We start from the raw sequence: 249595 nt of genomic DNA, 5'->3' as shown, positions 1-249595 counted from the left end.
CTTTAGCAGGCTTCCTTCAGCACATATACCCAGGTATGGCTACTACATTGGACAGCATCAATGTAATCCTTTTTTGAACATGTATACATTTTTAAGACTACTCAGTATCCTAGCCCATCTCTTTGAATAGCAATCTCAAAAATAATAACAACTTCTAAGAACATTTACTAAGAACTTACCATGTGCCAAGCAGTGTTGTAAGTCCTTCACATATATTTTAGTTCTTACAACAATTTATGATTAGATGGAATTGTCTTTTATTTGGCCTAAAATTATCTCTTTTCAAGTCTGGGTTTCAGCTCCCTTTTACAACATATTATGCTTTAGTAAACAATTTCATGGTCGCCCTTTAGAAAGTTCCACGTTTCCATCAGACACTCTCCCGTCCCCTCCCCACCACCCATTCAGAACAAAAGATTCTGTTGATGCACTTTTTCCTAATTGGCAATATGTCCAAACCCTCTGGAGGGGATTATCTTACATTCATTCATTCACAAGGCATTTACTGAGTGCCTGCTATGTACCAGTGCTAGGCACAGGACAGGACAGGCAAGGCTCCTACCTTTGGTTGTGAAGTGAACTGTTCAGATGGAATCAAAGAAATGCAAGCTGGGGAGATAGGGAGGAAGGTCCCATTACTTCTCTGCTATTGGATGGCTTTGTAGTACTTCCCCGGCTCATTGATGACTGTTACCTTAGGGGATTCTACAGACAGTCCCTGCCTCAAGGCTCTGAAAAAATTTCCAATCAACACTTGTAGGAAAAATGAGAGACAGTGGGATAGAAAGCTGGTCCAGACCAGGTCTTAGGGCTTAGAAGTGAGCACTGGTCCTGGAGCAAGAAAAGCTGGGTTGAAGCATCTGCTCAGATCCGTTTAAGATGGGCAAGTTTCTCCATCTCCTCAAGCCTCAGCCTCCTTACCTGTAAAATGAGGGTTATTGTATTTCACAAAATTGATGTGAAGCTTGAAAGAAATAGAGAAGTGAAAAAGCCCTAGAAAAACCTATGTTACTATAATGAACAATTACAACTTCCACACTAACACGTGCTACTCTTCCAAAAGATTCACACATCTGCAATCATTGTGAGGACACTGGGCAAGGGAGATGTTGTTTTAAATCTTTTTCTAATCTTGAGGATCTTAAAAAAATATCATCAGCTTCCTTTATTTGCCTAATTTCCAACCTAAAAATTCCTAAGATGACCAGTGTAAAAAGTGGCGGGTCGCCGAGTAGAGGGAGGAAGAAAGAGGTAAAAAGAAGGAATAAAATATATTTAGAGCTGTTCCACCATCGTCTAAGAGATCCCCAGGCTGATCTCGCCCAAGTCTCAGTCCCTCCGGGCTCTCTGAAGGACACCGAGGGGACCCCTGGTTACGACTTCCCAAAGGAGACCGTCTCCCAAGACAGATACCTTCCCTGGCCACTTGCGCAGCTCCCCCTGGTCACTTGGACCAACGCTCAGAACTCACACCGCCGCCATGTTGTCGTCTCTATAGATACAGGACGCGCAGGACACGGCGTCTCCTGGTATCCCAGGGCAACGACGGCTACCCGAAGGAGTCAAGGATCACAGAAGGCGAAAGCTCCGCGCAACTTTAACGCTCACCACCATTTTTTATTCTCCGACTTTCCCTGCTAGCAGTAACTGTCTTCTACCAGTCGCAGCACAGTTGTCGTGACGTCCCCGCAATCCTGGCTTTAGTTGAAGACCAAATTCAGAGGAGGCTACTACAAGGACTTGTCACACCAGTGAGAGTTGTTTCTGTTCTTTTCTGATACCCCTCGGTGACATAGGGTCAGAATTTCAACTGGAACTTTATTCTGTGATTGCAATTGTTAACTTAAAAGCAGCCGGTAGTTATTTCTTATTTGCATATTGCTTTTCAAATTAATTCCTTTTGCAGGTGGAAGAGAATGTGTTCTAGGCATTTTCTCCTAGCATTTCCTTCTGCCCAGCACAAAGCTAACTCTTGAAGGGATCTGAAGGTGAATGTATGAAGAAGGCATTATTACACATAATATGGATTTTTGGAAGCCCATTAGTTCATTTGTTTGTATGTCCTTTGGGAGGAAGAGTCTCATTTGGTGAAGACTTCTTAGGTGGGTGAAGCTGAAAATCTCAGAGTTCATTCATGGGCAATTAAAGATGTTTTACTACCCAGGACAGTGATGGAGGTGGGTGTTGGGGGAGAGAACTTAGACACTCTAGGGGTAAACCCAGAAAACAAACTCTCATTTTGGGAAAGTTGGAGTATATCTGTGAAAGGTGAAAGACTCAGATGACAGTGTTGCCTGAGTTGGCCTGGGAGATCACATGGCCAGAGGCTGGCTGTATTAGAGGGAAGGGTCAGACCAGGGGGCCCATTAAGTTATGCCAGCACAGTTAGGTCTGGAGTTTTCTTGGGATCGAGGAATGTGGAACTCAGTAAGCTTTTCACTGGTTTTAATGTTATTCTCAGTATAGGAAACCTGTACTTTGGACGTTACCACTTTTATGTTGTTTGTGGTTTCTATAATGATTTCTTTTTTGTTTTCCTCTAAGCTCTTTTTGAAATAGTCATCCTGACTCAGCTGGATCTTAGGAACAGGGAAAGGGACCTGTTTGTCCATTCTTAGGCCAAATAGGGAGCAGTGACTCTGGGGGCAAAGCTTGGTGGTGGCCTCAGGAATCCCAGCAAGAAAACCCTAAGGGGATTAGGGTTAGAAAAGCTTATTCTAGGGATTTCCCTGGTGGTCCAGTAGTTAAGACTCCATGCTCCCAATGCAGGGGGCCCAGGTTCGATCCCCAGTCAAGGAACTAGATCCCACATGCTGTAACTAAGAGCCTGCATGCCGCAACTAAAGATTCTGCATGCCACAACGAAGATCCTGAGTGGCACAAATAGGACCTGGTGCAGCCAAATAAATAAATAAAGATTTTAAAGAAAAAAGCTTATTCTAGGAGCCACACACCCTTGTGCCTCTTCACTGAAGGAGTGTCCCTCCAGAGCTGGCCTGCTCAAACCTTGGTGGATTCTGGGCTTGAGACGGTGAGAAGGGATTCGTAGTTGGTCCTCTGTGGGCTCTACTTCTGCAAGTTTCTAGCTGCCTCCTGGGAGTTCTGCTGGTGAGTGACCTTGACTGGCATGGTGGACTCCCAGGGAGAGGCCCAAGCTGGACTTTGCCCCAGGAAGCAAACAGCATGGGAAGGGGTGTGGCAAGGCGTTGAACCCGAGGAAGGGAGAGAAAGTTGGGTTTGCCACTCATTTCAGGATCCCGGAATGTGTGGGAAATAATGGGTGCTGGGTCCTGGTGACCATCTCCTCCATGGACCCAAGAAAGACAACAGGGTGGTGCTATTTTGTTCAAGGCTATGAACAAGTGTGGGTGATGATTCAGTATACTGATGAAGACCAGGATGTGGAAGAAAGGGAGGGAAGAGGATGAGTAGAAGGACTCTGATGCTCCTGGCTGGAAGCAGAGGAGTGGGGGTAATAAAGATAAAGCACACTCCATGATCTGGGCTTCAGCACACACAAAATTTATCTTTTCTAAGCCTTTTTCCCATAGCCATCCCCCCGCCACCCATGAAATACAGAAGACTCTGGGCTGGGAAATCAGGCAGACCTGAGATTGATCCTGATTGCCACTTACTGGCTGTATGACCTTGGGCAAGTCCCATGACCTCTCTGAGCCTCATCTTTTACCTGGGGATAATTATCAAAAGGCCTATGTAGGGACTGAGTGATCAGTTATGTAAAGTATTTGACACATGGTAGACAATCAACAAAGTTACACACAGACACACACACACATACACACAGAGGAGGGTCACTCACTATGTGGGAGGCCCTAGAATTTTGCCTCTCAGCTCTCTGTCCACCCTCGCCTCCTACCACGTCCCAGCCTCTCTGCTGCACACTGGAGAAGTGGAAAGTTTTTCTCCTCTCCACAGCCTCCTCTTTTGTTTCTCCAAGAAGGAGGCTGCCTTCCTGCTCCAGCGTGGAGAAAGACAAGAAGAGATGCCGGGGTGATCTGCTGTCCAGTTGGCAAGTCACCCAGCTCCAGGACTGGCAAAGCCCTCTCCCACTTTCCTTCCCCTGCAACTCTGACTCAGTTTCCAGTGTTGCTTCTGAAATCAGGTCAGCATCGAAGACGTACTTAAGCTAGGGGAGGGAAATGAGGAGGTGGGTACTCCCACAGAAGCTCCTGACCTCCGAAATAAGTAGGGTAAATCTTCTAAGCCCAACCTGATAGATGAAGAGGAGACTATAGCTAAGAGGGCCACTGGGGTTGTTCAAGGCTGGATCTAGGAGCAGGCATAGAGCACTCTCTGCATTAGACTGCCGCGGTCCCCTGGGTTGCTTGGTGTGGAGAGGGTGTGTCAGGAGATTGATAGCACCTCCAGCCTGAAAGGGCTGCCAGGGCACAAATTTGGCAGGGGCTGGGGGAAGACTGCCATATGGCAAGGTAATTCAAAAGAAAGAGTTCCATTCTGCCTGAGACCCCTATAGGTTTTTCTAACTCTCTTGTGTCAATCCAAAGCCCCTCTTCAAATTGCTTCCTGTACTCGTTGTCCCCATCAAATGGTGAATAGGCACACAGGCCGACAGTAGGGGGGTGGATGGAAAATGACATGAGGCTCAATCCCAGAAGACGGAGTTCAAGTCCTGATTCTACCATTTAAGAGCTGAGCTGGGACTTCCCTGGTGGTCCAGTGGTTAAGACTCTGTGCTTCCACTGCAGGGGCATGGGTTTGATCCCTGGTCAGGGATCCTGCATGCTGCGTAGTGCGGCCAAAAAAAAAAAAAAAGGTTAAAAAAGAAAAAGCTGAGCAATTTGAGGCAAATCATTAAACATTCCAGAGCCTCACTTTCCCCACCTGTAAAATGGGGGCAAACAGGGGTAGCATTCAAAATACTTAAAAATTGGTAAGTTATGAGTACTGACCTATGAGAATGGACACCAGGGGGCCTTAGAGCCAGAGCTGGGTCCTGGGAGGCCACATTGTGCCAGGCCTTAACCTTTTAGTTGCTGGGTTGTGGGGAAGCCTGCAGGTGTGGAGAGAGGACTGGGAGAGCAGCCGCAGCAGTGGAGAACTCAGCCAGTGACTACTCACCAACTAGTACCAAAGTATTTCCAGATTTTAACAACCAGTACAGCTACCCTGGATAGTGATGGCATATTGGTTGCAAGTGAGACCTGAGGAAAAATCCTATCTCACCAGCTACTGTATACATGGTTATTTATTTTAAGCCCAAACTTGAAGTTCTAATTCCTTCTAATTCTTCCTGATCGGTAGAGGACCTGCGACCGCGTCTAACTGCTCTGTCCCTCTAGTCTAGTGCAGGCTTCTTCTCTGTGTTAGCTCTCCCAGCTGTCTTCCCCTACACCATCTCCTACAGGCTCTCCAGCTCCATGCCCCTCTGACCAGCACCATGGACAGCTCCAGCTGACCAGCCCATCCTAGGCCATCCCCTTCCTCCTGCCTTATCTCTCCTCTTACCCCACCCATGCCAGCACAGAAACCCTGAGGTACGAACTGAATGTAGGTCACCCCTGAGAAAACAGTACAGTGGAGTGGTTCAGAACAAGCTCTGGAGTAAAGCCGACTGGATTTGAATCCCAACCCACCAGCTCTCAGCTGTTTGATCATATTCCTCCATTTCTATAACACCCAGATTGCTCTCTTGTCAACAGTGAAAACTTTACAGCTACCTCAAAGGTCGTAAGGTTTAAGTGGGATAAAAGGTTTAAAGAACTTAGCACAGTGCCTGGCTCATTATATGTTCTGAATAAATAAAGAGCACCATTATTCTGTGACTTTCTATCCTATTTAATTCCTCAAACCCTTTTCCAGTCCATCTCTGATGAGGGCCCTCTCTCAGATAAAGGTATTATAACATGACCACCAGCTTAGTGTAGCTGGCCTCCTTTGGTGTGAAAGTTGGCTTGGACTTCAGAGATGGTAAGGAAGCCAACCTTTGGTCCATGAGATTCTCTTTTTATTAGTTTTTTTTTTTTTTTTTTTTTTGCATTTAAAAAATTTTGAGTTAATCTTAGACATACACCAAAATAGTACAAGTGGTTCTCATAAACCCTTCATCCAGTTTCCCCTTAGGTTAACTTCTTACATGACCATTGGACGCTTATCAAAAAGAAGAAATTAATGTTGGTACAATGATACTATTAACAAAATTATAGAATTTATTTAGATTTCACAAGTTTGTCCACAAATCTCCTTTTCCTGTTTCAGTATCCAATCCAGGATCCCCCCTGGGGCATTTCCTGAAACTTTCCTTGTTTTTCATGACCTTGATTCTTTTGAAGAGTACTGTCAATTGTTTTGTAGAATATTCCTCAATCTGGGTTTGTTTCTCATGATTAGAGTAAAATGTGCATTATTGGGAAGCATAACATAGAGTTATAGGCCCTTCTCAGTGCATGGTATCAGAGGGTACATCGTGTCAATATGTATTTTTGGTGATGTTAACTTTGATCACTTGGCTAGAGTGGTGTCTGCCAGGATTCTCCACTGCAAACTTGCTCTCTTCCCCTCTTTATTAGATTTTGAACATGCCCATCTTTTACTTCTCTAGAATTAAGTGTTCAGAACCAAGAAAACTGTCCTCGCTGTAACCCATCCATCTGTACACTCCCAACCACTCCTGAGCCATACCCATTCCCTATGACCTGCCTGGTCACTTTCCTGTGAGTTTTCTTTTTTCCTTTATATATATATACACACACACACATTCCTTTCCTATTTTTCTTTTTTTTTTTAACATCTTTATTGGAGTATAATTGCTTTACGATGATGTGTTAGTTTCTGCTGTATAACAAAGTGAGTCAGCTATACGTATACATATATCCCCATATCTCCTCCCTCTTGCATCTCCCTCCCACCCTCCCTATCCCGCCCCTCTAGGTGGTCACAAAGCACTGAGTTGATCTCCCTGTGTTATACGGCTACTTCCCACTAGCTATCTATTTTACATTTGGTAGTATATATAAGTCAGTGCTAGTCTCTCACTTCATCCCAGCTTACCCTTCCCCCTCCCCGTGTCCTCAAGTCCATTCTCTACATCTGCGTCTTTATTCCTGTCCTGCCCCTAGGTTCTTCATAACCTTTTTTTTTTTTTAGATTCCATATATATGTGTTAGCATATGGTATTTGTTGTTCTCTTTCTGCCTTACTTCACTCTGTATGACAGAATTTAGGTTCATCCACCTCACTGCAAATAACTCAATTTCGTTTCTTTTTATGGCTGAGTAATATTCCATTGTATATATGTGCCACGTCTTCTTTACCCATTCATCTGTCAATGGACACTTAGGTTGCTTCCAAGTCCTGGCTATTGTAAATAGAGCTGCAATGAACATTATGGTACATGACTCTTTTTGAATTATGGTTTTCTCAGGGTTTATGCCCAGTAGTGGGATTGCTGGGTTTTTTAAGGAACCTCCATACTGTTCTCCATAGTGGCTGTATCAATTTACATTCCCACCAACAGTGCAAGAGGGTTCCCTTTTCTCCACACCCTCTCCAGCATTTATTGTTTGTAGTTTTTTTGATGATGGCCATTCTGACTGGTGTGAGGTGATACCTCATTGTAGTTTTGATTTGCATTTCTCTAATGATTAGTGATGTTGAGCATTCTTTCATGTGTTTGTTGGCAATCTGTATATCTTCTTTGGAGAAACGTCTATTTAGGTCTTCTGCCCATTTTTGGATTGGGTTGTTTGTTTTTTGATATTGAGCTGTATGAGCTGCTTGTAAATTTTGGAGATTAATCCTTTGTCAGTTGCTTCATTTGCAAATATTTTCTCCCATTCTGAGGGTTGTCTTTTGGTCTTGTTTATGGTTTCCTTTGCTTTGCAAAAGCTTTGAAGTTTCATTAGCTCCCATTTGTTTACTTTTGTTTCTATTTCCTTTTCTCTAGGAGGTAGGTCAAAAAGGATCTTGCTGTGATTTATGTCATAGAGTGTTCTGCCTATGTTTTCCTCTAAGAGTTTTATAGTGTCTGGCCTTACATTTAGGTCTCTAATCCATTTTGAGTTTATTTTTGTGTATGGTGTTAGGGAGCGTTCTAATTTCATTCTTTTACATGTAGCTCTCCTGTTTTCCCAGTACCACTTATTGAAGAGGCTGTCTTTTCTCCATTGTATATTCTTGCCTCCTTTATCAAAAATAAGGTGACCATAAGTGCATGGGTTTATCTCTGGGCTTTCTATCCTGTTCTATTGATCTATATTTCTGTTTTTGTGCCAGTACCACACTGTCTTGATTACTGTAGCTTTGTAATATAGTCTGAAGTCAGGGAGCCTGATTCATCCAGCTCTGCTTTTCTTTCTCAAGATTGCTTTGGCTATTCGGGGTCTTTTGTGTTTCCATACAAATTGTGAAATTTTTTGTTCTACTTCTTTGAAAAATGCTGTTAGTAGTTTGATAGGGATTGCATTGACTCTGTAGATTGCTCTGGGTAGTATAGTCATTTTCACAATGTTGATTCTTCCAATCCAAGAACATGGTATATCTCTCCATCTATTTGTATCATCTTTAATTTCTTTCTTCAGTGTCTTATAGTTTTCTGCATACAGCACTTTTGTCTTCTTAGGTAGGTTTTTTCCTAGGTATTGTATTCTTTTTGTTGCAATGGTAAATGGGAGTGTTTCTTTAATTTCTCTTTCAGATTTTTCATCATTAGTATATAGGAATGCAAGATATTTCTGTGCATTAATTTTGTATCCTGATACTTTAGCAAATTCATTGTTTAGCTCTAGTAGTTTTCTGGTAGAGTCTTTAGTATTCTCTATGGATAGTATCATGTCATCTGCAAACAGTGACAGCTTTACTTCTTCTTTTCTGATTTGGATTCCTTTTGTTTCTTTTTCTTCTCTGATTGCCATGGCTGAAACTTCCAAAACTATGTTGAATAATAGTGGTGAGAGTGGGCAACCTTGTCTTGTTCTTGATCTTAGTGGAAATGGTTTCAGCTTTTCACCACTGAGAATGATGTTGGCTGTGGGTTTGTTAGTATGGCCTTTATTATGTTGAGGTAAGTTCCCTCTATGCCTACTTTCTGGAGGGTTTTTTATCATAAATGGGTGTTGAATTTTGTCAAAAGCTTTTTCTGCATCTATTGAGATGATCATATAGTTTTTCTCCTTCAATTGGTTAATATGGTGTATCACATTGATTGATTTGTGTATATTGAAGAATTCTTGCATTCCTGGGATATACCCCACTTGATCATGGTGTATGATCCTTTTAATGTGCTGTTGGATTCTGTTTGCTAGTATTTTGTTGAGGATTTTTGCATCTATGTTCATCAGTGATATTGGCCTATAGTTTTCTTTATTTGTGACACCTTTGTCTGGTTTTGGTATCAGGGTGATGGTGGTCTCATAGAATGAGCTTGGGAGTGTTCCTCCCTCTGCTATATTTTGGAAGAGTTTGAGAAGGATAGGTGTTAACTCTTCTCTAAATGTTTGATAGAATTCACCTGTGAAGCCATCTGGTCCTGGGCTTTTGTTTGTTGGAAGATTTTTAATCACGGTCTCAATTTCAGTGCTTGTGATTGGTCTGTTTATATTTTCTATTTCTTCCTGGTTCAGTCTTGGAAGGTGGTGCTTTTCTAAGAATTTGTCCATTTCTTCCAGATTGTCCATTTTATTGCCATATAGTTGCTTGTAGTAATCTCTCATGATCCTTTGTATTTCTGCAATGTCAGTTGTTACTTCTTTTTCATTTCTAATTCTATTGATTTGAGTCTTCTCCCATTTTTTCTTGATGAGCCTGGCTAATGGTTTATCAATTTTTTTTTATCTTCTTAAAGAACCAGCTTTTAGTTTTATTGATCTTTGCTACTGTTTCCTTGATATTTTTTTCATTTATTTGTGATCTGATCTTTATGATTTCTTTCCTTCTGCTAACTTTGGGGGGTTTTTGTTCTTCTTTCTCTAATTGCTTTAGGTGTAAGGTTAGGTTGTTTATTTGAGATGTTTCTTGTTTCTTGAGGTAGGATTGTATAGCTATAAACTTCCCTCTTAGAACTGCTTTTGCTGCATCCCATAGGTTTTGGATCGTTGTGTTTTCATTGTCAATTTTTTCTAGGTATTTTTTGATTTCCTCTTTGATTTCTTTGGTGATCTCTTGGTTATTGAGTAGTGTATTGTTTAGCCTCCATGTGTTTGTATTTTTTACAGATTTTTTCCTGTAATTGATATCTAGTCTCGTAGCGTTGTGGTCGGAAAAGATACTTGGTACGATTTCAATTTTCTTAAATTAACCATGGCTTGATTTGTGACCCAAGATATGATGACTCCTGGAGAATGTTCCATGAGCACTTGAGAAGAAAGTGTATTCTGTTGTTTTTGGATGGAATGTCTTATAGATATCAATTAAGTCCATCTTGTTTAATGTATCATTTAAAGCTTGTGTTTCCTTATTTATTTTCATTTTGGATGATCTGTCCATTGGTGGAAATGGGGTGTTAAAGTCCCCTACTATGATTGTGTTACTGTCGTTTTCCCCTTTTATGGCTGTTAGCATTTGCCTTATGTATTGAGGTGCTCCTATGTTGGGTGCATAAATATTTACAATTGTTATATCTTCTTCTTGGATTGATCCCTTGATCATTATATAGTGTCCTCGGCTCTTGTAATAGTCTTTATTTTAAAGTCTGTTTTGTCTGACATGAAAATTGCTACTCCAGCTTTATTTTGATTTCCATTTGCATGGAATATCTTTTTCTATCCCCTCACTTTCAGTCTGTATGTGTCCCTAGGTCTGAAGTGGGTCTCTTGTAGACAACATATATATGGGTTTTGTTTTTGTATCCATTCAGCCAGTCTATGTCTTTTGGTTGGAGCATTTAATCCATTTACATTTAAGGTAATTATCAATATGTATGTTCCTATTACCATTTTCTTTATTGTTTTGGGTTTGTTATTGTAGGTCTTTTCCTTCTCTTGTGTTTCTTGCCTAGAGAAGTTCCTTTAGCATTTGTTGTAAAGGTGGTTTGGTGGTGCTGAATTCTCTTAGCTTTTGCTTGTCTGTAAAGGTTTTAATTTCTCCATCAAACCTGAAAGAGATCCTTGCTGGGTAGAGTGATCTTGGTTGTAGGTGTTTCCCTTTCATCATTTTTTAAAAATTTTATTTATTTTAGGCTGCGTTGGGTCTTCATTGCTGTGCTGTGCTTCCTCTAGTTGCGGTGAGCGGGGGCCACTCTTTGTTGTGGTGCGTGGGTTTCTCATTGCGGTGGCTCCTCTTGTTGCGGAGCATGGGCTCTAGGTGTGTGGGCTTCAGTAGTTGTGGCTCACAGGCTCTATAGCACAGGCTCAGTAGTTGTGGCACAGGGGCTTAGTTGCTCGGCCTCATGTGGGATCTTCCTGGACCAGAGCTCGAACCTGTGTCCCCTGCATTTGCAGGCGGATTCTTAACCACTGTGCCACCAGGGAAGCCCTCCCTTTCATCACTTTAATTATGTTCTGCCACTTCCTTCTGGCTTGCAGAATTTCTGCTGAAAGATCAGCTGTTAACCTTATGGGGATTCCCTTGTATGTTATCTGTTGTTTTTCCCTTGCTGCTTTTAATATTTTTTCTTTGTGTTTAATTTTTGATAGTTTGATTAATATGTGTCTTGGCATGTTTCTCCTTGGATTTATCCTGTATGGGACTCTCTGCGCTTCCTGGACTTGATTAACTATTTCCTTTCCTATATTAGGGAAATTTTCAACTATGATCTCCTCAAATATTTTCTCAGTCCCTTTCTTTTTCTCTTCTTCTTCTGGGACCCCTATAATTCAAATGTTGGTGCATTTAATGTTGTCTCAGAGGTCTCTGAGACAGTCCTCAATTCTTTTCATTCTGTTTTCTTTATTCTGCTCTGAAGTAATTATTTCCACTATTTTATCTTCCAGGTCACTTATCCATTCTTCTGCCTCAGTTATACTGCTATTGATTCCTTCTAGAGAATTTTAAATTTCATTTATTGTGTTTTTCATCCTTGTTTGTTTGCTCTTTAGTTCTTCTAAGTCCTTGTTAAACATTTCTTATATTTTCTCCATTCTATTTCCAAGATTTGGGGTCATCTTTATTATCATTACTCTGAATTCTTTTTCAGGTAGACTGCCTATTTCCTCTTCATTTGTTTGGTCTGGTGGGTTTTTACCTTGCTCCTTCACCTGCTGTGTGTTTCTCTGTCTTCTAATTTTGCTTAACTTACTGTGTTTGGGGTCTCCTTTTCGCAGGCTGTAGGTTCATAGTTCCTGTTGTTTTTGGTGTCTGCCCCCCAGTGGGTAAGGTTGGTTCAGTGGGCTGTGTAGGCTTCCTGGTGGAGGGGACTGGTGCCTGTTTTCTGGTGGATGAGGCTGGATCTTGTCTTTCTGGTGGGGAAGACCACATCCGGTGGTGTGTTTTGGGGTGTCTGTGACCGTATTATGATTTTAGGCAGCCTCTCTGCTAATGGGTGGGCTTGTATTCCTGTCTTGCTAGTTGTTTGGCATAGGGTATCCAGCACTGTAGCTTGCTGGTCATTGAGTGGAGCTTGGTCTTAGCATTGAGATGGAGATCTCTGGGAGAGCTTTCGCCGTTTGATATTACATGGAGCCGGGAGGTCTCTGGTGGACCAATGTCCTGAACTTGGCTCTCCCACCTCAGAGGCACAGGCCTGACACCCAGCTGGAGCATCAAGACACTTTTGGAAAGTCTGAGGTCTTCTGCCAGCGTTCAGTAGGTGTTCTGTAGGAGTTGTTCCACACATAGATGTATTTCTGATATATTTGTGAGGAGGAAGGTGATCTCCACGTCTTACTCTTCCTCCATCTTGAAGGTCTCCTCTTTCTTTCTTTCTTTTTCTTTCTTTCTTTTTGGCCGCACCATGTGGCTTGTGAGATCTTAGTTCCCTGACCAGGGATCAAACCTGGGTCCTCAGCAGTGAAAGCGCAGAGTTCTAACCACTGGACTGCCAGGGAATTCTCCTGAGTTTTCTTAAGTTGGGCATTCAGAGGTGTGCGCAGAAGCCAGATGCAGACACACCTGGAGTTTATGAGGGTAACAGTGTACTTCTCAGTTCATTTTCATGGACCTTTTGTTAAGGCCCGGCAGCTTTCGGCTTACAGGGGCACTCTGAGAAAACGTGGCCAGCAACTGTCTATGGGAATGTCCAGCCCCTTTCTCAGGTCTGGCCCCAAACTTTGAGCACTTTCTTCAACATATAACATTTGGGTTTTTTAAATCTCTAGTAGCATTCGTTTCTTGGCAATGTACAACTCCTTGCTACCCACTAGCCCAGATCCAGGAACTTCCTTCCTTCCAGAAGGCTCTTCACTACTCCAAGAGTTTGCTATCACCAGATATCCTGCTACCAGAGTAGATACCTAGCATTCTTTCAATCGAGTGTGGAGAGATGTGCTTTTCCAACCCTCCCCTTTGTCTCTCTCTGCCCCGAGTCTATTCCAAGTCAGTGTGTCTTCTACACACTGCCCCTTTAGAAGATGAAGAAGCACCACACCTCCTCCAGCCTCATGCAAATTCCATTTTAAAACAGCTTTTGTGTAAAGGTATATTAAAGGCTTCTGGAGAGCCTCAGGAGATGTCTTCATCAAATCCCATTCCCTCTTTGCCCTTTGTTCTGGTTACCATGGCAGTGTAAGAAATAACCTCGAGATTTCAAACAACCATTTTATTTTACTTACGATCTTGTGGGTCAGGAATCAAGAAGGGCTTGACCAGGCAGTTCTTACTTGGACTGTGTCATACAGTTACGGTCAGATGTTGGCCAGGGCTGCAGCCTCCTGAAGGCTCCACTGGACTGGACCTCCAAGATGGGGCACTCACACAGCTGATGGTTGATGCTGGCTGTTGGCTGGAAGCTCAGTTAGGCTATGGCTGGGGACACCTATCTGTAAGGCCAACTGGCCCGAGGCAGGGGAACACAATCAGATTCACAGGTTGCATCAGACCGAAATTCTCTGGACCACCCAGTTCCAGAAACTGCCCTGGAGACATTCCGTACCACCCAGTTCCAGGAACTGACCTGGGGACTTTAAACCCAGCCCAGCCGTCCCGCCTTTCGAGGGGCGGGACTAACGGTCCCCCAGGATACCCGAAAAGACCAGCAAATAAGGAATACCCTGCGCCCTCCCAGATTCACCACACCCCTTTCCCTTCTTCCCCTATAAAATCTTGCCCAACCCTCGCCCGGGTGCGACTTCTCTGGCCCCTTTCTCTCGGACCAGTGAGCCTCACCCGGGAGCGGTCCCTAATAAAGCTCACTTGAAGCTTTCCTCTGTTTCCCGGTGCCGTTTGTTAAGATCCGACCTTACACTATCCATAACCTTTCCAGCTTAGCAAGCTCAGGGTAGAACCAGGCAGAAGCTACATGGCCTTTTCTGACTTAGTCTCAGGCCAGATTCAAGGGGAGAGCAGTGTCAAATAATTTATAGACATATTGTAACCATCGCCACTCCCATCAAAATGAGATCCTCTCACAGCATCGAGAACATCGTTTTTCCAGGACCACCTTCCTGGAAGGTTCTTAGCCACCCCAGCCCTATCAGATCTTTAGGTGGAGGCTGGGAGTGCATTCGTCCCATTCCTCATGAGTTCCCACCTTCCTCAGTTTGCTGCTGCAGGGGACCTGAGTTCTGGTCTGGACTCTGCTACTGTGTGACCTTGGGAAAGTGACTTCGCCTCTCTGGGCCTCAGTTTCTTCTCTGCAAAGTAGGAATTGAAAATAATCTCACTTCACAGGATGTTAGGATTTTAAAAGGATTTTATGTAAATAGCAGACCCAGCAATTGATGCTCCTGATTGTGGAAGAAATATCTGTGGACAAGTCATTTTCCCTCTTGGAGACTTAGTTTATTTACCTCTGAAATGGGGGGGGGGGGGTAATTGCCTTATCCTGCTTCCCCATGCACATGAGAGGGGTCTTACACGGACTGCAGGGAGTGCCAGCCCAGAGATTGAGGCTCCCCAACCCCTACCTGGGTGGGAAGCCCCCTACGTCTATCCCTGTGCGTGCAAAGCAGCCTGGGTGTGGCTTGAGGCAGCACAGGCTTGCAAGGTGGGGCTGCTATCTGCCCTACCTGGTCTTATCAGATCCGGGCTGGCCACAGCTCGGCCAGTGGAACAAAGAGGCTTTGAGAACAAGGCTGGGGTGTGGGATGTGGGCTGAGCTCCGGAAGGCGCGCTCCACCCAGGGGACAGAGGGCATGGGTTGGGAGAGCGGCCACCGCCAACACCTGCCAGAAGTTTTCCTGCAGCAGGGACACCATCTGAGGTGGGGAGCAGGGCCTGTGCTCCCCACTGAGGGCCTCCGTTCCTTCTTTGGGGTGTTTCCTGCTCCAGCACTTCCTACCAGGCCCTCACCTCTGCCCCTTTTATGGGGTGAAGCGTTTCTCCTCCCCTACTTCCATTTCCCCTCCTGGCACCTTCGAGCCCCGGTTGCACTGGCTCCCAGTCGCACTGGCTCCTGGTCCTTGAGCATGGCCTACGTTCTCCTCCACGCATCCGCTCCCAAACATCTATCCACCTACCCTTGCCCAAGTCACGCATACCCAGCCCCAAACCACTTCCAGGCAGTGCCCAGACACTGTACATCCCATCCCCATCCCTCGTCATCTCTCCCCACTTCCTCCCATGCGACACTGTAGGGAAATTCTCTCCAAATTTTCACCACCTGCAGAATCTGCCTGAGCCTGGCAGAGGCCCAGGCCCATCGGGGCCAGAGTTTAAGGTTGTACGAGTTATATACTGCACAAGGGCTCTAGGCTGGGCAGTCAAGGTTGGGGGGCCTGAAATCCAGACGTTTTGCATGCCCCACACGACCTCAGTGTGAGGCTTTCTCCTAAACAGACTTCCTGGCGCCAGGCCAGGAGAGTTGTCTTTTCTAGTTGCATCTCCTGAAGGGGCGTTTTACTAAGATTTTTAATGGAGGGTCACCTGTTTCCGGTTCCCATCCTGGGGCTGCAGGTGCTAACAGCAGGCCTGGCTGCCTAAAGGATTGTTGCGTTGGTTCAGCCCTTCCCCTTCCCTTCCCTTCTCACTGTCAGAAGCCACTCCACAGGCAGCCCCTTTGGGCGGGAGCTGGGGGAGAGGGGTGAGTGCGAGTCACAGGGCTTTGGTAGAGCCATGCCCAGCGGTGATGGGGTCTTTCCAAACGAGAGGGGAGGCTGCAAGGACAGCTTGGGGACGGGTACCTGAGGAGAGGCCTCGCACAGACTAGTTGGGAAGGCAGGTGCAGCGGTCCCCGTGCTGTGGGCAGTCTGCCCAGGCAGCTTTAGAGCCAGGAGGCTCCCCTACTTTGTCTCCTGGACTCCCACAAGCCAGGTCTCCCCAGGCACCTGACACTTCAGCATGGTCTTCTTTTTTTTTTTTTAGTGTTTCTTTGGCTGCACTGGGTCTTAGTTGCGGCATGCGGGATCTTTTAGTTGTGGTATAGGGGATCTTTAGTTGTGGAGTGCGAACTCTTAGTTGGGCATGAGGGATCTATTTCCCTGACCAGGGATCAAACCCGGAGCCCCTGCATTGGGAGCGTGGAGTCTTAGCCATTGGGCCACCAGGGAAGTCCCTCAGCATGGTCTTGCACCTTGCCTGGACTGAGATATCAGGGGCTACTCTGAATCTCCTCCCCGTGCCCTTCTGGGATGGGGGTAGGGGTGCAGGCAGAGAGAGCAGAGCCTGGAGGGTCCCTTGAACCCAGGTAGACCAGCCTTGGACAATGAAAAGAGAGGATATTTATATGGGCAAGAAATCCCTGGACATCTCCCTTGAAGGTGTGGACACTAAGGCCAGAGAAGGACCAAGGTCAAGGGCGTGGGGCAGCTGGATCTCATGTTTAAAAACCCAAAGTTGATGTGCGCCCCTTCCTTGCCCTCATTGCTCACCTGAACTGGCTTCAAGTCCTGGTCATTCTGCTGCCTAAATGTCACCTTCTTTCTGACCCCACAGTCACCTCTTCAGTCCAGGTCACCAACCTCTGCCCAGCAAATGAACTCCCTGCTTCCACAGCTGCCTCTCTGGTCTGTGCTCCACAGTGCAGCTGGGGGAGCTTTCTGAAACAATCTAGTTGCAAGCTTTTCCAGACTTCAAACCTCCTGGGTGCTCCCCAAGCCCCCGAGATAAAGTCCAAATTTGGGGAACACAAGGATCTGTGTTGTCTAACTCCAGCCAGCTCTCTACATCAGCTTCGCCATGCCCACCTGCGCCAGATGGCTTTGAGATGCGGACCTGATGCTGATTCTTCCACGCCTTTTTTTTTTTTTTTTTTTTTTTTGCGGTACGCGGGCCTCTCACTGTTGTGGCCTCTCCCTTTGCGGAGCACAGGCTCCGGACGCGCAAGCTCAGCGGCCATGGCCCACGGGCCCAGCTGCTCCGCGGCATGTGGGATCTTCCCAGACCGGGGCACGAACCCGTGTCCCCTGCATCGGCAGGTGGACTCTCAACCACTGCGCCTCCAGGGAAGCCCCTTCCAAGCCTTTGCATTTACCATGTCTTCAGCCTGGATCCCTTCCTTTACTTAGCTGCCATGCAAACTTCTCCTTGCTCTACTGCAGCATCCTCACCTCCAGGAAGTCTTCCTAGTTCCCAGGATCTCCATGGCACTCTCATAGCCCCTGTGAGGATGTCAGCCACAACACTTAACATATGGTGTGGACATTTGTCTCCCCATGTTGCTCCCTGCTACCCGGGAGTTCACTGAGTACAGGGACTGCCTCTTTCCCTCATTCTGACACAGTGCCTGGCACAAGGGTGTCCAGCAAACGATGACCAAACAATGACCATTGTGGATGCAGCTGCCTTGGGGGCTGAGCTTAGGCCTGAGAGGAAAGGCAGGCATGGGGCCAGTAGCTACCCGGGCCTGGGCAGTATGGTTGACCTTCCTCTGGGCCTCGGCGTCGTACAAAGGATAAGCAAGCAGGGTTCTGGTGGGAGGGATTGAGGCCATCGCGCTGCAGAGGTGGAGGATGACTTTCCAGGCTGTCTCTCTTGTCCAGCTGGCACTGTCACTGCAGTTCTGGGCCACTATTCCCAGAAAAACTGCAGGGCCTCACCTCTACCCCAAGGTTGGTCTTTTGAGGGTCTGAATTCAAAGTGTTTTTCTGAATCTTTGCAGCCACCTCTGTCTAAAGAATAAATGTGTTTCGTGAGGAGACTCTTACAGAACAGAAAGGTCTACGGACACCAAATGGCTCTGTGTCTGCAAGACAAAGTATCCCCAGGCCCTGTAGGAGAGGCAGGTAGGCCCCCCATAGGGGAGAGTCTCGATCTCTCTACCCCGCACCACCCTCTCGCCCAACCATGCAAAATTTCTATAAAAGAACGAATGTGCAAATGAATGGACAAGAGCCTCCTGACCTTGACCTTTTGTTTCTCACTGCAAATGAGTTCATAGATGTTCTGGTCCCTATGAACCTGGTCCATGAGAGTCTGCCACAAGGTGATGAGTAGTACACTCTAGGTGGTCTGACGAAACAGATTTCCGGTCCTGAAATGCTAAGAGTGCCTTCTGGAAAGGACCCAAGTTCACCAAGGGAAAAGCCTTGTGGTAAGAACAGTGGACCTGCGGGCAAGATGCATGAGTTCAAATCCTGCTTCTGTCACTTGCTGCATAATCTTGGGCAAGTTACTTAACCTCCCCATACTTCTGTGTTCTCATCTGGAAAATGGTAAGATTACAGAATATACCACATAGGGTTGCTATGAAAATGAAGTGGGTGCTACATGTAAAGCACTTAGAACAATGCCTGGCAATGGTTAGTCTTCATTAGATGATAGCAGTTGTCATTCTAGTCTGTGGGGGCCTATTCCTCCCAGATGACACAGTCTCCAGGGCAATGAAGTTTTCTCTGGAGTTTTCCTTCATGGGCGGGGGGATGGTAAGGTAAGAGTCTGGGCAGTCATGCTCCCCCACTTCCAACACAGGAGTCCCTGTCAGAGGATAGAACCTGGGCAGGGGTGTCCTTTAACAATTGGCCCTCCATGGTCAGGGGAGCTCTAATTTGTAGCATATGCCAATTTCTATGGTGTAAATATGCCCACTATGCCCTATTTCAACTGGCTCACAATATTCCTGCAAATTTAACAACTGTATCAAAGGACCAGGGAGTCTCAGACGGTCTATAATGAGTACAGAAAAACCTGCCATGGGATACAGAAACCAAGAGAAAAGGAAGAAGGGGGTCATCTTGTCTTGGCAATAAACTGGCGTCCTTTAGACTAAGCAATGTTCCTCAAAGTGTGGTCCATGGACTATCTGCCGTGTTTGGGGTATTTGTAAAACTAAGTTCCTGGGCCTCAATCTGGATCTATTAAAGCAGAATCCTGGAAGTGGGACCAGGAATCATTTTTAAACAAGCTGCCCAGATGATTCTGAGGTTTGAGAACTGCTGGGTTAGGGACCCCTGACTTACCCAAGAAGTCAGGATGGGCCACAAGGCAGGTGTGAATTCTATAGAATATTTTCATACCACAGTTCATTATCCACTGTGAAAAATCAGAAACCCAGGCCCTGAGAAAGACCAGAATAAGCAGGGAAAGCACCTTAAATCAGGTTCTAGATGAGGGAAATGACCATGGACTAGTTACATCAGTTCTTTGACTGGTCTAACTGTTTAGGGTAAGCTTTGGAGTCAGCATGGAAAGGCCTTGCCTGGCACAGAGCACAGCTCTCTGTTGAGACTTTGCAGACCTACTGGGTGAGAAAAGGGCCCACAGAGGGGGTGGGAGCTCTGGAAGTTTTGACCTTGGAGGAAGGTGAGCACAGCCCTGGACAGCCCCACCCATGGCTCCGGGCTCTCTGTGTATCGGCCCTACTCGGCATCCTGGACACTAGGGCTCTAACAACTTAAATAATTTTTATTACAAAAGGAAGAAAAGACCAAAACATCCCCAAAATTTTCCCATGGGCTTCCCCCTCGGTGCCAATAAATAAGGTGGGGGAGACTGACCGGAGGAGGGGTGGGGGGTCATGGTTCAGCAGAAGTGGGAATGCAGAGCCTGGGCAGGGGTGGGAAGGACATCCAGCCCCTCACCCAGTCCTGGCACTACGATCACATTGGCCGGAACACGGAACTCTGTACACTGATAGCGACAGTCTCTGGTTGTGTCCCGAGGAGCGTGGCCAGAGAGGAAGGTCATGCCTCAGGATGGCCAGGCTGGCTGCCCCACCCTGCAGCCTTCTGAGTTCTGGGCAGCATTGAGTCCAGCCGGCTCCCTGCTGGCTCCCAGGGAATCTAGCAGCATCAACTGAGGTGCAAGCCCACTTAAGAGGGGCCTAAGATGGATGGAATGAGCCCTCCCCATTGGGGGAGGCAAGTATGAAAAATCATAGTGAGAGCTGGCTGGGTTGGGACCCACTGGTCTCTAGGATAGAAAGAGAGGCCACCCCCCACTGCCAGCTCAGCTTGCAGCTTTGTCACTACACCAGGATGGGGGTGGAGGACGCTGGCATTGCCCAAGTCTCAGTGATGTACACCTGTGGTGGAGGAGATGGTAGAAACCAGTGTCCCCGCTCAGGCCCCTTCCAGGGCCAGCGCCCTCCTGGCAGGTAGGCCTTTGGACCCATTTGGGCAGTTCTGGGAGGGCAGTAGAGGGATCTTTTCAGCTCCCTGCCCCAGCCATGCCCAGTGAGTGGAAGCTGCCCTCTTCCAGCAAGAGACGTCCCAGGCGGTAGAGCAGCTGGGGGTACCAGTGCACACCCTCCCCTGGGGTCCAGCTGCCCCACGCCAAGCTGTGAAACAGTCGCAGGGGCCAAAAGGCCAACTGAGCCAGCTGGTGGTCAGCCACGGCCGCGAAGCAAGAGGCCACCACGTCCTCCACCACCAGTGTCCCATGCCTCGTTAATGGGGCGTAGGCCCCAAGGGCCACGTGTGTGGAGACGGCTGCCACTCGGGCAGGCTGCAGGCCTGGGACCCCCGCCACCAGCACATACTGGCCGGGCTGCACTTGGCTGGCAAACGTGGCCCGGAAGTGGGTGGCTGGCTCTGTGTGATTGTTGGCCGTGAAGAGCAGGTGGGCGGGTGTGAGTGCCAGTCGGCGCGGGGGGTCCTGGGTCTCGATGACCTGGAAGGCCCTCAGCCTGTCTGGTTCGCGATCGAGGAAAATGAGTACGTCGCTGAAGGTGGGGCTCCCATCCTCCCCCATGGCCAGCACTCGGTCTCCTGGCCTCACGGCTGACAAGGCCACACGTGCCCCACTCTCCAGGCGCACCTGGGCTCCAGCAGGGAAGCAGCCGCCTGTCTTGGCCGCGGCCGAGTGCTCTGTGGGAAGAAGGGACATGAAGGCATTACTGCTGTGGAGCTTGGATTCCCGGTCACAGCATCCCTCCCCAGTCCAGCCAGAGTTCCTCTTGATCCCAGGCTGCCCCCCATCGCCATATCCTGTCCCCTGCCCCCCACTTTCCATGCAGCTTTGAATCCATCCCAGCCCACAGTGCGTCCTCCTGCCCTCCTCCCCACCCTAATGCTTTGCCAATGAGAGGAGCACACTGAGGCTTCAAGACCCAGTGGGTGTGAGGGAAAGGGCCCTCCTGAAGCCCATGTGAAGCCCCCCCATCTGCTCCCAATCCTGACAAGGCTGTGAAGTAGTCAGAGAGGCCAGAGGTCAGCTGAGCCAAGCAGTGGTCAGCTGTGACTTGACACCCAGAAGCTGCAGCTTCGTCGAGAAGGCAAGTTGCTTAGCACCTCTGGCATCTGGATGTCCCATTATTTCTCACCCATTGCTCAGATGCTTCCCAAAATTGCCCTCTCAGACTGACACCCCAAGTTCTGTGCCAGAACCGGCCCTTGGAGTCTATACTCCAAGGGAGAGGAGGACCAGTCAGTGGTGAGAATACAGACTCCTGGGGAAGCTCAGAGTGAATGGCCAGGCCAGGGTGTGGCTCAGTGGCAAGGGTGAAATCACCATCTTCAGTTCATGTGCTGGGTCCTTGTGCGGGGACGAGACACCATGGCATCAGTGGGTGGGATGCAGAATAGTGTTTGGGGGTTAGGAGTTATGAAGGCAAGTGGCCACCCTAGGAGCTGGCACCTGGCCGACGTTAGCAGGTGAAGGGTTGATGTGACTTGAAGCAGACACAGTTGGCAGGGAAGTGCTGAGGGGAAAGGTCAGGGTGGGGTCACCACTGTGAGCCCAGGTGGGATCAGGAATAGTAAAAGCCTGCCTGGTCTCAGTGTGCCAGGTCTGTGAGTGTGACAGCTGCATGGGGCCCGCATGGAGGGCTGAGCCTGCAGCGAGGGGGGACCACGCTGGCAGTCACACAGGAACCATTTGAAGCATCCATGACTGGGTTCAATGCAGGTGACAGGGACGCTGACAAGATTTGAGGGGGGGGGGACGAGGCCCCAGTGCCTGCCAATTCTGATCAACAAGGCGGCCGATCTGGGAAAATCCACTTTATTAAGTCCACTCTGTTTATTCTTGCCCTCATGGCTGGCTTTGCCCCCAAATGTCCAGCTTCAGGGCCCTGGAGGAGAGGCTGGGGACGCCTGCGCCCCCTGAGAGGGGCGTACACAGTGCCTTAAAGGGCCTGACCTGCAGCTGGGCCGTGGGTTCTGAACCTCTGGGCTCCTGGCTCCCGCTCAGGCACGCTGGTGTCTGGGCACACTCTGGCCCCTGGTCCCACCCCACCCCCTAGCGTTCTGCACCACACTGGGTGGGGAGGCCGTCTCTGTCAGCCTGGCTTCCTCCATCTGGCCAGCTTGCTCTGTCTTGCACCTCCTGCGGCAGGCTCTGGACTGTGGACCGCCAAGTCAGCACCCAGCGTCGCTGGGACAGGGCCCTGTCTCCCTAGGCTCCTGCCATGACACTATCAGGCACGGGTCGAGCAGGTGGTCAGGAGCAGCAGCGGGGAGCGCCGCAGACGTCCTCTTCCCCGGGGTCCCCGCCTCCATCCCTGGGAGGGTCTCTTCACCTTCTTGGCCCTGGCGGGCCCAGCGCCGCCTGTCCATGCCCTGCGGCCCCGGCCCCGGGCCCAGCCCCCCGGCAGCGGCTCACCGGACTTGACGGAGCAATGCACGTGCGCCTTGGACTCGTAATACACCCAGTCGAAGCCAGCCTCCACTGCCAAGCGCGCCAGCAGTCCGTACTTATTGCGGTCGCGGTCCGACGTGGTGATGTCCACCGCGCGGCCTTCATAATGCAGCGACTCCTCCGAGTGGTGACCATCTTCATCCCAGCCCTCGGTCACCCGCAGCTTCACCCCGGGCCACTGGTTCATCACCGAGATGGCCAGCGAGTTCAGGCGGTCCTTGCAGCGCTGCGAGAGGAAAGGAAGCCGAGTTAGGGGGAGGAGCTGGCCCGCAGGCAGGTTACGGCGCAGCCTCGTCCCTCACTCTCCCACTGCACTCGCTGGAGTCGGGAAACCGGGGAGGGTGCTCTATCCCTCTCTCCTAGGAACAGAGAGTCCTAAAGTGCTCCTTCCCTTCTAGCATCAGCTGCCCCAGGGACCTGGCCCGCGCGGTGGCGCCACAAATCTGGAGGGCGCGTCGATTCGCTCACCCTTGGGAGCTTTTCTCTAAGCTCTCTCTCTCCTGCTGGGATTACTGATCCCTCCACAGACAGGGCTCCACCTTTTAAGCGCCGGGTCCCTCGGTCTCACCGCGGGACCAGGGACCAGGGACCGCCTGCTGCCTGGAGAATAAAGGTGGTAGCAGAGCTGACTGCCGGCCGCCGGCCTGCTAGGCGTGCAAGCCTCGAGGAGCCCAGTAGGTGTCACCGTAGCCCCAGGGCTGAGGCCCCCGAAGCGGCCAGGGCGCAGCAGGCGCGGCAGGTGCGAAGCGCCTCAGCAGCCTGGGGGTGTGTTGGAGGGGAATCCCAAGCCTGCCTGGATCCCTCGGCGCCACAGAGCATTCCTGCTGGGACCCTCACGATCCAAAACCGGCCCGCACCCGCTCAGGGGAGGCGGCAGCCCGGGAGCCAGAAGCTGGTGTAAAGGCCAGCGCCTGGCCTGCCCAGATGGAGGACCATGCGGATGGTCTCCCGCTGCAAGGGGTGCGCTCCGGGTTGATAAACCCAGGCAACGTTCTCCCTGAGTCGAGAGCCCTCAGCACCTCTGCGCCGCCCCTGTCTGGGAAGGGACCCGAGAAACTGAGCGTGTGATCTCAAGGAGCCGGCTTCATGCTCCGCCTCCCATGGAGTGGGAGTCGAGCTGTGCCCTGGGGGAAGGACCGCAGAGATCATCGTCTGTGCTGGCTCCCTTCGTGCCTGGAGCCCAAGGGACCCCGCAGTTGACTGGGGGGTGGGGCCTGGGGGAGAGGGGCCTTTCCACAGTCCTTCACTTTGAGGTGCCAGGCGCTCCCAAGTGTAGGCAGCCCATGTTTCGAACTACCCCCGCCCCTCAGAGCCCGGGCCCCACAGACCCTTGGACTCGGTCTCCCAGGAGCCAACAGCGGCTAAAACCCAAGGCCCTGTCGGTCCTCCCAAGATGCGTCCCAGGATGCAATCTAGCTGGGGGTGCTCACGGCCCGGGGAGGGAGCTCCGTGTGTTCCTTGCCGCCAGGCTTCTAGCCACCCACCTATGTCCGCTCCGCGGCCCCTGCTCCCCGCCCCTCTATCCCCCACCACCCCTCCCCTCCTCGGGTCCAGAGCCCGGGCACGCGCTGTCAATGATTGCCCAGCCCGTGGCCCGGATCCTTATCTGCATTCCTCGGCGCCCGGCCCGGCCCGGCCACCAGCCAACCTTCGCCCCGACACCCGCCGGCCAGACCCGGCGCCAGAGCGCATGCTGAGGGCCGTGGTCTAGCTGCCGTTCCCAGAGCACCTAGAAAGCAGGCCGCCTGCCTGCGGTGGAAGCCCCGGGAGACCACTAAGGAAGGGGACGGAGATGTCTTCCCTTGCGAACCCGGCAGCAGGGAAGAAAGTTTGCTCTCCACCCCCCCACCCCCACCCCTTCCCGAGGCGCTTGGGTTGAGTGCTGGTCCTGTTCTGAGCACGCAGAGACTAAAGTTAGCCCTGCTGTGGGGCTGTCCGGCATCCCAGCCCCTCTCTTTCAATCCATCCCCGCCATAAAATCCAGGGACCCCCCGCTCCCCCCGCCCCCGAAGTTAGGTCTCAGAGCCCGGAGGCCTGGCACCTCACCCTTCAACTGCAGCTGCGCCGCTCAGCTCTCGGGACAGACACGTGGGCTTGCCCTTCAAGTTCCCTTCCCCACCTCCACCTCCTGGCTCTAATATTCCCCGCTGTTCCTTAAACCCAGACCCCGCCGGGGCGCTGCTCCAGGAGGGGGCAGCGCTGAGAACCGAGAGCGCACGGGAAGGAAAGGCCAGTGGGGCCCTCCGCGCCCGGAGCTCCTTCGCCTCAGGGGTGCCAAATCGCCTCGAAATGAAAGGGGCGCAGCCGTGCGGAAGATTAGGCCGGGAGGGACTGGTGCATCCCGGAGGCGCAGGAGGCAGTCAGGTAGAGGTACCTCCAGGTGCCGCATCTGACCTGAGCTGCCAGCACTCCAGGGCAGAGGGGCCACGGCCAACCGGCTGGGCTGTGGCTCTTGGCAGCGGGGAGCTCTTCTCACAGCCTCCGGCGGGCTCGGGGAATGCTAACACTCCGCCGGGACCCCGGCCGGCCCATCTCGGCGAGAAGGGCAGGTGCCAGGGGGCGTGCCAGCCAGTCAAGGAAAGGTGCCAGGGGGCGGGTAGGGCCGGGCAGGTGGCGGTGCTTCGGCGGCGGCGCCCAGCGAGGGCGTTTCGCGCTCACCTGGGTCATGAGGCGGTCGGCGCCTGTGTTCTCCTCGTCCTTGAAGATGATGTCGGGATTGTAGTTGGGGGTGAGCTCCTTGAAGCGCTCCGAGCTGCGCGCGATCTTGCCTTCGTAACGCCCGCTGGCGCCCAGGGTCTTCTCGGGCACGTTGGGGCTGAACTGCTTATACGCGAGCGGCACGAGCTTGCGCGGCGGCCGACGGCGGCTGCCCACCACCCGGCCCGGCCCGCAGCCCCGCGCCGCCGGCACCAGCAGCAGCAGCAGGAGCAGGCAGAACCGCAGTCGGGGCCGGAGCCGGGCGGGAGACATGGCCGGGGAGCCCGGGAGACCGGCGGGAGAGGACGCCTGGTGGGCTGATGGGTGGGCGAGTCGACGGGAGCGCTGCGGGGGCTCAGGCGTCCGGGTGGCTCCGGGGGGCTCCAGGTGGGGGCGCCATGGGCTGCGCGGCGCGGCGCAGGGCCGGCGGGACTCAGGTGCAGGGCGGGGGCCCGGGGCCCTGGCTGGTGGCGGCGCTCTGTCCCCCTCGGCGCCTCGACTCTGAGCTGCCCGGCTCGCCGGCCGCCAATAAATAGGCCGGCCCGTTTGTTTTGGCAACGCGGCGACGGCGGGGGGCGGCGGGCGGCGGGGCTGCGGGCCGCCGGTCTGGGCTGGGCTGTCCGGGACGGCGGGCTGGCGGGCCCCGCGGTTAGCACCCCGGCCCGGCGGTCAGGCGGCTGGGGCGGAGCGGGAGCTGCTGCCGTCTGCGGCGCAGCCCGGGGCCGAGTGAGAGGGGAAATGGAAGAGATCCGGGCTCGGGCCCCGCGCAGACCGCACCCTACCCATGTCCCTGCCTCCTGTGCGCTCGACAGCAAACCTGCGGCAAGGGCAGCACAGCCTCCTCCCCCTCGGGCGGGCGGCCGCGGCACTAGCCAGCCCTCGTCCCGCTCGCTCCTCCGCCGTGCGTCCGCCCGCCCGCTGCCCTTGGCGCCCCCTGCACTGCCTGAGTCTGCCCTCCCCGCCCGGACGCGCCCCACCCCGCCTTGGCCTCGCCTCTGGGCTCCCCGCGGCTCCGGGGTGCCCCGCCAGGAGCTGCCACCCCCACAGAGACCGCAACCCACGGCGCGGCCGGACGCGAGGGGCGGGGGGCAGTGGCCGGACCGCATAGCCGCCTACGGTGTCCCTTGCGGGGAAGTAAACCCAAAAGGCAGGAGGCCGCTCATAACCTGGTGCCCCACCCTGGCCCAGGAGGCGCGCCCTGTCAGCTTGCTGGAGCTGAAATTCTGTATCAACCCGGTGCACATCCCACGGCCGTCCGGTCTGAAGCTGGGAGTGGGGCATTCAGCCTCATGAAGAGTAAAGGGGCGGGGGGGGGGGTTGAATTGGAAACACTGTTAAAAGGAGCAAGATGAAGTTGCGAAGGAATAGGCCAAGGTGTAGAGAAGAGAGGCTAAATGGTGACATCAACAGAATACGGGAGAACCCCGACTGACCACGTTGAAGACGGGCAGGCACAGATCGCAGGGGCCGGGGCTTGCTGAGGATGCAAAAAATGATTCAAAGCCGCAGGACGCAGGAGCTGCTAAATAACTCTCTTAATTCTACTTCACAAATGAACAAGGGCAGAGAATGCGTGGTGGCAGTCAGAGATGTAAACATGGGTTGTGTGTGTATTTTAATATGACATTCAGGAAAGCTGAATGAATTAGGATTCATTCTGTTAAAACAAGAAAAGACAAGTGTGTTAAAAACAAACACCACCACCACAAATTATGTAATGTGTTTGCAGTATTTTCTACAAATTCAATAGAGATAGAAATAAAAGGGTGAGAAATAAAACGGTTTAAAAATTCTCATTGCAAGAATATTAATACAATAGGTACTGCTTATGTGCCTGATATATGGAAGCTATTAGATATTATTATACTAAGCATTCTACTTGCATTATCTAATTTAAACTTACAACTCCAAATGAGCTATTATCATCCGCATTTTGAAATTTTGAAGATTGTGCAGTTCAGAGAAGAAAAGCAACTTGCTCCTGGCTGAGGGATTCACCCCATCCCCCACACCAACTGACCCCAGAGCCCGGGCCCTCACTGGGCAGCACTCAGCCATCCAGTACAGCCTGGGGTTTGGACACTGGTAGATTTTCACAGATGTGCTCACATTTTCTCTGGATCGATTTTATGAACACAAATTCAGAATTGGAAGGGACTCAAACGTGAGTGCTTAACCCAAGCCCTTCACATTACAGAAAAGGACACTGAGGCCCGCAGAAGGGAATTCAGGACGGCTCCACCAGGGTGGACGGATGTCTGTCACTTGGAAACAAAATGGCTCGTTTCCTTTACTTCTCTTTGCCTGTACTTCCTCCCCACACCGCATGTCCGTTCTTATATTTGCATTCAGATTCTGTGTCTCCCAGTCACAGATTACTGTAACATTGCTTCTTTTCCTTGAAAGCTTCCAAAGTGCCTTAATGTATGTTTCTCGGGGTTCAAGAACTATCCCTGCAATATTCCCCACCCCCTCCCTCTCTCCTGCTCAGATTTCTGGGGCACACTACTCAGCCAGGTCAGTACCTCTCCCAATCCAGACAAATAAGGCTCTGTTTTTCAGAGGTCCGAAAAAGAAAATCCCATAGGCTCCCATGGTCACCTATCCCGGTGTTTTATAATAACTTTTTAGAGAAGTTTTGCTTTAAATTCAATCTTTCTTTCTTCCTCGTCTCAAATGCTAATTCAACTCCTTTCCTCTTTTTCTGGCCATAGAGATTAGGGCCATTATCCTGCTTATTATCCAGTATGCATGGTCTTGAAGAGTTGTTAAATCCACTTTCAATCTTCTTTTCTCCAATGAAAGACCATTTCTTCCAGCTTCCCTCAGAGGTTCTACCTTATAACCATTTATTAACTTTACCATTCTTCCTCTCATTTCTTCTCTTAAGCTGTGATCCTGTCGAATACAAATCTCTGGTAAAGATCTGATCAGTGTCAAATAGGAATTACGTATATAGTGCAGATATAGCTCGGCATCAGGGGTGCTTCCACAGCAGGGCAACCTTGTTGGTTTAGATTGTGCTCCATCAAGTCTAGACCCTCCTCGGCCTAGCAACTTAGGAGCAGTGACCAGGGTGTGTCCTGGGAGAAGCAGATGGGGGGCTGACATTTATTTAGTCCTTTGTCTATGACAGGTGCTTTAAGCACCTAGTAAAAACCTTCAGAATAACCCTCTGTGCACAGCAATTATTCTCATTTTGCCAGTATACAACTCTACAGCTCTAGAAGTAAAGTAATTTGCCTGTGGCCCCACAGTTAAGACTTGAACCCAGAGCGTTTTTGCTCCAAACCTATAATCTTTTCTCAGGACACAATGGCCATTCAAGATCTGAATCTCAAATTTAGGTCGGCTTCAGTCCGATCTCCTTCAGTGGAGGAGGGGGGAGAGGACGACAGAGATTGGAAGCATCATAATTTCTACAGCAATGACCTTGGAGCACTTTTAATCCAATTTGGGGCCTAAGGACCTTGGTCATTTCTTAGCTGCCTATGTTCTTAGCTGTTCAGTTTATGTAGGATGGCTTCTGAGTTGGCGCAATCCATTAGACCTCTCAGACAAAGCCTGGCTCTTTTTCTGGTCACTGCCAGGCTTTTGCCTGCAGTAAAATTGGAGAACCGAGGTGTCCCATTCTGGACGCACCAATGGCCTGGGGTCTGAGCAGCAGCAATAGAGCCTTATCAGGGCACCTCACATCTGAGTCCTGGGCCTGTTGGTAAAATCACTTTTCTTCTCTCAACTTTGGATCTCTTCTACCCCTCAACCATCTCTATTTTGAAGAAAACAAAGTAAAATCTATTTCTTTGGATAATATGATTTTTTGCTTACAAGAGTAAAAGTTGGGAAAATAGTTTGGAAGGAAAGGGAGGGAGGAAAATACACCATTAGAACCTGATAATTTAAACATCTGTTTAGTAGATTACCATGTTGGCATTTTTAGTCAGTCTTGAATTTAACACCATAGTACAAATACACTGTACTAATAGCGATACACACACACACACACACACATACACACACACACACACACACACACACACAGTGTAGGTCCACACTTCTATAATCAACTAGTCTTTTTTCTCCTGATCCTGCTTCTTGACCAGATCTATCCTGCTCTAAATCCACAAGTGCTAAGCCACAACCAGACAAGTTTCAGGAATGCAGTTAGTCAAATATCCTCCACTGATTCAGTGCGCAGCAGCCCTGGCTCAGTAGAAAGAGCACTAAGGCCTGGAGTTGGCAGATCTGTGTCTGAAAACTCTCTTTGATATCTTTTACCTGTGTGGCCTTGAGCAAGTCACTTGACTTTTCTGAATTTTAGTTCACTCATCTATAAAGTGAAAATTAATATCACCTACCTCGTAGGGTTGTTAAGAGGATTAAAAATACAAGCCGTAAAATACAAATCCTGTGTATAATTCATTTTCATCCTCTGGACGGTTCACTGGCGGTAGCAGTTCTCTGATTCTTATTACTCGTCCACAGGAAATACATCAGGATGCTCATCTATGTGCACCCAAGACAGTGGTGGGGATTAAGAGGCCCTACTTCTTTCTATTAGGGAAGTATCTACATTGTGCATGCTAGTGTAATAGGCACAAAAGGATGAAAAATGCAAACAGAAAAGTAGAAGACATAGTTGTCTTCAAGGTATTTACTATCTAACCTCAAATCATGAAAATAAAAGGCAGTTACAAAGCCACGAATGCCATTCATAAATGAGTACAGAATAATGCATTCTAAACTAGATAGGTTAATAGATAAGATGAACTTGATCTAGAAGAATATGGAATTAAGGAACAATTAGCATGGGGTTAGACCTCTTGGAAGAGATGTTTTGAAGGAGGGAAAGGAATGACTGGAAGAAATGAAGAGGATACTCAGGAAAGGACAGTGGCCCAAGCCAAGATGCTGGCATCGTAATCATGAAGCGCCAAGTTGGATGATCTAGTAGAGGGGAGAAGCCCTAATATTATCTGATGTAACCTTCACAAAAACCTTATGAAGTTTACACAACCATCTTCATTTTATGAATGAGGAACTGAGGTTCAGAGCTTCTAAGTGAGGAGGCTGGAGGAGTTGGAGTTGGAATCCAGGCCTGTCTGACTCCATAATAATCCAGTTTCTTGGTGAGTGATTCCTAGCACAGCATGCTGGGTTGCTGACCTCTGTTCAACTCACTCATTTTCTCTCTAAATCTAGGAAACTCTTATTATCTTCATCTTGGGCTTTAAAAATTCATACTGTCTTTGACTAACCATTTCCCCAACTGGTTAGGATCATTCTGACTCTTACTGTTGATTTTTTGAAGAGGTTAGCAACTCCACCAAATTTCACCCAAATGCTGAAATGAAAGAAGCATGCCTGTCTTTCAAGCCTCTGATCAGTGCAGAACACATTTGGAGATCCAGTTAGAGCCACTCAAAACTAACAATGCTTTAAAAGCTGGCTATCGATTAGAAATGGGAATGTCAAGTTACCTTTGCCCTAACAATAAGCTCATTACAAGGCACTTCAGAGAGATTCAAGCATTAAAGACCTTGCTTTGATGACTTTGACAAGGTAGGAAAAAGCAGCAGAATTAGTTACAAAGAGAGTATTTTCCCCTCAAGTCAGAGACTTAAAGACTGTGCGAAACTCTCATAGACAGAAAGACACTTGCAGACAGAAAGACATACATATATTTCTGTATATGGATAATAACATGTTTACTAACTAATGGGCTTTATTTCCATCCCAGTGTCTCTATTTGGGAAGAAATTAGTTGCTTAAAGAGAATCTTGGAAGATACTAGTTCAGTGAATGAATGCAGTGGAGGGGGAAGGGGTTCTACTCTTTTACTACTCAAGCGATGCTCCTGACATGCCTGTCAGCTTTCTGTAACTGGGTCTGTACTAGTCCACCCACACTCTCTCACCCGTCTCTCTTGGTCAAGATAGCACCCTAAGGATGCCGGATCTGTAGCCAAGGATCTATAGCCAAAGAAAGCAAGAAGGTGTATAGTAACTTACTTTTTAATAATGTGTATTCTTAGTTTCTGTAAAATGACAAATTCATTCTGTTATGGTTATAGCTAACAAAATGGTATTTAAACCCCACTCTCACCTTATGACTGGTTGCCCCAAACAAAAAAGATTACATCCATTGATATCCACAAATTTCTAAAACCACTTCAAGATACTGCTGCTGTGGAGGGGTGTGTGTGTGTGTGTGTGTGTGTGTGTGTGTGTGTGTGTGTGTGATAATCCTCCTTCATATATTCACTCAACAAGTATTTCTGAGCATCTGCTAAGTGCCAGACACTGGAGAGGTGCTCAAGATGGGAGAAAATAAAAAAAGATTCCTGCCCTTATGGAACTTTATTCTAGTGGAAAGGCATTGGGGAGACAAAAATAAATATAAAAAATATTACTATATATAAAGTAGATAAACAACATGGTCCTACTGTATAGCACCAGGAACTATATTAAATACCTTGTAATAACCTATAATGGAAAAGAATTTTAAAAAGAATCACTTTTCTGTATATCAGAAACAAATACAACATTGTAAATGAACTATACTGCAGTTAAAAATAAAATAAAAGTAAAAAAGCAAATATGTATTATAATGTGTTAGAAGGGAATAAGGGCTGTGAACACAAAACATGAAACAGGGTAAAAGGTTGAGAGTACAGCCAGCCTGTGGGCAGCAGTCCGAGGCCAGGAGGCAGGTGGCTCTGTTAAGTAGGGGGCTCAGTGGAGGCCTCACTGAGATGGTGTGATTTAAGCTAAGAACTGCAAGAGGTGAGGGCTTCAACCAAGCAGACACCTAAGGGAAGAGCGTTCTAGGCAGAGAGAAATGCAAAGAGCAAAGGCCCTCAGGTGTTTGCATATTAGAGAAATAGCAAGGAGACCAGTGAGATCAAAGATGAAGGGAGAGATAGAGTGAATAAGCTTGACTTTCTACTTTCTGATCATGGGAATGTTTTTCAAACTTTTTATGAAGCTCAGAGTGAAGATATCTTATCCTTTAAAGAGATTTATGTATTGACATGTAAATACAGACACAATGCAGTTAAGTAAAGGCAGGTAACAGAACGGAATTTATCCATAGGATTCTTTTAAATTTTTTAAAAAAGAGATACATGCTCATGGCTCTCACTTTCTTCTTCACACACTTGAAAAGCTTTGGGGGGAAAAAACCTGTGCTTTAAATATCATCTTTGGATTGTAGACTTCTTGAGAGCAGAAGATATGTCTTTGTGGCCATAAGACAGCAAGTAGCATAACGCCCCATTGGTGGGAATGCTAGTGAGTAAGCATTCAATATATTATACGAGTTAATACATGTCTAGGTATTCCCGTTTCTTATTGAATGTGGGTTTTTCTATCTCATTCCCAACACATTTCCAACAAACCCATGCCATTCCTTTGAATTCCTTTGCAGTGATTTGGCATGTTCCTGTTGGACTTCCGCATTTTGCAGTTCACGTCTCTGTACAGCGTAACCAACTTGGTTTCTTATATCCCCGTTCCTGGTCAGGAATATAGCCCATTCTTTAGAGATTCCATGGCGGATCTTTCTTCACACTGAATTCTTCCCACTAGTTACCCAAGTTTAACCGTTGAAATGTTTTCCGTCATCTTTAAATCATCTTGATATCAGTTTCATACCTGCTTCAATTTGATTTGATGACTGCCATTAAGGTATTTTTGAGATGCCCGCACAGAAGCATACACCTCTCTTAGATTCTTAGTCCAAGGAAGTATTTCCCAGATGTCTTTCTGATGGGAAGCTCAGTTCCCACCAAGCAGTCCCTGCTTTAAAATGGCTTTGATGAATGGCCCACAGGAGCCATGCCAGTCCCTGGATCATCACATAGCACCCCAGGTGGGAAACATCAAATGTCCTCTGATGTTGCTCCACTCCTGCCCTATATGAAGAGATTAAATACCTGCAGTTTCGTTTGGCACAGCTCTGCTATTTTCATTCGTCAAATCCTAAAAATGCATACACTTTGACCGTTCAATAGTCCACGGTGCTGGAACTAGGGCCTCACTGTACTTCACCTCATTGACTGATGACACCTCCAAAAGCAGTGTGGTGGCAACTTGTGCCCAGTGGGTGTGTGACAGCCAAGTACAAACTCAAAGTTGGCCACTTCACAAGCTGGGTGCCCTAGGATCTACAACAGGAACATCCTCTGCCTTTTCCTGAACGTAGCACATGTTAATTTTCCCCTTTCGCACAGTCCAGACACTGCATCTTTCTGGTTTTTTCCAAAATGCCATTGCACAGCTTACCTATTCCCTCTGTCCTGCTATTCTAATTATATAAATTACCCTGCCACAGTTAATTCGTACTTATTCAAGAGAGCACCATAATGGACATTACCACTACCAGGAAAGCACTCAAGTTGGGGTATCAGTATCACCTTCATACATCATCACAGTATTATTTATATTGCCGATATATCAGGTTACTAAATGAAACAGAAATATTTATTACCAGCTCCCCTTCCCCCAGCCAGTGCCTTCCTATTCCCCCATATGTGACATACGACCAACTGGCATTGCTTTGTGCCCTGGAAGCACCAGGCAGTAGTAATAAATGAAACTGGCGGTCTTTCCTTCTCATCTGGCAGGAGTCTTTTTCTGTCTTGAATAAGGGATCTCTTTACCAACCAGGATTCCCAGCAGTACTGCTCTTGACCCCTGAACACACACCCAGACCCAGCGGGGGCTTCCCCACCAGCTCCAACTTGTTTCACCACCCCCTGCTCAACCTTCAAGGCCTGGAGTGGGAGGGGAAAGACAGGATGGAGTGCCAGTCGAGAGGATTACCCTTCCCCTACTCCATCCTCCCTGCTCTTGTCACCCATTTCTGACTGGCTGTCGATCCTATCAGGGGTCCATAAAGCCAGGAGGACTCTGGCCCAGGAGAGGGGGGTAGGGGTTAGGCAAACAGGCCAGGGAGGCAGCTGGTTGAAATTTAACCACAATATTCTTGGTCTCTATTGTTTTGAGTGAGGCCCAATATTTCCACAGCAGGATTATAGGATCTGATTAACCATGTTAGACAACAATGCCGAGCTGGGATGGGCTTCCCCTTCCAGCTGCCAATATGAAAAAGTAAATACAACACCCAGATTTCAGAAGGGACTCCCTGCAGCCCCCAAGCCCTACTCCCCAATTCTAACCCCAAAGTGAGGGGAGGGAGGAAGAGTGTGACACTGCATGCTCCTTTAACTCCTGGCCCTCAGCTGCCGGCAGGACGAGTAACCTGGCACAGTATTCCCAGGTGAGTCAATGGCTGTGTGCTCCCCACACCCTGGAGTTTTCCAATGCTTCTTCCGGGTTCCCTAGGCTGACCCAGATTCTCACGAACCCATGAGAGTTAGGTGCTGAGAGGCTAGCGCTCACTCAAAGGGTCCAGGAGTGTGGAAAGCACAGCAAAATCTGTTGGGTTCCAGGACAGAGAAACTGAGGGCAGGTAGGATTTCACAGCTTTGAAGAGACTGAGCCTTTGCCAGAATGCTTTGGTGCTACCTCATGACCTCCCATATGCCAGGGTAGAAAAGTGAGACCCAAGAATTGAGGGGAAGCTTAAAGCCCACCATAAATGCAAGTCTCAGGAGAAAAGTATTCCTTGATAGCTCTGGGATGGAAGACAGAGGATAGATGGGCTTCTAGATCCTCAAGTAGAGATGGATTCCCTAGGGTCCCTCGCCCATCACAGACAGACAAGCTACCTCACACCCTCCCTTCTCTGAATGTTTCCCCTCAGGGTGGGATCTTCTGAAGCCCTGTCCAAGAGAACATGGAAGAAAAAGAGAGCATTAAGAAGCCCTCAACAAGAATACCCTGCAGCAGCTTCCAGGAGGTCACAGCAGCTAGGGGAAATCCTCTCTCCAGAGCGTGGGCTCCCTTCTCTTCTGGCATTTCTCTCTGTGTCTAAGTGCTAGCAGAATCCACCACAGTTCTGTGAGTCCGTGCATTTACTCATGTTGGTGACAGGGACTAGGAACCAAGGGTCTTGAGCTCCGAGTTTAGTGGCTTCCTTGTAGAATGTCACTTGCTCCTTTTGAACAGTTTCTTCTTCAGGAAAATTAGAAGACGGAAAAATACTTCTGGGAAGAGCTCAGAAAAGCATATCGTGATTGCATGCAAACCCAGTGAACATAACGTTGCACCCTTTAGTAGTATAATCCCAACACAGTGATATTTTTTGATTTAGCGTTAAAAACTGACCCTGTTCTCAGAGTATATGCCAATGTAAGGATGAAAACAAAAAGCCCATAGGAAATCTGTATATAAACACTGATTATATTAACAGCACAAATAGCGAGGAGGTGGGCAGAACAGATAAAGTGAGCTTACTACATCACGAGGAAGGGTAATTAAGAGGATTTTAGGTTTCCCCGATACTCTCTGGAGCAAATCCCCTTAGCTTTGTAAACAGGAGGAAATGAAGGACAGAATAATTGGAAGAAGGAAATGCCCCTGGTGACAATGTCAAGAACGAGACCAAATCTAGGACGAGGAGAAAAAGCACGGGCTTTTCCATCCCCACTCCCACCATCTCTGTACAGAGAATGACACACCGGCTCCTGCTGATCTCCCAGCAGACCAGGGAGGAGGAGGTAAGGGCTTCAGAAAATGGGAGGTTTAAGTGAACAGGAACGCAAGAAAAGGGAGTTCAAATGGACCACGGGATAAAATTAAGAAGCAGCGGGCTGAGTATTCAGGAGACTTGAGCATCTCTCCCTCCCCCAAGTGCTCACCGAAGGTGAACTGTATCAGACCCGTGGAAGGATCTTGGTCCAACAGGAACAGATTCTTTCCAAGTCCAGAGTACAGGAGCTCAGATCTCACTCTTTGCCACTTTACACCCTAGGGACTCCAGGGCTAGTTCCTCAGGATTCAGTGGGCAGAGACTAGAAGCTCCTTCCTCCCTTTTCAATAATTTTACTACCCCTTGGAGACACTCCTTGATCTGGGAGATTGGATGACTGGTGACAGAACAGAGAATGACCCTCGTGGGGTTTTCCAGGACCCAGCTCGGGCTCTGCCCTCAGGGCTGCTGAGAAAGCCCTCGGTGAGGCCTGAAGAGAGGAGGTGCTGCCCAGCTGGAGTGCTAAGGGATGAAGATTTCTCTCCCAGCAAAGAGCTGGCCTCTCCTGGCTGACCGTGGGGGAGGGGTGAACCACCAGCAGGGCCAAGTAGGCCTTGCAGCCTAGGTGGCGCTATTTCTCTACTTTTTAGGTCAAGTTCCTGCAGGAACTTCCTCGAGGTCCCTACTCCTGCTCCTGGTTTGCTGGCTTGCTGCTGTAAACCACCTTATATTATTTTTTTTTCTAAAAATACTCCAAAGCAATTGAAAGAGTCCCTTCTCCCACCAGCCAGCCCTGGCCCCAGCCCCAGCCCCGGGGAGCGGGTGGGTAGGCGGGGAGGTGGGCCACTGCTTTATTAAACACAGGGAAAACTAATATTTACGGAATAAAATTTATGGAGCAGCCACGAGAATTCGACCCTTTTATGTGCATGTGGAGTGGGGCTGGGCCAGCCTGGGGGCCTCAGGGAGGGGCCCAAGCCAGGGGGCAGGGCTGGAATACAGCCTGGCTAGGCCAACTTGTCAAGGCAGGGATTTCCCTGGAGTTGCCCTGGGATGAATGATTTTCAAACACCACCCATTGCTTTGGGGGGCAAGAGCTTCAGAGCAAGAATGACTGAGGCAGGGCCTTGGGGAGCAATGTTTCTCTAAGGGTGTGTTTGGGCAATACCCCCATGGGGGCAGCAACCTCTGGGGATAAAGGGGGCAGTGGGCGGGGAGGTCATGAGGCATACTCTTACTTAACCTTTTTAAAAAGTTACACATTCTTTTGAGAACATGAAAAGAAAAATTATGCTGTTAAGATTTTACTTATAATTTTAGGGGATTCTAAAACCCCTGATCCCTCTCTGATTAAAAATGCCTGCTCTTGAGACTGTGCTCTTAGGGCAGAAGGATTATCTAGGGTAAAGAACCCTTATTTTCCCCCAGCTTGCTGCGGAAGTCTTTCCATTTTTCATGTGGTCTCATACCTTGAAATCTGGCCATCTAAATTATGCCAAGAGAAACTAAACAACAGAGTAAGTCATCTGATAGATTGTTTTTACATAGTTCCCAATTCACTTCAATGACAGTCACCACCAGGGCACAGACTGGGTCTGAGGGTAAAGAAGGTTATCAGCAGCAACTGGGAATGAGCCCTGGTGGAGCTCTCTCAGACTCTGCCAGCAGGTAAAAAGGCCTGGTGGTAAGTCCTGGAGTCCGCCAAGGCTCCTCCCTTGAAGAGCTAATAGGGAGTAGAAAGAACATCCTCTTTGAAAAGAGGCAGCGTCACGGGAGAAAGAAGGACGTTACATCCTTCCTGGAAAATGTTTTCGGTAATGTATGTAATAATGCAGTTTAGAACTCAGCTGTCTGGGTTCAAATTCTGGCTGTTACTTATTAGCTGTGTGACCTCTGATAAGTCACTTAGTCCCTTCAAGACTCCATTTCCTAGTGGGTTAACAGTATCTTCTTCATATGATGCTGTGAGGATTCAATGCCAGGCACTTAATTAGAGTACCTGGTATACATTAACTGGTAGCTGTTTATTATCGTTATTATAATCATTATTATAATTACTTGGATCATCCTCTTTCCCTCAAGACTTGACATGGGGACAGATACACCAGTCCCAGCCAGAAAGGACATGTGGACGAGGAGGCCTTTGACCATCGTAAGTAACTGAACCAGAAAAGGCCTCTACCTAACAGCTCCCAGTGAATATCTGAGTTCTACTTTCCTTCCTGTCTCTCCAAGGTAAAGTTTCAGATGGTCTTACCTATAGAGGAAAACCTAGCAGAGAAGGCCAAGGAACTCTGCGAATCCTCTTCTGCTAAATCTTCTTTTTTTTTTTTTGGCCATGCCACGCAGCTTGTGGAATCTTAGTTCCCCGACCGGGGCCACAGCAGTGAAGGTACCGGGTCCTATCCACTGGACAGCCAGGGAAGTCTCAAATCCTGCTAGATTTGTCCAAAGAGTTCACTTTCTAACTAAGATTCTGCCTATCTCATACAGTCTTTACATATTTTCCTGCTAAGCGCTATTCATTCTATACATCAATTCTTTTGGTTCCAGAGAACTCCTCTGGCCATATTTCCTGTTCCCTGTCATCCTATCTTTTCTAGTTCTTCTAGTTACTATGTTATTTGAAGTGAAGTGAAGGATGGGAAAATAAAATTCCTTTTTCTCCCACTCCGGGAAACTAACTTGGCCCTAGGGCTCAGAGCTCTTTGTAATTTCAATCCCATATTCAATCCCATATTAACCTGTTGTCTATGCCTTGGAAATAGACCCAAAAAAACCCATATCAAGTTGGACCAAAGAGCACAGAAACCATATGTTCTGCTATCTTGTGCCCACCATGGAGAGAGGTCTCAAGATCAAAGCTCCCGATTGGAGGCTTAGCACAGGCCACAGAAGAGAAGTATAAGAAGAACCTGAAGGATTAGACCGAGGGCCTAGACTTCATCCAGAGACAACAATGGGGTGGGACCCAATAAAGTGAAGTGAGTTGGTATGTGTTCCACAGATAAGCAATCTCAAGAGCAGGGGAGTGTGAGTGCTTTTTATTCCATGCTAAAGAGAGGAGAGGGTCTCTGCGGAACACCTGGGACTGGCTAGGGACTCTTAAGAAAGGTAGACAAGGCTTCCTAAGCATGCTGTGCCTTTCTGCAGACCTGCCCCATATACCTAAAGTCCATGGTAGATCCTGGGTCTAGAGAACCTTCACCAAAAGAAAGGAGGGTATGGGATTCCCAGAGATTGGCTTCCACTCGGACAGGGAAGGCCAGTGCCCGATGGGTTGGAGCCAGGATTCCCTCAGTTGGTAGTATCCATGCCTGTCAACATGAACTTCAGTTATCTTGCCCTTACAGTGGAGTCCCTGACTGTGTAACTCTGTGTCAGAGATGCTGCTGTCACAGGACCTCCTTTCAAGGTGACACTAGGAAACTACTCTCTGAGTCCATCCTCAGCAGTTGAGACAGTGACAGGTTAACTGAAGAGCCCCCTTAGCTTCTTCCTCTTGACCTTCAACAGCTGAGGTCTCTGCGTAGGGCCTGAAGTAACCTAGAAAAAAAGGAACCCAAGTTAATAGAGGTTTTAAACAGTTCCACTTAAGTTAGGAAAAGAAATTCCTTCCTCCCATGGCTCTGGTTAAGATGGGTGGCTGATGCAGGAGTTCTGAAGTCCATGTCAGGCAGTGAATGTGATATAAGACTCTATGCAGGAGATACGCACATCACTTCTCCCCTAGGGAACAACCTCATAGACCATCACCGCAAGTGCGATAAGGCAAAAAAGGAGTCAAGGTCCATCATCCAGAAGAACTGCAGAGAGGAGACAGCAAGGGAAGATGCAAAAGACCATGACTCTCCATCCAGAAATCCACAATTTAGATGCCTGGTCGCAAATATGCCCCAGTGTTGTTAAGGCAGTGTCAACTAGGTGACAGTTCCAGGGACCACTGGCTTGGGAGCTATAGGTGCAGACTCTCCCAAATCTTGAAATGCAGTCTAGGAAGCTGCTCACGACTTACTGTGGGCTCTTTTTCAGGCACTGGGAGGGACGGTGCTGAGGAGTCCGGCTCTTCTGGCTGATTCAGAAGTTGGCTATCAGTTCCTTGTGAGGAGGCACTGCTTGAGGTCTGGGGATCTTCTGATCAGAAAGATCAAGGGAAGATAGTGATAACTGCCTTCTTCTTACCAGAAAGGCATTAGCATTTACCAAGCATTCTGATAAAGGCCAGGCTTTGGTACTAATATGTAAACAGACACAAATCCACTTCCAACTAACTTCTGGAAAGCGCTGTTTCTATGATGAAGGTTCTCCAGGCCACGTTAACCACGTAGGACAAGAGTTTCCCTGACCCAGAACAGCTCACTGTTCTTCTACGTATTGCCTGCCACGTCTCAGGTAGGGAGACTAATTTTTTTCCTGGTTCTCTCACTAATTCTCCTCAGCATGTAGACCAGTTCTCATAAAGCTTTCTGCAGTGATGGAAATGTTCTGTATCTGAGCTGTCCAACCTGGTAGCCACTGGACACATGTAGCTATTGAGCACCTGAAATGTGCAAATGAGGGGATGAATTTTTCATTTTATTTATTTAAATTTAAATAGTCACTATTGGCTAGAGCTACCATATTGAACAGCACAAACCTAGACCCTAACTCTAACCCCAGGAAACCAGGTACCTCTGGAGCTACTCACCAGTGCCTTGAAGCTTCTGTCCCACTTGGATCTCTTGTCTGGTGACTGCCATATACAGACTCTGTAGATTTGTGACAAAGCGTTTTCCGTCACCAACACTGCATGCCTCTGGTAGTTTCTACAGGGGAGAGGAGATGCTATCATTGGTGACATGGTATTGCTAGAGAAAAGAAACTTGATATCCCACTGGTAGAACTGGCATCAACCCTAAAAGAATTTATATACAGAACTTAGATCCAATATAGGACATCCACATCCAAACCTGTTAGGACCAATATAAAGACCTCTTGGGAGGTCTTCTCCTCTGAAAGGCAACTCAAACAAATATCTTTATTTCCTTCAATACTTATGTCTATTATGTTTCCCCATGAACACCTCATAGGTTTGTAGGTTCTTTTGTCCAAAAGGATGACCTCTTAGAGGACTGTTTTACGAAATCATCTTCCCTAAATTGTCCCTGAGTTGTACAGATTACTATTTTAATTAAATTCACTCCTAAACTTCTACACTGGAGAGAGAAAAAGGATGAAATCCAGGAAAGGGGAAAAAGAGCAAAATGGGAATGACAGACTGAGAGACAAGAATAAATTATGGAGCTATGACATTCAGTCAAAGGAGACGGGAGAAACAAAGTTTACAAAGCTTTGGAGGCTTGCCTGCTACACTATACATTGTGCTTTACTATAATCCATGAACTCACATTGGGGGTGATATTTCCCCCAAGTGGGGAGAAAATTTGCTCTTGGGGGATGAAAAAAATCTTACTCTTTTAAAGTATAAAGCACAGATACACAAATTGCACATAAACAGAATTTTGGTTTATCTATGGTATTAAAATTTCCTGAGGGGGGATGATTAGGAAAAAATGTCTTAAAAGGTTCCTCAGGGAGGTGATAATGAAAAAAAAATTGAGAAACACTGCTACAATCATATTATATTTATCTGTTTCCTTCATTATGGAATGAACTGTGGATTTATATCCACAGCAAAATGCTTTGCCTAGTTCAGGTTTCATACACTTGGCTGAACTGAGTTTAAGTAACGGCTGAAGACTTAAGAAAGTGCAATAAAAATGAGATGAAAGAATATGGTGTCCAGTGGACCTAAACCTGGCTGTACTTCAGAATCTTGGAAAGGGCCCAGAACCACTTCGTCTGTCCCTATGCATGCAAATCGCCATGGCTCCCAGCCAAGTTAGCAGGTTCTCCAAGGGAAGCCAGGCCAGCAGCTCACATGGGAACAAGCCCAGGAATCCTGGATTGGCCCACATCTCATGTCAAGGGCACTCTCTCTGTGCTATAAGGGCATTCATTTCTGAAAACCCACTGTGGGAGAAGGATGGAAGAGAGAAAGTGGGAGAAGCAGTGAACTAGTTGCTGAAACCATGGTTAAGATTATACAGCTCTTTCCCTGAGCACGGTGGTAGCTGAAAAACTTATTGATCCCCGAGAAATGTAACATAGATTTCTACTCCAACCCTACTCACATAAAGACTGTATCAGTCTTGGACTTTCACTGGAAACCGCAGATGTAACATCGATTTCTACTCCAATCCTACTCACATAAAGACTGTATCAGTCTTGGACTTCCACTGGAAACCGCAATCAATCAGGAGCCTTGAGTGCAGACGTTGCTTCCAGCAGTAATCTCACTAGGAGTATAACAGCCCTCCTCAGCAGCATTCCCTGAGGAATGAACTGAAACAGGCCACGGACCTCTATCTCACCTCACTCTCCTTCCTAAGTTCAGCTCTCCAACCCCCAAGCCACCTCCTCCAGCAGAAGGTCCTCTACTCTATGGCCAGAGAGCCCTGACAGCAGAGAGGCAAACGGCTGTTCTCCGTCCTCACATCTCACGTCTCTGGGATCTCCCTTCATACTGCTCACGACGTGTGGCCTCTCTTAGGGTCACCCACACATGGTTTGGTAGGCACTGCGCTGTCTGTACAAACGGGCCAGGCAGAATCTAGGCAGTCCAGGGTCATCTCCTCCTGCCCTTTCTATGGAACTAAACAGACTCATAAAATTTCCAGGGTGACCTTTAGCCAGTTCATGTATTTAATCTCAAAATGAAGTGCCAGAAATAAAAGGCCACTGGAGCTACTGCTGTCCTGGACCTAAGTCCAAATCCAGAACCTGTATCTTAGCCCTTCCTCCATCCTTCCCCTTCTCAGGGAGATCTGGTCCTGGAGCTGCTACCAAAGGTCATCCCACCCGATTGTCTATTCTCAGAAAAGTACTAGGAAGAGAGTATTGGTACATTTCCTGCATATTTACTATGTGCTAGACACTGCTCTAAGCATTTAAAGGTATCAACCCATCCTGTCTTATTCACTGCTATTTCCCTGGCACCTAGAACAACCTGGCCCACAGGGGATGCTCAATAACTATGTATGAATGAAGGAATATGGTGGGCATGAGTGTGACCCATCTTGCTGAGGCAGTTACAGCTGGTAAGTGGTGGAACAAGATCAGAATCCAGACCATGTGGCTTCAGGGCCCTCGCATATAACAACTACCCTATTTACTTTTCTGAAGCATAGAATTTTAGTCTAAAGGGCAATACAGCCTTCCCCAGGATTACAGCCCTTAATTCCTTGCATCATAGATCATCTGCATCACAGATCATCTGCATCACAGATCATCAGCTGCACCCATCCAGCTCAGAAACAAGCTCCCTCAGGGGACAAGGAAAACATGAGCAGATATAAAGGGGGCAACTGGCCCCACCTGGAACTCTCAGAGGGCTGAAGGGCCATACCCTTAATCCTGTCCTCGCTGTTCCCCATCATCACTGATCCCTTGGGTATCATTCTCAGAATATGCTAGGGAAGACAGGTGGTGAGGCCTGAGCCTGGGAAGGAGAAATACTAGTTCCCTGTGCAGGACAATGGTAGGGGTGAGCTGGGGCGGGCAGCAGAGATCAAAGGGAGAAGCTGGAGTCAGGACTGAGAAAAGCAAATAGCAGTGCCCCCTGCTATAAGTACACCTGAGCCAGGAGCAAGGTGTACCAGCCACAAGCGGGTCACTGCCCAGAATGGGGAGGGGAAGAAGAGCCAGGTCAGTCTACTGTATAATATGTTCATCTGATTAACCCAGAATCAATTCTACTCAGCAGAAAGGTTACTGAGATTCTACCATGTGTCAGGTGCTACAGGACTGGGGAAGGGGAAGTGGATGCACCAGTCCTTCCCTCCTCAGAACAGGACAGAGTTAGTATAAAGATAAATAAGTCAGGGCTTCCCTGGTGGTGCAGTGGTTAAGAATCCGCCTGCCAATGCAGGGGACACTGGTTTGAGCCCTGGTCTGGGAAGATCCCACATGCCTCAGAGCAACTAAGCCCGTGCGCCACAACTAACTGGGCCTGTGCTCTAGAGCCCGCAAGCCACAAATACTGAAGCCCGCGCACCTAGAGCCTGTGCTCTGCAACAAGAGAAGCCACCATAATGAAAAGTCCGTGCGCCGCAATGACGAGTAGCCCCAGCTCGCCACAACTAGAGAAAGCCCGCACACAGCAATGAAGACCCAATGCAGCCAAAAATAAATAAATTAAAAAAAAAAAAAGATAAATAAGTCAGGAGCCCTGCCTCAAAGAGTTTACAGTCATACGTGGGACAGAGGCAGATGCAGGTATCCCCCACTTTTTGAAAATTTGCTTGATGTCACTTTGCTTTTAGGAAAAGCCTACATTAGTACCTGTTTTTGCTAACTGGAAGAAATCCAAAAAAGATTTTCGCTTTTATGAAAAAAGATAATTTCTCCTTCACTTTACCCCATTTCAGCTTATGAAATGGTTCACAGGAGTGCTCTACTTTCAGATAGAAGGAGGAACCTGTATGTGTGCATGTGTGTTTTTCAGGCATTATACTATTACAGAGTTATAAACAAAGGGTAATAAGAACCCAGAGAACAAGGAAGGGACAAAGTCTCACTGAGAGTCCTGCAAAACACTTCAGAGGTGGTGACATTGAGTTAAGCCTTTGCAAGGTTAGACTTTGAATGTGGTGGAAGTATTTGAAGCACAAAGGTGTGAAAGGACAGGACAGGTGGACAGATCTCATGGGAAATGAGACTGGAAAGCTAAATTCATATCCACGAGATGGCAAAGGACTTTGTTTTCTGAATTAAGGGTATGCCCATGGGAATCCCTTTTGTTTCACAAAGTGGCTTTCTCTGCTATACAACTACTTGCCAAGGCTTCCCTGGCATCAAACTATTACTGATAAAACATCGAGGAGTCACAAGTTTCCTCAAGGTTTCCCTTTCTAGGCTTTCTGCTACATTTAGAACCTCTTCACTACTTACTGCTGGTACTGTGACCCTTTAAGAGCCACAAGAGCTACATCACTCTCCTGTCTCCAGTAGCTCTGTTACTCTCTCACCTCCAGTCCTCTAGGACTTTGGCCCCTGCTATACGGCCACATCAGAAGCGTTAGGAAAACCAAAGTTACAGAAATCATAAACGGCATTTTATTTCCCCTTCTTGTCCCTATGGCAGCCCATCTTGGTTGCTAGGCCCCAAACTCCCCTTCTTTAACCATAATTCCCATCTTCACTGAGTCTAAAACTCACTCCCAGTGGTCTGAAAATTCTAAGACCCCCTCCTACCCCATGATCCCAACAGGATCTGTTGGAGCAATCCCAACTGCCACTTTCAACTAGAAATGAAAGGTCTGATCCTACCCCCACTCCCCACCCCCATCTCATCCCTCCTTTCCTCTGAGGCTGCTTCAGAAAAGAAACCTTTAGAATCCTGGGTAAGGAAAGGCTGGACCCGGATATACTGCTCACCCTACTCAGTATGGACCCACAGGTCAAGTATACAGGTTTAAAAGACAGAAGAGAAGGGAGAAATGAGCAAACTGGAGCCCCCAACACTAGCCCTGAGTAGGTCTTTGGTTCTGGCACCAGCCCCAGAAGCTGGCACAGCCCCAAGGCCCTGACACTGACCATCACAATATCATAACCGCCAGGGCAGGGCCCCCAACACGTGACTTCCCAAGGGTAAAAATCCTCTCCTCCCTCTTGCAGTGTGGTAAACTGCTGTACTGGATACAAACTTCCCTCCCTAGAGGGCCCAAGTCAGGTTAGGAAATCATGGTAATCTTCATCATTAGCTCCTCTTTGCGGTAAAAGCATACTGAAAAACCCTTCTAAGGTCTCAGATTACCAAAGGTTTACCAAAATAAATAGGGAAGAACAAGAAAACTGGTTTGGGAAGAGGACTCCAAGGAGAAAGACTCTTCGGAATAGAATTCCACCCCCGCCACACCATCCATTCATTCGACAAATATTTACTGATTACCTACAGTGTTCGCGATGATGTGGGTGCTGGGGATACAGTATATTGAACAAAAGAGATAAAAATTCCCTGCCCTCGGGCTTCCCTGGTGGTGCAATGGTTGAGAGTCCACCTGCCGATGCAGGGGACACAGGTTCATGCCCCAGTCTGGGAAGATCCCACATGCCGCCGAGTGACTAGGCCCGTGAGCCATGGCTGCTGAGCCTGCACGTCCGGAGCCTGTGCTCCACAAAGGGAGAGGTCACAACAGTGAGAGGCCCTCGTACAGCAAAAAAAAAAAAAAAAAATTCCCTGCCCTCCTGAAGTTTACATTCTAGAGAGGAGAGATCAACAACAAACATAGCTAATTAAACCATATTCTCTATCAGATGGTGTTAACACCACAGAGAAAAATAAATCAGCACAGGCTGATTACGAGATGGGGCAGGAATGTGTTGCAATTTTAAATAGAGGTCAAAGAAGGCCTCACTGAGAGATGACACTTTAAAAAGACCTAAAGGAAAGTAACAGGACGATCCACTGGCTATCTAGATCAAGTGACCAGATTCCCAGTTTGCCTGGGTCAGTCCCAGTTTGTGCTTGTTGTCATTTATTAGTAGAGCTCCTTTTCTCTCTTATAAGTGTCCCAATTTGGATGATAAATTAGATGATCACCCTAGATCAGAGGGAGAGCATAGCAGGTCTGTGGATATGTGTCTGTGTGTTTATTTGAAATCGTGAGATAATGTAGCATATGATCTTTTATTCTGTGAGATGGGAAGCCACTGGAGTTTATAAAGAGAAGAGTGAAATGATCTGATACACATTTTAAAAAGATCACTTTGAATGTAGAAAGACAAGTGGGTAGATCTGTTAGGAGGCTGCTACAATAACCAAGTGGGAGAGGATAGTGGCTTGGGCCTGGGTGGCAACAGTGGAGGTGGTGATAAGTGATCAGATTCTAGATACATTTGAAGGTATGGCCGATAGGATTCATTGATGGATTGTATATCAATCCATCAATGGATGGAATCCATTGAGAGGAATCAAGGATAGCTCTACTCCAGGGCATAAGGCAGATATTCCAGAGGGATGATCCAGAAACCTAAAATAAAATCAGAGATAACTTGAAATGGCTCGTGGGTCGACAACACAGACTCAACCTGGGTAGGAAAACAGGGAGACTCAGTGGGAAACGTGAACCCAATGCCCAAGAGAAGTACCAAAAAGTTTAAAAAGAGGAAGCCATAAGTGGCTTCTCACTCAAAGAGGACGAAACAAAACCGTCTAAGAATTAGGGGGAAAAATGTCTCAGAAAAAAAAGATAAGTAGAAACAAGCTTTAAGTTCTGCCTTTAGAGTCACAAAGATTCGGATCTGTACCTAAGGTCTTCTATTTGCTAGCTGTGACACTTTGGGCAGTTTACTGTATTTCATCAACGTCCTATTTTAAGAGAAAAAAAGAGATGGAGGGCTGGGTAGATATGGGGGGTGGGGAGGGAGGACTGAGACAAACAATATCTACATCATAGAGTTCATGAGAGGATTAAACAAGAGAGTAGAATAAGTACCCAAGAAATCTCTGTCCCCTCCCTTTGCAAGACACAGGAGGCTCAAGAAATGCCCTAATGAGCTCCAGTACTTAGAGAAACCAGGGTCTCACCCAAATGTTAACCTTTCCCCACTGCGTCCCAAAGCATATGATCTAAAAATTCAGTGACTACTCAAAGCCCAGGTCAGGGAGATACAGTCACAGAAACCCAGCTAGTAACCTGTGGGTAGTTCACTGTCCACCACGGCCACACGAGCCCAATCCTCAGGCTCCAGTAAGGACCAAGGTCCTGGCTTTAAACTCTGGCTTTGCCAGTTAGCAGCTATGTTACTACCTTCTTTTAGCCTCTATCCCCTCACCAGAACAATGAGGAGACCAATACCTACTTTTATGAGACTGATAGAAGGATTATATGAGGTAATACATGTAAAGGTTGCCTGCTCCTTATAAATTATGTCTCCTGACCTCCCCTCAAATGCTCTTGTTGCCTCTCAAATATCTCCTTTACTCTCCCAAAGTGCAGGACCTACCCAAGAAGCCAAGGTTTCACCTTCCTTCTCCTCACCCTCCTTTTTTGGGAGGTGGTGGGTATAATAGTGGAGAGTAAAACTTCCTATTCCAGAAGCACACAAAGCACAAACAGCTTACTCCCTGAAAAACTTTAGCTGAAGTCCAACAATGATTCCACCAGGAACCCTTTCTCACTGCCATTTCCTGCTCCCCAGTGAGGCCTGGCCAAGAGGCTCTGCTACGGTGTTTCCATTGTAAAGTAATATACACTCAGTAAAGGCTATTTGGAAAGTAGAAAAACGTGACCTGCAGATATGTCATTCAAACAGTCAGTCGTATGTTTTTGATGGGATTAATCTCACAGCTTCTTCAGAGTTTGAGAGGGAAAAAAAAAACATTAATAGGACAGAGAAAAGAGATGTGGTGGTGACGTCCAGGTTTTCAAAAGACGACCAGCTCACTCTCCCTTCGTCTCCCTTGAAATTTTTCCACAGCAGCTCACTTGGATGAGGTGTTTCAGGCAAGATCTAAGCCCAAGGGGTCCCTCTGTGTTGTCCCTCACAGAATACGCCTCTGAATTCCCTCAGTTCACTGATCACAAACCCTGGTGATTTGGGAGAGACCCGGCGCTCTAAGGATACGAGGCGCGCTGCCCTTGAGAGCGTATGTGAAGCCGACGAGACAGCTGACCTGCTCCTGTGTTTCGTCTGGCTTGGCTTTGTTGGGTCTGTGTCACACGAGGCCCACCCTGACCATTGTGCCCTGCCGCGGCTGACCTCACCATGCTCTCCCTTTGGCCTCTGGTTCCTGAGCACCCACCCACTCAGCACTGGGCTCTACTAGGGGAAAAAACACAAACAGACCTGAACTTAATCTTGTGTTTGAGACCTTGCAAATTCATTACAGTCTACCTCAGCCCTCCCCACTTTTAAAACTAGGTGGGAGAATGGATGCGTCCATATACTCACCTATCCAAGAATGCATTCATGCAATCCAGTTAAACCATTACAGCACCTTCTTCGTGGTCTGCCCTTCAAAATGGGATAATTTTGCTGCCTCACTCTCCCTCACAGTGCTGGAAATGCAGCCAAGATAAAATAGGTGCAGAGCTCAAAACAGTTTGAGATAAAGTCCAGATTTTTCTGGTTCTGCCTGAGGCCTAGGTAGCTCCCTGAAGTGCACAGTCAGAAGAGAAGGGAGATGGGAAGAAAGACTATAAAGGGAGGTCCAAACAGAAGGCTTGAGTAATATTAGTAAGATGAACATTTTGGAATGCTTTCAGTGTACTAGGTACTAGGCTAAGCATTTTAATCCATCATCTCAATTAATATCCACAGTAAGCCTACCAGGTAGGCACTAAAATCATTCTCAGTTTATACAGGGGAAAACAAAGGCTCAGAGAGGTTATGAAACTTGACTAAGGCCACAGCTAGAAAGTTGCAGAATGGGGCAGCAGAAGGCCCAGGAAGCTGAACTCCAGAACGTACACTTGAACCACTTCACTGTATCTCCTCGTAAAGTCACCCACTGAGACAGCCATTTCTCCCTCCTATCCCCCAGCTCCCACTCCCCAGAAGGAGGATGGTCCCTGGTCTGAGACCTAGTGGTACTAGAATGTAGCTCTCTCGCCTTCCTTCTGAAACCTCCAAAGAGCCCAAGAGACTGATAGAGGGAAAAGACAAAATGCCCTCCAGAGAAGGAGAGCCTTACTTAAGTCCTTGACTGTCCTCCAACGGGACTAGAAAATCAGAAAAATGAATCTCTGGTATGGGGAGGCTCTAGACTCTAAATCTCCTTTTAAAATAAGTACAGCCCCTCAAAGTCATAGCAGGAAGGCCCCTCAGCTCTGCCCCAAAAGAAAAATAATGGTAAAGGGAGTGGAAGTGAAGGTGGGGGCAGGGGCCGCCGCTCTCATAAGAGCCCTTTGTGGTGGCTGCCTCTGAAAGGAGGTTTTGCTAGACAAGGTGGAACTTCTCAAGGTGACAAGCAAATGGTACAGCCTGAGCGGTGACCCTCTGCTCGCTTGCAAGCACCCCCTCCCCTCCGGAGGGCCAGAGCCTACACTGTCCCCGAAGCCCCACCCAGCACCAGCACAAACCACGGCTTTCTAACTAACAAGCAGCAAAGGGGCTGGGGGGACGCAAGTGGTTTCCTGGGGGGGAAGGAATCCTCAGAGCCCCTCAGAAAGTGCAGTAGCAACTCTCATTCCTTCTTTTTCTACTCCCACTCCTTCTCCAGGAAGAACAAGCAGCTCCTGTCAGCTCTGGCTCAGGGAGGGGGTGCCAACCAGCCCATCGGGGACAACCAGTCTGAAGGATAGTTTAGCCCCTCTCTCAAAGTCAGCCACCTCACCATCCTTTCTCCAGGTGGAAATGAAACAAGGAGGTAAAAACCAAAAAGAAAAGAGCCTCAGGTTTAAGGACAAAAAGAAAATCACAACAATACAGCAGGCATCTGACTCCGAAAGCTTGTGATCCCTGCCCCAGGCCATGAGCACGACACAGGAGCACATACTTCACTTTTTCCCTGTATCAGTGGAGAAGAGAGGACAGTCAACTGGGTCTGTAGGGCACAGAGGTGATTTAGAGGACCCGGCAGTATTATCTGTAAGACCTCAACCACCAAAGGGATTCTCTTTCACTCCCCATTACACGCTTGACAGCTGGGAACACAGCCCACGGCGGCTGTGATCTCATGGGCTCCTCGCCCCCGCCCTTCCTGTCCTCTCCACCCCACGTAACACACACACACACACACACACACACACACACACACACACACACACATGCTCATGATAAGGGCCTGATCTTCATGACCTTAGGTAGGCAAAGATTTCTTAACAGGACATTCATAAAGGAAAAGATTGATAAATTGGACTACATCAAAGTTAGGAACTTCTGTTCATCAAAAGATACAAATAAGGGCTTCCCTGGTGGCGCAGTGGTTGAGAGTCTGCCTGCCAACGCAGGGGACACGGGGTAATGCCCCGGTCCAGGAAGATCCCACATGCTGCGGAACGGCTGGGCCCGTGAGCCGTGGCCGCTGAGCCTGCGCGTCTGGAGCCTGTGCTCCACAACAGGAGAGGCCACAGCAGTGAGAGGCCCGCGTACAGCTAAAAAAAAAAAAAAAAAAAACAGATACAAATAAGAGAGCAAAAAAGCAAGCTATAAAGTGGGAGAAAATATTTGCGATACATATAACCAACAAAGGACTCATTTTCAGAATATTTGAAGAACTCTGAAAAATCAATAAGAAAAAGACAAATAACCCAGCAGAAAATTGACAAAATGCTCGGTCATAGTTAAGTGATCAATAATTACATGAAAATGTACAGAACCTCATTAGTCACTGGGGGAGTTAAAAAGCCACAGTAGGATACCACTACATATTCACTATAATGGCTAAAAAGAAAAGGCAGATAACACAAGTGTTGACAAGGATGTGGTACAACCAGAACTCTCATATACTGCTTGTATGAGTATAAATTGATACAGTCGTTTTGGAAAACCGTTTGGCAGTATCTACAAAATCTAAACATATGCATAACTATGAAGCATCCAACACAAATGGGTAAATAAATTGTGGAATAGTCTTATAATAAAATATTATACAGAAATGAAAATTAACAAAGTACAACTAACATGGATGAATTTCATAAAAATTTTGTTGAGTGAAAGAAGTCAGACACAAAAGAGTACATACCATATAATTCTACTTATATGAAATTCAAAGCAGGCGAAATTAATCTATCATATTAAAAGTCAGGACGGTGACCCTTTGGAGGCAGTAGGTACTGAGTACTGGAAATTTTCTAGTTCTTGATCTGGGTTCTGATTACACAGCTATGTTCATTTTGTAATTCTTCAGGCTGTATGCTTATGATAGGGGCACTTTTCTGTATGCATCTTATACTTTGACTTTAAAAGTTTATTAATAGAAGAAAAACAATTTGGCAGTTCCTCCGAAAGTTAAACATAGAGTTATTATATGATCCATATAGTTATTATATTGCGCTCCTAGGTATATACCCAAGAGAATTGAAAACGTATGTTCATACAGAAACTTACACACAAATGTTCACAGCAGTTTTATTCATAATAACCCCAAAGTGGAAAATGACCCAACTGTCTATCAACTGACGAATGAATAAACAAAATGTGGTATATCCGTATAAGGGTCTATTATCCTGCCATAAAAAGGAATAAAGTACTGATACTTGCTTCAATGGATGGACCTTGAAAACAATGCTAAGTGAAAGAAGCCAGACACAAAAGACCACATACTGGATGATTCCATTTACATGAAATATTCAAGAGAGGTGAATCTACACAGAGACAGAAAGTAGATTCGTGATTTCCAAGAATGGGGGGAGTGGGGAATGGAAAATGACTGCAAGTGGATATAGAGTTTCTCTTCGGGGGTGATGAAGAGGTTCTGGAATTATATAGTAGTTGTAGTTAAACAACTTTATGAATATTGTAAAACCACGGAATTATATACTTTTGCTTTATACTTTTTTGGTAAATGTTATGGTATGTGAATTATATCTCAATTTTTCGAAAAGATTTTTTAAAAAAGATAAAGTCTCTACTCTCCCACACTCCTCTGCCTGTCCTCCACTCTATTCCCTCTGTCAGGAAAAGACTCTCAGGCTCCCAACAGGCCTGGACAACTTTCAAAGGACTTTAACACAGTCAGTGGAGCAGATTCCTGCCTAGTGGCTGAGTAATTGGCGTTATCACAGAATGGGGACAGAGCACGGGATCTAGAGTTGCATGGGCCTAGCTTTGAAAATAAGCCCACCACTTACATATTCTTTTTATGATCTTGGCTAAGTGTCTATTAATCTCTTTGAGCCTCAATTTTCTCTCTATAAAATGAGTAGAATAATTCCTATCAATGAGGGTTGTTGTGAGGATTGTTAAATGAGATCATGTACGTAACATATTAATTCTGCTCTCTTGGAGTTCCAAGGAAACTCAGCTACCTCAAGGCAACCAGAAGCACTTTAATTTGGCAAAACAGTGTGGGCTCTGGAGTTGAATTGCTTACACTCAGATCCCAAGTCCATTACTTTATCTTTCTAAGCCTTAGTTTCTCCAGTTATACAATGGGAATAAGAATACTACATGCATTTTCGAGTAATTCTGAGGATTAAATGAGATAACGCATGTAAAGTCCTCACTACACTGTCTGGCACATAGAAGGCATTCAATAAATATTAACTGTTATTATTAATTCAGCCATTAATCAAAACTGTTGACTATGTCAGATAGTGTGCTGTGTCCTAAGGATAAGATGGAGTTCACTGCCTTCAAGGAGCTCATAGTCTGGTTAGGGAGTCAGACACATAAACAGATAATTGTTCTTATGGCTGGGCACACACTGGAGCCTTTGATTGTCAGTCAGCAACACTAGGTCTAAGGCATTATAAAACCAAGCTGGATACGTACGGGATGGTGTGGGGTGGGGGCAGCGGTGAACAGACTAACCACGAATTAACAGTAGACCCCTTCTTTTTTCTACAAATAGCCTACAAGAACCTAGATAAATAGGCAGGCAGACTTCGACTTCCTCCTCAGCATTGCTACTAACTGGCCAGGGGCTTAAGGGCATCTCCTGTATATCTGTCTCCCCCTACTCTTCAAGTGGCTGGTTCCTTCTCATCTTTCAGATCTCAGATCTCAGTTCAAATGGAACTTCTCCTGGTCCCCTTACCATGTCATCTAAAGTATTTGTTCTTATAGCACTCTATTCTTTTTCCTCAAAACCGTCATAATAATTTTCAATTATTTATGTTTACTTGTTTCCTTTCTCTCCCAGTAGACTGTGAGCTCCTAGAGTTCAGGTTCATTCAGCAAATATTTATTGAGTATCTACTACATGCTAGGCTCTGAAGTATGTGCTGGGAATTCAGTTTGGGAGTACAGACATGGAGCTTATACTCTATATTTGTTGCAGAGCTTTGGGATGGAAGTATATCCCAGTCCTGGCTGAGGACCTCTTCTGATTAGCCCAGTTAGAGACAAGCCCTTGGCTGCCAATCTCTCACTGAGTCCAAAACGCAAGGGGCTGGAACTCTTGGGACATCTTAGTTCTTCCTTTTGCAGTCCCAGATTCCCATGCTCACAGTCCAGCAGAGCTTAAGCGAGGGCAAACAGCACAACCTCAGAGACATTTCAGCAAGTTCTTTCCTTACAAAGCTATTCACATCAGCATTCTAAAAGCAAGAACAGTCAGTATCGGGCAAGGGATGTACTGTCTGGGATGGGGGTGGGATGGGAGGTGGGGATAGGGAGGCAAAAGGCTCCTTTTAAGTCCTGCAGAGGAGGAATAACTCGAGTCCTCAGCACTTTTCAAATTCAGTGCCCTGAGATTGCTGCTTCCCATAGTCGGAGCTTCTCTAGCATTGATCCTGACCATTCCAAGGCTGCTTCCTGCTAAAACCAGCCTGAGGTCTAGGGATGCTCCATTAGACTTTAGTAAATATATTCAGCAGCAAACTCTCTGGGGATAGGCCAAGAGAACATTGTTTTCCAGGACTGGGAGATAATAAAATTGAAAGGAATATTTAAAAAGCTGCCTCGAATTCTTTGTTAAATGAACAAGAGTGTACACACACACACACAAAATCAATCCTTTATTGATTGATTGATCGATCTATCAATCAGTGTGACTCTGAGCCCCTGGCCCCAACTAATTAGACCAAGGGTGGACACCTGACCCAAGAGAAGTCAGTCTCTAGATCAACCAGATTCTCCTCATTGGGTGTGTGACCCGGCAGTCACAGCACGGATGCTTAGCTTTGTGTGTGTGCTACGGACTCCTTTGCAGTCTGGTGAAGCCTGGGGACCCTTTTTAAATGCATAAAATAAAATATATAAGATTACAAAGGAAATAAATTAATTAAAATGCCATATTCAAATATTTTTAAAATGTGGGGACTTCCCTGGTGGCACAGTGGTTAAGACTCCATGCTCCCAATGCAGGGGGCCCAGGTTCAATCCCTGCTCAGGGAACTAGATCCCATATGCATGCTGCAACTAAGAGTTCGCATGCCACAACTAAGGAGGCCACGAGCCACCACTACGAGGAGCCCGCCTGCTGTAACTAAGACCCGGCGCGACCAAATAAATCAATATTTTTAAAAAATAAATAAATAAAATAAAATGTGTAACAGAATAATATATGTACTTCTTTATTAACACATTAAATTATAAGATCTAGTAGTAGGTCAAATAACCACCAGAATTTCAAGTAGTGATGAGTGTAAATTATATTTCATGATATCTGTAGCAACTATAAAATGATATGAAAATATCTGTGATTTCTATTGGTGATAAAGTCACAGATACTGCTAATGACATGGTGAATTTTGCTTACATTTGTTTATTTTTTTAATTGAAATATAGTTGATTTATAATATTGTGTTAGTTTCAGGTTACAGCAAAGTGATTCATTTATATACATATTTTTTCAGATTATTTTCCATTATAGGTTAAGATATTCAATATAGTTCCCTGGGCTATACAGTAAATCCTTGTTGTTTATCTGTGTCTTGTTTTTTTCTTTTAATTAAAAAATATTTTTTAACAGATTTATTGGAGTATAATTGCTCCACAATGGTGTGTTACCTTCTGCTTTACAACAAAGTAAATCAGCTATACATACACACACACACCCATATCTCTTCCCTCTTGCATCTCTCTCCCTCCCAGCCTCCACATCCCACCCACCCAGGTGGTCACAAAGCACCGAGCTGATCTCCCTGTGCTATGCGGCTGCTTCCCAATAGCTATCTACCTTACGTTTGGTAGTGTATATATGTCCATGCCTCTCTCTCGCTTTGTCACAGCTTACCCTTCCCCCTCCCCGTGTCCTCAAGCCATTCTCTAGTAGATCTGTGTCTTTATTCCCGTCCTGCTCCTAGTTTCTGTTTATCTGTTTTATGTATAGTAATTTGTATCTGTTAATCCCATACTCCTAATTTACCCCTCCCATCCTCTTTCTCCTTTGATAGCTGTAAGTTTGTTTTCTATGTCTGTGAATCTATTTCTGCTTTGTATATAGATTCATTTATATTACTTTTTAGATTCTACATATAAGTGATATCATATACTATTGGTCTTTGTCTGACTTACTTCACCAGTATGATATTCTCTAGGTCCATCCATGTTGCTACAAATGGCAATATTTCATTTTTTACAGCTGAGTAATATTCCATTGTGTGTGTATATATATATATACCACATCTTCTTAAACCAATCATCTGTTGATGGGCACCTGGGTTATTTCCATGTCTTGGCTATTGTAAATAGTGCTGCTATGAACACTGGGGTGCTTAAATCTTTTTGAATTACAATTTTCATCTTTTTGGGATACATGTCCAGGAGTGGGATTGCTGGATCATATGGTAGCTCTATTTTTAATTTTTAGGGAACCTCCGTACTGTTCTCCATAGTGGCTGTATCAATTTACATTCCCACCAACAATGTAGGAGGGTTCCCTTTACTTAACACCCTCTCCAGCATTTATTGTTTGTAGACTTTTGGATGACAGCCATTCTGACCTTGTTTACGTTTATAATAGAGGAAATGCTAAATTTGTTACAGGTTAATGAAAATAAATATGCAATCCCCCCCGCAACCAATTCATGAAACCCTGAATTCTAAGCATGAATTCTCAAGGTATCCATGGATCCCAGGGTGAAAAACTCCTGCTATAGAGACTTGCATTAGATAATAGTGCTTGCTTACTTAGAAAGGCCATGCAGACCTAGTCAGAGTTAGCAGTAAGGCAAGCCAAAGCCACATGTCAGTCAATAGCTTACGGGAGCAGAAACAAATCTGTCAGTGGGTCTTGAGATGAGCGATCTTGAGATCCCAGAGAAAGACGCTAACTTTCCAGTTCCTGTGAGACATGGTTAGGTATCCTGAAATTAGACACGGACAGATCTCCTTGTGCCTTTTCAGTAAATTTCCTGTTTACCTAAGCTAACTGAGGGGATTTTCTTCCTTACAATTAATTACTGAAATAATTCTTTAAACAAATGAATGAACTGAAACATGTTTATAATATACTATGTTTATTTGTATATATTAACATCCTAGCGGATTATGAATTCCTCAAGAGTTCAGAGTATGTGTAATCTTAACTCTGTAAAGCCCGTAGCTGCTGATGTCCATGAGCTCGCTGTAGCAGATACTAACAATATCAAAGGCCTCTGAGGAGGAGGGAAAGCTGCCTTTCTTCTGCCTATGTGGCTAAACCTGGCAGGCAAACATAGGCAGTTTAGATAGTGAGTTCATAGGAGCCTGATGAAATGGATTAGGATGAAAAATCAAGAAAGAGGTCCTGGTAGCATCTGAATCATTGTAGAGCTCTAGGTTTAGGGAGGGCAAGAGCAAGTAAAAGTATTTTAAAAGACAGTGAAAACAAATCAAACCAAACATCCAAATGAAAATGTAAAAAATATTTAACACAACACTGCAGTGACTACCAAAGTCCAAGCATGGCAAATCTGTTGAGGGTCATGCTCTTCAGACTTGTACCAGTGCCCGGCCCCCCTGAACTCTGAGTTTAAAGAAGGGCACAGATTCCAAGAAATCTGAGGTTCTAAGAAAAAAAAAAATTCTAGATACAAAGTCACTTTCCAGAAAATCAAGAACCCGGCAGGCTTCAAGGTTAGGAAGCTGAAGCGCTAGCACGTTAATCGCTAGGCCTGAGTCACCTGCACAGTTCAGCTCAAAATACTCATTCACAACAGGGCACCTGCCTAACACATAGCTGGGGTGGTGACGGAGGGGTGTGACCCAAAGTTGTCCACTCTAAACTCCAGTGCCTAGGGAAAACTAGGCAGGCCTAATGAGGCATTAAAGAGATGCCAGAAAAAGATGGAATACTAGGAAAAAAGTGGAGGTTAAAAGATACGCTTCAGGGCTTCCCTGGTGGTGCAATGGTTGAGAGTCCGCCTGCCGATGCAGGGGACACGGGTTCGTGCCCCGGTCCGGGAAGATCCCATATGCCGCGGAGCGGCTGGGCCCGTGCGCCACGGCTGCTGGGCCTGTGCTCCGCAATGGGAGAGGCCACAGCGGTGAGGGGCCCGCGTACCGCAAGAAAAAAAAAAAAAAGATACGCTTCAACCAGACCACGACTCAGAACAGGAGTGTGGTTGCACTATGGGGGAGTTGAGGGTGGTGGGAGAAGGGGGCTGGAGAAACAGAGAAGTGTGACTCTGCAGAGGGGTCAAGGCAGGCTTGATTAGGAGGGAATTTTCCTAAATGGATGTAATCAGGCTTGACGCTAAAAGCTGCTTTCTGAGCCTTTCTAGTCCCTCAGCCCAGGATTTCTGCGTCCCTTGTCCACTCTCCCCGTTGTAGTCCAGGGACCACAGGGACTCGAAGATGCCTGGATCATTTCTAGGTACAGTACATCTCACACTCCTTTGGATCTAGGTTTCACTGAAGAGGAGAGAATGCCCTGGTTACCTAATTAAGCATTTCCTAACTGATACACTCTCCACTTCCTCGTAGGAAGCCATAATCTTGTGGGTTTAAGATTCCCACTGAGTTTGCTAAACCCTTATCCTCAGGTTCACTTAGGAGGCAAGAACAGGCAGCCCTGACACCAGGCTGACCCTAGGGAACAGAACAGCTACTCCAGGGTTCATCTCCAGGTGAGGGGACGAAGGAAGGACCAAATCTAGGCTCTGGTTACAGGGCATCTGCAACACCTGCTGATAATAAAACATTATCTGTCAAGGCTTTGGCCCTCCAACCCACCAAAACAGAGGAAGAGGGTGGGAGAGGAATTTATTCCCTGTGATGCCCACCCCAGGGGCCCCCCACCCCCACTCCACCCCAAAGGCCACTAGCCAGAGTAGAAAGGCACCTAAGGGAGGGTCTAAAGAAAAGACTGACCAAGAGATGTGAAAGGCTGTACTGATCCCTTCCTAGAAAGGGAAGGTGGGCAGTGGATATGAGAGAAAAGCTAAGGAAACACTTGGCCAAATCAGCTTTCTTCCTTTCCCACTTCCACTGAATCTAGTTACAGAGGTGGCTTTTGTAAGATCTGTGGGAGAATAAAGCAGAGAATGGAAAGGAAATATTCAATTTGAATATGTTGCATCTGAGACGTCTATTAGACTTTCAAGTGGAAATGTTGAACAAGCAGCTGGAAACACAAGTGTGGGGTTTGAGAAGATCTGGGCTGGAGATACAGGCGTAAAGATGGTATTTGAAGCCATGAGATTGAATGCAATCAGTCAGAGTGAAGGTGGGTAGAGAACAGAAGAGGACCCAGGACTGAGTCCTGGAGGGAGTGCAGAAGAGAAGGAATCAGCAAAGGAGCTTGTGAAGAAGTAACCAAGAAGTGGAAAATAAAGCCAAGAAAGTGCACAGCTCTGGAAGCCAAATGAAGATAGTGTGTCAAGAAGGCCTGGGTGACCCGCTGTATCAAAGGCTGCTTGTAGATCAAAAGAGATGAGAACCAAGAACTAACTATTGGACTTGGCAGTGAGAAAGTCAGCAGTGAACTTTTCAAGAACAGCTTTGGTAGAGTGAGAGTCAAACCCCACTGAAATGGTTTTAAGAGAGAACAAGAGAGAAAATGAGCATCATGAAAATAGACAGCTCTTGAAAGGAGTTTTGTAGCAAAGGGGGCAAAGAAGTAGGGTAGTAATTACTGGGCAAAGCAGGGTATCAAAAAATAATAGCACATTTGTATGCTAATATGATAAACTTATAGAAAGCAAAAAGTTAAGAGAGGGGAGAATTACTGGAGCAATTTCCTTGATAGGTAACATGGAATCTAATTGCACAAATAGAGGGACTGCTTTTAGATTGGTAGATGGCTAATTTATCTATGCAAACAAGCAGAAAGTCAGTATATGAGGGTATATATGCTAGCAGTAAGTAGAAGTGGTGGCGTAAGTCTGTTACCATTCACTTCTTATTGATTCTTCTTTTTCCCCCAGCAAATTAGGAAGCAAGATTAAGGTGATAGGGACTTAAGGAAAGAGAAGAAGGTATGAAATAGTCATCTAGAATGATGGGAGAGTGAATGGATTAGGGAAATATAATATGACCACCTGGCATTATTAAGGGTGCACTTGAAGTTGTTGGTCAAGAATTTAAATTGAAACTAGTCAGCATGCTTGTTTTTTTTTTTTTTTTTCTGACTATATCTGGCTGCATATGCAGGTATGGGAGAGGTAGAAAAGTTGGGTTTAACTGTATATGACACAAGAGATGGGTAACAGAATCAAGAGTGCATGCAAGGGGGCTTCCCTGGTGGCGCAGTGGTTGAGAGTCCACCTGCTGATGCAGGAGACGTGGGATCGTGCTCCGGTCCAGGAAGATCCTACATGTGGCGGAGCGGCTGGGCCCGTGAGCCGTGGCCGCTGGGCCTGTGCGTCCAGAGCCCATGCTCCGCAACGGGAGAGGCCACAACAGTGAGAGGCCCGCGTACAGCAAAAAAAAAAAAAAAAAAAAAGAGTGCATGCAAGGAAGTGATTATAATGATTGACCATAGAAGCTGGGTAAGGAAAGGAAGCAGGACATCAAAGGAGTCAAGACAATGAAAAGGAGGGTAAGGTCAATGGACTGGAGGTCTCTGTGGAATTAAAGGAATGTTGAGTCGAGGTAGAGAAGGAGAGCTGGAATGATAAGAAAAGGAAATGGTTGGAAAGTAGGATGTATAAAATTGAGATTACGGAGGGGTTGCGATAACTGGTGATGACAAAGTCCAGAGGAGACCCTAGAGCAGTTTCTAAACAGTGGCACTACTGACCCTTTGGGTTAGACAGTTCTTTGTCATGGGGCCCATCCTGTGCACTACAGGATGCTGAGCAGCATCCCCGGATGTTACATACTATACACTAGATGCCAGCAGCACCCCACCACAGATGGTGACAACCAAAAATGTCTCCAGACATTTCCAAAGGTTCTCTGAGGGCACAACCTCCCCTTGCTGAGAACCAGTGCTCTAGAGTATGTCCACAGTAATCAGTGAATGAGACACAGCAGAAGTCAAGGTAATCAGAGAAGACTGGAGAAAGTGGTGGTGAGTCAGGAGCTAAAGTCCCCAAGAAATGAGTTGGAATGACTCAGAGTCAATGCGTTACAACAACAATGAAGAATAATGGATGATATAATCTTATGACACGAGATTCAAAGCCAGGCTTTTTAGGGAAGAGGAGGGAGAACAGTCGGAAAGCAGCAATTAGAAGCACGGAGGACACGTATCCCACCTTCAAACTCAGTGGTAAGAGGACTATGGGAGAAGAAATAGCTACCATGTGAGAGGGGTGTAAAAAAGAAACATCCTCAGGGGAAAGCCAGGTTTCTGAGCAGGAAAGAGAAAGAAATGCCCAGAGAAGAGACTGAAGCTAAAGAAGATTCTGCTGATGATGTACTATTAATTCCAGAAGGTACAGTGGAAGGGTTCAGCAACTGGGGAAGGGTGGGAAAAGAGGACAGAATGGAGAAATGCAAGATGTGCTCCTCAAACTGGAAGGTGGAATCCAGTGGAAGGTCCACTAAGGGGAGTGGTGGTGTAGAGGACACAAATCTTCAGAACAGAAAAGAAGGAAGCCTCTGTTATCCTGGCAGGAAGGTGGACACAAGGTAACAATCTGCTGGGAATACAGCACATGCCACTAGGAGTCATGCTATAATTACCAACCGGAGGCTAGAACTAGTCTAGAACAAAAGGATAGACTTCTAAGCTCCAAAGAATAGCACCAGCTTTAATATTAGGAAGTCAACCAAAGAGACACATATCTCTCAAGAGATGAGAACAGGGTTTTCAAGAGTCCAGCAGCTAAGGAAACTTTCAAGAAATGTGAAGCGGGGCTTCCCTGGTGGCGCAGTGGTTGGGAATCTGCCTGCTAATGCAGGGGACACGGGTTCGAGCCCTGGTCTGGGAAGATCCCACATGCCGCGGAGCAACTGGGCCCGTGAGCCACAACTGCTGAGCCTGCGCGTCTGGAGCCTGTGCTCCGCAACGAGAGAGGCCGAGATAGTGAGAGGCCCACGCACCGCCATGAAGAGTGGCCCCCGCTTGCCACAACTAGAGAAAGCCCTCACACGGAAATGAAGACCCAACACAGCCAAAAATAAATAAATAAATAAATAAATAAATAAAAGAAATGTGAAGCTTGTGTGAGGTTAGTGAAGATAGGCCTAAAGACCTAAGTAGAACTCTTGGGGCCCATTAGGAAACTGCTTTCCTCATTAGATTAGAAATTAGGGCGATCTAAGAGGGCCAGAGGAGCTCTAAAGAAGCAATGAAATATGGCCAAGAATCCAGAGGACTTGATCTCGTGTTTACACACTGGAAGAGAATTAGAATTTGTAAATTCCCAGAGGGACTGATAATTATCCCACCGGCAACACACCCATCAAGCCAGACAAGACTGAGGAAAGGAACAAGGACCAGTGGGCCCCGGAAGCTAAACCAATCAATCAGTCTAAGAAGAGGCAAAGAACTCTATCAGGATAAGGAATTGGTGCTGGGTAAACTCATCCATTTATTTTTCTTCCTTTTAAAAAGATTACAGAGAAACATACTGACTTAACACTTAAGTTTACACTTAACACAAGTTTAAACACTACTGAAGTATGTAAGTAAAAGACTCCCTCTCTTCACCTCCAGTCCATTCCTCAGAGGTAATCACTGTGAACAATTTGGTGTATATCCTCCCAGACATTTTTCTATTCTTATAGAAACATACACAGAGGTGATTTTCTCCCTAAAATGGGATCATATTACACATATTTTTATGCATTTTTCTTTTTTCACTTAATAGTATATCATGGCCATCGTTTCAAGGTATAGACAGGTCTACCTCATTCTTTTTAATGGCTTCTTTGTATTACATTGAACGGATAAACCATAATTTTTCTTATTTACATAACAGTAGGCATTTAAACTGTTTCCAATTATAAAGAACGCTACTTTGAACATACTTGTGTATATCTTTGCATGTTAATAATTCTACAGATTACATTCCTACCTGCTGGATTAAAGGATATATCTGATACTGCCAAAAATTGCCCTTCAAAACTAATGTATCAATTTACCTTCCCACTAGAATTGTATAAAGAATGCCCAATTCCCCACACTCTTGCCAAAACTATAATAATCTATCTTAATTTTTGCCAACTGATAGGAGAAGATCGCATTCTTGTTTTAATGTGAACTCCTTTTTGTTTTGTTTGTTGGTCTGTTTAGGTAGGGAAGGATATTTCCGTGTAATGATAATGAGAACTAATTTCAAATCCATTTATATACATGAACATTGAACCAAGGGGTGCCATCTTTATTAATATACTGATTGCTAAATGGAAAGAAATATGAGAATAATAATTATACACATAACCAGTACCTTTAGAGGTTGATGATGTGCCCAGACACTGTGAAAAGTACCTAAGTATATTCTTATCAAGCTCTTACATCTCTATAGGGTACATTAATATACCCATATTACAGAAAAAGAAACTGAAGCCAGATAGGTTAAGTATCTTTCTCAAAGTCACACAGCTAGTAACTGAGTAGAACCATGCTTTGAAACCAGATCACTTGACTCTGCAGCCCCCACTCAGACAAGTTAAGTAACTTGCTCAAGCGAAGTTGCACAGCCAGCAAGTGGTGCAGTCAACCCAGACTGTCAAACCCAGGCCTGTCTAACTCCAGAGCACACATATGTAAGGTGTTTGTTTGTTTAGTAGAACTTGCATTATTTATATGAATAATGTAGTGATGGTGTGGGGAAGAATTTAGTCCTAAGTAAACGTGGGGTTTTTTTTTTTTTTGTTTTTTTGGTTCTGGTTTTGGTATTTTGGGTTCTGTTTTGTCTAAGGTTTAAAAAAAAAAAAGTACTGAGATTGCCTTGGCTGAACTAACAGCAGAGCCGCTCAGTGCATGACTCCAGGGCATCATACTTTATGTGCACGGAACTCACTGGAGTTGTGCAGTACACAACCTGCAGGGCCAAATGTAGTGGCCCCAGGACCAGACACAGACTGACTAAAGGAAAAGGGATATTTCTCCCATAATTAGGCCAAAAGAGCTAAGGGAAACAGAGTGGCCCCTAGTGGCTCAGAACGGTGTTAACAACCACAAAAGTCTGGCTAGAAATCTCCAGAACTGCTGAACTAGGGTAGTTGCTGTAGTGAAATCAGGAGATATGAAAAACTAATTGCTGCTCTCTCTACCTAGAGGGCTCCCTTATAAGGGAATGCAAGATATATCAGTACTACTCTTTATAGAACAAATGCTTCCCTAGGGAACAAAGGAGGACAGAGGGTAAGTATCACCCACATCTTGGGTCTCAAGAATAAGATGCCTACAGAATAAATGAAGAAAGGAAAAGAAAATTATTTTACTAGTCTAGAGAAGGTGGCAGAGAAGAGGGGATACATAAATAGACTCAAGACTAGATAGTCAGTCCTGGAAACTTCTTAGCAATCTTATAAAAGGCACCGCCCCCTCCAAAAAAAAAAAAACCTAGAAAATTAGGAGAACCTTGAAAATGTTCTCAAGGGGGAAAATGATGCTAAAAGAAACCCAGATGTGGTGAATATAAAATGAATGGAATTTTGGATTCATTCCTACTGTCAGCCTCTCTTAGAATTGAGGCAAAGGCAATTGCAGACTTGGGAAGAAAGGCTTAACTTGACCAAATTAAAATGGCCTAAAGCCATGAAGAGACCATGGGTAAAACAGAAACATACATCAGCTGGGCAGAAGATGGGCCTTGAGAATCAGCACAGTAACTGAAAGAAATGGAGCAGATTCAGCCAAGGTAAATATGATTATAGTATCAATCACATGCTTGATTGAGAAGCGGATATTCTGGTTAATCATATTTTCTGGTTTAATATTTACCATTTGTAACATATACAGATTATCAATTTTCAAAGAATTCAAAAGTATACTGTAAAGTAAAAATAACAGTAAAATATAAGACATCTCATAATCTTCTAATGATATGGGGTGTTTATCAAAAGTATCAATCATCACTATTGCCTAAGGCTTGTGCAGAATCTGGTCTCTGTTACTGACGTGTCAAAAATCTAGCTAAGAAGGAATAATCTAGAAAGATGGAGATAGCACCACATAGGGAGATGACAATGCCCAGAGGGTTGAGACATGATTTTTTTCAGTTCAAAGGACTTAGTACAGTAAGAAGCATGATGAGTGATAATAGCAATGGGACAGAGGAAAAAGGTCACATTCGTTTAGACAACTCACCGGACTGTCAGTTCTCTGAGAGCAAGGACTTTGTTTAGGTCGCTGCTCTATCACCGCATATAGCACAGTGACCGGCACACAGCTGGCACTCACAAATATCTAAAGAAGGAATAGTGTTGTTCTGTTTAATATGCCCCTTTCCCATTCTCTCAAAAAATATTTCTGGGAAGAAAGAATGAATGTTGTTTGCTGGGTCTAATATCCTTTTCCACATTCTCTACTTAGGGAAATTCTTACCCTTCAAGGTCCAGCTCAAATTTCTTCTCTTTCTCAAAGTCTTCCCTGATCCCCTCCTGCTGCCCACAACCCTACCTCCTTCAAAGAGCCAAAAATCAAACCTACTTTATTCTTTTCTTCCAGAGCACATTAGTTCGACCCATATTTGCTCTCATTTCATTCTGCACTGCATTACAGTTCAGTATATACACATCAGGGGCCCTTCCACCGGGTTATAAACTCCTTGGGGGCAAAGTTCTGGATACAATTATTCTTGAACCCCCACCTTCTAACATAACACCTTGCAAATAAATAGTCATTACCTAAATGTCTGCTAAGTTTAATAAAATAGAATTATATTCTTGGTGTCTAATAAGAAGGAAGCATATAATAGGTGCTCAAGAAATGTTTATTACATGAATGAACTGAAAGAAAGATAATACCAACAAAAAGAAAGTTCCTTGCCTCAAATCCCAGGGCTGGGAGGCATCATGCCTTGAAGTTAGAGAAACGGTCTCTTTCCTGCCTGGTTCATGTGCCCAGTATTGGGCATTCTGGCACCAAAACTGTAGAGATAAGTTTGGGGGAGCTCCAGGAAGAGTCACATAACTGACTTGGGGTGAGGGAGGAAAGGATAAAAAAGGAGTGATTAGGGGCTTAAGCCAGGCAGATGGTCTATGACGTCTGAGACTGGACACGATAACCTTCTGCTAACATTGGGAGAGTGTAAACACCCAAGAGGGGAGGAATTGTTTAGCCTGGTCCAAAGAGCTAAAAGTAGGAGAAAGGATGAAACAAGGGATGGAAGATCAAAGCCCTGGGACAGGAAAGCCAACCAGGAGAGACACTGCTCTCCCTGGACTGAGAAAACAATGTCATATACATTTTCAGATATCAGCAAGTGTTATTATCCTCATCTCCAGGCCTAAAGGAGGTCTACAAACAGACGGATTACTGAAACTAGAAGAACTGAAACCTAATATCAAAAAGCCTATGCTTGGAACAGAAAGTCCTTTTACCATTATGCAAAATATAGTCCCATACTCAGTGTTATTAAAGCAGTGTCCAAAAAAACCACTGCTTCAGACTGCACCCGTAAGTAAAAGCACCTCCAAGAGAAGATGAAAGAAGAAACGGTAAAGAGAAAGAGATCAGCAAAGCAACGGGCCTGGAATCCCGTCGTTCAGTAAAACACATGAAATCTCCCATCTGTGCTCTAATTCGCTATTTTCCATTTTACTCTAACAAAGTCATCTCTCAAAGTGGAGTTTGCTGAAAACATATTCATTACTTCCTATGCCCAATCCCCTCCAAGTCTGCCTGCCGGCCTCTCAGAGAAGTATTAGTGGGCTTTAATGCTGCCTACAACATTCATCGTAAGTGCAGTGAGTGGTAGAGATAGAGAAGATATGGTTTCCTGCTTCAAAGAACTTGTAATCTACTTGAAGAGACAAAATATAAATATGTGAAAATAGCCAGAAAATAACTGCAAAGAAACATTTGATATATGCAAGGAAAGAAGAAAAATATATCCTGAAGAAGAAAAATAGAAATGGACTGATTGAAATCAATATATGGGTTTATAAAAGCTCGAAGGAATCTTATGGGATAGTCTATCAAGATTGCTCATTGACAGATGAATTAAACAGAAGCCCAGGGAGCTTAAATAATATGTCCAAGTGACAAATAAGTGGAAGAACTGGAATTCAAATCAAAGTAACACCACTGTTCATTGCAGCATTCATTACAGTAGCCAAGTTATGCAAGCAACCTAAGTGTCCATCGATAGATGAATGGATAAAGAAGATGTATATATATATGTGTGTGTGTGTGTGTGTTGGAATATCATATATATAATGGAATATTATTCAACCATAAAAAATAAAATCTTGCCATTTGTGACAACATGGATGGAACTAGAGGGTATTATGCTAATTGAAATAAGTCGGACAAAGATAAATACCGTATGGTCTCACTTATATGTAGAATCTAAAACACAAAACAAACAAACAAAACAAAATGAAAACAAACTCATAAACACAGAGAAAAATGGGTGGTTGCCTGAGGGAAAAAGGGTAAGGGAGACAAAATAGGTGAATGGGATTAAGAGGTACAAACCACCAGTTATAAAATAGATAAGCCATGGGGATGTGATATAAGGAATATGGTCAGTGATATTGTAATAACTTTATATGGGGACAGAGGGTTAGTAGACTTATCATGGTGATCATTTCATAATGTGTGCAAATGTCAAACCATTATGTAGCACACTTGGAACTAACATAATACTGTACGTCAACTATATTTCAATAATAATTTGAAAAGTCAAAGTATTCTGACTTCAAATCCAGGGCAGATGACGGGAACAAATGCAGAGAAGCAAGAATTAGCAATGCCTGTAAGGAGGAAGGTGAGCAGATTGCCTTAGCTGTGACAGAGGGCCTGTTTCATAGAGTGCTGAGAACTAAGAAGCCCTTGTCTATTCCCAGATAACAAGTGGCTCCATGTGAGACCCTACTTCTCTCCCTCCTCAGGAACACCCACCATATGTTAGTGACAGGGGCCCTGCAGGACTTCCGCATTTCCCACACAGCATGTCCTGCTCTGAGACCTTATCTTCTAGCAGTCACCATTTTTACTCCCAGATGCCCGCTAGTCCTGAGGGCCCCAAAAGCTCCAAGATACACATATGGCAAAACTAACCCAGAAGCCACTCCACATATGAACTTCTGGTTCTGCTCACAACCCCACCCTCCTCCTTTGCCCCCACCAATGCTGAGGAAACCAGACGTACAAATGGTTAACGGAGAAAAAAAATCCCACCCAGACCACTTGAAACGCGGCTAGTCTGGCTGGGCTTTGAGTCCACTCAGCGACTGCGCCATGTCTGCTATTTATAGCCTCTGGGTGCCCAGCCCGGCTTCCAGGTCACTAATTGTGGCCCAGCCCCGAGCCAACCCCCACTCCTCCCCCGCCCTGCAACACAGGGAACGAGAAGCAAACCCAGCTCTGTCCAGCCCAGGAAGAACAGCCAGGAGTGAGATCTGAATCCAAGACCCTATATTATATGTCCCGCGGAAGGTATCGAAACTGTCCCAAAGGGTCTGCCCTCGTACTGCATATCGTGGAGAGCTGAGTTCTATCTGTTCCTTCTATAGCAGGCATCCCTTCCTGAATTCTTCAAGATCATCCAAAGTTGAATCCTGAGTTCAGCCTAATCCATTCAAACACTAGAGAGGGGAGGACATCAGCCGACAGTCCATGAAGAGCATATCTCTTTGAGTAAGTGTCTAAGCACCCATGGATTGGTAGGCTTGCCCATTCTTAGGGTCTATTTGTTAGATTATCTACCCACTTATTTGAATTACTACGCCACAACAAGACAAGTACCCGAGTACTTTTTAGTTTTATTAGAGTTCTTATGTATTAAAAATCCCTTCTGATTCCAAGATGCTGTTACTTGAATATTAGTCCATAATGCAGTTTTTCTCCTAGGAATGCAGATGATTCTGAGGCAGACAATGACCGTTGTTTGATATGTGAAGCTTTGTGAAGTCACCCTGAGTGGAGAAAAGGGGTTTTGGGGTTTTTTAAAGATAAAGGCACAAAGATTAATAACAAAAAGACTTGGCAAAAAGACTCAGTGAAGCTTTCCGTGTTAGACCTGTATCTGTGCCGCACTGGGACAACCACCAATGGGCCACATTCTCAACCATCAATTCTAATCTGAAGCCTTGCCTCCATCTCAATTAAACCTGACCATTGTCAATGATGTTCATATTCAGAGCAAAGGATTACAACTAGAAATAAAAGAAGAGGTAAGGGCTTAGAATAAAAGTGAGAAGTCTCCTTCCTTTCCTGGTGCTCCAGTGCCTCGACTACGGTTACCATTCTTCTCAGACACCCCAACAAGTTCCCAACCCTCTATATCCTTGACCGATACTGCCCAAGACTATACATCCCAATGTCAGTCTTCTCCTTCTCACTTTGGGGTTCATTTGGGCCACTGGGTAATATGCCATAGATTCTGATTATTGGAGCCAGAACCAGAATGCTGCTGTGCTATCTCATCATCACCCACAAATACCAATTCCCAGCCCCAAATGGCCCCAAATCTTTCCTCCCAAGACCACAAGGGGGAAAAATGTTTCCAAATTAAAAAACTAAAACTGGCAACAAAGGTGCCCCATGGCGGTAACCTTTAAAACTGGCCATTAAAGTTTATAAGTCAGACGGGCACCAACATGAACGATCAAGAAGAGAAAAACAGCCCCCTCCCTTGGGGACCTGGAGCCACAGCCTTCCCCCTAAAGCCACAGAGCTGATGTCACAAGAAGGGCTTGCCGCCGTCAAGGGCTCTCTGTGTCCTGACTACAACCACTCACAATGTAGGCAGCCTCTGTGTGCTGGAGGTGGGTGGGTGTCTGGCTGAGAATAAAGGAAACAGGAGGGGCAGGGAGGCATGGGTTGGGGGTATATAGGAGGTAGGGAAAGGTGAAAAGGAGGAGAAAAACAACAAACAACAAATCTCCTACCATGAGGGTTGCCTGAAATTCCCAGGCCAGGAGGGGACAAGCCTGTCAGCCTGCCTAGGACAGTGGTTCTCGACCTTTTTTTCCCATCCCAACACATATGAGGCATACCAAATATTTTCATCGGTAACTACAGGTCATTATGCAATGATCCTGACCATCCTGGGGTTGGCGGGGGCACATATCGGAATTTTTTTTGCTGAGGGTATGAATGCTCGGAAAGGCCTCCAAATCATTCTGATCACCTCCCCCGGGGGCTATGTACCCCCTATGAAGAATCATCGGTTTAGAGAGCCTACTTCTCCTTCCCTCCCTCCCTTCCTTCCATGTATTCAACAAATACATTTTGAGAGCTTACACATGCCAGGCATTGTTCTAGAGGCACTGGGTAGATGGCAATCCCTGCCCTCATTGAGAATCCATGCCTTCACAGAGGAGGAAAACAACATAATAGAAAAGTAAAATCTGGGGTACATTGGGTAATGATAATTACTAAGGAGAAAAACAGAGCAGGGAAAGGGGACAGAAAGTACTGGTGGGGGTGGGGGTGGGTGGAATTTTAGATAGGGTGGCCAGGAAGTCCTCAACTAGAAGGCACAGGGAAAAGGCCTGGAGGAAGAGGAGGAACCAGCCATGCAGGTATCTGGGGAAAGAGCATTCTTAGCAGAGGGCCCAGCGAGTGCCGAGGGCCTGAGGTGGGACACACGTCTAGGATGTCCAAGGAAGACTAAGGAGGTAGCCACTGAGGCTGGAGCCCACATCCCACTGTTCACATCAGAGTTCTTCCTCCACCTCAGATCCTGCGGCTCTGATCACCTGTTGGACTAAATTGTCGAAGCCAGGAACGTGATCACAAGCAGAAAAAATGTAAATACCTTGGTGAAAGGGGGCACAGGTCAGTAGGTAAGATGAGCTTAGTATTAAAGTCTTTCTTATTATTTAAACAGCTCAGAGTTCTTCTAAATAAAATCTCATCCATTTGCACAAAATCCCTCCAAGGAACAAAGGTCATATCCCCTTAACTAAGGACCAGAGGGGAAAATGGCTAGCTCAGAATCATTTGTTAAATGATTTTAAAGCTAGAAACTGGAATAGAATTTACTCTTCATACCCAGTCCGATGCTCCATTATTCATCAGATCATAGCATATTAAAAACTGGAGAGTCCTTAATAGATTATATTACGCATTCCCCTCATCCTACACAAGAAGCAGCTGCCGAATTAGAACCCAGGGCCCTTGGATAAGGGTTAACACTCCTTAGAAAGCAAAGGAGGGGGATAGTGCAGATTTTAAAAGAAGGGACCATTTCTCTCAAATCTCACATTTCTAGAGTCTCTCCTGCAGAGGGAGGTGATGGTGATGACATTAGGATTACCGAAGACTAAATAGTGTTCTCTGTCCCCTGACCCCTAGAAAAAGTCTGTTATCTCCACCTGCGAGGCCCACTCCCCTTTCCCTAGCTCTCTTCAGCCCAAATGTCCTTTGTGAGACAGAGCCTGGCCGAGCCAGTGGGCCGCAGGTCTGGAGGCCAGATGAAGTCTACAGCAGGGATACAGATACGTACACACACACAGACCCACACAGTCAGGGGGAAGGAGGGAAAAGGAAAGCACACACAACACAACACACCAGGGCAGCTGCAGAAAACAACTGCTTGTTAAGTTAAAATTAAACTCTGCACAAATATTGACCTTTGGAGGGGACAGAAACCGGTCCCATATTTACCAGTTTTATAAATGGGACTGACCACAGCTGCCCCACGCGCTTGGCCAGCATGATGGCAGGATGGGGCGAGGCCATGCTTTGGGGGTGTGGGATGAGTGAGAGGGGCAGGAGACGTTTTAAACACTCTCTTAAACGTAGTTACTACTGGTAGGTCAAAGTTCCCAGAAGCCTTAAAAGAGGAATTTCTAGGAAAGCAAATAAGGCAGTCTCTGAAAGTGGGGGGTCAGAGAAGTAGGGATAGAGAGGAAAAAGGAAGTGTCAGAAAGAAAAAATTGCTAAAAATAGTGAGAAATATAACAGAGATTGAAACTGAATGGAGAAAACACTGGGGAGCTTATCCTTTTGAACCCTGGCCCTTGGTCAAACCAAGAGTCATAAGGTAGAAGACCAGGTGACCAACTTAACCCAGTGGAACAATCTAAACTGACTTGGATTGAGTCTTGGCTCTGCTGCTTACTTGCTATGTAACCTTGGGAAGCGCAGGGACCCCAGCTTCTTCATCTGTAAAATAGGGGTAGTAATATAAAAACATTGTCCTAATTCACAGAGACCACAACCAGAAGACGATGTAAATGTAAGCACTTTGCCAACTATAAATACCACACAGATATAAATCATTACTTTTATTAATTCTATTCCAGCTAACTATGCACCTTTATGCTCCAAACTGGCCAATAAACTGCAGTCTCTCTAAGAGCAAAGTCAGGAGGGGTCAGAAGGGAGAGGCTGAGCTTCCCCTTAACTTGTTTAAAAGCCTCCTAACGGCATATACCTAATCCTTCCCTTGCTGCAGGATGACAGGGAGGCCAGCTTGCTGCAATAGTCCCCAAAAGCCACACTCACAGCTGCAAAAGGCCTAGATAAGCAGGAGGAGAAAGGACTCAGCAGTATTATTTCCCTGAAAGCTGATCTCTGGCAACCTAAGGTTTTGCAGGAACAAACATCACAGACGCTGGGCAACTTAGTTCTGTTCCAAACTCTGATGCCTTCACCCTCTTTTATCCTTTCCTTTACACACATGACTTTCATGATCAATAATAATACACATAAAAGGCCTGGATCCAATCTCTACACAGGGCATGATAACACCCTCTCCCCCAGTTATGCCACCAAGAATCACAATTCTGAAAGTATTTCAACTTTGAACAATACATGAAAAGGTTTTGCTGAAATTAGTCACCAGTTTTATAGAAAGCTCCTGTGCCTTTACGTGGTACACTGTTTACACTGCTTATACTCCACACCTTAAAAGCATGGGGTAGGCAAGCGTCTATCACTTACGGCACATGAGAAAGGTAGTGATGAAATTAAAGTCCTTTACCTCTTCCTCTGTACTAACCAGACACGTCACTAGTATCTTCCAACTCCGCTTCACTTGTTCAATGTTTTACCTTAATATATTACAGTTTATATTGTTAAACGTGTGTCATAAAACATAAACAATGTACAGCACAACCATGTCAGCAATTCAGGAGGAATTTCCAACGCTGCAGTCTCTGTGGTCACAGGACAGGAAGATGTTTTTTTTGTTGTTTTTTTGCGGTACGCGGGCCTCTCACTGCTGTGGCCTCTCCCGTGGCGGAGCACAGGCTCCGGACGCACAGGCTCAGCGGCCATGGCTCACGGGCCCAGCCGCTCTGCGGCATGTGGGATCTTCCCGGACCGGGGCACGAACCCGCGTCCCCTGCATCGGAAGGCGGACTCTCAACCACTGCGCCACCAGGGAAGCCCAGAAAGATGTTTTTTATTTGGTGCACCAAACACGTGCTGAGGCAGAGACTCCCAACAAATTGGGGAGCGGGAGACAGACAGGAAAGAAAAGGGGAAGAGAGTGGGGAAATTACACTCCACGTGGGGAACCAGCTTCCCTGAACTGTGATCCAAGAACTTAAAAATGGAATCATTGTGAATTTCCATAACCCTCTTCCTATGGCTTTATCCTTCTGCAGGGATAAAGAGAAGTGATATGCCCCCAGGTCCAGCTGCTCAGGGCCTCTAAGAGCTTTTGTTATTCTTTCATAGAAAAGAGTTCTCTCCTCACTCCCCCCACCCCCTTTCCCATAGGCAAAGGACTCCTTCTCTGTAAGTTTTAGTTCCATCTTCCATGAACTTTGGAGAAGCCAAGCTAGCTGAGCTAGCGGACCTTCTCTGCAGGAGCCTGAGATTCCTTACCTATTAAGCTATACCCAGAACTGATATTGTTTTCAAGTATTCCCTACTTCTAGAAAAAGGGAAATAGATGTTACCGTAATTAAGAGTGTCATCCATTTAATACTCCAAAAAAGTCCATCCTCACTCTAAGTGCCAGTGCTCCCAGGAGAAGCCCTGAACAGAACGTGTCAGTCTGTCACTCTTCAAGATCCTCCTGCCTCAATGCTCTCATCCAAATAAAATCAATGCTTTAGATAGGGAGGTGTCTAGGCTTGGAAAATGGTACAGGAGCTGGAAACAAGTATCTTCAAAAGCAAACTATTCTTAAGGAGAAAATCACAGCTAAGTAAATCTCCAAGAAAATAATAAAGGGCACAATGGGACAAGCGATTATTATCCAGCAGTTAGAAGTGACGCGTCCAAAGACGCTTGACGAGGGGGTCTCTTGACCCTCTACCCACAGCTTCACCTGTGAGACCCTGGCGATCCCCTCTCAGACTAAATTCAGGCTGCCCAAATTCAACGGAATGCAGCAAAATGCAGCCCCACTTAGGATTTCTCGTTGAATACTGCTTGTTTCAGTGATCTCCTGCTCTCTCCTAGCCAAACTGGGAGACTGACCTCTCAGAGCAGCCCCTGAGCAGATCACGTGCCAGGGCAGATTCCCACTTAGAATGCCTTGGCTTGACCAAGCAAGCAAAATGTCTTTCTTGGGGGCTTCAAGACAGAAGGGCACTTCAATATCAAAGATGACAGCTCCGCAAAGGCTCCCAAGGCCTATTCAGGCCTTTGAGCAATGCTTATTCAGGCCTAAGAAATACAAAATGAAGCCAAGGTCCCCAGAAATGCTCTGATGTAGCCCAACAGTAAGGTCAAGACGGGGACTCTTACACAGGGCCTGGATAAGGCTGGGAGCAAAGCGAAAGCACGAAGAAGGGACCCACAGACCTGGAGAACATCTCCATACACAAGTGCACATCTATTTCCTGTCTGAGGCTCAGACACTGCAGAAGTTTTTGACTGTGTAAGAACTATGTCTGTTACCCAGAAACAACTAAATTTCAAGCACATTAGGAAGCATCCTTCTCTGGTAATCTCTGAAGCCCCTAGAGAAGTAAATAAGGAAACACTGCTACCGGGTACCAGTGAGTGCTGCCGACTCACCAGCCCTGGGAAATGTCTGAACAGAGTCTTATTCAAGCCAAGGGAAAGCGCTGTTAAAATACACAAAACTCCTTTGACTAATGTGAGAGGGGGAAAGAGCGTCTATAATTAACAGAAACTGTCACAGGCACTGGGGGCTCCGACATGTTCAACGCAAACTGCTTGAAAAGACCTGGTCTTCTAGAAGAAAGCTGGGATTTGTGAGTGGGGAATCCAAGAGGCTGGGGATAGCTTTTCCAAAAGAATCCCACCATATTAAAAAAAGAAGAAGAAAAAGAAGAAGAAAGAAGAAGAAAAAGGAGAAGAAAAAAAGGCGGGGGTGGGGTGGGGGAGAAAGGAAAAACCCAAACCTCAGCTGAATATTTTTCCACCACTGGAACTAAAAAGCAGAACAGAAGGAGAAAAGTCTGAATGCAACCAGTTTTCAATCAGGGCCTAATTAGAAAGAAAAGTGGCAGTGCTATTATTACAGATCTGGGGAGGAAGAAATGCAGTCAATGACTTTCGCTTGGGCTGAGCCATCCACTTGAAAGCTGTGATGGTTAGAGGGACAATTTATGGTGAGAGATGCTGGAGGGGAAGGGAGCAACAGAGAGAGCGGGCCTAGGGGCTGACTGCTCATGCCAATCAAGAGCCAAAGCACATAGTCAGAAGCATTTATTGATCACTCGCAGTTTGCAAAGCATCACATGAAAGGCTGTACGGAGGACTAGAATAAAGATCGTGACAGATGTAGCTCTGACCTAAAGAGGCTTATAAGCACTATCCCTGCAATAAGCACCCAGCTCTTAACTCTCAGCCACTATATACACATGCACAAGTCTTCAGAGAAAATTTAACCTCGACTTCTTTTACAAAGTCCACTCTGACCACTCATGTGGCCTGACTCTGCATTGCTCCCAGCTCCCTCCTCATTTCCACACACGAGACACAGAGACCTCACGAGAAAAAACAGGCCGTCGTGGAATATACTTCCTGAATGAAGCTACCTGGATTCGCCTCAGCCCTCAAGAGAAGCCAGTCAAGGTCTACACCCTGGCTCAGGCAGGCTGAGACATCAAGGTGGGGAACCTGAGAAGAGCTGGAGGAGTATATTCTGCTTTCCTTATGATCCTGAAGGATTCAGGTCCATTTTCTAGGTAAAAGTCATAATGCATGAGAACAAGCAGAAAGGAACTAGGGATGGGCACCCTCATATACACATGGCTATAGGAAGGAAGGGGTCAGCTAGTTCCATTCCATATTTACAAAAGAACAAAGCAGTTTGATTGGTAGAAGCGTGAAGTACTTTCTTCCCTTGCTCTGGGGTACCCTCTCCTTTGTTGATTTAGTTCAGGCAACTTGGAGGAGGGACAGGAAGGGCTAGGGCAAACATGTCACAGCCTGCAGTGAATAGGGCCAACAGAAAGGAGAGGCAAAGAACAGAGCTGAGAGGAGAGGAAAAGAGGAGAGGCCTCTCTTCCCATCCCACAACCTGGGCTCCATCCAACACAAAGTTAATTCCTAACCTCGGCTCACCACCCTGCCCACTGCTTGCATGATTTATCCCCCTATCTGCCTGCGTCGCCTTTACAAGCCTGCTAGCCCTGCACACCATTATAAAAGCTGTCTGTGCTGCTGGCTCGACCTGGCCTGGCCCAGGCTCTTGCCACAGTAACCCTTCCCCACGCCTACATTTTACAAGCCTTCCACCATCATGGAAATCTGAAATCCCACGAAAGAACAGTAAACATCGCAGGGAAAAGAAAATACCTGGCCAGGCCACTCTGGACAGCAGAGTCACAAACGGACTGATGTCTATAAGCCATGGATGAAGCCCTCTAGGCAATAACAATGAGCTGTCTTCTTGCTTGAGCTCAGTTGGATAATAACAAAGAGATGTACACCCAGATGTGCCAATCCTTCACGGGGCACAGCCAAGCATCCTGGTGCCCTGGGAATTCCCAGGCTCAAAGAATCAGCCAGAATGTCAGGGAAACTCACGAGTAAACACAGGTGTCAGGTTTAGAGAACCACGTGGAAATGTGAAATTTTAAATAACATAAAGAGGCTAAACATTATTCAGACCACAAACTAAGTCAGAATCAGCTCCATCACCTTCTTATGGGCTCCTCAGGGAGGCAGCATGGCGTAGTGGAAAGAGCATGGGCTTTGGATTTAGCTGACTCACTGAAAGCTGGCTTCATCACTTATGAGCTATGTGACTTTGGGAAACTTACATTCTCTGAATCTCAGTTTCACTCTCCATACCATGGGAAATACCAACTCATAAAAAGGTGGTGAAGAGCAACAAGATTTGTAGCCAGAGGATCCAGCACTCAAGAGGTACCCCAAACGGTAGATATTATGATCATCAGGGATGTTAGACATCCTAAAACGGGGCGGGTGGGGGTTCTATTGCTTCCTCACGCAAATTTTAGCCTGCTGCACAGGTTTCCCCTTTATTCTAAGAAAACTTTCCCTTTCTAAACCAGATTCCACCGTTTCATCTCCTGGCCAGAGAATGAGCCAAAAGGGAGGCCCCAGGGGGAGTATTCTTTCCTACCCACTGTCTTGAGTACCCTTGTCACTTCATCACTTTGAACTCATATGACCCAGTTGTGCTCCGGACCCTCCTCACCAGGCCCCCGTTGGCTCCTCCGGCCTCAGTTCATAAAGGCTCTTCTTCTTTCTCTTCATATGCCTCAAGGGAACCTCCCACTGGGTTCCATTCTCTTCAAGTGCCTGACTGCCCTATTACAGCAGAGTCTAAGCCAGAAGTGAGGGTTCATACCTTCCCCAGCTAACTGAGTGGAGAAATGGACACTAAAGAATTCTCCATGAGTCTCTGGAGTTCCAAAACGCTCTGCCAACGAGGCTGAGTGCTCCCCAGAGCTCTGTTACTCACTTGGGGGTAGGCAGTGGGGACACGGAGGGGGAGGGACGGGGGAGAGCAGGGAGAGAAGAGAGCCTTGATTCAGGGGCCAGACTGAGTCCGTGCCACAGGCCAGGCTCCGCTGAGGTTTCTCGGGTGAAACACGCCTCTGTGATGGCTGTGCCTGTGAAGCGGATGGAAATGCCCATAAAGCCGTATCAAACCCTGCGCAGAGAAGGACAGGGATATATATAGAACCAGGAACCAAAGGGGCCACAGGGGATTCAGGCGGACAGCTCCGCCCAGCCCTTAAACCCGCCCCGGAGAAGGGGGGAGGCCCAAGGAACAAGCTCAAGGAATGAAGGTTGGAGACAGCCCGGCGGGTTTGCGAAGGGAGTGGGGAAAGCAGGGGTGTCGGGGACAATGGGAGAAGAGAGCTAACGACTGGGCTGCGGGAATCAGGGCTGGGGAGCCGTGCCTGCTCCAACACCTGGAGGCCAGAGAGCCGGCCTCTGAGTTTTGGCAGATCCTGAGGTGACTTCTAACACTCGTTTTGGTGTCCTACAGTCTGGACAGTGTCCTGCTGCCTTCTCAGAACCAAAGAGCCTCTCATGAACCAGCTTTCCCTGTCCTCCTCTGCCCTCCTGACCAGCACCTCCGGTTTAAATTCATCCAGGGGCCAGTGTTCTCCATTCCCCACTCCCTTAACCCCACTCTTAGCCTCCCAGAGAAACTGGGGTGGGGACAGGTCGAAAAAAGAGATCTACCCATGAAGAAAGTGTCCCGAAACAAGAAAGGTATCCCAAGATGGGCATCTGTCAAAAGACAGAAAGAAATTCACAGAAAGGCTCACAGAATGAGGCGAGAGCCTCAGAACCCACGGCATCTGGTAGAATCAGGCCCTGAAGAAGACAGTCTTGCCAGGCACAGAAGGTGAGCTGGCCCTTCTTCCACTCTTGGATTTGCTGGGATCCCCCTCTCCTCACCAAACCTCTGGTCAAAGTAGGACATTGGAGGTACAGTCCCTGGGTGAGGGGGAGTGAGCAGACACTGAGCCCGCAAGGATTTCCTACCTGAGCAACAGCCGGGGCAGCCAGTCCCCCCTCCCTGTCCCCAAGAGAACCCTTCCCTCTCTCCACGTCGCGTCTTCCCCAAGTCAGCGTGAGAAGTAGGACAATGTTTTGGCGCCACCTGCTGTCTCTTCCTGACAGCTGAGTACACTAGATCCTAAAACTGGATGGACCTCAAATTCACCTTCTTCAATTCGTCACAAGCCCTAAAGGAACGGAATCCAAACAATGGACAAGTCCCGGGCTCCACGCTTCTCCCATTCCTTTGGACTGATGTCTTAGGAACCCCAACTAGCCAGAACCTTCTTAGTGGGTTCTGAGTTCCAGTCTTAACAGCCGTTAGTCTGTGAGGTTCCTTCTCCAAGAGACTTGCTGATTTGAGAACTGTGAACACTCAACAAGCCCTTTCTCTAGTTAATAAATTCCATATATTTAAAAAATATTTCTGTATCACACTGTCTGGTTTTCTTGGTTTTAAGTAGGAATTCTAATTTTGCACCGAGATGACATGATCCTTTGTCATCAAACAGTAGAATGAAAGCAGTGTCATCACCGAGCAGTGACTTAGATATTTCACGCTGCTCTACCATTCCTGTGGTCCTCACTATGGTCTGGGCAAACATTCTAATAAGCAATATGCTCATCGAGCGGTCAGTTCATCTCACAAATATAAACATTTGTTCATCCATTTAACAAATATTTCTGTAGCACCTACTATGAACGAGGCACAAGCTGGAGGTACAGTGGTGAACAAGACACACAAGCACCCAGCTCTCATGAAGCCTCCATTTTAGCATCATTTATCTGATTCTTTAAGGTAATCTAGCAATTTCTCACCCATCTTAAAGAATATCTAGGTGAACAGCGAAGATCAAGAAAAAATGTAAACAGACTTTGTAAAGAGACAGAATGAAGAAATATAAGAGGAAGGATATAGAGGGGGACAATGAATGTGTATAGAAAAAGAACTGTTAATATTATCCCTCCCTCATATCCCTTCTGAAGAAATGTTTTTTTCCTAAAACCCATTCCTGGACCTAACTCTAGGCACTGCATGCCAGCTTCCAAGGTCAGCTTCCTCAGACCTCAAGAAGGATCTAGTAGGTCTTTAGTAGAAAGTATGAAGGGATGCCTGGGATTGACAGCTTAAATTATATGCAAGTATTTCCCCAAATGTCACCATAGGAAATATGTGTGGCTCCATAAAAAGTATTGTCATCTGGTAGAAGAGGGAGAAACTTCTGCTAGGCTGTAGTACAAACCAGCAAATCGAGGGGAATAGAGAGTTAACCATAGAATCTTAGGGCCAGCCATGCCCTCTCCTATTGCTTTCCAATTGTTTCCAAGCAGGGACAACACCTGTCATTAGGGAAACAGTCTTAAAGAATTCTAGAGGGGTAGTTTCCAAAGCTTCCCTGGTAACATTACAGTCAGGTAAAAAATTCTTCTCTCCACCTCAACTATATCCTTATTGCTATAATTCAAGTTTATCCTTTCTTGTAATATCGTGTATGAAATGTAGAAAAGCATACCCTACAGATGATAAATTTTCATGTTTAAAAAAACGAGCTACCACTCAATCTACTCTCTGAATTAATTAATCCCATTTTCCTTGAATATATTTTTCTTTTTTTTAATAAATTTATTTATTTTTATTTTTGGCTGCATTGGGTCTTTGTTGCTGTGCGCAGGCTTTCTCTAGTTGCGGCGCGAGGGCTTCTCATTGCAGTGGCTTCTCTTGTTGTGGAGCACGGGCTCTAAGCGCGCAGGCTTCAGTAGTTGCGGCACGCGGTCTCTAGAGCATAGGCTCAGTAGCTGTGGTACACGGGCATAGTTGCTCCGCGGCATGTGGGATCTTCCCGGACCAGGGCTTGAACCTGTGTCCCCTGCGTTGGCAGGCAGGTTCTTAACCACTGCGCCACCGGGGAAGCCTGGATACTTTTTTAAGAATTCTGTTTCCATCCCTTTTATTATTGTCCTGATCTTCTTATGGGCACTAAGGCCCCATGCATCTTTCAAACATGACACCAAAATCCTAAGTGGCCAACTAGTGCTACAATGGAAGGGTGGCCTCAGGCTCTCCTACTCTTCTTTTAATTATGCAATCTGGAATTATGTTCATCTTTTTAAATAACCAAACTATGCCAAAAACTGTATCACAGTTGGGAGCTCTTACTAGTTAAATCTTTCAGAAAAAAAAAGGGAAATTTTCCCACCTAGGAAGTAGAAGGATACTTTCTAGGAAAGAAGTTCTATTAAATAAGATACTGGAATAGCTGAAGCATCTGACAAAAGGTGTAGCAGGCAAGGCTGGTAAGCAGGGCACCCGGGGGAGGTGGCATTTAGAGGGGCTTTACATCTTGTTGAGGGTTATTAAAGGAATCGCAGGAAATTCTATTTTTCTTTCCTTTCAAGAGCTCCCTGGAAATCCTTCACTAATTTCCTCACAGAGAACGACTTCCTCGTTTGTCCTCGCTCAGCGCTTTGTGTACGTCTCCGGAACAGTACTCTCACTTTGGATAATAGATATATGAATACCTAACTGTCTCCCCTTCTCTTCCACATGCCTCTTGGGGCAGGAATCCCTAGCACTCACTGAGTACTTACCAATGCTAGTTTCCAACCCCACAGAGTACCTCACGCAAGAACGTAAACCCAGCAGTACTCAATACACACAGGACAAGGACGATGGCATGAACAGCCATCCAGCACAACTCTGCTAAGTTGTCAGACCAGTTCAGGATATTGGCATGAAAATTCCTCTTTCTCTTGGCCCAGACATTTACTCTTAAGGTTTGCCTTCTCCTCAAGAGACTCCAGGAAATAGAGCTAGTTTTAAGTTCTAGAAACTCTAATCATTCCTGTTTTCTCCAAGCTAAGGGCCCGAAGGAAGGCTGCAGATACCTCATGAATATTGATGAGCCTCTGCGGTCACATGAATATTAACAACACCCTGTGGCTTTCGGGAACAGCAGCCCAGCTAGAAGGTCTAATATTAACCTTGGCTAGTCCCAAAAGGTGGGAAGAGCATATGCCCATACGACTCCGTGATGAGTAAAGAGCGAATGGCAGAGTCTAGTTGGGGGTTGGCCCCTATGCAAACGCTGGGCACAAGGGCAGTTAAGAAAGGACTAAACATTGTGCCCACGTCCCTGGCACTGAAGACTCTGTTATCTGCTACCCAGGCAGAAATCCCCAATTCTCAAGCTCTACAGAAGTAAGGATGCAGAAACTAAGTCTTACTCAATTCAGAGAAGAACTGGTAGGGATACCCTGACCTAGATCAATCAAGAGCTACAGTAGAGGGGTAGGGAAGGTTCAAAGTCAGATCTCATTGGACAGAAACCAGAATCAAATAATAAGGCTCAATTAGGCAACAAAATACACAGTTAGCAGGTCACACATTAACAATAATGAAAGACCTACAGGCTGTGGAATTTCCAGCCCTACACCTTCCGTGAAACAAGCAGACACAGAGACCAATGACTTGGGTTTAAGGGAAAAGATGTTCTAACACTGAAGGAGCAAGAGATAAGAGGGATCGGGTTCCTTAAGCACCTACAGATTCTGAACCCAGGAGACACCAGTAAGAATGATGACTGTTATGAAAAATACATAAATAAAGGAAAAGTACCATGAATTGAGTTGACCAAAGAAACCCAGTCACCACTGGCCCTGGGTCTAAGCTCAAAACCTACTTCCATGGCACATGACAATACTATTAAAAGGAAAGGCAGGGGCTTCCCTGGTGGCGCAGTGGTTGAGAGTCCGCCTGCCGATGCAGGGGACATGGGTTCGTGCCCCGGTCCGGGAAGATCCCGCGTGCCGTGGAGCGGCTGGGCCCGTGAGCCATGGCCGCTGAGCCTGCGCGTCCGGAGCCTGTGCTCCACAACGGGAGAGGCCACAACAGTGAGAGGCCCGCGTACCGCAAAAAAAAAAAAAAAAGGAAAGGCAGGTTAAGTGCGCCATGCGAGGATTGGAATTAATGCTAATAATAGGATTCCTGCTGTACTTGCACACCAAAGCAGACTTTGCTTAAAACTAGAAAACACCTCTTTACTCCTCTTGCCTGATCCTACCCAAAGGCCTTGACCCCCAGCTCTGTCTGCACACCTGACCCCGCCCCCTTTGCACACACTCCAGAGGAACAGAGAGGCCTGTGGGCCTAACCCCAGCTGAGGTGGTGGAGACCACAACTAGGAAGAGGGTGGGGACTGCTCATGGAGCTGTGTTCTGTCATACAATTACCATATTATGTAGCTCTAATAAAAAGAAACACTTGAAGCTTTACTAATGCCATATAATAAAGTATTTATAGAATCCGGGGGGGGGGGTTGGGGGGCGGGAAGAGGAATCAGAATTGTAATTGTTCGCAAGAGCCCTGGCAACAGCACCCCCAGTATTCATCACATAGCTCAACTTCAAAGGGTCAGCCTGGGCCACCTGGCTGGCTCTCACTAGCCCCGATCAAGGTGGTTCCACTCCCTCTCCAGAACAGTCTGCCTCTGACTTCTTCCTGGTTAACAAAGAAAGAGATGAGAAATTGAAAGGACTGGGAAGGAAGCAGAAGGAATGTCCGCAGAACTGTGTGGAGGCCTGAAAAGGCTGGGGACCAGAGTACAGGGGACGGCAGTTGAAAGAATGAATGGAATGTGAACTCTAAAAGGTTCTATTCTGAGGCTAACCGTCTACATCTCACCATCCAACATACCTGACAGTTTCGAAATTTGCCAAAACAGGGTTCTCTGTCATTGCACTCTCCCCTCTGCAACCCCTCTCACACTCCCCGTGCCGACCCTACACTCCACTTGCAGCCACCAAGAGCGCGGTGCGCTTCACACGTATGACAACCACAGCGTGGCCCATACACACCCCCCTCACACACGGTCCCTACGGCCACAGCATCTCACACACAACACGCTCACCACAGCACACTCCTCCCCACGAGCTCTCACTGGCTGCCTGGATTTCCCGGGCACCTTCCCAACTTAAGACACATCCTAGATAAAAACATTTTCTGAGTCTACAACCCTCTTTAACATTTCAAAATTTCCTATTACCCAGAAAATCTCCCCAAAGAGAGAGCAGTGAGGGCTGTGGCATTATTACAGAGGAGACTATAAACAGAACAAATATAGAGCTGCTTTATTACAAGGCAGTGTGGGGTTGGTGGCTGGCTGATTACAGGGACACTCCCCAGAGCTCTCTGCAGTCCCAGACCTCAATAAAGGCCAGACTAGAGTCGCTTTCAACTGAGGGGCAATTGGATCCGGGGGGCCCCTAGAATCTCTTCAGATTCCAGGCCAGGATATGAACCTGCCTTGGTTGAAGATAAGAAGGAAAGCAAACACAATCTAAGAACAGCCATGCTTGGCAAAGAGCCACCAGACCATCTTCTCAAAGGCAAACACAATTAGTAATGGTTTGGGTTTCTTGAAATCAACAGATATCAAACTTCAGATTAAAAAAAAACAACTATTAAATATCGAGAGCAAATTGATAGATTTAGAGACTGCACACATCAGGGATGGTGTAGAGTGAGGAGACAGAATGGATTCGAAGACAGAAAGAGAAGCAGTGCAGCCTGAGTGACTAAACCAGCCCATATTACGCATAAAATCATAGAAGGAAAGAGTGGGAAATCCACAAGTCTTCTCCTCTGGGCTCTGGGCACACGGCGTCCCTTCCTGGGTGACTCACAGTGGGATCACCTTCACCCCTGCTTCATGTGGTAAGGGCCTCTTTATAAGGAGACACACCGCGAGCCTTCTCCTCCATCGCTGCAAGCCAGGGGGATTGCGTCACTGACCTCCACACACACTCACTCCCTCCTCTTTCCAGCCGGCCACCACACAAGGGATCTTGTCTTGTGGTCCCCGCGATCCTTTCATCTAGGCTCCAAACCCACTGTCACCTTGGCCCTGAATCACTCCCCAGGAGACACTGGGAAAACATTGCTGGACAAAGAGCGTCTGGGTCCTATATGGCTAGAATTTACTGATCCCTCCTGGTGAGAGAACGCAGGCCACGCTCTTCCCTGCCCAAAGGCCAGGGCGCAGGAATAATTTTGAACCTAGCCTTGTGGCCAGCTCTGCCTACAGACTAGGTTTCCGCTGATTTGGGTGATACCAATTCCCTCCAGCTCCCAAGAGCTGAAGGATAAAAAGGGCTGAGAGGCAACCTTAATGGTTCTAGCTCTGCCTTACTTGTTCAGTGGCTGAGAAATTGTTAGAGCTGGAAGAGGGCTAGCAAGTATCCCACCCAGTTCTGTTCTCATCCCACTTGGCTATCCTGTTCCCAGGGCGGCCCCAAGGGAAACATTTTGGCAGCTGAAAATGTCAGTGTTTCTCAGATCCTTCTCCAAGATAGAGGATTCCCCTCCAACTGCGTCTCAGCTCATTTCTATGTCCCGTGGTCCTAACATTTTTCCTTGACCTTCTGTGTGATAATACTCCAGTTTGGTGCTTGGCCGTTTTTTCTATAATTTCAGACCTGTGTTTCAATGGGCAGAGTTAAGAAGAGTTACAGGAATGCTTTTTACTCTCTGAGTATCCTGCCTTCTGAAATATATTTCATTAGAACAAGAGTCTCTGAGACAGTGTGAGATAGTGGAAAAAAGCTCTGTACTAGAAAGTCAAAGGATGAGGTTCTGGCTTCAACTGCAATTACTTGTGGGACACAAGGTCACTTAATTCTCTTAGCCAATCCATCATATCTCCTTAATCTGAAATGGCACTAGTGGAGTGAAAAATATTTTTATGTAAATTTGTTCTTTCTTTTTAGCCTTTTTAAAAATCTGAGTAGGTGATCAATATATTATGTTGAATTTTCCTCAATGAAACCTGCTCATTTCATCAGATAGTTATGAGAATCAAATTAAATAACAAAGGCAAAAATTCTCTGCAGAATACATAGCACCACAAAATTTGCTGAGTACTTACAATGGATGAGACAAGTTAAACAAGACCAATAATACCCCTGCTTTCAGGGGCTCCCCTGGTGGCGTAGTGGTTAAGAATCCGCCTGCCAATGCAGGGGACACGGGTTCGAGCCCTGGTCTGGGAAGATCCCACATGCCGCGGAGCAACTAAGCCTCTGCGCCACAACTACTGGGCCTGCGCTCTAGAGCTCGTGTGCTACAACTACTGAGCCCGCATGCCACAACTAGTGAAGCCCGCACGCCTAGAGCCCGTGCTCTGCAACAAGAGAAGCCACTGCAATGAGAAGCCTGCACCCCGCAAGGAAGAGTAGCCCCCGCTTGCTGCAACCAGAGAAAGCCCACGCACAGCAACAAAGACCCAACACAGCCAAAAATAAAAATAAAAAATAAATAAATTTATTAAAAATAAGAAAATATCCCTGCTGTTGGGGAACTTACCGTGTAGTGGAAGGAGCCAGAAAAACCAGTAAGTACAATGCAGTGTTGATAGGGCCTATGATAGAACAAATAAAGTAGCACGTAAGGGCTTCCCTGGTGGCGCAGTGGTTGAGAGTCCGCCTGCCGATGCAGGGGACACGGGTTCGTGCCCCGGTCTGGGAAGATCCCACATGCCGCGGAGCGGCTGGGCCCGTGAGCCATGGCCGCTGGGCCTGCGCGTCCGGAGCCTGTGCTCCACAACAGGAGAGGCCACAACAGTGAGAGGCCCGTGTACCGCAAAAAAAAAAAAAAAAAAGTAGCACATAAGAAGGGCAACTAGGGAATTCCCTGGTGGTCCAGTGGTTAGGACTCTGTGCTTCCACTGCTGGGGGCCTGGGTTCGATCCCTGGTAGGGGAACTAAGATCCTGCAAGCCATGCGGTACGGCCTTAAAGAAAAAAAAAGAAGGGCAACTAGCCTGAACTCAGAGGGCCAGGGAAAATTCCCTGGAGGAAGTGACATCTTCACTGAAATCCAAACAATAACAGGAGTCATCCAGGTGAGAAGGTTTTGCTGACGGTTGGCAGGAGGTTTCCAGAGGGAAGAGCATGTGCCCAGGACTAGAGATAAGAGAATAATGGGCTCTAGGAACTGACAGCCGTTCACTGCGACTGAAGTGAAGATCTGGGATGGGTTTGGGGGTGTAGATTTGGAAGTGTAGATTTGGGGGTGAGTGTGGCCTAGCAAAAGAGTGGGAGAGGTAAGGAGACGCCAGATCATAAAGGGCCATAATGGTTTTACTAAGGAGTTTGGACTTTATCTTAAGGTCAATAGGGAGCCACCGATCAGTTTTCAGCAGGAACACGTGACCAGATTTACTTTAATCAGGAGTTTCCATCTGGTTTCTTGTCCTTTCTTGAGTATCACCCCCCACTCTCCAATGAGGGCTGTCGGGTAACCCAGGCAATAGTCCACATTTCTAACCCAAGGGCCATTTCTTATCTCTTACTTGAATTCCACCAACTCTGCCAATATTTACTTTTCTCCTCAATCCTAGATCTTTCAACCTGTAGAAACAATTTGGTGGCCTCCTAACAGAAGGCTAAGATAATGCTGCCCAAACACATGATCGATCTGTATAAGAAAGACCTCATAACTGGATGATAATGACAGACTAGCAAATGAACTGTATGAAAAACATCCCCTCCTTTTCTTTCTTTACCTCATTAAGTCACCTAGAGCCACAGTTTAAGGCTTAGAATCAATACCCTAAGGGAAAATCATCATGGTCATTAACTTTATCTCTTGGCCTCACCATTTAACCTTAGAATTGCAGAACCTTGGCACTGGGAAAGAAGCCTTTAATCCTCTAGCCCAGCCTTCCACCTGAGTGTCAGAGCTCTTTGGCATGACTTGGCAATTGAGATCAGATTATTTCTTACTGCCTGAAATTTCCTTAAGAATTTATTTTTAGATTCATCCCCCATTGAACAGGTTTAGGGTGGGACCTCTATGTCCAATCAGGAATAGCTCAAACTCACTACGTCTTAAGGTTCTAGAATAATGCTACTCAAAGTGTTATAAACAAATTGCTCCTGGTCCATGGACTCCTTGTTACCAGCCCACACATAAGGTAAGTACAGAAATCAAGTGTAAGCATTTGAAAACTTTTATAGCAACCTGATATTGCCATGACATCCAAACACATGTTCAGAGGACTCATCTCAATGAACAGGGTATAAAACAGTTTGAGTATTATTGGACTTGTCACATGTGACACCTGCTGCATATGAGTTATGCACAGTAAGACCATGTGTCAGATTACTTTGAAAAGCACTGTTCTAGAAGGTTCCATGGGAAGAGAAGAGGACCGGTCTTGGGGTAGGAGGGCTAGCTCTCCTCCTCCCCCGCTCCCTTCTGGGTACAAGAGAGCGAATCTGCTGCCGAGGATGAGGAACAGGAAGCTGCTCCCACTAAGCCACTGGCTGTGTGGGGTGAAGAGGAGGGCAGGAGTTGGTGGCCAGGTTATCAGGCAATAACAAACTCAGCATCCAAGCACGCGACTTCCAGCAATGCAAGGAGTTTCCTTTGTTTTGGGAAAACAAGAGCTGCAAGAAGCCTCTCCTTGACACGTTCTTGCCTGGCTTCGGGAGGAGCCCAACCACTCCTGACACACAAACAGGACAGTCCTGGCCAGTGAGAGACAAGCCAGTACCCTGACCACAACCCCTGTTTGCTTTTCCTTTTCCACCACTTCCTCAGTTGGAGGGCCACTGTGGGGCCATAGGGAGCTGCCAGCCTAGGTCACCAGTCAAGAACTTCACCCCCAATGACCCAGTACCTACTCCATATGACTCTTCCGATGCCCTTTCTACAGCCTACTTTCTCTCCCCAGTATGGTACTTTTGGTCTGAGACCAAGGGCATCCTTCCCTAGAGTTGTAGGTAAAGCTAAGCCTCAGAGCACCACTCTGACAAAGGTCATGGTATGCTCTAGCAAACTATGCTATTTTAACTCTAAAACCAAGAAAATCAGCACCTATACAAGTGCCCAAGAAGAACAATATTTGAGCTTTCAACAAAATGTTCTGAACAAGTATTTTTAAGTTATCTGAATAGTCACTTAATTATATTAGGTTCTCAGATTCAAGAACCCAGTTATCACCAAGACTAACATATATAAAACAATGCACCTCTTCACGATGCAGAATGTTGTCAAAACTAAACTTCTAGTAGCTAGCTAGGGAGTGAGGACCCAAGACCCAAACATCTGACACCACCTGGAAGTCTAGCTCTTGGGGTATAAACAGAGTAAGAGCATCAACCTCTCAGACTCACAGGAGAGCACCTTCTAAGACCAAAGACTTAGGAACATTTTCTCCAAGAGCACTGAGAAGTAGGGCTAGCAAGTCCTATTTATGACTTTACTATGATCAATCAAGAGCCTTGGGGACCAGGAAACCTTCCTCCCCTTCGGATTAATCAAGGGAGCTTACTCTTTACCCTGGCTCAAGAGTCCAAGTTTCTATGAAGACTCATTTGTCCAGTAAGAGGAGGGGTGTGGCGGCGGGACTCCCCCCACTCCAGGCCTCCTTCATGCCAAAGAAGGAGGAAACAGAATAAGCAAAATAAAATTCATAAAGCGAAGCAGTAATTATGGTGTGGTCAACAAGAGGCTGTCCTCAGGCCCATCATTATGTGGCTAAATTTAACGCCCTGCGCGGCCAGGGGAGCCGTGCGCCCCGGGCACCGTGTGTCCACACAGACGCCAGCTTCGCCACCTTCACCCGCTCGACAGCCGCCAGGGCTGCCAGAAAGCAGGTCACAATTTTTTTTATAGTCTGTTTACCAAGATGCTGTTTTTACTGCGAGGTTTCTCTCATTTTATCTCTTTTTCCCTTTTCCCCAAACAGACTGGCCTGTATTTTCTGTCCTGGTTTTTTTTTTTTTTTTTCTTTCTCCCTCTCTCAGTACTATTTTCAGAACTCTAATTTTATATGGTATGTCCCTTTTTTTTTTTTTTTTTTTGGTAAATATTTGCCATGACTAAGCCAGGCACATCCAGTTTAAAAGGCTCCGTCCCACAAAACATCGGGTCTCTAATGATATGCATCTCATTAGCCTTCCCCATGAAAGGGGGTATAGAAAAAAAAAAGCAACTTACAGACTCTCTCACTTTTTATATCTAGAGAGACCTATATTTATATATGAGGACAAGCTGGAAACTGACATTCTGAGCCTCGATATGAGGTTAGTACAATGGCCATTTGATTCAAGAGAGAGGAGCTACTGGTCTGTGTGTCAGTTGATTGCTAGTTGATCCAGGCGGTTCTGACCAGATCAGTACAGCCAGAAACAATGCTCGAACTTCTGAGATATCAGGGCTCACTAGACCAGGGGAACAAAACTCTGGGAAGTTCTCTGACACTACATTTTCTAAAATGGAACAAAGAGAGTCAAAGGGGCACCGATATTTCCCTCCTCCACCGGTGGATGAAGTCAAAGAAAAGAAAGCTATGAGCTAAGAGAGCGCTGAGAGAGACCCCCCCGCTTCCAGTTAGAACTTCATACCTCCCTTCACCAAAGGGCTTCTCCAGCTGGGCAAAGCCCCAAAATTGATGGGAGGATTTCTTACTGTACATGTTAGGTTTGACAAAAGGGGCCGTGTGTAGTTACTGCACTGAACAAAAGGCACAGCATCCAATACCCACTCTCCGAGGACTGATCTGTGATGCATTTAAAATCACCTTGATCCTCCAAGAGGGAGTCAGATGAGCCCCTGCTATTGACAGTTTTCAATAAGAAATGTTGGCGGAGGGAAATAGATACATGGATTGAGACACCCTGAGTGGTTGCCGAAGCAGCATCTCATGGGGAGTCTCTACTTTGTTGGCATCACCAAAGGTCCAGAGTCTTTAACTTGGTTTCCATTGGTTAGTTTAGGGATAATCAGACTCTAGAGGATTAACTGATGCTAACTAAAATCATAAGAGACCAATTTAGAAATTAAAGTACCAATTTATTAGTTTACAAGGTGAGGGCTATACTATTCCAGTGACTGATATATCTTCAGCCGATTTTTCCTGGGACGCTGAATAAACACTGAGAGTGCTACTTGCTAAACACAGAAAAAAGGCAAACACAGCAAATGACTTTATGTGATAGTTCATATACACTGCGGGAAAAACTAGCCATTGCTTTGGCACTGTGCTAGACAAATTCATCAATTGTCACTCCTTGGCTTTTCTTTTCCTAAATTCTCTACAACTCTGCTCCTCTGTTAGTACATCTCCTCAGACCTCATGAATTAACTATATAACAGTTTTTCTCAAATTGCTTGTAAGAGCCAAGAGGTGTGCAAGATGAAGAGTTGGAAGAAAGGGATATGGGGTAAGAAATGAGGCAGTACTTGGGGCAGAGTTCTCTAGCCATGGACCACTTCCCTATCTCAAAATGAAGTTACGGAGCTTCCCTGGTGGCGCAGTGGTTGAGAGTCCGCCTGCCGATGCAGGGGACACGGGTTCGTGCCCCGGTCCGGGAAGATCCCACATGCCGCGGAGAGGCTGGGCCCATGAGCCATGGCCGCTGAAGCCTGCGCGTCTGGGGCCTGTGCTCCGCAACGGGAGAGGCCACAACAGTGAGAGGCCCGTGTACCGCAAAAAAAAAAAAAAAAAAAAATGAAGTTACGAGATAGTTACGAGTCTCCCTATTGTTCATAGATGGGTCTCAGTCTTGCCTCCTGCCCACAGAAAGTTCCAGGTGTAGCTGTGTAACATGCAGCAAGGCAATGGGACATGATGGAAGAACACTGGGCTGGAAGTTCAGAGCCCTGGGTCCTTGTGCTAAATTCTGGGTCCTGGTGCCAAAATCTCCCACTGTTTTTCTACGTAAGAGTTCTTTTACCTTTGTAGGCCCTAATTGCCTCATAAGTAGAACAAAGAGGCTTGATATATCCTTAGATTGATAAAGTCCCTTCCAGCTCTTAAAATTCTATGGCTCTAATCTTCTGAACAAGATATCTGAGATGCCATAATTTCCTTCTTAGGTACTAGCCTAGGCCCTTGAGATCTATAACCTCATCTCATAAGCAATATATTTACAAACAGTTGGGTGGATTACTTCTGTAGGTAGCTAATCTCATCCACTTTATATTGATTCTTATTTATCTCAGTATCAGAAGTGATCCCAAATTGGGGGGGATATTCTGCTTGAGACTTGCATCTCCTTAGGAACCCACTAAATTCAGCAGTTTCACTCTGCTCTTCCCCGGCTGCCAGGTACTACAGAAACCTAAATGCTAAGATGCTCATTGACTGTTCCTTCTTTACACCGAGCAGTATCATCATCCTTGTCTCAAACTCCTCTTCATTCCTAGCTTCACTCACACCAAGTTGGAAGGAGTTCTTTGCAATAAATATTCGAAGAAGACAATGTACAGCATCAGAACTGCTTAGGCTTCAAGGGTAAGAGTAACAGTAGCCAAAGAGCTTTTGAAGGATTCCCTCAAACCACCACACTTAGGGAGAGCTTCTCAGATTGTATAAATGAATAAAATCCTTAGATGTGTCTTTCCTTCAGCAGCTATTCACCGTACAAAATCTCTCTGAACTTGAAGCTCAAGACTCACCTCTCCCAGAAGTACCTTACCCAAACTAGCCCGGTATGAACCCCAGATCCCATCCAAATGAATCTATTTCTTCCTCCTCTCAGACAACATATATTTTATGTATTTAGAATATTCTTTGCATATGTGTAAACATGGTCTAATCTCTCTCTTCAAAAGTCCATCTTTCGGGGGCTTCCCTGGTGGCGCAGTGGTTGAGAGTCCGCCTGCCGATGCAGGGGACACGGGTTCGTGCTCCGGTCCGGGAGGATCCCACATGCCGCGGAGCGGCTGGGCCCGTGAGCCATGGCCGCTGAGCCTGTGCGTCCGGAGCCTGTGCTCCGCAACGAGAGAGGCCATGACAGTGAGAGGCCCGCGTACCGCAAAAAAAAAATGTCCAGCTTTCAAGGGCAGAAACCATGTTTTAACTTCTCAGTATGACTCCACGATGTTTAATATTTCACTGGTGCTTAATAAGTGCTGTCCACACAGAGTTTAAATTTCCAAATAAAAAAACAAATAGACTAAAGATCACCCACACAGAATGAAAAAAATGCTTCCTGAGACTCCGGGGCAATTTCCCCTTTGACAGTTCCCTTACGGGAGATAACAAGGATGCCCACGAATCCTGCTGTCTTGTTCCCTAAACATTGGACAGCTGAGCTGCCAACCTACAGGACTCAGACTCCCTCTCATGTTTCACTGTGGCTCATTATCCAAAACAGGTTTCACCCACAAGCAAAGGCCATCATAAGAGACCACTTTATATAAGGCTATATAAAGCCAATAGATCAGGCAAAGCTTAAAGGTAAGTCGTTGGATACTTTTGTTTTCTCTCTTCCTTTCTATAACCAGAGGCATTTACCAATGTGAGAAACTTCTCCAATGCCAAGACCTTTGAGCTACAAGCACTCATTTTTGTGTACCTCCTACTACAGGGCACTGCAGTAGGTTCAGAAGAGGAAACAAAATGAGCAAGACAGTTTTGCCCTGATGGAATTTATCACCTAACACGGGCGATGAGTACAGAAATGCTTATATACAAGGCCAAAGTGATAAGACACAGGAAAGATACAAAGCATTGTGGGATCTCAGAAGAGGGAAAGAATATAGCTTATACCTTGACTTCTGTCTGTTTCACTATTTCTAGCATAACAGAAACGTCACGGAACCATCTGATTCTCTTTTTAAGTAAGGAGAATTAAATGCCCTTGGAAAGAACTGCAAAATTCCTGGATGAAAAGGCTACATCCCCTGGGGAAAGAAGATGGAAATAGGCAGAAATCAAGTCACCTATCTTCAAAATATCGCCTGTGCCTTCATGCCACCCACAAATCCCAGAGGAAGGCCTATCCCCTCGCTTTGCTCCACTCCGTAGGTCCTGGCTTTCACACTGTCATTTTCCCTTCACCACCGTAAGTTTCTCCTTCTCCAGTGGCTTCTTTGTTTTCAAACACATATGTGTCTTCTCTTCTTTAAAGGGGAGTTTTGCTGGGCCACTTCTAGCTCTTCAGCTAGCTCTCATTTCCTTTTCATTGTGAAACTTCCCGATGAGAGTTCTACACTTATTGCCTCCATTGCCTTATCAATCGACCCTTCTTTAGCTGCCTACAATCTGCTGATATTGCCCAAGATTCCGAACTGCCTGATGATCTTTCCTCGGGCAGTCAGTCTAGTCTCTATCCAGCACGTGGCACGGTGGACGACCCTCCCTGGTAATGGGAAGAGCATGGGATTTGAATAGAGAGAAATTCTGTGACCTGAAGTGACCCGAAGCAAATTACCTAGCCCTTGAGCTCCTGCTTCTTTATCTTTAAAATGAGGTTAATATCACCAACCTCATAGGTTTCTTTTAAGGATTAAAAGTTATAACTTAGCTGAAGCACCTACTGCTGTATCTAACACACGAGCAGTATGTACTTGATAACTGCTAGTTCCCCTTTCTTAGCTAACTTACTCCTCTATCCAGATTCTCTTCCTATCTCACGTTTCCTTCACTGGCTCCTACCACCTTCCAATTATGATTGTTCCCCAAATCTCAATCATTGGACTTCTGTTCTTTTCTCCATGCTGTTCCCAGCAAAAGATGCTTCCATTCTCATGCCTTCAAATGCTGCTCCTTTGTAGAACATTCCCAATTCTATTTCTAGAGGTCCTTTTTCAACCTAAGCTTCAATCCTATTTTTTTAACTCTTTCCTGAACATTCCCACTTGTATGTCCTATAATCAATTTAAATTCAACATGTATTGAAAAAGATTTTCATCTTATGTTTTTAAATTAACTCTAATTATATATAAGGCTTTTTTTTTTTTTTTAATAAGCTAAGGCATCGTTAAGTGGTCACACTGGAATGAATGGGCTTTTATGAAACCCTTCCTCTACTAGGGGACGACGAGGGAGATTCAACTGTGTGAATTGTGGCAAAATGTTCCAGAGGTATGTGAAGCTTATAGGTTAGACCTAAAAGGACTCGATATTTGCCAGAAATAAGGTATCAGTTATCACTCCCTCACTACTCAATTCTCAACTAAGTGGATTTCTCAGACCAGAGATTGAAACCAAATGAGAGACTAGCAGTGGATTTGGTGAAGCTAAACAGAAAAAAAGAAAAACAGTTTTCATTTTAGAAGAGTAGGTAACTTCCTTTGAATGAAATAAGGTGCACAGCCCCTGCGGCAGTGTCTGTTAAACTGTGTTAGCCAATCTGGGTCTAGATGTATCTAGACATGCAGGATTTAGTTTTCCACAGGCCCCTACAAACTCTGTTGTCTTTTATCCAGCTGGATACATGTTTCTGTTATATACCTACCCCCTGTAGTCATCTGAGTTTGTAATACCTGGTTTTGAGCGTTTTAGGATAAGAGAATTTAAATGTGATAAAGCCCTTTACTACTGGGATTCTCAGAATCAGAAAGCCCAACTTTTGGAAATGAGTAATTTTAACCCACTTGTATTCTCTATATTGATTTCCTTCTTGTTTTCCCACAGATTTTTGGTGGTTTTTTTCCCCTCAGACTTTTAATAAATTTTCTTTTGAAAGTATAAGCCCTTATAGAGCTTTGTAAAAGGAAAATAAAGAAAGAAGCCTTTTTATACATTCTTGGGGCAAAAAGAGAGAAGTGGTGACCCCTGGTAGCAGGGCTCAGTGGTGACTACAGGAATCCCAGTGAGAAAACCCCAAAGAGAAGGCAAAATTCAGAAGAAATATGGTTGAGAAACATGTGCAGCCATCCCTTCCTCCCCGGAGATTTTCATTCCAGACCTCAAATACTGGTGGACTTGTGTTTTAAATAAGGAAAACCATTCCTTTATATGCCCAAGATTAGATTTAATTGAGCCCCACCCATGATTTTTCCAGTCTGTCAATGGCACCACTATTCTTCAGATCACATAGGCAAAGCACTGACAGCCTAATCTTCCTAAAAGATCACTTTCATATGTCACTTCTCCAGTCAAAACTTCCAATGGTTTCCCACTCTCTATAACAGTAATTAACTGCAAGAAGGAAGCGCCCCATCTCCCTCCTAGGAGACGTGCCGCCGTTTGAAAATCACTGCATGTAATGATAGATGTTAATAACTGGACTGAAACGGGCAAATAAATGGATTACAGGCAGAAAAGAGCTAAAAAACATTTACCTTCAGAACAAAGCACCAATCTTCCAGGCCAGCATTTAAGGCCTCCCCACAACCTAGCCTCAAGTTATTATCTTGCTAACTTTATTTTCTACTAATCCTCACCCACTCTTCTTCTTATTTCACATCCTTTGCCCATGTGTTTCTCACCTAAAATGCCTTCCACATAGTTCCCTAGCAAAATCTGAAAGAAAGACTAAAGTCCAGTTCAAGTCATGCCTTTTACAGGAAGCTTTTTCCAATCACTCCACTACTGTGGCCCCTGTAGCCATTCATTAAGTACAGCAAGCTCTTTGATGGCAATATTGCCATTTATGCTCATAATACACATGCACAACACTGAATACTGTAAGGATGAACTAGCTGCAAGTCTCGCGAGATCAGAGAACTGACACACACAATCGTATGGAGGATGTTCTCATGCATCTAGACTTATCCTTCTTTGTGATGCCCATGAAGAAAACTGAAAAAACATCCTCTGAATGCTATGTCTTCCTCTACATATTGAAGAACAGATATATGGCAGAGGAGCAGCCCTTCCAGACTTGGAAGAGGAAGGAAAGACTGAGGAAGGAAGAAACTTAATAACTTACTTTGGGTTCTATGACTAATGTTCTTCCCAGGATTTGGTCAGGTTCTTATTCCTTTGGTTTTTGAGATATTTAATTTCTTAACTGGCTCTAAAAAAAGAGGTTCTAGGATCTCTCAGTAATAAAAGATTCAAGGTTTATACTTCATCCCAAAATTGGGACTGTCTCCCAGTAAACTAAGTGTCAAAGAAACAAGGCAGGTAGTAGAATGGCAATCTGACAGTGATCTTCTCCTTAGGCTACTCATCTGTTTACAGTAGGGCTGTCTAAGTCTCAGGCTACCAACAGGTGATGGTTTCATGGCCTAGTCATAAGACAGTAAAAATAAGGAAGAATGGGAAGATATGATTCCTTCATCCATCAACAAATACTTCCTGAGTGCCAACTATGTGTGGAGGCATGGCTTTAAGCACTTGGATAAACCAGCACGCAAAACACACATCCTTGTCCTCATTGAGTTTATACATTCGGGCAGGGGGAAGACAGGCCATAAACCATAAGCATAATAAAATAAGTAAACTTGATGGTAATATGGAAGATAAGTGCTATGGCGAAAAAATAAGAAGTAGAGCATGGTAAAGTGAAATGGGAGTGCCAGGTGCAGAGGGGCAGGGATGTGGCTTACAGTCTTAAATAGGATAATTAGGGTAAACCTACTGAGAAGGTGACATCTGAACAAAGACATGATTGTAGTCCATGTAGATATGCCGGCACATTTCTTGACATGCCTCCCCTTAAGAGGTGGAGCTTAATTACCCTTTCCTGGAGGAGTGTGGCCTGGACTTAGTGACTCACTTCTAACGAAGAGAATATAACAAGACGTTGATAAGGTGTCACTTCTGAGATCAAGTTATAAAGAGACTGCAGCTCCCATCTTGGTCTTGGTCTTGGTCTCTCAGCCTCTCGGATTATTGGCTCTGGAGGAAGCCAGGGCCATGTCATGTGAGCGGCCTTATGGAGAGGCCATGTAGCAATGAAATGGCACCTCCTGCCAACAGTCACATGAGAGAGCTTGGAAGTGAATTCTCCAGCCCCTTATGATGACTGCCTTTCCAGCCGAGATCCTGACTTGCGGTTTCAAGGGAAACTCTGAGCCAGAATCACCCAGCTAGCTGCTTCTAGATTCCCGACCTTCAAAACCATGTGAGATAATAAATGTTTATTGTTTTAAGCCACTAAGTTTTGGAGTAATCTGTTATACGGCAATAGATAACTAATACAGACAGAAAAGAAGGGAGGAATTTGGCCATACAAATATCTGAAGAAAGAGCATTCCAGGCAGAGGGAATAGGCAGTGTAAAGGCCTAAAGGAGGTGATGCTTAGAGTATTAGAAAACCAGCAAGAGGCCAGTGTGGCTGCAGTGGAGTGGGGGTGGGGGGAGAGGGAGGAGATGAGGTCAGAAAGGTAATAAGATCCAGATCATGTAGGATTTTGTAGGCCATCATAAGGTCTTTGGGTTTTACTCTATAAATGAAATGTGAAGCCAGCTTTGAGCGGGAGCGTATCACGATGTGATTTGTGTTTTAATAAGATCACTTTGTTGGTAATGGGCCCAGAAGGGAGGAGAAGTAGCAAGAGGGATACTAATAAAGAGGTTAATGCAAAAATGTGGGTAAGAGACAATGGTGGCTCAGACAAGAGTGGTAGCAGCATAGGTGAAATTACAGGTGTACTTTGAAGGTAGAGCCAAGAGGCTGATAAACTGGATGTAGGATGTGAAAGGACAGAAGTCAAGGATGACTCCAAGGTTTCTGGCCCTAGCAAGTAAATGGATGAAGTTTCCATCAACATGGGAGGGGGTTTTTAGAAAAGCAACTTTGGGGGTTAGGATTAGGAGTTCAGTTTTGGACATGTTGAATTTGAGATGCCATTAGACTTCCATGTAAAAATGTTGAGGAGACAGTCTGAAGTTAGGGGCAAGGTCTAGAATTAAGATTAAACTTGGGATTCATCAACAAGATGATATTTAAAGCCATGGGACTAGATGAGATCACTAAATGAGTGAAAAAAGATCAGAGCATCACGGACTGAGTCCTAAGGCACTCCAACATTAGGAGGTAAGGGAGAAGAACCAGCAAAAGATTCTGAGAAGGAACAACCAATGAGATGGGGAGAAACAGGAGAGTATTGTTCTGTGGAAGCCATGTTAAGAAAGTATATTGAAGAGAAGGAACTGACAAGCATTATAAAGGAAAAACCTAAATGGGAAAGGATTAGCCAACTCGATTGTCCTCTGTCTCCCTACTCTTCTTTTCATTTCCACATCCTGCCTGATGTCAAATTCTACAGCAGTGATAAGTACAGGGGGCTGTGGGGCTAGCAGGGTAGTGTACTTATCCCTAGAGGAAGGAGAGCAGACTGAGAAAAGGAAAAACTGTCATGGAAGACTCACAAAAGGGATGACACCAGTGCAGAGTTGGGAAAATTGAACAGGAGCTTGGCATGAGGACAAGAGAATACCTGGTAAATGGATCACGAGACGTACGGGCAGGAAGCTGTCAATACTTGAACGTGATGAAAGGGTGGGGTGCTACTGGGGAGTGGCAGAAGGTCAGGCTGAAGAGGTCAGCAGGACCAAATCATGAACCATCTTGTGTGGCATGCAAGGAGTTTGAACTTTACCCTGCAGCCTGTTGGGAACCACTTAAGGACTTTAAGCGAGAGAGTGACATCATCATGTTCCTGTTTTAAAGAGATCACTCTGACATAACTGCAGGTTCAACTGGAGGAAAATAAGTATTGACTGGTAGACAAGTTAGGAGGCTGTGGCATAGTCAAACCAGAAACAGGGTGGGGAATGGCTAATCTAAGGCAATGGAAGCCAGAATAGAGAAGAAGAGCAGATTCAAAAACGGGTTAATAAGTTAGGCTCTGGAAGTAAGGACAAAGAGAAGAGGGCATAACTCCCAAGTTTCTAGCTTAGAAAACTGAATGGATAATGGTACAATTCCCCAAGATAAGGAATATAGAAGAGAACTGGGTTTGGGGGGAGCAGATGATTAATTTTGGACACGTTTAGGGTATTGCATTTGGGACATCCAGGTGGGAATGTCAAATATGCAGAAAGAAATATGGGCCTGAAACATAGTGGAGATATAAAACTGGTACTCAGGGGTGTACTAGTGATAGCTAGAACTGGGTTCTGGATGAGATCACCCAGAGAGAAAGAGAGTGAAGGGTGGGAGGATGGAGGACCCAATCCTGGGTTACACTAACATTTGAGGGTAGGGAAAGGATGGAGAGCCAGCCAAGGAAACCAAGTAGAAGCTGTCTGTGAACTTAACAGGATAGCAATTTTCAGGTTAAAGAACTCTGCATCTTCCCCAGGTGTCTCTGATATAAGCTCTAGCTTCATAAGAACAGCAATGAATATCTTCATAGCTTGAAGTCTCTGCTCTAGAATCAGGCTGCAACCAGACAGGGGATGAAAATACTAACAAAAACTAGACAGGACACAAAGGCCATGGCTACATTTAGGATGCTGAGTCAAATCAATGTTAACTATAGTTGTAGAACTATAACTATATAATAGAAATTGGTTAAGATATTACACGGAACAGATTCTTTAAGTCTTACAAGGCATTCGGAAAGCAGTTAACGGGAGTGACTGCTATGCTGAATATTCTCCTCTGAAAATAGAGAAGGAGAGAACTGCAAAAATCTCTATCTCTGCTAAGGCCTCCCTCCCCAAGGAAGCCAACTTCACGCAACTGCCCAGGTTTCGGTGTACAGGGCTGATTCCCAGCCAGGGGTTGCCAGCTGCAGAGGGCGGGGCTCTATTTTGGGCTGCCTGCTGTCCCTGAGCCCAGCCGCGTCTGGTTTGAGCAGCATGCAGCCCCAGTGACTCACACACCCATGCAAACCGCCTGTGGCTCGTGGCATGGCCTCGGAATGCCAGCTTTAGGCCAGCTCCCTCCTCACCCCATTACACTGGGATAAATAAATAAAGAGCACGCCAGCAGCCGTACAGCCTGATGGCAACCAGATGAAGAGAGGGAGGCATGGACGCGGCCAGGGGAAGGAACTCCCTCCAGTGGACCCTGCTGAGCGTGGGCCATGCCAGCCCACTCATCCTAAACTTCCTCCTTAACACTGTTCATACTGGCATGTAGTCATAGCCCCCAATTCCTTGACTGGTCTTCTATTCCTAGCCCCTAGTCCTAGGAAATGCTCTACATGGGGATGTTGCCTTCTGTGAGAACAGGGCCAGCCCTGACTTGAATGGGCACTGCCAGGAATCCCCCTCTAGTTAGGTCACCATCGATTGTCCCCCTTGGGCTCCCTGGAAATGAAAATCAGGCTCCTAAGGGGAGAGGAAAAACAAAAGGACTAAATATGGAGAAGTAACCCCTGTTCGATCCTTAAATAATCTTCCTGGCCTTAGTATCCTAGAAACCTCCCATCCTACTGCCTCCTGTGCCCTATCTCGATGTCCTCTTGCCTAGCAATAGTCCTAACGAGAAGCAGGAAAAACAGAGCCCAGGCACTGACCGCATGGCCCTCTGACATCAGCCCTGCCCCCTGCACCTTCATCCCGAGCTCTCTGTCTCTGGTTTGTTTATCTTCCTATGTTGCTTATTTTGATGGCACATCCTTCCAGCTCGGTCTTGGGTGACCCCGTGACCCTTCTGTGTCCTGTTTGTAGGACCCCAGGCAAGCAGAGTAACTGAAAAGATGCACTGGCCATAAGAAATGCTGCAGCCCCGGTAGGAAACCTTTCAGTTCTAGCAGTTCTACAGGACATTCCGAGGACAGGGCAGTGATCCCAGAGGTCACAAGAATTCTACATTATCCTAGCCCTTGACTCTCCTCTAATTTGTGTGTACGACCAGTAAAAGTAGCAAAACAAAATAGGGATAATCCTAGACTATGAGTCAAGAAGTGTGGATGGTCCGAAACATACAGCTACCACCATATGACCTTAGGCGAGTCACCTAACCCCTCTGAGGCCCAATTTCTTAATCTATGAAATGGAAAGCTACAACTATCTATCGTCCAGATCCTTTCCAGATATAATAAAATTCTACAAGTCTATGCAGTTTGGATGTGATCCACCCAGAACCTAGAGGACCAGAGTTCTTGAAGTAGTTGGTTCCAAACACCAATCCCCTTCCTGGGCTAGCACCTGTATTCCGCATGCTTTCTCATTCAGTTCTGCAGTGTTCCTCCACCCCAACAGCATGAAAGAAATGAGACTTCAGTTCTACAAATGAGAAAATAGAGGCTCTGAGAGAAGTGATTTATCCAAAGCCGCAAAATAAATCAGGAGAATAACTGAAGATCCCAAATATGGGTCTAACAAGCAACACTATATCCACAGCCCACACCACCACAATTTTCATAAAATCCCTCCAGTGTAGGTTTATCAACATATTCACCCACAAACTCGTTGAGAACCTATTACTTCTAAGCACTATGTTTGGTGCTGGGAACATAGAAACACATTCAACGTGGTCCTTGCCCTCAAAGAGTCCATAGATGAGTGGAAAAAGACATAGTCTTGCAGACATACAAACAGCATCATGACAAAGTTATAACTAGTAAAATAGAGGCATGAACCAAGGCACTATAGTAGCAGGAAAGAAGGATTATCTTTACAAGGACAGTCCGGAAAGGTCTCCCAAAGAAGCTGAAGCTGACACTTGAAAGATTAATAGAAGTTTACAAGGTAGATAAGACCAGGGCACTGGCATTCTAGATAAAGGAACAATGTGTGCAAAGACACAAAGGCTAGAGAAAACAGCGTTTTTGGTAATTCAAAGCCATTCTGCGTGGCTGAAGCATAAAATACACAGAGAAAAATGTTGAGAAACCAAGCTGGATACGTATGCAGGCACTAGATCAGGAAGGGACCTCCCTGCTGAGCTAAGAATAAGCATCTCATTGTTTGACTAAGGGGCTGAGGTAGGGAACTAGTATGCCATCCCAGCCTACATTAACCTCCTTAATACCCAAACCTATCTGAGAGAAAGCTATCTGAGAGAAAAATGGGGGAAGCTATCTGAGAGAAAAATGGCCTAGGAAATCTCTCTCTGTCACAGGTTTAGGTTTAATGATCTCTCTTTCCCCATGAAGACCTGAAACCTATTCTGCTTCAGGACTTAGCAACACATGCTTTCCTTCTCCTCCAGAATTACAACTGCTTCAGTAGATGGACTGAACGCTCAACTCACATGTTTTGTTCTCACTGTTGAGACCTCAAGCATCAGGAGGCTACTGCTCAATGGACAAAAGGCAGAACAGAAGGTTCCAAATCACCTGCTTTGCTCAGCCCCGTGAAAAGCACTAATTTCAGGTTCAAAAGAAGTAGGAGTCACAGCCCCTGTCCACAACAAGCTTACAAATTAGCCTAGAAGACAAGACAGAAATATAAATAATCTATACATAACACAATATTATAACAGCATTATTTACTTACACAATAAAGTACCAACCTGGGTAACACGTATAATTAGAAAATAGTGCAATAATACTAGGGTACTAACTGTACAACCAACAAGTCTCAGAAGAGTTAGAGAAAAAGATCAATATTGACTGGTATTATCAAAGGTCACTACTATTAATATTACCCCTGCTTGGCATTTAATAGATGTTTCTTTTGGCCAATCCTCAATCCTAGGGAAACCTAGGCAGGAGCTTCTGACAGGCCACAATTATCTACTCCCCATTCATTCCTTTGCCAGTCCCCTTGTATAAACACTGTGATTTTCCACAGCCTACTGTGCCCACAAGACAGTCCCCAAATGGTAGCCCTGTGCTTTTCACCTTCCTCTACTGTGGGATGTCGAAGGGGCCCAGACAAGTAATAATGACTAAACCCCCGCTCCACAATCCAGACCTGGGATCAGATCTCAGCAAGCAAAAATTTAGCAACTGGTCAACCAAGGTTTCCAAGAGAATTCCAAACAAAATCCCTAGGTACCTTAGCAGAGATGTTTTACAAATGTTAATCAGCTCACTTTTGCCTTTTACATCTTTCCCCCTACTTCTCCCCATCTTCCCCAGGTACATCTTCAGCTTTATCAGACTTTCTATAGGTAACTTTTCCACAGAAAGGGTTCTCCAACGATGCAAGCAAACCTAACACCCAAAATGCAAGTCACCACTCAGGCACCTGGAAAGAGGAAGTAAAGCAAAGCTGCACAAGGAGAAAGGAAATAGCAAATACTCTACCTCTACCATAAACTGTCCCAAGAAGGAATTCTCTTCAAATGGCTCTGTCTTCAACCGATCTGTAATAAGAAGGGAGGCAGAAAAGAAATATGAGTCTTAGAATGAGTTTCCTACCTGTGAGATGGAAAGGGAACAGAGCCCAGGACTTCTTGGGAAAGAGGATAAAGATGCAACACCCAGAGACACCTAGTCCAGTGGGAGAAGAGGACAAACAGGAGGAGGAAAGGGTGATTAGCAATAAATGACAGGTTCATTGGCAGCATGTGCTCTAGAAGGTTTTCCCACCACAAAGACAGGTGAAATTGAATTTTCACTCTGAAGTTGGAGCTATGCAGCTTCCTAAAGTCCCAGGTCATTTTTCCCTCATGCAATTTTATATAGCTGTTGGCCCTTTCCAGAGTCTTTCCTTCCCATTGCCTAGGGCATGTCTGGGCTCAGTTACAGCTTCTATTGGATACTTGGGCCCCAGCCAGGTACTTGACGCAAAAGAAGTGTCATCTAGTCTCCAGTCCTGGTCAGCACCCACCCTCGGGAAAGCACCTCCCTAATGCAAATGAGTCTCCCCCTTTGCTAAGGCTCTTCGACCGTCTGTACCACTCCCGACCCAACTCCTCAAAGAATGTCCTCTCACCTCGGCTCAGCGTAGCCCCACTCTCCTGGTAGTCCTGGATCTCCAGATCTTTCATACGAAGCAATGTTGCTAGGTCCCTCACCTGGCACTGCAGTGCCAGACTCATGCCCATCAGAGGACGAATCAAATGTTGGGAGACCTTCCATGGAAGAGATACCAATTAGCCAACAGATAAACACAAAGTACTCCCTAACAGTGTATAAGGTACCAGGAAAAAATACTGAAAAACAAATGTTTTCACAGGAACTTGTATTTTCATAGTCAAGCAACCCATTTACATGAATGTAAACACAAATATAATAATTAAATAAATATATGAAAGAGGTTCAAGGATTTTCTTTGTGGCACAGATAAAAGGATGGGAAGAATAAAGGAGAACATGTATGAATAGATAACCTAGAGAACAGATAACCTAGAGAAGGATGTGGGGTTCCCTGGTGGTGCAGTGGTTGAGAGTCTGCCTGCCGATGCAGGGGACACAGGTTCGTGCCCCGGTCCGGGAAGATCCCACATGCCGCGGAGTGGCTGGGCCCGTGAGCCATGGTCGCTGAGCCTGCGCGTCCGGAGCCTGTGCTCCGCAACGGGGGAGGCCACAACAGTGAGAGGCCCGCGTACCACAAAAAAAAAAAAAAAAAGAGAGAGAGAAGGATGTGATACAGGTGATAAGAGGTAAGTGTGGACTCAACTCTCAGCAAAAACTGAGAGATGAAAGCAGAAGATCCAAGTAACCTCCAAGCAAGTAGGTGCAACTAAAACAGAGTATGCTAGCTGGAGTGTAATAGAAGACAAATATCAACAGAAAGTAGAGAACTGTGAAAGTCAAATCAGACCCAGACACCAATTATGAACCATTTCAGGGCTGATGATAGCCCAGAATGAGGCCAGAGTTTCCATCTGTTCCCACAAATGCAGCAAAGTCTAAGGTCACTGTTGTAATAGAAACAAGCCAGTCACCAAGAGACCAGCCTAGGAAGGAATAAACCACCCCTCCACACAGCTTGCTCTTAACCAGAGGTAAGAAGGATGTAAGCATGGCTACACTGCAGCACAGCTAGAATGATGTTCTCATATGATAATGCATAGCTATATAGAATAACCATTCCATTCACCTATACAAGGTGTCCATTAGCCGTCCAAAAAATTAGCTAAAATCGATAATTTGTGGCTGGGGGGTATTATGAAAGTTCCTTTCCCTTCCCCCAAGGAGATGAACTAAAGGAGGCAGTGAGAAGAAACGCCCTAGATCAGAGGTCAGCAAACTTTTTCTGTAAGGGCCAGAGAGTCAACATTTTCAGCCCTGTGGCCCATATAGTCCCTGTCACAATATTCAACTCTGCTGTTGTAGCAAGAAAGCAGTCATAGAAAACATGTAATAAATGAGGGTGGCTGGGTTCCAGTATAACTTTACAAAAATAAGCAGCAAGCCAGGTTTGGCCTGTTGGCCACAGTATGCCAACCTGTACCCTAGACCTAAAAAGGATAGCTTTTAGACAAGAAACCCCACAGAGGCTTGAAGTGAGGAAAAGGTACTAAAGTGGCCCATAAGATGTGCAAGCCAGACTCATCTGGATCAGGATCAGAAGTCTGGACTCTTCAGACTTGTACATTTTCATTTCCATTAATTTTCTAGTAAAACTTATTACTAAAAATTTCAGGTGTATTGTGGCTCAAACTAACAGGAAATGATTCTTTTTCTCTAAAGACAGAGTAGAGGAGAAGACACTGGGTGTGCGTTAGGGTTGCGGGAGGTTAGGGTTTAGTGGCAGCAGCTTTTGCACCAGCACTAGGACCCAAGAAATGCAGGGTAACAGTGCAGAGTGGAAGGCCGGCAATCAGGTCCAGCTATAGACACCCGTCACTTCTTTCTGTCACATAGCACATCCCAACCTAGAACTGTCTCCCAGCTCAGTCCTTAGTATAAACTTAAACCTCCAGGAAGTACTGTTCAGAATGTGACAGAAGCTCTGCTTTTGGAAAATGTATCTGCTCTAGACTCAACTCTCTTTCCTAGGAATTGTTTTAAGTTTGCTCCTTCTCAAGGGAGATCAGGAGGAAAAATAGGTGAATACTTGTATGAAAGCAAGCCAATGTTTGGTGAGTTGAATTGAAAATAATTGCCACTACCAACCAAGCAGCATCACCATCCATCTGCTGGCAGCACTCAAATAACAGAAATTCCTACAGTCAATAACCAACCTTTCTCTGGGGGCTACTTTCACAGCAATTCCTTTGAGTAGTGGTAAATATAACAGCATGAAACATGATGAGGAACAGTTTTTAATCAATGCTATGTCTAATTAAATGTGGTAATTATTGAAATTATTGATAGGACTCCAATGTCTATAGAGCATTTTTTAAAAGTTTTTTATCCTTAAATATTTCAACTTCTCAAATAATTTCATAGGATTGGGTTACACCACTCCGACTCATTGGGGTATAACTCATTTCAAAGTTAGTTGAACCCTAACTTAGATCAATTAATTAGAATAAAACATTGTGGCTGAAGCAACAGATTTCAAAGCAAATCCACAGACACTACGAAGAAAAATCTTGAAGTGCTTTAGGAGGCTGGGACACTCCCTCCCCTTCATTTACAGACAGCAACATATGAAAAGATTCAGTTCAATAAATCAATTCAACAAATACCTACTGGGTGCTGAATACACGCTCTGACCCTGTGAGGCTTCTGCCCCCAAAGAGATCACAACAGTTAAGGAAGTCAGGAAGTGTGGTGGATACAGAACAGGAGTTGCCAATCTTCTCCAGAGGAAAAGCTATTTATAATTTTCCCCAGCATCATCAGATTTCCCATAGAAATGTTCACAAGTCATAGGCAGAAGAGCAGGATGGCAGTTACCAATCCCAAGATGAAACATATCATGTTTGGATATAATGAAAAGAATAGTAGACTGGGAATTAGGAGACCAAGATTCTAGCCCTGGCTCTCATAGCACCTAGATGTGAAAATGGCTTAACCCCAAGTACTCTCATGGTCCTTGTCTTTTTTATTTTTATTTTATTTATTTATTTTTAAAATAAATTTATTTTATTTATTTATTTTTGGCTGCATTGGGTCTTCGTTGCTGCACGCGGGCTTTTTCTAGTTGTGGCGAGCAGGGGCTACTCTTTGTTGCGGTGCGCAGGCTTCTCATTGCGGTGGTTTCTCTTGTTGCGGAGCATGGGCTCAACTACTGAGCGCGGGCTTCAGTAGTTGTGGCTCGCAGGCTCTAGAGCACAGGCTCGGTAGTTGTGGTGCACGGGCTTAGTTGCTCTGCGGCATGTGAGATCTTCCCAGACCAGGGCTCGATGGCATGTCCCCTGCATTGGCAGGTAGATTTTTAACCACTGAGCCCCCAGGAAAGCCCCTTGTCTTTTTTTTAAAAAGACAAATTATGGAGTTGGACTATTTGCTCTCACAGGCCCACTATAATGCTAAGGTTAAGTAATATTACATATGTTCTCTTATTTAATCCTCACGTCTCTGTGGTAAGGTCAGGACTGGTATCGCTATTTTACAGATGAAGAAACTGAGTCTCATAAAAATTCAGTAACTTATCCAAGGTAATACAAGTAGTCAAAGTGATGGAGCTGAGTTACAAATTCAGGTCTGCCTGTGCTCCTTCTACCACCCAAAAAACCTTCAGATGTGACTCCTGGGAATCATAATCTGGCCAAAGAGGTGACAAATTTGAAACTCAAAATATGGAATATAAAGAATTACACTAGAAAAAAAAGATAAGAATGACAACAACAAAAAAGAATTACATTAGATACTAGGAAGAATAGACAGTGGGAAGGAGGGGGGGGTGATGAAGAGAAGTTGGCCAGAAGTGGAAATGGGCTTAGTGTTAGAAAGCTTTGTATATTCCATAATATCCTGCAGAGACATAAAAAGTATTACATTATTAATGTGAATGTGGTAGGGAGTGTGGGGAAATAGGTACTCTCCTACTCTCTGACATGACTTGGAGGAGTTAAGCTGCACAGTCTCTCTGGAAGACAACACAACATTACGTTAGCGAGATCAAAGATGCAAACACTCCTTGATTCAGCTATTCCCCTTCTAGGAATTTACTCACACATTTACACATAGAAAAAGTAAATGCAGGGCTTCCCTGGTGGCGCAGTGGTTGAGAATCCGCCTGCCGATGCAGGGGACGCGGGTTCGTGCCCCGGTCTGGGAAGATCCCACGTGCCGCAGAGCGGCTGGGCCCGTGAGCCATGGCCACTGAGCCTGCGCATCCGGAGCCTGTGCTCCGCAAAGGGAGAGGCCACAGCTCTGAGAGGCCCGCGTACCGCCCAAAAAAAAAAAAAAAAAGAAAATGCAGGATATTCACTACATATAAAAACAAAAGAATGGAAACAATTTAAGTGTCTACTAGCAGCAGAGCAATTAAACACACGTTGATAAACTCATTCATCAAAATGCTATGTTGCCATTAAAAAATATTAAGGCAGGTCTTCTAAATGTATTGCTGTGAATGATTTCTATGTTCTAAAACTAAGTGAAAAAAGCAAGGTACTGAACACTGTGAACAGAATATTGCTATTTGTGAAAATACATATATCTAGATATGTATTTGACTATATGAGTATATTCATATGTACTGATATATATATCTACTGATATATATACATACATATACACACACATATATATGTGGCTTTGCTTGAGAATTCACAAGAAGTTGACAGCAGTAATTGCTTCAGAGAAGGAAAATGAGGGACTGGAAAGGGAGTAGAAAGGAGACCTATTTCTTCCCTACATACACTTAAATGCTATTTGAAGTGTTTGCCTTTTGCATGAGTTACTCATTCAAAAAGAATTAAATAAAAACTATGACAAGAATGAGTAACAAACAAAAATTATGACTGTGTGACCTCATAGACACACACACAAGCCTGAAATAGTATCCGCCTACATCCTCACCGGTGTCCGCTGGCTCTAACTTTTTCCCTATAAAGCTTCCTCAGGTACAGGGATTTCCCTGGGATGGCATTCTTCTTCTTTTAATAATATACCTTGAAGCATAATTATTAATAAATTGTTCTCCCCATGGCCAACCAAGATTCATTCCACTCTAAACACTGTTGCCTCTTTTTATTTATTTATAATTTATTTTATTTATTTATTTTTTTGGCTGCATTGGGTCTTCATTGCTGCGTGTGGGCTTTCTCTAGCCGTGGCGAGCGGGGGCTACTCTTCATTGCAGTCCGCGGGCTTCTCATTGCGGTGGCTTCTCTTGTTGTGGAGCATGGGCTCTAGGCGTGCAGGCTTCACTAGTTGTGACATACGGGCTCAGTAGTTGTGGCTCATGGACCCTAGAGTGCGGGCTCAGTATTTGTGGTGCACGGGCTTAGTTGTTCCGCGGCATGTGGGATCTTCCCGGACCAGGGCTTGAACCCGTGTCCCCTGCATTGGTAGGCGGATTCTTAACCACTGTGCCACCAGGGAAGCCCCTGTTGCCTCTTTTTAAATTGCAGCTCTGCAATTAGAGGAATTTGCCTAGAATAGCTAGGTTTTCTTCACCCATTACTTTCAATTATAATATCATTATACAAGTGTTCTTTACTGTATTCTTTTGAAAGAAAAAACTATTAGAGCCCATCAGCTTCCAACAAGAACTGCCTCCCCAATCTCACTCTTCTGAATTTCCAGGGCTGTGTGATATAAAATGAGAGTAGCTATTGCTAGGGCTTCCCCGAGGCTGCCCAAATGTTCTTGTGTCATAACAAGCATTATTGAGGGAACAGTGCCTCCTGGTGTTACTTAGAAAAAGTTACAGGGGTTTTGAACAAGATAAATTCTACCTAAAGCAAGGTGGAAATTTTCACAAGAAGTTCAATTAAAATCAACAAAATTGAGTGATTATTATTTGCTAAGCACTGTTAATGGGCCTTAAAAATTCAGAGGTTAGTGTTCTCCAAACACTCAAGACTAGCTTGGGTCAAAAACACTAGATCAAAAACAGGGAACAGTTTATTGAAAAGCACTTTGTTCCATCACACTATTGTTGCCAAAGCATCACACTACCTCTGGGAAACTAAAGAAGGGAGACAGGAAATGATGCCCATTTGTCTTCAGATCCCTCTGCTGATAAACCTACAACCTTAGGACCCCCAAAGAAGACCCTGTCCTCTAATGCTAAAACAAGCTCTGTTTCTATAAAAGGGTAGAAGGACAAGCAGAAGTAATTCCTGCAAACTAGTTCTTCACTCTCAACTAACTAATTGCTAATAAAAGCTCTTGGGGCCTAGAAAGCTACAAGTGAGCAGAGGACATTATCTTCTGAGTCCCTGAAAATGGGCTCTTGAATCAGACCTACCTGGGAGTCAAATTCCAGCTCATTCATTTATAAACTGGATGACTTTGGACAAATTACCTTCAATCTCAGCTTGCTACTCTGAAAAATGGCAATAATATTTATCTTGCAGGACAGGACAGTTGTGAGGATTAAATGACAAGATAATGTTCAGAAAGGTACTCAACACTGGTATATAGCCTACCCTACTACCAGAGTGATCTTGATAAATTACAAATTGGATCGTGTTAAACCCCTGCTTAAAGTTGTTCAGTGAATCCCTGTTGCCTTTTGGGTAAAATCCAAACTCATTAGAATCCTTCAAGATCTGGCCACTGTCTACCTCATTTCTCACGGCTCCCTGTAGTCATGAAGTTCCCCCACTTGCCCCACACTTATACATCTCCACACCTCTCAGAATGCATTCATGCCTAAAATGATCTTTTTATTTTCTCCCACTTATTTCCTATTCATCTTCAAAACTCAGCTCAGAAACTCTCTCTTCAAAAAGGTTTTTCAGATCCTCAATCATCCTGGGCTTATCTCAATCAAAGTATATACCATAATTTATCCTGTTTCCTGTCTGTCTGCCTTCTCATTAGATTATGAACTCCAGGAATAGGCTATATTGTTTTAGATCTGGACACCCAACAATTAGCCCATAGTAGATGCTTAATAAATGTTGAATAAACCAAGTAATGAATAAAGATACCCGGTAAAGCATGTAGGCCCAAACTATGCTCCTTTTGTAAGGAAAGAATGTACCAGTCAAGAAATCTTTCTGCCTTCTTCCTAGTCAAGGAAAGTTTTCTAGTTGGAGACAAATGTCAAATGGGGTTTACCAAAAAAAAAAAAACCCACCTAAAGCTTCATTTGAGAAGCTTTGAGAAGGGGAAGCAGCTGGCATCCCTTTCCCTACCCCGTATTTGAATTGCACTTACCAGCGAAGGGCTAGCTAGGATGCAGTGGAAATTCCAATAGAATGGGAGACCAGAGAGCTCACTCCGCACCCGGAGTATCAGCGCCTCTGCCACACGATCACAGGAGAATGTAGCTTTGCCAGGGCAAGCAGTGTCCTTCAACAGTGGGCAAAGCAGATCATCCAAATGACAAAGAAAAGCCGCAGGAGGAGCAGTGAGGCGCTTGTTCAGCTCCTAAGAAGAGAGCAAGCGTTGCACAGGGTGAGAGGGCTAAAAGGAAACTGACTCCCTGGTAAGTAACAGCAAAGGAAAGCTCTGGTTAATATGAAGACAGTGGGCAGAAGAGGAAGGGAAGGGAAAATAAAAACATCAGAACAGGAAAGAAGAAAACAAAAAGAAGAGAGATCAACTGGCCTACTTCACAATTCTGCCTTCCACTGAATGCACTACAGAAACACACATACATACACACACACACACACACACACACACACACACAGACACACACCCATATGGAAAGATCCTAGGGCTAGAGGTAGAAGTGCAGAACATTAATGGGAATTGTAGCAACCTAATTTGACCTTCCTTGGCTACCTATAGGCCAATGAGCTGGGTGACGTTAATGCCCCCTGACCTTCACTAGGAAAGAAATTATGTCCACTGCCACCCACAGCAGTACTTCTCTTCACACTTACCTTGGCTCGCTGGCTGATCACACTAGTGTCCACCTGTTCATGCCACACCTGTTGAAGATCTGAAACCAGCAAGGCATAGCCCTGCTTGGTGATATAAGCCTTGGCCAAGAGGGAATTCTCGGCAAGCTGTAGCCATGCCCACGGCTGCATCAGCAGGCCTTGCTCCAGTTCCTCCATCTGCAGGAGAGTCTTAATTTAGCAAAGTGCCCCCAGGGTGCTGTAGGCCTGGGGGGACACCACTCAGAGAGTTCTCTATCAAATACATCTTGTGAAAATCCTCCCTAAGAAAACAGAAGGCATTGATTTACATTCTACCCCCTCTCCTTCACCCTCCCAGTATATAACCAGCTGAGCACCAACCTTACCACCTCTTGCCACTAAAAATCGATTTAGAATTTTGAGGGGTTTTTTCCCCATATTAAATTCCTAGAAAACATAAAATATCTCCTTCTTCTATAGCGGTTAAGCCTCAGCATATTGGTACTAGTATTTCTGCTTTCTAATAATATAACAATATGGAAACCTAAACCATTCTTGTTGCACCTTTATCACATTCCTAATAAATATGTCAATGTTATCCTTTCCCAGAGCTTCTAGAAGAGAAGAAATAGTTCTTGTTTTACAAAACATCATGTCATAAGTGTCACGCGCAGGAAATTCAAATTATTTGATCATTATCTAAAAGCAAAACTCTGGGCTTCCCTGGTGGCGCAGTGGTTAAGAATCCACCTGCCAATGCAGGGGACACAGGTTCGAGCCCTGGTCCATGAAGGTCCCACATATCGTGGAGCAACTAAGCCAGTGTGCCACAACTATGGAGCCTGCGCTCTACAGCCCGCGAGCCACAACTACTGAAGCCCGCACGCCTAGAGCCCGTGCTCCACAACAAGAGAAGCCACCGCAATGAGAAGCCCGTGCACCCCAGGGAAGAGTAGCCCCCGATCGCCGCAACTAGAGAAAGCCTGCATGCAGCAACGAAGACCCAACACAGCCATAAATTAAAAATAAATAAATAAAATCTAAAAAAAAAAACTCTGGAAGCTCTCAGAATTTTAAATATGTGTGTGTGTGGGTATATATATATATGTATTCCCTAAACATATATATATATTTCCTAAATGAATATATGTATGTATGTGTGTGTATATATATATACATTTATATGCCCCCTAAATATATTTTTTCCCTAAATATATATACATTCTCTAAGTCAGAGATTCTTAATCTAGAGTCTATGCATGTAAACCCTCTGGAATTATGTGCAAAATTTGTGCATACCTGCATATACCCATTTGGAGGGAAGACGTCCACAGCTATGGTCAAATTCTCAAAGGGATCAATGAGACACAAATAAAGAGCTAATAACTCTGTGTCCAGAAGCAAGGAGAAAAGCCCCAACCCCATTTCAAGAAGACCCTGAATGACTAAGAAGTCAATACAAGGCACAGCACATCACAGAGGTAGAGACCACGAATTAACTCCACTTCACTCATCCACACCCACATCCAAGGCACTGCCATCAATGATATCATGCCCGGCTGCACATCCTGGAAACCAACCTTTTGACTTCAGCAACTAAATTTGTAGCCTTAATCTAGTAGATGTTCAGTAACTATGGCTACTTTACAGGCAGTTTGATCATTTTTCCGGAGGGTAAAAAAAAAAAAAGGGTGGACCTCCCTGGCGGTTAAGACTCCATGCCTCCACTGCAGGGGGCACGGGTTCAATCCCTGGTCAGAGATCCTGCGTGCGGCGCGGCGCAGCCAAACAAAAAACGTGATGTAATTTCAGTTTATAAACACAAAGTGAAGTTGGTGGGGGGAGTGCAGATCTTAGAATACAAAGAAAACAATGAAAATCCTTGGATTTCATTAACGTGGTTAACACGGTGCTGTTCTTCCAGTCATTTTCATCTCAATCTAAGCCATTATTCTTCCAACCATAACCTAGTTTTTGAAGCATGGCCTTGTAACATAATTTGTACAGTCACTAGACAGGTGAAATAGAACTATATATATTGTGATTTTTATCTGCAGCAGCCTCAAAACCTTGTGTTCAGATGATGGTATTTCAGTCACATTCCCACCTGCTGTTCCTACTGGGAAGAGAAGATCTTGGAATGATTAAGCTAGTCCTCACGGGACCAGAGTTCCACATTGCTCAAGGTCAGAAACAGCAAGTCGGTCACAAACAGCAAGTCGCCAAGCCCTTCTCTCCCTTACAGGCACTCCCCAGCGTGCGCTCTAAGAGTCACCAAAATTGGGTTGACTATCCGAGCCTGTCACTTCGGAAAGCCTGGAAGCTCAGGACCCTCACACAGTATGTTTTGTTCTGCGGGCGGGGGAGGAGTTTAAAATGTGGGATCTGGGATCAACAAGTCCCCTAAAAAGGTCTGAGAAATTCAGCATCAGACCTGGGTTTGCTGCTCCCACCACGCGTGTCCTGCTTTGAGGCCTCTATATCTCACCTTTCTCATGTTTCCTTCAAGGATGCCTTTAACCCTCACGTTAACCAGAGTCACCCGTTTATTATTTTGAATGAGGATGGGGAAGCGCCGAGGGCCAACAGAGGAGTGGGGTGGCCTAAAGCGGGTCGGCACCCAGTCCCGCACCTCGGCCGTGAGCCCCTCCCTCGGCGCAGTTCCTCCGCCATCCTGCAGAAGGCAGCAAAACCCCGGCGACCGTCCGGGCTGGGCCCCGCCCCGCCCCTCGGTCCCTTTACCACAGCTCTACCCCAGGAGACCCGCCTGGCGTCCAGTTTCCATTCGCCCTCACTAGAAAGGCCTTCACCGTTCACGTTTCTATTTTTTTTTTTTTGTATGCAGTATGCGGGCCTCTCACTGTTGTGGCCTTGACGCGCATGCTCAGCGGCCATAGGCTCACGGGCCCAGCCGCTCCGCGGCATGTGGGATCCTCTCGGACTGGGGCACGAACCCGTGTCCCGAACCCGTGTCCCCTGCATTGGCAGGTGAACTCTCAACCACTGCGCCACCGGGGAAGCCCCACGTTTCTATTTTTACAGCACCGGCTGCATGAGGCGCGGCTCGGGACCCCTCAAAGGGCAACAAAGCCGAAAACCGACTGCTTGGTGGCGCCGAGCGGCCCGCATAGGAGTACCCGCACAAACCCCGCCTCGCGGCCGGGAGGCAAGCTGCGCACGCGCGGCCCCCCGGCCCCGCCTACGCCCACCCTCGGAGGCCTGTCCCAGAACCCCGGCCGCGCGCAGGTCCCTCCTGGGAGGAAAATTCTTGGAGGAAGCGCGTTGCCAGGGCCAGCCCGCAGAGTCCGAGCAATCTCGGCCCCGGCCCTGGCCCCGATTAGAGCTCGACCCCACCTACCGTGAGCGGCCTCGAGAGCTCTCACTCTCCCCGCGGCAAGCTGGCCCGCCCGCGCAACCCGAAAGGCCTAGAGTAGGGGCATTTCCCCCCAACCACGGGGAGGCGGGGTCTTGGGACACTGGGGCGGAGCCCAAGCCTGATGTGGGCGGGAAATCTGGGCCCACGGAGCTGATAAACTGGATCCGTCAGAGGTGGAGGGACACCGTGGCCGGGAAAGCGAGAAGAGAGGCTGGAGGACTCCCTGGTAGAGAAGTGGAGGGGTAGTGCCGCCCCTCAGTGTCGCGCAGGCAGAGTAGAAAGAATGCCGGACGAAGTGCAGGAGAGGGGACCCCGGATTTGGATTTGTTGATAAACCCAAAGTCATTTCCCTTCCCTATGCGTCCAGCCTTTTTTGTTGTTGTTTTGTTTTTAAATAAAACGAGGGGATTGAACTTCACTAGATATCTCTTTTGGGTCTCCACCAGCACTCGAGTTAAGAGATGAGTCTCCCAGGCATAAATCCCATGGTCTGACCTCATCCTTTACCTCTCCTGTCTCATTTCTCCCTCCATGTACCCCCAATTTATGCTCCATCACCACAGAGAAGCTTGACATCCTTCAACTCATCTTGCACCTTGTACAACTTACTGTTTTGCTCGAGCTGAATACTTGAGCCTAAAAAATTCTCCCCATCCCTGTTCCACAACGAAAAATCCTCTTGTTAAGGCCAGCCTCAGTGCTGCTTCTATGTAAAGCTTTTCCCACGATCCCCAATCAGAACTCATTATTTCTTCTGCTTTGCTCCCATAGCGTTGTTTCGATCTTTATTGCAGACTGCTTTCTGCTTTGGATTTTAGTTGGTAATTACATGTCTTTTTAAACCATAAGTGTTTGAGAGGGCAGGGATCCTGCCTTATCCATATCTGTATTTCCAGGACCTTGCACATAGGAGGCATAATAAGTATCAGTTAGTGAACGCTGGGGTTCGAGTATAGATAGTTCACAGGCAAAATATCATTCAATCATGGCCCATAAACCATGGCCCTGCTCTGGAACAGTTGGGCCTAATTAAGAGAAGGAAAGGCAAACACACCTGTTGGGAAATGAGACCTTTAGGTGGGCCCATGTGAAACACACACACACACATCCTCTCCCTGGGAGAAAGTAGAGCCTGGGATCTGGCTCTCCAGCAAGCTGAGAGATAGGGCTAAAGTAATCAAGGTGGAAGCTGGAGTCCTGGTAATTACTGGGACCTAAGTTCTTCTCTGCTAGACCCAGGGCACTGCTCCCCAAAGCCAGGCAGCAAGTCGGCTGTCTCTCCTGGCTCAGAGGGCACTCCTTCTTCATTCCCAGAGTCTTCGGGAAGTGGGCAGAGGCAACGGAGGGGATGGGGAATGCAGGGACACAGGTTTTGGATGGAGAAAGGAAGCTCATACTCTTGAGCAGGCTTCTCCCTGGACTTCTGAGGCATCCGAACCTCTTGGGCAGTGAAAGAAGATGGCAGCCCTTGACCTAGGCCTCGCTCAAGCTGTGTGCCTGCAAAAGAGAGGGTGGTCAGGGCTTCCCTGGTGGCACAGTGGTTAAGAATCCGCCTGCCAATGCAGGGGAAACAGGTTCAAGCTCTGGTCCGGGAAGATCCCACATACCATGGAGCAACTAAGCTTGTGTGCTGCAACTACTGAACCTGTGCTCTAGAGCCCACGAGCCACAACTACTGAAGCCCTCACGCCTAGAGCCCGTGCTCCACCGCAAGAGAAGGCACCACAATAAGAAGCCCGCGCTCGCCGCAACTAGAGAAAGCCTGCATACAGCAACGAAGACCCAACAGAGCCAAAAATAAAATAAATTTTAAAAAATATATTTTTTTAATTCAAAAAGAGAGAGAGAGAGACAGAGAGAGAGAGGGTGTTCAGGCCGTTGCCCAACCCAGGAAGTGATGACTTCCTGGCCATTCCCCAGTCTGCCGGGGCCTGGCCTCAACTTACCAGGAATGGTGTTCTCTAGGAGGAAGCCCAAGAGTCCCGCCAGGAAGATGGGCTCTGTGAGCAGTGAGCGTAGTAACACATCCAAGGGGCTCCAGCCTACAGGGGGTTGGGGCCAGGCAGGAGGGGAAACTCTGATCCTATACAAAGCCAAGGAGCCTAATACTTCCAACCTAAGCCTAAGTCTTGGACCAAGGACAGATCTTTCTGAATTGTTCCATGCCCCCCCTCCTTTGTCCCTCTGCTCTCTATTTCCCACACCCAGGCCCTTCCCACAGGGTCCCTGCTCAACACCCTATCTTCTGAGCATACACATGCCCTCCAGATATGCTTCGATAGTTCCAGGCTCCCTGTCTCCTGAAAGTTTGGTATTAAAAGCCCCAACCTTATTTCCCATTTCTTACCTTCTGTGCTCTAGCCTGGGTTCCTCAACCTCAGTACTACTAACATTTTGGACTAGATACTTTTCTGTTTGAGGGGGCTGTTCTGTACATTGCAGAATGTTTAGTAGCATCCTTCTACCCACTAAGTGCCACTAACAATCACCTCTCCCCTGCTTATAACAACCAAAAATGTCTCCAGACATTGCCAGATGTTCTCTGTGGGACAAAACCATCCTCAGTTAAGAACCACTGCTATTTGCTAAGCTAAGCTAACTAAGTTACTTGCCACTCCCAGGACGTACCCTATGACTTCCTACTTCTATGTCTTTGTTTATGGTGGTTCCTCCACCAGGAATGACCTTCTCACCAAATATGTTTTTAAATCTTACCGTCCTTCAAGACCAGCTCAATGTTACTTTCTCCATAAAAGTTACCCAGATCATCTCCAACAGAAGCCATCTCTCTCACCACCGAGCACCATAGCTCTTTATCTAAACCTTTCTAGTTATGTTTCTACACATCTCATCTCTTTTTCTAGACTGTCACATCTACAGTCACCTTTGTATCCCAAGGGGCTAGCACAGTATTCAATAAATATTTGCTAAACAAGTGGATGGACTATACCAAAGCCCTTCTCTGGGTGCGGGGGCCTGGAGTCCAGAGAAACTCAAGCCTTGAGCCCTTGCTTTCCCACTGCAAAGCAACTTCTCTTTCCATCCCCCCTCTTCCCACCTGTGCTCAGTAGGACTGGAGCTTCCCGAAACCATCTTGGCAGCAACAGGGCCATGAAGATGGAGAAGCCAACAATGAAGACATTCCGCCCAGAGTCAATGTCAGCCAAGTGGAAGCTGGAGAATCCAGTAGACAGAACCACGGCCTGGGTCACCCCCAGCACCCCACCTGTCTCATACAGAAGTAATTGAAGATGTTGGGAGAGGGCTGGCACAGCAGAGAGTGTTGCAGGCCAGGGCAGGTTGTAATGGGCAGAGACCACCAAGAGGCCCAGGAGCAGAGAAGGCCAGTCAAGAGGCCAAGATATGGCTGAGAAAATAGGACAGCTGACACGTACATCCATATATCAGGGAGGCTATTCAGAAAGAAAGGATGCTGACCACCAGCAGCCAGTTGGGCCCTGCTGGGGGGTACTGGTTCAACACCAGTCCTGCTGATACATCCACTCACCAAGCACAGGCAGTGGGATGGTGGTGAAGAGCTGGACCAGCCTCGGGGAGAGCCCAAGCACCACGCAGAGCAGCCCCACCAAGTGGGCCACTCGCCGAGATCCAGCCTAGAAAACACAGCCACCTCCTCGACCGTTCAAGGTTTTCACCTGGCCGACACCTTCTCATCGTTTGGATCCCAACTCAAATGTCACTCTCCCAGGAAGCATCCCCCAGCCCTCTACCTAAAGGGGCTTCCCTTACTCAACCACTATCCCACCCCCACTTTGTTTTCTAAATAGCACTTATCACTCTTGGAAATTATCTCTTTTTTTTTTCTTAAATTGTCCACCTCTCTCTCTCGAAGTCCCCAAGAGAGCAGGGACTTCATCTGACTTGCTTCTCTCTAGAACCTCAGCCCTGGTACAGTGCCTGAGGCACAGAAGGAGTTCAGTAGTGATTTAGTGTCTTCCTCACACTCCTAGCCCTTACCACTTCTAGGTACCTCTCTAAATGAGATCACTGCTGTGAAGTGCCTGGCAGAGGGCTGGGCACAGCTGGCAATCAGTCCCCTTCCCTCTCCTGCACTTCCGGCTCCTCTCCCCCCACCCCCGTCCACATACCTGGAGAAGGCTCACCGTGCCCACGTTGGGGAAGCTGGATGCAGTGCCCATGGGGCTCCCCAACAGCCCGGCCAGCACACTGCCCAGACCCTCCAGGCTCAGCCCTCGGCTACAGGCATGCGGAGGTGGAGAAGGCAGATGCAGCAGCTGGCCACACAGGGCGTAGCAGCCCAGGGAGCTGGTGGAAGCCGCCAAGGCCATAGAGATGCCTGCAGCCAGAGCCCTGGGTGTCAGCAAGGGCCAGTCCCACTCAGCTGGGGAGGGAGAAAGAGCTGCTTTGGGGCCAGACTCACGTCTGAAGCATCCCCCTGCCTCTGACAGCCTATGACACAAGCACCCTAAAGGCCCCATTATCTCTGAAGATAATGTCTTGGGACAAAAGCATCAAACTCAGGGTAAAGACCCATCCCTTTACTGTGGTCTACAAGGTCCTCTTTGGTCTGACCCTTACCTATCTCTCTAGCCTCATCTCCCACCACACTCTGCCTCACTTCTTTCACTCCAGATACACTGGCCTTGTTTCAGGCCCTTGTACTTGTGTTGCTGGCCACTAGAGGGCCTTTGCATATGCTGTTCTCTCCACCTAGAATGCTCTTCACTCTTGCCTTTACCCAGTAAGCTCCTACTCATCTCTCACATCTCAGCTCAGTGATCACTTCCTCAAGAATGCCTTTCCTGGGAAGTCTCTGGCGGTCCAGTGGTTAGGGTTCCATGCTCTCACTGCGAGGGCCCACGTTCAATCCCTGGTCGGGGAACTAAGATCCCACAAGCCACACAGTGCAGCCAAAAAATTTTTTAATTAAAAATTAAATAAATAAAAACATAAAAAAAGAGTGCCTTTCCTGAACTCTCCAATAAAGTCAGATTCCCCATTATGACCTTTCATCACACAAGGTACCCGCCCTTTTTAATTTACCGCGTGCAATTTTACATTTACTTGGGTGACTATTTAATTAGTATCTGTATTCCCCAACAGATTATAGGCTTCATGAGTGCAGGTACCGTGTCTGTCATGTTTATCACCATGTCCCCTATCACGTGCCTAGAACATAATAAGCACTCAACAGACCACTATTAAATTGATGAGAGAGCAAATTTCATATACAATGCCTCCTCAAAAGCAATCTTTGTGCACAGGTCACCAACTCAAATGTCTGTGGGAGTAAGTAACGTAAATGTGTAAATTGGTTAAGGAGTATCAACACGCAGTGGTGGGGCTTACAGATGTCTCTAAACAGTAACAAAGACACCTGTGGTGAGCGGCTGGCATTGCCCCTCAGACTTGCAATTTCTCTCCCTTGTGTGTTTTGAGAATCCGTACAGCTAATTTCATTAACTCAGAGTCCAAAGAAAGAGACACCTTTATTTGAGTAAGAAGATGGAGGAGGAGAAAACCTACCTGGGTGAGGCAGCCAAAACCACGGTGCCTCGGTGGACAGCTCCCAGGGGGTGATGCTGAGACCCAGAAGGGCAGAGAGGATCCACACACAAGCTACTGGGATCAGCACCTGAGGGACAAGACTGAGAGGAAAAGAACCCCTCCCCCAGAACTTTTCAAGCTAGCCTTGGAGGGGTAGACAGAAACCAAAAGGTAGGGGGCCGAGCGAGCATTCCGTGCCAGCCCTTCTAACTTCAACTGCCCCTGCCCAGACCTCCACATACCGAGAGGAGCCTGAAGACAGGGATGTGAGTGTGGGTTGAAGAGGTTGAAGCTCGCCTCCAGGGGTGAGGCGGGAACAGGCGGGCGCCCAGGTGCTGAGAACAGACCACCATGAGCAGGATAAGCCTAGGAGAGGGAAGGAGCTTTACGAGCAAGAGGAAGCAGTCATCCGGAGGCGGGGCAGTGGAGGTGGGAGTGGCAGAATACCATAAAAGGGGGTCCCGGAGAAGAAAGCCCCCCATGGAGGGGGAAGGAGGGCACCTTGGGGGTCAGTGGGAGACAAGGTGAAAGTCAGGGTGAACAAATGAATCCAGCAAAAGTCCTGGATTCCAGATCCACAAAGTGTTGTCCCTTTCAAGATGGCAGCTAAACCTGGTGGAGCCAGCACCTCTGCCCTCCCCCGCTCCCACACACCCCACCGGGCACCACGCCTCTCAGGACTTACGTACAGCGATGCCAGGCCCCAGTGAGCAGAGCAGAACAGGGCTACCTCCCTGTGGGCCGAGAGCCCTGCCACAACTAGGCTGGGGGCCAGCACCAGGGGCCCACAGTGGGGGAACAAGTGGCCAGGACCCCCGAACAGCCCCAGCATGACCTGCAGCAGCCCAGAGACCACCACGGCCCCGGACACCTGGTGGAGTGGAGAAGTGGACAAAGAGAAAACATTCTGCTCAATTGAGATGACCTCAGCCTGGACATCTTAACTAATTCCAGGGAGTTCTCTGGTGGCCTAGTGGTTAGGATTCCGGGCTTTCACTGCCGTGGCCCGGGTTCAATCCCTGGTCGGGGAACTGAGATCCCGCAAGCCACGTGGTGTGGAAAAAAAAAAAATTCCAGGAGAGGTTCCCCCCACCCAACTCTTTGCCCTAGAGCCTCTCAGTCCCTGTAAAGTGGAAACAAGAGCCTCCCCAGTCGGGCACCACTCTTAGCTTTCCTCCTCCGCATCCCCACGTACTCACTTCTCGGAGAGAAGTGTTCCAGAGTTCCAGGCCGTGGCAGCCAGGTCCCCCACACAGGCGCAGCACAAGGGAGGCTGGGAGAAGTTGGGGACGTGGAGAGGAGAGAGATAAACAGGTTGGAGACCCATTGCTCTACAGTTCTGGCTGGTGCCTGACACAGCTCCAGCACCCCATGGTGCCTAACCCTCCCATCATTGCCCCATCTCAATCCTGCACCCACTTACAACTGTGTGCTCAGGTGAGCACCCAACCTCACCCTCACCCTGTGCCCTTGCTCTGTGCTCACAGTTTCCAGGTGTCCGGGTGGTCAGAGGTAGCTTCTGACTGGTCAGCACCAGACCAGGGATAAGAAACTCTAAGGATGGAGCCTGGATAAGAGGCAGCCTGTAGGAACAGCAGCCCAGGCAGGTCTGGAAACATGGGGCAGCTGAAAGCCTCCCCGAGCCTCTCCTACGCGCTGGGACCCTGTTCCCTTCTCTCCAGGGAGTTCCCCTCACCTGCTGCCCATCCAAGTTTGCAGGGCAGTAGACACGCCACATGAAAAGAGGCTGGAGGCCAGGAGCTGGGCAGGGGAGGAAGAGAGTCCTCCTGCAGGGAGACATTGAAGCAGGAGCAGGTGGGAGGCGCAGAGCAGAGAAGCCAGGACCAAGATGTGCTGCAGGCAGAGGAACAGTCTTCAGAAATAGGCAGAAATACCTACTTCCAGAGGGTTTCTCATGCCACACCTCCTCCCTCCAAACACCCCCTTCAGCCAGCACCAGTTCCTGCACCTCTGCTCCTACCTGCAGAGCCAGAAGACAGCTGAGGCCCCAGGGAGGAGACCCACACACAGAGGCCCAAGAGTGAGAGGAGGGATTTTGGACAGCAGACGGCTGCGGCAGGGAAGCCATGGTACCCTGGGAGCCCACGGATCGGAGTTGTATGGCGTTGGGGGGTGATCGGCTCATGCTGCCCTGCCTTTCGTCTTGTCTTGCCTGCCCTGGAGTTAAGGAGGGAGAGTAAGAGGTCAGAGTTTGTGTGAAGTTAGCTGCCTGGAGCGGGCAGGGGGCGGGAGTGTCAATGAAGCAGAGCGAAGGGATGAGGGATTTGGGGCAGGACACGGCCCTTTCACCTTTGCCCAGCTCTTGCACAAATTCCGTCACCCATTAACCGGGGAGCCAAGTTCTGGACCCCTCCCCCCAAGAATCTCCATCTAGAGCCCCTGTCCCGGGATAGGAGTGGTGGGGAGGAAGCCTCTAAAATAGGCTGGGGAGATTTTACAGACTGTATTCCCTCCTCACCACTGCCATTTGGAACCACCACAATTACACTGCAGTTCTCAACCCTATTAGCATCCAGCCCCGTGGACTACCTCAAAAGGAAACATCCCTACATCATGTACGACAACTCCGTATAATGTCCTCACTGTAATATAAAGGAGAAATACAAGTAATTTATCCTTTCAGTGTGTGAAAGCTTGGGCCCAACTAAACCAGAAGACAATGAAGTAGTCCAGTGCCCACCCCCATATGTGGAATCAACGTGGATGTGACAACTGCAATGCCAACTGATATCGGTGCTTTCCTGATGACACATGTACCACAGGCACTGCTGCCATTAGTGACCTGATGTTCCAAAATAGTGAACAAGTTCTTGGTAAAGTGATGAACAAAGCATAGTTTTAATTTACACAGAGGTACATTCCTAGCAAACTGAGTCTTTTTCCAAATGTGCAAAATCTATTCTGTGTTTACATGTAAAACACATAATTCTAGGCTCAGACAAACAGGCTTTTCATATACGTGACGTACATCCGGTGGTTCAAAAATTGTCTCAGGAATTCTTCATAATAAGAGGTGGGGTTCCTGAGCATTTCAGGACGTGTAGCATCCTGTACAGGGTGACTACATGCCAGCGAGTTCCTTCCCTTCAAATTTTTGTCAATCAAACAATGTCCCATAGGGACTTCCCCGGTGGTCCAATGGTTAGGACTCTATGCTTCTACTGCAGTGGGCATGGGCTCCATCCCTAGTCGGGGAACTGAGATCCCACATGCCACACGGTGCGGCCAAAAAACAAAGAAAAAGCCCCATAAATTTCCAAGATGCACCCTAGGTAGCAGCACCACCCCTGCTGAGGATCTTCTTCCATGGTCCCAGATAACCTTAGTCCAGCTGGCTGCTCCGTTTTCCTTCTTCCAGTGATAACCCAGCCTTGGTCTTCTCTTTAATAATGACGACCTAACGTGTCAGACCAGAAAGACGACCACGTGTCAGACCAGAAAGGATGTCAGGAGAGATAAGGTGCCCTTGGGCTTGCCCTCAAGCTCACGGGGCTCCGCTGGATACTTGGCTTGGCCTCTCTCCACGAGAAGTGCTTAGGGATCCACAAAGACGGTGCTCAATCAGAACTTGTGACAGACAGGGCTACGACCCCCTGGCGTGGCAGTCACCTTCTGGGCCCCACTGCATCCAAGTCGAGCAGTGCTTGAGGCCCCAGGGTGCCGGGAGCAGGGATGAGGGAGAAGCTTGATATGGGAGCCTATGGCCATCAAACAACAGGGAAGTTCTGGAATGGGGCTGAGAGAATGAGTTGCAAGATGATAGCATCAGGGAGTAGGGAGGCTGAGAAGGTAGATATGGGGAGGAGAGTTCTTCGAGGGCTGCTGCAGAAGGAAGAGTCCGAGCCACGCGACTGAAATTGTTTATTGAAATCTTGGTTCTACAAAAAGCGTGAAAAACCCAGATACAAAGCAGTGGCCAGAGAGGCCTGTGAAGAGAACACCTGGGAGAGGAACCAGAAGAGAAGGAAGCCCAGGAGCGGGAGACTAAGAAGAGAAGGGTGGAAGACGAAAGGGCCAGGTTGCAGGTCCCAGCAGTCCCTGGCTCTTCTAGACTAAGTCCCAGGGACGGGTGAGGAGAGGGTTTCCCCCCTCACCCCGCCTGCCCGCAGCAGCTCCCACCGTGGGTGGCCCTGTCAGTCCCTGCCTCTCCTGCATCAGGGACATCACATAGACCATGGCCAATGTTTCCTCCCTCCCTCCCCCCATCCTAGGAAACTCAAAAGTCTAAAAGAGCCCAGGGGAAATGGAGGGACAGGGGCTCCTCCCCTGTCCACCTGTGACACGCCCCTGGTCGCTGAGCTGAAGCTTCTCCTGGCACCACCACTGCCCTGGCCAATCAGCCAGCCACTGAGGGACGGAAGAGCAAGTGACCTTCAGTCCTTCTGCCCCACAACGCCCTTAAGCTCCATCACTCAGGAGGACAGGGGACCAGCCAAGAACCCAGATCACGCTTTGCTCCTCCAGGTTCTCAGGGACTCCCAAATCCTCTTAATGCATTCCTCAGAACCCTACCTAGCCTGGAAAAATGAAAGACTTAAGGCGGGCCAGTTCCATGATGCCGAAGAGGGAACACTGCTGGGGCTGTGGGAGCAGCGGGGGCATCGGGCTCCAAGGCCAGGGGGGAGCCAGGCCGTGGGAGTGGTACCGGGGGCTGGGGGGCCCAGTGGGGACGGTATGGTTGGGGTGGTGGCAGGTACGGCAGGCTGGGGAGTCCTTCTGGAGCTTCTGGCAAAGGGGGCAGCTGTGGAGAAGAGCGAGAGGAGCCGGAGCAGCCGGGGGAGGCAATGGTGGCGGTGCCCGTGAGGCCAGAAGGCTGCCCCAGAGTGGACGCGGCCCTACGTCGACTTCCAGGCAGCTGGAGACGTTAGCAGGAGAAGGCAGGCACCGTGGCACCGAAGCAGGTATGCAGGGTTCCGAAAGGCACCTGGAGGCCAGTCCAAGGTCTGGGGGGCCAGGTGGGGGGCTACAGGACTGCCCCAAGGACTGGTGTATTACGGCCATCGATGCCACAGCCAGGGCCACACTGCTCACATATGCCATAGCTAACAGGCAGGACACCTGCAGGAGAGGGATTAAGAAAGGTCAGTGCCCAGATCCCCTTCCCCCAAACCCGCTTCTCACTGTCCTTAACACACCCACCCCTTATTTCTGGACACCTGGACTCAAGTGAGAGCTCTCTATCACCTTCTACTCCCAAACCTCATCTCCTGAGCCTTTCCGTATTTGCTTTCCATCATCCCACCCTACACCGCAGCCGGCTCAAGCTCCCTATCCTTCCTGACCCCTCCTCACCTTTGCCAGCCACTGGCAGAGGGAGCCCAGGGCCAGCTGCCAGGCAGGCTGCTCCAGCAGCACACACAGGTCTGTGTAGGTGTACCAGCCCCGCCGGCGGCCCTGCTGCTCAGCCACGCTGCACAAAGAGGAGAAAAGACAGAGAGCGTCTGCAACCCTCCTGCAGCTGGCCCACTGGCACGCTCTTTCCCCTGGGGACCCGCCAGGAAACACTAGGGAACTTGTTAAATGTACAGATTCCTAGACTACCCGTTGATCCAGAAACTGAGAATGAGACAAAGATCTGTATTTTAAATAAGCTTCTCCCACCCTCCCAAAGGTTATTACAAAGAGGACCGCAGACAGCTTTGGGAACCACTACCTTGGGCGATTCTTTTTCCCGTCTTCTCTCTCCCCCAGTTACACACACCCTCATCTCTGTTTAGCTCCTATGGCTGAAGCCTCCCCCAAATCCCTCGACCTCTTCCTAAATCCTGGAACCTACCAGCTCTCCAGCCAGCTCAGCACCTCAAAGATCTCCCGAGGGTCAGTGTAGAGACGCCAATCCTGTGGGTAGGAAGAGAAGAGCGTCGAACCAGGCTTGGATATGAGCCACAGTCACAGTCAATTAATAACCAGACCCAGAGGAGCAAGTACAACCACTGCTACGGGTAACACTTGGCTCTTACTGTGTGCCAGATACTGTTCCAGAAGTTTTTATTTTATTTTTTTAATATGTATTTATTTATTTATTTTTGGCTGCATTAGGTCTTCATTGCCGCGCACGGGCTTTCTCTAGTTGTGGCGAGCAGGGGCTACTCTTCGTGGCAATGCGTGGGCTTCTCACTGCGGTGGCTTCTCTGTTGCGGAGCATGGGCTCTGGGCACGCGGGCTTCAGTAGTTGTGGCACGCGGGCTCAGTAGTTGTGGTTCATGGGCTCTAGAGCGCAGGCTCAGTAGGTGTGGCACACGGGCTTAGCTGCTCTGTGGCACGTGGGATCTTCCTGGACCAGGGCTCGAACCCGTGTCCCCTGCACTGGCAGGTGGATTCTTAACCACTGCACCACCAGAGAAGTCCTGTTCCAAAAGCTTTTACGTATTAACTTACTTAGTCACCACATATCTGGTTTCATATTGCAGCCTCCGTTAAAAGCAAGGGGAAAAAGTATTCTTGAGGATGGTCCATACTCATAGGGAGCAAATAATCAGAGCACAGTAAGATAAGCTCTGGCCCAGAGTGTCCCCTGTGGTGCCTGGAGGATTGGTGATGAGGGATGCTCCATTTCTGGCTTCACCATGCCAGGAACCTCCAAAGGGTGTGCTTATTCCAGAAAAGCTAGAAGGGAAGACAGTAACAAGGGAAGGCACAGGGAGGACAAGCAAAAAGAGAAATGAAGAGACAGCAGAAAGCTGGGAGATAAAAGACAAAGGATGAAAGGAATATAAAGATGGGCCAGGAAAACAGAGCGAGAGAGAATAGTTACTCACCATGGCACTCAGGAAACCCCTCTCCAGGGCATTGAGAGTGGGCACGGCCACACCCCCAGCAGCTCCCCATTCATCACTGAAGACTTCCTCCTCCTCCCCTTCATCATAGAGGTACTTACTGGCCACCATCTGCAGAGGAACCAGAGGTGATGTCAGTAGAGCTCACACCGGGCTCCCGGCTCACCAGAGAGATGAAGGGAAGAGGGCATCTTACCATGGAGATCAGGAACAAGTCAGACGATGACACATGCTGTAGGTAGTCTGGGTTTCGATGCCGGAGCCGCTCAATGTACACCAGAGCTAGCATCATAGCACACGGGGAAATGCATGCCTCCCTGGGTGGCGAAAAGGATTAGTAATTAAACCCAAGGGTCTTTCAGCTCTTGTAAGTCTTATGATGCTCATCCCTGTATCTTTACAACTTCTCCTTAGAGATAACCGTTCCCCTCTCTCTAGGGCCGAAACACTCTCACTCCATCTCTCTCAATTGCAGGCTCACCGGGACACGTGGGCTACATATTTCTTCTGAAGCCTGCGAATAGGACTGGGGGCTGCCTTCTGGAGCAGTTCCACAGCGATGTCTGCAGGGGGCAGAAGGAAAACAGTGAGCAAACAACTCCTCCAAAGTTGTCCCCACTGTTATCACCCAAAACTGTATTATCTGAGGCCTTGGGGGCAGAACCATAATAAAAAATAGACATCGAATTCTCCCACACTGAGACGAAAAGCCCATTCCAGGTTTGAATTTCAGCTCCTTCCAGGAGGAAGGCTTACTTCCCTGTCACCTGAAATTATCTAGATTTGTTCTTTACTCTAATTCATTTGAAAAGGTACACATGCGTTGTTTCGGAAATATATGACATGTATCCTCGGAAAATTTAAAGTTTCTGGTATACAAATCAAGAATGATATAGAAAAAAAAAGAGAATGATATAGACTTGTAAAATAGCCATGTCTCCTCCTCATCTAGGCTTTTAAAAAAAAGTGAAACACAAACCTAGTGCTTACACCAATCAAATGCACCAGCTATGAAGAGACAGTGCAGTTCCCAGGGTACACCTAGAGTCATTTTGGTGACCACTGACAACCCCATTTTCAGGCTTCTCGTTGGCCCATTCGCACAACACTGTCTAACCTGCCACAGGGCTGGAGAGCTCCTCCAAGCTACAATCAGCTTCCCAGTCCCAGCCATAGTAGAGTCTCCTTCGGATCCGAGCACTCAGCTTCTGGTGTCCTGGGAGGAACTGAACAGGGCAGGAGGGTGGTGGAGAGCGAAGGGCAGGGAAGGATATGATGGAGATCGTGGATCCCGGCTGGAAGGGGGGTGCCGGACGAGAGGCCTGCCTCACCACTAGCGCGGCCCATGCCCCACCCAGCCCCGCATTCTCCGGACTGTTTGCCAATAGCAGTCTGTCCACAGGGGGTGGAATCCTCTTCACTGAGGGCTCTGGAGGAGAAGTTCTCTGAGAAAGGCCCCGGCTGGCCACCTCCTACTCCATAGTCCTGTACCCCGCGGCTGACCCTCCGGGGCCCAAGCAGCCAGGGCCTCGGGTAGGCACGGTTAGAGCGACTACCGCCTGGTTCCCCGGCAGAGCCATCAGGCGAGATCGCGGCCCCGCTCGGGCCCCGACGGGAGCGCCCGGAGTCCCGGCTCCAAGCGCGGGGAGGCAGGGGAGGGGGCGGGCCGCACGCTCACCGTGAAGTCCTGGAAGCCGGTGAGGGAGAATGTGCCTTCTTCGTCCAGCAGGAGCCCGGCCAGGTCCATCGCGCCGCCAGCCGCCGCCCTGCGAAGGTGGAAGGAAAGGAAACGAATTGTAAGGGAGCCGCGGAACCGCCCCTGAATGCCTGTCCACCTGCCCGCCGGCCTCCCTCAAGCTGGCCCCCACCCTCGCCGGTGGAGCAACCCCCACCACTGGCCAGAGGCGACAGGCGGGGCCGGGCAGGCGGGAGCCTCTTCCTGTTCCGCTCCGGGCGGGGCTCCGGGCTCCCAGCCCCGGGATCTGGGCTCCGGACTCGGGGAGTGAAGCTCAAGGGCCAGGACGTCCACCTCACCCAGTAGAGAAGACCCGGCTTCGAGGCGCGTGTTGTGCCTTTGCCGCGCCGCGCGTCTGCCCTGCGTTTAGAGGCCGCGGGGTCGCCGCTGGCCAGTCAGGGCCCGAGACTTCCTGCCTCCCTCTGGCCCGAGCCGCCGGCCCCGACCGCCGGGAAGGAGCCGGGCTATTATTCCTGGTATCGCTGAGCCCCAGCGTGCCCTCGTCTGAGAAATCGGAACAATTCTTAGGGGACCATGGCGCAGTGAGGATGAACGAGCCCGGCTGAACTTTTCATACCGATGTAAATAAAACAAAGACTCAGGACAGGGAGTTTCTAGCAGTTGTTTTTTTAAAGAGGAGATAATACGCACACACAGAATAATATACATAAAAAAGCGTCAGGAAGAGTACACAAAAATTTAACAGTAGTGAATTGTGTACAAAAGGCAAGAGCAATTTTGGCTGTACATCTTCCTTTTGTACAGCTTGGAATTTTAGACCTAATTAAACACGAATTCTGTAGGATTATTGCAGAGATTAAGTGATCTCAAGGAAACACAAAACGCTTGTTATATTTTACGCCTCAACAAATGGTGTTGGCTTCCCTGGTGGGGGAGTGGTTGAGAGTCCGCCTGCCGATGCAGGGGACACGGGTTCGTGCCCCGGTCCGGGAAGATCCCACGTGCCGCGGAGCAGCTGGGCCCGTGAGCCATGACCGCTGAGCCTGCGCGTCCGGAGCCTGTGCTCCGCAACGGGAGAGGCCACAACAGTGAAAGGCCCGCGTACCGCAAAAAACAAAAACAAATGGTGTTAACATGCCCCCCAAAGAGTAAACAGAACCTAAACAGGGTTTTATTTTTAAACTCACCCCCAGACCCCAATCTCTTGCTTAAGCAAGGGACTGGAAGGAGTTTTCCATGCGTAAAGGCGGGAGAGTTTACAGAAAGATGGGAAGGTAACTACTTCTCTTAATAGCTGGAGCTGTTTTTGAGTCTGTCGAGTCAGGCGCTGCTGTTTGTTTATTCGCTGAGGAGAGGGAACTGGGAGGACTAGTACCGTCGAGTGTTGCGTAAAGGAACGGTCGCCGCCCTACCAGAGCAGAAGCAGGTCTCTCGGGGTATACTGGGCATCTGAAGCCCACTCCCTGACCCTGTCGGCCGCATCACGCCAGAAATACCGGGCCAAGACCAGCCTTCCTAGCCGCCCTGACTACACAGGGAGAAGAAAATTGGCTGGGGTGGGTAAAGGCGGAGATTTCCGTCCGAAAGAGGCAGACACCGCTCGGCGCAGCCAAAACACGAACCTGCGTAGGAGCAGGGTCACCGGCAACCTCCTGCGCGCAGGCTCCAGCCGCCCTAGCTCGGCGGTTAGGGCATGTCACGTGACGGAGTCGTCGCTCCGCCGTCACGTGACGCCCGTCCGCGGCCTCAGCGGCCTTCTCCGCTGCGTGCGCCCCCTTCCGCCTGACGCGCCCCCGGCGGCGGCCGCGCAGCCCTGGCTCCTCGCGGGCTTGGGCGGCGGCTGCGGCGGGGCCATGGCGAGTGGCGGTGGCGGTGGCGCTGGTAACACCGGCGCAGGTGGGGGCTCGGGGCTGGGCCTGAGCCTCGGCCTGAGCCTAGGCATGGGTGAGGCCACCGGCGAGGCGGAGGAGGAGGCTGCCACGGCCGAGGCGGTGGGACGCCTGGCCACGGCTCTGTGGCTGCGGCTCCGCGGCTGGGAGGCGGTGCTGGCGGCAGCGCAGCGGCTGCTGGTGTGGGAGAAGCCGCTGCACAGCCTGGTCACGGCGGCCGCGCTCAACGGCCTCTTCTGGTAAGGGCCGCGGAGGAGGGGGGCGGGGCCGGGCTGCGCGGTAGAGCGGGGGCGGGAGAGCCCGGATTCCTCTTTCTGGGGAAGATGCTTGTCCTGGGGGACTGACCCATCAGCTGTTTTTTAAAGGTCGTCGTCCGCCTGGGTTGCCCCATTTCTCTGTCTTCGGGTGTCGAGTTAGGCCTGGAGGTTCCCATTCCCCCATCAGTGGGCGCTTTTCCGCCTTTGCGATGGATGTGGGAGCCTCTCTCACCCACTCACCGCTGAGCTGCCTGTCTCTCCCTAAGGTTGCTGTCTTCTTCCTCCCTACGGCCCTTCTTCCTACTCAGCATCTCACTTTTGGCCTATTTTCTGTTGGATCTCTGGCAGCCTCGCTTCCTCCCTGACATCTCAGGTGAGTGTTACTTCATTCATTCAGCAAGCCCCGTTGAGCACTTGCTTTGTGCCTGACTCACCTGGCTGGGTTGAATGGTGAGGAGAGCGTACAGCAGGCCACCTGCCTCCCAGAGCACAACTGCTTCCCCAGATGGGAAATATAATTTCCCCTTTCTCAAAATTAATGTTATTGTGTGTAGTAGTTAAGACTGCGGACTCTGCAGCCAGATAGCCTGGGTTCCATTGCCTGCTCTCCCATTTACCCTGTATGTGACCTTGGAAGAGTCACTTGATCTCCGATTTGCGTTTGCCTGTTTCCTCAACTATAAAACAGGGACTGTAAAACTTATTTCGTAAGGAGGTGGAGAATAAAGAAGTGAACTCACTTTATGTGCCTGTGGTAGGGCTTCATATATGATAGGAACTATAGGAGCGTTAGCTCTTCCTGTGTTTTTTGTTGTCTACATACTCACTTAATTGACATGTTGGAGTAACTAGGTGCCAGACTGTGTGTGAGTTGTTTGGGGTGTAAAGGTGAATAAGATGTCGTTCCCATTGTGGAAAAAGGTAAAGTCTAAAGAAGGAGACAGACATACAAATGACAACAATGTAATACTGCCTGCAAATGGCATTTCAAAAAAGCACTCTGGGACTGCAGAGGAAGGGCAGCTGTTTCTGGCTTAGGGAGTGTTTCCCAGAGCTCTACACCTCAGTAACTTGTTTTCCTCCTCTCTCTAAAGCATCATCCCCAGAGGAGCCACACTCTGACAGGTGAGTGCAGGCCACCCCTTGAAGACAAATGCCCAATCCCTGTCTTGCTTTGGTGCCAGTGTCTCACCGCCACAGTGCATAGCAGTACTGCAGCTTCTGCAGGCACAGGCCCCAGCATAGTGAATGCACTGGTAACAAGCTTGGTCCCAGGTTCTTGCGCTGGTGTTCGTGTGCCTGCTCCTTTCAGGGCAAAGGGTTGGGAGCTCTGGGCTTTGTTCCCCAGGACCCAGACGGCCTCCCTCTGGGAGGTGGGGTTGTCCACTTCCTTAGACTAAAGAGCTCATTGACATTCTCAGAGGGATTTGAGTGCCTAGGAAGCTGGTGTCTGAGGCCTCCAGGGGTCGTGTCATGTCTCCCCAGTGAGGGTGCGGGGTCAGGCGCCCGGCCGCACCTGCTGAGTGTGCCCGAGTTGTGCAGATACCTGGCTGAGAGCTGGCTCACCTTCCAGATTCACCTGCAGGAGCTGCTGCAGTACAAGAGGCAGAATCCAGCTCAGGTAACCTCCCCCACATCACACAACAGTTCTCTACACTGTGGAGAAATAGAGGCGGGGGTGGGGAGGAGTGACTCGAACTCCCCAGCTGGAGACTGAAGGATAAGGCCTGGTGCCTTCTTGAGGCAAGATTTACAGCTAGTAGTCTGGTACAGGAGGCAGAATAAGCTTCTGCCGTTCTGACACGGTTTCTTGCCGAGAGAGACCAGTTTGAATTATAGGTGTTTGGTAATGTTTGTTGCAAACTTCCTAGTTGGTGGTCCTGGGCATCCACTTGACTAAACTGGATCACCGCATTCCTAGAGGGCATACGCTTCCTTCTACCAGCTGAGCAGTAATATTTCTTACCCAGATAAGTGGAGCGCATACCTCAGCCTACAGTTCTTAGATCCTGTGCTCTCCTCTGCAGTTCTGTGCTCGCGTCTGCTCTGGCTGTGCTGTGCTGGCTGTGCTGGGACACTATGTTCCGGGGATTATGATTTCCTACATTGTCTGTGAGTAGGGTCTGACCTCTCCCCTTTCCAAAGCCCTGTCTTTGTTTTCTTTCCATGGACTGACCCAGGGGTGGATGGTACACTGTCTGCCCAGTTACCCATTTACAGAGACCTCCAGGGGATGCTGTAGTATTAGTAACAGTGGAATAGTCATCTGGGGAGGGCAGTGGATGTGGGAAGAAGTTGGAACAGCCTCAGGAAGGGACTTTGTCTTCCTTCAGCCTTTTCTGTTTAAGCATCAGTTGAATGAGGGCCCTTGGGAAATAGGCTTAGGGCTCTCTGAGTGGACACTCTAACCCCCAGTGCTGAGCATCCTGCTGTGGCCCCTGGTGGTTTATCATGAGCTGATCCAGAGGATGTACACTCGTCTGGAGCCCCTGCTCATGCAGCTGGACTACAGCATGAAGGCGGAAGCTGATGCCCTGCATCACAAACACGACAAGAGGAGTAAGGGGATCCCATGACCCAGAAGGGGGGGAATGGGGGAGGACCTTGGCTTGTAGCTTGTGAAATGCCCTGGGATTTAGATACTTTCCATACCTTTGGCAGTGTTTGTCCCCCACCACTGTTGCTGCTTGGTCACTGCCCAGCTGTTCTTGGTTCTCTAGAGCGGCAGGGGAAGAATGCACCCCCCGGAGGTGATGAGCCACTGGCGGAGACAGAGAGTGAGAGCGAGGCAGAACTGGCTGGCTTCTCCCCAGTGGTGAGGTCCAAGGGAGGTGGGCTGGGGGAGAATTGCTCTGCTTTAGAGCAGCCACCTCTCCACGGGGTGGGGGTTGGTGGTGGGGCAGGGATGCTCCTGGAAAGTGGGCTCTCTTAGCCCCTTGCCTGTGACATTCATCCTGGTTCTCCTGCAGGTGGATGTGAAGAAAACAGCACTGGCTTTGGCCATTACAGACTCAGAGCTGTCAGATGAGGAGGCTTCTATTTTGGAAAGTGGTGGCTTCTCCGTATCCCGGGCGACGACTCCACAACTAACTGACGTGTCAGAGGGTATGGTCCTTTGTCCCCTCAAGCTTCCTGTTCCCTGTTGTGGGATGCTGGCTGTGCTCTCTGGCAGTTGCCCCCATAAGTGTTTTCTGTGGGGAGCTGATCCTCTAGTTCTACTCCAAACTCCTGAAAGACCTTAATGCCTAAGGCCTGGCCCAGCCTTCCATGTCTTGAGTTCTCAACCTCGAGCCGATTGGCCTGTTGCAGCTGCTCAGCACAGCAGGCCCATTCCTGGCCCTTTGTTTTCTGCCCAGATTTGGACCAGCAGAGCCTGCCAAGTGAGCCAGAGGAGGCCCTGAGTCGGGAGCTGGGGGAGGGAGAGGAGACAGACCTGGCCCCTCCCGAAGACCTGCTGGGCTCCCCTCAGGCCCTCTCAAGGCAAGACTTGGACTTGGAGGAGGAAGAAGATGTGGCATCCAAGGAAACCTTGCTTCGGCTCTCATCCCCCCTTCACTTTGTGAACACGCACTTCAATGGGGCGGGGTCTCCCACAGATGGAGTGATGCTCTCCCCTGGAGGACCAGTGGAGACACTGAGCCCAGAGGCAGTGAGTGGTGATCTCATCACTCCACCTAGCGCCCTGTCACCCCTACTTTGCCTTGCTGAAAATGACCCGGCCCCTTCCCCCTCAGTACTCCCGCCTCTTCCCCAGGACTCACCCCAGCCCCTGCCTGCCCCCGAGGAAGAAGAGGCACTCACCACTGAGGACTTCGAATTGCTGGATCAGGGGGAGCTGGAGCAGCTGAATGCAGAGCTGGGGTTGGGGCCAGAGACATTCCCAGAGCCCGCTGATGCTCCCCCGCTAGGGCCCAATACCCCGTCTCTGGTACAGTCAGCCCAAGAGGCTCAGGCCATGGCAGAGCCATGAACCCCAGGGGAAGGAGTTGCAGGCACAGTAGGGCTCCTTGGCTAGGGATGTCACTGTTTCCTCCTTTCCCTACTGCCCTGGGGAGGAGCAATATGTGGGGAAGCTGGCTATCGGATGGAGCCAGTCCGCCCTCTGCCTGCCTGCCTGCCTGCTGTCCTGGGCCTGGTACAGTACCTGGGGTTGGTTTTAAGCTTGTAAATAATTTTACATTTGGGTTAGTGGATGTGAACAGGGCTAGAAGAGTCCTTCCCACTTGCTTCCCTCCCTCAACTCTAGTCTCATTCCACGATGCCCCAAGCCCTGGTGGTCTGTCCCTTTCTTTTTCCTCCTATCCTCAGGGGCCTGTGCTGCTCTGTCCTCGTGTCCCACTTGGTTGTTTAGTTCAGGCACTTTATCATTTTTCTCTCCTGTGCCACGCTCCTCTCTGCTTTATTTCTCTGCTGTGTCCTGTCCTTAGCAGCTCAATCCCCACTCTTTGCCAGCTCCTCCTTCCCAGCAGGCCCCGGCGAAGCTTTAGGGAGGCTCCTGTCTGGGAGGTGCAGACGAAGCCCGGGGTGGTGGGTCAGGTCAGTAGTTATGCACTTAGTCGCTGTAGCCCGTGTATCCTCCACTGCACCCTTGCCCTGGTTCATCCCAGCCTTTCCCAATGCAGGATGGGAGCAGGGATCCCACAGCACATGCGCCAGCACTACGTTAGTGAGCAGGAGCTCTGTCTTGTGGGGTGAGGGGCTTTCTTACTATCTTAGGGAGGAATAAGGAGACCTGCTTCTCTGGGCCATGGTCCAAGTGTGGTGGGACCCCCTACTAGGGTCAGGAAGTGGACAGTAACATCTGTGCAGGTGTTGACTGGAACAATAAAGTATTGATGGCTAGAACTGCTGCTGCCTGCCTGCCTGCCTCACTGTGAGCTATCGCCCTCACTCTGTGCTCTGCCCTTATTTCGTTGTCCCCCACCTCGCTCCTGGCTGTTTATTTACCTTCGTGCAAAACAAGGCAAGAAGCAAGGATTTACCCTGACAGACGTAAGTAACCTGCCCTTAGCCGTGTTCTCTGATCTGTGATATGCTTGGTGAGATTGAGCACGTCCAAATAAATTGTATGCAGGAGGAAATTGCTTTGGCTTCCCAGTCAGTAGAAATTTGGGACCGTAACCGTTGTTTTCTACAGTTTTGCCCACAACCTTAACACTGTCAAGAAGTCCTTACTCGTCTACGTGCTGACAATTAACTCCTTCGGTCCTCATTTATCTATCCTGGGAGAACCAAACAAGCGGGACCTATACCTATTAAAAGTGATTCCAGGCCCAGGAACATTAAAGAAATGGTGTCTAGTGCTAATTGAACGCAAGATATGTGCTTGGCACTCCTCTAGGTGATTTATATTAACTCGTTTTTCTCTCATGACCCTGAGATAATAGATACTGTTATTTCATTTTACAGATGTTGACTTTCACAAGGCCACGGCCTTAGTACGTGGTGGAGCCAGAATCCAAACCCAAGCAGTCTGGCTCCAGCAGTCACCCTGGAACAGGAAGCCCCTGTCCATTAGTAGGGCGCAAATGGGAAGATGCTCAGGGCGTGGGAATGATAGAGCACCAATCTGCATACTATCTCAGCTTCACAAAGAGTGGTCTCTTAACAATCCTTGCTCTTTGGGGGAGAACAACGTTAAAGGAAAGCCCAGAACTGGGCAGATGGCCTTTTATATGGGTTCACATGCTCGGCCTTCAGCTGGAGACACCATATGGCAATGCTACCTGGCTTTTTGAGGTTGACTTCTGTGCTGCATCTCTCTTAAGCGTGTGAGAAATTTTTCTTTTCCATTTGTTTTACATTTGCCTGAAAGACTCAGGGTTTCAATGGCCCTCCCTGTCTTTTGTCACTGAAGGCATAAGAACTTGTAATCATCGAGAAACTTCTGAAGAGAATGAGAAAACAGTTATAATCATCAAACAGGCAATTCAGGAAAAGTAGAATTAATCAGAAAAACAATGGCTGCCGTCTGCCCCACCCATAAACTATTTCCTTGTTAAACTTGCAGCTTGAAGATAGAGCCAGAAGCCTGTAGTTGGGTCAAAACATTAACCATATGTTTGGAGTTGCATGAGAGTCCATTCTTGACACTTGCCTTGGTCTGATGGTTGCTATATGTTTGTCTACAACTTTTTATTATCAGGCGTCCTGGCCATTTCCTGCCCCATGATGAAAGAGACAAGAAGAAAGCTTTTCATATGAGTGAAAGAAAAATGAGCAGAAATGTGAAAACTACAGTTAGGCTAAAGAAAAAAATGAAGTACAGGCTGGGGGAAAAAGGGTTGGTTACATGTTTATGTTTGCAGGGGGAGGGCAGTGCACTTTAGTTAACTACACATTCAAACAGCTAATAGTGTAATGTTGCTGCTCCTAAACTTAATTTTAGGCTGCATTACTGGAAAGAATATAATACCTAGAGTGTACTGTGCACAAGTTAGACTACTTCCAGAGGATGGCTTGCTATGCTTGTGGACAAGTTGGCAAATAGCAGAGTGCCAGAAGAGAATCACCAGAGATGAAGGCTGAAAATGTCATCACGTGGAGCGTATGGGGAACTGTGAAGTAACAACGTTCAAGCCAAGAAGGGAATGCTGAAGTAAGTCACGTTAGCTGCCGTCAAACTTTGCAGGGTTATCTGTAGTACTGCAGAGGGCAGAAATTAAATCTTTGAGAAGAGTTTGATTAATAATAGTGTAGGCAGAATTTGTTTTTCTGGTCAGAGATTTTGCAAAACAGATTTAAATGATCTTTAAAAGTACAAAGATCGGGCTTCCCTGGTGGTGTAGTGGTTGAGAGTCCGCCTGCCGATGCAGGGGACACGGGTTCGTGCCCCGGTCTGGGAAGATCCCACATGCCGCGGAGCGGCTGGGCCCGTGGGCCATGGCCGCGGAGCCTGCGCTTCCGGAGCCTGTGGTCCGCAATGGGAGAGACCACAACAGTGAGAGGCCTGCGTACCGCAAAAAAAAAAAAAAAAAAAAAAAAGTACAAAGAGCAAGGACAGAGTATAAGAATTTTCCATCATGCAAGGCCAGTATATCACCATGTTGTTTTGCTTTTCGTGTCCAACTAAAGTCTCTTGGACTTCCTCCTCCTGCTCCCTTAAATGTTGGTTTTTCACTGCGTCTATCACTGGCTCACTTTTTCCTTGCAGTCTGCCTGGGCAATTTCACTTGTTCACCCATTCAGTTTCCACTCATGCTGATGACTTCTAAATCTTAGCTCCTTTCCCAGAACTTCCGACTAAGCATCTCCACTTGAATGTCCCACGAGCACCTTCTGCTCAACATAACAAAAACTGAACCCATGCTCTTTCCACTCTGCATTCCACCCCACTACTCCCCTACACAGATAGGCTTTTTCTGTATTTACTATCATGCTTGTCGTCACCACCAGCTCGGAAGGTCTGCTTTTCTCTCATCCCACACCCAGAGTTGGGTGTGGAGTTGCTGCTAATTGGGTGTCCTAATTATTTCTTGATTCAGCCCTCTCACAGCCCTGATTCACAACCTCCTCATCTCTCACTTGGCCCAATGCAGCAGTTTCCCTGCCCACACTCTTGACCCCCGCCGAAATTTATGCCCAAAAAAGGAGCTAAATAAGTTAAAAATACAAATTGGGTGAGCTTTCTGCTATCTAATAGTAATCAAGGCTCTCCTCCTACAAGGTATCATTCAAGCTCCCTGATATGGTTAACAAGCCTTCTAAGGGACTTCCCTGGTGGCTCAGTGGGTAAGACTCTGCGCTCCCAATGCAGGGGGCCCAGTTCTTTTGTTTTTTATTTTTGCGGTACGCGGGCCTCTCACTGCTGTGGCCCCTCCCGCTGCGGACCACAGGCTCCGGACGCGCAGGCTCAGCGGCCATGGCTCACGGGCCCAGCCGCTCCGCGGCATGTGGGATCCTCCCGGACCGGGTCACGACCCCGTGTCCCCTGCATCGGCAGGCGGACTCTCAACCACTGCACCACCAGGGAAGCCCAGGGGGCCCAGTCTTGATCCCTGGTCTGGGAACTAGATCCCACGTGCATGCCTCAACTACGAGTTCGCATGCCACAACGAATACCCGACGCAACCAAATAAATATTTTAAAAAATAATTTCAATTAATTTATGAAAAAAAAAAGAAGTCTTCTGAGATCTGCCCTTGCCCTGGCTTGCTCTTTACACTACAGCATCAACCCCAGACAGATTCTTTCCTTGGCTCAGCTGCACTGCCCTCCTCCACCCCTGCTCTACACCCACACCCCTCATCCCTCCAGCTGCTAAACATTTCACTTGTCTTTTAAGATGTACTTCAGACCACGTTCCATTTTCGAAGCCTTCCCTGATGTTCCACATCACCCACCCCGCCCCCCATAGCAGACCTGCTCTCCTAGTGCTCCCTCAGTATACTGCTGTTTTTCCACATATCACGTAGAATCTTCATATGAGTACGGTGTATGGAGTACAGAGGCGTATGTGTTTATGGATAGATAGCTGTTGACAAGAGGCCTCAGTTCCTCATCACACTGACCTCTTCCTATGGCTGCTTGAGTGTCATCACGACATGACAGCTTCCTTCCCTAGAGCAAGTGGTCCAAGAGAGCAAGAAGAAAGCCACAGTGCTTTTTATGACCTAGTGTCAAAAGTCACACTCCATCACTTCCACTGTATTCTATACATTAGAAGCAAGTCACTGAGTCCAGCCCAAGCTCTTTAAGGGAAAAGTAGAAAAAAATTTGTGGACTTTTTTTTTGGCTGCACTGCTTGTGGATCTTACTTCCCTGACCAGGAATTGAACCCGGGTCATGGCAGTGAAACCACTAGTTCTAACCACTAGACCACCAGGGTGTTCTCTTATGGACATATTTTAAAACCACGACACCAAGCTTATCTGGAAATTATATTCAAGAATTTGGACTGGCAATCTACCCATTATAAAAAATAAAGACAATGTATCAACACATGGAAAATGAACAAATTTAGTAATAATGAATAATATACACAGTTAAACAACTAACAATACACATATGTTAGATAATTTAGTATATGTTAGTCGTAGATCTGAGTGCTTTACATGTATCAGTTTTGTAATCTTCACCATCATGCTTGGATGTAGGACCCCTTCCCCATTTTACAGATGAGGAAACTGAGGCTTAGTGAGGTAAAATGGCTTGCCCGAAGTGTGAGGGCTTCTCATTGCAATGGCTTCTCTTGTTGAGGAGCACGGGCTCTAGGTGTGCAGGCTTCAGTAGTTGTGGCACGTGGGCTTCAGTAGTTGTGGCTCACGGGCTCTAGAGCACAGACTCAGTAGTTTTGGCCCACGGGCTTAGTTGCTCCGCGGCATGTGGGATCTTCCCGGACCAGGGCTCGAACCCGTCCGTGTCCCGTGTTGGCAGGCAGATTCTTAGCCACTGCGCCACCAGGGAAGCCCCTTGAGCCAGATAATTATTTTTTGGTGGTGATAGGGGCTGTCCTGTTCATTGTCGAATGTTTAGCTGCATCATCCTTGGCCTCCACCCATTAGATGCCAGTAGCACCCTCTCCCCCACTATCCCCTTACCCCTCTGGACATTGAACAACTATGGGGTAGAGGCCATAAGTTATTCACCTCTATGCCCAGGGCCTAGTATAACATCTGATAAGACTTGGTCAATATTTAGTGGGTTGAATCAGATACATGTGAAATCACTGTGTGACCTATAAAATCATATGAATTTGAACTATGCGCCTAAACTAGGTCTATAATTAATCCACAGGAGAGCTAGGGCACTTCAGGACAAGGGACTGAATATTGTCACAAATATTGTGTATCACGTACCTGAGAAAGCAAGGCAGACCTCAGTGAAGGCAGAGCCATGCTGGTCTCTCCTGGGGTCTGAAGTCAGTTCCAATCAAAGAGCTTCCACACCTGGTTATTTAAATAGTCATATTTAGATATTTAAATAGTACCTTGCTCTGAAAGGGTGTTTGATTATTGATAACCCATGGAGAGATTTGGGATTTTCCACACTCTGAGAAAACCACCACTTAAGATTCTTCTTTTCAGTTGCTGAGGAGGTTATAGAGTCGATTTGGGGGAGGCAATGTGGTATAGTGAAAGAACACGGGACTTAAGGCAATGCACAAACCTGGGTCCAGATCCCATCTCCAAAGGCAAGTAACTTCATCTCTCTCAGTCTCAGTCTTCTTATCTTCAAAAGGGGAATACATAATATCCACTTCAAAAGGTTTTCATGGGGGATTAAATAAACTAAGAGATGAGTAATAGTAGGACAGGACAGTTAGCAAAACGGTTTTCCTTTCCCTTTCAGTATGCACTGTTTCTCTAAGAGTCATTTGAGGAGGAGGAAAACCACGAAACTAAACAGATACCATTAAACTAAAATTTGAGTAGAATTGGGCCCAAGACATCCTTGCTGGCATCCTCGCGTTGACCTTGTCTGCTTTAAACCTGCTGAAGCTGAGATAAGAGGTGTCTGGCCGTGACTGCACCTGCTGATTTGTAGAGGAGCCCATTTCTCCTTTTCCTGTGGGAGGCTGCAGCTCAGCTTCCCACAGCTGAAGCACAAAGCTGCTTAGCAGGTCTGCGTGTGCTTTGTTGGTCTACAATCAAAGAGACTTAAGCAATGCTCAATTGCTAGTTGATATCTTCTGACACAGCTTGTTCAACGTGGAAAGTGTTACTGGATTTCTCTCAATGTTCTCCTTTATTCCCTTATTCGGAAGCAAGGAACCTACGTCCACACTATGTAGCAGGAGGTAGTGGCTTTGGTCTGTTCATCATCCTTTTAAATCTTGGGAAGCTCCTAGGCTGCTGATCAGCATGGACTTAACCTACCTATAGGTAGGTTAATCTGGACTATAACCTACCAGTCAGAACTATAACCTACCAGTCAGGTAGGTTATAGCTTAATCTGGACTATAACCTACCAGTCAGGAAAAGTTTTACCTGAGACAAGGGAAACTGTGAGGGCTTCATTCTCTCTTGTGGCCTTTGGGGTCTCTGACAGTTAAAACATTCTGGCTTATGCTCAAGAGAGAACTTCCAAGATTTTATTTTTAGGGTTCTCTAAGCTTTTGGTTATCTGAGCATTTGTGGAGTGGGAGCGGGGAAAGAGGCAGTGTTTCTCTTTGTTTAGTCTGCTCCACACAAGGTTCCAAAAAATTGGAAGCCTACCTCTCTAAAGCCATGAATGTAGAGAGGGAAAAAAATGAATAAATAAAATTCTTAAAATGAAATGATTATAGTTTAACAAGAAAAAATATTTAAAATCAGACAGCTATATATTAAAACAAAAGGATTTATAAAGCCCTGGAAGTAATTTAAAATTAAAAGCAAGTAAACAAAAATAAAGATAAAACAAGTTTACAGAACATTAATGTGCAGAATATAATATCACTGTATCAGGAGTCTTTGCAGAGCTGTGAGGGGAGGATCTCTAAAGTTGATTGGGAAACTCAGTGATCATTCCACTGCTACCACCAGAGCCACCATCATATGTTGATGATACACCAGCAAAAAGTTCCATCTGGGTGAATCAAATGTTCACTTTTATTAAGGTGAGCTGCCACAACAGGTGTATCACAAAGGAAGCTTTGGGTTGCAAAATGTAGAAAACATTGCTAACAAGGACATTTCCTCTCTTACATAACAAGAAGCCAGATGTGGTATCCCCGGGTTGGTTAATTTATCAGTGACCCTGGATCTTTTCCATCTTTCTTCTCTGCCATCTTCAGCATGTTGGCTCTGCTTGGCTCCACTCATGGTCACAAAATAGCTGCCTGAGTGCTAGATGTCATAGGTAATGTCCAGAGCAGAAATATTATAAATTCTCATCCAAATAGACTATATGAACATATAAATCATTCATGAGGGAACTGATAAAGAATACAAAAAAAATGGTTCTCTGAGTGTTTTCAGGAAAAAAATGTATACATATCAGAATGAAAATAATTACTAGGTTAGATACTAAACTGATTAACATTCCACAGGGCTAAAAAATAACAACTTTTAGGGCTTCCCTGGTGGCACAGTGGTTGAGAGTTCGCCTGCCGATGCAGGGGACACGGGTTCGTGCCCCGGTCCGGGAAGATCCCACATGCCGTGGAGCAGCTGGACTCGTGAGCCATGACCGCTGAGCCTGCGTGTCTGGAGCCTGTGCTCCGCAACGGGAGAGGCCACAACAGTGAGAGGCCCGCATACCGCAAAAATAAATAAATAAAAATAAATTAAAAATAACTTTTAGGTTAATGTTTCTTCAAGGGTATACAAGAACAACACCTTATCAATTTCTACAGGTTAATGTTACAGAACTGTAACCTCTGTGCTTTTATCAGTAGTGGATTGTTAATCAAATATACTGTGACAACAGTTATATTCCCAGGAGTATCAGATGAAGGTCAAGTTGGATTCTTAGGAAAAGTCTAGTATTATATTAAAAAAAGAATGATCATCATTTTTTGTCTTTTTTATTTTTTAAAAGTCTTTATCTTTTTAGTTCTAACTTATTTATTTGGCCACGTGGCTTGTGGGATCTTAGTTTGGGCCCTCGGCAGTGAAAGCCCAGAGTCCTGACCACTGGACTGCCAGAGAATTCCCCATTTTTGTCTTCTTTAAAGTTTGGGATAAATTTTTCTTTCAGATACAAATTGTTTTACATGCCTCAACAAAGGGGAAGTTTTGTTGGCTTAGAGAATTTGGGTTTTTTCCCAAACTGAAGGTTGTATCCCCTTAATGGGATGGTGGATGGAAATCAATGTAGTGTATGGCAACCAGCATTTTAAAAAAATGAAATATAATAGAATATCAAAGTGTATCAAAAATAATAAGGTTGGGCTTCCCTGGTGGCGCAGTGGTTAAGAACCCGCCTGCCAATGCAGGGGACACGGGTTCAAGCCCTGGTCCGGGAAGATCCCACATGCCGCGGAGCAACTAAGCCCTTGCGCCACAACTACTGAGCCTGCGCTCTAGAGCACACGAGCCACAACTACTGAGCCTGCGTGCTACAACTACTGAAGCCTGTGTGCCTAGAGCCCGTGGTCTGCAACAAGAGAAGCCACCGCAATGAGAAGCTGCGCACCACGACAAAGAGTAGCCCCTGCTCACCGCAACTAGAGAAAGCCTGCGTGCAGCAACGAAGACCCAATGCAGCCATAAATAAATAAACAATAAATTTATTTAAAAAAAATAATAAGGTCAATTCCCTAGTGGCGCAGAGGTTAAGAATCCGCCTGCCAATGCAGGGTACACAGGTTCAAGCCCTGGTCCATGAAGATCCCACATGCTGCGGAGCAACTAAGCCTGTGCACCACAACTACTGAGCCTGTGCTCTAGAGCCCACGAGCCACAACTACTGAAGCCCTTGCGCCTAGAGCCCGTGCTCCGCAACAAGAGAAGCCACATCAATGAGAAGCCCACGCACCGCAAGGAAGGGTAGCCCCGCTTGCCACAACTAAAGAAAGCCTGAGCCCAGCAACAAAGACCCAACACAGCCAAAAAAAAATAATAGATAAATTAATTTTAAAAAAATAGGGCTTCCCTGGTGGCGCAGTGGTTGAGAGTCCGCCTGCCGATGCAGGGGACACGGGTTCGTGCCCCGGTCCGGGAAGATCCCACATGCCGCGGAACGGCTGGGCCCGTAAGCCATGGTCGCTGAGCCTGCGCGTCCGGAGCCTGTGCTCCGCAACGGGAGAGGCCACAACAGTGAGAGGCTCGCGTACCGCAAAAAAGAAAAAAAGAAAAGTCAAGTGTCAGGCATGTATGTGTGTGTTTGCGTGTGTATGTGTGTGTGTGTGTTTGTGTTGGGTTATAAAATGTATTTCCTATTGTGAGTAATGGTTAAAAAGTTTGAAAAACATTGACTTAGACCATTTAAGACTCATCCTAGGAGCTGCAAAGGGACCTATGCAAAAAACAACTACTTGGAAAAAGATGATTAAAATCAGAGTTTTGTCCTCAAGGAGGGAGCTGGGGAATGGCTATTGGGTAGAGTGGGCTACAATCGAAGACTGACAAGGTGGTGCTTGGTCCTGTTTTTCTCATCCTCCAACCTCCCGAGCTAAGAGATATGCCTTACACCATTCTGGCTGCTGTGTGCCTTTAAGTGACCCACCACCTGCTTCATTACTTCAAGCTCAGGACAGCCCAAATACCATAAAAGTCATCCTTTATTTCCTTTTGTGACACTAGTTGTCCCCCAAATATCTGTTCTCCTTCACTGACATAATAATTGAAATTTTATCTGGACACATAGCCACCCAGCTAAAGACTACATTTCCCAGCTTCCCTGGAGTTGGGTGTGATCGTGTGACTAAGTTAATGATTTATACAATTATAGCTGGTCTATACAATGTTCACAGAAGTGATGCAAATTCAAGGTCATTGAATGGCGGGGGTGGGGCGGGTGGAGGGTGGAGGGGATGCCTTCTGCTCCCTCATTCTGCTGCCTAGAACAAGGACTCATTTGGTACCACGTAGACAAAGGCAACACCTTAATGATGGTGAAGCAACAAAATAGGAGGTGTCCAAGTCCCCGACAAGTGCTATCATACCAGCCAGCCCTGAATAATTACATAAGCAAGAAATTAAACTTCTTTCTTGTTAATGCCACTGTTTCTGAGTCACTGTTATGGCAGTTTAACCTATATCCTACCCAATACCCTCTCCTTATACATTGTTAGTAGAAAATGGTGCAAGGTTGAAGTGCTAAGGTACATAGACATTTGACACATCTGATTTTAAGGTGTGTGGACTCTAAACCATACTCCCAGACAGTGCCTGTTTGTCTTCATATCTGGGCTCCAAAACCCAGCAGGGTGAGGATTAGATTGAAGGTCAGAGGAGAAACAGTTCTTGCCTATGACATGTGCTGCTTAGATTAAACCATATGAAATTGCTGTTTTTGTAAATTAAAAAAAAAAAAGTCAACTATTAACAATTTCATATGTTTAAATCTAACAGAACTGATGCTGGATTCCACAGATATGGAGTCTTGGAATTGACAAATAGCAAGCTCTTCAACAGCTCTCCTTTCTGAAGGGCTTGGGTCAAAAGCTGAATCCCTATGGCAGAGGACGCTTAGGTGCATACCCGGATGAAGAGTCTCCTGCATGTCAATAGCCTGACCTCGGGTGTGATAAGAGAGTCTGACAAAGCCTTGGGAAATACAGTGAATCTAATGGGATAACTTATAACTATCTTAAAAGGGACAAAGTGAAACTAATGAAATGAAGGCAGTTAGCCACGGTTTTGTTGGGGGGTGTAGACTTTGGGAGGAGGCAAAAGAGGTAATGATATGATTTAAACCCATGTGTGTAAGCTACAAAATCAATCTCTTTTTATGGGGCTGTGTCCCATCAGTCATAGTATTGCAGATAACAATCTCTTCCTGTCCCTCAGTCAGTATGACAGCATGGTAGTATGGCAGATGGCAAGCCCATAGCTTGTATGTTACAGATCCAATGAACACTGATTTTTTTGGCCTCGATTCCAAATTCCCAGGAAAGAATCTGATTGGCCAAATATAGCAGATGCTCCTGGTGCCCTGTGCCTCGTCTGCTTGGCACACCTTGGACTTCAGCTGTCGCTGTGGACAGCTCCTATGAGCCCAGATGCCTTCCCACCTCCAAGCTGAGCCAGCTTCAGTATTTCTGCCTCAGGGCTTTTCCCAAAGCCCCGCGTAGCTCGATCAGCTTGCACACAGGTACGGGTTGGCTGTGCAAGGTGGACATGGGGGACTTATCACTCCCAGGAGAAACCCCCAACTTACAGAAGACAGGAGTCAGTCCAGCCTCCTGTCCTTTAGAAGGACGATTCTGAGGTGTATTTTACATGCTTCCTTCTAGGGCTCCCAGTGGAATTGGGAACCATAGTAGTAACCAGTTCAATAATACACTTTGTTTTCCTTCCTTCCGAGTCTCCCTCCTTCCTGCTCTCTTACTCTGGCTAGGACTACCTCCTACATGAATTATCTGCACCGAAATCCTTGTCTCAGGTTATGCTTTTGGGAAACACAAACTTAGTTACCCAATGTGGGTTAGATGACCACTCCCAGACCAATCATCTTTGGCAGAAACATGGCTGCCCAGGGCCTACCCCAGGGTGTGAGGATGGGTTGAAGGAAGGAGCTGACAAAATTTCCCTGCAAGATTGGCCAAAGGTGTTCCATACACTCACTGAATGTTGGGCTGAACTTCTGCATAGAGGTCAAGGTGTTTCCCACAGACAAAGTCATAATTTTTTCTCTGAGGGAATTTCCTGGTGGTCCAGTGGTTAGGACTCAGTGCTCTCACTGCTGAGGGCCCAGGTTCAATCCCTGGTTGGGGAATTAAGATCCCACAAGCCGCATGGCATGTGCAAAAAAAAAAAAATTTGTTCTGTGTACTTTATGGTTGCTCTGGGAACAGAATTTCTTTCTTTCTTTTTACCATTTTATTCTTTCAGTGATATATTGGAAAGTTACTTATTTTAAAATTTCTATCTCATATCTAACCTCTATACTGAGCTTTAATTCTAAGCATCATCCCTAGTTCATGCCATCATCTCGTCTCTACTATAGCAACAGCCTTCTACCTAGTCTCCCTTCTTCCAATCTGTTCCCCACTCTGAAGCCAGAGTGACTTTCCCAAAATACAAATTGGATCATGTTACTCTTCTGCTTAAAGCTATCTACAGTTTCCTATTATGTTCATGTTAAAATTCTCAACACTAACGTGGCCTCCATGACCTGAGATTTGACCCCAGCTAACTCTTCAGCTTTATCTTCTGCTAAGCTGTCTCTTACACTCTAAGATCCCGATGCTATAAGCTTTTAAAAAGCTCATCTAAAGGATCTTGTTCCCTCTTATCTCCAGGTTTTTGTCCTTGCTGTTTCCTCTGTCTGGAATACCATCTCCTTCCATCCCACTCCTTTCTCCCTTGGCCTTCACCTAGCCAACATCTACTCACCCTTCAGGTTTTGGCTTGAATAACACTTGTCAACTCCAGAATGGGTGTACCTGAAATGCACTGCCGTATTACCTGGTAGATCCTAGTCTATGCATGTATCATCCCGTGACAGGCACATGGGAGGACACTCAGTATGTTGAATGAAGGAAGGAAGGAATTGAATGGACTCTTTTGGGTTTTCTGGAAGGAATGTCCAAGCCAGCTTGGTGATTTTCACTCTAGGTGAAACTGACTCACTTCCCCCAAACATGAGACTCAGGCCTGGCCCATCAGAACAACACATACCCTGCCCTGGGCCACAGGTCAGGACTTGGCAGATAATCCAAGTCAAGGCAATCAGGCCCAGTCAGAGATGAAATCAGGCCTTCTGCTTGAGGAACCAGGAAAAAATGGTTTTAATTTTCACCAGCCTTAGAGCTGTAAGAATGTAAGAAGCAGACACAGGGAAACAGAGCCAAAAGTTGGAGAGGGAGAGGGAGAAGAGAAGAAGGCTGGCTCCTCATTTCCAGCTGTAGCCTGGTTCTGTCTCCATTTTGGAGGATACTGTTCAACTCTAAGTTTATTTCACCTGTTTACTTGTCCCCATGCCCAAACTTTTGGGAAAATAAGAGTGCAACCAAGCCCACGCATGAGGGGCCAGAGAGGCATGTGAGAAACAAAATGTGCTGAAACAGAAGGTCTCAACCTGGGGCTCCCTAAGGTAAAGCAGGACGTCAATCCAGTGACTCTAGCTTCATTCAAGAAATATTTAATAAGCATTCAGCATATTCTAGGCATGTGTTTTTCAAAGTGTAGTACATGGATAATCTGTCAGAATTCTCTCCTACACTTCCTACTAAATCAGAAGCCCTGGGGGCTTAGGAATCTGCATTTTACAGCAGCTCTTGTAGGTGATTTGGATTCACACTGAAGTCTGAAAACCACAGGCACTGAGCTGGGTGCTGGGGCCTACCTAACACAAAGCAAGGCAGACGTGGTCCCTGACTTACCAGTATATTTATGTGGGGCAGGGGTAGGCAGGGGAGTGAGGGAACAGCTGATTACAATAAGGTGATACAGCGCTAAAACAGAACCAGGGAGACCACAAGAGAGGCGCTTAGCTCAAACTGAGGAGGGTCAGAGAAGTCTCACAAAAGAACACCGAAGCTAAACTTGGAGGAGCTACAGCCCTGAAGAGAAACGTGTATTTCACAGAAACAAGGGAGTTGTCAGCTCCTGGAGAGTAAGTACAGCAGTGGCTGCGAACGAAACGGCTAGTCGGAGAGTGTAGAGTGAAAAGCGGACGAAGGACCCAATTGTGAAAGACCCCAAACCACCCCGTCCCTCCAAGATGTCATCGGTCCTTGCCTTCGCCTGTCGTTTCGCCCTTCGTGGAAGTAGGCCCGCGCCCAAGAGAAACCATCCAGCTTCCAGCCTAACGCAACAAGAGGGGGGGGGGTGATCGGCTCTTCCGGGACGCTCCCCCGCCCCCCGGGGACTGCGCTGGACGTGCCCGCCCTGCGCGACGACGTCAGCGCGCCCGCGCGCGCCAGGGGAGGAGTGGGAGCTGCGGGCCTGGAGGCGCTGACGCTCCAGTAACCCGGGCTGGGCAGTGGGGAGGAAGGGGCGGGACAGCGAGTCCCCCCACAGTGGGGGGTCGCGGTTTGGACCCGGAGCGGGAACCCTAGAGGAGCTCAGCATCGCTTCCTCTACCAGCAGGCCCCGTCCGGCCCGGCGATGGAGTTTCCGGACCTTGGGGCTCACTGTTCGGAGCCGAGCTGTCAGCGGTTGGGTGAGGGGGTGAGGGGCGGAGCAGGCGGGAGGCGGGGCCGGGCGGAGACGGGCTTGGAACTGCAAGTGGCGGGAAGGGTGGGCTCCCGGGCTGGAAGTGCCCGAGGGGGGCGGGGCTCGAGGTTGGGGCGTGGCTTAGGAGATAGTGGACTAGGTCAGGGGTGCAGTTCACTGCCAGTACTGCGGCGTTTTCGTTCCCCTGAGCGGAAGGCTTGAGTGAGCGGGAAGGAGGTCGAGGTCCCCCTGGACCTGCAGTCCAACCCACTTCCTGCAGATTTTCTGCCGCTCAAGTGCGACGCCTGCTCGGGCATCTTTTGCGCAGACCACGTGGCCTACGCCCAGCACCACTGTGGATCTGCTTACCAAAAGGTGAGGGGGCGGTCTGCGGGTGAAAGGGGGCGGATGGAGGATGGCATGCAGAATCTCTGGAACCCCTCTGCCTCCCATTTCCTCTCTTTTACTGTCTTTCTGAGGCTCAGTGCTGGGAACATTCCTTTTGCGTTTATGGGGGGTCATGTCCAGGTTCTTTCAGGACTAGAGATTTGGCTGGTTTGGGAGTAGGCCACAGACCGACCCCTGCTCCCTGACTGTAGGATATCCAGGTACCTGTATGCCCACTCTGTAATGTGCCTGTTCCTGTGGCCAGAGGGGAGCCCCCTGACCGTGCTGTTGGGGAACACATTGACAGAGACTGCCGCTCTGATCCAGCTCAGCAAAAGCGTAAGGTAAGCGTTGGAGGGGTTCACCATGGTCACCTGGGACTACAGTTGCCTGGAAGTCTGTACAACTGTTAGGATGGGGTTGAAGGGGGATCAGAGTCTCAGCAGAGACAATCCTCCCTACTCCACCTCAGATCTTCACCAATAAGTGTGAACGCTCTGGCTGCCGGCAGCGGGAAATGATGAAACTGACCTGCGACCACTGTGGCCGAAACTTCTGCATCAAGCACCGTCACCCACTGGACCATGATTGCTCTGGGGAGGGGCACGCCACAAGTAAGGCAGGGTAATTGCAACCAAGTCCTCTACTTGCCTTTGGGACCATCCCATCCTTCTGAAACTGACTCAACCTGTCCCCTTTGGCTAGGGAGTCCTTTTATTTCCTTTGAAGTGCATGTTTTCCAGACCTTGTGGAGGAGTTCCCCTCCAGACTTCCTTGGTCAGGCCAGGGAGGAACATGCAAGCTGACCGTGCCTGCAGGCATGCCAAGAGTGTCTCTTCCCTACAGACTGGCTGCCATCTCCAGAGCACAAGGCCTAGCTTCTTCTACAAAGACCATCCCCAGCCCAAACCAGACCTTGCCTTCATCTACCTCTGCCAGCAGGTAGGCCTGCCTGTTTCTCCTCTTCCTTTTTTCCCTTCACATCTCTGACCTCAGCCTCTTGAATGTCTGCCATAGAGCCACAGCTCAGTCTCCATCCCGGACAGCCTCTCCAGTGATTGCTTTGCAAAATGGCTTGGTGAGTTGGGCAGGGGTCAGATGGACAGAAGCAAACCCAACAGAGAGTAAAGTCCAAGGCAGCTGGTCTTATTTTTCCTTTTGCAGAGTGAGGATGAGGCTCTGCAACGAGCCCTGGAACTGTCCCTGGCAGAGACCAAACCCCAGGTCCCAAGGTACCTTCTCTCTGGTGAAAGAGGGTGGGACGTGGGCAAGGGCTCAGTTTGGAGGGAGGTAGGTGGGACCACTCTCATCCAATGCAGGATAACTGTTAGGAACTTGGGCTCACAATTAAGCTTTTGAACTACAGTATGTGACCTTTGACAAGTTCTTTAACCCATTAGTCTTAACGCACTCTATAAAATGGGGACAGTACTAATACCTTATAGAACCCTACCTATGAAAATTGAGATAATACTCACAAGTGCTCAGCACAGTGATGCCTAACAGATGAGATGCTCACATTTTAGATACTGTCATCCAGCTTAAGCTGTTCCTCCCTCCCAGTTCTCAGGAGGAAGAAGACTTAGCTTTAGCACAAGCACTATCAGCCAGCGAGGCAGAATACCGACAGCGGCAGGTATGAGGACGGGGTAGAGACAGGCCCTGCGCTGGGAGGAAGTAAGGAGTTTACGGGGGGTTGGGGGGTGCTCTTCCAAGTAGTAGAGTTTGGGAATGGTGGTTATCCTTGTGTTTTCAATATGACTCCAGCCCATGCTGAGCTCTGCAGTGAGGACTGTCCCCCTCATTTCCTTGACGTCGAACCCTGTCTTCCTCTCCTTCCCCTCCCCTTGCTCCAGGCTCAGAGCCGCAGCTTGAAGCCGTCCAACTGCAACCTGTGCTAGGGCCTTGGGCTTGGGGAGGGAGGCTCAGCTGAGGAGGACTGTGGCCCTCGCATCTCTAGGGTCCACAGGGAGAGGAGGCCCGGAGCAGCCTAGAGTGAAGATGAGGAGGAGTGACGTGGAGGCCACCTGCAGGGAGCATCAGGAGAAACAGCTTGTGGAGCTGAGCCTACAGATGGCTCTGCTGGCCTCTCCAGCTGCATGGGAGAGAACAGCTCTGAACTGTTCCCTGGCTGGGCCCTGGCCAGACCCCACATGGCCCCCTGCATCTTGACATCCCCCGTATACTGGGGCTCCCCCCACGTGTAGGGGGCTGGGAGGGGGAGCTAGAAAGAATAAAGAATCTTGGCAGTCAGTAAGACACCAAAGTGGTGTGTTTCTTTCTCCTCTCCAACCAAAAACAGAAGAGTCCTGTCAAGAATGCTCAGCTGATCTAAGGGTGGAGGCCCATTGCAATCCCCCACACCAGAAAGTCACAGTGATCCCAGCTCAGTCCACACTTTTATTTCCCCCAAAAGTGCTTTTTTGAAAGGCCCCTTTCCTTCACTATAGCTAGCACCAAGACCAGGATGAAATATGGCAGGGAAGAGGGGTACAGTGTTATTTCCCTCGGCTATGCTTTGGGAGGGAAGCATACTTTTGTCACCGGGCCTTAGTCTGGGGCTTGGTGTCTTCGGAGACTTCCTGTCCCTGCTGCTGCAGCTGCCACATGTCAGCATACACCCCGCCTCGGGACAACAGAGCCTCGTGCCTGGGCCAAGGAGAAAAACATAAGTCCCAACCAACTATCAGTTTTACCCCAAGAGTCCTCGCCACTAGTCTATGAGATGACAGGGAACTGGCGAGGGAGATCCTTCCAGAAAGCCCTGGGATTCCACAACCTTTTCCTGGGGCCCTCAATTCAGAGGCCCTTCCCTATTCATCCTACTGTGTCCCTTACCGTCCTCTCTCCACAATGCAGCCATCCTTGACGACGAGGATCTGGTCAGCACTAACCACAGTGGAGAGCCTGAGAGGTCAGAGATCAGTCACCTACCACACCACAAGTGTGGGCCCCGCTGCCCGCTGCCCGTCCCGTACCTGTGTGCCACCACGATGGTGGTGCGGTTGGTGCAGACTTTGGCCAGAGAAGCCTGGATGGCCCTCTCATTAGATGTATCCAGCGCAGATGTTGCCTACAGAGAGGGACTGGGTAAAACTGCCCCGGCCACCCAAGTCCCCAGTGGGAGGAGGATGCGAGCTGCTGGCCAAAGCCTCAGGAATCAAAAAGAACCTGTTTTGCGCTTGAAAACTGCAAGCTGTTTCTGTGAAACATGGATTTGTGCTAGCTCTCCTAGATGGAGACGGTGCCCAGCAAGAATGGCTGGGGCACAGGTCGGGGAGGAAGGAGGGGAGAAGGCACTCAGGGCCCTCACCTCATCCAGCAGAATGATGTCTGGAGCCTTGAGAATGGTGCGAGCGATGGCGACACGCTGCTTCTCCCCACCGCTTAGCTTCAGTCCCCGCTCACCCACCTGCGTATCGTACCCTGTGGAAATTGCCCACTTCCCTCAAGTCACAGTAATAAACTTGTTTTCTGTGACCAGATGGGCAAGGAAGAGGTGGAACCGAGGTCAGAGGGAGTAACGGGACTGAACTGGGCAGGAGGGGGACTCTGCAGGGGAGGCTCACCTTCAGGGAAAGCCACAATGGTGTCATGGATGCCTGCAGCCTGAGCCGCAGCCTTCACCTCATCGTTCCCAGCCGTGATGCGGCCATAGCGGATATTGTTGGCAATGGTGTCACTGAAGAGGACAGTGTCCTGGGGCACGACTCCAATGTGAGACCGGAGAGAGACCTGGGTCACCTGGGGCCAAAAGACCATATGCTCTGGCCTCTGAGACCCACCCAGGCCTGGAAGGTAGGATGGGATGGTGGGAGGCATATGGGATGAGAGGCCCTGCGTGAGAATCCTGCCTCCACCTTCCTAAACCCTAGCTGTGCAGGCAAATCACTTAACCTCTCTGAGTCTGTTTCCCCATCGATAAAGAGAAAATACACTTTCTCTCCCTGCTTCCCTGGGTTGCTGCAGATCTTTGTGCCTCATACAGCACCATACCACTCATTCTCATGACTACTTTTCTTATGTAAGTCGTCTACTGCTAGAAAGGCTGAGGTCTCCTGGCCCAACTTTCTGCAGGGGTGACAGCTCCTCCACCACTCCCTGGATGCCCAGCACCTGCCATTCTTTCACACACAGGCCTCTAAATTACAGGCTTCTCCCAAGCATCCTTACCTGTGAAATGTTCTGCCCATCTATTCGGATGCAGCCAGAGCTGATGTCATAGAAGCGAAAGAGCAGGCGCAAAATTGTGCTCTTCCCTGCTCCTGATGGGCCCACCTGTTGCATAAGAAACAAAGGGAAAACATTCTAAGGCCCATTGGCTTTTAAATCTTTCTCTCCAAGAGGCCACAATGTCCATGGAAGCTGCTACAGTCACTCCAGTAACCTGGCATGACAGGGCTAACTCCACAGCCTTGGTCCCAAGCTACCACGGGCACTAGAATAAGGGAAGCTCAAGGAGTCTGGGCCAACTGGCTGGGTCTCCTCTTACCAGGGCCAGTGTCTGTCCAGGCATCACGGTGAAGGACACATCCTGCAGGGTCTCCCGCCTGCAAAGAAGGATGGGCATGCTCAGCAGGCCTGCTGCACTGCCAGGGGCCCCCTCCGACACTAGAGCCACTACTGGGCCCTGCCCCTCTCTTGTTCAGGCTCTCTTTCCAGGTAGTGGTGCGCTGACAAGCAGGAAGGAGGGGCAGGAAGGCAGTGTGTAAATTGACACCGGAAAAGGGGGCTGGGGGACAGTGAAAGGGGAGGGGCTCACCCATTGGTATAGCTGAAGTGCACATTCTCAAACTCAATCTGGCCCCTCTGAAAGTGAAGGGGCCCTGCTCCAGGAAGGTCCTTCACCTGGGAGAGTGCCACCAATGTGTGCCATTACAGGCCTGGTATTCTCCAGACACAAAGAACGCCACGCAGGCTCCCGCTCCCCACAAACCCGGCTCCTGTCTCCTCACTCACTTCTGTCTCCTCTTTTAGCAGGTCAAACATGTTCTCCATGTCAATGAAGTTGGTCTGGATCATCCTGCAAGAAGAATGCTGGCTGGAGCTCCTCTGAGGAGCTGGAGAAATAACAGTGCACCCTGAACAGGTGAGGGCCAGGGTCAGGTTACCTGTAGTAGGTGCCAAACCAGTTGAGGGGCATGTACAGCTGGATGATGTAAGTGCCAAACAGCACAAAGTCCCCAACCTGTGGACATCAAGGGAAGAGGAGTCACAGGAGGCCTGCGGGCTCTCACCCTGCCCAGTGGCTATCACCCTCCCTGCTTCCCACCCAGGAAGCTGGTGGCCTAAACAAAGACCCCGGTCGCCTCATCCCCAGGCCCAGCACAATTCCCTCACCTGTAGCTTCTGCTCACTGACAAAATATGCACAAAGCAGGGAGCCAGAGAGGAGCCCAAGTCCAATCACCAGGTTCTGGGTCTGATTTAGCAAAACCAGTGAAGCACTTGACTTCCACTCCAAACCCTGGGGCCATGACATGAGAGGAAGGAATATCACATACATGCTGACAGTCACCAAATCCCAACCTGGCCCTGGGCACCTTCAACCTCACAGCCCAAATTTTACTCCTCTCTGTCCTGGCAATTCCACAAGGCCAGGCTGTTGCTCTCAGTAGGCCTCAAACTAGCATCCTCACCTGATATTTGATGATGGCCTCGCGATAGCGTTCCACTTCATAACTCTCCGCATTGTAATACTTCACCTGATGAATTCAAACCACCGCTGTTCCACACGGCCACAGCTTTCAGCTCAACTCCCCATCCCTCCTCCCTAATTGTAAACAGCACACCTCGCACCCCCCAGCTGCTTATCAGCCCCAATGGTCCCAGGCACACTCTTCCACATCTCCGAGCCTCACAACACTGCCACCGAGGCCTCTGTTACCGTCTCAAAGTTTAGCAAAGAGTCCACAGCCCGTGCCCGGGTAGCATTCTCCTGTGTGTTCATAGCACGTCGAAACTTCGTTCTCCACTCAGTGACCACAATGGTCAGGGCTAGAGAGTGACAGGAGGAGGGAGAGGGAGAAGAAGAGAGCAAGACATCACTCCCAGCAGCGGAGACCACGTGCATGCCTGCTGGTGGTCACGTGCGCGCTAACCCTGTGCTACAGCCCAGGGATCCAGATTCCAAAGCAGAGGGAGTCTTAAGCTCCCTGAGGGAAGGGGCTGTGTCCAAGACCTCACTGCAGGCTGCATAAAGCCTGTGTGAAAACGGTTGTGGTGAACAAATGAACGCAAGCTGCATGCTGTTACAAAAATGAGGTTCGTCCTTGACTCGCATCCACAGTGGGCACCTAATGTGACCAGGATGCCCTTCCTCAGCCCTCCCTCCACCCAGGGTGAGCTGAGCTTCCCTCAGCAGAGGACGCTCACCCGTCATATTGGAGAGCAGCAGGAGGCTATGCGGGTCCACTGATCTACAGTCTCCCAAAGCTGGGTCACCTGAGTGGGGGCAGGGCTCATGCCCAAGGGAGTCCGTGGCTAGTTCAGGGAGGTGGTTTCACCAAGCAGCACTCACCGAGGTAAAGACTCATGCACAGGAACACAATGAGGCCAAACCAGGCATTGAAGAACATGCTGAAGTAGATGATGCCAATGATGATGTCGGCCAGCGTGGGGACGATGTTGAACACCAGGTAGCTAGGAGGTAAAGTCAAGCAACGAAGAAAGGTTTAAGGGCTCGGAGCCAGCAACTCTCCCTAGGGGGTTTCAGCGTAGTGTTTTGTTTTCAACAGCAACAGACTGGAATCAAGCTAAATGCCCCTTAAGAGGTAAATGGTGAAATAAACCATAGGATGCCCAAATTATAGAATGCTCTGGATCAATTATAATGAATGAGGAAGATCTTCATGTGTGGGTTAGAATACATCTCCCTAACATTTTGATAATAAGGCCATTCTGAGAATGACATCTACGTCATGACACCATTCATTTTAGGAAAAACCTCCACGATACCACATTAGTTCTGTGAGTCTGCATGTATATATGTAAAAAAATGCAAAAAAAAGCAGAACTCAACATACTGAATGGAGTGAGAACCTCTGGAGAAGTGAGCGGAATTCAAAAGAGATTTGCTCTGTCTTCTTTATTTGAATTATTACGAGAGCACGTGTACATTAATTTTACGATTAAAAAAAAAAGAGGACAGAGGAGCAGCTCCTCAAGCTGGGTCTGTTCTCCTGACAGCCCCTCCACCCCTGCGTCTCCAGACCCGCCCTCCCACACTTCCTTTCCATTGGCTTGGCACCTGAGCAGCCCCGTGACACTGGATGTGCCCCGGTCCACGATCCGCAGCACCTCCCCCGTGCGGCGCCCCAGGTGCCAGCGCAGCGAGAGCTCGTGCAGGTGGGAGAAGAGGCGCAGCTCCACCTGCCGCGAGGTGAACTGCTGCACCCGGATCCATAGGAACGTGCGCAGGTTGCTCACGAAGCCTGGGGGAAGCCAGGGGAGGCCTTGGTAGGGCTGAGAAGCCTAAGGACGTCATCCCAGCAGCAACATGTGAAAGGTCTGAGAGCACCAAGGGGCCTGGGGGAAGGACGCCTGTGGGAGAAGGGAGAGGGACCAGTACCAACCGAGGTGAGAGCAGAGTCCCTCATACCTGTACTGCCGGTGCCACCCCCCTGGAGGAACTTGAGGAAGACATAGGTGATGACAGTCCAGACCAAGGAGCTCCAAGGTGCCTTCTGGGTCAGCAAGTTCACTATGGAGAAAACGAGTCCGAGCCTACTTATGGACCCTAGAACCCTCTTCAGGAGAAACCGCCCCAGGAATCAGCCACAGCCTCTTTCTGACCACCCAGCTCCCAACTCTGTCCCACTTCCCTAGGCTAGTCCCCTGCACCAACCAGGCCAATGAAAGACCAGAGTGCTGAGCTGACAACCCTTCTCCCCCTCACCTATGTCCCTGTAGAAGATGGGGACCAACACGTTCAGTCCCCGGTCCAGCCCCATGAGCCCCAGGCAGATGAGCACAACAAACTGCAGAGCTGGACTCCCTCGAGGCCACAGGTAGCCACTCAGTAGGCGGAGTTTCCTGCCAAGGTCTTGCCAGGTAGACCGTGGTGGCCCCTCTGTTGACTGAACCTAGGATGGTGAAACGCATAAGGGAGGGAAGCTCAGAAATCAAAATGAAGCGCACTAGCCAGAAAGCCTCTAGGGAAAATGTATGGGATTACAGCTCCCAGGTAACGGTAACGGACCAACAAGCGATCCCTGATGGGGTAAAGCTAACAGGGCACAAACTGAGATTTAGGAAAGAAATGGGTTTTTATGGTGGGAAGAAATGATGACAGAGAATGGAATTAAGATAGATCCGAAGTTTCAGAAACTGAGGTGTACCTGGCTCCTGTCTACATCTTGATCCTCTTCATTGACCCGCAAGGTGTATGACTGGGGACGAAGTCCAGGGGCCCAGAGCCCCAGGACAAAAAGCCCTCCAGAGACCACATACCGCAGCACCCACAGGCTAAACTGAACCTAGAATTAAACATATGTGGGGAGACTATCAACGAGGGCCAGAATCCCATTGTTACTACTTATAACACATCTGGGGACTGGGGTAGGGCACACACCCAGGTCCTCCTCAGGGGCCCAGCATCTAATAGGCTTTTAAAAGAATCCACAGTGACTCAGCACAGCCACTCCCCACCAGCTGGCTATCAGCTCCCAGCAGCGCTGGCCCCTCCTTTCTGCCCTTTTTTAGAGGCATTCGAAAGCATGGAGCCAGTGTGACCAGACATGCCATCTTTCTTCCCAGCACCCGCTACCCATGCTTCCCCTCCCCCCACGAGGTCACTCACCTGCTGGCTCAAGTTCGCCCTTGCCCACCACCATTGTGGGCTGTTCCAAGACACTAGGGCCAAGTTCTCGGCTGCAAAAGCCACAGTCCAGAGGAGCAGGAGACCCGGGCTGTGCGTGAACTTGATCCAGACGCCCATTGCTAGCTTCTGCCGTGCCTGGCTCCGTTCCACCACGAGCAGCCCCAGGCCACAGGCGCTGGCCACAGTCCCCAATAAAGACGCCAGCAATAGGTAGCCTGGCAGTGGGGCACCCTGGGCAGCGCCCACCCGGCCAACCAGACCGGCTAGGGGCAGCGCCACCTGAAGTGTGGCCAGAAGCAGCTGCAGCACGTAAGGAGCTACGCGAGGGCCGGCCGCCCAAGACACCGCGTCAGCGCCACCTGGCCGCTCCGGACGTTTGCAGGGAAGAACCGGCACCAAGGCCAGAGCCCCCAGGCCCATCAGCGTCGAGGGTACAAGCGTGAAGAAGAAGCAGGGGCTGAGGCCACCCTTCGCCCAGACCGGACCCGCGGGTCCTTCGGCCTCACAGTAGTTGCCCACAGTCACCATGGCAATGCGTGGCCGCCGGCCGAGGCTGAGGGGACTGAGGGACAGGAGAACTGGACCGGCCGCTCGGGGCGGGGCGCGGAATCCCGGGTATCTCGGGTCATGGAGCCTCGGGGCGCTAAGCCGCGGGGGTCGCGCGGCAGGGACGAACGTGGACCCGGCCACACCACCCCCTCGCTTCGCGCACGCGCCGCCGCCACGCACTCACGCCGGGCACGTACGCCGTCTCTGCCGTCCGCCCCTAGCTCGCGGCCGGGGACCCTCTGGCCAAGTCGGGGCCCACAGGAATGTTCAGCCTCTGCCTCCAGCCGCTCTCTTCCGCAGCAGCCCCGCCCACCAGGGCCGCTCCCAGCTCCTACCCAGGGCCCCATTGGCCGAGTGTCTCCGAAGGGGCGGGGGAATGGTGCACGCTAGGGAAGGCAAAATAGAACAGCGGAGTCGGCATGGTCACGTGCTCAGGGCGGGAAATCTGACCGCACGTCCTGCCGGAGTCCTTGACCTCCACGGAACCAGGGATCGGAAGCTGCCCTCTGCTCGCCCAGTAGGTCGGTATATCCAAGCGATCGCATTGGCCAGCTTTCCCACATGGCCGACCCGGTCCCCAGCCACCTGGGTGGTTCACACACACCCCACACCCCGCTTGCCCCCAGAACCTTGGCCACTCGAGACAACAAGCCGCGACCTGGTCAAAATCCCTTCTTTATTAAGGGTTGTCAAGCTGTACACGGTCCCCACGCCACTCCGCTGTAAGTTCGGGCAGCGTAGTTCACCGCTCACCCGCAGCGGACCGCAGCTGGGTGAGGGGTGGGGCGAAGGGAAGGAGCTGGGTCCCAGCATGCAATGCGGCAGCCCAAGGCGAAGACGTCCTGTCGCCCCTCCATCCCCCTCAAGGGACAGTGGGATGCAGGCCAGAGCTCTCTTGCTGATAGGCAGCCAGTCGAGGGCACACTTCCAGCCCTGTCCATCCCATGTGCAGGTGGTGGGGCGGGGTACAATAAGCAGCAATAGGGGCCAGGAAGGCCTCAGTCTCCCGGGGGACCCATCTTAAAAGTTGGAGAGGGCAGCAAAGAGTTTCCATCCTGCTCCTGCAATTTAGAAACTTCCTTCTTAGTGTCAAAAGATAGCATGAGGGGAGCTAGGAGCTAAAGCCTCCACACCAAGACAAAGCAAAAGCTGAACAGAAGGGGAACAAGCGAACGGAACAGGAGCAAGTGGCACACATGCCAGTGATGTGCAGGAAGCAGGGGAGAGGTGAGCAGGCTGCAGCACTGGGAGAGAACTGGGGGTGAGGTAAGGGCCACAGCCTGAGCTGCTCATCTGTTCAGGGTGCGGGGAGGGCGGCTGCAGAGGTTGAGGGTCCAGGCCCACCTCCCCACTCCACAGTTGGCACAGGTTCTCCCTGCTTGGCAGCTTCTGTGGTGGGCAGTCCTCTGGAGACTTGCAGGGTTGGGTGCAAAGGTGGCAGTACTGGGGCTGGGCTGGGGACCAGTTTCTAGCACCACACTCTGAGCCAAGGGGTGTCCTGGGGATGAGGCTAGAGTCCTGTGTGCCCTGGTTCCTAGGCCCCCAATCTCTCTCCTGGGGCTGTGGCGAGCCCAGCATTGGCACCTTCCTTGGCCAGGCACAGACACACAAATACCACACGCGTGGAGCCAGGCAACACTCAGAGGAGCCCTCCATGGCAGGCGGATGGGATGGCAGGGCAACGGTGGCCTCCATCCTGGGGCATAGGGACCCTCCTCAGCCTCGTCTATACCTGTGGAGAGAAAAGGGTTGGTAATGGAGATAGTCTTCAGCTATCTGCTTACACAACAGAAGCCTGGAGATAAAGGAAACGGAAAACTTGATTCTTGAGGAGGTAAGCAAAGGAAAAATCAAGTCCTGGATTTCACAGCAGGTGAGGGAAGAAAAGGAAGTGTACTTTGGGGGGGAAGTTGCAGTATCTCTGCCTGAGAGGCCCACCTCCCTTCACATGAGAAGTTTTGACCTCAGCCTGCAAGTTACTGCTTCTGGCATTTGTTTTGGGGTCTTGAAGCCCTTACCTTGTGCACCTGAGGGGGAAGCTCATCCTCTGAGCCCTCTTCGGGCACGGGCTCTGGGTGCCTTGATGCTGACTGCCCATCTTCAGCCCATCCTCCAAGGGGCAGCCGAGAGAAGTGAGAGGGAGCCCGGGGCACTGTTCCAGGATCTAAAGATACAAGTAAATACTCTTAGAATGAACTCAAACAGGAACGAGGAGAAGGGTGCTGGGGCTTTTGGGGGTAGGGGGAAGTGCGGGGGAGGGATTAGTCTCCTTGGGTCTGGTCCCTCTGACTTCTTTCGTCCCCTAGAGGCCCCAGAAGGACCACCCTTCCCTGAAGACTCTGTGTCCTTCCCAGTGGATACCTGTGATGCCTCCGTAGCGCCTCTGGAAGCCCCCATGCAGGGCAGTGGTCTCGGGAGCTCCAGGCCGGGATGCAGCACAGGGATAGCTGGCGGAGCGGGGGATAGGCTGGGGGCCCCGGGCACCCTCTCCCCCCTCTTCGGGGGCACTCTCCCCACTCTCATCACTCTCCCGGCGGTGCCACACATGCCGCTCAGGTTCAGCCTGGGCCTGCTGCTTGTGGAGCTGAGAAGTGGGGGATTCATTAGTTGGGGACAAAAGAATATCTGTCTGAAATGGCTACCCTCCACCATGGTATCGGCCAGTTCCCATTTATACTGCCTCACCTAGAATCACTGACCCAGAGTATCTGATGTGTTAATAATGTGTAACATACACATGATATCTTACAGGTTAAATTCTCAGCAGATCCCTGGAACAAGCCTGTGCATAAATTGTAATAGCTCTCATTTTCCCCAGTCATTTGATTCTGGAACAAATTGGTTGTGAATCTAAGTGCCAGGAACTCTTTTAGGTGCTAGGGATACAGCAGTGAACAAAATAGACAAAAATTCCAACTCCTGTGGGGCTTATATACTTGGGGGAAGTGGGGAAGGATAGATAATAAACAAATAAATAAGGGAAAAATACAATGTCCCATGGTGCTAAATGCTATGGAGAGAAAAACAGAACAGGAAGGTTCAGGAGGGTAGGCAAGGGAGGCTTTTACTCAGGGTGGCCAGAGGTGGTCTCATGGGGAAAGAAGGAGCATACTTGAATGAGAAGGAGGGAGCCCTGTGGATATCTCAGGGAAGTAGGTTCTTGGCAGGGGAAACCACAAGTGCAGAAAAGGCCTGGGTAAAAGTAAGCTAGGCTAAAAAGGATAGGAAGAGGATGTATGTGGGAATGGAGATTGCAGAGCAGGTAAATGGCAGAGAAGAGATTTGAACCCAGGTCTTGCTTCACATCTAAAACCCTCTATTCTGTTTTCAGCTGCCACCTTGGTTCTATGACCCTGCCCCTTCCAGCCCACTCACCTGGTGCATATAGAGGGCATGCAGGCTCATCTCAGTGGACGCATATTCCGACAGCACCAGGCTCTGCAGCTGTCCTTCCCACACACTGCTCCCGGAGCTGGCTGTCCTGGCATCCACCCTGCCCCCCAGCACAGACAGCAGTCATCAACATTTCTGAGACCCACACAAATTGCTGGGGGCTACTGCCATGCCCTCCTCTCATGGCCCACCTCTACTCACCCAGAGCCTGTCATGGTGCTGGGAGCCCGGCCTGTGGGGGCCTGACCAGGCTGCAGAGGGGAGAAGGAGCGCAGGGCAGAGGCGACCTCAGCCCTGTGCCTGGAGCCCTGCAAGTCTCTGGGCAGTGGGGGGCCCCGGCAGGATGAGCCGGCTACCACATTTGCAATAAGGCTCAGTGGCTATGAAAGAAAAGAGTGGGTAGAATTCTCAGGGCATAGGGAGGCCTCTGAGTTCCCCAGTATTCTGCACATTAGGACCCAGTGGCACAGACTGGACAGAAGGAAACTGACCCGGTAGGCCCTTCCGCCCCATGCGCATGTCCCACGTCCCAGCTCCTGGAGTCCACTCTTCCTGTCATCTCCCAGTCCCTAGGAACGCACCTCAGACTCAGATTGTAAGGATTGGATGGACGTAAAGAGGGCATTTTCTGGGAGCAGACCCCCTTGGGCAAGGCCTGCAGCTGCTCCGTCCCGCTGAACTTGCTCCTTGAGGAAACCGAGGAAGGCCGTGCTCTCACGTGGTGGCTGCCAGCCAGGGTTGGTGATGGCAAAGTGCATGAGTGACAACTCTGTCTTCCCATCCTCGGCTTGCTGGTACACTGAGGCCTCCGTCTGCCCACCGGACAGCCACTGTACAAGGGAGGCTGCAGTGAGCAGGACTGTCCCCTTACAGGAACCCTTTTTGTACCTTTCCTGCTAGTGGGGAGGCCTTGCCCCTGGAGGGCAGAGACCACAATGCACTGCTGTATCTTGTCCAGGGGCCCTGGTGCCCACCCCACGAGTAGCCACATGCCAGGCTAGCTGCTTGGTTTGTGCCTTTCAGGGAGCTTGGCCAAGGGTGCAAGTTTAAGGTTATAATCGAGCCCAGGCTCCTGTTTACAAAGCAGTGTGTGCCCTGGTACAGGGTTGCCCCAAGGCAGGGCTGCCTTTTTGTGATTTGTTGGCTCAGAAGGGTGCCTTTTTGCAGTTTGCCCAAAGACACTGTATATGCCAGCATCACCTCTGGCCAACTGCCCCCCTCCCTCCTTTCCTAATACCTGGGGGTGCCCATGCTGGCGAACATCCATCTGAGCGAAGGAGCAGGTATCTCCAACACCAACGACCTCCACGGTGAAATTGCGGAAGAAGTCTATAATCTCCAGGGCCCGTGGGCGCAGGCAGAAGATGAGGATGAGGGGTGTGACAATGGGGCTCAGTAACTCCTCCAAGATGAACACCTAAAAGGGAAGGGATCAGGGTCACAAGAGAGCAGGAGGGAGCCCAGCCCTCGCCACCAGGCTATCAGCCAGTCTCTAGCAGGCCCTAACTCCAACTCCACTCACTGCCTTGTACTGGAAGAGCTGGGCAAACTCGTCCCGGGTCTGCGAGCGGTGGGCATTACCCTGCCAGTGGTCAGGCATGTAGTGGATGTGAGCGAGGATCACGCGGAGCAGCTGCTCAGGGCAGAACACCATGTGCTGGTCCGGAATAAAGGACCTAGTGGGATCAGGGTCATGGTGAGACATAAGCCCCCGGGAACGCTAGTTGGCTTGCTCCCACCTGCTCCCCTGGCCCACCTGCACACGGTCACGGTGACCCCCAGGAGCGTGACAGTGGTGAGGACATGTTCCACAGCCAACACATCTTCGTCGTAGATGGTGAGGGCAATAAGCACGGCCAGGATGGAGCCAGCAAAGAAGGCGCAGTTCTTGGCCAGCAGTGTCAGCAGAGGTGACAAGAAGCAATTCATGTACTTGGATGCGGGCTTGTAGCCTCGGTTGAGGCGGGACTGTAGCTCGTGTTCCAGCTCGTTGAAGTGGCGGAGGTAGCAGCGGCCGTAGAGCGACCAGCAACGTGCTCCCAGGGCCCCCGGCTCCCGCTTCAGCACCTCGGCGTAACTGAAAAAGGCATAGAGGATCTGCCAGATGAGGATGAGGGGGCACAGCAGGAAGTTGGCGATGCCAATCCACAGGATGCGGTTGCTGAGACGCTGGGCCAGCTCGAGCCGTTGTCCCCCACGTTTGTACTCAGCCTTGAGGCTCCATTCATTGAGAAACAGAGAGCCAGGTCCCCAAAAGAGGATCAGCTCGAAGTTGTACTTGAGGCCCCGAGTGAAGAAGACAACCTCCCCGAGACCGGGCAGGCGGAAGCGCAGAGGCAGGAGGGATTTGTTAACCAGTGCCACCATGTAGTTCTGGAAACGGAGGATGCGGTGGTAGATGTCCAGCTCTGTTAGCTCACGCTTGTGGATGCAGATCTGGTGCTCTTTCTGGGTCTGCACAATCCGGGCCTGTACTTCTTGCCACGTGCAGTATGGAAGCGCAGACTATGGGGTGGGGAAGAGACGAGGGATGGAAGGTGGGGTTGTTGCCTCGGCCCCTTGCCCTGCATGAGCTGTGAGGCTCAGGGGTCCTCTTAGTGGAGCCTTTAACCGGATGCTCCTTGATCTGCAAAGGACGGCTGAGGCTGCCCGATGCCCGGGAATACAACCCCCCCACTTCCCAAGCTGCAGAAGACGTCCTGGCCTGTGGCTGTAACTGCCCAATTTCCCAGTCTCACCATGGGGATGCGCAGAGCATGCAGGTAGAAGGAGTGGATCTCCCAGTAGCAGCAAATGTTATAGATGAACTTGATGAGCCGGTGAACCCAGAAGACACCAGCAATGACGAGGATGGTGATAAGGGAGCCATTTTCCTGAATCCTGGTGGGGAAAAGAAGGGGAGGAGGAGTGGCCCTTGAGGAGCCTTGGCAGACATGCTGCTGTCCTGAAGGATTTGGAGAGGCTGAGCCTGAGCCTGTGTTCTGGGGAATGTTACTGCCTCACACTCCACTCCATTCCCCACCTGCTAGCTGAACAACAGGCGCTGGTGCCCTCTGAACTGCAGCACTTACCTGGCACTACAGACTGGGGCAGGCAAAAAGGCATCTGGCAGAGTAACCTTGACAGGCTCGGTAGGGTGAAGACTGTGGTTCACCATCTTGTTGGCAAATAGGATGTCGTAGTCCACACAGCTGACCAGGAAGGTGGTGAACGCAACCACAAAGAGGAACTGCCTGGGGAGTTGGGAAGAGAGGGCGCAGTCCGAGAGATACCAGTGAAATAACATGGGAAAAAGGAAGAGTCTGGAAGCCCCAGACCAAAATTAGGGAGCAGCCTCTGGGGAAATGGGCTGGAGAACTCCGTGTGGGCTCTCTCTACTGCTTGGCCCCAGGGGACCCAAGCCAGCTCCTATTTTTTGCTCTTAGCTTCAGGCACCACAGAATCAGCCTGCTTTTCCACCTCATAGTAATCTCTGCCGCCACTCGCTGGACTCCTTCAGAGGTCTTAAATTGTGGTCTGTGGTCCCCAGTACCTGATTTCCTTTTGGTAGTTAGAAGCCCTTTGCGGATTTGAACTCTTTTCTTATGGAGGGAAGGTTTCCCAACCCCTTGACATTTGGCAAAGCCATATGGCTCCTTCCTCCTAGCAGGCTCTCTACTCAGCAGCAGGCCTAAGGTGCAACCAAGGCAGAACAGAGACATTTTTCTCAAGTGAGTGGCTGGCATCTCTGATACCTCCTGCCTGAACCATGCCCATTCCACTGGAGCTCTGATGAAATGATCAAGTCTGACTTCTCTTTGTGGAAGAGACAGGACTTGGAAAGCTCTCCTTATAAGCGAGATTAAAAAAGATAAGGCTGTAAAACGGTGTCACACCCAGTCCTTAAACTATAAATGTTTGCAGAGTTTTGAGCCTAGGACTGACTTGCATTGGCGGTTTGGGCCAGGCGTTGAGCTCAAAGAGAGGAAACACTGAAATGTATTCCTTCACCACATCGTCCATCCCTTCTTATACTTACATGAGCTCAAAGATCTCCCCGATGAGCATACAAGTGAAGCCATTCTTCTGGTGTAGATTATAAACGTGTAATTGTTAAGAGAAAGTGGTCTGTATAGACAGCAATTAAGAGCACAGGGACTTCCCTGGTGGTGCAGTGGTTAAGAATCTGCCTGCCAATGCAGGGGACATGAGTTCGATCCCTGGTCCGGGAAGATCCCACATGGAACAAAGCCCCCCATGCGCCACAGCTACTGAGCCTGCGCTCTAGAGCCCGTGAGCCACAACTACTGAAGCCCACACTCCTAGAGCCCGTGCTCCGCAACAAGAGAAGCCACCACGATGAGAAGTACGTGCACCGCAACAAAGAGTAGCCCCTGGTTGCCACAACTAGAGAAAGCCCGTGCAGAAATGAAGACCCAACACGGCATAAAAAAAATTTTTAAATTTTTAAAAAAGTACAGACTTTGGTGTCACATACCTGAGCTGAAGTCCTGGCTCTATGACTTTCAAGCTGTGTGACTTTGGCCAAGTTACTTAACCTCTCTAAGCTTTTGTCTGTAGTGGTGTGTTGGGAATAATAGCACCTGCCTCATAGGATTATTAGGTCTGAGATAGTGCATATAAAGTATTTAACACAGAACTGACACAGAATAAGTCAAATGACATTAATTATTATGGTTATTAGCATACCATCAAAAAGAATCACACTCAGAGAGGTTCCTTATAAACTAACACTACAAAATGCAAGGCACGTAGCTCTTGATAAATGTGAGGTATCATTGTTTATAATGATCATTATTTCTTTAGCCTCTTTCAGGCTCAAGGTGTCTGAAAAGGATTAGAACCATACCCACACCGACTTCTCATCAGGGGCCTGGCTTAGAGAGAGGCTATAGGTCCCAGAGCTCCATCACAGAGACACAAAGGATATTCGAGAGAAGAAGAGATCAAGGTTTTCGATGTGGTGCCAAGGTGCTGTGGGTACAGGAGCAGAGACGTCAGAGCCCTGAAGAAGTGGAAGCCCCTGCTCCCTCAGTGTTCCTCCACCAATTCTCCCCCCAAGCCCCAGCTCTGGCCGTCATGTCCAGGAACTCACACTTGCTCCCCTCAGGGACATGCACCAACAGGTCCTCCTCCCCGGGGGGTGAATCGCTGTAGGAGGCCTCTAGGCGCTGGTATTCAGTGTCAAACTGCGCCATCACCACCGCCCCCTGTCCACCTTGTCCACCTGTGGGTAATGAGGAAGGAGAGACCCAGGTTCAGACACCTGGTGCTGTTCGTCTTCTCCCCTGCCTACCAGACCAGAAATGAGTGAGAAGGAATCCTGGGCTTGGTCTCCACTACCAGTCTTCTTGGATCAAAGGCAGAGAAAGAGCAGTAACCCAAGGAGAGCAGCAAGCTCAGGGCTTGGGAGGCCCTCACTGACCAATGAGGTCAGTCATTCCCAGAGCCTTTATCGAATGTCTACCAAGGCCTTGCTGGCCTGAAGGCAGATTCTGGCCCTGTGGGGGGTCTGCTTCATCTTCTATTCACTGGAGAGAAGGGGTCCTCCCCCTCCCCTCCTAGAGAAACCTTGGTCTCCCAAGAGACTAGCAGTTTGGAAGCACTTTGTAAACAGAGATTTGAGATAAGCACATGGCCCTACCAGCTCCATGGGCAGTGTCTGCTCCACTCCAGCCCTCGATGCCCTGGCTCTGCAGCTGCTGGAGGAGAAGGTGTCAGGCCCCGGAGAGTGGGGAGTGGGAACAGAAATAAACCCAACCCTACCACCCCCCGACGCCCCATACTCAGGGGCGGCCAAGCAAGGGGCAGGGAGGCTGCAGTGGGAAAGAGGCACCCTTCCAGCCTAGGGCTATGCGTACTTCCTCTGGTTGTATTATACACGGCCACTCATTCAACTCTAGGGTCCCAAGAAGTGTCTAAATGAACCTGTGGAGACTGAGTCTGTACAGGGCTGGACTGTTTCTCCATTGCCCCACTTCAGCCTCAGAAATTAGATGGACCGTTCAAGGTCCACGAAGCCCCAAACCCAAAAGCCAAGAAGAGAGTCTTTTCTAAAGAGGACCTTTCTGGTCAACTCCTTCCCTTGCTTCCCTAGCCCCAAAGGCCCAGCAGGCAGGCAGAGTTCCTGGATGGGATATACTGATTGGGTCAGTGTAGACCTAGATTCTGGGTGAACTGTGGGTTACCTTGGTCCTGGAGCCAGGCATGATCTAGGTGGCACTCAACCAGTCAGTGCAGACCCCGTGGCTGTGGAGCCCTGCCCAGCCAGGCCCCGGTGGGATTCCCTGGGTTAGTGAGAACCCTGGGTCCTAAGCTGACCAAGCCCTCAGGGAACTCACCACTTACTGGGTCAGTGTAGACCCAGGGCCCATAGAGCCCCTGCCAGCCGGGCCTGGGTTCAGGGGTTCCTGCGAACGTTGGAGGAATCAATCCAGTCCGACAGCCGATACCGCAGGTGGGCTGGGTTGCCTCCCTACACCCAGCAGCCACGACCCGAGCCCAGCACGCCCCCAGATCGCCCGGCCCCCGGCCAAAGGCTCGTCTCCCAACAGCGGACAGCCCTGCGCGCGGCCCCGTCGCTCGCGCGCGCCCCCGTCCGCGCGCCCCCGCTATCAAAACATTCCGGCTGCGTGCCCCCGCCCCGCCCGCGGCGCCCCTTCCCCCGTTACTCGCCACGAGCTCACTTAGGGCTCCGAGGGCACCCCTGGCCAGGCCCGACCCGGGCCGTGAGATTTCGGTATCCGGTCTCGCGTTTCACCTCAGGGACGGTGACCCGGGTGATTCCAGGGGCTCCGTCGGCTCCACTGGGCTCAGCCCGACCCGGAGCAGTAGGCCCGGCGTCTGCCACTCACTGTCACCCGCAGTTAGCCTGACCAATGAACATGATGGGTGGAGACACGACGGCCAATCTCGGCGTCTGGGGCAGGACTAAAGGCTAGAGGCGGGTCTTGGAAGTCAGGGGACCAATTGTGCACTCTACGTGGGGAGGGGTTCAGGTGCGGGCGACGCCTTTTGTCCTCTTTGCTGCCCCGTAGTGACGAGATTGTTGTGCTTTTGCAGAAATCCGTGCTTCGAACTGTAGGCGGCCGTGTCACTCGGCTCCCCGGGACCTTTGGGGCAGCTTCTGAGGGCGGGGACGAGTTCACGCGGTTTAGTCACTGCTGGAGGTCGTCGCACGGGTAATGAGGAGCGGTTGGTTAATGAACCTCAGTGATTTTAATTCTGTTGGACTGGATTTGGTTGCTGAATGCGCCCCATTTCACTCTTGTGTGGTCCGAGACTGGGTGGTGTGAGAAAGCGGGCTGGGGTCACGTATTAACCCCTGTCACCAGGGCAAGGGCCGTGGTGCCTTGCGGCGTGGGGGAGACCAAGTCATGCTGGCGGGAGACGCGGCATAGGATCTTGCTTTGGGGAGCTCTGTTTCTTAACCGCCTTTCTGCTCAGCCATGTCGCCGACTCCAGCTGCAGCCCAGGCTTCTGTGTCGGTCTCCCTGTTTGACCTCAAGGCGGATACTCCGGTCCTTCAGGGCCTGCGCCTGGTGAGCCACGCTCCCGGGGAGGCTCTGGCCCAGGCTCTGCAGGTTTCCTGTCCAGGTATTTGGGAAGGTTTGGGGTGGACCCGTGAGGGACGTGACAGGACTTTTTAAAGGGAGCTTATTGCTCCTTCAGGGAACACATTTTTTATTGGTGTTTCCCAGCTTAGGAGCCCTTGTTGACATTTCCTTCTACTGGATAAAATTTATCAAACCCCAACTGCAGAGTGTTTGTTTTTTACTTTTCCTTTTAAGCTGAAGTTTGTGTATATGTTTCTTAACTGTTATGAATTTAAGGCAACATTTGTACGTGTAAAATTAAAATCTATATTTTGGTCAAAAAAAAAAAGAATTCACTCGATCTCTGGATTTCCAGAACAGGCTCCTGAATTGTCTCCAAACAAGTCTCTTGCCATTGTTTATGCCTCATCACGTTACCACCACTGCCTGCAAAAACACTTCAAAATTCCTTGACATAGTCCAAATTTAACTATTCCAATCAAGTCATTCCTTCTTGCTGAATATAAAACAACTTACTCTTGGTTTCATACAGCTTTAGTTTGGCTGTTTCTCTTGTACCTTTTTAAAAAACAAACTGTACACTGTAATTGGAAATATAAGCCAAAAAAGTGGCATTTGGGAAGTGACTTTTGCACAGTTAAAAAGAATTTTAACTTTACCAGAAATCATTTTCTAGGATTTCTCTAAACAATCCCTTTGGTTAATTTACATACAATGTTTGATTTATATTCATTTTACGTACATCTTTTCAGAAGCATATTTATTGTATAAGGTGATTGTTGTGCTATTCGCTTCATTATTACTAGATTGTAAATTCCTTGAAGGCAAGGACGTGCCATCTCTTTTTGTATCCTCCTCTGCTTTGTATATCAGACACTGAATGTAATCCTAGATACTGTGGATTTGGGCTCCTTTTCTACCTCTGTTTACCCTCCCCTTATTTAGGTTCAGGGGAGAGAATAAGCCCAGAAAGAAAACCACTCCAGGGTCCTCTGGATATTTCAGAGAAGTTGTTTCGTTCAACCTGTGACCAGACCTTCCAGAACCACCAGGAACAGGTAAAAGACCAGGTACAGAGCTAAATGGTGGAAGCAAAGGTGTAATGGTGGGTGGGGAGAGGTAGACATTTTGTCTTTAATGAATAAAGTTCCATGTTTTAACTAAGAAAGTTAGTGTTACCTGGTCATACTTCCTGGAGTTCTGTTAGAGGTCTTGTATACCATAAAAGGCCAGGCTGGGCCATGCTTCCACACTGTGCTTCCTTCTTTGCCTCCTGCTAGAGGGAACATTATAAGCTTGACTGGCATCGGTTTAACCTAAAGCAGCATCTCAAGGACAAGCCTCTCCGGTCTGCCCTGGACTTTGAAAAGCAGAGCTCCACAGGTGATGACTGTTGGGAGACCTGTGTGCGGATAGGTCATGGGGATGGAGAAAGACCCTAGTTTAGGAGCTTGAGGGAAGGTCAAAGATGGGGCACCAAACTTGCGTATCTCATGTTGTTCTCAGGAGATCTTTCCAGCATCTCAGGATCAGAAGACTCGGACTCGGCCAGTGAGGAGGACTTGCAGATACTGGATGAGGAGAGGGCTGAGTTTGAGAAGCCTGACTGACCCCGAGGCTTCCACCCCCATCGGGTTCTTTTCCAGAATGCCCAGGGCCAGTTTCTTGATGCCTATTGCTGTGTCCTAGGCCCTCGCCAGGCAAGTGCCTGCACAGGTCGTGTGGTCAACTCCAGCCTTCTGTACACTCAGCCTAGACTTTCCCTCAGCACAGTCCATGTCTCACTTCTTTCCTTCCTTCCTGTTGGGGGTGGGTATCACACTTGACAGCACAGTCTTGGATTGAACTGGCTTGACTCTTAGAAGGGTCAAGTGTAATGGAATTAAGTTTGGAAATAGACCAATCTAGGTTTGAATTATGGTTCTACCACTTGACCTTGACTACCTCCACAAGCCTCAAATTTTCTCTTTTTTTTTTTTTTTTTGCGGTACGCGGGCCTCTCACTGTTGTGGCCTCTCCCGTTGCGGAGCACAGGCTCCGGACGCGCAGGCTCAGCGGCCATGGCTCACGGGCCCAGCTGCTCCGCAGCATGTGGGATCTTCCCGGACCGGGGCACAAACCCGTGTCCCCCGCATCGGCAGGCGGACTCTCAACCACCAGGGAAGCCCTCAAATTTTCTTATTTGTAAAATGGAGACAAATAAGTTGTATTAAAAGAGATGATGCATGTGAAGCACTTAGCATTGGCACTTATTTCTTGCTGTCAGTAAGTGCCACAGATATGTTCGTGCAGCAGAAGTGCTGCTACAAAACCTGAAAAGCGGAGGTCCCAGGGACTGCATGGTGCTCATGGCTGCCGCTGGGCACTTTGCTGGTGCTATTTTCCAAGGGTGAGAGGGTGCTGCATGGGGTAAGGATGGAATGGATCCTGGTAGCCTGGGAGTACCAGCTGGTTTCCAGTACTGAGTCTGTGCTGTCTACAGACAAGAAGTGTTGACACACAAAACCTTTTACTGCTACACAGTGCGGGCCAAGTGGGGCACAGCCCAGGGGCTTCGGGATGCCCAGGGTGCGGCTTCCCGCTCTGCTGGAGCCAACCTGAGGCGCTACAGTGAAGACATGCTATATAAGGTGAGTTAAGTGTCCAAATCTGGTGCTCCTCTAATCCACACTTTTTCCCTCTCAACTGATTAAATATTACAGTAGGGAGGCTGGCTCCTGTATCCTCCGTCTTGGTTACTTTTCGGTAGATGAAGGTAGAATGGGGTGAATGCCCAGGATTCTTAGTCCGGTCATTCTCCCTCCATTATCTTCTTTCTTTCTTTCTTTTTGGCTGCATTGGGTCTTCATTGCTGCGCACGGGCTTTCTCTAGTTGCGGTACGCAGGCTTCTCATTGCAGTGGCTTCTCGTTTCAGAACATGGGCACTAGGCATATGGGCTTCAGTAGTTGTGGCACGAGGGCTCTAGAGTGCAGCCTCAGTAGTTGTGGTGCACGGGCTTAGTTGCTCCGCGGCATGTGGGATCTTCCCAGACCAGGGCTCGAACCCGTGTCCCCTGCATTGGCAAGCGGATTCTTAACCACTGTGCCACCAGGGAAGCCCCCTCAATTATCTTCTGCCTCCCACTCCCTACACATGATCTGTGGGTCATGTTTTGGTTGGAGATTTAAAAGTCGCAAGTGAAGAGATGCAGGGCTGAGTTACTTCCTTCTCTAGGATGTTCGTGACCTGCTGGCAGGGCCAGACTAGGCTAAGGTGCTGGAGAAGGCTGGGACGATACTGATGCATGCACCCCGCTCTGGCCGGTCCTTGTTCTTTGGAGGCCATGAGGCTCCCCTGCAACGTGGGGATCCCCGACTTTGGGATATCCCCCTCGCTACCCACAGACCCACCTCCCAAGAGCTACAGCGTGTGCTCCATAAGCTGACCACCTCGCATGTCCACGGTGAGCCTTCTGTCCAGATCCCCAGACTCCCTAGACCTTCCCGAACCTCCCGGCCCAAGCCTCGGCTTCTCATTTGTGCACCCAGATGATTTTCTAGCCCTCGAACTGCAGTCCGATGGCATCTTCATTGAGAGAAACCTGGGCTGGCTTCTCCTCAGCTAAATTTGAGAACCATCTTTTGTTTTATGGCAGGAGAAGACCCCCGGGAGACAGTCAGGTTGGATTTACCTTAGACAAACTGGAAGACAATGAGAGGAAGGAAGGCCATTGAGGAAGAAAGGTCCGCAGTGATGAAAATGAGGCACTCGGGCGGAATGCGGAAGCTCCCAAACAGGGTTTGAGCACCATCTGGCAATTGTCAAATCTCTCTCGGGGTCTGTCCTAGAACTGCAGTGGCAAATCCACTACTGTCATAACTTATTCACTTCCCTATTTATAGGTAAACCCTTACATACTACACACACACACACACAGGTCTGTTTATAGTGTGGGGTATGTGGTAGCAATTACACGTTTTGTGACTTTTCCAAATCTATCGTCTCTTTTGTTCACTGACGTTCTCTCTAGTACTTTGAAAAGTCTTAGCATGAAGTTGATGCTTGAATGTGTGTTGTGTGGATCTTACATAATTTATCTGTCTTCTTGGATGCTCTGGTTTTGGGCTAAGGGCTGCTTGCCTCGCTGCAGACTGTTGGCCTGCACGGCTGTCACTGCTCGTGCTTTCCTCTGTTGTGCACCACCCTAAGGCTGTCATGGGAATGTCCAAGGACTCTTGTCCCTGCATAGCTTCTTCTGGGCCTGTGCTTGTCTGGGCTGCGAGCCTCATCTCTGCATGTGATACTAATGGCTTCAGCTCTTGATGGGCTACTTTATCTTGGGTGACAAGATACAAACACTTTTATTTCAAGTGATCTGGATTTTCTCTCTGTGTACATTCTTATGCATCTGGGGAAGCCCACAACCTTCTACCCTCTGCTTATTCCTGAGATGGATCTAACATAGCAAATTTTTCCCTAGGTTCAGAGTCAGAGGGAGAGGATGGCTCCCAGGTAGAGTTGGAGCTAGTAGAGGTGACACTGGGGTTGCTGGATCTTTGTGAATTTGAGGTGTTGCCCAAGCAGAGGAGGAGAAAAAGGAATAAGAGGGAGAGAAACCAAGACCTGGAGGCTGGGGCGCAAATGACTCTTTCCCAGCAACCTCAAGAAGATGAGGCCTTTTCAGAGTCAGCCCCTTTGGGGCCTTCCCCAGATGAGGCCAAGTCCCCTGGTCAGCCGGAGCTCTGGGATGTGCTCTTGGCTGCTTGCCAAGCTGGAGATGGGGGATGCTGAAGCTCCGGCTAGCTGCCAGCCCCCTAGACCCTGGAGTTCTGTCTCTGCTCAGTGCCCCCTTGGGCTCTGGTGGCTTCACCCTCCTGCACGCAGCCGCCACAGCTGGGAGAGGCTCAGTAGGTAAGGGCCCTCGTGCCGGCCCCTCCTGACGATGATCTTGGCACCAGCTACTTGGCAGTGTTTCCCCTGGTCTGCTTGGGTGATGTTGGGAGGAGCCGGAGGCAGGTGATGTTGAACTCATTTTTTGGGTTTTCGCACCTAGGGACTCCCGGACCCGGCCACCGTACACGGTTGCAGCTGACAAATCAACACGTGATGAGTTCCCGGAGCTTCATGGAGAAGAATCCAGATGCTTATGATTACAGCAAAGCTCAGGTCAGCTGGAAGAGGAAGCAGCAGAGTGGGAAGGCATCAGAGATCCTGGCTAGGTCTTTTCTATTTTCTTGCAGTTTTACCAAGGATAGTTTGTATAGGTCTTACCTTATACCTTCCTGGAAATCCTCCAGGTGCCAGGGCCACTGACAGCAGAAATGGAGGCGCGGCAGGCCATTCGGAAAAGGGAGCGGAAGGCAGCCCGGCGGCACCGGCAGGAGCAGCAGTGGGAGCAAGGAGAGCAGCGGAGATTTGCTGCCCTCAGCAACTGAGAGAAGGCGAGGCTGGAGGTTCTTTCCTCCCCAGCAACACTTCCTTAGAGGTCTGATCCGGTGTGCAGTGTCACTTCTTGGGTACCCTCTCCACCACTGGGGCCTTGTCCTTAACACAACTTCTCTTCCCCTCAGGGAGCTCTGGCTGCAGAGCACCGACTAGCTGCCCGTTTGGGAGCCCCTACCCCTTAGGTCCCTGACCCTGCCATCATCAGTGTTCGGTACGTAGAGGGGGTGGGCGTGAGTGGGTAGGTTGTGATGAGTTAGAGGCCATTCTGGACAAGTAGAATGCGTGCCCGCTCAGTGTTCAGAAAGGCTGTTGAGGGGATTTGAGATGCTCTGGGAACCTTTGGAATAAAAACAGAAGTGGCAGGAGGAGGGACAGGGAAGGCTTGTATTAGAAAGTTTCTGGGACACCTCTCCAGCCATTTTTCTTCCTCTTGTTCAGACGCCACTGGAGCTGTGGGACATCCCTCCAAGGCCTCATATTCCCTTTCACTACTTTGACTTCTTTCCTCTCCACACGCTGCCTCCAGGATCATCGCTGTGGGGCTGGGAAGCCCTCTTCCTGATCTCTTACAGCTCCACCTGGGGCCAACTCTAGGCTCTGAGAGGGCACATACACACTGGCCCCCTCTGGTTTCTTCTTCCCCACGAAACCAGAGAGTATTTGGAAGATTGAGGTGAGGGACATTCAGGAACCAGGGCCATAGAGGTGTGTGGAGCTGGTACTGGCTCTTGAATTTTAATCACAATGAAGTTTGGCAAGGAAACTGCACTTGTACTTACATTCAGACCTGTGGCCTTTGTTTCCTTACGGTCACCAGGACTAGCACCAAGGGATCCTGCCCACTACATGTCCCAGGTCCAAGGGTTACCTTTCTTTCAGTGCCCACTTAACTCCATTGGTTCAGAGGCACTTTCAGCTGAGAGGGAACAGATGTGTGTCTTATGCACAGTGCCATTGAGGATAGGCCTATCCAGGAATTGGATTTGGGGCCGAAGAGGCACATTTTCTAGCTCCAGCAACGTGATTTTGTTGAGGGCTCCCCTAGGAAACAGCAGGGGTCTTGGCACGTAGAGGGTCTGTTGCGGCCCCCTCTTTGTCCAGTAGCGGCCCAGGTTAAACCCATTGATCCAGACTTGGCCCTGGGGAGGAGGAAGGAGAGGAATATAAAGGATCAGCTCTCAAAGGGGTAGAATTGTCCCCTTTGGGGTTTCTAATCAGAGAAATAATTTCTGCTCTCCCTCCTTCCAAGATTTTCCTCTCTTACCACCCTACTCCCCAGCCCCACCCTCACTGTCAGCAATACCTTGGTCCATCCAGGTAGAAAGAGAAATGTGTCCCCGCCTGAGTCTAAAATTGGGAAGGTTGTAGAGTAGAAGGTGGGGCCAGAGGGAGTTTGAGGATGTGAGCTTTTCAGCAACTGGTTGGGAAACCGCCACTTTACAAGATTATCAACTTTCAGAGGGAACGTCAGCCACTGGGTAAGGACCGTTTGCCCCAGAATTGGTGGCTCCAATAGGCCCTGTGAAGAAGGCAAATGAAAATTCATCATTCTCTAAGTTCTAAGGCCAAACTATCCCTACTCAAGACCTGGGATGCAACTAGTGGCCATGTCCAGATCCCCACAAGCTGCTACTTTGCTGCCTAAGCCCTAAGGACATAACTTTTTTTTTTTTTTTTTTATGGTACACGGGCCTCTCACTGTTGTGGCCTCTCCCGTTGCAGAGCACAGGCTCCGGACGCGCAGGCTCAGCGGCCATGGCTCACGGGCCCAGCTGCTCCGCAGCATGTGGGATCTCTCCGGACCGGGGCACAAACCCACGCCCCCTGCATTGGCAGGCAGACTCTCAACCACTGCGCCACCAGGGAAGCCCAGGACATAGCTCTTGTTTATCTTCTATTAGGCCCCTATCTTTCCAAGGGAGTTCGGTCAATAAGAATATTGGGGGGTGGGAATTCCCTGGTGGTCCAGTGGTTAAGACACTGCGCTCCCAATGCAGGGGGCCTGGGTTCAATCCCTGGTCAGGGAACTGGATCCTGCATGCCACAACTAAAGATTCTGCATGCTGCAACTAAAAAAGATGCCATGTGCTGCAACAAAGATCCCACGTGCAGCACATAAGGCCTGGCGCAGCCAAATAAGTAAATAAATAATTAAAAAAATAAAATAAAAAAAAAAAGAGTATGGGGGCAAGGGAGTGGGCATAGCTAGCTTACCTTGAAGTCACTGCTGTTAGACCCGAAACTGAGCCTCCCCATGTTCTCCAGCAAGACATCCAGTTTGGCCCCCTTTTTCCCCGTCAAAAATAGGTTGTGTTTCATGTTTCGTTCCAAAACACCCTGAAACACCTGTGGATAAGAGTATGTGTGAAAGGGAGGAGCTCAGCATCTAGCCTGTGGCCACCACACAGGAAGCCACATAAGGACACTGATTTAGAGGGCAAAGAGAATGTAGCCCTTCTGTCACTTATCCATTCATAATGGAACCTTATCCTTAGTCAAACTCTTCCTCATCCCAGCTTATCCCCTCAAATGTGAGCAGGCAGTGGGAAAAGGTAGATATGGGAAATTTAAGACTAAAGTGTGCTGGGGAGGAGAGGAAATGGGCTCAGAGATAGCCTGGTATTAGGTTCTCACCCCATCCACCATCACGTAGGCACGGTCATGGACTCCATTGTTTGGCACCCAGAATTGTGCTGGCTCAGAAACAGTATGGATCAGATAGGTCCGGTACAACATATACCCATGGTCCTGGGCGTGTAAGAATAAGTTTATAAGCTGAGAGATAAGAAAGGATACTGTGGGGAAGATGCATAGCTGAGGGAACACCCGGTATAGCTGTTGCCATAACCACCAGATGGGGGATTATGCTTTACCTGGTTGACAGCCTCAAAGGTCATTGGCAGGATTGAATGGATGGGCCCTTGGGGACATAGGAAGTCTAGGAAAGCCAGCAAATTCCCATCCTGTTAGAATAAGGGGAAAGTATCAGAATATGAGGGAACTTTCAGAATAGAGGGTAGGACAGGCTGGGCTATTTAGAGAATAAAGGGGTAGAATTAGAGAGTAATGGAGAAAAGCTTACCAGGTGTAGGCTCAAAGGTCCAAGCATCATCTTGGGGCTGGGGGGAGGTAAAGGTCCCAAGGGAACTTCCTGGAACTGAGACCAAATTCTCTCAGGAACCATAGGAAAACCACACAAAGAACCCCTATTCCAAGACCCTAGTGCAGGGTTCTTAACTGGGGGTCCAGGGAAGGGCTTCAGGGGTCATGAAGGTTCTGTAATTTTACATATATTTGTGTGTATCTCCCCAGGGAATCCCATTTGGGTGGGTGAGAAATGCTGCCATAGGGTGCTCAGAGGGCTCTCTGGCCCAGACAACAACCACTGATTTATGGGATCCCTTTACAAACAATTTGGGTACTCCCTCCCCCCAAATTAATAAAAGCTTTCGGTGCTTAATGAAGTGGTGGGGCACCTTGCTGATGACATTTCGAATAGCAAAAAGCTTAGGTGTGGGGTCCCCTGCTTCAGATATGGGTGCATCGTAGTCGTAGCTGGTAGTAATTGGAAGAAAGCGTCCCTTCTCATCAGCACCTGGTCAAACCAATTTAATTAATTCAATATATCTTTCAGGTGATAGGCACTAAGCAAAGAAATGCATGCAGAGAATTTTGCTATCAGCAGGGGCAGCAGTGGCCATATCCAGCATCTAGCATCCTAATCCGTGCAGCCCGCAGATTCTAATTCCTTGCTGCCTCCCTGCTGCCACCCCAGGGACCATCTGGACTCACCATTCCAGTATCCAAAGTTGGTACCTCCATGGAACATGTACCTAAAGTGGGGGAGAGCAGGGGGAAAGGTAAAAGCTGACCCACTGAATCTTAACCTTCATCCCCAGCACCCAGTTACAGAGTCATGCTGGCCCCGGCGTCTCCAGTTACATGTTCACACTGGCTCCCAACTTCAGCATGTTCTCTAGTCCTTTGGTTACAGCCGGTACGGAGCGTGTGGAGTGATTCTGGCCCCAGTAATCCAGCCAGCCTGTGTAGTACTCAGAGTTGACCTACAGCATGAAGTAAAAGGAGCTGTGAGCCAGATGGGAACCGAGCCCAACCCATTTCCCACGCTGACACCTGCTTTGATTGCCCTCCCCTCTGGCTCCTCACCAATGGCCCGCGGGGTTCATACTTCCGAAGTAGGGCAAAGATTTTGGTCATGTTGTCAGCTGCAGAAAGGAGGCAAAGGTGAAAGATGAGCAACATGGAACAGGTGCCCCTTCCCCAGACTTCACTCCGAACCCTTGCCCAGAAGACCTGGGCCAAAATCTATAGTGGTATAGAGTCCCTGGAGGGAGCCACATTTGAGGCCTTCAGGGCCATCTGTGGTGAAGAGCAAGATCTTGTCTCCAAGCAGTGCACGGAAGAGCCCAGCCAGGTGTCTCATGTAGCTCATGTCGCAGGCCCCGTAGCTACCGTATTCATTCTCCACCTGCCAGGGGAAAGGAAAAGTGGAGGTCAGCTATGAGGTGGAGAAATTAAGGACACCGGCACCTCCTTCCCCTAGCCCAGTCAACTTTCCACTTGTACCTGAATGCTAATGATGTTGCCCCCATTGTGGTAGAGCCATGGATGTATCTTGGGCAGCAAGACCTTGAACCAGGAGTCCGCTGCGGCAAGGAAGTCTAAAGGAAGGGGCAGTGCTCTGTTCATCAGGGCACCACCACCTCTGCAGCCCCCACCCCTAGCCTCAGTGCTAGCAACTTCAGTGCTGCCTGAACTCTGGGCTGCACTTTGCATCCCACTTGTCCACAGCTGTGTCTGGGAAGCAGTGACTTGTCAGGAGAATCTCTGAACCCTAAGCACTTGTATAGTTGCATGGCAATGAAATTTGAGCATAGGAAACAAAGCAGTATTTCTTGTAAATTCATTTTTTAAATGTAAGAAAAATGTTAAAACACATCAAATGGAGCTGTTATTATGTAATCATATATACTTGAGATTGCTGTGAAGTAGCATGGGAGTTTACAAAAGTGTAGAATGTCTGACCTGCACCCTGATGTAACTGACAGTCCAGGAGATTTAAGTCATCAAATGAAAGATGATATTAGGTATCATGCCTTAAATTCTCAACTCCTATTGGTGATTTCTATTGACTCACCCTCAGAAGACTCATGCATGACCTCTGCCTCCTTACCTAAGCAACTCCAACTCAGGCTTCAGGTCTTAAATTTCACTTCCCCAAGGAAACCTGATATCCTAGATGAGGGTAGATCCCCCTGTTACACACTCTCACATCACCTCATACTTCCCTTTCGAGTGCTTAACAAATTGTAATTAAGCATTTATTTCTGTAATTGTTTCCTGTTGGTCTCCCCCACTAGTGAGCAGGAGCCTTGTCTGTCAGGTTCATTTGCTGCATCCCTGTCATTGAGGACAATGCTTAGCAGATAGCGGACTCTCAAAGGTGGAGTCAATGAAAGATATTTTAGAGAGTATTTTTATATTCTTAAAACATTTAATTCCTTTACATTTTGTGTTCTGTATAAAGGAGGCCCAGGTTGTTTTGCCTCCTTTAATCCAAGCATACATTAACTCTCACTCAACAGGTATTTATGGGTGCTCACTATGCACTAAGCAGTGTTCTAGGTGTTAGGGATACAGAAGGGAACAAAATGGACAAAGATCTCTGTCCTTGTGGAATTTCCTTTCCAGTGAGGGAGGCAGTGAATTAAATAATCAGGTAAAATATGTAGTGTGTTAATGTCAAGGAGAAAAAATTAAGCAGGGAAGGAGGATATAAAATGGTGGGGTGAAGGGAGTTTAAATTTTAGAGGGTGGCCCAGGGAAGGCGTCAGTGAGGTCATTCTGCAGGAAGATAGAGGCAGTACCACGTGCAAAGGCCTCAAGACAGGAACAGCAGAGAAGCCAGCATGAACAATGGGGAGAAGAGTGGATGTTAGGGAGGTGACTGGGCCAATTAGGTAGGACCTAATAGGCCATTTGAAGGAATCCATGGTTCGTATTCTGAATGAGTTGAGAACCTGTTGGAGAGGTTTAGACAGAGAAATGACATGATCTAAAATATATATTTAAACTTATATTTTAAGAGGATCACACTGACTGCTGAATTAAGAATAGACTACATGGGGGAGGGGCAAAGAAGGGAAACCAGTTAGGAAGGTATTAAAGTAATCCAGCTGAGAGAGGTGGTTTGGACCAGGGTGGTGGCAATGGGGGCGATGAAAAGTAATTGAATTCAATATATTTTGAGGGTGAAGCTGACAGGATTTTCTGACGGACTGAATGAGGGGCCTGAGAGAAAGACAGGTGTGAAAAATTGCACCACAGTGTTTAGCCCGATGAATTGGAAAATGGACTTGCCATTAACTGAGACAGGGAGAGTGTATGAATAGCTGGTTTGGAGGGAACTTAGTTGTATCAGTGTGCCTTTTAGACCTCCAAATGCAGAAGTCAAGTAGGCAGTTGGATATATGGTTTTGGAAGCCAAGGGAAGGTCCTGACTGGAGATATATATTTCAGAATCATTAGCTATCAGATGGAATTTAAAGCCACGCAAATGAATGAGATCATAAAGGAAGTAAATATATATGGAAAAGAGAAGTGTCCAAGGACTGAGCCCTGACACACCCCAGCATTTAGTGGAAAGGGAAATGGAGAAGGATCAGTAAGAGACTGAGAAGGAGTGGTCAGAACGATTGTAGGGGGAGGGGCAGGGACCAAATAAGTGTGGTATCATGGAAACGGTGAGAAGAGTATTTCACAGGACAAAGTGATCAACTGGGCTGAATGCTGCTGACTGGTCAAGGGGGATAAGATCTGAGACATCACCATGGATTCAGCAATGAAGAGGTCACTGGTTTTCTTGAGAAAAACAGACTGCATGTTGCTTTTCCATCAGTACTTTATCATTTTAAATGTATTTCATAGTCAATTGAGTTTCGGAAATGCTAGAAGTGGCATAAAGCTCTCCAGCACCCTAAGAAGTGAAACAGCACCTGGAGAGTCCCCAGCAGATACAAGGAATTTTGACCTTTTTAAAACAGTAAACTTTTTAAAAGGTGTAAAGCAGATAGAATTATTCCCTGCTCTAATGACTTCCTACTTGCACCTGAAATGAAATCCGAACGCCTTGAAATATTGGGCATCTCATCTTTTCTTTTTCATGCTCTTTCCCTAGGTGATGTCTCAGTACGCATGGATTTAAATGCCATCCTTACACCGATGACTCCCAAATTTATACCTCTAGCTCAGACCTACTCCTAAGCTCCACATTCACACATCCTATTGCTTACTTAATATCCTCCCTTGAGTGATAAAAATTTAACATGACCAGAACAGAACCATTGTTTCTTCCCCTAAAGTTGCTCTTTTGCCACCCCTTGTCTTCTCTGTCGTCCCTAAGTCAGTAAATGGCACCACCATCTTGACTGGCCAGAAACTTGATTCCTTTCTTTCCTCATCCTACCCACACTGGCCCCACCCCTCCCCCTCTCATCAAAATCTGTCAATAGAGTCCTGGTGACTTTTATCTCCAACCTATAGCTCAGTCCTGCTCTCTTCCTTCTATTTCCACCACTATCACAGTCCAGGCTGAGTCATCATCTCTCTCCTCAGCTACAATCATAGTCCCCCAGTTAAGTTTCTCCACCTCGACCCTTGCTCCCCTCAATCCATTTTCCACATCCAGGCTAACGTAATCTAAAAACAAATCAGATAATTCTGGTTAAACTCTTTCAATGACTTTCTACTGTGCTTATAATAAAATGCAAACCCCTTACAGTGGCCTGTAAGATCCTGCATTAACAGTCCCTATCTATCTACAATTTCTTGTCATACTACTCTCCCTCACCCACTGTGCTCCAGCCATGCTGGCCTCAACCATGCCATGATCTTTCCTATCTCTGGGCCTTAAAAGATACCATATCCGGGAACTCCCTGGCGGTCCAGTGGTTAGGACTTCGCACTTTCACTGCCGAGGGCCATTCAATCCCTGGTCTGGGAACTAAGATCCTACAAGCCCTGAGGCGCAGCCAAAAATAAATGAATTAATTAATTTTAAAAAAATACATCATTCCCTCTACCTGGTCGTTCTCACCTCACTCTTCATATGACCGGTGTTTTCCCTTTCCTAGAGTAACTGAAATGTCATCTTCTCAGGAAAGCCTTTTCTGGCCTTCCTACCTAAAAGAGGCCCTGTTATTCACTATCTCAACTCCTTGTCTATTTTCTTGTGTAGTATTTTTAAATAATCTTATAAGTTTGGGGTTTTTTAAAATTAATGTTTCTTCCAGACTGGGTCTGTCTGGTCCCCCAGTTCCTAGCATTCTGCTGGGCATGATGAAAACACTAAATATTTGAATGAATGATCTCCGTTTTGGGCACTCAAATGACCCATTTTGTTGTTGTCCTTCGCTTTTTTCTGTGTCAAGTCTTTTTTTCTCAACTCACCTGGATCTGAAGTTCTCAGACGAATTTTAGGTTTTCGAAGCAACCAGGCTGGGAGACCCCCCTGAGACAAACATAAAGACAACAGAGAAGTGAGTGGGGGACTTCCCTGGTGGCGCAGTGGTTAAGAATCTGCCTGCCAATGCAGGTGACATGGGTTTGAGCCCTGGTCCGTGAAGATCCCACATGCTGCAGAGCAACTAAGCCCGTGCACCACAACTACTGAGCCCGCATGCCACAACCACTGAAGCCTGCGCGCCTAGAGCCCATGCTCCACAAGAGAAGCCATTGCAATGAGAAGCCCACACACCACAAAGAAAAGTAGCCCCGCTCACTGCAACTAGAGAAAGCCCGTGCAGCAACAAAGCCTCAAGGCAGCCAAAAAAAAAAAGTGACTGGGCTTTGTTGTCTGGGAGTGGAGTAGGGGAGGTAAGAAGGGAGGAAGTTGAGTATAGTGATGGAAGTGACCCTAGAGTGGGGGCAGATGCGAGTAGTCTGGGAACTGCACTTGGGAGGCTTTGCTTCTATTCATTCTCCCACTAACTCACCATCTCCCACTCTGCACAGATGTAAGGTCCTGGTCTCAGTATGACCAACAGGTTTGCTAAAGTTGCCTCTTTCAGAAATGCAAAGAGGTCACGGCTGGCATTAAAGTTATAGACCCCAGGCTCTGGCTCGTGGTAGTTCCAGGGCACATAACTGAGAAAGGAAGAGGTTAACAAGGGCCCAAGGCAGGGAGATGCCGCGGAGGCCTATGGACTCAGGCCTTGCAGGGAATCTCCAGGAAGCTGTTGGAAGGAGGTCCTGGCCCACCCTTTCCCACCCTTGGCTGGGAGGCCCTGGAGCTAGAACCTCTCTCATACACAGCCAGTCTTCTTGTCCTGATCCCCTTCTTAAGGGGGTGGTAGGAAGAGTAAATCCCACCCTTCCATGGCTCTCGGGAGCACTTCTTACAACTGTACGGCGTTGAGGCCACTCATTCGCATCTTGAAAAGCCGGTCTGCCCAAAGCACCCGTGGTACCCGAAAGTAGTGCAGGCTGCCAGACACGTAGCGGAACGGAGCCCCGTCCAGGAGAAATCTGTCATGATCCCGATCCACTACAAACGACCGAGTGTCTGCCTGCAAGGGGAGAGACAGTGCTCAGCAGTGGTCTGGAGTCGGGGGTCAGCGTCTGCCAAGAGCAGAGATGGAACTAGCCCTTCCCAGTATTCTGTTGTTTTCACTTTCGTTCTCTCCTCCGCCATATCTGATCCCGTCTCCCCGCACCCAGCCGGGTGGTTTGATACTCATCCTACCTGGGGCAGCAGCCGCGTCAGGAGTAGCAGCAGCAGGGAGGGAAGGCAGAGCAGCTTCTGGGGAGCCATTGCGCTTTCGGGGCTCTTCTAGTCAGAGACGGTGGTCCGACCGTCACGTGGCGGATTCCTGGGAGAGAACCTCAGCGAGCAAGTGGGCGGAGACCACCTCAAGTTGCCAGGCGAATTAGTCTGGACTTTGTCTACAGCCTGCAGCTACCCACTACTCTACTAGTTTGTAAAATCCTCTACATCTTGCTACTCAAAGTGCAGTTCATGAGCCAGCTTCACCAGCATCACCTGGGAGCTTGTTAGAAATGCAGAGTCTCAGATCCTACCTCAAACCTACAGAATCAGATTTTGTATTTTGACAAGTTTTCCAGGTGCTCCTAAGCAAACTCAAGATTGAGAAGCAGGGATTTCCCTGGTGGTCCAGTGGGTAAGACTCTGTGCTCCCAATGCACTAGATCCCACATGCCACAACTAAGAGCCCAGATGCCACAACTAGGAGCCCACATGCCGCAACTAAGACCAGCGCAGCCAAATAAATAAAGATTGAGAAACAGTGCTCTACTACACTGAGCCCCCTGAGGGTGGGGAGAATCTTATCCAACCTGAATCCTCTGCTTCTATCACAGGGCCTGGCACATAGCAGGTTAAATCTAGATGAATGTCAGAAACAGGTTCAGAACCAAGGGAAACCAGAGGAAAGGGGGTGGGGGGGGACCAGATTACAAGAGGGATCTTTTTCCTGGAGAGTCCTTTGCTGCTTCAACAAAAGAGACCATCTAGGCCATCCTATTTTCTTTGGATGTGCACCTCTTTCCAATTTATCCCTGCCTGCTTAGGCAAGAGAGGTCGAGGACAACTGCCTGGTTCCAAGGCTTGGGAATTTGTGAATTTCCATTACACCTGCCTTCACAGTCCCAAGCCTGGGATGTGAGGACCAGGATAATATTATTATTATTATTAATTTCTGCTTATTGACACTGCTGAGAGCTATGTGTCAAATACTGTGCTAAGCACTTTACCTCTCATTTAATCTCCAAACAACTCTATGAGGCAGATGATTATTAGTTCCATTTTACTGATGAGGAGATTGAAGGATACAAATATTAAGTAGCCTGTTCAATGCCACACAACTAGTTTAATAGAGCTGGGATTTAAACAAGGCAGTCTGGCCTCACAGTTCATGCACTTAACCTTAGGTACTATTATACCTATTTTACAGTGAGGGAAAGTGAGCCTCCCAGAGGTTAAGTAACTTGTTCAGGTCACACAGCTAATAGGCTATTAAGACAGGATTCAGACCCTAGACTGGTTCAAGAGCCTGAGCTCTTAACCACTGAGACTACGGTAATGGGATACAGGCCAGAGCCCTCAAGGTTGTACTGATCAGAGCTCCAGGGGTCCAGGCCGCCAGCACCCGCCCCTCTCAGCATCCACCTCGGGCTGGACCGTAGCTGGCTGCCCAGTGCGCGGGAGGTATGACGCCCCCTACCTCTGGCATTGGGAGATGGAGGTCCTGGGGGGCCTCAGGCCGAGGCCGGCTTTGCTCCCCTTTGGCGTAGGCGCCTGCGTCTTGACCCGTACTGAAGGCCAGGTGTGGAACCCTCACTCGGGTCCTGGGACCCGTCCTCCCCCAGGCCTAGCCAGCACCGGGCCTCTCAACTCCACGCCCCCACATCGTCTGGGTGCCCAGAGGTTGCTAGCATACTACGGGCCGTTACACAGGCGCGGGATGATGACGTCATCGCTGTTTCCGGTGTCTGGCGCTTCCCTCCAGCCGAAGCCAGGTGAGTTGGGAGTCCAGGCTGGCCCACCTTGGGCTCTGCGCGCCGAGACTGGGGTGGGCTCTGCAAGTGGTGGGTCCGGGCCTCGCACCTCCCCCCCCCCGGAACCCCCCCATGACCTGCCTTTGCAGCCCAACGGGCGTGGGAGTGGGAGCCGCCTAAAGGTGGGCGGGGGTTGGAGGAAGTGGCCTGGGAGTCGCCGCGGGGCCTGAGGCTTTTAGGCACCTGACCCCAGCCTTCTTGGAGCCGGCGTTGCCAGGGCCCGTTTTTTCTAGGTTCCGAGATGTGGCCCTGAGCGCTCCATGTTGCCACTTTAGGGGTCTTCTGGATTGTGCCCGGCCAGCGACCCTGCCGTTCTTTTCCTTCCAGCATGATCCGCTGGACCCCCAGCGACTTGCCTGAAAGAGACCCCTCAACCTGGACGAACCCTTTGGCAGCCCCAGACCGTCCTTGAGGAGGATGACTGAGACACTATGGGCCACGCGCTTTGTGTCTGCTCTCGGGGAACTGTCATCATTGACAATAAGCGCTACCTCTTCATCCAGAAACTGGGGGAGGGGTGAGTGTTTGGAAATCATTTGACTAGTCCCTAGGGTTATGGTGTTTGAAGGACAGCAGTCTGCACATGACTGGGGCACAAAAGTTTTATGCCTAGCCTCTGATTCACCTGACAGAGCCCAGCTACTGTGGTGGTCAAGAAAGTGGATTGTGGAGCCAGGCTTCCTAGATTCACCATGTATGGCCTTGATAAGCCATAGTTTCATCTGCCTTTTGGAGCTAATTATGCTTTACTTGTAGGGCTGTGAGGACTAAACCAGATACTGCGTATCAAATGTCTCCCCTACGGCCTGGTTCATAGCACTTGATAAATGTTGACTGTTATTTATTTAATATTTATGGAGCATCTGTCATGTGCAGAGCCCTGCATTAAGATCATAGCACTAGGGGCTTCCCTGGTGGCGCAGTGGTTGAGAGTCCGCCTGCCGCTGCAGGGGACACGGGTTTGTGCCCCGGTCCGGGAAGATCCCACATGCCACAGAGCGGCTAGGCCCGTGAGCCATGGCCGCTGAGCCTGTGCATCCGGAGCCTGTGCTCCTCAACAGAGAGGCCACAACAGTGAGAGGCCCGCGTACCGCAAAAAAAAAAAAAAAAAAAGATCATAGCACCTAAAAGGTGACTCTGTCCCTGGTCTTGAGCTCAAAGTGTAATAATCTTCAGACTTCTTTTTAGAGTCACACCTTGGGAGGGTTGCTACTAAATGGGAAAGACACCACCCCGCCCCACCCTTCTCCCCAGGGAATTCCTCTGGGTCCAAGCAGTGTGGGAAATGACCGTGGTCCTTCACTGACCCCTTTGGCCCACAGTGGGTTCAGCTATGTGGACCTAGTGGAGGGGTTACATGATGGACAGTTCTACGCCCTGAAGCGAATCCTGTGTCATGAGCAGCAGGACCGGGAGGAGGCACAACGAGAAGCAGACATGCATCGCCTCTTCCATCACCCCAACATCCTTCGCCTTGTGGCTTATTGTCTGAGGGAGCGAGGCACTAAACATGAGGCCTGGCTGCTGCTACCCTTCTTCAAGGTCAGAAAGTCTCCTGGCTGTGGAGGGGGTTGCAACAGAGCCACCTGCCAAGGGCTGTGTGAGCGGTCAAGCACGTTGGGAAGCAGAGAACATGTTCTGGTTTGACTACTTCAGATTTGGGGTTTAAGGAACCCAGATGGGGCTGTGGGGTGTGTGGTGAGATGGTTGATAGGCTTTGTCATGGGGAAGGACTCAGGCTCAAGGAGCAGAGGCTAAAAAAACATCAACTGTGGGGAAACTTGTTTTGCAGAGAGGTACGCTATGGGACGAGATAGAACAGCTGAAGGACAAAGGCAACTTCTTGACTGAAGAGCAAATCCTTCAGCTGCTGCTGAGTATCTGCAGAGGACTGGAGGCTATTCATGCCAAGGGTTATGCCCACAGGTCAGTGGGAGGCTCCTGTGTACCTGCTGGGCAGAAGGGAAGAGCCTCATCAAGAGAAATGAGAGGTCTCTGCTCTCCTCCCAAAGAACAGCCCCCATGATTCTTTTGCGCCCCACCCCCCCTGCCCAGGATTCCAGCCTTCCTGTCCAAGGACGCTCATGGTTCATTTCCACTTTCCTGCAGGGACCTGAAACCCACCAATATCTTGCTTGGAGATGAGGGGCAGCCAGTTTTAATGGACTTGGGTTCCATGAGTCAAGCATGCATCCACGTGGAGGGCTCCCGCCAGGCTCTGACCCTCCAGGTAAGAGTCTCTAGGTTCCTTTGCCTACCTGTTCCCCATCCTCAACCCCTTCTGGTGCGTGCCCCAATTTGGTCACATGACCATGACCTGTGCCCCACTTTTGAGCTCTGGGGCCACTGTTCCAGGACTGGGCAGCCCAGCGGTGCACCATCTCCTACCGGGCCCCGGAGCTCTTTTCCGTGCAGAGCCACTGTGTCATCGATGAGCGGACTGATGTCTGGGTGAGGAGGATGTGGGTGGGAATCTGGGTGGGGAGGAGTGCTGCTCTGTACCTACTGTGGAGTAGAACAGGTCTTTGGTTTCTAGCGCATGGGGCCCCAGGAACCACGTATGTCCTCATCCGCCCTCGACTCTCTTCCTGGAAACTGTCACTGACACTGTACTCAGTTGCTCAGGAAGTGGTATAATCTCGCCCTTTGAACAGGGTGAGTACAGCTAACTGTCAGGGCTGAAGGCAGTGTCCAAGCACAGGGTGCAGAGGCCTCCAGCTAACTCGCAGTTTCTCTGGGCCCTGGTGGTGTCATGTGACTGAAGTCCGCATATTGTAGTTTTCTTTCACTACAGAATTAAGGGGAGCGATATCATCTACACTGGTCCCCTTCCAAGGAATAACCAAGTTATGCTTAGTCCCTAGGCTGTGTGCTATATGCCATGATGTTTGGGGAAGGCCCTTATGACATGGTGTTCCAGAAGGGTGACAGTGTGGCCCTTGCTGTGCAGAACCAACTAAGCATCCCGCAGAGCCCCAGGTGAGCAATGAAGGGGGCAGCAAAAGCAGTTCAGACTCCTCCCAGCCGTTTGCGGGGCTGGAGCTGTAGCACAGGGGATGGCTGCCCTCATCACCCTGCCCTCCTCCTTCTACAGGCATTCTTCAGCCTTGCGGCAGCTGCTAACCTTAATGATGACTGTGGACCCGCAGCAGCGCCCTCATGTTCCTTTCCTCCTGAGTCAGTTGGAGGCACTGCAGCCCCCAGCTCAGAGCCAGCACACTACCCAAATCTGAACAAACCAGTGGCCATGTTGAGAAGGTGGCCCTGTGCCTTGGGAAGAAGCTCCCACCCCTTAGTGGAATCTCCATCCCTTCTAACCAGGACAGCTTTCTTGTAGTTGGGGGCAGCTGGGGGGTGGGGACAGCCAGCTCAGTCTTCTGTCTCTGATTCTGCTCCCTTACGCCCTAGAGCAACAACTGGACTGGGGGCCTGACTGGGTAGTGGTGGGTGAGGGTGGGGAACGGGGAAAGGGGAACTGATAGAATCTGGTAAAGGCTCTGAGCAGGACTGCTGAGCTTACATCATGATCTGCCTCCAAATCTGGGAGCAGGAAAATGTATGAATAGAAGAATAAAGTGAAAGTAGCTTGGTGTGATCTTAGTTTCATTGTGCCTGGAGTGAGAGAAGAGGTGCAGGGGGCCGAAAGTCTGGTTGCCATTTCCAAGGGAGAGCCTGGAGAGAAGAGGAACTGGCGTAGCATCAAGAATGGCGTGAGTTCATCATTCCGCGTACGTAGGCAGGTGTGCCTACCTTAGATCTGGCTGGTTGGTGGTGGGCAGTACTTCTCCTAGCTTGTCTTATTCAGAAACTTCAAGATGCTCTGGTTTGAGCTGGCTTCTATGCCAAGAACTGTGACCAGGGCCGCCTTAAGCACCCTCAATTCGTACTTTCATTTCTTCATTCCCAGGGCTGGGTAGCTTAGTCAGAGCAGCCCGGCTGGTTTTCCAGGCAACGGCTTCTGGGTGGAGACACCTGAGGAGTCTTTGGGACAGCTACATAACTGGTCTCTAGCCTCTGCCTGGGAGCAAGGGGAGTGGAGGTGGCAGCCATTTTGGCCCAGAATCTCTCCCAGATGGTTCTAGTTCACACATGGTTAATGATTAATGAGGCCAGTGGTGTGGCAGTATCCAGCTGCCACTTCCTGCTTACTCTGCTGAGTAAACAGGGGCCCTGCCCTTGCTGGGCTTGAAAGCTGTTCCCCTGGGAAGGGCACTGTGTTCCTGAATCACCAGGGAGGGGAGGCAAGGGCAGGGTTCGCATCTCCTGCTCCTCAGATTGAAGCTTCTTCCCCGCACTGTGCCCACCCCCAACTGCTGACATCAGTGTGGGTCCCAGGGTGCCTATTAGCAAAGTTGAAGTTTTCCCCAGGGCCCTGGCAGGAGGCTCCCACCAGCTAACACAGAGGCTGAGGCCAGAAAGAAAGCACAAACAGAGGGGAAATGACCTGACTTTTAATGGCACAACCCTAGGCCCCAGCAAAGCAGCAAGACCAACAGTAAGCTTTGCAAAGCTGCTAGGAGGTGCAGTGACACAAACAACTCTAGGAGATCGCCCTTGTTCCCTCCCATCCCCCAAGCTTATGACTAGGCTCCATGCCCAGGAACTCTGGGCCAGCTCAGCCCCACTCCCAAGCCCTTATAATGCACAGAGGTACCTGGGCCAAGCCTTGCTTCCAGAGTCAGTGAATGCAGAGCAGCGGGAAGAATAGGGTAGCCGTCTAACTCTCAAATACAGAAACTGCTGGGCTTAAACTCCTACTTGGAACAGAAGTGAAGCCTCAGATCCTTTAACAGCTCATGGCTGGACAGACAGGTCCAAGACTTGGTCCTCATCTCCCCCCTATCCTGGGCTCCTCTAGGATCATACACGGGGTCATGTTTCCTGGGCCTGGCAAGGAAGGTCTTTCTTTCCTGGCCTGAAGGTCTCACTTTCAGCCATGGAAGGGAAAAAGTCATGAGCAGCACATAGTGAGGGCAGCAGCAGAAACAGCAGCAGCACAAAAGGGGAAGAGGCAGCAGAAGCTTAATCACTCACAGAGGGGACAAGAAACCGTGCAAGGAGACTGTTTATTTCGAAAGGATTTTGCAATAAACATAGTGAGTGGACTCCAGGCAGCTGTTCTATTCTTCTCCCTCATCCTCGTCCTCATAGGAGTCGATGCCTACTTCCTCGTAATCCTTCTCCAGGGCAGCCATATCCTCCCGGGCCTCGGAGAACTCACCCTCCTCCATGCCCTCGCCCACGTACCAGTGCACAAACGCCCTCTTGGCATACATCAGGTCGAACTTGTGGTCCAGGCGGGCCCAGGCCTCAGCGATGGCGGTCGTGTTGCTCAGCATGCACACGGCACGCTGCACCTTGGCCAGATCACCCCCGGGCACCACAGTGGGGGGCTGGTAGTTGATGCCAACCTTGAAGCCCGTGGGGCACCAGTCCACGAACTGAATACTGCGCTTGGTCTTGATGGCAGCGATGGCGGCGTTGACATCCTTGGGCACCACGTCTCCACGGTACAGCAGGCAGCAGGCCATGTACTTGCCGTGACGGGGATCACACTTCACCATCTGGTTGGCAGGCTCGAAGCAGGCATTGGTGATCTCTGCCACCGACAGCTGCTCGTGGTAGGCTTTCTCTGCAGAGATGACTGGCGCATAGGTGGCTAGGGGGAAGTGGATGCGAGGGTAGGGCACCAGGTTGGTCTGGAACTCCGTCAGGTCCACGTTGAGGGCGCCGTCGAAGCGCAGGGAGGCCGTGATGGAGGAGACGATTTGGCTGATGAGGCGGTTGAGGTTGGTGTAAGTCGGGCGCTCGATGTCTAGGTTGCGGCGGCAGATGTCGTAGATGGCTTCGTTGTCCACCATGAAGGCACAGTCTGAGTGCTCCAGGGTGGTGTGGGTGGTCAGGATGGAGTTATAGGGCTCCACCACGGCTGTGGACACCTGCGGGGCTGGGTAGATGGAGAACTCCAGCTTGGATTTCTTGCCATAGTCAACAGAGAGCCGCTCCATCAGGAGTGAGGTGAAGCCAGAGCCAGTGCCCCCTCCAAAGCTGTGGAACACCAGGAAGCCCTGAAGTCCTGTGCACTGATCAGACTGAAAGGCAAGAAAGTAAAGAGCAATGTGGGCAGGGAAGGGGCTTGAGGAACTCTTATCTTCTGGCTTCACAAACGCCTAAAATTTCTCAGGAGTCAAGGCAAAGACTAATGAGCATCCCATAGCTGCAGCATGCTCTGGGACATGTACAATTAGAGATGACCCCATGAAATGGATCTGGGAGGGCTTCCCTGGTGGCGCAGTGGTTGACAGTCCGCCTGCCGATGCGGGGGACACGGGTTCGTGCCCCGGTCTGGGAAGATCCCACATGCCGTGGAGCGGCTGGGCCCGTGAGCCATGGCCGCTGAGCCTGCGGGTCCAGAGCCTGTGCTCCACAACGGGAGAGGCCACAGAGGTGAGAGGCCCGCATACCGCAAAAAAAAAAAAAAAAGAAAAGAAAAAGAAATGGATCTGGGAAAAAATGTTTCTGACCATTAGCATCCTCTCAAACGCTCCCTTCCTTCCATCCCAAGTTCTCACCAGCTTGCGGATTCGGTCCAGTACAGGGTCAATGATTTCCTTGCCAATGGTGTAGTGACCACGAGCGTAGTTGTTAGCAGCATCCTCTTTCCCAGTGATGAGCTGCTCGGGGTGGAAGAGCTGTCGGTATGGGCCATTTCGGATCTCATCTGGAAGGGCATAAACCACATCATTAGGGCAGAAACCACAAGGCTGTGCTCAGCACGTACCTCCCTCCCCCAGCCTGGTAACTGTGGTCAGATGTATGGAAGAGCTCATCCTTCTGCCAGCCTGAGATACCAGTGTGTGTGGGAAACCCAGACCTGCTGCCCAGGCCAGCCTGCAATCAGCTTGCCTTCTTTAGCTTCCAGCAGGGCAAGGGGTTTTTAGGGCCAGGAAAGCCAGGTCTACACACCCTCTCTCCAGAGAGAAGCTTAGAGTCACTTTCCATCCCCTCAATTCCACCCTCTCTTCCTCTCACCGATTACAGTGGGCTCCAAATCCACAAAAACTGCCCGGGGCACATGCTTTCCAGCGCCGGTTTCACAGAAGAAGGTAGTGAAGGAGTCGTCCCCTCCACCAATGGTCTTGTCACTGGGCATCTGCCCATCTGGCTGAATCCCATGTTCCAGACAGTAGAGCTCCCAGCAGGCATTGCCCATCTGAACACCTGCCTGCCCCACATGGACAGAGATGCATTCACGCTGAAGGATAAAGAGAGGGGACATGGCATAAGCTCCACATACATAAGTCCTTACCTCATGAGCCTCTCTCCCACCCTATCACCTACCAGTTAGGATCACTCAGTTGGCAAAAGTGGAGGCTTGGGGCTGGGCAGAGGTCAAAGAGGCTGGCAGCCTGCCCAGGCTCCCCTGCATAGGACTTTCCAACTGGAGGCACCCAGTAGGGCAGGCCAGTCCCTCAGCCTACTTCTCCGTTGGGACCTTGTCAAGTAAGAGCTGTGGCTCCACATGACCCTGCTACATTCACAGGACACTCAGGGAGGACGCAGAGGGCAAGTGCGTATGAGACAGGCAGACACTGCAGTAACTGAGACAAGGACAAGCGATTTTTCAGCTGTTCCCAATCCCTACTCCCACAAATCAGCTTCTCAAGAGCCTGAGGAGGGGCAGAAGGTTTTCCGGAGCTATGAATTTATAGCTAGAGGTTCCCAGCTTGATTAGTTCTTTGCTCTGAGGATGGAACAACTAGTATTTCGTATAACCCTCTCCCCCTTTCATTCTTGCGGGCTGCAGAGGTGTCTCAGCCTTCCAGCCAGGCGTCAACTGACCACGCTGGCCAGCAGGATGCCCTCCCCCCACCGCCTTTCAAGCCCGTCTGGCTGCGCTCGTCACCTCCACCCCCACACCCTGGGTGTCTTCACCACCTTCGTCCACTGCGGAGCCCTCACCGAGACTGCAGAGAGCAAAAGACGGCAGGCGCAGGCAATACGGGTTGTGGGTACTGGGGCACTCGCTGCCCTAGGCTCATCCCTGCCAGTGTGAAATTAACCTCTGAAGAGCCAAAGTGGTGCCACGCAGGGCCGGCGCAGCCTCCCTTTTCGAGACCGAAATGGCGGGGTGACGGTTTCCAAATACCCAGAAAAGGAAGCGGAACCTGCGGTGAGGCCCCAGAGGTAACCGCCTTGCCCTGGGCAGGGTGAGCGCCATCCTGAACCTTGGCCCTGCATTCGCCCCCCCCCCCTTTCTAGATTCTTTCCAGTTACATCCCGGCGGAAAGCGAGGATTGGATTTCGGTCCCGGTCCCTAGGCTATAAATACCACCCCCCTACACACACCTCTTTCCCCTCCCCCCAACCTGGCCCCGGCCGCACTCTCGCTCAGCGCCAGCTGTCTCTGCCCGTCCGTGCACCCTGATTCCGGCTGGAGAGAATCCGGCTCGCCTGACTAGGCTGAACCCCATTCTCGCCACCCCTCCAGGATCAGAAGAGGGGTGCTGAGTCACAGGGGACTGTGGGTAGGAGGGATACACACACAGTCGGAGGAAAGGGGGATGCTGCACCAAGTAATCTGACCCCCTCCACCTTCTTGCGCCAAGCACGTGTTTGGTCAGTTCCGGGGACCGGGAAGTGAGGGGGAGGCTAGGGGCGGAGGGCAGCCGAGCGGGTCTCCTCGCCGGCGGAAAGGACTGGGCACGGGACCGCGTGACTCCCCTCAGGAGAATTAGGGCACAAAATGCTTGGTGGAGCAGGAGCGGATTCCAGGAGGACTCCTCTCTGCTCGTGAAGAATCCCACCCCACTCCACTCCCTTCCCCAGCCTCCGAAAGTGGACAACGTGGCTCAGCCAAAGTCACCGGGAGGGGGTGGGGTGGGGGAAATGCACCCCCCCACCCCCCCCACCCCACTCCCCCGCCAACTCCTCGAGACCAGGAACTTCGGATGGAGGGCTCCGAGCATCCCGGGAGGGAGGTTCCCCGAAGAAGAGGGGCAATTAAGGGACGAGCGAGATGCCGGCAGGGCCGCACTCACCATGGTGAGTCCAGGCGGTGGGTCTCACGTAGAGTCCGGGTGACGGGTCTCAGTGAGAACTGCGCTAGCTGCAGTGCCGCACCGCTCTTATACGCGGGGGGCGGGCCCACGCGCTCCGACCTCCCACTAGGAGCTGGGCAGCCCATAGGGCACGCCCCCAAAAGATAGGCGGCCCGGAGGGGTGGGGCCAGGGCGAGTCCCCTCCCCCTGGCGTGCCCCCGTCCCTCACCTGTCCCGCGTGGGTTAGGGGTAGCGACCGGAGCTTTAACCCTTCGCTCCGGGTTTTGAGCCGACACTCAGAGCTCCTGAGCTCCGCTGTTGGGACGCAGGGCGCAGTGCCAGGACGAGTCTCGCCACCTGCGTCATGGGGGCGCCTGTGGCTCAGGTGTTCTGACTTAGGGCGGGTGCTGTAGAGACTGTTTATCCGAAGTGGCTGTAGCCAGCCTTCGCCGGTGCCCTCCCCGACCCGCCTCCCTGGAGGCTCCGGCCAACTGCCTGGCTCTGGCCTGTCCCCCAGGAACCCCTTGCGGCTGCAAGCGGCCTGCTGGTCCCCGGCCGGGATGGCTGGCCTTCGCCAACGCCCGTGGGCGGCCGAGGACCAGGAGCTGCACAGCCTGAGCCCCAGGTTGCCGATCCCTTAGGCTGCTCCGCGGAGCCGAGCCCCACAGTCTGTCTGCGAGGGCCGACCCCCGGAATCTCCTGCGGCTCGCAGGCTACCCGCCGGTCAGTGGCCCCGTCATCAGCGCCGTCACTATTAGCCGGCCCTCGCCATCGTCACCTGCCCGTTTTCCTGCTGCCAGAACTGCCTGAGCTCTGGACCGAAGCCCTCAGTACCTGGATTCGCATCTTGACTGCCCTATGTGACCTTGGGCAAGTGACTTAACCTCACTGAGTCCTTGGCATTTTCACCGGTGAGACAATGATTCCACCCCCAGAAAGCATTGTTGTGAGGTATCCTAACGTTTGTTGACTCCAAAGAGGAAAAAAGGAAATGGAGATTCAGATATCATGGCTGATTTTGACTTCCCCACCCTCTTCTGTCCCTAAGCCATAGGCAGGATCTGCGACATGCATCTCAACGCCCTCAGAGCTCAGGTGGAGGTCTCAGCTGAAGCTATTCCTTTTTACGTTTCATTTCCATTTCTTGCAAGAATGGGCTTTTCAATCTACTTCTGCTTTCCCTTGCATGCCTTACATTTTCTAGCTGTCTCCCTTCACTGGGGAAATCATCAGAAGTGCCCTATGTGCCTATTGGTCACATTAAGAAACCTGTCTCCCAGGCTAGTCACTTAGAAAGGATTCACCTGCCTCTCCTATCAGAGTGTTTCCTAGGGCCAGAGCTGCCTGACAGAACAACACATCAGGATAAAATAACTAGCAATGGCAACTTTCTACCAACAAAATAGCTAATCGACACCTTACTTAGGCAAGGCATGGAAAGGAATACAGTGAAATATGACAAGGTCTCTTTTCCCAGTAGACTAACCATATGGTTGGGAGAACAAGACTCATTCATTAAAAAGAAAACTGGCAAGGGCATACAATGAGGCTGCTTTGGGAAATGGGGTCATGGTCTCTACAGAGCAAGGAGCCTTGGTGATTACAGAACACACGGCCTCTTGCAGACCTTCCCTGGCCCTCTTTTTTCCTTGTGCACCCCAACCCCAACAGAATGAATATTTTAAGAAGATTGCGCTATCTTAGGCAAAATCCAAAACCTATTTGCCCTTCAGGTTCAGCTTCTTTCTTTGTAAAACTGGGATAATAACTTCGGATTGTGAGGACCAGATGAACTGAGGGATGTGTACATACACAGCAAAGCACCGTGTATGCAGTTGTCTGGACTCTTAGAGCATTTTATTCATTTATTTTAGCGTGTGTAGCACATCATGCTGCAGTTATTCTTGTACACGCCCATCTTATTAGATAGCGACCTTGTTGAAGGTAAGGATTGTGTCTTATTCACTTTTGTGTCCGTAGCTCCTAGTATGGCACTTAGCATGTGGTAAAGATTTGCTAAGTGTGTGTCAGGTGAATTTTTTCACTACAGAGATGGGACTAAAATTAAGGTGAAACTCTAAAAAGTCAGAAGTTTCAAATTAGCAGCCTGGAGGCCAAATTCGCCCACAGTGTTAACCCCCATAGCATTTAGAATATGAAAAAAATCAGGAATTGTCTTTGGGCCATCCCCAAAGACCACCCCTATGTTAGGAGACTTGCCAGACAGACTCACAGGACTCAGCATAAACTTGTACTCACAGCTAAGGTTTCTTACAGTGATGTAGGAACAATACACAACTGGATGATAAGGGGAAAAGACACAAGCAGAGTCTGAAGGAATCTATGCCCTCTCCCTCCCATAAGAGCTCACACAGTGTACTCTTCCTCCAAAATGAAAATGAGACAACGTTTCCCTGCAGTGTTTCTGCCCAAGAAAGCCCGTTAGAGACTCAGCACCCAAGGTTTTTAGTGGGGTCTTGTTGCATAGGCACCTCTGCCTTGCACTTACCAAAATTCCAGACTCTTTAGAAGAAAAGTAGGTGTTCAGCATAAATCATATCGTTTACACACACCATCTAGGCACAATGAACCATCCTTATCAGTTAGCTGTTGACTGGGCGCACTCTAAGAGCCAAGTTCCCAGATGCCAGCCAAGGGCCAACCTTGCGAGCAGGCCTTTCTAAGTCTCAGTTCTGCTATGTTAACTCTTTTCTGCACGATCATGTAAAAATCCAGATTTCCAGCTTATCTTGAAAAGAATTGGAAGATATGACTATTCTAGGCCTGCATTCCCATTTAGCAATTGTGATAGGCGGAATAGCTCCCCACCAAGATGTCCACATCTTAATCCCTGGAATCTGCGACTATGTTACCTTACATGTCCACATCCTAATCCCTGGAATCTGTGACTACGTTACCTTACATGTCTTTTTGGATGTGATTAGGGTAAAGGTCTTGAGATGGGAGATTATTCTGGATTTTCTGGGTGGGCCCAAAGCAATCACAAGTGTCCTTATGAATGGAAGAGGGAGGCAGGAGAGTCAGAGTCAGGGAAGGAGAGGTCAGAGTGATGGCTTTCAAGATGAAAGGAAGCCATGGTAGGGAATGTGGGCAGCCTGCAGAAGATGGCAAAGGCAAGGAACATATTCTCCTCTAGAGTCTTTAGAAGGAAGACAGCCATACCAACACCTTGAGTTTATCCCTAAACAGGCTTCCAATTCCAGTGTGCGGGGCAGGGGGCTTCCCCACACACCACCAAGCAATTCTCAGACACCAGCAGGGTGTTCAAGAATACAACTCAGGGCTTCCTGGTGGCGCAGTGGTTGAGAGTCCGCCTGCCGATGCAGGGGACATGGGTTCGTGCCCCGGTCCGGGAAGATCCCACATTCCACGGAGCAGCTGGGCCCATGAGCCATGGCCGCTGCGCCTGCGCGTCCGGAGCCTGTGCTCTGCAATGGGAGAGGCCACAACAGTGAGAGGCCCGCGTACCGCAAAAAACAAAAAACAACTCTATTCTGCCACTTTCTGCCTGGAGATAGCATCAGATTCCCCGATTAAGGGTTTGGTCCTACAAGACTGTCACCCACTCCCCACTTAAGATGCCAGTCGCTAGCCCAGGTTGGTGCCTATGCTTCTGACCCACCAGCTACAAATTGGAAGTTCCAACAGCCCCCTCCAATTCAGGATACCAATCACAAGTCCAGGTTGTTACCTGTCTTTCTGACTGACCGGCTATAAATTGGAGGTTACCATTACTTCTTCCTTGGGTTCAATTAATTTGCTAGAGAGGCTCACAGAGTTCAGAGAAACATTCTACCTACTAGATCACTGGTTTATTATAAAAGGATATAAGCCAGGAGCAGCCAGATGGAAGAGATGCAGAGGGCAAGGTACGGGGAAAGGGCATGAGCTTCCATAGCGCCAGGAGCGCCACTCTCCCAGCACCTCCATGTGTCCACCATCTGGAAGGTCTCCAAACCCCATCCTTTTGAGTTTGGATGGAGGCTTCATTACATAAGCACGACTGATTAAATCATTGACTATTGGTAATTGAACTCAATCTCCAGCTGCCCGCCCCTCTCAGGAGGTCAGAAGCGGGTGGTGGGACTGAAATTTCTAACCCTCTAATCACTCAGTTGGCTCCACTGGCAAGCATCCCCCCTCCTTAGGTGGGTCCAAAAGTCACCTCATTAACATAACAAAAGACACCTTGATCACTCTCAACACTTAGGGAATTCTCAGGGTTTGGGGAACTGTGAGCCGGGAGGAGTGGACAAACACCAAATAATATATAAGAAATATATTTTGGTCATCTGAGTAACCATATATATTGTTTTCTTTTAAATCATAATACTGCAATCTCTATAAGACCAATTTTGGACTTCTGACCTCCAGAACTGTGAGATAATAAATTTGCGTTGTTTTAAGCTATTAAGTTTGTAGCAATTTCTTACAGCCTCCATTAGGAAACCAATAGGCAACAAATGCAGCTGGGTGGCGGCTACTCTCTTAGGATGGGCAACAAGCTGCTCCAGTTCAGGCAGCCCTTATCTGTGTCTCCCTGACACAGAAGACCAGTGCCTGTTGCCATTTAGCATCATATGCTCAACACACATTTACATTATGCTGGCCCCTGTAGCAAGGAGTTCACAACCACTGAGCAGGCCTCCTGGCAGGAAAAATGGAGAAGACAAAGTTTCAGGGAGACATGCCCAAGGCGTGTTAGTGGAACATAGATTCTGCTTCTGATTGTGCATGTGTGTTTGTGCACGCTCATGTGTGTATGTGCATGGCTGTGAGAGTGTATGTAACTTCTCAGGGTATATACAGATCCCCTGAATTAGGGCATAAACTCCGGGTAGGTGTGCAGGTAACAGTCCATATTACCAGATGGAAAACTCTTAGACATTCACATGTACAGAATCTAGAAGACGATGCCAGGCACTTCTTCACTCTTCCTCGTGACGCATTGCTTAGTCCATTTACCCTACATGGATGTCCATTCTCTCTTTGGATCGCTCTCCCTCTTCACCGTGCCCATTGTTATCTCTGTCTTTTCTAACTCCTTCTCAGAGTCTCACCACAACCTTGGAGCAGTGCAGCAAGGTCATCAAAGTTTAAAATGTCTCCACTGATTCCATCTGGGAGAGGCGGAGCTGAGCCTTGGTGCACATCCTTCCACTTTTTCAGATGGAGCATCTGCCAGCTGTCCTCCTCCTCACAGACCCATCTTTCCAAAGGAATATCTCCATGTCTTCTCTCCTTCTTGCTGTCCACGCAGACCTGGTTCACATGCTCCACTTAGATGTTCTTGCCAAGGTCTCTAGTGACCTCCATCTTGCCAAAGCCAAAGGTCACGTCTCTCTCTTCATCGTTCTCAGCCTCTCAGCAGTATTTGACATAGCTTATCCTTCCCTTATAGTGTTTTGTAGTTGACGCACTTCCTTCTTGCCTTCGATGACACCTCCCCTCCTGGTTTCTGTTCTGGCCACTCCTTTTTGGTGGTCTTTGATGGTTTACCTCTAAAGGGCATTCCCCATAGCTCAGTCCCAGGCTCTCCATGTGCTTTTCTCCCTGAAGGAGCAATCGTTGAAGGTGGGTGATGAGTATATGGGGTTTTATTATGTTATCTCTACTTTGGGGTATATTTTTAAGTGTCCTTAATAAAAAGTGATTGTAACATATTTAGGGTTACTCAAAAAAAAAATACCTAGAGTATATACATTGCCAAACGGAAGTGCAAGAACTGAACAAAAAGAAAGACATATCACCTATACGTTGATGGCTCTCAAATGTATACCTCCACTTTGGACCTCTCCTCTAAACTTCAGATTCACATGACTCTTTGCCTTCTTGACATCATACCTTGAAAGCACATTAGACAGCTCAACATAACACATTCAAAGTAGAACTCTCAGTATACTACCCTCATCCCACTTCCTGCCAAACCTGCTTCTATCCTAGGCTTCCGAGTCTGAGTCAACAACATCACCTTCCACCCAAGTGCTTAGGTAAAAACCTAGGATCATCCTGCATTCCTCTTTCCCTCTCTCCTTCCCCTCTTTTATTAGTAAGAATGTTTTAGCTTCAAGTAATGGAAAGCCTAACTACCAGCAGCTTAAACGATGGGTACAATTATTATCCTACAAGAAGCCTTGAGTGTAGGGTGGGTCCAGGGTGGATTCAGTGATGTCACCAAAAAGTCCGGTATTTCCAGCTTTCTGCTCTGGCATCCTCAGTGGGCTGGCGGCATCTTCTCTCCTAATCACAGGATGGCCGCAGCAGCTCCAAGTATTATGCCCTCATATGACACCATCCTAGGGCGGGAAAGGGGTTTGGTTTCCTCCCACATCTCTTTTTATCAGGGAGAAAAACCTTTCCTTAAAGCACCCGAGCAGACTTTCCCTTATATCTCACTGGCCCCAGGCCTAAACTAGTCACTGGAAGGAGGGAATGGAACTACTAGGAATGGTTTGGACTAAACTTTACTTAGCCCTAGGTCTAGGGAAAGGCCAAGTGGAAGTTACCAAGTTGGGCATGACCAAGTAGAAGGGTGAATAATTATACAAAATCAGGACCATGCCAGCAAAGAAGAAGTGGAGGCAGGGGTCAGGGGAGGCTGTTGGTGAGGTCTGCACACCCCAGATTAGCATGTCCTATCACTTTACTTCAAACCCAGCTACTTCCCCCATCCCCACTCTAGTCCAAGCCACCAGCCCCTCATTTCTGGATGTCTTCCATAGCCTCCTAACCAGCTTCCTTCTCCTACTCTTGAATCCCTATAATGCATTCTTCACATAGCAGCTGAAATAATCTCACTAAAACAAAACACAAAGTAGGCAATGAGGCTTGCTTAAAACCCTCCCACTGCACTTGTAATAAAAGCCATTCTCCTTGCCAGGCCCCTTTACCTCTGTGACCTCATTTTGCGTAGCCCCCTCCCTCCCTCCCTCGGTTTCCTTATATACACCAGGCTTGCTCCTTTGCACTTGCTATTCTCTCTGCCTGGACCACTACAATCCAGATCTTGGTGTGGCCATCTCCTTATCGCTCAGTTCAAATATCACCTTCTTAGAGAGTGGCTTCTTGTCAATAGTAGCCCTCCATCTCTTTCTGGGCCATTATCCTGTTTTGTTTTCTTCACGTGTTCATTGCTATCTGAAATTCTCTTGTTTCTTTAGTTATTATGTCTTCCCACAAAAATATAAACTCCTTAAAAGCACAGACTCTTGGGGCTCCCTGGTGGCACAGTGGTTAAGAATCCGCCTGCCAATGCAGGGGACGCAGGTCTGAGCCCTGATCCGGGAGGATCCCATATGCCGCGGAGCAACTAAGCCTGTGAGCCACAACTACTGAGCCCGCGTGCTGCAACTACTGAAGCCCACGCACCTAGAGCCCGTGCTCCTCAACAAGAGAAGCCACCGCAATGAGAAGCCCAAGCACCACAATGAAGAGTAGCCTATGCTTGCCGCAACTAGAGAAAGCCGCGCGCAGCAACGAAGACCCAACGCAGCCAAAAATAATAAATAAATAAATAAATAAATAAAATAAAAAAGCACAGACTCTTTTTGCTTACCACTGTATCTCTGGTATCTGGAACAGTGCTTGGCACATAGCAGACACTCAATAAATATTTGTTGAAGGAACGAAGAGTATAGATTACCTCTCATTTTATAACTCAGACACATTAACATGCTATCAAAAAATCTCAGTCTCTTTACTCTGTTTTACATAAGACCCCTCCCCCTGCCTGCCTTTGGGATAATTTTCTTTCCAGAATTAGTGTTGTCTAGGTTGAATCTGAGATGCCCAACTTCAAAGACCAGTTGGGAGAAGTTGGAGTGCTAGCAGGAGACTTCTGGGCCCAGTGGGTCCCAAGTCCATTCATCTGGATAATAATTTCTGAGGTCTATGGCTTCATGGATCAACCCAGGGTAGACTGGGCTTCCTTACCTTTGAAGTGTTGGTTGGCTGTGTCTTCTCTCCAGGGATCTTGGCCTCTTAGTTCCAGGTAGGAGAGAGAAGACTTCAGTCCATAGCCAAAATCAGAGTTAACCATCTTAATATTCTGGGTCGCACCCTTGTATGCTGTGGTGAGAAGGGCTCTGAAAAAAGACCCAACCTCAGGATAACTCTCTCACCATTTGCCACATTGGCTGAAAATTCACATTAGCATCTTCTTCCTGGGTAGGGCTGCTGTTTGCTAAATCTAGCATTCCTATTCCTGGTCACGGTGCTGGCTGCAAGTGTGACTGGAGACAGGTAATGTGGTTTCCAGGCAGCTTTAGGGTCCATTTGAGGTTAGTGGTCATGCATTTGAAGTCAGATCAGTCAGTATGGTTCTGGGTTTTTCTACAGCCACTGTTTAGCTGGGTCAGTGCAGGCACAGAATTGGTGAAGAAATGGATTTAACCAGGGTTGTGGTTTAGTCAAACGAGGAAACTGAAGCTAGACGGAGGAGAGGGAGTTGAGGGACGTGCAAGGGAGTGTTGACCACTGACCATAGAATTTTTTTTTTTTTTTTTTTGGCTGCATTGGGTCTTCGTTGCTGCGCACGGGCTTTTCTCTAGTTGCGGTGAGCGGGGGCTGCTCTTCGTTTGGGGTGCGAGGGCTTCTCATTGTGGTGGCTTCTCTTGTTGCAGAGCACAGGCTCTAGGCATGCGGGCTTCAGTAGTTGTGGCACATGGGCTCAGCAGTTGTGGCTTGCGGGCTCTAGAGTGCAGGCTCAGTAGTTGTGGCGCACGGCCTTAGTTGCTCCGCAGCATGTGGGATCTTCCTGGACCAGGGCTCGAACCCGTGTCCCCTTCATTGGCAGGTGGATTCTTAACCACTGCGCCACCAGGGAAGCCCCATAGAATTTAGGATGGGAAGAAAGAAAATAAAAACGCAGCAGGGGGGCTTCCCACATGCCGCAGAGCAGCTAAGCCCGTGCACCACAACTACTGAGCCTGCGCTCTAGAGCCCGCGAGCCACAGCTACTGAAGCCGGCGCACCTAGAGCCCGTGCTCCGCAACAAGAGAAGCCACCGCAATGAGAAGCCCGCGTGCCGCAACGAAGAGTAGCTCCCACTCGCCGCAAGTGGAGAAAGCCCACGCGCAGCAAAGAAGACCCAACGCAGCCAAAAATAAAATAAATAAAAATAAATAAATTTATTAAAAAAAAAAAAAAACACAGCAGGGGGATGAGGGACATTGACAACTCTGCCATGTGGAAAGAGGAGAGTCACTGAGCCTGAGTTCCAGAGAATCTTAATTCCACCACTAATTAACTCCCACGTGACCTTGGGCAAAACATAAGGGGCTGCAATTTCCTTTTCTTCCTCTGGGAGTGGAGGCCTCACCTTGCCTACCTCACAAAGTTGTTGAGGGACTCAAAGGAGATAAGGGGTGAAGCTGCCTTTAGAACTACAGAGCAGGATACAAATGTGAGAGAGTAACATTTTTTTTTTTTTTTTTTTGCGGTACGTGGGCCTCTCACTGTTGTGGCCTCTCCCATTGCGGAGCACAGGCGGCATGTGGGATCTTCCCAGACCGGGGCATGAACCCGTGTCCCCTGCATCGGCAGGCGGACTCTCAACCACTGCGCCACCAGGGAAGCCCGAGAGTAACATTTTTATCTCATAATTTTGCCCAAGGCCATATGGTGACTCCTTCTGTGGGGAAATAGGCCAGGCTGGGACAGCAAAGACTTGGATTGGAACAGGGAGAGACACTTAGGAATAGCCCTGAAGATGCTCAGCATCTTGCTTTGCCTGTGGAGAACAACAGCAATTCTGGACTAAACATGTAAGGAAGTTTATCTTGTTTAATCTCACAATACTACCTCTCCCCATTCTGCAGATGAGAAAACTGAGGCAAAGGAAGTTAAGTGCTTGAGACGGGGCTAACCTGAGCTCTAGTTCCCTCTGTTCTGTGATATTCTGAGTTTCCACCCAGAAGGCCCTGAGTTGACCTCTTGCCCTAGGACTCATCATTTCTGGTCCACTGCAGACTTTTCTTAGCCCCGCCTACTCCTCTTCCAATCCTCACCAACCTTGGGGGTGAGGGCAGTGCTGGAGCTCAGGGGGCTTGATTTCTAAATCCCCTCTCACCTGTGAGGGCCAGGCAGAACCATCAGGAAATGGAGTTCCCACCCCCCACCTCCCCGAGAGCAGACCAGAGAGGATAAGGAGGCCGGCAGTTGTGGGTCCGTCACAGGCCTGTCCCTGCCTTCCAACTTGCAGCAGACAGACAGATAGACGACCCCAGCCAGCCCCCAGCCAGGCAGCATGGTAAGCAGAGGTGGGGCTGAGCGTGCAAACGAGGGTCCCATGGTCCAGGTGTTCATGGGGTTACAGCGTGTGGGCAGGTCAGGTGGGGGAGAGGGAGAGAAACTTCCAGATGTGAGTGCAGCCCCCTAAATGTGCTGGTATGTTCAGGGGATAGAGAGAGACAGGCCATGGTAACTAGGACATGGTCTGAGTCTGAGGGGCTGCTGAAGGGCTCTGAATTTAGGGGTAGGGAGAGTGGGGTAAGCAGGACAGGGGCAGCAAGTGTAGGCACTTTCCTGCAAACCTTGGGCCCCTGCTGGCCTCTGGTCCCACCTCCCGGCTGTAATGACATATCTTCATAGTCCTGTTCTTCTGCTGTGCCTTGGTCTGACCCCTCATTTCAGCTACATATCAGTGGGGAGAGGGAGGGTGCTGTGTATGGGGCTCATTTGATATCTTTTACCCGGATCCCCGACAGGCAGGATAGAAGGGCAGTTAGGAGTGTGGTTGGACCCAGACTGTCCCCTCTCTGAATATTCCTGGTTTTGCTCGTGACTTTGAGCAAGTTGTTTGACCTCTCTGAGAGTCAGTAAAATAGGGTAATAAAGACACCTACCTAAGGGGGTTGTTGTAAAGATTAAAGCAGATAGTGTATGTGAAGCGCTGAGCACAGTGCCTGGCACCTAATTAATGCTCACTATACAGAACTAAACAACCTAATGACGAAGCCTGCTGAGCGTGAGATTATACTATTTTCACCGGCAAGAAAAGGGAATGGGAGAAGCTGAGGTGCGGTTTGAGGTCAAGTCTGTGTGATTCCAGGGGCTGAATTCTTTGCCCAAACCCAGAGTGAGGGGCATCGTTTCCAGCGACCCCGGCATACCCCAGGTCAGACACACCTTGCGTGGGCCAGCAGCTGTGGGAGCCAGGACAGGGTCTGGCTTTGTGCACAGAGCCTGGGCAGGCTCTGAGGTGCAGCAGCGGGTGCTGGCCCTGCCAGCCAGGTGATTGGTGAGCTGAGTCAGCCCTCCCTCCTGGACCTGGGGATTTCTGGAGTCCTTTGTCCCGAAATCCCTCCCAGCTTAATTCATTACTTTCTCTTACTATGACCCCCGGGGTTGGGGGATGGGGAATTGGTAAGGGGGTCCGACAGGTATGGCGCACCCTACTTTGTGTCGTCCAATGAGCCGGGCAACTTACACGCATTCTTTCATCTGCAGAGTGATTCTAGGAGGGGCTCTTGTTACCGCCCCACTTCACCAGGGGAAGACGCCCACAGAGAGGCAAGTGGGGGAGTAATGGGGCTGGGATACAGGTGGTCTATGTATTAATCCCAGTCATCTAAAAATCATAAAAAGTCAAGGCCCTTGTGTCATATTTACAAAGTCAGAGAAGTGTAAAATTTATGGATAAAGCATCCTCATTATGAAATATTTCAGACATGAGAAAAGGTATAAAGAATAATATAATGAACACCTGCTACCCAGCTTAAGAAACAGAATCCTTCTCTGAATGCATTCACCTCCCTCCTCTAACATTATTCCAAATTGGGTGCTAATATTTTCCCTTGCTTTCTTTACTTCTGTAATACATTCCAAGAATATATAGCAAATATAAAAATTTATCTGTAAACGATGCATACAAGTTAAAGATTTATATAAATAGTACTGTATTATGATTCTTCTTAACTTGCTTTTTTTCTATGAAGAATTTTGGGGGGCAAGGGGCTTCCCTGCTGGCGCAGTGGTTGAGAGTCCACCTGCCGATGCAGGGGACACGGCTTCGTGCCCCGGTCCGGGAGGATCCCATGTGCCGCGGAGCGGCTGGGCCCGTGAGCCATGGCCACTGAGCCTGCGCGTCCGGAGCCTGTGCTCTGCAACGGGAGAGGCCACAGCAGTGAGAGGCCCGCGTACCGCAAAAAAAAAAAAAAGAATTTTGGGGGGCAAGACTCTTTTTTTTTAATTAATTAATTAATTTTATTTTTGGCCGTGTTGGGTCTTTGTTGCTGTGCACGGGCTTTCTCTAGTTGCAGTGAGCGGGGGCTACTCTTCGTTGTGGTGCGTGGGCTTCTCATTGCGGTGGCCTCTCTTGTTGCGGAGCACGGGCTCTAGGCGCGCGGGCTTCAGTAGTTGTGGCACGTGGGCTCAGTAGTTGTGGCTTGCGGGCTCTAGAGCTCAGGCTCAGTAGTTGTGGCGCACGGGCTTAGTTGCTCCGCAGCATGTGGGATCTTCCTGGGCCAGGGCTCGAACCCGTGTCCCTTGCATTGGCAGGCAGATTCTTAACCACTGCGCCACCAGGGAAGCCCAAGATTCTTTCCTGTATTCATCCACGTCCACTTCTGAATCATCCTTTATTTTCTCCTGTTGAAGGACGTTTAATCGGCTTCCGTTGCTATGGTACTGTGACTGTTCTTGCACCTGTTTTCTTGTGCACCTATGTGAGAATTTCTCTAGAGCATCTTCAGCTTTCCTAGATATTGCCAGACCACTCTCCAAAAAAGATGCGTCACTTTGGGCTTCCAGCAGCAGCCTGAGAATTCTCATTTCTCTACACCCTCCACATGATTAAGCCTTAAAGCTTGGGGAAATCTGATGGATGTGGGTGCTCGTTTTGTTGTTAAAGTCTGCCGTAAATACTTCTCAAGCAGGAAGAAACTTTCTGGGATCCTACTTACCACACTGTCACGTATCTGTTATCGTATGAAACGCTCCCTTCCCCAGACAGTGAGTTTCTTAAGCGCAGAGACTGGGTATTAGGTGTTATGTATCCCCAGTCTCCGCCCGGTGTCAGGCAGATAATGGAGGCTCAGTACATGATGAAGCAGGAGGGTCAAGTCTTTTTGATGCTCATGGGGCTCCCCAGGAAGGGCAATGACCTTTCTCTTTTTCTAGGACCAAGCAGGTTACCCCAGTCCTGCTCCGGGGGCCAAGAACTCTTTGACCAGCCTTGAGTCATGTGAGGAAGAACTCTCTTCCCAGCCCCTCATCACTCCAGAACCACACACACCCAAGAGGAAAGAACAGCACACACACATCCATCCCAGGCCCACTCTCCCCTTCCTTGCTGGCATTCCTAGCTTTAACATGAATCCAGAGTTCCTTCTGCTTTTCTAAACCTCATCCTTGTCCCTGACCCCTGAAACCTCACTTGGATCTTGTGTTCCTTACTAATGGCCCCTTCTTTCTTTCTGGACATGGGTGTGTTGCCTATCATGCTCTGTCAGACTCATCTGAGCCCCTCGATGTTCCTCAAGATGCTTAGTCACTGAGCAAAGACTCTATAATCTTAGAACTGGTCACATCTTCTGCTTCCCCTGAGGGTTTTGCCCGCCACCACTGCCCCCCACCCCCGGGACGTGGGGCGCCGAGAGCAAAGTCCAGGAACTCTTGCTCTCAGCCAGGGAACCACGCAAGGAAGGAAGGCAGGAATCGTGTCCAGGCATGATACGCTTCTCTCTGCCCTTTGTCCACTCAGCGTGAGTGCATCTCAGTCCACGTGGGGCAGGCTGGAGTGCAGACCGGCAATGCCTGCTGGGAGCTCTGCTGCTTGGAACATGGGATCCAACCAGATGGGCAGATGCCCAGCGACAAGACAATCAGGGGAGGGGATGACTCCTTCAACACCTTCTTTAGTGAAACTGGGGCTGGCAAACACGTGCCCCGGGTGGTGTTTGTGGATCTGGAGCCCACTGTGATTGGTGAGTGATGACCAGCCCCTGCCACGGCCTTGTCCCAGTTACCACAGCAAGTCCTTCTCCATAATTGGAGAGCACTGGTTTGTCGTCCCCAGTTGCTGCAGCGAATCAGAACTCCAGCTCTGCTGTCACTCAGCTCCAGAGTCTCAAGGTCACTCCACATCTCTTTCCTTTTCGTTGAAGTACACTTACGATCAAGGGCAATAACAGCAGGCTGAATGGGGCTCCTCTAGGGTAGAACTTCGGGCCTGGTGACCCCACCCCTTCTGGGTACCCTGGGGCTCCAGGAGCCAGGCTGCAAGGGGAGGGGGACCTAGAATTCTGCCCACTGCAGATGAGGTTCGGACGGGCACGTATCGCCAGCTCTTCTGTCCAGAGCAGCTCATCACTGGCAAGGAAGATGCTGCCAATAACTATGCCCGTGGCCACTACACCATCGGAAAGGAGCTCATCGACCCGGTGCTGGACCGGATTCAGAAGCTGGTGAGAGAAGAGCTGAGGGCTGGGGGAATCTGGATTCCTGTTGTGAAGTGGTCTGGAGACCAGACAAGGGAAGGGCACCTTCCATCCTTGGGAGAGTCTCCTGGACAAGCATTAAACACACAGGATCAGGACTAGTGAGGAGGGGAGGCAGAGTATGAGCTCCAGCCTGGAGCTGGGTGTCCCTTTTATCTTCTATAGTAAGTGGCCCGATGCTGGGCAGAGTGGCTGCCAGTTGATAGGCTGCCTGGCCAAGATATGAGCACCCATAAGCAGTCCCAGAATGCCACCTTGTATTGTAGGTATGTGGGCAGAAGGCCCTGTGAAAAACAGGGATCCAAACAATACCAGCTCAAGGCCCTCTGATCAACTTCAGCCTCCAGCAAGGACAGGGATCAGGTTCCTGGGCTGTTCATCTCAGTAAGGAAGCCCTCCAGAAACATCTGGTTAGATCAGGGGGCACGGGTAGGAAGCCGGGTGGAGTTGGCAAGTTATGATGACAAAAATGACCATGGCACAAGAGTCAAGAGAGCTGTCTGTGGAAGGCTTCAGGAGGTTTGAGAGAGGAAGAGAGACAAGGAGGAGAGAGTGGGACCTCCTTATCAGGGTCTATTTTGTGCCCTTGGAAAAGTCTTCCAAGGATTTTATGAAACTTTTGGGGAAATCTCAAACAGCACGAGCTGGTTCTTTGCTGTTGGTCAGCTGTGCTTCACATCCCATGTTTCTCTTCGCCTTCACGTTCTAGGCTGACCAGTGCACAGGACTTCAGGGCTTCCTGGTGTTCCACAGCTTTGGAGGGGGCACTGGCTCTGGCTTCACCTCACTCCTGATGGAGCGGCTCTCTGTTGACTATGGCAAGAAATCCAAGCTGGAGTTCTCCATCTACCCAGCCCCGCAGGTGTCCACAGCCGTGGTGGAGCCCTATAACTCCATCCAGACCACCCACACCACCCTGGAGCACTCAGACTGTGCCTTCATGGTGGACAACGAAGCCATCTACGACATCTGCCGCCGCAACCTAGACATCGAGCGCCCGACTTACACCAACCTCAACCGCCTCATCAGCCAAATCGTCTCCTCCATCACGGCCTCCCTGCGCTTCGACGGCGCCCTCAACGTGGACCTGACGGAGTTCCAGACCAACCTGGTGCCCTACCCTCGCATCCACTTCCCCCTGGCCACCTATGCGCCAGTCATCTCTGCAGAGAAAGCCTACCACGAGCAGCTGTCGGTGGCAGAGATCACCAATGCCTGCTTCGAGCCTGCCAACCAGATGGTGAAGTGTGATCCCCGTCACGGCAAGTACATGGCCTGCTGCCTGCTGTACCGTGGAGACGTGGTGCCCAAGGATGTCAACGCCGCCATCGCTGCCATCAAGACCAAGCGCAGTATTCAGTTCGTGGACTGGTGCCCCACGGGCTTCAAGGTTGGCATCAACTACCAGCCCCCCACTGTGGTGCCCGGGGGTGATCTGGCCAAGGTGCAGCGTGCCGTGTGCATGCTGAGCAACACGACCGCCATCGCTGAGGCCTGGGCCCGCCTGGACCACAAGTTCGACCTGATGTATGCCAAGAGGGCGTTTGTGCACTGGTACGTGGGCGAGGGCATGGAGGAGGGTGAGTTCTCCGAGGCCCGGGAGGATATGGCTGCCCTGGAGAAGGATTACGAGGAGGTGGGCATGGATAGTGTGGAGGGGGAGGGAGAAGAGGAGGAGGGGGATGAATACTGGGGGAATCCTTCACGTCTGTCCTGAATAAAGTGCTATGGCCTTAGTGTCTCACAAATGTCTTTTCCTCTTGGGAAAAACCATGGGGGCGGGGGGCTTTTCCTTCATAAGAGATAGGAAGACTGGTATCTTAGCCTGGGTTCCCCAGGAAGCAGATCTGACTTCAGATTTCATTAATGAGTGCAATTCCACGGAGCAGAATGGGGGCCGAGGTGGGTCAAGCAGAGAAGGAGGGAGAACTCACCCTAGAGATGTAGCTGGATAAATGGCATCTCAGACCATTCCCTGGGAGAGTGGGCAGGAGAGGAGGTGAGGGTGGGGAATTTCTGCACTGGCTCCATTCTTCCCTTGGTTAAACCTTCGCCTCATCAAACATTAACTTGCCTGTACTTCAGGTTGCACACACTTGGGCTGCAGGGTCAACAGGGAATCCCTGGGCAGGAGGTGAGGCGCTGTCTGTGTGTGAAGCTGGTCCGAGCTGCACAGGGCTGCAAAAAGAGCCTGGTGAGGCCAGGGGATGTGAAGTAGTGCCTCAGGGTAGTCTGATACAGCTGGTCCTCACTAGCCCACCCTCCTGTCTTCTTCAGTGTGGAGTGTAGAGAGTCCGGAAGCTGGCATTAAGGCAGAAGTGGTACAGTGGAAGCAACAACGGGGGAATGGGGGTCAAGGGGGAGCTTGCCTCCCTGTAATCTCCATCACATTCATCACTTTTTGATAAAGACAAATCACCTTTCTTCAAACTATGCCACACGCACAGCTTTAAGCCCCCACTTCCAACCAGGTGGCTGCCCTAAAATCCTTGTATGTGGATTTTCTGCCACGCCTTCTGGGTTAGGAGGATAGCTTAATTATTTAGGAACCCATTTTGCCTGAATAGCTCAGCTATATCCTCCAACCCATTTTTTTTTCTCTCTCTCTGAAAGGATTGAATTTCAAATCTCTGTCCTGTGTCTTTCTATTAACTGGTTTCAAATTTGGGGAAGAAAGAGAGGTTATTTGGGGAGCCTTTCAAACACCAGAAAAAAATCACTGTCATTTATTCAGCTCCTAGTATACTAGGTCCTGCATCCACACTATCTTCTTTAATCCTGAGGTAAATACAGTTATTGTACCCACCCACTGGACTGGAAGCTCCATGGGAACAAGGCCTGTTCTACGCTCAGGACCCAGAATGCTGTCTGACACATAGATTCTCAAATTTGTTAAATAGACTTGTTGGATGAATGCTCATTTTATAGATGTGGTGACTGAGGCTTGGAGAAGTCATGTGACTTGCACAAGGTTACCCAGCTAGTAAGTGGAGGAGTTGGGATTGAAACCCAGGTCAGCCTGGGCCAAAGCTTATGCTGCTGCCCTCCCCTTCCTAGGGTGTCCTCCCCTCCTGCCCTCAGCAGACACAGGCACCTCTCCAGACGCCACCTCTTCAGGGCCTGCCAGCTCTGCAGTGCCCAGACAGTGACTCAGGTGCCTTGAAGGCAGGGAGGGGGTGATGCTTGACACTTCCGTGCCCAGGCACTGTGGTAGAGGGCATGTGGGGCGGAGGAGGGACCCAGCTTCCAGGGCTGAACAAGGGCAGAGGTGTCTCTGGGGCCACGTCTTGGGGTTGTCAGTGTCCTCTAAAAGCCCTCTGCCACTGACATCCAATAGGTGAGGTAAGGGTTTGGGAGAGGCCAGGAGGGAGGGCCCTGAGGAAGGTCTTTACCACTCAACACGGCTGGGTATCCACAGAGGTGGCCAGGTTCCCCTCCTGATGGCTGTACCAGCCAACCCACCCTGGGCAGCTGGATGGCCACCTCTTCTCTGACCCCATGAGGCCTCCCAGCTACTAACTCTGCAGGCAAGCCCTGGCAGGCCTAGGTTGGACTGGGTGTGGATGTGGGGAGGTGGCAACCCAGATCTCCATGGGACAGCTGGGAGCGCCACCCAGCCTGGCTCCTGGGGACTCCCTCAGTGCAGGGGAATGCTGTCATCCCTGCAGCTTCTAAAGCCAGGGGACAATTACCTCTTGCAGGCAGACACAAGAGACAGAGCCCCAACCTTGGATTCCACCCAGCACACTTACTCCCTCGCCTCTAATGTGTCAGGAGCATGCCTGCCTCCGAAGCTGCATTCCCTCCTTCCGGAACGCCACCTCCCCCTGCTGGCCTCAGTGTTGCCATTTTTTCCAGGTTAGATCACAGTCACCCAGGACCCATCTAGCACTGGAGACCTCTGCCTCATCTAGATTCTCCCTCTTACTGGCTGTCTCTATCACTCATTCAGTACTTGGCATGGACTGCCTTGTACCATAGCACTTAGCTTGTTGCTGATATCCTATTTCCCCAGCTAGATTTAAAAATATTACATTTGACCAGTTACTATGTGCACATGCTTCAGTACTTGTCAGGTACCAAAGAGATTTACAAACAGCAAAAATAAGTCCCCTTCCTTTGTTCCCCTCTTGGCAGCCGCCACTGTTCACTCTTGGTTAGTACTCCCTTCCAGACATCTACGTATATACTAATGTGTGCACACACGCATTTAAATACGCTTTGCTCTGCACCTTGTTTTTTTTACTTAACAATAAATCTAGAAGATGGTGCACATCAGTACATATAGATATACCTTGTTCTTTTTGGTGACAATATAGAATTCCACAGTACCTTGTACCATTGCTTATTTAACCAGTCTGCTATTAATGATATAGTATTTAGGTTGTTTTTAATTGTTTGCTATGAAAAGAATGCTGCAACCCTTGTACATGCTTCTTTGCACATATGTACAACCACAAATTATTAGAATTGGCATTACTGGGTCAAAGGCCTTTAATTTTTTTTTTAATTTAATTTAACTTTTATTTTTTTTTTTTTTTGCAGTACACGGGCCTATCACTGTTGTGGCCTCTCCCGTGGCGGAGCACAGGCTCCGGACGCGCAGGCTCAGCGGCCATGGCTCAAGGGCCCAGCCGCTCCGCGGCATGTGGGATCTTCCCGGACCGGGGCACGAACCCGTGTCCCCTGCATCGGCAGGCGGACTCTCAACCACTGCACCACCAGGGAAGCCCCTATATACCTTGATTTTTGATATATACTTCATACTGCTCTCTTTAGAAGTTATATCCAAACACCCCTCCTACTACCAATGTATGAGCCCGCCTGTGTCCATACAACACATTACACTTTTTGACCTTCATCAATCATCCAGGAAGTGAAAGTATTCCGCTGCAGCTTTCCTTTATGATTCTCTTGCTATGAATGATACTGAGCATCTTTTCATATTTAAAAGCCAGTACTTTCTCTTCTGTGAACTGTCTTGTCTGTGCCCTCCACCCATTTAAAGAACTGCATTGTTTGTCTTTTCTCATACATTTGTCGGAATTCCCTGTGAACAAAGGAAATTAACCCTTTGCTTGCTAGATGTGTTCCACATAATTTCCCTTGGCTGTCATTTGTCTGTGTCCCAACGAGGTTTTCATCTCCCTGAGTACAGGGACTGAAACTTAAAGCTCTCTGTATTCCTACTCTTAATATGAAACCACATACATGGTAGGGTGCTAGACAAATGTCTGTTGAGACAAGAGAAGTAAAAAGAAAGAGATCTGGAAGATTCTGGAGTGACCTAACCTAATCTATCCCTTCCTCTTATACCAAGGTCAGTCAGGAAACAGCAGGAACTAACTCTGGCAAAATAAAAAAAGAAAAGGACCCCCCGACACACACGCATATACATACAACACACACACACACACACACACACACACAATTAGAGAGACACTGGGTAGCATACAGAATCAATACAAGGGCTGCCAAACAAGTTTCCGCAAACAGGTAGGCATCAAGGGAAGTTGGGCAGCCAGCACCACAGTCAAGGTCAGGGCACATGACATCCTGCTTAAAAAGCCCCTGGCCCCTCCACCCACTGCAGTGAGGCCTCCTCTCACCCTGGCATCGAGGCTGACATTTCCTCCTCCAGACACTAGAGGCCACTGCTGGCTCTGCTTGCCACCACTGCAGAAATGAATTCTCAACTGCCCCTGCTTCTCTGTGACTTGCTCCAGATTCCAAGTCCCAGTTGGAGCTTCCAACTGGCAAAACATCCGGCTTTTGCCTACACCTTGGAGCCAGGAAGTCTGGGAGAGCAAGTGTCGGGTTTTGTGGCAGGTAGTGGCCTGGCTCCCATCAAAGCCTACGCAATGGGCATTTGCCAGATGCAGGTAGGTAGGAGGCTCAGGCTGTGAGCAGCCAGGAAAACTGGACAAACGCACACCAGGCTCTTCTCTCACGTCTGGCTCAAGCCCTTCTCTTTGATGAAGCACTTCTGGGTCACCCAGCCTAAAATATTCTTCTGGATACACATAACCAGTATTGCTTGGGCCAGTCATGATGCCAGAGAACCTTTGTACCAAGACCTACTATGTACCATACCTCATTTGACTTTCAAACAGCCCTAGGCGTTACCTGTATTTAGGGAGGAAAAACTGAGTCCTTAGAGGTTTTCTTGTCACACAGTAGTACCAGGTTGCAAACCCAGGTCTGTTTCCAAAGCCTTGGGGTTTCCCAGTGGTCTATACTGATGGGCTGGTAGTTGGAGCTCTGTGAAGGTAGGGATTGGGCCGCAGTCTTCTTTTTACATCCTGGCAGCATCTACAACATAGAAGATGCTCAATTAATGCTTGTGGATTGGCCTGGATAGCAAGTGGGAGCCAGTTCTAGAAGGTTCTCTAACTTTCCCATGAGGCCTGAAGCCAGAAAACACTCTAAGGTGGAAGAGGTCTACTCAGGATCAGTTTGGAAAGAAAAACCTCGAATCTGGGGAACTTCCTCTCCTTTTTTTCCCCCCATTTCCCCATTAACCACCCATTAATCCCATTAATCTCCCAAATGTGTCAAAATTGTTAAGAACATGTTCCCATCTGTGCATTATTTAATCATCCAATGGATATTTTTGAACCGCACTACTGTCCTGAATACTCTAGTGAGAAAAAAGACATAATCTCTGCCCTGTGGAGTTTGCATCCTAGTGGGGGAGGTGACTGTCAATCAGATAATCAAACAAATAAATGCCCTGACCAGTGTGAGGAAGGTTGCCAAGAGATGCTATGAGAGGCAGGTGTGACCTACTCAGGGAAGGCGGACAGCCTCTTCTGAGGGCTGGGGCTTAGAGCAGGGATCTCAAGAAGGGGGAGGATTTAGGCCCAGAGAGGAGGAGTCTGTGAGCCCTTGAAGTGGTGATTTCCTCTGGATGAGTAATCCTCGGTCATCGAGCCTGTCTCTAGGAAAGCCACAGAGGGGCCAGGGGCTGGGTGGCTTGTTTGTTGGCAAGTGCGTCACTCCTGGATGGAGCCTGCCGCTGTCTCCCAGGTCCCATCTGGGGATGACGTTGTCCTGGTGCAAGCCCAAAATAGCCGGCTCCGCCTCCATCTCCCGGCAGCCCCTGCAGCAGCACACACCCCCCTCCACCCCCCAAGGTGACAGGCCGAGCCGGCCTCCTCTGGGTCTCTAGTAGTTTCCGTGCCGCTGACGCAAGCTTGCGCGCACAGCTGGGCCTGCCGCGTCCTACGCAGCAGCCGCGAGCCGGGCAGCCGGTGCCAGACGGTTCCCGGCGGGGGGCAGGGGCGGGGCGCTCCAAGAGGCCAGGGACTCCCGGCGGAGGAGGTGCGGGCGGGGGGCCCCGGTCAGGCTGGGGGGCCCTGGGCCGGACTGCTGGCGTTTGGGGGCCGCGATAGGGCGCCCCGGCCCTGGGCCCTGAGATAGCCCCTGGCACCGGCCTGCGAGGGCCGATAAGGCTGCCCGAGGGAGCCGAGTCACCGGCCGCGAGGAGAGCCAGCGGGCGCCGCGAGGAGAGCCAGCGGGCTCCGCGGCCCCCTGGGAGCGCCTCTCGCCGCCCCCGGGGTCTCCAGCCCCGGGGAGGGGCTCTCGGTTCTTTCCGCCTGACTGTACCTTCTCTACCGTAGCCCCAAGGAGGCCCGCCTGACGACTGACGAGTTGCCATGGCATCCTACTACGAGATCCTAGACGTGCCGCGAAGTGCGTCCGCTGATGACATCAAAAAGGCGTAAGTGCCTCCGCTGTGCACCAGAAAGCCACTCACCCCCCTCCCCCCGCTCCACCACCCTGGGGCCCTTCAGAGGCTGGGCTGAGAGAGCCAGGTCCTTAGAGAGGATTGCGGGCCTCTCTCAGAGAGAGACCCCTGTAGGGAGGAAGGAGACCCCTGGATGAGTAGGAGAGAGTCTACAGCGTGAAGCTCCGCTGGAAGGTGCAGTGTGAGCTCTTTTCCAGTACAGCCCCGCCATCCCCTCCCTTTCCCTTTATTCCTACGCCAACCCCCCGCCTCTAGGTGTGGGCTGTCTCGGGATGCAGTGCAAAGATGCTCAAGCACTGTGCCCCTCCCCCCCCATGGCCACATGTACCCACGTCCTTGGCAACCCCAGCCCCAGCGAGCCCCAGGGAGGCGTTAGGCCTGGGGCTTTCTCATCCTTATGTCTAATACAAGTGTATAGTCCCAGCACTGGCTGCAGAGGGGCGAGATGGGGACTCCGTTAAAACATTGCTGCAGGGGCAGCCCTGGCAGCTGGCATGGACCGGGATCTGAGTGGTGGAAGGGCTATGGTGGGCTAACAGGAAGTGGGTCGTTCTGTTCCCTAGTGAGAAGTGCCTGCGTTTGTCTCCTGACCCTCCCCTCTGAACCCACTTCCTGCAGATATCGGAAGAAGGCTTTACAGTGGCACCCAGACAAGAACCCAGATAATAAAGAGTTTGCTGAGAAGAAGTTCAAGGAGGTGGCCGAGGCGTATGAAGTGCTGTCGGACAGTAAGGGCCAGGGTCAGGGGTCAGGGCAGGGCAGCACCTGTCACTGCCACTTCATGCCCCCTCACACTCTTTCCCAAAGCCATGCTGCCACCACCCCAGTCTCCTCCATGCCTTTTCCAACCTGGCATTCAAGTGCCCCCCTCCCACAGGGACTCTGAGATTTTTTTGTTCGTTTGTTTCAATTCAGAGGAGCACCTACTGTGTGTCAAGCACCCTTTTATTCTTCCCCTGATCCCCTGTCTCAGTGTCTGCTCCTCAGGGTCTGCTAGTTGCAGCATGGATCCTGACAAGGGGAAGGAAGCAGGGCAGGTAACCGAGGTGTGCCGAGCCTCCTCTGTGCCAGGCATTGGTAGTTATAATCTCCATGAGTCCTCACAGCCATCCTGTGAGACAGGATTTATCACCCCCATTTTTCAGGCAAGGAAACTGAGGCTGAGAGAGGTGAAGTAACTTGCTCGAGGAATATGAGTCCAGGCCTTTCATTCATTAATTCAAAAAATATTCACTGAGTGCTTATGGTGCCCGGCCCTTGTTGGGTACTGAGGAACGATGGAGGACGAGCAGGTCCTGCAAGTCCTGATGGGTTTATCACAGTCTGTTCAGGGAAGGCCAACATTAAGCAAGTGAATGCATAGACGAGATTATTCCAAAGGAACGTAGCAGGGTGATGTGATAGGGAATAGGGAATAATAGGCAGCAGTTTTAGGTAGTCAAGAAAGGTCTCTCTGTGACATTTAGGCTAGGCCCTGATTAATAATAACATAGCAATGATTAGCTAACATTTATGAAGCACTATGTATCAGGCACTGTGCAAGGTGGATTATCTTATTTAATCCTTGCAACTCTGAGGTCGGTGCTGTTATTGTGTCCATTTTACAGATGAGAAGGGGCCCCTATGTGAAGGGCTGAGCTGCTGCTAAAACCTGTAGCGCATGTCCCCTCTGCAACCTGCTGCCCCCCAATTGTCAGTCTCTGGCCAGTCCTCTGAGGGGCCTAGCCTGGAAGGGGAGGCCGTCATCCCAGAGGGAGGGAGAAATGATCTGTTCTCTCTTTCCAGAGCATAAGCGTGAGATCTACGACCACTATGGCCGGGAAGGGCTGACTGGGGCAGGTAGGTGGAGCAGGGGCGCCCAGGGATGGAAGTGGGTCAGGGAGGAAGGGGGAGGGCAGATTCCTGCAGTGGAGGCTTGCTCTCACTCTGCTCTCAAGGCTCCTGGAGTCTCCCTGGAGTCTCTGTGCCTTAAGGGGGCCCCTGGCTCAGGGCAGGGTGCACGCCCTAAGCCCCCTCCTCATCCTGCCTCTCCTTCAGGTACTGGCCCGTGTCGGGCAGAAGCTGGCAGTGGCGGCCCTGGCTTCACCTTCACCTTCCGCAGCCCGGAGGAGGTCTTCCGGGAGTTCTTCGGGAGTGGTGACCCTTTTGCAGAGCTCTTTGGTGAGTGGACTCGGGCGGCCTCTGATAAGCTCGACTTCTCCCTCCAGGCCTGCTCTCCATCAGCTGGGAGGCCCTTAGGCAGGAGGCTGAGAGGGAAGCAGAATTCCACGGACAGAAGATTTTGTGTGGGTGGATCCAGTGAGCTCTGGGACAGAACCTTACACATTCCAGAACCCGCGTGACCCTATAGTGACACTTCAGAGACTCGCCTTATTAAATGATAACAATAATTCATTGTTAAACCTCCACAGTGACAGCCATGAAAGCAAGACTCAGAGCATCATGGGACAGTAATAATGCCATTACAAACAACAACAGATACCACTTTTTTGAATGGTTAAATGAACCCTGTGAGGTAGATAATTTTATCCACATTTACAGAGAAAACTGAGGCACATTCAGATAACTTGCTTACAGTCACACAGCAGATGGCGGAGCCGGGGCTTGTAGCTGTGTCTGCCTGACATCACACCAGGCTTATCTGCATAAAACTGAAGGAGCTATTCCCCATCCCCCTTCCTTTATTCTTCATAGTGGCCAGAATTGACCAGGGAACTTTTTCATATAATAATACTAAAAAGGAATTTAATTTATAAATCAGTCCAAGCAAAAAAGAAAAAAAATCAGAAATGTACCCAGTTGCTTAGCAGCTTATATTTCGAGACTTCAGAGCAGGGTTCACACATTCTAGGGGTGGGGGGATCTTTTCACCAGATGATGGTTCATCTGCTTACTTGTTGCAGATGACCTGGGCCCGTTCTCAGAGCTTCAGAACCGGAGTGCCCGACACTCGGGCCCTTTCTTCACCTTCTCTTCCTCCTTCCCTGGACACTCTGGTAAGTGCCGTCCCTTCTCATGCTTGCAAGCGTTTGGAGTCCTGGAGCCCCTCGCCTCAGCTTGTCACCTTCCCACGCCTTCTCTCTGTGTCTCTGGAACCCTGCCTCTGGGCAGCTCTGCGGGGAGACCCCACAGAGGTTCCTGGTCCATTGTGCGTGCAGCCTGCCTGGTACAGCCTCTGTCTAACATCCTCTTCTCCTCCTCCTCCTTTGTCCCAATGCCAGATTTCTCCTCCTCATCTTTCTCCTTCAGTCCTGGGGCTGGTGCTTTTCGCTCTGTCTCTACATCTACCACCTTTGTCCAAGGACGCCGCATCACGACGCGCAGGTGAGGGCTCCTTCTGGGACCATACGGGGTGTGGGGTGGGTGGGGGTGGAGCGGAGCCGCAGACGACTGGAGAGCAGCTCCCTGAGGGCAGAGTGCAGACTGCCCTGTCCACTGCGACGTCCCGGAGCCTGGACAGGCGCCCGCAGGACTCGGGCACGCCCACCGAATGAACCGTGCTGTCTCCCCCAGGATCATGGAGAACGGGCAGGAGCGGGTGGAAGTAGAGGAGGACGGGCAGCTGAAGTCTGTCACAATCAATGGTGAGGAGCGGCTCTGCCACCCAATCCCGATCAGGAAGCCCCAGGCCCCAAAGCCCCTTCCCCTAACTGCTCCTCTCTGAACTCCCCTGGGGCAGGGAAGCCAGACTGGCAGGGTCGGAGATGGTGATCCCGGGGAAGGGGGCTGGGACAGAGAATTGTGGAGCCTCAGAGGGCCAGCTAATCGCCGTCATCATGTGTGGGGTGCCTGGAGTTTGCAGAGCACTTGACTATTTTTAAAGCACTTGCGCACATACCACATCCCTTGTATTCTTAAAACACCCGGGGGAAAGCAGGGCAGTTTGCATTCGCCCTACTTTTCGTTTGAGGAGACTGAGCCTCAGCACAGCTAAATGGCCCTAACTCCCAAGTAGCCCCAGGCCCAAGGCTTTGACCTACTTAGCAAAAGGTAAAGCCAGGAATGAAACTCAGGACACAGGGCTCCTGGAGCTGAACTCTTCTTCCCACGACGCTGCCACGCAGTACAGGATGGTCACCATGACTACCCTTTTATGCCCGCCGACTCTGGGAGCTCTGTGTGCTAAAGGCTCTTCATGGGCTCTCTTATTTAATCATTGGAACAATTTGACGATGCAGGCACTCACGTCATTCCCATCTTATAGATGAGGAAAGGGAGGCTTAGGGAGGTTGAGTAACTTGCCAAAGGAGACAGCTCATACCTGCTGGAGCCGAATGCCTGGCCATGCTCATAACCACTACGCTAGGTGCCAAAATGCACACACCAGTTCCAGAGGAGGGGCTGTAAGTGGTCAGAGTGGCTGCTGCGTGAGGCCGGATTCCTGCAGCCTGGATCAGAGCCTGGCTCATGGTGGCTGTTACTCCCACAGGTATCCCGGATGACCTGGCACTGGGCTTGGAGCTGAGCCGTCGCGAGCAGCAACAGTCTGTCACCTCCAGATCAGGGGCCACACAGGTCCGGCAGACCCCTGTGTCGCGACCCCCTGACAGCGACCTCTCTGAGGATGACGAGGACCTGCAGCTTGCCATGGCCTACAGCCTGTCAGAGATGGAGGCAGCTGGGAAGAAACCAGCAGGTGGGCGGGGGGCACAGCGTCGACGGCAGGGGCAGCCCAAGGCCCAGAACCACGACCCAGGCATGGGGGAGACCCATGAGGGTGCAAGGGGTGACACAGCCAAACCCAGCCCATCTCCGGAGGAGAAGGCCTCTCGCTGCCTCATCCTCTGATCACTAGGCCCAACCCACCCGATTCAGGGGGCCAGGGGTCCTGTTCACTGTCAGGAGAGCACAGAGGGGCGTGGCCTGAGTTGCAGGAGCCCCTCTCCACCTCCATGCTCCCTCCCAGGTCCACCCCCCTCCACCCTCCAGCGTGGAGTCAGGATTTGCTGTGCTCAGCCCACGGCTGATAGGTCCCTGGCAAAGCCCAGGGTGGGGGGTGTCAGGGCAGTGGGAGGGCCTGAGGAGCCAGGATTCACTTATTCTTATTAGACAGGGAGTTTAAAGGGGCATTAGTGGCTTGGGTCAGGCCTTTCATGCCCAGGTCTTCTGCCACCTGTGTTGCCGATGATGTTAAGGAAGGAGGACTTGGCCTGAGGTTCTCTGAGCCAGAGTCGGCAGACACGGCTCTCCTTATCCGGCTGCAGACAACCCCACCCTGGTTTCTGCGCAGTGTTGAGCTCTGACGTCTCTGTTGCTTCCCTCCTGGTGCTGCTTCTCCCTCGCACTCTTCTCTCTGCAATTCCCCGTGGGCCGCAACGCTTGCTTTCACTGCCGTCTGGCTGGGACTCCCTTCTTGCTTCCCCCAGAAGGCCTCTTTGTGGCGAGGAAGATTCTGTGGCCAGTAGGGCCATAAGGTCTTCCGGGGAGGCTAGCTGGGTGGGGCGGGAGCCTCTCGGCCGTCCAGATTCGGAACCGGAGCCTACTCCTCCTCCCTTCCTCTTGCTGCCTCAGCCTGCCCCAGGCCTTGGGACTAGCCAGAGGTGAGGCCGGCTAATCCTGGAGAGGGGGGTTAAGGCCAGGTTGCCCCAGGAGGGAGGCTTAGGAGGGGACCATATCCCATCCTCCTGCACCATGCATCAGGGCTCAGGGAGAGGCCACAGGGCTAGCCCAGGGCTGCATGCTCAGCTCCGTCCTCCACGGCTTGCTGCTGACCCTCTCTCCTGTCACCCCGCCCCTGCTCTCTCCCCAGATGTGTTCTGAGCTGGATGTCCGGGACCCAGAATGGCAGCACAGTTCCAACAGGACAGCGCCCAAACCTGTGCACTGGGAGGGGACCCTCCATTCCTCTCCCTCGCCCATGCTGAGCATAGAGCCGGGCCTGGGTGGTGGGTGGGGGCTGGGTGGGAAGTAGTCTTAGCCTGTAAACGCTTCCCTGGGTGTTTGGTGCTGTCTCTTGGGGACTACAAGTCCCAGAATGCAACGCACAATGCCTCCTTTCTGTTAGATCATGCTTGGGAGAAGTGGTGCACAGTTACAGAGCTGTGCATCTTGGGACATGTAGTTCCAGCCCTGGTCGGCTTGTTAACTCACTGTGAGATGGGGCGATCGTGTCCTTTGATTTGTCCCTGGCAGGGGTGGCAAGAATGTGGATGATGGGGTAATGGTCTGAGCTTTGTTTCCCCTGACACCTCTTGCTAGCGCCAGGGTTAGAGTGTACCCATCAAGGCCCTGTGGCATCTCGGAGAGGCTCTTTTCCTGCGGGCAGTCCCGGGGTCTGAGAATGAGCCACGGCTGATCGGCTAAGCAGGGCGTGGTCTCAGAAGGCTGACAGGCGTGGGAGCTTGGAAGCTAGCCCTCTCAGTGGTGGTGGTGGTGGGGGGCGGGTGTGTGGCTGGAATTGGTGTGTGATGGGTGCTCTGGGCATGTTGCTGCTTGTATGGCTTCTTCGGCCTCTGACCCCGCTGCCCATTCTTTCTCTCCAACACCACAGAAGCTGCCTCTCCTCCTCCCTCCCTGGGGAGCCTGGTGGCTGGGGAGGGGAGTGGTGGAGCCGGGGTGTTGCCAGACCCTGGACCGTTGAGTCTCAGAGACCTATCAAAGCCAGCGGGGCTGAGCTCAGACCAAGAGGGAGCCACTGGAACTCAATAAAGCTGAGTTTCGAGAGTTTGGTGGTGTGCCGTGTTCCCTGTGCTTCCCTTCTCGGGGTGGGGAACCCTGGGGGACCAGTGGGTGACACACCTCCCTTTATTGCCCAGGCATCCAGAGGTTGCAAGCTTTCCCAGCTGACAGCAGAAGTCCCCTCTTTGACCAGGTGGCCCTCTCTAAGTACGTTGTAGAAGTCCATGAAATGCGCATTCTTCTGCCCTCACTTCTTGGGGCCCCACAGCTGGCTCTCCCCAGGTAGCTGCTGTTCCCCTTACGCAGGGTCCCACCACCCAATACTCTGCGGCACAGCTAGGACCAGACTGAGTAATGACTTGACTGAAAGCATGGGGCCAACAGAAAGCCGGGAACACGTGGTGAAAAACCTGTAAAAACCTCCCAAGGCCCAGAGACTGAGGCCCCTCCACAGGTCTCCTTAGCTTAAGGCCAGTGGGCAGTGTCAGAGGCCTGCCTCTCTCCATGTGGAGTGGCACACGTCCACCCCACCCAGGGTCCAGGCCCCAAACTCATCAGGGCCCCAGGGAGGAGAAAGCCAGGTACCTCTCCCGCTTCTCTCTCCAGATACCTGCAGAGATGCCCTCCCAGGCACCTTTGACAAGCACCTTTCTATTGTCAAGCAGGGAGGTGTGGCTCCCCACCAATGCTCTCTTCCATTCCGGGATGAGCACTTGGCTTCATCTTCAGTGGCCAAAGGGTCTATATTGTATTTTTCTCAAAGCAAGGAAGCAGCCTGCCCTGAAAGAGGACTTTCAAGCCTCTATCTTGAGAGAGAGAGAATCTGCTGGTAAAATGGCTGTTCTGCCCACTTCCGGCCTTTGAGATGAAACACCAGTGGTGCTGAACCTCAGCAGAGCACAGGTGAAGGGTGAAGGGCCCGTGGTCCACTCACTGGTCCCTTTGCTCCCTGCGCAGCACGGGTGGTACTCGCCCATTTTTCATGTGACGGGTCTGAACCCTGGCAAGGTTAGGTGGCCCTAACTCCTGAGTACCTCCATGCCCAAGGCTCTCTTGCCTCATTTCTACGTCTACCATCTTTGACAAGGACATCTCATGACGTGCAGATGAGGGCTCCCCTGGGGCCATACAGGGTGGAACGCTATGGGGGAGGGGGGAGAAAGTGCCCCTTGCCCCCAGGTGAATGGCTGTTGTCACATCTCATAGGCCTGGTCTGCGAGTCGCTATCAGAGTTTAGCTACTTTTGCTTAAGGTGTGGCGAGCACTTTGCCTGCATCACCTCGTTTAGTCCTAACCTCAATCCTGCTCGACGTACATTATTCCTGAGGCCGAAGGACATGAAGCAGCCGCCCAAGAACTGAGAGGACCGGCGGCAAAGAGGTCAAGCGTGCCTGCGTTCGAATCCTAACTCCACCACTTAACTAGCTGTGGTACCTCGGGCAAGTTCTGTGCCGCAGTCTCTTCGTCTGTAAGATGGGGCTAATAATTGGTAGCGTGTCCTGAAGATTAAACAAGTTAATGGGTGTAAAGCACCTTGGAGACTGCCAGCCACATAGGGAGCACAGCATAAAAAAACCACTGCCTAATTGTTATTAGCTACCATTCAAGCCTTGGAGAGCGTGACTTGGCAGCCTGGCCCTCCCATCACCCTCTCTGCATCTCCTGAGAAAGGCAGCAGGGCCCGGCTCCAGGCTGAGGCCGGGGCTGGAGTCTGGAAGCAGAGCAGACAGAAATGCGTAGGAGTCCGGGTTGCAGCTGCACACACGACACACTCACTTTATTCACATTGATACAAAAGTAGATTTTTCTAGAAATGTTCTCTTGTGCCAGGGGGAGAGAGTTGAGTGGCATGTGGCGGCGGGAGGGCCGGGGGAGGGGGTAGGAAGGGCAAGGGCCAGAGTGTGGGTCGTGGAGGCAGGTCAGCGGGCAGCAGGGGCTGGGAGAACAGGAAGAGCTGGACATGGTGGCCCCTCCGCCCCATTCTAGCCACACCGGAGGGTGGAGGGCGTCCACACAGACATATTGGGAGCATCCAGAGTGGTGGGAAATGGGGGCCAGGGAACTCAGGCAGGAGGAGGCTCTGGGGTGGAATGGTTGATTTCCTCTCCTCCTGGCCAGCTGCCAGCTCCCCCACGGGACTGATGCCAGGGCTCCCGGTGTGCCCCTTCCCACTTCCCCTTCTTTACATGCTCCTCTTGGAAGGGCTAGACATGCCCAAGAGGGGCCAAGGTGGCAGGTGGGGAAGTGAGGAGTGAGTACACAGATGCTCACATAGCAAAGAGGGAGCAGAGGCTGGGCTGCCCACGGAGGGGCCCCAAGGGTCTCACTGGGGCAGGGCCTTAAGGATGGCATTCACCTCCTCCGCCACAGCTGTCAGGGCAAATTCAAACTGGTCCTGGGGAAGGGCAGGGGGAGGAGGGTCATGGGGGGTCCTGGCCTCTGCTCCTGCCCCGGGGGTGGAGGGTGCTTTGGGGAGGTCACTTGTGGGGTGGGGGGGAGGGAGCCCTCCCGGGGGAGGGGTATGGAGGCAGGCAGGAGAGGCCGGCTGCTGCCACTTTGGTTGGGGAAGGGTGGTAGCTAAGGTGGGTGGAGGGAGGAACGGTTACCTTGGAGCGGACGAGACCAGGCCGCTGGTCACGGACATGCTCCAGGGTGGCAGCGATGTCAATCTCCTTCACTCCTGGGTAGGGGGAGCACGGGGCTGCTCAGGGGGTGTCCAGAGGAGGGTAGGACCCCAAAAGCCTAGGGCATCCTGGGGTGGGAGGCTTGCAGGACTGGAGAAAGCCTGGGGGTGTGGCAACCTGCCCTCCACGAACTCCTGTGATCCCAGGGGCTGGGGAGACGCTAATCAGAGGCTGGGCTGTGGGCGAGCTGTGGCCGGGGAGGAGGGGGTCGTCACCTTTTGCCATGCGGTTCAGTACCATGTCGATGAGGATGTAGGTGCCAGTCCTTCCTGCACCGTCACTGAAAGAGGAGATGGTGACAGGCTGAGTCTGGGACCCAGCAGGAACCGGGAGGAGAGGGGGAGACTGGTGGAGCTGTTAGGGTTAGCTGGGGCTGGGGGTGGGATGAGTGAGTGGAGGATGAGGGAACGGTCATAGCCCCTGGGTCCTGGGAATTGGGCCTCGAGGGGGGAGCCTGTGACCCATGGGGTGTCTCTTGGGCAGTGAGCTAACCGAAAAGGATAGCCCTGGCTCTGCCCTGAGGCAGAGGCAGCAAGAGGGAATAGCTTTCTCCAGCCTCTGGCCAGGCTTTCATTCAGCAAACTTCTTATGTAAATGATAAGATGGTAAATATTTTCAACTTTGTGGGCCACGTATAGTCTCTGTCAAACGTTTTTTTTTTTCCTTCAACTGTTTAAAAATAGGAACATCATTCTTAGCTCACGGGCCATTAAGAAAACAGATGGTATGCTGAATTTGGCCCATGGGCTGTGGTTTGCTGGCATCCAGGGGACAGGCAGGCGGTGTGCTTGGGAGGTGGGCTGAGGGAGCAGGACCAGAGAGGGGGTGGGAACCAGGAATGCCCCACCTCAGGGCCCTCTGGCCTGGCTGTCCTGTCCCCTTCCATCCCCACCCCAGCCCCCCTGAACGCACCTGCAGTGCACAATGATGGGGCAGGAGCGGCCCCGGTAGCACTTGTTCACCTTCCTGCAATAAGAAATGGGCGTGAGGTCAGGGGGCACCAGCAGAGGGAAAGGGGAACCGAAACACACAACTGAGGGCCTCTCTTTCTTCCTTTTCTCCCCACATGCCAATGGCAGAGGAGGGAAGAGGGCTGGAGACAGGAGTCAGGGCTGGAGGCAAAGAACCAGAGATAGTGTAGGTGGCACTGGGCTTGCCTCATCACTTATGAGCTATGTTCCCAAGCTGTGTACCTGGAACAATGGATTTAACCTCTTTGAGCCTCAGTTTTATTACCTGTAAAGTGGGGATGATAAGAGTAGTAACCTCCTTCTTAGGGTTCTTACTATGATTATGTGAAATAATCCATGTAAAGAACTAAGTGCAATACCTGGCACACAGTAGGTGCTCATTAAATGATAGTATGATTAATAATAAGACATAATAATATTAACAGCCACCTCTGCCAGAAGTTCAGGGAGGATGGGCTTTCTGGTGACTTCAAGGGTGTCAATCTTGCCACATCCTTGCTCTGCCCCTACAACTGCCCAAGGTATTCCGCTTGCCACCCAGGCTTCCTGTGGTCCTCACCAGCAGTGAGGTCGGGTAGTAGCCCTGGGCACAGAGTTCCTCTGGCGAGGGGAGGACAACACCTCCGCTCTGAATATGATGCTGCGCCTGTCTCCCTGGATAAGTCTTGCCTCCACACTGGTGCTCCGTGGTTGGGTCATATTCAGACTTGGTCCACCTGGACCTCCGACTCTTCTGCCCTGATCACAGCAGCTCAGCAATGAGCAGGGGGTTTCTTCCTCTCTCAGTGGCCCAGTCTAACCTGCCCTTGTCCCTTATGACATTCCTGCTTTGAGAGTCACTTGCAGATTTCTGATACCTCCAATGGGCCAGGGCAAGGGAGGACCTTCTGAGGGGTTATTAGAGTACTTCAGGGGAAGCTTGGAACTTAGTGGTCCTCCATCTGGTTCCTCAAGGCTTGCAGGGGCCAGGTGACTTTGAAAGGTTTTCCAGGAGTCCACATGGTTTTCTAGCATATTGGCTGGTATATCAGGGCTGGGGTTGAACAGAAGTTGCCACAGTGGTTCCCAATCATTTAATAATAATGATAAGAAACAGTACTTAGAATTAATAGAGCCCTTACTACGTGCCAAGCACTTAAAGCAGATTTTACAGACTTTATGCTACTGACTTTTGTAACAACCCCTAAAGTATGGGTCATCATTCTCATTTCACAGGTAAGAAAACAGACAGAAGTCAAGGAACTTGCTCAGAGTCACTTTCTAGGACTTAAAGAATTATTTTGCCTTGCCTCTGGTGGACCTTCACCAAACTATATTTATTAAGCAGCAATTAATTTGTTCTGGGTGTCTAATGCCAACTGAGTTTACATAATCCCAGCCTAAAGCAAAGAAATATAACCTTTTGGCTAACCTGTGCAGCCTTAAAACAGGTCCATGCACTAGTTCTATAAAGATTTTTAAAATGTGGAAAACAAAAAAAATAGCTCTGATGCCCCTAGCGTTGCTTTTGAGAAGCCTGTGCCTCAGGCCCCGGGGACCCCAGTTAGAAACCATTGTCCTGAGGCTCAGAAACTATCCCCAGGTTCCTCCCTCAACTGCCCCCCGCCCCCGCCGGCTCTGCCCCTCTGCTCTCTGCCTAGCGCCTAGAGACCTCAGGCCAGCCTGGCAAGGGGCAGAGAAGCAGGAAGCCGCCACAGTGTGGGTGAGGCCCCAGCCTTGGCAGCAGACTTCTCAGCCACCTGTCTAGGGAGGGGACAGGCAGGGGATGCTGGAGGCCTGGCCTGGTCACGGTTTCAGCATCAGAACAGGGCAGGTCACCCTGTTAGCCTCCTGTCCCAGCCCCTACCTGGTTCCACTGAGTCCCCAAGAATCCAGAGATCCTCCCACACTCCCTTTGATAGTATTTGCCCCTTGCCTGAGTCTCCCCAGCCCCCGGCTCTCCCAGCAGCCTTCAGGGTGGTCCCTGGGCCCACACGTCCTCATGTCCTGTCCATGCAGCGGCCACACCTGCCAATGATCACTTTTGTGACTATGCAACTGGAGTGAGAATACTAGCTGCAGATCACAAAAATGACACTGGCAGCCGTGAGAGAGAGAGAGAGAGAGAGAGAGAGGGAGGAGGGAGGGGACAGTGAGGGGAGATAGAGCCAGGGAGAGATAGAGCCATGTAGAGAATGAGAGATGGTGGGGGGAGACAGAGACAAAGAGAGGCAGAGTAAATAGGCAGACATGGGAGGGAGGTGGAGGAAACAGAGCAGGGAGAAGGAACAGGGAGAGGTGGAGAGAGGGGGAAACGTGGATGGAGGGGAAGAGTGAGTCAGACTTCGAGACACAGTGATGGAGAAAGAGGTGGGCGGGGGAGGGAGGGGGGGAGAGAAAAGAGGGAAGGAAGGGAGGGAAAGAGAGGGAAAGACAAAGGGAAAGAAAAATAGAGGCAAAGAGACACAGAGGGTTAAAGAAGGGGGATGGCAGGAGGGAGTGAGAGACAGGGAGGGGACAGCAGACACACAGACTAGTGCTGGCCACCTGGAAGCACAGGACAGGAGGAAACAGGCAGCAGGGACCGAGGAGAGGGAGAGAGCTAGAAACAAAGTGAGCCCTTCTTGGGGGGAATGGGGTTACGGAGAAAGTACCGGACATGGAGAGGCAGGGAGAAAAAGAGTGCAAGAGAGAGGGAGGAGACAGCTGGCCAGCAGAGAGAGAGCAGACAGGGGCTGGACTACAGCAGTGGAGGAATGGGCACAGCGAGACAGAGCGTCAGTTCTGGTTTGGGGGGTGGTGTCTGGAACGGGGTCCAGGAGGTCAGAGTCAGTCCTGGTTTGGGGTGTCTAGCAGGGGGCACCAGTGGACCTGAGGCCGAGGCTCCAGGTCAGGCTAGAGGATCTGCCTCACCTGACCTGGGGCCCTAGGAGGACCTGATGGATTGGCGGAAGGTAAGGGAGCCTAGCTCCCGGGCCCTTGCTCCTGTGCAGCTCTCTCCCCGGCTCCTCGGAGCCTCCCCCGGGCCGCCCCACCGCCCAGGCGCTGGGGCGCTCACCTGCGGAAGTCCAGCAGGGGCCGGGTGGAGGCCGGGGTGCCCTCTGCCGGCCAGCTGAGGAAGTGGAACTGCGTGAGCGTGCGCGTCTCCTGGGTCTGCACGTTCTTCAGGTAGAAGCTCCGCACCAGGAAGTCCTCGCACCAGATGTGCTCCGACACGAGGTTCACCTGCGGAGGAGGGGGTGCAGGCCTGAGCGCGGCAGGGCATCTCCAAATCTTCCCGGCCTCCCAGGCCAGTCAGATTCTAAATCCTCCAGGAAGCTCACCCAACCGCCCACCCCAACTGTTCCAGCTGTCCCCAAGAACTCTAGCTGTTTGTGTCACTTATGGACTGCTCAGGACAACTGGTGGCTTTTTCATCTAGACACAACTATTGTGAGTTTTCATTTGTTTGTTTTGGCTGAGCCCCGTGGCTTGAGGGATCTTAGATCCCCCAGGGATCAAACCCAGGCCCAGGGCAGTGAAAGCACCACTGGACGGCGAGGGAATTCCCAATATTGTGAGCCTCTTGAATTCAAAGTTTCTCCTTCCTGTTCTGCACAGAGACTAGCAAAGTGTCTGTGCTACACACACCGTAAACTTTGATAAAATTCTATATTTTCATTTGATTTTTTTCTTTAACCACAAGCAAGACCAATTTTTAAAACTTAAAAAGACTGTTGTGTGCTTACCTGATGATGCAAAACTGCTATCCAGTGCTCATGAGAAACTGGACGTGTGCAATTAATGTCTCTTGTTTTATTGGGGGGGGTGTCACCTCCCATTTGTCAGGAATGTTGCTCCTTCCCTTGCTTTGCCGCTGCCCAGTTCCCCCCTACCTAACTTTTCTCCTAATGAAAAAGTTTGTTTCTGTTTTAAATAAGCAATATATGTGACTGGTGGCATTTCTTTCTTTGCTTTGGCCTCCAGGAAACTCAGATCTAAGTTAGGCTCAATAAAAGTAGGTCTCAATCTTGGCCTTTGAGTATACTTATCTTCCCTGTCTCAAAACTGTACTCCTGACTCTTAGCTTCTTACCTTAGTTTCAGTGGTTTTATAGCTTTATATCTATCTGTACCTTTCATCATAGGTCCTTACAAGTGCTTTTTGGCCCTAGACTGGACACACACATACACACATGTATATGCATGTATGTGAATATGTGTATGCACATGTTTATATACACATATGTTTACACATGCATGAGTGGTGCACCATCCATTTTCTCCACCCCCATCGTCTCCTGGCCGCGGGGTCTTGCTAACCTCATATACATGGTAGAGGGAGGAGCCCTCATCTGGCCAGTAGCGGTCACACTGCTTGACACCATCCTCCACCAGCGGGGTCAGCATGACAATGACGGTGCAGCCACTCTCCCACACCATCTAGGAACAGAGACCCAGGTAAGCTCCATTCTAACCTCCCTGGGACCTGGCTGGCCCTGGCTGGCCACAAGGGCGCCTACTCCCTGGAAAAGCCCTCCCTCCAAAAGCCCACCTGCCAGAAGTCTGAGATGGTATGTGACAGTGGGCCCTGTGTGGCTATGTAGGCTGGCATCCGAGGGTCGTGCTCAATCTGGGGACGGGAAAGATACATCGTGAGCCAGAATGGGAAATGCCACCATGGAGAGGCTCGGTCAAAGGGAGCGGGCCAGGTTCTGGGGGAGGCTGAGAAGCCCCATTGCCATGCTAGGATATCAGGCTCACAATTCTGGGGCCTTGGGTGGAGAAATGGAGCCTATGGGGGCAGGATGAAAACGGGGAGGAGGTGGGGGCCACTCACAATGGGGCTGGCGTTGATGTAATCGCTCCGAGAAGGGCTGCTCTCCACCTTCAGCTTGATGCGTGCGTGGTCATCTGCACAGACCCCGCATCCCACCCCAGAAGCCCCTCCAGTCATTGGGGTCCTGGCACCTCTGCCACTCAACTTGAGCCAGGAGCCCGGCCCCGCCCCCAAGCCCTCCAGAGCTCCCAGCAGACAGAGGGCTGGGGCCGGCGGGTCAGCAGGACTCACTCACAGGGCAGGAAGTCAGGGTTGCGGTTCTTTTTGATGTTGCCCTCCCCCTGGGCGGTGGCACAGGTGTTGGGCTCCGCCTGGTAGGCACACAGGGCCCGCCACTCCTTGGCCAAGCGGTCCCGGTTCCGCAGGTGGTCCTCCATGTACGCCTGCAGGGACACCACAGCCTGGTGCTGGCCCCCACTGCCAGCCCTGCCCCTCCCACCGTCCGGTCCCCTCACCCACTCTGGGCCGATGCCCTGTCCTGACCAGAATCATGTGTCCCGTGGAGATGTCCATGTTGGCCTGGGCGGGCTCCTCGCACCAGGACGGTGTGCTGCTGTGGGAGCTGGGGCTGGCCTGGGCCGCATCACTAAACTGCGAGGACACGCTGCTCACCCGAGAGGGCTCCGGTGGACCCTCTGCCCGGCTGAACAGGGACTTTGTGGCCATGTGCTGGCGGCACAGGTCCTGCGGAAGAAGGATGGGGCAGGGTCCAAGGTCTCCTGAATCCTTCCCCACAGGGTCCTGGGCTCAGTTCAGTAGAGTCCCTAGGCTTGCCCTTGATTGCTTTTGAAAGAAACCCATTTCCTCTGGGGTAGGGTCTTCTGCCATGGCTCTCATCCTTTTCGGGGCTGTTCTGCTTGGCTGGTGCCTATGACAACCTCGGATGTCACAGAGCAGAAGCCTAGAGCCCCCCCCGCCCGAGTCACAGCACTGGGGAGAACTTCAGCAACCATCTGCTCTCAGTTCCCATCCATCCAAAATGGCCCCGCAGCACTCCCACTGGGGCTTCTCCAGCCCCTGCCTGGACATCCAGCTCCCCACCCTCATCCCAGCGAGACCCCGACTCCCGAGCCCCTTCCACTCCCTCTCATCAACAAGCGTCTGGGGCTGCACACCTGGTACTCAAAGGTAGTGTCACCGTGGGCGCCCTCGGGTCCCAGCGCGGCCAGGCGCTCCTTGTCCCGCTGCCGCGCACGCTGCCGTGCACACAGGGCCACTGCCAGAGCCACGAGCAACCCGGCCACACCCGCCAGGGCCACCAGAGTAAGCAGCATGGAGCGCATGGGAGAGGTGCCGTGGGCCGGTCGGGGAAGGACGGCGGCTGCCTCCTCCCTCTGTGGGAACAAGGCTAGAATCAGGGGGGGCAGTGGTGTGGGGAGACTTAGGAGCTGCTCCCCACCCCCGTCCCATGGCCCACTCCCTGCTAGGATATCTCCTGGGGCAAAGCTGGGAGGCAGGGGCATGGCAGTACAGGCAGAAGGACTTGGAGAGGCCGAAGATCTTCCTTCTCAATCCCCATTGAGGCAACTCAACCACGTTGCACTGCCAGAGACTTAGTGGGTGACCCTCCCTAGGAGTTTTTGCATTTAAAAATGGATACAGAGAAGTATAGAGAGACCCAAGGGATCAAAGAGTAGAATGTGAGGCATCAGTGTTGGATGCAGAATAGAAGCATATTTTGAGTTCAGTGTCCTTTCTGTGTCATGTTTTCCCTTGGAATTTGAGATTTTGCTCTAGAACATCTATGGACAGCTATGGCCATCTCAGGATTCTTCCAAGTAAGCTGACTTCGGAGAGAAGGCTGGACCTGCAGGGAGGAGCTGCTGGGGCCATCTGCTGGTCAGAAAGAAAACTGCACGGGGGAGGGCTGCTTTGGCAAAGCTGGGGGACCAGCCAGATAGATCTCAGCTCCTATTCTCCTGTTGTTTGCCTGCATCTCTTGTGGGCAACATGAGCCCTCTGGGGCTTTGATTGATCCTTCAGTTATCTCATACCTGTCCCACGCCTGTCTGCAAGATCTGGAGCCCTGTCTGTGCTTCCAGTTCAGACTTCACCATCCCTGCAGGGAGGATGTAGGTCAGATTCTGTCCAGCCCCATGTGGTCTCCACCCCATGTCATGCTATGCCAGGTGGCAGGCAGGGTCCATGTGGGCTGGGAATATTTCAAGGGGAGCACCAGCCACAGGCCTGGATATATACAACTCAGGCTGGGGTCAAGGAGTACTTACCAGCTTGCTTGGTCACGTCAGCCAAAGACAGGTTCTGTTCATTGTGCCGGATGCGGAAGGTAAGGGCTGGTCCCACGACACTGCCGAATAGGAGGTATGTTACTGCCTCACCCACCACAGATGCCAGATTCAAAATGAGAGGTCCTCTCTGGCCCTCTCCCTGTTAGAGGATGGGGCTAAAACCAATCAGAGATGCCATACAGGGGTGTTTGAGGCTGGGAAGATACTGGATGGGGCCAGCAGCAGGGCTGGGTGTGGCTGTACCTTCAGTGCAGCTGGAAACATCTTTGAGCCGACCTTGGCCCCTTACTCACAGTTTGTCTTCCCCTCCTACCCTGAGCCCCTCCAGCCACCTCCCGCTTCAAGCTACCTGCTAGATCCCTGCTGCCCCAGCCAGATACAGCCCCACCTGATGTTGATGAAGCTGCCCGAGGACATGTGCACATGCTCAGCCAGGATCTCCAGAAGCTTCACTCCTGCAGCCAGACTCAGGGGCCTGGAGGTGGGGAGCCGGCAGAGGAAGGAAAGTGGGGACCCTCTAGGCCACTTCCTTGAAACAACCTCCAGGGGTGCAGAGCAGCCCAGCCCCGTGTCCACTCCACATCTGGACTTCTGCTCTCTGCTTCCTGCCAGGCGGGCCAGCCCAACACCCAAGGGACCAGGAGGCTGCCCCAGGCTGGAGCCCTTACTTCTGGTCAGTGACAATGTAGCCATATTCCTCTGCTGATGGCCTAGCCGAGGGCTGCCCTGCCGCCGTGGGCTGGCTCTGGCCCAGTGGACTTTTCTCCTCTCGCAGGATGGGCGTGGCAGGGGGGCCGGCAGCTTTGGGGGGCTCAGAGGATCCAGAGCTCAGCTCCTGCTGGGCTTTACTGGAGGTGGGACCAGCAGTGGGGGATCCGGGCAGGGAGGGCGTGGGCGGTGGAGGCTCCGCTGAGTCTGCGCCCTGCACCTGCTCCTCCACTGTCTGTATAGAAGAGAGGACAGAGGTATGGTCTCTAACGGTGGAGGGGTCGGGGGGAGGGGGTCCACACTCTGGACGCTGAGCTCCCACAGGGGTGCTTAGGACATGTTTCTCTTCCTATCCCCAGGCCCAGGTCAGCACTGAGTACAGAGAGGGCATCCAGGAAAGTGAGCCAAGTGGATGAATGAATGAATGAAAAAAGGACTGAATGAGTGATTATTCATGATCAGTAATAATCCACAGGATGGGGCTGGAGTGGGGAGAAGCTCCGGAGTGAGGAAAGTTGGGGTTAGGGGAGAAGACGAACAGGCAGGCCGTGGTTTTTCGACTTTTGTTTAGCCACACAATCTTAGAAATCCAACATGTGAAACGGATAGAGTGCCTCAAGCCGCAGGGCAGTCAGGAGCCCGCCTGGTCGCGTCCCCCCGCTTCCCCTAGGGACCCTCAGAGTGTGGTCTGAGATGACTGTAGTGTAAAAAAGCAGTGAATCAAGAATTCTAGCTTCTGGTCCCAGCTCTGCCTTCAACTTGAGGTGAGACCGTAAACAATGACTTGCAGCCTCCGGGCCTCAGTTCCACCGAAATGAGGGCTTGGAGGACACAGATTCTGGGTCCTGGTCCTGAGATTTAGATTTCAGTCAAGGGGTTTGCTGCCGTTGGGCACTTATGGGTCAGGCAGGTGTCACAAACTCACTTTCTTGATGTCAGCTCCAATGTTTACAACCCCTCCTGCAGAGACAGGAAAAACAAGACTCTGGGCAAAGGGCCAAGGCCAAGGTCCACACAACGCAGGTGGGAGAAAAGGCCACAGGCCCTGAGCCTGTTACATTTGCTGTGGCCTCTTTCCCCGCGTCAGTAACCAAGACCCTATCCCTGGTGTCGTCCTAAGCATGGCCTCATGCCTCTGTGCATCTGCCTTATAATTCATTGTTTTATCAACTCCTCCCTCTGTTATTGGCCACACCTCTCAAAACTATTCTCTGCTCAGTCCTCCCTCTGCCCATCAATCATTGGCTTCTCCTTTTTAGTGGCCATGCCCCTCCTTAGGTCCTCATGATCTTCCGTCCAGCTTTCTCCGTGCCTCCTGGTCCCGGCTCACACCCCCTGTTGGCTTCTTTTCCCATTGCTTCCATCCTCCAGTCCTTTCCTGCTCTAACTCCTCGGCTTACCACCCCACCCCTTGCTCCCTGCCCTTGGCTGGCAATGACTCCGTGTCTCAGAAGAACTCCCTCCCCTGACCTTGGCCCTTTCCCTCTAGTTTGCTTGCTGTGGTCTTGAGAAGTGGGGCAAGGGGCCTCCACGGGGCTGGTAGTCTCTCTGCCTGGACACTCACCCAGGTTTCGGCCTGCACCCTTGGGCAGCAGCCGCAGCAGGGTGGAGAGGGTGGAGAGCTGCTCAGGAGTCAGCTGACGGAGCTCCACCCCGTAGCCCGCCAGCACAGCTGCCAGCCTCTGCAGAGTCACATCTGCAGGGAGCCAGACACGGAGCTTAGGGCTGGTGCCGAGATGAACTTGTGGGATGCATTTGGGGGTGGGGGGGACCGGTGGTACATTTAAGAACTTTTCAAACACCAGGACATTGATGCCCTCCCCTTCCCACCCTTGTCCACACTTTGGGGGAAAGAGCTTCCTGTGTCAAGACCAAACTTCAGGCCCAGCAGGGACTCCTTGATCCCCCAGCTGAAGAAGAGTCATGTCAACTCTACTGCCCCCACTGTATCCCCACTGCCTACCTAGAGCCTGGCATAGAGCAGGTGGTCAGTAGACATGAGCTGAGTGTGCAGGTGACTTTAAGGACAAATTAACAAATGCGTGGGTAGTCAGGAAGGACCCTCCCCGCCCCACCTCCCAGAAAGCAGCCCCACAGGCAGGGAGCGGATGCTGCGGACTCTGTTACCTGGCTGCTCTTCTGGGGAAGGAGGCTTCTCCCTGCGACCCTCTAGTCCTTCCTCCTCATAGCCTTCTGAGGAGTCATCTGCCTGGCTGCTGCCCCCTTGCTCTGGCAGCCTTGGTGCCCTGGCCCTGCTGGGCACTTGTGGCTCCTGGGCCAGGTAGAGCAGCCCTGACTCCTGGAGAAGCTGAGCAGGCGGAGGCCCTGGAGGGTCCCCATAGGAACGGCCAGGGTGAGCCCCGAACGTGCCCTTGGAGGCAGTTCTGCTGAAGAGGGCTGGGGGTTCAGCTTTGGGCAGGGGGCCAACACTGACCATTCCTGGGGAGCTCTCTGAGCTCCGGGGGCCATCGCGGGAGCCAAACTGTGGGAAACCAGAGATTCGGATGAGAGCAGACATCAGGGCTGGGGGACTGGGGTTGCAGTGGGGCGGAGGTCCAGGGCTCACCTGATGGAACAAGTAGGGCTGCAGCAGGGCAGGTTCATAACTCAGGGCGGGGTGGGGAGGCTGCGGGGGCAGCAGCAGATGCTCCAGGAGAGGGGGCAGCAGCTCAGCCTGCAAAGGGGAGAGGGGGGAGCCTGCCCCAGCTCCACCCCTACCTACTGGAGGTCGAGGAAGCCGATGCTGGGGAGCAGGGGCGGAGCCAGTGGGGATGCCCTGTAAAAGCAGCTCCCCAGCGGGACCCGGTCTCCTGGGCGCCAAGCCAGATCTGGGGAGGAAAGCAAAGTGTGTGTGTGTGTGTTTATGTGCGTGTGTGTGTGTGTGTGTGTGTGTGTTGGTCGTGTGGGGGAGGGCGTATAGAGCCTACGAGGCAGAGATGGTGGGTCCAGGCTTAGCATAGAATGAGCCTGCTCTCTTAAGAGATGAGGTAGCCTCAGGCGAGGAGACAGTAGCATGGGGAAGGGCCAGAGGGCCAAGCCTGGGGCAGAGGTCATTGCCTCCCTGGTAAGCATGACTGGATCCCTGAAACACAGCCGCAGAGCTGGAAGCATGAGGCTAGGGATGGAGAGGGGAGAACAGGAGAAGGGGAAGGCAGCTGGGAACCGCTCTAGATGAACTGTGTCTGCAGCTTGCCACACTGTCCCTGTGGGCATGTCCCCAAGTACGCAATCAAACACTCAGTACTGTGCGCTCTCACTCTGTTCCCCCTGCCCCACTCTGCCTTCTTCACCTGGTGTCATCGTCTGAGCCCCAAGCCGTCATTTGCTTTCCTCTGCTTTACAGGGTCTGAATGATGCCTTCAGAGCCCCTAACCACAAAAAGATGACGGTACCTCCTACCATATACAATTCCACATAGTAACAAAACTGAACATTAAACAACTTCAGTCCGACAAAATTCTAATTTGTTCCATGATGACTACTTTGATGCTTCTTTTAAGATACCAAATGTCCTGTATACACTGCTATATTTAAAACAGATAACCAACAAGGACCTACTGTATAGCACAGGGAACTCTGCTCAATATTATGAAACAATCTAAATGGGAAAAGAATTTGAAAAAGCATAGATACACGTATATTTTTAAAAAACTGTAAAAAGGAACATAATTTTACACGTACTTATAAGTACTTATATATGTGTCTGCCAATACCATGTAGTACTAATTATTATACCTTCTCCACTCTCTCTATCTCCTGATGCATCCCAGAAATCAGTTCAAGTACTACCATTATCTGATTCATATCTGAGTCTGATGTGGGTGAAACTTTGCTAACATATCTTTCCTATGTCAGTACTAGAGAAAAATTAATTTGTCTTGTTCTCCTACTTTGTATCCGTAAAGAGTAGCACAGTGATTGGCACATAGTATAACCTTGTATTTTTTGCTGAGTAAATGAATTCATTAAAAGACAAACCAGACCAAAAACAAAATACCAAAAGTCCAAATGTTTCAAAACAGTTTTTAACACCGTAAATCAATTATGCTTCAAGAAAAATTTAAAAAAGACTTTGTTAGGCAAAAAAAACACAAAACAAAACAGTTTTTTTTTTTTGTTTTGTGGTACGCGGGTCTCTCACCGCTGTGGCCTCTTCCACTGCGGAGCACGGGCTCCGGATGTGCAGGCCCAGAGGCCATGGCTCACGGGCCCAGCTGCTCCGCGGCATGTGGGATTCTCACAGACCGGGGCACGAACCCGTGTCCCCTGCATCGGCAGGCGGACTCTCAACCACTGCGCCACCAGGGAAGCCCTAAAACAGTTTTTAATGGCCCTCTTCTGCTGGATCCCCAGGGATGAGCTCAGCTCGTGTTGGGCATGTGAGCGCGTCAGATGACTGACTACTCCAGAACCTCTTTTACCCAAGCCCCAGCCTGCTGATTTTTGTACCCATTTCCCTCTGTCCATCAGGATGATCACAGATCCACCAGCCTTGCTATGACAGAGTTGATGAGAAATGATGCCTACCTGTCCCTTGGATGGGGCTCTGCAGGGTGAAGCCTGGGGATGCGCTCCATTTCCTGGGAGATCACATACTGGGTGAGGTCATCGTGCCAGGACAGTCCTGCCAGGGAACAGAATAGGGTGAGATTGAGATTGCCTTGGGAAAGTCTGAGGGCCCAGTAACAGGGACCAGTGTAGATCAAAACTGCACCCTCCACCCAGCAGTGTGTTGAATTTGGCAGGGCAGAGGAACAGTGGAGGGGGTCTAGAGATGTGGTGGGTGACTTGAGCTGTCCTTTTCCCACACTCAGGTATAGATTTGGGAGTGAGACTGCTTCCAGTGGGACTGGGTTTAAGTCCTCTGCCACTTACTAATTGTGTAACCTTAGCTGAACCTATCTGAGCCTTAGTTCTCTCATCTGAAAAATGGGGGTTTACACCTCCTAAAATTGTTGCGATAATTAAAATACACAATACAAAATGGTTAGAATAGTACCTGACACATAGGGAGCTTTCAATAGTGCTATTATTATAATCATCATCAATATTATTATTCAGCTTTTTTTTTTTTTTTTTTTTTTGTGGTACGCGGGCCTCTCCCATTGCGGAGCACAGGCTCCGGACGCGCAGGCTCAGCGGCCATGGCTCACGGGCCCAGCCGCTCCGTGGCATGTGGGATCTTCCCGGACCGGGGCACGAAGCCGGGTCCCCTGCATTGGCAGGCGGACTCTCAACCACTGCACCACCAGGGAAGCCCTTAGCTTCTTTTTATTAATCCTGAACCTTAGTTTTCTTTATTTGTAAAGTGAGAATAATATATACTTTATGGGTCTGTAGTAAAGATTAAGTACAATCAGGAAAATAAAAGTGCTTGGAAAACTCCAAAGCACTATACACCTGTTTTAAACATTCATCAACATCATCTTATCATGAGGCAGATCTCCTGTTTGACCGTTTTCCTCCATGAAACTCTGCTCTCAGGAAAGGTCAGTCATCTATTTTAAAGGGATAATCTCCCACTCTCCACCCCCATTCCTTTTTCCTTGTTTCTGGATTAATAATCTGTACTGCTCTTAACTCATACCCTGGGATCTATACCTGCTTTTTTGCCTATTAACATTAGATGAACTATCTGTGTTCCTGTATAAGGCCAATTCCTCTACTTGAGCACTAGATTTCATCCCCTACTACCTACTCAAGAACATCTTCCCCACAATTCTCCCCTATTTCCTACATCATCATTTTCTCCTGTTCTCTACTGAATTATTCCCATTCACATACAAACATGATGCAGTTTCTCCCATCTTATAAAAATACTGTTTGATCCCACAGTCCCCTCCAGCTATCACCCCATTTCTTTGCTTTTCTTTGTAGCAAGACTCTTTGAAAGTGTTATTTATACTGGTTGTATCCAGTTCTTTTCCTCCCATTCCCTCTTATCCACTCTATTCAGGATTCTATTCCCAACTATTCTACCAAAACTGCTTTCATCAAGATCACCAGTGGCTTCTGCATATCTAAATCCAGGGTCAATTCTCAGATCTCATCTTACTTAACCTACCACCATCATTTGACACTGTTGATCACTCCTTCCTCCTTGATACACTTTCACTTAGCTTCTAGGACACCATACACTCTTGTTTTTCCTCCTACCTTGCTGGCTCTCCCTTCTCAGACTCCCTTGTTGGTTCTGCTCCTTCTTCTGGTCCTCTTAATAATAGAATTCTTTAGGGCTTTTCTTCATAAACACACAATCTTTTGGTTATTTCATTCACCTCATGGGTTTAATTACCATCTATATGCCAAAGAATCCCAAATTCATATCTCCACTCCGGACCTCTCCTTTTTAAAACCCAATCTTATATACTCAACTTCCCACATTATTGAATGGATATCTTAAACTCAGTGTATTCAAAACTGAACACCCCTTTCCCCAAGTTGATCCTTCTGCATAATTAATGACATGTACATCAACCTAGCTGTTCAGGCAATAAAACCTAGGTGTCATCCTTGACTACTCCCTTTCTTTCATGGCCCTATCCAATATTTCATGAAATCATGCTCACTACCTTAAAAATACAGGCAGAATTCTGTCATTTCTCATTACCTCCCGGCAACCACCCTGGTCCATGCTTATTCATCTCTTACATGAGTTACTGTGATAGCTTTTAATGTTTCGTGTTTCTGTTTCTACCATTGACTCCCTACATTCTATTCTCAACACAGCAGCAAGAGTGATCTTTTTAAAGTAGAAGTGAGATCATGCACCCCTATGCTCAAACCTTGTGATGGTTTCCTCTTTTACTCAGAGTAAAGCCAATGTCCATACATTCTCATATAAAATCCCAGAGCATCCCTTCCCTCATTACCTACCTGACTGCATCTTCTACTCTGCCCCTCCATCACTCCTTTAGAGCCACTCTGTAGAGGGGTTCTCCATGGTGTTCCTCAAACTCACGCTCCTATTAGGGCTTTTATTCTATCTAGCTCCCTGGCCACCCGAAACACTCTTCCCTGAGATAACCTTCTGGGAAAGCATCCCCACCTCCTTGATGTCTTTATTTGAATTTCAGTCTCAATAAGGTCTATCTTGACCACTCAATTTAATACCACAGCTTCCTACCTCACCATTTCTGATCCCTTTATCCTGCTGTAATTGTTTTCTCCATGGCACTTATCACCTTCTAACATACTAGTGTTTTCTAATTTCTAGTGTATTCCCTCCCTTCACCCCTGAATGTAAACCCCAGTAGGCAGAGATCTTTGTTTCACTCCCTGATATATCCCAAGCACCTAAAACTACGTTTGCCACATAGAAGTACCCAATAAATATTGGTTGAATGAGTGAATTGGATGAGTGGGGTATTCTCCTGGCTGAAGACTCCAGGATTCATGGCCCTGGAGTACTCAGGCAGTTCCAGAGAGTGGGTTGGTCCTAAAGATATAAATGCTGGCCTCTTCCAGTGGTGTCTTCTAGAAGTCTCCTCTGGATTCCTCCAGAGAGTCTAAGTGTGAACAGCCTATCTCTAGGGTTCCACACCCACTCCTGTCTTGCCTCCTTCTCCAGTAAGGTCTGGGAAGGTGAGGTTCCAGAGTGGGTGTGATAGGAATGTTCCATGAGAGAAATCCTGGAGTCAGGTGGCCCCTCCCTTCCCCACCCTTATCTAACCAAGTTACAGTCTCCCTCCTCCAGCGCATCTAGACCTCACCTTGGGACATGAGCTGTCGGAGGACACCTTGTAAGCGTTGAAGAACTGGGGAGGTGACTTGCAAAAGGGGCCGGGCTTGCCCCACTCCCACCTGGCATTGTCCAAACAAGCCATCTAAGAGCACAAAAGTGGTGTCAGTGGGGGGGGGCTTGGACAACAGGTCTTCCAAAGTCCAGGCTGCAAATAGACAGCACTCCCTCAATCTCCTCTCTTGGCTTCAGAGAGCTCTGCTCCTCCAGTCCAGTCCCCCTTCTCTCCAAGCCCAGTTCCCCCTCTCCCTTCCAGCCCACCCCACTTCTTTCTTATTATATATCACCCCCCCCAACCCTGTTTTGTAAATCCTATGTTTGGGCCTCACTCACCCTGAATACAGACTTCGAGGTGAGAGCAGAGTCTGCGGTCAAACAGACAGCCTGTAGAGGACAGGTGAGCAGAGGCTCAGACACCCGCACACATAGAATGGTCAGATGGATGAACAGGCTAGAAAAGGGGGAAGCAGATGGGATCCACTCTTTCATTCTAAGGAAGACTTTAAGCTGGGAGGAGAGGAGGAAGAGTCCTCCTCTTGAGAAGAAAGCACAGGATCTGGCTTTGGATTTTAAAGATCTGCAAGTCTGGATTCTTTCCCTAAAAGCCTCTGTTAGCTTAAGTGAGTAATGGGGAGAAGAAGCCCTTCAGGTGCATGGGAATCGTGATGGTGGATAATCATATTGATACTTCTACTCTCATAGAATTACTATGGGGTAGTTTTTGTCCAAATTCTGAGGAAAAGGGGACTTTCCTTTCCCAATCTCCACAAGCATCTTATGATGGCCTGGGGCTCAGAAGAGATGGGAACCCCAGCACACTTCCCCTTCGTGTGGGAAAGGGGTAGCGGCGGGGTGTCTCTAAGGCAATGCTCCCCACGCTGTCCCTGCAGCCCGCGGCCCCTGTACTGCTGGGGCGGTTCGTGATGCTGAAGCTCTGAGCCTGGCGCCGCTGAGAGCTTGCCTGGAAGCAGTGATGGGGGAGGGAAGGGTAACAGGGTGAGGAGTCTCCAAGGGACGTGACCTCTCCGCCATTCCAGCCTTCATCTTCCACCCTCCTAACCCGCGGCGCCACAGGAAGTATCTCGCATTGGCCTCCAAGCCCGGCGGGGAAGAAGAACGCCAGACGGCGAGCTTGCCCCCTTCCCCCACGTGCGCCCCGCCCCCACCCTCCCCCTGCCCGTGAGTCAGCGCTGACTGTCTCTGTCCGCACAGACGTGAGTCAGCACCAGGCCTGGCCGTGGGGAGGGGGACGTGAGACGACCCTTCCCTCTTCACCTTCTTCGGCCCCCTCCCCCAGCTGTCCCTCTCTTATCGGAGATCAGATTACAGCCGTCGGCCTCTCTGGGCTTGAAGAGAAACGCTGGCCCCTCCCTCGGCCTGATACTGTACGGAAAGCTGGGACCCCGGAGCTCTCGGCCCCGACTTCTCCCGGCAGATCAGGGCTCCCTCTTCTTCCCTCCCCTCCTCCATCCCTCAGCTCCTGTCGCCACTTTTTGGCGCCTCGGAGAGACTTGCTTCTCCTGTGGTCCTGTATCCCATCTCTAGGTCCCTCTGTCCATATGCACCCCCATTCATTCTCCCCAAACCGCAATCTTCCCCTGAGCCCGCTTCTCTTAGGTCCCGCCCCCGAGCTCCCAGCCCCACCTCCAGGCCTACGCCCCTTTCCTCGCAGACGCCCTCTCATCTTCCTCATCTCACAGTGCCTCCCCCTACCCCACTCCACACACACATCTACCTGAGCTCGCGACCTGCGTGACACTTCCCCCCACGCCCCCCACCGAGTTTTGCTCCCGGCACCATCCTCCCCCAATCCTCCCATTTCCTCCTGACCGTGGGCGCTAATGGCGTTGCAGCCTCCCGGACGGCTGCCCAGCAGCATCAGGCAGAGGAGCACCCGGAGACCCCCAGATCCCCCGGGACCCCCAGGCCGCCGCGGGCGCCGCATCCTTCCGGGCTCCGCGCTCCCGCTCGGCTGTCAGAGCCGCAGCGACTCCGGCCGGAGCCTGCCAGAGGGGCCGAGGCGGGGCCTGCCACTCCCCACCCACCGAGGCGGGGTCTACACGCCCCTCTCGCGGCAACTCCGCCAACCCCAGGCGGATGGTGACGACATTTCCACCCCCGGCTCTTGCGTTGATTTGCGTCATTCGTGGCGTAAAAGCACTGTCTTACTGGGGGTCCTACCCACCCCGTCCCTCCTACCCCAAATAGTAGGCGCTTCTCTAGAATTCGCACTTGGCCTCACCTTGACATATGCTTCTCCCCAAGGACCACCACCTCTATCACCCAGTCGCAGCGTTGGCGAGAAGGGTTCCAGTTGTGTGGGGGCCAAGAAAGATACGTGAGCCGGGTCGTATAAACCTTAAGAAGAGGAGCATACAGGTGAATACAATATGTACTCTTTCGCATCTCAATTAATGGTACAGATGTTATCCTTAAGAGCAGGAATGGTTTTGCGTGTGTGCTCGGATGCCACTTCTAGCAATGCCACCTACTTAGGGGTATAACTTTGGGCAAGTTGCTTGACCTCTCTGTGCCCAAGTTTCCCGATCTGTAAAATGGAGGTGCCAACAGTGCCTCCCTCACAAGGTGGTTGTGAAGATTTACAGGAATTAAACTCACGTGGCTCACTTAGAACAACCACTGCACTGGCATATACTAAACACTGGATGTATATTGGCTTTTGTTATTAGCCTTGGCTCGCCTTTCTTTCGCCCTCTTCCACCTCGAGCCTATCAAAATCCTATGGTTTCTGCCTGCAAAATGTCTCCCATCAGCCCCCTTTTCTCTATATGATGGAGTCCATATGACTTCTCTCTTTCATGATGACTACTGCAGTAATCATCTAACGAGTCTTTTGCTTCCATTCTTGTCACCCAATAAGCTTGGGAGTGAGCTTTCTAAAGGTCAAAATTGATCACTTTACTCTCTTGCTGTTCATAAAAATTTTCCAAAATACAAAAATTAAAAAAGATGGTGGTGCATGGTACTCATACACTCATCACCTAGGCTGAACAGGTATTGATTATTTTGCCATCTTTGCTTCTTTTTAGTACTTAAAAGTAAACAATAGACATTATAGTTCCCTTCCAAAAGTTTCAATGTGCATTTCCAAGAAATAAGGGTATTTTCCCATATAACCTAAATGCCATTATGACACCTAATGAAATTTACGATAATTCCCGAGTATCATTTAATGCTCAGTTCAAATGTCTCAAATTGTTTCTAAAAAATGCCTTTTTTCAGCTGTTTTGTTCAAAGTAGCAGTCAATCAAAGACCACCATTGCATTTGGTTATGTTTCTTAATTCTCTTTAAATTAACATAAACAGTGCGTGTCCCCCCCCCGCCATTTTTTGACATTTTCTTGTGGAAGATACCAGGTCAGGTTTTCTTTACAACTCCCTACCTTCAGGATTTGTGACTGTTTCCTCGTGATATGTTTCCCTGTATTTTCCCTGTATATATCCTGTATATCCCCTGTATTTCCTGAAAAATAGAACTTAAGTCTTGACTGGATCAGGTAAAAATTTTTTAAAAACAAAAAATTTACAGGTGATGCTGTATGACTCCAATTGCATCATTTCAGGAAGTGTATAATGTCTGGCTGTCCCACTGTTAGTGATGCTATAATTGATCACTGGTTTAAGGTAGAGACAGCGAGATCTCTGTCATAAAGTAGTTCCCCAGCAACTTTTCACCTAGTGGTGTTGCCATTCATTGATGATCTTTGACTAAAATGTGATTTTCTAGTTCTATCACTCCTTTAACATTTGTTAGCTGATATTATTCCATAAAGAAGAACATTCTCTCATCAACTGCACTTAGTTATATCCTGAGATACAATTCCAACTGGAAAGGTAGCATACATTCTTAGTTTCTTCTCTTTAACTATTAATTTGCAGAGTAATGAGTTGGTGTAATA

General features: G+C 49.4%; 16 protein-coding genes across 46 annotated transcripts; 7 read left to right on the top strand and 9 right to left on the bottom strand.

Annotated features, from left to right (window-relative positions):
- Positions 1-19828: 19828 nt before the first annotated feature.
- On the bottom strand, positions 19829-26034 carry IHH (Indian hedgehog signaling molecule). The gene is made up of 3 exons (XM_027114539.1): positions 25681-26034; positions 22987-23248; positions 19829-21251 (listed from the first exon to the last, which is right to left on the bottom strand). Exons 1-3 carry the CDS (start codon positions 25990-25992, stop codon positions 20593-20595), a joined length of 1233 nt encoding a protein of 410 aa, XP_026970340.1. The 5' UTR covers positions 25993-26034; the 3' UTR covers positions 19829-20592.
- Positions 26035-39339: 13305 nt separating this feature from the next.
- NHEJ1 (non-homologous end joining factor 1) lies at positions 39340-116167 on the bottom strand. Of its 2 annotated transcripts, none has more exons than XM_027120947.1 (8): positions 116056-116160; positions 112719-112999; positions 112045-112257; positions 104802-104940; positions 104171-104229; positions 41003-41120; positions 40331-40449; positions 39340-39861 (listed from the first exon to the last, which is right to left on the bottom strand). In XM_027120947.1, exons 2-8 carry the CDS (start codon positions 112893-112895, stop codon positions 39787-39789), a joined length of 900 nt encoding a protein of 299 aa, XP_026976748.1. In that variant the 5' UTR covers positions 112896-112999; positions 116056-116160; the 3' UTR covers positions 39340-39786. The 2 variants fall into 2 exon arrangements, with proteins under 2 accessions (XP_026976748.1, XP_026976742.1); XM_027120941.1 differs by having other exon boundaries at positions 39343-39861; positions 112719-112895; positions 116056-116167.
- Positions 116168-116295: 128 nt separating this feature from the next.
- Positions 116296-125471, bottom strand: SLC23A3 (solute carrier family 23 member 3). 2 transcript variants are annotated; one of them, XM_027121016.1, is made up of 12 exons: positions 123584-125471; positions 123299-123456; positions 123064-123185; positions 122802-122875; positions 122292-122473; positions 121845-121968; positions 121582-121690; positions 120183-120436; positions 119582-119687; positions 119132-119299; positions 118020-118115; positions 116296-117570 (listed from the first exon to the last, which is right to left on the bottom strand). In XM_027121016.1, exons 1-12 carry the CDS (start codon positions 123746-123748, stop codon positions 117278-117280), a joined length of 1851 nt encoding a protein of 616 aa, XP_026976817.1. In that variant the 5' UTR covers positions 123749-125471; the 3' UTR covers positions 116296-117277. The 2 variants fall into 2 exon arrangements, with proteins under 2 accessions (XP_026976817.1, XP_026976808.1); XM_027121007.1 differs by having other exon boundaries at positions 123088-123185.
- CNPPD1 (cyclin Pas1/PHO80 domain containing 1) lies at positions 125471-130261 on the bottom strand. The gene is made up of 8 exons (XM_027120906.1): positions 130078-130261; positions 129517-129625; positions 128881-128962; positions 128596-128716; positions 128382-128510; positions 127400-127461; positions 126916-127033; positions 125471-126681 (listed from the first exon to the last, which is right to left on the bottom strand). The coding sequence occupies exons 1-8, from the start codon at positions 130144-130146 to the stop codon at positions 126136-126138; spliced, it is 1236 nt and encodes a 411-aa protein (XP_026976707.1). The 5' UTR covers positions 130147-130261; the 3' UTR covers positions 125471-126135.
- Positions 130262-131386: 1125 nt separating this feature from the next.
- On the top strand, positions 131387-137326 carry RETREG2 (reticulophagy regulator family member 2). Of its 2 annotated transcripts, none has more exons than XM_027120878.1 (9): positions 131387-132223; positions 132508-132614; positions 133336-133366; positions 133727-133862; positions 134269-134353; positions 134657-134800; positions 134962-135056; positions 135211-135346; positions 135598-137326. In XM_027120878.1, exons 1-9 carry the CDS (start codon positions 131949-131951, stop codon positions 136209-136211), a joined length of 1623 nt encoding a protein of 540 aa, XP_026976679.1. In that variant the 5' UTR covers positions 131387-131948; the 3' UTR covers positions 136212-137326. The 2 variants fall into 2 exon arrangements, with proteins under 2 accessions (XP_026976679.1, XP_026976680.1); XM_027120879.1 differs by having other exon boundaries at positions 131395-132223; positions 133815-133862.
- A 13331-nt stretch (positions 137327-150657) lies between these two features.
- On the top strand, positions 150658-153578 carry ZFAND2B (zinc finger AN1-type containing 2B). Of its 4 annotated transcripts, none has more exons than XM_027120961.1 (10): positions 150658-150740; positions 150862-150937; positions 151211-151305; positions 151530-151661; positions 151790-151941; positions 152164-152259; positions 152335-152395; positions 152482-152549; positions 152881-152953; positions 153174-153578. In XM_027120961.1, the coding sequence occupies exons 2-10, from the start codon at positions 150883-150885 to the stop codon at positions 153216-153218; spliced, it is 777 nt and encodes a 258-aa protein (XP_026976762.1). In that variant the 5' UTR covers positions 150658-150740; positions 150862-150882; the 3' UTR covers positions 153219-153578. The 4 variants fall into 4 exon arrangements, with proteins under 4 accessions (XP_026976762.1, XP_026976774.1, XP_026976782.1 ...); XM_027120973.1 differs by having other exon boundaries at positions 150681-150740; positions 150865-150937; XM_027120981.1 differs by lacking the exon at positions 150658-150740 and having other exon boundaries at positions 150776-150937; positions 153278-153574.
- A 119-nt stretch (positions 153579-153697) lies between these two features.
- Positions 153698-161129, bottom strand: ABCB6 (ATP binding cassette subfamily B member 6 (LAN blood group)). Of its 2 annotated transcripts, XM_027120803.1 has the most exons (19): positions 160117-161129; positions 159656-159793; positions 159214-159400; positions 158917-159018; positions 158566-158749; positions 157837-157958; positions 157204-157313; positions 156956-157021; positions 156658-156783; positions 156429-156505; positions 156277-156340; positions 156080-156165; positions 155810-155867; positions 155491-155595; positions 154887-155061; positions 154631-154743; positions 154296-154390; positions 154156-154224; positions 153698-153966 (listed from the first exon to the last, which is right to left on the bottom strand). In XM_027120803.1, exons 1-19 carry the CDS (start codon positions 160663-160665, stop codon positions 153858-153860), a joined length of 2535 nt encoding a protein of 844 aa, XP_026976604.1. In that variant the 5' UTR covers positions 160666-161129; the 3' UTR covers positions 153698-153857. The 2 variants fall into 2 exon arrangements, 1 of the variants encoding a protein (XP_026976604.1); XR_003435715.1 differs by lacking the exons at positions 153698-153966; positions 154631-154743 and having other exon boundaries at positions 160117-160781.
- Positions 161130-161342: 213 nt separating this feature from the next.
- On the bottom strand, positions 161343-170978 carry ATG9A (autophagy related 9A). Of its 12 annotated transcripts, none has more exons than XM_027120822.1 (17): positions 170766-170882; positions 170268-170489; positions 169724-169781; positions 169175-169306; positions 169010-169053; positions 168098-168162; positions 167151-167312; positions 166818-166959; positions 165836-166584; positions 165602-165755; positions 165317-165496; positions 164661-164909; positions 164281-164459; positions 164062-164179; positions 163048-163270; positions 162705-162850; positions 161344-162418 (listed from the first exon to the last, which is right to left on the bottom strand). In XM_027120822.1, the coding sequence occupies exons 2-17, from the start codon at positions 170286-170288 to the stop codon at positions 162413-162415; spliced, it is 2628 nt and encodes an 875-aa protein (XP_026976623.1). In that variant the 5' UTR covers positions 170289-170489; positions 170766-170882; the 3' UTR covers positions 161344-162412. The 12 variants fall into 12 exon arrangements, 11 of the variants coding, with proteins under 11 accessions (XP_026976671.1, XP_026976623.1, XP_026976633.1 ...); XM_027120832.1 differs by having other exon boundaries at positions 170421-170489; XM_027120844.1 differs by having other exon boundaries at positions 169724-169778; positions 170421-170489.
- Positions 170979-171090: 112 nt separating this feature from the next.
- On the top strand, positions 171091-177841 carry ANKZF1 (ankyrin repeat and zinc finger peptidyl tRNA hydrolase 1). The gene is given in 16 exon segments (XM_027120995.1): positions 171091-171675; positions 172581-172693; positions 172916-173018; positions 173142-173351; positions 173928-174024; positions 174118-174265; positions 174851-175079; positions 175272-175349; positions 175352-175414; positions 176097-176393; positions 176396-176527; positions 176633-176730; positions 176732-176782; positions 176914-177057; positions 177187-177272; positions 177500-177841. Coding segments are annotated over 16 exon segments (2121 nt in total). The 5' UTR covers positions 171091-171527; the 3' UTR covers positions 177624-177841.
- GLB1L (galactosidase beta 1 like) lies at positions 175949-188486 on the bottom strand. Of its 6 annotated transcripts, none has more exons than XM_027120872.1 (18): positions 188323-188471; positions 186825-186911; positions 186482-186648; positions 186076-186226; positions 185531-185591; positions 181649-181743; positions 181376-181550; positions 181229-181287; positions 181004-181125; positions 180854-180894; positions 180538-180656; positions 180144-180218; positions 179935-180024; positions 179696-179809; positions 179276-179407; positions 178365-178580; positions 176888-178200; positions 175949-176787 (listed from the first exon to the last, which is right to left on the bottom strand). In XM_027120872.1, the coding sequence occupies exons 1-17, from the start codon at positions 188329-188331 to the stop codon at positions 177937-177939; spliced, it is 1977 nt and encodes a 658-aa protein (XP_026976673.1). In that variant the 5' UTR covers positions 188332-188471; the 3' UTR covers positions 175949-176787; positions 176888-177936. The 6 variants fall into 6 exon arrangements, with proteins under 6 accessions (XP_026976673.1, XP_026976674.1, XP_026976677.1 ...); XM_027120873.1 differs by having other exon boundaries at positions 186825-186908; XM_027120874.1 differs by having other exon boundaries at positions 175954-176787; positions 186825-186951; positions 188323-188486.
- A 15-nt stretch (positions 188487-188501) lies between these two features.
- STK16 (serine/threonine kinase 16) lies at positions 188502-192251 on the top strand. Of its 2 annotated transcripts, XM_027120917.1 has the most exons (8): positions 188502-188617; positions 188984-189173; positions 189979-190198; positions 190449-190582; positions 190766-190886; positions 191012-191107; positions 191514-191635; positions 191751-192251. In XM_027120917.1, exons 2-8 carry the CDS (start codon positions 189088-189090, stop codon positions 191887-191889), a joined length of 918 nt encoding a protein of 305 aa, XP_026976718.1. In that variant the 5' UTR covers positions 188502-188617; positions 188984-189087; the 3' UTR covers positions 191890-192251. The 2 variants fall into 2 exon arrangements, with proteins under 2 accessions (XP_026976718.1, XP_026976728.1); XM_027120927.1 differs by lacking the exon at positions 191012-191107.
- Positions 192252-193703: 1452 nt separating this feature from the next.
- On the bottom strand, positions 193704-197802 carry LOC113627910 (tubulin alpha-4A chain). Its single transcript, XM_027120891.1, has 4 exons — positions 197698-197802; positions 195689-195911; positions 195229-195377; positions 193704-194748 (listed from the first exon to the last, which is right to left on the bottom strand). The coding sequence occupies exons 1-4, from the start codon at positions 197698-197700 to the stop codon at positions 193777-193779; spliced, it is 1347 nt and encodes a 448-aa protein (XP_026976692.1). The 5' UTR covers positions 197701-197802; the 3' UTR covers positions 193704-193776.
- Positions 197803-210188: 12386 nt separating this feature from the next.
- LOC113627735 (tubulin alpha-1D chain-like) lies at positions 210189-212785 on the top strand. Its single transcript, XM_027120788.1, has 3 exons — positions 210189-210901; positions 211421-211643; positions 211975-212785. The coding sequence occupies exons 2-3, from the start codon at positions 211523-211525 to the stop codon at positions 212256-212258; spliced, it is 405 nt and encodes a 134-aa protein (XP_026976589.1). The 5' UTR covers positions 210189-210901; positions 211421-211522; the 3' UTR covers positions 212259-212785.
- A 67-nt stretch (positions 212786-212852) lies between these two features.
- Positions 212853-213888, top strand: LOC113627730 (tubulin alpha-1D chain-like). Its single transcript, XM_027120777.1, has one exon. It carries the CDS (start codon positions 212950-212952, stop codon positions 213871-213873), a length of 924 nt encoding a protein of 307 aa, XP_026976578.1. The 5' UTR covers positions 212853-212949; the 3' UTR covers positions 213874-213888.
- Positions 213889-219277: 5389 nt separating this feature from the next.
- On the top strand, positions 219278-226572 carry DNAJB2 (DnaJ heat shock protein family (Hsp40) member B2). 6 transcript variants are annotated; one of them, XM_027120759.1, is made up of 10 exons: positions 219278-219479; positions 219779-219879; positions 220525-220634; positions 221692-221745; positions 221944-222066; positions 222810-222902; positions 223128-223230; positions 223420-223490; positions 224336-224542; positions 225656-226572. In XM_027120759.1, exons 2-10 carry the CDS (start codon positions 219815-219817, stop codon positions 225664-225666), a joined length of 837 nt encoding a protein of 278 aa, XP_026976560.1. In that variant the 5' UTR covers positions 219278-219479; positions 219779-219814; the 3' UTR covers positions 225667-226572. The 6 variants fall into 6 exon arrangements, 3 of the variants coding, with proteins under 3 accessions (XP_026976560.1, XP_026976538.1, XP_026976551.1); XM_027120737.1 differs by having other exon boundaries at positions 224336-226572; XR_003435704.1 differs by lacking the exon at positions 220525-220634 and having other exon boundaries at positions 219362-219479; positions 224336-225446.
- A 670-nt stretch (positions 226573-227242) lies between these two features.
- On the bottom strand, positions 227243-247856 carry PTPRN (protein tyrosine phosphatase receptor type N). 2 transcript variants are annotated; one of them, XM_027120728.1, is made up of 23 exons: positions 247505-247856; positions 246008-246058; positions 245646-245759; positions 242461-242557; positions 240500-240761; positions 240061-240415; positions 239498-239629; positions 238859-238893; positions 237894-238168; positions 237614-237700; positions 237205-237284; positions 236971-237035; positions 236092-236310; positions 235460-235660; positions 235212-235359; positions 234977-235050; positions 234692-234769; positions 234460-234579; positions 233217-233383; positions 230121-230174; positions 229424-229488; positions 229131-229204; positions 227243-228919 (listed from the first exon to the last, which is right to left on the bottom strand). In XM_027120728.1, exons 1-23 carry the CDS (start codon positions 247617-247619, stop codon positions 228848-228850), a joined length of 2940 nt encoding a protein of 979 aa, XP_026976529.1. In that variant the 5' UTR covers positions 247620-247856; the 3' UTR covers positions 227243-228847. The 2 variants fall into 2 exon arrangements, with proteins under 2 accessions (XP_026976529.1, XP_026976534.1); XM_027120733.1 differs by lacking the exon at positions 237614-237700.
- Between the last annotated feature and the right edge of the window lie 1739 nt (positions 247857-249595).

This window comes from Aethalodelphis obliquidens, unplaced genomic scaffold (assembly GCF_003676395.1).
Source record: "Aethalodelphis obliquidens isolate GAN/ISIS:26980383/991018 unplaced genomic scaffold, ASM367639v1 scaffold2, whole genome shotgun sequence".
Lineage (NCBI taxonomy): Eukaryota > Metazoa > Chordata > Mammalia > Artiodactyla > Delphinidae > Aethalodelphis > Aethalodelphis obliquidens.
The sequence above is the reverse complement of the archived record's forward strand: the minus strand, read 5'-3'. Positions and strand labels throughout refer to the sequence as shown.

Coding starts and splice junctions, on each gene's coding strand:
- PTPRN (XM_027120728.1), bottom strand. CDS start 247,619: ATGCGGCGCCCGCGGCGGCCTGGGGGTCCCGGGGGATCTGGGGGTCTC. Junction 237,285..237,613: donor GGCAGCTTCATCAACATCAG/GTGGGGCTGTAT, acceptor CCTATTCGGCAG/TGTCGTGGGACCAGCCCTTA. Junction 236,311..236,970: donor TGCAGACAGGCGTGGGACAG/GTATGAGATAAC, acceptor TTGTTCCCACAG/AGGGAGGAGGCAGCCGCCGT.
- ZFAND2B (XM_027120961.1), top strand. CDS start 150,883: ATGGAGTTTCCGGACCTTGGGGCTCACTGTTCGGAGCCGAGCTGTCAG. Junction 151,306..151,529: donor GTGGATCTGCTTACCAAAAG/GTGAGGGGGCGG, acceptor CCCTGACTGTAG/GATATCCAGGTACCTGTATG. Junction 152,396..152,481: donor TTGCTTTGCAAAATGGCTTG/GTGAGTTGGGCA, acceptor TTCCTTTTGCAG/AGTGAGGATGAGGCTCTGCA.
- IHH (XM_027114539.1), bottom strand. CDS start 25,992: ATGTCTCCCGCCCGGCTCCGGCCCCGACTGCGGTTCTGCCTGCTCCTG. Junction 23,249..25,680: donor CCGACCGCCTCATGACCCAG/GTGAGCGCGAAA, acceptor TTCCTCTCGCAG/CGCTGCAAGGACCGCCTGAA. Junction 21,252..22,986: donor GCATTGCTCCGTCAAGTCCG/GTGAGCCGCTGC, acceptor TTCTTCCCACAG/AGCACTCGGCCGCGGCCAAG.
- STK16 (XM_027120917.1), top strand. CDS start 189,088: ATGGGCCACGCGCTTTGTGTCTGCTCTCGGGGAACTGTCATCATTGAC. Junction 189,174..189,978: donor ATCCAGAAACTGGGGGAGGG/GTGAGTGTTTGG, acceptor TTTGGCCCACAG/TGGGTTCAGCTATGTGGACC. Junction 191,108..191,513: donor ATGAGCGGACTGATGTCTGG/GTGAGGAGGATG, acceptor AGTTATGCTTAG/TCCCTAGGCTGTGTGCTATA.
- NHEJ1 (XM_027120941.1), bottom strand. CDS start 112,895: ATGGAGGAACTGGAGCAAGGCCTGCTGATGCAGCCGTGGGCATGGCTA. Junction 112,258..112,718: donor TGATCAGCCAGCGAGCCAAG/GTAAGTGTGAAG, acceptor CTCTCTTCTTAG/GAGCTGAACAAGCGCCTCAC. Junction 104,941..112,044: donor TCCTAGCTAGCCCTTCGCTG/GTAAGTGCAATT, acceptor CTTCCATGGAAG/GTCTCCCAACATTTGATTCG.
- LOC113627735 (XM_027120788.1), top strand. CDS start 211,523: ATGCCCAGCGACAAGACAATCAGGGGAGGGGATGACTCCTTCAACACC. Junction 211,644..211,974: donor TCTGGAGCCCACTGTGATTG/GTGAGTGATGAC, acceptor TGCCCACTGCAG/ATGAGGTTCGGACGGGCACG.
- LOC113627730 (XM_027120777.1), top strand. CDS start 212,950: ATGGAGCGGCTCTCTGTTGACTATGGCAAGAAATCCAAGCTGGAGTTC.
- CNPPD1 (XM_027120906.1), bottom strand. CDS start 130,146: ATGGACCTGGCCGGGCTCCTGCTGGACGAAGAAGGCACATTCTCCCTC. Junction 128,511..128,595: donor ACTTGTTCCTGATCTCCATG/GTAAGATGCCCT, acceptor GTTCCTCTGCAG/ATGGTGGCCAGTAAGTACCT. Junction 126,682..126,915: donor TCTGCCAGTGGCTGGCAAAG/GTGAGGAGGGGT, acceptor CCTCTCCTGCAG/GTGTCCTGCCTGTTAGCTAT.
- SLC23A3 (XM_027121016.1), bottom strand. CDS start 123,748: ATGAGCCGATCACCCCCCAACGCCATACAACTCCGATCCGTGGGCTCC. Junction 122,876..123,063: donor GCACAGAGCAAGGGCACAGG/GTGAGGGTGAGG, acceptor AACTTCTCCCAG/CCTCCCTTGTGCTGCGCCTG. Junction 118,116..119,131: donor TCCAGTCCTACTGAGCACAG/GTGGGAAGAGGG, acceptor AACCCCCTGTAG/GCTGGAGCCCCTTGGATGTG.
- RETREG2 (XM_027120878.1), top strand. CDS start 131,949: ATGGCGAGTGGCGGTGGCGGTGGCGCTGGTAACACCGGCGCAGGTGGG. Junction 133,863..134,268: donor AGAGGCAGAATCCAGCTCAG/GTAACCTCCCCC, acceptor TCTCCTCTGCAG/TTCTGTGCTCGCGTCTGCTC. Junction 134,801..134,961: donor TCACAAACACGACAAGAGGA/GTAAGGGGATCC, acceptor TTGGTTCTCTAG/AGCGGCAGGGGAAGAATGCA.
- ATG9A (XM_027120822.1), bottom strand. CDS start 170,288: ATGCCTGGCTCCAGGACCAAG. Junction 167,313..168,097: donor GGGGAGATCTTTGAGCTCAT/GTAAGTATAAGA, acceptor CCAACTCCCCAG/GCAGTTCCTCTTTGTGGTTG. Junction 162,851..163,047: donor GCGCTACGGAGGCATCACAG/GTATCCACTGGG, acceptor TTGTATCTTTAG/ATCCTGGAACAGTGCCCCGG.
- GLB1L (XM_027120872.1), bottom strand. Junction 181,551..181,648: donor GCAACATCATTAGCATTCAG/GTACAAGTGGAA, acceptor TTCCCCTGGCAG/GTGGAGAATGAATACGGTAG. Junction 180,657..180,853: donor CAACTTTGGATACTGGAATG/GTGAGTCCAGAT, acceptor TGGTTTGACCAG/GTGCTGATGAGAAGGGACGC.
- DNAJB2 (XM_027120737.1), top strand. CDS start 219,815: ATGGCATCCTACTACGAGATCCTAGACGTGCCGCGAAGTGCGTCCGCT. Junction 221,746..221,943: donor GGAAGGGCTGACTGGGGCAG/GTAGGTGGAGCA, acceptor CCTCTCCTTCAG/GTACTGGCCCGTGTCGGGCA. Junction 222,903..223,127: donor CTCCTTCCCTGGACACTCTG/GTAAGTGCCGTC, acceptor TCCCAATGCCAG/ATTTCTCCTCCTCATCTTTC.
- LOC113627910 (XM_027120891.1), bottom strand. Junction 195,378..195,688: donor TTTGGAGCCCACTGTAATCG/GTGAGAGGAAGA, acceptor ATGCCCTTCCAG/ATGAGATCCGAAATGGCCCA. Junction 194,749..195,228: donor TGGACCGAATCCGCAAGCTG/GTGAGAACTTGG, acceptor CTTGCCTTTCAG/TCTGATCAGTGCACAGGACT.
- ABCB6 (XM_027120803.1), bottom strand. CDS start 160,665: ATGGTGACTGTGGGCAACTACTGTGAGGCCGAAGGACCCGCGGGTCCG. Junction 159,019..159,213: donor CATCTTCTACAGGGACATAG/GTGAGGGGGAGA, acceptor TTTTCTCCATAG/TGAACTTGCTGACCCAGAAG. Junction 158,750..158,916: donor GGGTGGCACCGGCAGTACAG/GTATGAGGGACT, acceptor GGCTTCCCCCAG/GCTTCGTGAGCAACCTGCGC.